The sequence below is a fragment of the Molothrus aeneus genome, chromosome 2 (assembly GCF_037042795.1).
Source record: "Molothrus aeneus isolate 106 chromosome 2, BPBGC_Maene_1.0, whole genome shotgun sequence".
NCBI lineage: Eukaryota > Metazoa > Chordata > Aves > Passeriformes > Icteridae > Molothrus > Molothrus aeneus.
In genome coordinates, this window is record NC_089647.1 from 45,350,997 (window position 1) to 45,591,200 (window position 240,204).

Consider the following 240,204-nt stretch of genomic DNA (forward strand, 5'->3'; position numbering starts at 1 on the left):
AGCATTTCAGAATCGTGTGCATTCTCCCAGCACAAGCAAGGACAGGGGGAAAAGAGCCAGCTCAGAGCACTGAAAGGCAGAATTTGAGTGCAGCTACCTGCTGGAAAAGGAGCTCTTTTTCCTCGCCAAAGCACTGCCTTTGATGTACGGCAACTGATCACTGATCAGATTACAGGCATTTGGTCTCAGTGCTCGTCTGCCTTTGATCTGCATGGTTAATTTTATTTTCCCGGATTTGGAGTTTCGTCTGGGCTTGTGCAGACATACTTTTTTTTTTTCTTTTCTTTTTCTTTTTCTTTCTTTTTTTTTTTTTTTTTTTAAGGAGGCAAAAGCATTTAGTTCAGAAGCTCCGGCGGTGTGAAATTAAGCTGCAGAAACTCTGGCACTGGAAAACTTCATCAGATAACAGGTACTGAATTTTGGGGTTGTTTCTCAGTTTTGTGTTGCAAGAATTTAAGGAATTAAAAAGTTCGCATAACCAATAATACTACACATCATTGTGTGTACAAAGTTCAAAAGATTGTTTGTAATTTATGCAGCATTTTGTTTGCAGCTCTTGGGAAGAATTATATAGAGAACAGACTATCTAGAATAATAGATTGAAAAACTGAAGCAAACCCACTATTTTTCAATGTTTTGGGGGTACATAAGATTTTGGGTTACACTGCTCATTCATACCATCTATAGTTTTGTAAATTTGTATTTGAATTCACGTATTACATGACTCAGGGGAGTAGTTATTCTCTAAGGAAAGACCAACCATATCTCCTACACACTGTAATACTTTGTTTGCTCTCAGTGCATTTATTAAACTGTGTCTTCTTCAGACAACACTTTAAAGCCTAATAGTTCCATACTTGAGATGAAAAAAAGTCTCCACTTCCACAAGTTTTTAGAACTAAATTTATAAGCATAACATCCTTATCCACAAAAGGAAATGGTTTTATTTTAAGATTGAAGGGATTATAGTTCAGCTGTCCCATATGAAATATTGAAAATAAAAGTAATCTTCTGACCTGATGATAGAAGTTTCCTCTAAGGCATTTTAATAAATATATTAAAGAAGTCTTAGGTTTGTCTAGAGCCAACAGCTAGTTTTGCTGAATTTCATAGAAGTTTTGCTGCATTTCAGTGGTGCAATTTCCACTCACAGTGTTTTTTACTCTGTTCCTCAAACTCTTATTTATGAAAAGTATTGTGTTGAAGAAATTTTGAGACATCTACTCCAGAAATTCATTCTAAGGGAACAATCTTTTGAAGGTATAGGATTATTCACACATTTGCAGTTTTAAAGGGCCAGATCTTTGTGTGAGTTTGGGCCAAATCCATGAGTGTTCTGTGCCTGCAGCTGGAGTCAGACTGTTAAAATAAGACTCAAACTCCTTCTGTAGTATTTAAATATAATTTAGATTTTCAGAAGAACTTAGAACCCATAATTGGGACCAGACTTGCAAACATTCCAGACACTGAGGTCTTTTCTTTGAAGATCTAGTCTTAATGGTGGCTAGTAATACTGACTTATATAGTCTTAGGTCTAAATTTAGGTGTATATAAATTTTAAATACATTTATTAACAAATTGCAACTAAAAGTCTGTCAAGCATCACTTGAACACTATTCTTTAAGATGTCTACCAGTCCACAGGACCTTGAATATATTCATATTTCAGTATGCACCATTGCAACATGCAAACCCAAATTTTAACAGTATGCTTGCATCTGAGGAAGATCAAGTTATCAACACTTCCAGATAAATGTAGATACCTTTCATTAGTCAGTCTGCAAAGTTTGTTTCTTCTAATTAAAACAGTATTTGTATATATAAAACTTCAATTTACTGAATATCAAGAGATAATATACCAGACACAGATTAACTAGGCCTGACTTGGAATCACTTAGTTTTCCATGCCATCAATTAATTCATATTCTTACTTAACAAGTCAATTATATTATAAGGAAAGTAATTAGCACTGTATGAATAATATGTGTATAGCTGTCAAGAAAGAATATAATTTCAGGCATAGCCAAAGCAAAATGTGGTATTTCTCCCTAAGTCACAATGATGTGCTAAAATATGTTCCTGTAACCCTGAAAAGATGGCTTTATTTATTAATTCTATGCTTTGCTGATGAGCTTCTCTGCCTTTCCAGTCCCCTCTTGCTTGTTGCTTGTTTTCCAATTTGTACATTTATTTTCTGAGGAAAATTGTTCCTAAACTTTACCTCTGCTTGGTGTAAAGCAGAAAGGGAAGCAAAGTTTAAAAAATAAAGCAAGGAGTCTTTTTCCTCAGAAGTCAAAATAGCTGTGCAAGTCTAACACAATTAGACTATCACTACAAGGGTCTGACCTATCACACAAATGGGTGAAGTTGCACACAGGAGAAACACTGGTTAATCAGATAGATTACACTGTTGAGTAGGATTTGTATAGATAATTATTTGCAACATTTAGGCCCTGAAAATGCATTTAAGAAACAAAGTTTTTTTTAAATTTTCTAAGAAGCCCCTAGGATTTTAGGTAATCCCCCAGATATTTAAACAAAGATGGGCGTCAACCCAATTAAGCTGAAAAATATCTTTGCTCGTCTGTATGTAAGTGAGGCTGAAATGAAAGCACACTTGAACACATTCAAGCATGGTGGGAAGAGGATTTTCAGCAAATTTTGTTGTTTTAAATAGCAGTTCTCTGACAGTTTAGCCTGTCATTGATCTGACTTTTAAAGATTAAATAGTAATAATTCTTGGCACTAGTAACTTTGCTTTTACTAAGAGCTGTATAAACATTAATTAATCCTCAGGCTTAAGCCTTCAGAAACAAAAAGTTCACAATGCTTTTTCAAGCAGATCTGACTAGGAAACTCCCAAGTGTATGATTTATTTATTAAAATAGCTTGAGCAATTTCTGATTATAAATAGAGCCATTTTCAAACAGTGTGTCTTAGATAACATCATAAACATATTTTAAGGTTTGTAATAGTTAAGATTATCAAAAGACATTGCACAGTTATACTGACATCAGCTTCCAACAGCTGTCATAACAAGAGTAGATCTATCTCACAGTTGACTGGGGGAACTGTGTTAGCATTTGAGATATGGAGATAACAACTTCCTATTGCTGTACAATTTCTGCTTCCACATCAGATATGTCACGAAACTTAGTCTTATCAAAGGGGTCAGCTGAAACTGCTTTCCAAGTATTTCTTTTTTACGTTCTCTGTTGTAGTGAGAATCTCTGTACTAGTTCTAGCAATTCACTTCTTCAATTTCCTGAGAAGCATCATGATTCAAAACAGTGTAAACTCTATGATTCTCAATACCTTTCAATGATGAATGGAACTAACTCATCCTTTTTACATTCAGAGGAAAGATTTTACATGCTACAACAAGGACTTAAATGTTTAAGTTTCAGTGTTACAGACAGCACATTGCTCTGAGTTCATTAGCATAGTAACCCACTGTCTGATGAAAGTCTTAATGTTTCTTTATATGGTAATCCTGAGTGTTTAGTCAACACTTCAAGAACTCTGAGATATTTTACTACCTTTGTCTAACTATACTGCTTTAAAACGAGTATCTGAAACATACATGATGATTCTACTAAGAAGAACTCACGCAACAGTTTCACTGGTGGCTCCAGAAAACAGATAACACACAAAAGATTGTCTGTAAATAGTGAGACTGTGTGCAATGCTCAGTGCTGTGCAGCAGCTGCTATTCACAACAGATGCGCTGCTGTTGCGCCGCAGCATGCCATTCCTCACTGAAATTCCAGCCTCTTGCAGAGCTCCTCCTGGCAAGGGTCCTGAAGCAAAGCTCTTCTTTGAAGGCCCTTCAGAAGAGAATTACATGAAAACCCCTGTACATTCAGAGTTGTTTGGGTTTTATAATTGGAAACAACTAGTTTTGCAGCAATCATTTCTCTCTTTGCATACAACTTGCTGGATTTCAATAAGCACTCCTTGTTTTTAGAGAAGCCCTTTGGCTGGTGATCTTCAAACATTTTTGGTGAGGAGATCCAAAAATTCTGTTTATTTGAAAATGCTTTACCTCCCAGTATGATAGTTTGTTCATTTTTTCAGAGTCTAACCTTGTTCCTTGTGTGTCTATAAGTTGTCTAGACTATAAGTGGATCATTAACTTTTTCATTAGAAGTAAAACTAATAACCTGAAATTCCTGCAGCAGCAGTACTTTTACCAAGATCTCCAAGAGTAGTTTCACCAATGTTGGAGAATCACTAACTTCATAAAAGCTCCTAATTTGTGTCACAGTAAGTGGCAGTAACATCCAACCTAGCGACTATGAAAAATTTACTATCCGTGAAGGGCTGGATTTCTCCATTTCTCCATGGATACTCACATTTGGTATTGGCACTGTGCTTACAGCTGGGTAACTTATTACCTAGAGAATGGATAAAATATTTCAGGCTCTGAGCTAGCAGGAAGAAAAAGCTACTCAAGAAAGGAGAATTTGCAGTGTGTTGTCAGAAAGCCTCTGTCATGCTTTTTGGGCAGGAGAGGTGGAAAGAGCTTTGCTCAATTACAAGGACTCATTGTACACTCACCTTAACAATGGCCAAGAGCCAGTACCTTTAGAACAGCCCAGCAGCCACAAGCCTGAGCTCCCTCTGAGGGGCATCAGCAATGCCAAGGCTGCAGTCCCAACACCAGGCAGCATCTGGAAGCAGAGGTGGGCACAGGAGTGCCCTGCTATCCTGTCCTCCTGGTGGGATAAAAGGGACACCACCCCCTCACTTGTGATTCACCCTGGCTTCACACCAGTGGTAGGAGGCACACACCCCTGCTCACATCCTCCCAGTGAGGACGCACGGCACCATCCATCCATCCATCCATCCATCCATCCATCCATCCATCCATCCATCCATCCATCCATCCATCCATCCATCCATCCATCCATCCATCCATCCATCCATCCATCCATCCATCCATCCATCCATCCATCCATCCATCCATCCATCCATCCATCCATCCATCCATCCATCCATCCATCCATCCATCCATCCATCCATCCATCCATCCATCCATCCATCCCATTGGCTGCCCGCGCTCAGCTGACGGGCCGGGGCGGGGCGGGCGCGGCGTTGCCGGGGTGACGGGGCGCCCGCCGAGGGCAGGCGGCGGCGGCGGCGCTGCGGGACGGGCGCTCCTGGGCCGGCCGTGGCAGGTGGGTGCGTGCGGCAGCCGGGCCGCGGAGCGGGGCGGCCGCGGGGGAGGCGGCGGCTCTGCTGGGGCACCGCGGGCTGGCCGGGCACCGCCGCCCCGAGGCCGCCCCGCCTGGCACCGAGCCGCGCCGCCCGCCCCTGGGGCCCGCGGCGAGCTCGGTGATGGCAGCGAGCTCCGCGGAGAGCGCAGGCTGAGGGGCGGCGGGGCCGCGGGGAGGGCTCGGCCGGGCCCCTGCATCCCCGCGGCCGCTCCGGCTCCGCCGCTCCGAGCCGCCCCCGCGGTGGGTACGCGGTGGGTACGCGGAGCTCGGCGCAGCCACGGAGCCGCGGCTGGTGGTGGGTTCTGCCGGCCTCAACAGCCCCGGAGTGGCTGCTCCACGCCCCGGAGTGCGGCGAACAAAAAGCCCTTAAAAGCCGGGCTTTCATGTTCACAAGCGCTTCTCGTGTCTGCTGCATTAATAAGCTGCTGTTTGCTTCAAACAATATTAGAGCTGGAGTTGGAGGAATAGAAGCTCCCTACTTTTTTCTTTTGGCTGGTAAGAGATTTAAAAGCTCCAATTACAGTTCGATTTATTGAAAAGGTTTTGATTGTTTGACTTCCTTTCCTGTCCCTATTTAATCTGACCTTGGACCGAAAGCTTTACCTGTTATTTGTGAAAAGTCTAAATACTTATTTACCACCTTTATATTTACAACTACTTTAGAAGGATGCTTTTATCAAGTTTATAAAGTGGTCCAGTAGCATTTAATATGAGTAATGGCAAATTGATTCAATCTGTAGGTAGGTTTCTTAACTACTGCATAATCTCTTTCAAGCACACCTTCACCATCAGGTGTAAAGCGAGTTACTTAGGTGTGTTACCTGGAGCTTGTTACCGTATGAGAAGAGGGTTGGGTTTTTGGAGTGGGTTTTTCTGTTGTTGTTTTTGGTTGGTTGGTTTGTTGGTTTTTTGTTGTTGTTGTTGTTTCTTTTAGACCTAGAAGTAAGCTTCTTTATTAGTTTACTAGTAAGATGCTTAAAATGTCAGTTAAGGAGGCAATAAGTCACTTTTTCTCACTTTCAACAACTTGCAACCCTAGTAAAAGAAAATAGTGTGAATGAAAGTAACTCATGTCTGTGGTTTTTAAGACATTGCATGCCATCCAAAACTGCTCAAGGCTGACTGGATAAATGTAGCATATTGGTATTGCACCATTGCAAGGTATATTAACCAGCCCAATGCTTTATAATTCATGATCCCTAAAAATTACTTTGAAAAAGAACTATTAGTACATTTTGGTGTAAGTATGAATATAATACTGGCATTCTCAGTGTATTACTTATTCACATATCTGAGTACAAAAGCAAAAATTCATCTTGATACTGAGCTTTCATCTAGCAAACCAGTGTCTCCTAGAACTTGAGATGGGTGAGATGTATTAAACAGAAGAAGCAACATTTTTTTCACCAGAGTTTTGATGTTGTGTGAGTAGGCTCATCAGCTTTGGTGAGAGTGGGAGTTCTTGTGTGAATCACAGGCTCTGATCCTCTAAAATGCTTTGTTTATGTGTAGGAAAAATGTTGCCACATTGCACCTTTGTTACACTATTTGACTCTAATATCTAATTAATGATAAGCTGGATATGTTGAAGAACACAAACGATAAACTGCTTTATCACCATCATTCCTGTAAAGACAAGTACTTCAATTAACATAACTTGAAGTGTGTGGTACTCAGAAGCAGCACAAATATTTCCTGGCTGTGTCTTGTGACCCTGTGTCTTCTTCTCATCTCCCTCAGCCCCTAAAATACATCTAAGTGTTTTCAATCATCAGCAAGGTTCTAACTAACTTTAATCTGCTACCTCTGTCTTTACAAAATTAGAAATAAATCCATAGCGGCCTAATGTCGTACGTTTCATGGTGGCAGGATTGTAAATTACAGATCTTTTCAACGTGATATTTAATGTGATGAATGTGCTCTAACTGACCATTTCTTGGAAAAGTTGGAGCAAATGTGATCAGACAAGACCTCATTTACTGCATAAAGTGGAAGACTACAAGGGTTGTGGGCAGGGTGTAAGGGGAAGGTGTCCTAGACCTGTGAGACAGAAATAACAATGTGCAGCTCTGTAGTGGAAGTTCTTGTCCCTAACTTGCTCCCTTGCTTTGTCTTTGTCATTGCAGCAGCATAAGTACTTTCCCTTCTCTTGTTTCTTGCCCCTGGGGCACTGACTCTGCTAAAGCCATCTGCCACTCCTTGTTTTATTGCGTGCAGTTGACAGCTGCGGGTGGGAAGTAGGTGGTTAGAAAGGAGCTGAGACCCTGTTTGTTGGATACCAGAGACCTCTGTTGGCAAGATAAAATGATTGTATTTTCAGTCCTCTTTCTCACCCAGAACTTCTCAGAGTACTCTGCCAGTGTTATAGAGTGTGTGAAAAGTGGTCATCAAGTAAAAATATCAAATCAAATACGGGAAATTTCAAAGACCTGGTTGTGAATTAACTGAGAATTCACAACTTCAAGTTAAGTCAATGTGAAGTTGGGAGTTTTTACCATTTCTAAAGTTTTCCTTAGAAGATGGATGATGTTGACTTCAAAGTTTTGATGCTTCTGTGTCTGAGAAACCTGCTAGTCAGCCATAATTTAGTCATGCTGCTTTGGTTCTTGAGGTGGTGTGTCTTTCATGGTGGAATTTGAAGTGTTTTGGAGAGAAAAAAGACATATTTTTCTGACATGGACTTTGAAATAAAATGATGATTACTATTCAAGCAAGCTGGTAAATGTAGGAGTAAATTTTAGAGGGCCATGGGTTCTATAACCTTCAAAGGCTGGAAGTTCTTACTTCCACAATACATTTATTACATGTTTCTAATTTATTGTTTGATATTGCCCTCTTTACACATATGCATAGTAGGCCCCAAATGACCTTAAAATTATGCAACTACATTTCCTAATGTAAGTTCCGTATCCTGAGTTCAGTACATTACCAGTAATGATTGCTTTTCCCTGAGTATTTTAGGCAAGCACATTACTGTTAACCTAGTAAGATGTATTTGGAATGATTTAGTGACCTCAAAAAACTCTGTCCACAGATTTCTTTCTTCTAATAAAACTGAGTATAACTGAACTCAGTTTAATATCAGTATCTGGACAAGAACAAATAGTCTTTAAAGGTATGGAACCTCTGTTTACTCACACATGTTTTAGAGGCAGAAAACTTCTAATCTCTTACTTGAAAGCATGAGGTGAATGGCTAGTGTCCAACAGACATCGGTATAATGCCACTCGATATCATAAGAGAAGAAATTTGCCCAATGGCAGCCTATTATTAAGTGCTACAGTCTCTACTTTTCAAGCAGGGCTTTTTACCAAGCTGGAGATTGAAGCAGGAAACATGCAGCTGACACAGTTATCTCTCCTTTGGGACTTGCATTCAATACATTGAGTTATTAAGGTGCCTTTCAATTTTTTTTTATCAAAATGTTGTCATGAAAGAAACATCTTATTTTATTTGTCCTCCTAACAACTGTTATTTCTTGTACACTGGCTCATTTCTCTCTCACATTAGTCAGTATAGAGTCTTTGGTGTTGTTTTGGCAGGAGTGGTGACAATGGATGCAATGATGGCATGATAGAGTACCACAGGCATTCATACACGTCTGCTGAAATTATTTAAATGTGTTTTGGTGCTGCTGAAGTGCTCTGAAGTTTAAGGTCCATAGACCTGCAAGCCTCTTTTGGAGTCTTTATTGATCATAGAAGACTCATTAATTATATAGAAGATATATTTTAGGCCTAAAGCTGTAAAATCTCATGAAACTTGTAATGATCAGTCAAAAAACTGAACCTTAGTCAAGCATAGGGTAAGTTGGAGAAGTCCTTGCTAGTTTGATGCCAGTAATAAAATGCTTGATTTTAAAAATTTACTCTGGGTTGTGGAACTCCTGGTGATTAGACTTGCCAAGACTGTTATAAAGGCAGTAGTTTTTCTTTTAAATAAAGAGTATTTCACAGCTGCAATCAAATTTCACACCTAAGTGTACAAAATATTGTGGTACAGGATGGTTTGCCATGTGCTTTTTATGTTCTAAAAGTCTTTGAGATACTTGCTATAAGAAGATCATCTTATAAAAGATAGGGCAATTCCAAAACTGAAATACAAGATTCAGCATGACCAGCAAGATTTTTAATATTGCTTTTTGTTCTGTACTGGCATTTCATTTTTATTCCATTGTGACTCCAGAATCCTAAAAGATGAAAATATGTAATTAGCTTTGTTTCAGTATTGATTTTGATAAGTTGTATATATACTGGTTTTTAACAATATTAAATCTTCAAGTTATTGTGTATTAGAGAAAAGGTATAATATGCCTGGAGTACATTAAGCTAATATAGTTTTATTGTAGATAATTAGTCTGCAGGGCAGTTAATTGGGCTGTTCTTAATTTGCTTTATTTTTTCTGTGCTTCAGGCAGCTTGCACAGAAAAAGTAGGCCTCATAGATTATGTTACAGCTCCATATTTTAGATCATAAGTCTTATTACAGCTCAGCAGTATTTTTTGTATTGAAAATTCAATGTGAAACTTGACACAAAAATACACAATTATTACAATTGTCAGTTTCTTTTTGATACCTTACACATCTACTTTCAGAAGCAAAAGTAAATATTGAAACTTAAAATGAAACTTACTTTTAACCTTAGGAAGAATCCTGGTTTTGAAGTTTTGGTAGTATTCTATAGATGATCATAATAGCATTAGAACTGTATTATGATTTAGCTATTTTTTAATTATTAACGAATCATATGACTTGGAGTAATCACTTGTCATTCAAATCTAAGAAATTCAATTATGTTTACAACTTTATTTCCCTTTCACACTTCTGTAAAGTTTTAAGTCCTATAGCAATTAAGAAAGCACATGAAGTATTTATTTTTTCCACTAAACAGAATTATGTGAAATAAAAATGTTAATGAGGATTTTTCTGCCAAGTCCCATTAATTTCAGCATGATTCTTTGGATCAGTATTTAACCAGTTTCTTTAATTTAACTCTTAGACTTTTAGCTTTTCTGTCTTGTCTTCTCTGAATCAAGTGAAGTCAAGCTTGTTTTACAGGACTGCTTTTCTGTAATGCAGTGTAGAGTTGTTTATTGCATGATGATTCTAAGTTATTTTTTCATTTCTTCATATATTACTCTTGAATTTCTGTAGCATTCCAAAGGGAATGAACAGCAAAATTGAACAGGATCAAAATTAAGACTTGATACTTATTTCAAGGTTACTGAGGTGCAAAGTGTCACAATCTGTCTCTTATCTAATCTGGTTTTACTTAAAAGATATTTGGTTACTTGTTGGCCAGTACATGATATGATGTATGGTGTGTGTATTTACCCATTTTCTATGTTTCTAAAAACAGATGAGAAACGTTTCTTGAAATTTCTGAGTTCCCTTAACAGTCTTTTTACTGTCTCTGTCCACCATTTGCTCTTTGCTATTACTAGAAATTGTTTTGTTCGTGCATACCTATTTTGTTTTCAGCATTAAAATTGTCAGCTTCTCATGACTTCAGAACTTTTAAAATTTGTTGACTTTCCTTTTTCATTTTTCCAGTTGTCCTACAGTGCTTTTTACATGAAGTTGTGTTTTGGTCATCCAGAATTTTTTCTGAGATTTTTCCATTTAATGTTTCTTGCCTTAATTTTTTTCCTGCAGACTTAAAAAAGAAACCGATGTCAAATACTATATCGGTATGTATTCGTATTCCTTGAAAGTACCTGTGCTGACATGCATTTAATCTGGTAATTGTCATTGGCCCATAGACCATTGCCATCACTTAAGTGAGAAATAACCATAGAAATGTCATCTTGGCTTTCCTGTGGAGTGCTGTCTGACACATCTCTGCCTGCTCTGTTCTTTCTAGTAGACTTTTGCTCTTTTTACACTTCAAGATACAGCTTCTCTTAAAAAATATCAATAGTGACACTGAAGTATACTTTCTTCTTATTGATTAGAATTTGTCAACTAGGGTATTCATGCAGTAAAAGGTGGAATTGTGTGTTAATTATAGTTTTTGTTCATTCTGGTTGTATATTTTTGAGAGCATATTATGCTTGCAGTAGTTCCATGTTGGAAAGCATTTTGTGACTATTCTTAATATTTTTCTCCGGTATTTTCCTTTTGTTTTGGGTTCCATCCTTTCATTTGTCAGTCTCTACTCTTAAATGATGAAAACAACATGGTGTATTTGAAGAAATTCATTTTTGTCTGTTGATCACATACTTAGTTGAGTGTTTTACAAGCAAGAAACACATGTTAGGGATGTTAGATTAATAAATGCTGATCTTCTGTAATCTGGACTGATAGCCAGTTAAGACTCTTCTTTTGAGATTTAAAACTAGAGAAACTTTGTGTTTATTGTCTTGTCTTCAAAAGGCATATGATTTTTAAAGCATATGTTTGTTGTTTAGCAGCTTCCAGAAATCCATTTGAAAATGTTAATGGCATTGACAGATTGTATTTTGACGTGCCAAGTATCATGAAGTATGATGGACATGTGACTTCTGCAATTTAAGCAATGTAAATATAATATTTTTTTTTCTTTTTTATATTTTTCTAGGGAGAAAGGTTTAATCACAAGAAATGGATGCTAAAGGATTACAAAGAGATGATAAACTGAAAGTGCTTGTCATTTTACTAGCATATTTGGTAAGTTAAAACTTAATATTTTTCCCCCATGTTGAAAAAATTGTACTGAACACAGAAACTGTGTCTTTTGTTTTACACATTACTGCTAACACTAAAAGTCTTCAAATGCTGCATGCAGACAATGCTTACACATTTTATTGATGTGAGCTTAAGCTTTGTCCACTGATTCATAGAATTTCTGGCTGCTCCTCATACACAATTATAAAATTTTACCTTGTGAGCCTCTTCATGGATGAAGGAGTGGACTAGAACAGAAAATATAAAGTGAATATAGTGCTGTGGAGGTCATGCTGCTTCACTTCAGATGTGGCCATCTCTTACTCCATTGTGCTGTACATAGTTTACGTGCTTGGAGTATTCAGTTTATGGACAGATTGTAGCACAGCACACAATTACCTTGCCTGCTCAGTGTACTTAATCAACTCTGGCTTGCTGTAGAACTAAGGGTAATTAACAATTCAGAAAGTTATTTTTAAGATCAAAACATGGATTTATTTCTCAAATTTAATATATTTTGATGAATTTACTTTTTTTTTGGTTTTGTTGTTGTTTTGGGTGTTTTAGCTAAGTAAGGTAATTTGTGAGACTGGAGACTGCAGAGAGCAAGAGTTTAGGGACCAGACTGGAAACTGTATCCTCTGCAAACAATGTGGTCCTGGAATGGAACTCTCAAAGGTAAGGAAATCATGCTTTCTTGAATTTATTTCTGATAAGTGCATTTATGTATTTGATCTAAAATGATGGATATCTGTACTTACATGAAAATATGTACTCTTTTGGCATTTGAGCCTTCTGCAGTTGTTTAAGAACCATGTTGTCGGTTTCATTTTTTTATAAAACGCTCAGTTCAGAAAATGATGATGCCACTAATAAAGTAGGCAGTACCATCTGGATGGGCTCTCGAATTATTGTTTTAAAGGTAACAACAAAGGAGGGGAAAAACTACAAAGGGGTAAAAAACTACAGGGAGTTAAGACTGCATAACCTTACTCTGTAGAAGAGAATGTGAAAAATTAATTTCAAACCAGTGCTTGGTACCTTGAGTGCTGACATGGAGGGGTTTAATTTTTACAGTGCTGGCATTCACAATTGGTTCTGGATTTTGGGTGACAAAGTTTAAATATTTTATATATGACTTTTTTGTCTTAACAGAATGGGTCATACACAAATAAATACAGATTAAGATTCAAATGAGAGCTAATATATTTCCTTAGAACAGGAGGGAAATAGGTGATTGTTCTGTTTTCACTAGGTCTATGGTTGGAGCACTTTAGGAAGCCAGATTCGAGTCAGGCTTGAACAATTTCTTCGTTTTACAATTCATTAAAAATGCTATAAACCTAATTCTAATCTTAATGCCATGTAAAGTAATTGAAAAAGTTGAGGGCAGAAAAATACATGATAATATTTAGAAAGCACATAGGAAGTTTTTTTGATTTCATGGAGAAGGAAATACTATTGTGAATCTTAGGCTATTGCATTTTGCTTTTATAACAATTGCAGTTCTTCCAAAAGCAAATCCCCATAAAAGTTTTTGAATTACTAGGATTTGAGGACAGTGGAAATGAATCAACGGAGATGAATGCTGGTTGTGATTACAGGCTGGGATTCAGTAGAATAGAAAGTTCACTTGGCAAAATTTTCAACAAAATTCCAAGTCTGAATGCAAGTCATGAGGGGGATCTTAGTTGTTTTCAGTTCAGAGAAAGTAGGTGCTGTGCATGAGCAGGGATAGAGAACAATGAAGGAAAACATAGCTGAAAGGGAGGAATATGTTGGTATTCATTACTGGAGGTGAAGGAGGCAACAAAATGGGTTATGTGTCTTGGGAGATTGGATGTCTTGAGGGAGCAAGAGTGTCCTGCCAGAGACCTGAGGATGGTAAGGCAAAGAAGAGTGCAGGGAGGGTGTCAGAAAGGTGAGTAGACCTACCAAGACTCATGCATGTGTAAAACCCTTTCTTCAGTGTCCAGCTCTAAACCCACATCTTGTCCATTGCTGGAGTGTGAAGCTGTGACCCTGACATAACTGTGCAGTCAGAGCCACACCTGGGAGGTGGGGCCATAAAGAGCATTCCATTTGCATGCAGTAGGGCAGACTCTGTCTTGTACTTCTACTGAGAGTGTAAAAAGGATGCTGAAGGTGGAATTTAGGGTGTTTAAGGGAATTTGAAATATTTCTTTTGAAAATTTTTTAACATGAACCGTTACTAAGTTTGGTGTGTAAGTGTGTTCAAACTTCAGAGGGAAAAAGAAAAGTTCAGTTTCAGTTTATGGCTCTGTAGTTCCTATTATGTTCAGCTCTGAAAAAAAACCACACATTAAGTATTGTGGCTTGTGTGAGATTTGAAGGGATTTACTGAAATTGAGTGACACCTTTTCTCTATCTCTTGACCCCCTGTGGTGATTGTTCAGTGCATTAACAGAAATACTTAGTTTCACACTTTAGTGAGACTCCCTTTGTATGTTGGGCAGCATTAGTTAAGGTTTAGTCATACAAGCAGTGCTCTTAAAGCAGAGATTTAGACATGACTTATGGCATGGATGTGGTTTAGTTTGGATTTTTTCAGATTGGCCTTAAATTTGAGATGTTCTAGGGGGTGTTTTAATTTATAAAGGCACTTGTAAATATGTCACTTTGTAACAGTGAGCCAGTACTATGTGCATTTATATAGTTAGATAATATACTTATCTAGTTGGCAAACAAAACCCAAAAGCCTAAAAACTCAGACCCTCAGTAATTACACTCAATTTAATAAAGAACAGCTAAACTAAAACAACAAGATTATAGTTTGCAGTAGTACACTATTGAAGTTATGGATTTGCTTCATCTATTTTTGTTTACAGTCTGTTAGTTGACAGACTGTTTACAAAACTGATAAGTTTTTTGTTTACAGTCCTGATTCTTCTAGGACTAGTTTGGTGGTTTTGAAAATAGGAATGCTTGGTTAATTTCACTATGTAAGCAATTACTTGTCGCAGACAGTAAAGACTTTCAAAAATATTTTTCTTTTATACTGGAAATGAAATCTCAGATTTTCTTCAAACCTAAATGATTGGAATCATGATTTCCTTTATAAATAGAGGTACAATTCTCTGTGAATCATAGTGAAGGATGTGATGCTGTGGCTGTAACTGAAATGTGGTTGAAAGTAATCATGTAGAACTACAGCTTGAAGCAACAAATATGTAAAGTCAAAGGTCAAAATGCAAAGGGAAGACACCTTTAATGATACACTTGAAGTAACTTGCAGCCCAGGAGAAGTTTTGTTTGCTTGTTTTTTTTACGTACGATAAAACAATGATATAATAATGCTGCAGTTTAATAACAGTTTCTTAATACTTAGTATGTCAGTTTTCCTGTTAAATATTTAGTGCTCCCAGACAAAACTAGATATACTTCTGGATGTGTGAGCATGATTCTGTGTCTAAGTGTATAGTAAAATGCAATGTTAGTGGTGGGGTTTTTGGTTCAGTTCCCCCTGAGTGTTTTAAGCAATTGACAGACAGGTTTCATTTTTATATTTGTAACAAAACATATCAGCCTGTATGGTTGAATGCAAAAGCCCAGCTTTTCTCACCTTGTGTATGAGAATTTACTTTATCTCCATTGCAATCTAAATATGTAGTTTTCTTTCTTGTCGTGACTTTACAGAAATACAGGGCAAAAACCCAGCTGTACAGACTGCATGTGTGTATGTATACTTATTTTTACAACTTCAGTTAGATATATCTGTCTTTGTTGCTGTACTCTATGAGCATTTCACCTTTCTAAATGAGGGAAATTCTGTTGCTCTTTCTCAATTTATACATGAGACACTAACATAAATCAACTTGCCCATGGTAATGCAGGAATATTTTGGTAGAACAGAGTAGACAGAGGCCATAGTGTGTAACAGAAGCTTTCTCTTCACAAGGCACATATAGACAAGACAAAGGGTGATGGGCACAAATTGTACCAGGAGAATTTCTTTTTTATAGTGAGAACATTCATTCACTGAAACAATCTCCCTAGAGTCCCCATCACTGGGAGCTTTTGGGATGCAACTGGACAGGGTGCTAGATCATCTCAGATCAGCTCAGGTCCCTGACCCATGAATGTTTGCTTCAGATGTTCTTTCAATGTTCCTTCTAACCTGCCTGTTCTATGATTCAATGGTGAGTCTTTTAATTTTGGTTGCAAACCAATGCTCAGTCTATTGGATTGACCTTCCTGTATAGGTAAGCAACTTCAGACACCTTTGATAGCATGAAACAAAACAAAACCAGCAAAAAACCAGCCTTATTTCAAGTAACTAATTCTGAATCTAGACCATTCTTTTCAGCTTTTGCTATCACAGTTTAATGGGGATCTCTTTTTCAAAAATGTTTTTAAAGTAATTTTTCTTCCTTCAAGTAAGAAAGTAATAGTACCACCCACAGCTTTTCCTTTCTGATTGCCTATATGATGTTCTAACAACAATGCTGCAATGTTACATTAGCTTAGAACTAAAATCCATTGATCACTTATGTTAATTGTATTTTTATTAAGTACTTTTAACATATGGCCATCAGAAGAAAGGAAGCTTTATTCTTGTATCAATAGAATTGATGGGGAAGAGAGTGAAAGCTGCTTCCCATGCTTTTTTGCTTCTATTTGTTAATTTAAAAAAAATCTCTGTATAGCCTTTTCTTCTCATAAACATGTCTTTAGTAATGTTCGTGAAGCCGTTGAATCACTGAATTAGCTTACTTTTCAGTGTGGGCAGTCTTTGTTTCATGTTGTTTTTCTGTTTGGGGGTTTTTGTTAGGTTTTTCAGGTTTTTTTTCTTTTTTTGTTAAGCAGTGCTTTCTTCTGGGGTGGGAGACTGAAATGGTTGTGTTGATTCAGAAGGAAGAGTTTGCTTCATGTGGTTCAGCATTATTGCATTTCTCATTCATTTAGTAGACAGCAAAGCATCACATAGTTAAGCACATATAATTTAATACCTTTTATTCTTTAAGTGGCTTCAGTTTACCCGTGCCTGAATAGTCATTGGTTTGGCTTAATAGTAACAGCATTTCATCCTATCTTATATATGTTTCTGAAATAAATCAAGCCTTATATACTATTGAAATTTATACAAATCACAATTAATGCAGAAAAAAATGACATAGTTCATGTTTCAGCCATTTTCTTAAAGATGTTCAAGTACAGAATTGAAGTCCTTCCAGTCCTTTCACCACCATTTTTTAAAGTTATCAGCTGAGCCAGTGCACTGAGGACAATATATGTCAAGGAAGGAATAGAAACCAAGAGGTAAAGGGGAGAGTGCCTGAAGCCAGCAGTGCCATCAAGTAAGCCGTGATAAATACTGTCACTGAGAGACAGCTGGTGGGACAGAGGCAGCTTGATGGTTGCTGAGGTGGGGCTGTGTGTCACAGCTTGCTTCCTTGTACCAGGTGTGGGATGAGGAAAGAGAAGACTTCCACGTTGTCTCAGAAAAAGGAATTGTGAATTAAATGGGCAGGTACTGTTTGAAACTTCTCCTGGATGTGACAGTCCTGACACAAGAACATCAGCATGCTGTGCTGCTGCTGACGTGCTGTCACAGTGAAGCCACCAAGAGCAGCTGCTGCCATGTTTGCAGTCACTCTTAAATTTTCAAAGCAAGAGAGCTGCTTGTGAGGAAGCCTGCCAGATCTCAGCTCAGGAGAGGCCAGCATGTGTTTCTGGAAACTGGAGCAGCTGCATGTAGGCATGTCAAATCATCTTCAGTGAGAATGAAACTTTTCTGACCCTAGCTGTGCACTTTGACACAGCAGCTAAGCCCGATGTTTGCAGCATGCTGTTACAGCCTGTCCTGCTCAGAGACTTCTGCTGATAGATTCAGCTCATTATTGGATTCTAGATGAGGCTGACCCACAGCCTGAGGTACTTTAGGAAGCTAAAACTGTGTGCTATTTAGAAAGGCCATGTACTCAAAGGTATTAGGAAAAGCTTCATTTCCCAGCACCAGTGTAGTGCCGCAGCCTGTTATATGACCCAGCACCAATTAAGTGTCTTAATGCCTGGTAGACTTTTTCTTGAGAATACCAAGTATTCTTGTAATCATCATGGCATAAGTGGAACTGCTTTGGCTGTGTTGTCTAGGGATTTACATAGTTTATGGATAATCAGTGGAACTAGAAACAATTCTAAAATATACTTGCAGATTATGATCTTAATGATGCCTGAAAGCATTTTCTAAATGAAATTTGAGGTTATTTTAATTGAAATAATGTTTAAAATCTAATTTACTCTTCATTTACTGTCTGTGTTGGATTCAACTTTAAGGGAAAAACCATACCACTTAACTCCAGTACCCTTTATAGTCGTTCTGTCTGGATCAATGTTTGGGTAGTACATAGTAAAAGAAAACTTTAACAGTGGCCTGGTAGTTCTTGAAGAGGTATCTGCATTGTTCTGTGCTTTTAATATTTTTAGCTAAAAACAAAATTATGAGTTTGGTTAACTAGTTTGCTGCAGATTCCTAGGCAGCCTTGACCAGTCACCCCACTTAATACCTCAGTGAAACACTTCTGAACAGAGTTGTTCTGGAGATACCTAAGTTATAGGTGAAGAGATGGCACATTACTGTGGTAGTGAAAGCTGTATAGATATCAAGAAAGTTGAGGTGCATTTGAATTTTGAAGATTTTTTTTTTTGTAATTAACTTGAATTCAGTTTTCTAAAGGAGTGTTTGAGTTTAATGGCTTGTACTGTGTATCTTTGAGAGAGAAAATTTTCATTCATTGAAAAGGGAAGGTAGAAAGGGAGGACTGTACTAAGTGTTCTTCACAGAAAGCTTTGCAACAGCAAAAAATAAAGGCATTTATTTGTGCTATTTTCTTTCTGGCACAAAAATAAAAAATGTTTTTTTTGAAATCTAGCTGATTGCTATTACAAATTTTATTTCTCTTTTCTGCAGTCCTAAGGTCAAATGCCACAGGAGATGAGCTCTCTTTTAAAGTTAAGAGTGGGAGGATGGAGAGGGTGAGGGGGAGTTGGGAACTATTCAGATCTCATCAGCCATATAACTTGACAGCTTTGTAAATAGAACACAGAGAAAACTGGTGCACATCAGTTTTGCACATGCACTGATAAAAAATGAACAGTCAATTGTTTGTATCTTTGCTGGACTGCTAAATTATAAAGTCCAAGATTTCAAAGGGTTTGAATCCATCATCTAAATCATATCCTTCAGTTTGGGGAACGTGGTTAATTATGAGTACAGATCTTTTTGAAGTTCTGCCTGGTTTACAAGCTTAAATACTTATTTGCACCTGCCAGGCAGTTAACTACCTCAAATATTATGTGAACAAAAAAAGCACATACATAAAGTTTTAGTTGTTATGAATTGGTATCTGTGGAATTCCTGGCTAAGAAGGACTTAGAAACCATCTTTGAAAACACGGGAAACTGTAAATTCCTTGGGCAGAAAATTTCTTTACCTTGCATCCACCATTTTTATAGCTCTAAACTAAACCATTCCATGATGCAAAGGATCACTAGGATGTGTCCATACATCCTGCTATAGCAAAGCAGATCTGATCTAGAAACAATTTATTCAGCTTTGGTAGTTTGGGCCAGTAAGTGAAAGCATTTAATTCTAACTTTTGTTTCCTGCTTGTTTTTTGATCCAAAGCTTCAAAGGTAGTCTGGAAAGGAAAACTTATAATTAAGTCAATTCAAGCCTTATATTTGAAAGTTTGATAGGACTTGGGAGGGACTGATTCCAAGTGATTTATCAAAAGATCAAAATGTAAGTGGTTTAACTGAGTGGTATAATATATTCCATAATGCTACTGTTTGGATAAGCTAACTGGAAAGAGTAGGTATTTAGAAAGAGTGTGTTAAAGATTAATGATATTCAATGAAAAAGTTTATTTAGACTTAGGGAGCGCAAAATCTAACACAAGTTTGTCTGGTTCCAGTCCCTAGTGGTAATCATGTAGCTTTGTATACAGTCTTACAATTACATAAATGAAATGGAGTGTAAAAATTAGCACAGGAAGATACAGCTAAAAATGACATGGCTTTGGCATTGATTCCTAGTAGAAACTTGTCCATTTGAAATAAAACCGTGTAAAATGTTCTATATCTGAAGTAAGTAAAAAAAAGAAAATAAATGTTTTTATATTTTTTTAAAACTTTTTTGCCTACCAGCTTTAATATGGTCCCAGTATATCACAAGAGGACCGTGCTGTACAGTGCATGAAACTGTAGGATGTTTGGTTTTGTTAGTAACTGCAATGATGTGCCTGTCTGCTCCTTGATCTGAAAAAAATTCAGTAGTAATAAGCTACATTTTAGCTAAAAGAAAGCAAAACAAAAACTAAAAATTGTTGACTAAGTTTGTGGTTCTATTTTTACTATCTTTTTGTAGTTGCTTTCATAAATTGTTCATTTTCTGCATACTTCAGGGCTGTTCTTCAGAGGAGAGTAAAGTTTAACATAAAGGAAAATTAAAAATTCTTAGAATGTCCTGTAAAATGCTTCTGAAGTTTTTATTGTTACTTTATCATTTCAGCTTAGAGGCCTATTGGCCAGCTTGATCACAGAGCTCCTCCCATAGATGCTTTCTCAGCACAAAGCCTTGGAGGATCCAAGGGTGTTTGATCTTGGAGAATCTGAGAGTGTTTCTAAAGTTTAAAAGCTTTTTTTTTTGCAGCGGATTTGGTTAGGTTGGTGCCTTTGGAAAAAGTTTCTTATATGCATCACACACATGCCTGTTTATATGCATCAAACTGATGGAAACCTCCTCTGAAGTTGCCCTAGTTGAAGATTTCCTGCAGCTTTCCCACTGGGAAGATGCCCTGTTCTTCCACTGAAAATACATACTGGAGAGCAAGGTCCCCATATTGTGCCTTTCCTAATTAATTCTGTCTGGCAATTTGTTGTGTTCCCCTTGCAGTTTTGTGGTGTATCACTAATGCATCAAACCAAACTTCAAAGTACCAAGCAAAATTGATAGGATATTTGGATGATAAGAGGGAATAGCAGCTCCCAGTAACTTGATAACTCCTAAGAAGTTGATTGATAGTTCTTGGTAATGAATTCATAGGATTCAGTCCCCAAAATTTTACATATGGCTCGGTGTTTATCTTTGCAGCTTGTCCATTGTATTAGGTGCCCTTTTGCAAATGAATTGAAATAATGCCTTTAAACTGCTAAATTTGGCAGAAATAACCAACTATAACAACATTACTTGTATAGTAAAATATTGTGCCCCCTGTGATCTGCGGATCTATTAAACTTTTCTGACAGTTTGAGAACTGTGAGAGCTGTAGTGGATTGAGTTTTTGAGATTCTTATTGGCTAAGCAACAGTTTGTGCCTAGCTGATGGTCATTAACCAGCTCTGGTTTATTTGGTAACAGAAGTCCTACGCTTTTGAAGATCAGTGCACTCTCTTTGGCAATTAACTTTGTTCACCTTAGCTATGAACCTTAATATCAAAGTGCTTCTTTGCTGTTTTTGTAACTGAGCAAGTGCCTTCATACTTCACTTGTCCCAGTTTCTTCGCTTTCACATGACTGACCTAATTAAAAAACAGACAGCTCAATAATTCTACCATAAGCTAGTAATAATGAAACTGTGGGAGTCCTTGAAGCCCTTTATCATTCAAATACACAGTGGTTTCATGAATAAAGTGGATGACTAAGTATTACTTATAGAAGTAAGGGAGATTATTAGCAGTGGAAGACACATTTGAACTTGCTGAAAGGCTGGCTTTTGTCTCGAGAAAGGCCTACTCTCAGTAATAATTACACCAGGTCTTCATTTTATCCCAGCATTCTCCTCTTGTTCACACTTTCAGTGACTGAATAGCTTGCTGTTGCTTGTTAATCCCTGCAGGAATGCGGCTTTGGATACGGGGAGGATGCACAGTGCATGACATGCAGGCCAAACAGATTCAAGGAAGACTGGGGCTTTCAGAAGTGCAAGCCTTGTCTGGATTGTGCCTTGGTTAACAGGTTTCAGAAGGCCAACTGTTCTGCCACCAGCAATGCACTATGTGGGGACTGTTTACCAGGGTAAGACCATTTCTGAAGATGAGACTTGATTCTAACCTGATTTACATTAAAATTGCTTGTTCATGTTTTCTGGATAAGTGTTGGTACCCTTTGTGTATGTATGAAGGTCCTATGTTCTAATCTTGGCTTTACTGTATTATCTGAGCACATAATTTCTGAATTGCAGGAATAATTATCTACAAAAATGGTTTGATAATTACCTGCTTGGTCTGTGAGACTATTGTCTGTACAGCACCTGAGCAAAATACCTCCATCGGTGTTACTGGTGATTTAGTTCATTGTTATAAACATTTAAACATTTGAAAACATACACTGCTACCTTCTTCAAAAATTATCACATTATTTGCTTGCATTTTTTCCCTCCTTAAGTCAATGCCTAATAATTCTCATGCACATAGATTCTTAGCCCAAAAGCAGTGAAGCAGTGACTGTGGTTTACTTTCTGAAATTTCTTTCACCTTTCTTTTCTTCAAAATTTATAAAGCATGATCCTAGCTGAAAATCATAAATTAATCTGAAAGAATTGTTTGCTGAAACTGCTGTTATAAATCAAGAGCTGTGCTTCATTTGTTGTCCTGTCATCCCAAAATTCTGTTACTAATTTTCTCTGTTTGTACTGTTAAATCCTGAGATCTCTAAAAGGCTATTCTTTCTATTGTTGCCAAGTTCTGATATTATAAACACCTGCCATGAATTTGTAAAAAGACATTTTTGTTGCTTTTTTGAACTAGTAATTTAACTGATAATAATAGTGTATGAGAACTGACTTGAAACTGCTACAGTCTTTTTGTTGTCAGAGTATATATTTCAGACATGCTTGAAAGTTCATACTTTTGTTTAGTTTCTATATTTCAGCTGTTCTATTTTATTTGTATATATTTTATTTTTTTTCAATGCCAACTATCAAATACCTGAACACTGTTGAAGCTTCTGCTATTACTCCTTCTCAAGCTAGAGATGAAACCTCTTCATTTAAAAGCACTTAGTACAGGTTTGGTAGCTAATCTTAGCTTAAGTCACTGTACAAGAGGGTGCAGCCCCAGGCATTATAGATGTTACTCACAACCACTTTTGATACTACTTGCAGCCACACAGTACATTGATTTATGCTCTTCTAGCATATTAATATATAATTATTGCAGGGCTTACTTGGTTGTCAGCAAGGAGAAGATTTTCTTCTTCTGTAAACAATATAAGCTGAATTTTGGAAGATGAGAAAGGATTAGAAGAGAAGCCACATTAGGACATGAATTAAAGGTAAAGCTAAGCTGGAGGACATGGGAATACTTCTCAGTATTCCAGTCAAGGATGCCTCCCAGATAGGTGTGTTGAGTATGTTTAAAATGAGAGCTGCTTCCACAACCTGAGTTTTCTGGCAGCAAAGCTGGAAACAGAAGGAAGGAGGGAGGGAGTCATGGCCATGGCAAGGGTAGTCATGGGACCCCTGGCCTGGATATTTTGAGTCACAGAACTTTAAAACACACCACCACTCATACCTGTCCTTCAGTTTAGATGCTGCCCAAACAAATGGAGGGTACAGCTAGGTTAACCAAATAGTTTAACTGATGTTTTACCTCTCAGCAGTCTTATTTATTTCTGTTTTGCGTAGATTTCCAACGTGCCATTCTCTGTTGTTCAGCTTCAAAATGCTACAGTGAGCATGTAACCTAGAAACAAATATTAACACATTTTGTTCAGAGTAAATGATCACAGTGACCTCTTCAGTCTTGCAGCCTGTGGATCTGTTTCTGTTCACATTGATAAAGTGGGAGTTTCTTGAGCAGTTGGAAAGCTGTTTGCATTAGCTGATAAAAGCTTCATACTTTAATGGCATTTGCAGTGTTAGGAATATAACATCAGTAGAGTTGGCACCTTTTATTTAATGTGCCACTACCACTACACGAAAATGGTCAAGTACTCATCTTGAACAGGCCACTGCTGCTGATTCTGTCTTGCTTCTAATGAATGGTTGAAAGACAGACAGACCTATTTGATTAGGAGCTGTAGGTAAGTTCTTTAGAGGATGTCATACATTAAAATTTGAAATATAGCATTATAAAGTTCTGCTTTTTCTTTGGTGCTACTCTTGTTCCCTGATTGGGAATGTAGGGTTTTGCCAGTCACTGTAGTCAGTATGATATTCAAACATTAGGTCAGTAATAAAGTTCTTGAAGGGTCTTTAAATAAAATGTCACTGATATCCAGCCTGTTATATGTTATTAGAGATGATAATTACCTTGTAATATATAGATCAATCACTTCACTTTTAGTTTTTAGACATGTAACTAAGCTTGCATAAGGTAAGTTCTTAATGCTTGTCATTAATGTATGCTGTGATCTGTGTGGAAAATGGGATATTGATTTCTGTCCAAAATCTCCAGAACTGTTTTTCTTCTGTGAATATAAGATTATAGTGACCATGCATTTGGACTAACAGATCTAGATGTTTTCCTCCTATTTATTTTCAATCTGTCTTGTCCTACTAATTAATAGCTACTGTACTTTTGTTTACTTTTATTTTCTTCTGTTTCTTGATTGTTTGCATAGAGACTCAGATTGACAAAACTTGCAATTATAGAAGATTTTGTTAAAACACCTGAATTATTTTGTGAGGAATAATAACTTGTTTCAATTAACTATTTTTCACATTCTGCTATCTTCTAGATTTTATAGGAAGACTAAACTTGGAGGCTTTCAAGACATGGAATGTGTTCCTTGTGGTGATCCTCCTCCTCCCTATGAGCCTCACTGTAAGTGCTGGTTTGGCTGTTTTCTCTTTTAAATTTAAAGCCTGGCAAAAAAAAAAAGACAGTCACAGTCACAAACTCTTTTTAAAATTCATTTTCTTGTTAGTAAAATATTTTGTTCATACACTTCAGCAGTCCAGTACTATCATTGAGAAGTTCCCGCAAATAGCCAGTCCAATGCTGATCAACATTCCTGTCACACCACATGGTCAGGGAGTCTTGATTCCACTTCTGATCTTGTCTTATAATTTTTTAATTTCTGTGTTAATGCCAAAAGAAAAGCAATCTTCCTAGACCCTCTGACAACTATCAGGTAGGGTAGTACCCTTTCCTGACACCCAAAAAGGCATTTGTTGATACGTTTAAAAATAACTTTTATACTATGGTTACAGTGAGAGAACAATATAGATAATAGCTTTATATTCTTGTATACTGTTAAAAGGAAGTAAGTAATTGGTTTGTCTATTTGTTTTTTGCCAATGAGAGAATTAGAATCTCTTCAAAATGAGAGAACCTCTTTATTCTGTAGCAGAAGCCTTGTTACCACTTCTTCCAAGACTGTTGGTGGTCTACATAGCATCGTGTTTTTAATTCAATGAAAAGAGTGAACTGTTATTTTTATGTTTATTGCTGTCTACTTTATAAAATAAAAAAATGCATGTGATTCAAAATAATTATGTGGAAAATCTTGGGCTTACTTGTTTGTTTCTGTAACGGTGAAGTTATGTTTTAGGAGTTTTTTCCCCCTAGTTCAAATTGGAACATTTGTTTATAGAAAGAATAAATTGTCAGGGTCCTGAAATACTTTATGCTACTTTAATAAATACACACAGTCTCTTATAAATATCCTTTCTTTTTTTTTAATGGTGTAAAATTAAAATAGAACCAAGAGTATACTATTGTGGATTAAACCCATACTTTTCAATAGTTTCCTATTGCATTAACTTCAATTAAATAATTCTTCTTCAGCATTTCATATATTGCTTAAATAGTCTTTTTTCAAGTAAACCAAACTTTCTTCTGTTGTTTCCATCCTGGTTTTTTGCCTTTTGGGTAATAAAGTTGTAAAACCAGATTTTCAAACATTTTCCACATCTATGAAAACTTTTAAGGACTGCAACACTCAAAGCCTGTAAATCAGAGAATAAGTCAAATAAGTTCTAGTGTTTGCAGCAGTAACTCATGCCCATGTATAACATAAGCCTAGAAAGTAAATTCAAAAATGTTCAACTATTTTTGTAGTCTAGACAGTATCTTAAAGTGTTTAGAAAGAATGTTCTTCATATCAAACACTGTCAAGTTTGATGCCAAGAATGAAATGCTGATCTCGACTTACTGATGTAAATCACTCAAATTCAATGAGTTGCAGAAGTTATTTCTAGACAGAGTATAGACAGGCCATTTCATATATGTATGTATTTTAATTCCTTCAACTGGGCAAATTCAGTATTATCCCCTTCATCTGTTTTTAATCTTTTTTTATCTGAAAAAAAAAAAGTGAAATGTAAAGTGGAACAATGTTATTCTAATGGAGGATCTCTAATTCATAAATTCATTTTACGTTTTTTTTCTCTTTTCTTGTTTGTTCCCTTCTAAGAAAGTGTGCTCTTCAAAGATGAATTCTGTTCTCTAGCATAATCAAAGACAGGGAAGAGGAAATTTTCTCCCTTATCATTCGGCTTTGACTGTAGTTAGCGACTTGTGTATTTCATATTTTTCAAAGTCACAAGTTATTATTTTGAAAAGGTGATGAAAGAACAGTTGCCAAGTCTTCTGAAATAACTCAGCTTGTTTAGTTTATAGTGATTTGGCTTTTGTAATTGAGCCTGAGCTTGGATCCTACATTGAACCATTAGGAAGCTATTACTCATTTTAAATGGACAACAGGCAACCCCGTGGAAAAGAGCATTTTCTCTGGCACAAGCTACAGTGGTAAATCCAGATTAGAGACATTTTCATTCCCTACTCTCATGGCTGTCACACCACCTTTGGCTAAATGACAGAAGTGGTAACAGCAAAGTTGTGAGAATTGGCAAGTATTCCTAGCTTTTACAGAAGCAATAATAAAAGGTTTGAAATCATTAAAATGTTTGTTATTTGCATAGTAACCGCCCATTAAAATCCTAAATAACAGAAATCCTACATGAAGTACAGTTGCCATATGTTGCTCTGGTTTTCAGAAGGCTTTTGTTCAGAATTTGTTTGTTGATTCTTCAGGTACTAACAGCAGCTGCCTCAGTTTTGGAAAGTGTATATGCCTTCCTCAAGAAGCCTAGGAAGTTTTTCCTACAACAGTTGCTAAATGAACTGAAGTACTTTTGAGTTCTAGCATCAAATAGGGGGAAATTTAGATCCGAGTAAAACCATGATTCTGTAAGTGTACATAAATAATGTGTGGAACATTTTACATGTAATACTGAAAATGTTAGTTGTCTATTCCAATAATGGATGTATTTTGATAGTTAAGACTGCATTACTTGAAGCTAAGTGGAGACAGACCAGTAAGTGGGTGGGACAAGCTCTCAATGACCAGAGAACTAAGTTCTAATTCTCTGCTTTTCTTATCCTTCTCTCTTTCCACTGTGAAACTGAAAGTCAAATATTAGTGCAGCTAGCTCTTATGTTACAGATGAAAAGGAAAAGTTTAAATGTCCCGTTTCAATGAATTAATTGTCCTCCAAGGTGTGTGGCAATCTTTTGTTTGCTTAAGAACATTACCATAAGGGCACAAAGGCTCACAGCCCCCTACCTGGACTACAGGCTCATGTTAAAGCTGAGACATGGATCAAATTCTTTCTAGTAGCAGTTGATTATTACCCAGTTAGCTATAAATCTAAATACTTGCTTTTATCTCCTTTCTGTAGACATTTTAAAACAGATCTGGTTTAAATATTTACTCATGAAAAAATGAGTTTGTGAATTGCTGGAGGCAAAGTTGAAAGGATTCTATAATGAACAAGTAAAGAGAGTATTAGAGGCCAGGAGAATTGCTATCACCTTTGTGCATACTTTAAAGGGGGACACAATGACTTATGTGTGTTTTTAAAATGTCAGACAATTAAATACACAATTATATAGTTATATTTTAATTTACTTAGTTCAGGTAAATAAACCATACAGACCAATCTTATGTATTTGGTCAGCATCTAAATATTGGAAATGAAAGCATGTTTTTAAAATTGTGATTTATGCTCACTTTGTAAACTGAAGACATTTTTCTCACCTGAAGACTTTTTTTTTCTCATCTGAATGACAGAATATGAATTCTTTGAACTGGGAATCAGAGTGGAATTAGAATTTATTATGGATGTAAATTCTGAAATAGAAGCTAATATAGGCTGTCCAAAAGTGTTGAAACAGTAACTTTGATAGGGTTCAATGATTCTTTTTTCCCAGTACCAATTTAGATTTGCAGAGTTCACTCTCCTCTTTGCTCAGGCCACTGTTGTGCTTTCCCCACAGTTATGCTTAAACTGTTGCTGAAACTGCTAAGTAAGCTGGACTGTGAATCTATCTGTGATAGAACAGAATTAAAATAATTCCCTTCTAAAGGTTATTTTTAAATCTAATGAGCTCATTGACCTTAAAACACTTGTGGTGGCACAAGTTAAGGAGAGATGTGTGAATGGTTCAGGTAACGAGCAGATTTCCTGAAGATACCGTTGCTTTCTTGGAACAACCATTATGTTTTCAGCTAGTCTGTCTTAGCAAATAAGCAAAAAAAAAACAACATTAGAAATCATAATTACCTTCTTTCAGTCATAGGATGATGGCAGATTAAAATTGAATCAAGAGATATATGTCAGATATATGTCAGATATTCTTACAAGTGGTTCCTTTTGTGTTGTTCAACTCAAAATGCAGAGAAGTCCCAGAGTCACAAGAATCCTTTAGCTTCTGGACAGGCTTTCTACTAAGCAGAAGAGCCTGTGGCATGGAACCTTTTTGAGATGTATTACAAAAATAGTTCCTAGAACTTCCACATTAATGTTCTTTTCTGTATCAAGCAAAAATCAGTGATGTTCCCCTTTTATGTGCAAATTCAGTGTAGAATTTGGCTGTACCAACAGTTAATTTGGAATAAATTGAGAGAGTCAAGGAAATGAGAAAATTAACACCTAGGCACAAGAGAGTATTTTACAGCCTATCAGCCACCAAAAGAACAGACTTGTGCTTTTTTTCCGTCTAGTAACCACACTGTTACATTTATAAAAATACAAATTTTTTACATCATGAAAAATTGCACAGGTTTTCCCGCCAAAAAATTGCACAGGTTTTCTGCTTGTCTTCATGGCATAGATCAAGGAGCATGGGAATCTGGGAGGATGGGGGAGGGATACCATTCTGTGTGGAGCTTGGGAAACTAGCTTTTACATGTTCCAGGAAATAAACACATTCTTTGCTTCAATGAAGCAGAAATGTTTTGTTGGGTAAGTCGCAGCAGTGGACATATCTGCAGTTTGATTGTAACATCATGTACATTTGAAATAAACTGGCAATCAGGTCTAAAATTGCTACTTTGCCATGAACCAGATTGATTTCAATTATAAAGAATGTCTCAAACTAGAAAAGAAACAGTTTTTTACTAAGGTGTGGAATAAAAGTGGAGACTCTGGCTTGTTGAGCCAAAATACATAAAGAAGATCATTAAATGTGAAAACATTACATTTTCTTGAGGCATCCATATCTTACCTGCTTTAAATTTTGTTCCTTTAAGGAACTCCTTAACTGCCTTAACTAAGGCTGATCACAAAGTTCCCTTTACAGTTTTCTTGTGTAGAGTTTTTATTAGTTACTTTCTGTAGGTTTACAGTATTGTTTTATCTGGGAACTAAATATAAGTGTTCTGGAGCTGTGTCACTCTTCAAATCTACAAGGTATGTTGTTTCACTAATGAAAAATACTATTTAGGGGACAAAATCTGGTGTTGTTTCCTTCTTCCTGGTGTTAAAAGTAGATGGTGTAGGAAAAGTCAGATTTCACATAGATCTACTTATTTACATTACCAAGATTAGGATCTGTGACTTTGTAAACTTTCCTGTGAGTGTAATGGGTATTGGGGGTATGCAAGGACTAAACATCAGAACAAAGAAGCTGAAAAGCTAGAAATTGCAGTCTGCAGGGTTAGAACTTATCTTGTTTTGTAAGGGGGGAGCTGGAGGCTTGCTGGCTACATGTGTATTCTGTAAAATAATTTCACTAGTGGTAAAACAGAAAAAATCCCATTGTCTCAGCTTTGCTGAAACTTTTTATATTATTTCATTAAACATAAATACAGCTTTTTAACTTGAGAGTAACTTTTGGATGACATTCAATTCCACATTAGTTCCACTGTTTATATAGTGGATTTTTAATTTATTTGTGTCACTTTCTTCTTTCTGTTTACAGAATTTTGTGATTTTAAAGCTGTCAGGCTCCAGATAATGTTTTTCCATCAATTGAGTTTTTCTGTAATTTTATTTGGTTGCTTTGTACATTAAACTTTGTATTACTAATGCCAAGCAGCTTTTCAAGGAAGGCTGCTTATGTGCATGAGGCAAATGGCATCTGAAAGTATATAGCAAGTGAAATTATTCCTAATGATTTGGTTCTGTTCCAACATATATCCCCTTTTTATTTCGGTATTTGTTCTGATTTGAGATTACCTAACAGCATCTCTCATAGTCGTCTTTGCCATTTTGAACACTGTGATAGAAAGCAGCTGGAATATTGCATAAACCTTTCACAACATTCATAAGCAGTGACAGCTAATTTAAGTACAGATAGTAGCATCATTAGCTTATAAATATCATTACTGTTTTGTTCCAGAGACATTGCCTTCCCATTATTTCAAAACAGAAATGTAGACTTTTGTAAAAATGTAGTAAGTCAGTCTGATATTTTCCATATGTGACCTGATAATAGAGTAACTTATCTTCAGGAAGTCTGAAACAAATTCCTTGACGTGTTTTGAGAGATGAGAATTGCTATTCATGTCTTAAAAAGTTTTATTACAATTTCATTTCTTTCACTCATCATAAAGAGACTTAACTTAGGAAACCTAAACGTTTTTAATTCATTGTCCTTGATATTGAGTTGCTTCTGACCCTTTAGGGTTCGTGTATAACTTAGAGGCAAACAGCTCCTTTTCTTACTGCTCTGAATTTGCTTTATATGTTGGGCTCCTCTTCTAAAAAAAGTTGTAAAAAAAGAGAGGGGCGATTTTTATTTATTTTAATAACAGAGGTATTACCACTGAAATGAGTTTAAATAGTTCTGAAGCATTACTTAATGGAGAGGAAATTCAAATACATTGCAGTTTAATCATGTTCTAAAACTTTCCCAGCTTACTCTCATCAACTTCCCTTGCATGTACCTCTCATTTCTGTGCCTATATGTATGGAAACACTTCATTATGTAGCTTGTTAACACTACATATGTATTATGGTTAGTAGACAGAAATGGTCAGAAGTATTTCCCTTGTTTCTATCTGCTATCCAGTATATGCCTCTTAAAAAAAAAAAAGGAAATTAAAAAATAAAACCAAGCCTAAACAAACCAAAAAACACCACAAGTTTTCCATAGAAGAAAACTTAGCTTATGAATTGAAATGACATTGTAAGGAGGTGCAACTCCCAAACCTAACAGAATTTCTGTTAAGTAAGCCAGACACTTTACCAAGGAATTTACCAAGGATTTACCAAGGAATCAAGATTTGGAAGCTGAAGCTCTCAGGGCATCCAATCAATTTAAAGTGTTGAACTTCTGCCCACTTTTTTGCACTATCCTTAAATGTTTTCTACCATTCAGTTAATTTTTTTACAGTGGAAAATCTGTTTCTACAGAAGGATTTCTAATCACATCTATTACAGCTTAATTCTGCAAAAGTGTAGGTGTGAAGGCTCTTCCAATGAATTGATTCACTTACTAGTAACTTCTGTAGAACAGAAGTATTCAGTATAGCATGTCTGCTCTCTTATGAAAGTCCACAGTAACCTCAAGTAATGAGTGTTTGAAATGTCTTTATCTTCTTATCTTCTTTGAAGCTCTTACAATGACAATAAGAAGGGTCCTTATTTTATGCCTACTACCTAAAGTCTAACTTAGATTTCTTTGCACAGTGAAATTTCATTTCATCGTTTGTTTCAAGTAGCCCAGTTCAAGCTACAAACTTAAAGAACTAGGCTAGTAGCAAATGCTTTAGGGGTATCTCAGTATAGGTAACATTGGCCCTGTCAAGCATCTAGAGGTATGTAAGGTGTAAATATTCAAATAGACCCAGGATTCTGACTCCAAAATTCCATCACCAACTGCCCTGCTTGAGAGCTACCTAACTCTGCAAACATTTAAAAGCCCAAGGGACCTAGAACAATTCATTTGGTCTCCAGGAGTATTCCACAAATTCTGGGTCCAGGAGGCTTGGACACATTGCAGCTTTAGTTTAGGCCAAAAGGTTTGATTTACCTGCTTTGCCCTGACTGCCCTGGAAGGAAGTACATATGCATGGAGTGAGCAGGATGCTCTAAACCGGTGTATAACGGGACAATACAGACCCCTTTCTCTATCACAGCTGATCCAAGAGGTAATGGAATTGGAATTTGAGGAGGCACCTCCAAATTTCTCTGTACCCTTCAGTGGTCATCCAAAGGCTTTTGCAGCACCAACCAGTTACATGTGCTGCCACTGAAGCCATCAGGATCTACGAGCTAATTGCTCTGTTGCTCATCTCTGAACAATCTGTTCTGTGGTGCCTTCTGATGGCAAACCCAGCAGAGCAGGTTGGGATAATGTCTGGGTGTCCTTTTCTGGGTGCTTTCTTTGAGTGCAGAATTCTTCCCTTACCATGAGTACCGGCTGTGTGTTAGCTGCCTGCCGTTACTCTGGTTCTTACATCACCAGTTTGTTCCTTTCCCAGGTGTGTTCCCAGCATTGAGGATGCAGCCCAGGTGATGCCTGCTTGGCACTGCAGGGCCTGGGTCTGTTTGAGATCCTGGTTTCATGCCTTCTCAAAATAGCAAGTTGCAATACAGTTCTATACAGTTCAACAGGCTCTAAGATTGCTTGTTGAGATAATTACAGTGTTTATAATTTTCACGTTCTGACTGCAACCCAGTCATGGTTAAATAATAGAATCTAATTTACTACTCACGGCTTTTCAAAATGAGGGGAAAAACATATCTGCTCTGTTTCCTGTTTGGATATCCTGATGAAAGTATACCAGTAAGACTGTTCTTTTTTGGACTAGAAATTGTTCAAAAAGTTAAGAATTTGAGTTGTGTTTTTGAAGTACAATTCAGGCTATAAAATAGTGAATTTCCATTTAAATTATTATCTGACTAATCAACTCAGCTCTATTCCCTACTTCCTGCTTTATGTGTGTAAAGTACAGGTGATTGGGTCAGACTTTCTCTTTCAGTTATTCTCCTCTATAATCTCAAATAATGGGCAGTCCTCTGTTTTGGTTGTTACTACTTTTGTATTATTAGATGCATCAAGACTGACCAGCAAGTCATAAAGGAGGTCTGTTGATAATATCCAATGGAAACTTAAAAAGCTGAATATGACACTGTAAAGGCTTTGCAAAGGTTTAATGCATTGCTTCATGCACTATAATGCGTAATCCTCTATATCAGGGATTGAATCTACACAAAAGAATCACTAGACAACATTCTGCTGTGTTAACTGGTGTGGGTTTAGCCCCTTTTAATTCAGAAATGTATTGTCTTCTTGTCTTTCCCTCATTATAATTGCATTTACACTTCTGAAATGCAAATATTTTCTGTGTAAAAAGATAAAATATCCTTGATATAAAAAATAAATATTTCTGTGGAGTATGCAAGACCAGGATATGGTTCAGTAACAGAATTTGCAGTAGAAATACAAAGCCAAACAAAATTTGGATTTTAATGCATATGTCTTGGTAGTATTTCTGGAGGCTTTAGAGAACTTGATTTGAATCCCCCTTTTCTGCATGTTAATTTCCCAGCAAATGGTTGAACCTTTCCTTTAACTACATGTGGTAATTATAATATGTGGTTTTTCTTTACACAGAACATGGTTTGTTAGATTGATTTCGCACAGGTTTCCATAATTAGAGCTGTGTGAGATGGATTGTGACACGTTCTTCTGGATCAAAATATAGATAAAAATTTCCATACTGAAGAGTTTTTATATATGAAGGAATGCTGTAGTTAGTGCTACAGAGGAAAACTACCAAAGTGGAAAAGCCTAGTACTTTCCTAGTCCTTTCCTGCTGTTACTTTGTGCAGGCTTGTGATGTAGCACAAGTGGGATGCAGCCATAAGGTTTTCTCTTCCAGAACTGGATGAGCTTGTGTCCCACACTTGTGCTGGTTGTCTCTCACAGACACTGCTGCAGTTTCCAAAGGCTTTGTTGCTCACAGCCAAACATCTCCTGTCATTCTACATCACTCTGAGTTCTGAGTGAACTGGGTTGGCTTTGTTGACTGAACACCTATCAGAGCACTTGGTGGTAATTATTGAGGACATGGATCATTTCTTTAATGCCTGCATCACTCTAATCTCTGAATCTGTACAAGAATTTTCCTTCCTGCCAGTTTTGTATTCTTTGGGGCTTTTTCCTCCCTTGCTGAAGGCTAGATTTCTGAGAAGGGGGAATTTGCCTTCCATTGCTTTCAACTATTATGTATTTAAGCATGGTGAATATTGCCAGTGGCCCATAGGTGTGACAGTTGTCATTTTTGTCTGCTAAAAATAATTTCAGAACTGTAAATTTAAGTGTTATTGTAAACTTTTTAAGATACATGTTAAGAACAGAATCGTGGCTTTTTCAGTTTGCCTTCTTAGGTGGACACAGTGTATCTATATTGTTGTCATTTATCCCTTTTTAATCCTTTTGACCATGATGACTAATTTGTCTGTGCTGACAGAGTAACAGATCTCAGACAAAGAATTTTTAGATTTTACAAAAACAAATGAATGAATAGTGAAGAGGGGGTCACATTAGTGCACTTACTGAGATGAGAAGGTTGTGGCATAAACTCCTACCACATTTGTTGATGGCAGAAAATGTACAGAAAAGAAAATAACAGAAAACAAATGATAATTTCTGAACCTCTTGAAACCATTCATTTATTATGACTGGGGGAAAAAACAGAAAAATTTGAGTACTAAAGTTTGAAACTTTAAGAAAACCATCTATCTAATATAAAATCTAGATTAGTATTAGCAGTCTCTACTTAGTAAGGTGTTAGCAATATAAATATTAAATTATTTCAGAGTGAGCAAATATAATGTAAATGGCTCCATAATACACATGGAAATCATAGAATAAATTAGGAATAGAAATGTCTTTTTTTAACACTGCTTGTTCATAATCTCTGGAAGTGTAATATATAAAATATATATGGTCATAATCCAGTAAAACTTTAAATAGATGAAGTTGATGTGAAGTTTGACCAAGCTGAAGTGCTCAGAGTGGCCTTGGCTGTCTAGTTTCAGCATGAGAATTGCACTGTATATGTAATCCATTTTTATCTACTAAAGCATGTATTAATGTATTTTGGAGAGAACACTGTATTCCACAGTGTTCTTGGAAAATACATTCCTTGTTTCATGCTAGAATAGGATGGAAAGTGTATATCTTAAAATGAAAGTAGAAACGTCAACATGTGATTTTTAAAATAAATTGAATCAAATTTCATTTATTTCATGAATTCACATCCCAAGCTCGTGCAGCTGATAATAGGAGTTCACATAAGCAGTACCCATCTGGCCTTCAGAAGGTTATATTTGATCAGTTCATGACAACACATAGGGCATATTTTCTTTCTTTGTTCTAACTCACAGCTGGCAACTCTATCTGCTAATCCCAGTGAGAGCTGCAGCTGGAAATGCAAAACTACTTTTGAACTTGCATATCCTTTCCCAGAGATGTCTGAAGCCTTGGAGATGTGTTGCTTTTGTGATTCCTATTAAATTAGGGAATTAATTGTTGCATTAAGAATGAAGTCAAGCAATGAATCCTCGAATACCCATTGTAAGACCATGTTTTATATAACAAAAGAAAGCTAAGAATGACCAAAAATACTGAATTTTGCATGTTTTCATGTAATAAAAACTCACTGTAGAGCTCACTTCTTTATTACATTTTAAAAATCCTTATTACAGAATGATGAAGTAATCTCTATTCACTTCTAGCTTGTTCATCTAAAATGTGAACAAGCAGTTTGCAAGCATATTTAGTTTTGTTTCTTGACACTGTTAAGTACAGTTAGAACATTAAATTCTCAACTGCAGACTATGAGAATTTCAATGTGTTTTTTCAAAGCAGCTTACCATACTTCAGTTTCTAGTAGTAACTTGTGCAACCTTTCATCTTATGAGTCAATCCTATAATTAGTATCCTTCTTTGCCAGAGGCATACTGCATGTTTGTTTTAGGTACAGAAAGTCTGCAAGAAATTTAACTTAATCATTACTTTTTAATGTAAGAGCTGGTTAGCTCAATTACACTAGATTAAAGTGAGCTTGAAATTCCTGAGTTACAGAGAAGGGGCTAATCTGTGACCTGTAGTGAATAAGTACTATTTCCTATGGTTTTTGCCTTATGTGCACTTACTAGTGTGGGTAGCCCTTCAGCCCAGGCTTGCAGTAGCTATAAGCAATTATCTATTTTCTCTATGGAGTGGATTTGCAAGGCTCTTATTTAACTTGGCCATTAGGTTATTCAAAATTATTCCAGGATTGCATGCATAGCAGTAAAGCTGCCGAACATTTTTTGGTGTTTTTTTTTCAGTAAACATTTTCTTTATTGTTTTTAGGGGCAATCTGAAAAGAATAAGTGCTGGTTACAGCTTTTCAGTATTTTTTACACAATTTCTAATTACAGAAGCATTAGACTGTTTTAAATATATTAATTTAATAACATGCTCTTAAGCTGCATTCAGACTGAAAATATCTCTCTTAATCATACAGGGAATGGTTGCATTAGCACCACTTCAGAAGCACTGAATTTTGGTATCTCTGGTATAAATCCATGCTGACTGCTCTGCCTTTGGGTACAGAGTCCAAGCTGTGACTGGCATGTGAATATAAAATACTGCTAAACAAGTGCACAGTAGTGTGTTGGGGTTTTTATTCTACTTGGTGCTGATAGGTACTATTTGACTCAATGTTCATAAAGGTCTGTCTCAACTTCTAAGGATTCAATGATTCTAAGTTACTCAGCTACAAAATTCTTTGGCTGTGTTCCACTTAAATTTCTTGTTCTTACGAAAATACAGAATCCATCTAGGCTCAAACTTTCCATACTGCCAACCCTATTAAGAAAATCATTGTCAAGCAAAAGAGCACTGAAATATCACACCAAAGGACTGGAATTACCTGGAGGACTGGAATGTATTGGAAGTAGGATAAAATACAATAGCCTTATAACAGGAGTTGTGTGCTGAGCACCTTAGCAGTAATGATTCATTATAAACCAACACCTCATGAGCTGAGAGCAGCCTTATAGAAGAAGGGTCTAATGTTCTTACAGTTCACTTGTATCCTTCAAATTATTGTCCTCTACTTTGCTCACCTTTAATTTTTTGGGTGATAGACCTCACACATTCTCACTCTTACTGGTTCACTTGTGCTAAAGCAGTGTACTGCCAAACACTCCTCTTTTACAAAGATCATACAATAATCTCACATGTTATTTTGGGCAGTGACAAGTGCCTTTGAGGTATAGTCTGTGACTGTTTCCTAAAAACATGAGCTTTTTTAACTAAAGGGTGGTGTCCACCAGTTTTGGTGAAGTTTCATTTCAGTCCAGTGGTATGATTCTATGTGCATATTACTGAATAGGATTTATAGTTACCTCGTCTGCATGTGGAAATTTAAGATGGAATTAGTGCACCCTAATTTGGGCAGCTAAAAGTTAATGCTTAGCACTGAAGTTGCCCACCCAAACTCCCAATCAGGGGTGAGAATTAGGTACCTCTAGAGTTCAGGCAAGCCAGATAAGGTAAGCTTCAGTGACTAACACTAAGCAGTCTTTCAAGCCTTTTCAGTATAATTACTTCTCAGAATATTCCTAGCTTTATTTTAGAAACAGAGCCTAAGGTGTCTAGCTCTGGCTTTGTCTTCAGACTTCTACAGTTATGAATTTCACCGAGATGCTAATATCTGGTGAGATGAAAAACTGCAATTCAACATTGAATGATTGTGTCTGATTCCCTAAAACCTTATCTTACTCTTTTTTTCTTTTTAATTAATTTTAAGGAGGAAAATGACTTTTCAAAGTGTAGATTTTTTTTTTACTCCTGCTATATAAGTAAAAACACAAATAAAAATTTAGAAAAATATTTTTCTTACTTTTTGATAAAATGTCTCTTTCAAACCAAAGGGCATATTCTAAGAGAACTTGCTAAAGTTAGAATATGCCAGAACTGAGGCCTGCAACCATGAGATTCCCTCATATATAGTTACTCTAATACAGGTTGTATTTACATTGTTGCATATTATTTCCCACTGGGGCTTTATTCACTTAAAGCACAGAATAGGCAAAATCTGTAATTCTGCAAGTCTCACTTTATTTGGTAACACTATTTTATATTCCATGCAGAATGTGAGGTATTAAATACTGCTGGACTTTTCTGGGGTTCTGCCACTATAAAGAAGTTGTCACAGATTTTTTTTCTTTTCAATGGAAGTGGCGTAAAATGTTTAACATCTGTTAGCAAACTGAAGCAGAGGAAGTCAAAGGCCCTCAAAACCCTTCATTGTTTCTTGACAAAACCAGGGTAGGATGCCACCTTCTTGACTGTGAATATGTGTAATGGCTACATCTGTGAGCTGGTGATCTGAAGTTCTCTCTATATGGAGAGATCAAGGGTGGTGTTTAAAACAAATCAGACTAATTACACCCTAATTTCTCCTACCCACAGCCCCCCCAGCCCTTCCCACCCCCTGTAGAGAAAGTTCAGGTGATTCCCGCCAAAGCAGATCTTTGCTTTGGTCAGATGAATCTCATTTGTAAAGCTTGATTTTTCAAAGATAACCTTTCAGAATGTCTTCTGTATTGTATGGCTAATTCCTACTGACTTCTGTTAAAGAGGGGAGGTGTGATGTTTCAGATTAAGTAATATAATAAAGCAAGGATCTGGTATATAGCAGCCTTTTGTTCTGTATAACTTGACTTTCTGATCCCCACAGCTCTAAGTGGTGAATTAATAACTGCTTTTCATAAGCTATTGTTATTTCTGATGTCAAAGCTGCAGCTTTTTCATTTGTAATACAGTTTGCATGTGCATGCACACTGATGCACTTTAGGTAATTTCTATCACTTTAGGTAAATCACTTTAGGTAATTTAGTAAATTACAGCATTTATGATTTCTGCACTAATACAAGAAGCTGCAGATGCATGCTTAACTTCTAAAGGTGTTATCCTCTATGTTAGAGAATTTTGAAAATTTACATTTAATCCCATGCATTTTGTGTTACTTACTCCTCCCAAAAAAGTGGTTTTAAAAGATCTTGGGGTTGCAAAGTTAAAAACTTTAAAAATACTAGTAGCATTGGTTATGCAACTCTTAACCTTAATTTAGAATTGTAATTCAGCTCAGTGGAGTGTATTATGAAACTGTCTTAATTACATAAACATACTTTTTGTTTTCCCTAGTGCATAAGCATACTTTTTGTTTTCCTAGTTTTCCCTTATTTCTCTCCCCAACATGTGCCTTGTGTGGAGAATTTAAAGTTACTTAGTGGTATTTAAACATAATTGTAAGCAGGAAAAATGTAATTGCTGAGCAAGCCTAAGTCTAGTTTATTTAATTTTGTTCCGGTCTACATATCACGTGACTGTCGGCTGTGCAAAGAGGGGCCGTTACTCCTTCTGCCAAAGCTTTACAACTGGACAAATTCAACTGGGGAGGAGAAATAAGCTTTTACCCAGCTCAGCTTCTAGCCTAGTGGCTAAAACAATCTCCATGAAGGTGGTAGAAGAGTCTTCATTTGATATGTCTTGGCAAAGAGCTCTTAAGCTTTCTCAGAAGGCAGAAACCCCATCATTGCCTCCTCTTTCAAGAGCTGCATCTGAAAGGCATTATAAGCCATGCATGTGATTTGTCTCTTAATTTAATTTTAAAATAAGATCATAGATTTTTGTCCTCCATAGAGTTTTAAGAGAAGTGGAGACTTCTCTCTGCCTCTGAGTAATTTGTGGGAAGAGCAAGTACATTAGCCTTCTCCAGGTTTCTGTATCTATAGGCTGAGCATGGTGACATAAGGAACTGTGTTACTCATGTGACAGGTATTTCAGATTCTATTCTGTATTTAACCTTTCCTTCACATGGTATAGGATGTATGTGAGCTAATACAGGCCTTTAGCTTCCCAGATAGATTTGTCTTTTAAAATTACAGATTTTACAGCTTAGCTTTTGCGTACTTAAGCCTTGTCCCTTTGTCACTTTTCAAAATGGATACCAAAATACAATGGCATCAATATTTTATGTGTATTGACTTTTAGATTACCCTGAATTATCTGTAATCTGAAAGTTGTGGGTCTTCTTTTGGTTTTTTTTCTCATATATTCTCTCAATTTGGAAATAACCTCTTAAAATTTAATGTAATAAATAGTCCAGTGTTGAACTCACATGCACATACTTATCTATTTCCAGAACTCTTTGAGTACTGATTTTTTATTATTCATATCTAATAACTAGGCTCTTTCTGCATGGGATTTCTAATACTTTGAAGAATTTCCTTGGCATTTATATTTTTCATATTTGGTAGCAAAAAATGTTAGTACATTACAGAGAGTTTGAAGAGTGAAGTTGTTTCTATCAGGATTTTGTTTTCCTTTCCCACTTATTTCAGATTTTAATTTTAGGCCAAGAGGCAACAAGGTAAAGGTACTAAAACTTTATTGTATTTTCTGGTATCTGCTGGAACATCTAGATGTCTGGACTAGGTAAGTTATTTGGCCAATTCAAGAAGCTGCTTTTTGACCATAATAAGGAAATTATTCCTGCACCTAATTTGATATTCAAATAGAGTAGTTTTTATTAATGTATCACTTATTGATATATTTGTTTCTGAATATATAATCACTATTTTCTAAAGCTTTAGATACTTTATGAATTAATTATAACACAGTATACTCTGCTATTGTGATGACAGAGCAGCTTGCTCTGTGAAGTGGCATAGCTGAGTACTGTTACCTTTACGAAGAATTTTTTAAGCAAGGACAAAAGCCATAGTTCTTGAAAATGTATTGCACGGACATATGCAATACTTATTGCATAGTGATGTTTATGGAAATTTGTGTCAACAAACTTAGGGCACAGTCTTGCAATCATTATGAAATTTTTAGCTTTACTCCCTGGTGTTACCACAGCTGAACCAGGATAAGGAGGGAAGTTTTTGGGATAGAAAGTGAAGTGTTAGAAATTACTTCTTGTTGAATCAGTGAGGGACAAAGACTCTTTTATGACTGATTTACATATAATTTCTTGCTTTACTGAAATTTGTACAAATAAATACATAGATGTATTTATGGAAGGGCATGTATGTTCCCTGCCTAGGGGAAGGCTTAGCTGCTCTACCAGCCCTGGACTACCCATGGACCCAGGACAGAGCTTTGCACTCTGTCATATTTCAACCTACTGAAAACCAATCTATGCACCAATCCAACCTCATCACCCAGCAGCTTTAAGAGCTTGTTTGAACCTTTTAGAACAGATCTGTAACCTGTATGCATGGGATTCACAATGTTCAATTACAGTTTTGATTAATGGAAGTGGGTTATTTTCTATGGGCTAAGGAGACAACCTTCAGATGTGCTTACTCTTCTGTTTACATGCGTGCCATTGTCATTTAACTGGTGAATATGCAGGTAGATTCTGAGGGTTCATGGTTCCCCTCTCCTCCTTTAGCAAAAAGGTGATGGCAGTAGTTGCCCCCATGAACATGATTTGCTTTTCAGCAATGCAAACTCCTCTGCTTAATGTGGGCTATGTCTTGTGGAAGTGTTTTGGGACTGAGAGCACCTGAGTGTGTACAGAGACTGAATAGAGCAGAAACTGTCATAAACAGACCAAATTGACTCAAATTCTGCACAGGGATATTTTATTCTCTAACTGGATAGTCCTAGAGATTAAACAAGACTGCACATACAGAATACAGAGAACAAAAATACAAAAAATACTTCCTGCTTTCATTTTCTGTTGAAAACATGAAACACCCTTCATAGCCTGTGTGAGATGGATAAATTCTAGAGTTGGATTTGAACAAGAGAATAGCCTAAAATAGCGTGTTCTATTTCACAGAACATATCTGGCAAAGAATGTGTTTAAAATCACAAGTTAGAGGTGGTGTAAGAAAATAGATTTTCTGCTGTATCAAGCAATCTCATATGTTCTGACATAGGTTTTATGGGACATAAACATATGAAAACACCTAAAAAAGAAGTTGCATTTTCAAGAAAATAGGTGTTGCCCACGCTCAACTGTCAGCAATGTAAAGTTGGCTTCTAGAAGCAAAAGTCAGAAAGGAAATTGTTGACACCAGTCATTAACAGCAACACAGACTTGGTGCCATCAGATCATGCTGGGTGTTTCCAGTTTATGGAGGAGAGATCTGTCTTATTAATAACCACTTATGTTGGGGGGTAGAATGTGTAGTTCAGTGGTGACACAGATTTCCTCCCACTTCCTCTGATTTTTTTTTCTTACTCTTGGGTTTTTGTTATTTGAGGGTAGCAGTGGTCTGAGCTGTTACTCTCATGGACTTTTATATTCACATGCTAGACAATTCTTGAAGTTGGAAGTTTTGTGTATGAAACAATGTTACTTTTGTGCCCCTACAGTGGCTCAATTAAGATCACCATAGTAATACCAAGATTTCACATCTCTGAATTGCTAAAAGAAAAACGTGTAGCAGAGGTTGACTATGCCTTACAGACATTGTAGTGTATATCCAGTACTGTGGAGTTAATATATATTTTAAATTCACATACACAGTGCAATTGTTCTACTATTTTAAACATAAAAGCCTGTCAGCAGCTGGAGTTTGTGAAAATACACAGTGCAAGAGAAATGGTCTTGGAAATGAATAAATCACATTTCAAAGATTTTAATTTATAAGCATATTTCTCAGGATTTCCAAACAATGGATGAATACTTGAATAGTCATTTTCTCCCCCAGGGCTTTTTGGTACATTTATTAAAAAAAAAAAAAAACAAAACCAGCAAAATAAAACTAACAAAAAGAAAAAAATTGTAGTCAGCACTTGGAGCACATTTGAAAAATGTGGTTTGACATGATGAACTTTGGGTGTAGGCTGTGCATGCAAAAGGCTGTCTTTTTACAGATGTTGGGAGACTCTGTCCCCACTGTTTACCACAGTCTCCAACAGTAATTTAATAAAGTTTCTTACCTCCTACTTGAAAGACCAGGAGAAGGGAGGCAATCTGCTGCTTTGTAAAGACTCAAAGATATTTTTGGGGAAACTTGCTTTCCATTTATCTTGATGCTCAGTAGTATATAAAACATACGTATTTAATCTATGTATACAGATCTTGTACATGTAGTGTCTGAATTGTCTATATAATATATAAGGATATATAAAACATCCTTTTGCTTGTTTGGGGCTAGGTAAGCATACTGCCTTCTTACTTTTAAATGAATATAAACTTTTTTAAAATTTTTTTTTCAAAATGGAGGAATTTCAAAGTGAGCCACATTGCTTTACACTGCCTTGCCTTTTCTGTGGATCAAGGGCACACACACACAGATAGCCACTGCAGTGCAGCTGACAAGCAGTAACTTGTTAAATTACATAACTTGAGGGTACGTCTGAGCCCTTAATTCTTGTCAAATTAAGGTTGATACAACTGAGTTGGGCCATTCAACATAAAGGTAATGGGAAAACAGCTTTTGTAATAGGCAAATATTCCTTTCCCCTGTCGACCAAGAATACCCATATTCCAGGAATTAACAACATTTTAAGCTTTGCATTTTACTTCCAATCCTGGTAGTAACAGATGGCACTCTGTACAATGTTACCATTTTACTGCTTTTTAAGTGCAGTTTGGATTAGCTTTGTTATTTTGAGTAAACTCTCTTTAGGTTAACATTGACTGGACACGTTAAGAAAGAAACCCAAACATAATATTCCACATTTTATTCTCCTCAGCTTTACTAGTTATTATATGTTTCCTGTATCCATGGAAGAAACATACAGCATTGCAAGTTCTGTTTTCACATGGTTGATCTGGCACAAAAAGCTTTCTTTTAGGTTTGCTGATTCCAGTAGCGACTGCAATTAATCACGGTTCTGAAAAAATAAATAAATAAAAATGGAGAAAACAAACATGAAATCAGTGACAAAGGAAGTATTTTTTTACTTTTCCCTGTCTCTTGTTGTTTGGTATAATAGGCCAAAAATTCAGCTATTCTGTGTATTGGCAGAGATTTTAGTGATACAGCTGGGATTCATATGTTCCATATTAGCTGAGTTACTGCTGTTTAACTGCCTTGGATTAACAGAAAATTTACTTGCTTTTAAGGACCACACCTTTGCATATACTGCCACTATAATATTGATTAATTAAGGGAAGAATGTGTATTTAGGCTTACTGCTCAAAATTATGCAGCAGATAGTTTGATATTTTGGGCAATTCTCCTTCAACATTAGCACATTTTCAGAATCTGTTAGAACTAAGACTTAAAAAAGGAAATCAACTTCTTAAATAAAATACGGATAATATGCACATGCTTTCCACAATCAGAAAACAGTGTGCACCTCCTCCCTCCTTTCTGAAGGTATCCTATCCAGTTCACAAAGTTTTTAATTGCATATTTAAATTTAATCATGTAATCATCTAATAGATGTAAGTAAGTACAAGTTTAAATTTAAAATGCAACTCCTTGCTTTACTGAAGTGGGACCATTAAGTCTGTGAAAAGAAAGAGTTTATGAAAATGCATACATGTCTGAGTAACACTGAAAGCAGAGTTCAGCAATGCCCAACGGGCCACTTCTACAATAGCAATCCACTTCTGAAATGTTGGTCTCTGCAGGGAAGATCACTATCATTATAATTAGAGCTAGACTACAATGGACTGCTCAGAGTAGCTATTCCAAAAAGTTCTTTGAAGGTGAAGATGAGTGGTAGACATTCTCAGGAATAGAAAATTGCTTTCTCAAGTGAAAAAAAAAATCAACAAAATGAATCTTAAATAGCTAGATGGCTAAAAAAAAATTCAGTTTTGCTATCCCTATTTAAAATGAAATCACTGCATTTCCAGTTTGAATATTGCTGGTGGACATTAAAGAAATATATAATTTATATATTCCTGGAATATGTAATATGTAACCATACTTGAAAATAGATGTATTTTGTAAGCAAATGAACAGAGACAAAAACATAGATGCTTCATCTCCTTTGCTGTTTTTCTTTTTTGCCCTTCAAATTTGATAATTCTTTTTTCTGCAAATTATGAAGGCCTAATTGCTAAGAACTGTTTAGTGCTCTTATGTACATTAATACAAATAGATGTATTGATATGAAAAATATTTGAAGATGTTCGGATCACTTTTTTTTTTGTCTTGTTTTTAAATACTTGTCCAGTCTGTCTTTAACCTTCTAACGACTAGATCAGGCAGTTAACTAAAATTGAAAACCTGATACCAAAGCACAGTCTGATCTTCACACCAAAGCCAGCACACCTAGCTATATAGACAGGATTTTACATATATTTACTACTTCTCACAGATATTCTGGAACTTCATGCAGAAATTTTTTCAGTCTGCTTAAACTATAAACTGTAAACTACAGCTGCAAGAATCCTAGAAACTGATTGAAAAGTTTTTTCTGTGGAAGATTGAGGTGCTCCGCCAAAGAGCATTTGAATAATGACAAATTATTATGACACTTATTGCATTTTCTTTAAAAGTAATATTGGAGATTTGGAAAAGAGGCCATAGCACTTAGCTCTGACTGAGAAAGGAGCATGGCTCTGTCCTGTCTGCTTGCTCCCTCCAAGGGTTTATACAAACTCATGAGGTTCCCTGAGCCTTCTTGAGCTTGAGCCATCCCAGCTCTCTCAAACTGGTCATAAGAGAGAGAATCTTCATTTCCTCAGTCATTTTTGTGGCTCTCTGTTGTACTTTCTCCAGTTGCTTCACTGTGTGCAATTAGGCAAGTTGAAAGCATGTAAAAATTATCTGCTATGAATTTACTCTTCAGATTTTGATGTGACAGTGGAACATAATAGTACAGTTTGATTGAAGGTAAGTTAAAATATTTAAGCAGATGAAAATGCAGTGATACTTGTTTATCTTCATGCTGAAATCAGGAAATGAGCAACTAAACTAACTTTCTTCTGTATAATGGCCATGATCTGATCTCTCCACTTTTTTATATTACCCTATTTACTAGCAACTACATGATACTATAAGCTGCAGAAACTGTTTTTATTTAATTCATTTGTTGGTTATTTCTTTAATTTTCTGGATTCTTTATTTCATAGAATAGTGCTTTCCTTTGGCATTAAGTGCTTTAAAGTCTTAGAATTAAGTCAATTTTTCAAAATGCCTAGGTTTTGTCAATCCCTATATAACAAAGCAATAAAGTATCACAAACACTTTGGTACCCATGTTTGATGTGTGTAGAGAAAATACCATAACTATTCCAGAAAATTATTCCTTAGTAATACAGTTCCACTGATTGCACTAACTAAGCTAGGAAGTTCTTTCCTGCCATCATGAAATTGCAGTAATGAGATTGAACTATTTTATTTATGTACAATTTGATTAGAGGTTTTAATATACTCTGGCAGACATTTATCTCACAATTTGAACTTATGACTGCATGGACCATTTCTTAGGATATTATAGTCTTTAGGTTTTAACCAAATATCTTCTGGGGTAAATAGGCACAATAATTTATTTCTGAAAGTTAGTAAAATATGGTTTGTGGTTTCTTAAAATTTTGCTGTCATAGAAGTTCTCTATGTTTTATTCCTTTTTTCCTATTGAATTTAGGAAGACTTCGCAGTAGATTGAAATAGATGGGCTGTCAAAATTCATAGATTGTTTAAAAAATAATTTAATATTAAAATACAAAAGATAGTTTCAACAGTTGTAGTTAAAGTTTTGATCCTTTAAAAATATTTTTCACCTTCCACCTAAAGGTGAAAACATTTGTAGCTGGAAACATTGCTTAAGTCTTCACTAATTTGGGTATAAAGTTAATCTGTTGAATGTTGACTAGAGGTATTATCTAGTATTAAAAAAAAAATCACTGAGGAAAAAGAGTTTGCAGGGTTGAAATCTTGGGTTTGATCTTGGGAATGACCATGGTGTCATGACATATGCAACAAAGCAGGATGATAATTTTGACGACATTTGAACTTCTGTGGGTGTCAGTGTCCAGAAAGTTTCCTTATTAAGGGAAGTTCATGTATTTGTGCCTCCCTCTAGTGGATCACTCTCTCAGCTCTGCCCTAGGAAATGTTCTCCATATTAAATTCATGTGGCATTAAATATTCAAATGTCCTTGTTTTCAAAGTGAGGATCTGTTTTCCATTCTCATGGACAGTCTGAATGTGTTGGTGTGCATCTCCACTCATTATAGCACATTTTGTAATATATCTTTTCTAAGACTCCTTTTCATACTGAAGGTGCTGATGATCATATCTATCTACATGTGCAACAAATGTTGCACAGAGAAATACATTTTCTTGTTTTGAAAAACATTCCCTTTTTTTCTATGCCACAAATTTCTTCTGTTTCCCAGACTTTCATTTACATGACTATATTCTGGAAATGTCTGCAGTTTGCCTTAATCATTATTTAATTATATTTCAGGTACTACCAAGGTAAATCTTGTGAAGATCCCTTCAACTGCTTCCAGCCCTCGAGACACTGCTCTGGCAGCTGTTATCTGCAGTGCACTTGCAACAGTGCTCTTGGCTCTTCTCATCCTTTGTGTTATCTATTGCAAGAGGCAGTTCATGGAGAAGAAACCAAGCTGTGAGTTCCAATTTTTACTCTTTCTTGGTAATATTTATAGAGTGGTATTAGTTTGGCAGATCCCTCTGTAGGTAAAGAAATTAAATGTCTACATCATTTAAGCAAGTTTAGATTGAGATGGTCAATACAGCAGAGCCCAGGACTCCATCCAAGTTTGCCAACTCGAAAGTTCCAGCTGCTACTGAGAAAATGCTGTGTAAATGCCCAGAAATACTCTAATTATATCACTCCCATGCCATACTCTGCTAGAGGCTGCACAGATACATTTGGACTATTCATGATCCAAGATGGGACATTACAGAGTTGCAATGTCAATGTGGAAATACCAGTTTCAAAGATCTGTGCATCAAATGCTATTGTGAAACACAGATTAGGTCATCAAGATAGTGAATGTGGCCAGTGTAGATGAGAGATTTGTCCTTAACAGTTTTGGTTTTATGGGTATATTCAAGATGAATTAAATGCCTGAGACAGATCTGTAAATTTCTTTTAAATCCCTAACAGGTCAATGTAATTTGTTTATAATAAATATTTTTCTGCCTCTTAATTTAAATTAAGAAAGAGAAAAGTGAAAAGCACTCTAGTTCCCATTTATAGCTTTATAAAACTTTTATTAAAATATGTTTATAGCATGTCATGAACCCTGGATGCCAAACAAGAATACTATCTTGGATGAATTGATGTTGGTGCTGCTCTCAGCACAAGCAGAAATTTACAGAGGTTTACAGAGCCATTGTAAGAATTGTTCCTAACCTAGAATTTGCTTTACCCATGAGTTTTGAGAAATTCTGACACAGTGAACTCAGACATCATTTAGTGAAGTGCAGTAACTTGTTTGCCTTGGCCTACAATTATAGAGATTAAAGGTAGTCTGCTGTTAATATAAAGCTCTTTAAGATAATATAAACAAAATCCCAGTGGCTGAAAGCTGACTCTGGAAAATTTCAGATGGGAATCACTGGGAATCATTAAACACTGCAGAAATGTAACAGTGAATAAGATATACTCTCAAATCATCCAAATGAGAGCAGATGTCTTCCTAGAAGTGGCTGTAGTTGAACCAGCTGTTGTAGGCTTTGTTGCAAAATCTGTGGTTTACATTATGGGAAGCCACATGGTCACTGTGGGTCCTTCAGTTGGAAAATGTATGGACATACTTTATAGCATGACATTACACATTTTGTAAAGATAGAGGGCACTGAGCAGGAAAAAGGGTAACACTTACTGACATGGACTTTTATTCCCTTTGTTCAAAGGGTCTCTGAGATCACAAGACATTCACTACAATGGCTCTGAATTATCGTGTTTCGATAGACCACGGCTAAGTGAATATGACCACAGAACATGCTGCCAGTGCCAAAGAAGTGCATCACAGACCTGTGGTATGTTATGTCTACTGAAAGGTGACTTTATTTTATCTAACACTTGAGTTGTGGCAATTCAACTGCAGAGCTAACACTGTCAAACTAACCTTTGTCCTAGGCTAATTTCTTAATAAGCAGAAAGGATTTTTAAGTAGCTATTTGGGGTTTTTTTTGTTTCTTCCTGTAATTCATTTCAGTGACTTCACATGAAAAAAAATTTAAATTTCTATCTCAGTTATTTCTGATAAAAATAGCACTGCATATGGCTTTGAGACTTAAATTAGTGTGAAGGATTTACCAGAGAGCATCTAAGAATGTGGTATGAATGCTAAAGGACAACAACCTGGACAATTCAAATCCTTGCCATTTTGTAAAGTCATATCAGAACAAATGCAGCTGTGACATTAAGAAATCATAATAATAAGAAATAATAAGACAATAAAAAATAATAAGAAAAATTAAGAAAGCACAGGATTAAATATCATCCCGATAGCTTTACTCAGAATGCTTCCACTTATGTGTATTCAGCTGACAAGAAAATTAATTTTAAAAATAGGTACTCATGACTGGCTTCTATGTTACTACTAGAGGAAGGACTTGGCTTTTATAATTATTTCAATTTTAAAGGAATAAAAATGTTCTTTAAAATGTTTTTACAGCAATAAATCTCTTGCTGTAAAAACATTTCCACAATTCATGTATTATAATGTAACTGGCAAAGTAATAATCAAGTTTGAAAAAGATCAGAGACTAAGTTTATGCAGAGCTTTGATAGTTTTAACACTATTAAAATTAATTTTCATTCCTCAGGACCAGTTCACTTGATTCCCTCACTGTGCTGTGATGAAACCTGTAGCATGGAGCACAGCAGTCACAGTTGTGCTTTCCACTCACAGACCACACTCAATGAAAGGTAACTTAGTTTTACAAATATGTATTAAACATGAAGTATTTTTTTATGCAGTCAAATTCATATTTATATAGAGACGACAGCTGCTTAAGGTGGAATGAGGGATTTTGATGAGCTGTACCCATATCATCCCATGTTGTGCAAGAATAGGCTTATGGTGAAAAGATTAAGTATTACTTAGTAAATGCTGACTTGATCCATGGGTTTCTCTGAAGAAGTGGCTTCTCTCACAAGCAGATAATGTTCCTTCTACTCTGTGGCACCTTATAGGCTTTGGCCACCCCCTCTTCTGCTAACGTTTAGCAAGTTGCTGCATAAACTCATAAATCTGGTGGGATTGAGGCACAGTTCACAAGTGGCATGAAGATTTTTTTTTAAGGAACTGTTTAGGTCTGCAAAATTTGAAATATCTATTATTTCTGAATTTCTAGCAGGTTTTAGCTTTTATTTTCTCCCAATCAGCTGAGTGTAAGTATAGTAGTAGTTATTTTTACAACAGGGCCATGAGCCAAATATATAAAATTTATGGTGTCCTTCAGAGTTTCCTGGTTACAGATTTTAATACAGGATGTATTTATTTCTTTTAGCTAGAATGATTTTCCATATAAGGTTTAAATTGGTCTTCAGCTGTTTTGTTCTTATGGCCACATGTTACTAAAAATGTAGAGGCGGCTTCTTCATAAGTATTGTTTGTGCAAGGTGACTTAGTGACCTAAGTACAAATATCTAAGTTTTCTATAACAACTTGTTTAAATACCAACAAGCTTGAGTCATCCTTGTATACCACCAAGGCTGACAAATTGAGAGTTGTGTACTTTTTGAGGAATCTTTTGGTTAAGGCTTTAAAACTGTAATATCCATGCTTTATGGACATCAAAGATCCTGTGGTTCTTTCCAGTAGAAATGGAGCTTGTGCCAATTTCCTTTGCCAGAATAATGTATTTCCTTCAATTGTGGTGCAATGTCCTGACTTTTGGCCTCATCTCTGAAAATGCTTTGTGTGTATATCAAAGCTATTAAAGTGTCATGTTTTGGAAATGAGTAAAGCTATTTAAAAACTGTTCTAGGCGTGTTAATATGGGACGAGTTTTGTCATACTGCATATCAAACTTAACATAGCCCTTGCATTTTTAAAAATCTGCAGACAGTTTTTGGAAATAAAACATTGGTGTAACTTCCTGGCTTTGTTAATACTTTTTTTGGTGTATATATAGTGAAAAACACTACTGGACTTTCAACAGTGTTTGGCACATGTCACTATTATCATGCACTTTAAATACACTTGAGGTAGATAATACTGAGTTTCCACTTATATTTTCTTCCATTTTCCATAAAAAGAAAATAATGCTTGCTCTTCTTTAACATTATGTCCTTTACATGAAAAAGAGAATAGGAGAAAAACTTTTCACATTTTGAAGGCTAGACAGAACAAACTGAAAAATCTAAAGTGAATACGTTTTCAGGTTTAAAGCAAACACAGTTTCAAGAAGCCTTGTTGCCTATTCCATTCTCCCAGTCTTAAGTCACTTTACTTCTTTTACTTCCATTAGATATTTGTCTGTCTACAATTAGGGGAATCAAAAAACGAAACCAACCAAACTCCCTCAGTGTTGAAGATTCTAGACTCTGCCCAACCATCTTTGTTGCTGCATTTTAAGCCTGTTACATCCTATCTTAATATTCCCCTATCCATGCACTGAGAAAAAAAAGTCCTTCTTTGTGACAGTGTTTAATACCTGAACACTACTATATTATTTTTTGTCATATTTCTGACCCTAAACAGCTCCAACTGTAGTTCATGTTTTGTGGAATCCTGGATTCACCGTCCAGAGTATTGGTCACCAGAGCTTTTGTCATTTCCAGCCAAGGAACAGACTGTATTCCTTCTCAATAGAATTACTTTGTACAGGATGTCTTTAGAGTATTAATATAACCCTGTTAAACCTTCTTGAAATACCTATTACAAATGATCAGTAATTAAAATACTGATAATATTTTCTGGAATGGTTGTAAGTCATGTGCCTTTTATCCTTCTGCAGAGCTGCTGATTCTGTTGGAGAAATGATTCCTGCTTTCCTTGGTTCTCTTTCACACTCTGCCTGTGGAGACATTCCAGATGCTTGGCCTCTTATGCAAAACTCAGCTTGTTGTGACAGCATTTCTATCTGTGAATCATATTCAGAACTGGCTGGAGGATCTGCAAAATCCTGCAGCCCTGAGACAGAAAATGCAGCCGCCGTTGAATTGGATAATAACCAGGAACCAACTGAAGTACTTCTTTCAGCTGAGTCTCTTGATGGAATTGTTGCAAAGTCCTTTGAAATCTCCGAACATAGAACATGCACAGAAGTTTCATCACTTCAGAACTCGGTGACTGCTGAAAGCCAGCCAAAGACAAAGTGTAATGGAACAACAAATGACGCTACGGACTGATAAAGAGGTAAAAAACATAACTACAAAGGAATGAGAATAAGTGCTCCAGGCATGTAGAGCTAGATAAATATAGAATTGTAAGAAGTTCTAGGGTTATATTTCTCCATAGGTTACACCTAGCTATTGCTGAAATAAATTAAACCTCTACAAGAGATCCAGCAGTTTCACATTTTTAAATCATTAACTAAATTTGAAAGGTGTAATTACGCAAACTGTGCTGTTGAAAGGGGTAAGTCTGTACATTAGTCAGCTTTTATCAAGGATTTTTTTCATTAAGTATTAAGAGAAAAATTTGGTTTAATAGCCTTGTGACCAAACCATCGTGTGAGGCTAGCCTTTGTTTACGAGTGAGAACTGAGGAATTAGCTTTGCTTATTGCAAACAAAGCATAAAAGACATACAAGTGTTAATTTAAAAATATTTACAAATCCTTTCTGTGGAGTTACTGCGGTAGTACTAGAAACACAAGAGAATCTCAAATGCCTTATAATGCCATTTATATTCCCATGCCATCAGATAAAATGTAAGTTAGTCCATAAAATGCAACTTTATGTATAAAAGCTCAGAGAAAATGCATGTCTGAGGTGCAAAGAGGTGATAAACAGTTGTCTCAACTATGTAACAATGGAACTATTGCAAAAAGTCACATTGCTGCTGTTTCATCATTATATCTTTTTTAATATTACCTGTGCTCCGTACTTTTAAAATGGAATTTTCTACTTTTGAAAGTAATCTGGGGCCTCAAGTAACTAATGGCCTGTGTTCTGATGGCAAGTGGTGTTGTTACTCCAGGCCTATGCAGGTTGTGGCTGGAAAGGAGAAATAGTCTCCTGTGCATGAACTCAGAGGCAGGAACACAAGAAGTTGCCACTAATATTAATTATGCACCAAATTTAATTAAGAAAATTATGCTATCTGTAATTATGAAAATTTTGGGCTATCTGCAGAAGTAAAACTGCATTCCTTTGATCCTCTTCCATTTGGTTTGCACTAACACTTTTGTGTTATTCCTAAATATGAAGTAGAAAGTAATTAGTATTTAGCAAGAACCACACATATTCTGAAAGCATGTAAGTGCAGTAGTTTCTTTGTAAATCCTTAATTGTTTAGGTAGGTGACATTGTCAAGAGGAGAAAAGGGAAGGGAACTGACTGTTAAATCTAGAATGGCTTTGCCATTGACTTCAGTGGAACTTGTAACCTGAAAATCTGCTGTGTCACTGACAACATCAGCCTTATCCAGGTGGCACATCTTTCTCTCAATGTATTATTTACAGTGTAAAGTTTTGTCTGTAACGATGCTGGGCACTGCCTGCCCCTGTGTCAGATAGCAGCACTGACAGTCTTATTTTGGTGTGTGCCCAATATTGTTTGGTGACAGTTGTACTCTGTAGCTGTGTGTAGGAGGGGACAGTGACATGGATACAACCTCAGATCTCAGTACTGCTAGTTCCTAGCAGTTCCTGATGTTTTAAGGGAATACATTTCCATATTAACAGGATTTTAAAAATCAGAAATTTGTGGGTGTTTTCTCACCAAACCATACATCAACTTCAGAGGTATGCAATTAATATTATTTAAGAATTTTCTTAGATCAAAAGAACCACAGGATTTTAAAATATGACTACAAAAATTAGCTTTTATTTCACTCTACTTGTTACGGTGTATGAACTGTAAATTTTCTCATTGATTTATGTGTGTATGGAGACAGCTTTTCTAGCATCTCAAAATCCTGTATGCTTTGATAGTTTTCTGCTGTCCTCTATTACTACTGAGATTTGTGTATCCTTTTGAATAATCAAGGTCTTCAGGAGGGTTAATTTTTTCTTCATTTTTTTTTCCTATAGTAGACCCTACTGATTCATTTTGTACAATTTTTTCCCATTCAGACTCTACAGTGCATCATTGTGTGTATTTTTGGCAGAGAAATTTCAGTAGTGTTTATGGGACAGGACCAGGACTAGGCTTACTTGAGATGTATTTTCAGGATGAACATTGGCCAGCTGTACAACTCCAAGACAATTGGTTCATCTCTGTCTATAGCATTTTTTCCCATCTGCTCTTCATCTTTCATGTCTTTTTGAAATATTTTGAGGCAAGGATGGTCTTTGTACTGCCTGAGGATGTATTACAGCCTTTCATAAGTCAATGTTTTATTTTTATTATATTTCAAAAGAAGAACACAAAATCAGAATATAGCATATATTATACATGTACACACAATTCTAAGCTTTTTAATGTGGGTTTTAATACAGGTTTAATCTTCAGGTTTAGGTGAATTTTACAGCAAGCAGTAAGTATACCTCTACTCTTTTAGTCAAATACAGAAGTGCATACAGGTTTCTTATGAATTTATGTAACAACTCTTCTTTCACTTTGTTTTAGGGACTGGAGCTGTTTCTCAGCACTAAAGCTGAATGCTTCCCTTACACTCCCCTGCTGATTCTCATCAAACATAGTCTGGTCTTCAGTGTTGCATGGTATCCAATCCAGCTGAAAAAAATGGCATCATTTCACACCTTCTGAGCAGTTGTGTCTGAGCTGTAACAGCTGTGAAGTTAAACTTCAAGGAGCATCCTGTGAGGACCCTGAAAGTGGATTTATGACCTTTCCAATCGATTTCTATTTCCTCAGAGTCTCAAAATGTCTAATGGAGTGAGCTTAATAGTATATGTAAATACAGCAAGAAATAAAAATACTTCAGAGTGTTTGGGGGGTCTTAAATATAGCTACAGGTGCCAGAAGATGTGGGACAATATGGTGCCAGTTTTCTGCCTGTGGATTTGTGCATGCATTAGGATTTTTTTTCTACTGGTTCTAATTTTAAATAGTATTCCTGCTATTGAAGGACGTAAAATTTGTAAAAAAAAAATCCATTTATGTTTATAAAAGGGTCACCTATTAATAAACTGAAGCTTTTATTATGTATTACATTATAGTCAATAAGCTAGTTTGGGGAGTTAGAGAATTAGCATGTTACATACAGTATGTGTGGTTGAAGTCCCCTCCATCCAATTATTACATTTTTGGGAGGTTGCATTGTTAAGTGTAGGAGGAGATTAGCTTTAAATTAGATTTAGTTTAATGAAGGTCAGACATATAGATAAGGACATTGTGTTTAATTAGTAGTCTCAGTATTGGAATACAGCACTTCTTGTTATAGCTTATAATTTTGAATGTTGAAATAATATGTAATCAACTGTCAAATCAAAATGTCAGACTATAGCAGGTGTGCCATGAAAGTATTTATACAGTGAGACTGTTACCAAGATTTTTTATTAATGCATTATTTTTAAGGGTCAAGCTCTGTGGTGAACTAATTAATTCATTTAGGAGTCCCTTTCATTCAAGACCCTCTGTCCTTCTAACTGTAGTACTGTGTCAATTCAAATTTTGCACACACAACGTAAGAAGTGGTTTGCTTTATCACATCCCATAATATAATTTTTTTCAGCCATTTTCATCCCTAAAATAGTTTTTGCTTCTGTGGATAATGTCAGTAACCTTCACTGATTCATGACACTCAACAGGCTCACACTTGTCTGTGATGAAATCTAGCAATTATTCCTTAAAGTACCCAATGTGCCTTGACTAAAGCAAAGCAATCAGCAAAACAGATCCCAACAAATTGGCAATAAATATTACTCATCTTTCCACACGTGGTTTGTGTGGCAATGGAAATGTTGAGACAGTATTCAGAATCCATTATGGAAAAAGACTTTTGCTTTGAAGCACACAGAAAAGGTGCTGCACAAAAATATCTAAAAACAGTACAGGCAGCCATGGCAGAGAGATGCTCCACCTCTTCACCAGTGAGATTATTCCTTAGTGCAAAAGCCATGAATAACAGTTCCCAAATATCAAACCAATGTGAACAAGTTACCCAAGTGATTTTCTGGCCATTGTTGGGTTTGGTGTTTTAAGTAGTAGGTACCACCTTTTGGTCACTGATGGAATAATAAGCAGTTATACAGTACAATTACTCAGATAAATACTTTCACACATATATTTAAATATGAGTAGTTTTGAATAATTTCTTTGTATACTTTCATACATTTAAGAAGTTACAAAACATTATTTTTCACTACATGTACATGAAGAGATATGTGCTTCTTTGTATATACTTTGTAAATAGAAAAAAATCCAGTGTGCATTTCAGTATATGGCAAAATATTTCCAGAACATACAGAGATTTAACTTTACACTAATAATAGTTCTTGAAAAAGCAATGTTCAAAAATTTTGCCAGCAACTGCCACAGTGTGTTTTCCCATTGGAATTTAAAATTTGTGTAATTGTTTTTACCCAGCAACCCTAGAAAAAGATACTTGTTTGTTTTTTTTAATGAGTGAAAGCTTGAGAGCAAATTAGGAGGAAAAAATTAAGAGAGTGTTTTTTAGATATATGTGTATATTTTGTATATACTTTTTTCCTTAATTTAACCAAATTGGTCTTTTGTATATTGCCTGTGGCAAGCAATGTTGTACATGCCAATAGAAACATCCACCATCACTGCATTTAGACTGCCCACATGTCTTGTCTAGGGACTTACAGTGCTATTTTAAATACTCCTTTAACAAATGTAAATTAAAACCTTGTATAAATTGTTTTGTAATACTTTTTCTACTTGTGAATAAAATGTTATGTGAACCAGTCTTGGTTTGTTGACCTCAAATTAATAATAGCTTTCTGTATAAATTTAGTGATGAATTCTTCTAATTCTTTTAGAATTTCACAATGGGGTAATTACATTAAGGTTATGGTAGAATTTGGTGTGTCTTTGTCTTGAGATGTTTGCAGTTTAGCAGTAATATCATTTTTCAAGCAGGAGGATCCTGAAGAAGCAGAAAATTAATATCAATGCTTAAAATCATAATGCTTCAAAACTGTTTAAAAATTCTGCTTCTCAAGAAAGGGGGAGGGAAAAGAGGTGGGGGGGAAAAGTCAAAGTGCTGTCTTTACAATGTCTTAGAAAAGAGAACCTGGTGCTCCACACCACTAGGTTGTTTCAGACAAGACAGATAAGCAAATAATGAGAGGAGCTGTATTTTTGGAGCAGGATTGGAGTCATGGCCCCAATTTAAATTAATAAGAAAGCAATGGCACAGTCTGACTGACAAGAGTAGAAGACAGAGAAGAAAGAGTAATTTGATAATTGCATAAAATTGGTCCTTATGATAAAGCCATAAGCAGTGACTGGAAACTGAATCCAGATAGGCATTGCATATAACATAAAGCCAGGGTGCTTGTCTGGAGTGTGTGATTTTTGGGGGAAAAGCTGGAGGGAGACTCAAAAGCTGCTCTGTCCCTGTCTCTGGCTTAGTTGAGCAAATTCCACATTGATTCTTTTCAGTGTAGTGCCATTATTTCTACATTCTTTGAAGTACATAATTCAGAGCTTAAATGGGGATCCCCTACCCAGAATAGCAAGGACTCCTCATACCCCCTGTGTCCATGTGCTGCACTCCTGAGCAGCCTTCTACTTGTTTTCTGCTCTGACTGCCACATGCCCAGCCCACCTGAGTGTCCTTGGAGTTCACCTGGAGGTCTGCAAGTCTGCACAGCAGCATGTGGCATGTTTGGGAGGTCACCTTGTGCCAACACAGGGATCTTCATGGCTCTCAGCACTGCCAGGGTTGCAGTGGAGCGCCCCTGACAAAAATTTTTAAAAATATAATCAATAAACAGGAGTTGAAAAACAGATATTTACTCTATCTGGAAACAAAGCACAACTCAGAACGAATGACATACATGACCAGAAAATTTGCACAGACCAATTTGCTCACACCAATTATTATATAAATGTCATTTACCGGGCTGCAATTTCCCACCCAAGCTTTTCAGAAGGTCTAGAAAAAAACGCACCCACCCCAAAAATCTTTTCCCTGCTTGCATTCCTATTCAGTACAACAGTATTTCCTGCCTTTTCTACAAGGTAGACCAAGCCCTTAATCCAGTCCTCCCCATCCTACCAAGAGTTTGAGATCACGTGGCTTTTCCCTTTGTTGTGGGCTCTTTGAGGGCCTTTGGTTTGCATTCCTATGAAGTCCCTCCAAGCAACAACCTCCATGCATTAAATTAATCCTCTCACTGTCTTTGGTGATGGAGGTTTAGATCACTACCTGCAGCACATTCCAGCACAGACACTGCTGCTTTGTTTTGCCCTTTTAAAAAAGGGGGATAGAAGGAGGGTGCAGTGTTTTATCAGGCATGGAGCAAGCTGAGGCTGGGCACTGCAGAGCAGAGCCACACAATGCACACTTTGTGCTGGCAGGGTGCAATTTAATCCATATTTAGTTTGGCCTGAGTGATGGTAAAACCCACTTGCTCTTCACATAGCAGCACATGAGCCATTTCGATTATGTCCGATAAGGTGGCGCTTTCAATAGGATAAAAATCATCGTGGGGGGATTTGCTGGGGAGCATGGGGAGCCTGCTGCTTTCCACAACAGCACTGAATGATGGGATTAGAGGAAATGTTTTCTAATAGCCAGCTGACAGAGAGGGTGGCAGATTGGGGGCACACTGAGGCTTCTACACAGTGCCACAACTTCAACAGCAGGGTCAGCCGAGGAGGACTGAGGGGGTTTTCCCATCATTTGATTTTCTAAATCCTTATCACAGTTGGATTTTTTTTTTCTTTTGGTTGATCTGACAAAAGGAGATTTGCCTTGCTCAAAAGGTTATAAATGACATTTTTCTAAAGCATTGGTGGAAAAGCAGACAAAAAGAGAAAGCAGCTTTTAGAAAGTGCTTCCCCTGAGCCTCAGTCTTTGTGGAGTTTTCCATTTCTTTTGCCCAGGTTTCAGTCTCAGTTTATAGATGGCTAATTCACATGCTATTTAGCATGCAAAAATTCCCTTAAGTATAGCAGCTAATATATCAAAATCTGGTTGTAACCAACAGTTTAAGGGAGAGCACTGATTTACAGCTTAGAAAAAACATTAAACCACTGGAATTCCAGAGATCATTTTGATTTGCCCCAGATCTGTATCACACAGTTAATTGGAACATAACAATAAACAACTATAAATACAGAATGTGTACCAAATAATGAACTTGTCACCGTGCACATGACCTGCAGCAGGGCATTGTCCAGGTCAGTTAGTAATTTTATTCCTAAGTCCTTAAATTTGAGGAAATTACAGAACAACTGTGGACCAATTCAGGGGAGGCCTGTACATCCACCACCCAAGCACTTATTCTGCATATGGCAGAGATTACAAAATGAACTGAGATCATTAAAAAAAAAATCCTAAAGGTTGTGTTTCAGTTTTTTAAAATGCCTTTTAGCCCAGGCATCCAAGCACCGTAGACATTTCACAGGCCAATATGGGAGCCTTAAGGGGGAAAAGTTGCACACAATGGGTGTTCTACAATATTGAACAAAATGGTAGCAGGAGAGGTTATTTGTCATTAAAATAATAATGAGAAAAGGATATCTAGCTTTTAGTGCACCAAAAAAAAAAAAAAAGAGCAAGAAGGGGCCATTACATATTTTAAAAGCCAAAGTAAAGCACTAGTCTACAGCCACCTTAATTCTCTAATTTCATGTTCACCTAAACACACATACACTCTGCAGCAGCCCAAAGCAAAATGAGGCAGATCTGGAATCAGCAGGGTAACAGTATTTACCATGCCAGTTTTGTCCATACCTTGCAAATGTTCTTTTTTCATTTTGATCTTGATTCCAGCAACATCTGGTAGCTGAGTTTAACCTGAAGAAATTCAGCAGCAAGTATCAGCTTGGCCATTTGTAGTCTCTCTGTTGCAAGAGAAAAAAGGAAGTTTTTGACCAACCTGGTGCTGGTTTATGTTGTTAGATACAACAGTAGTTGTGCTCCTTTACCAGAGCTTCAGCTTTATTAAATGTTTTCCCTAAGAATGTTCAACAATTAAAGCTAAGGGGACACAGCACCAGTGTAAGAGTGAGAATATCTTTCTGACTGTAATACTAAACCAGACCCATAATATTCCAGCAAATAACACTTGCATTTTGTCAAAATTTATCATACTTTTTTGATATTTTGGGACCACAAAAAGACAAAAAATCCTTGATCAGAAAAATTTGTACACTTTGGCAAAATGCTGTGAAAATTTACATAAGCAAGCTTTCTCTGGGAAGGTTTTTGCAGCTACTCTCCATGTTAAACCCTCAGTCTAATGAAATCCTCAATTTAAATATATCTTTAAACATACTTTAAACCTTGGAGGATCTGTTGCTTACTCAAGGAGGACCAATCAATTTTTTATGGGCAAGAACTACCTCAAAGTTATCTTCATACACTGTTTTTTAACTGGCAGAACAGATGGACTCAGGCAGAAGAGACTCTAAATCCTTTAGGCGATAAAATGCCTGTTGTATTGATGGGTTAATAGAAGCAAGCCCTGTGGGTTCAGCCTTCTCATTAATACAATGGGAGAAGCTGTGGGATCTGCAGGGAAGAGCTGAAGAATGCCATAAATTACATCTCCTGTGGCTTTCAACAACAAATAGACAGCGTTGGAGTTGACTCAAGGTGTTGGCAAGTGCTGTAGAAGCGATTCCTGAAAAATATCTGAGTGCCAGATGATGTTTCCTAATACAGAGTGTCACTGAGGAGGGCTTGTGGCATTTATGGCCCAGATGCTTTCTTTTCCTGGAGAAGAAACCTTCAGTTGCCTTTCTGCAGCGAGGGGACTCTGGGCAGTGGGGGCAGCAGGAGCAGCTGCAGGAGGCAGGGGAGAACAGGGGGCAGTGCTGGCATTTCCAGCACATGGCAGCCTCTTGAAGCTGGTTTCCCTCTGCAACTCTAGGGGTGCAGACATAAGCTGTAAAAGCCCAAAAATCCCCAAAGATGCAATATTGCACCTTCTGCAGATGTATCAGTGTTGTAAGTGCAGCAGCTGAGAGAGGTTAGTAAAAAGCAATTGTTATCATCTGTTAGCTGAGGGGGTGAACCAAAAACAACTACAAGATTTGGACTCAAGGCTTCCTTGGATCTGCTTTCTGATGTTTGCTTTTCATCCAGTCCAAGGTCTACAGCTGCTGCAGCTCCTCTGAGGATACCCCTGTGGTTCTTACCTGATCTTAGGGAAGAGAAGTTGGCTTCCAGTTTGGCCTTGTCACACTCCATGCTGTGAGAGCTGGAGGATTTAAATGCCTGACAATCTCTGTTCTTTTCCTAATTTCCTCAGGTTTTGGACAAAACAATAAAAAGACTGTATTCAGATTTTGCTTAACTTGCACTACATTTTCTCACGAGAAAAAAAAAAAAAAAGTCAATCCTAATGCCACCCAGAATCCTAATGGTTCTGGAATCAACTACTGCTTCATTCTCTTACTGCTGCTCTGTCCTCTGGCCCGGTAACCAGGCCAGGAAAAAATACAAAAAAACCCACATCTTTGACCAGATCAACCTCAACCCACACCAACAACCCACTCTTTAAAAGTCTGCTGTTGAACCACTGCCTATGGGTAGTTCAAACAAAAGAAAACAAAAAGGGGCGGAGGGGAAAGAAACAGGAGAAAAAAATTGCATAAAAGTTGTACTGGAGAATCATTCAGCAAAATTCCCACTTGTGTATTAAAAGCTCAGCTAAATAACTCTGGGCTGCATGGGAAAACAAGTAGGAAAGAAAACTCTTCTATTCTCTAGAATTACCCTGCCCCTCAAGCATACCAAGCATTTTATCTTCTTAGTCTTCATAAAATATCCATTTTGTGAAGAAGACATGCTGCATTTACCCCTTTTTCTTGACACAGGAGGATTTGTCCTCCCCATCTCCTGCCCCGTGTCAGAAATAGCAACACAGTGAAGACTCTTTCCACTCAGGAAAGGAATGTGTCTCTTTCTTATCCCCTCTCCTCCTGTTTCATGGCTCTTTCCTACCTGTCTGCCTTATTTATCACCGCTGCAATTGTCAGGTACTTGTTTGCCTGCTCTCCTCCAGGTCTGCATTTCCCATTCTCCTCAACTGCCTGGTCTGATCTCCCCGCGCCACTGGAAAACAGAACTGGGGGTTTAAATTGATTATTTTGGAAGATGTAACACATGCACAAGGTAAAGCTTGCTTTTAGAAAGGCAGAGAGCTCAAATTCAAAGGCAATCTACCCAGGGATTTATTTGGTTGGATTCTTATCTGTGGACAGCTGCTTCTGAAATGGAAGAAAAAGTAAAGTGCTTAAAATGGAGAATTTCTTTTAAGTACATGCCCTGATCAGGATTTTTTCTGCAAGAACCCTCCATGAAAACTAGGGACAAGAGCTGGTCACAGCAGGAGACAGAGCTATCCATGACAGTACATAAAAATTGCTGATAACAGGACTTACCCTCAGGTGCTGGAAAATAATTATCTGTAGAACAGATTAGACAGGTCAGTAGGGAAGTGTAATGGTTTAAACTGACTAGAAACACAAAGCTGTCCTCTTTTTTTGGTGTGGAACATTCACTTTCTCTTCCCTGAGATAATCTTACCACAAAATACTGCAGCAAAACAAATAATCCTTCATATCAGATCTACTTTGCACACCTGGTATTCGACTCAATTTCCTAAATGGGTGAGTCAAAGCAGGTTGGGCTGACCTGTTAGCTGAGACATAGCAGGCATTTCCTCCTGTGCTCTTAGGCTGGTGGAAAACAGCACCAAGGAGCAATGAAGTTATAGCAGAAAGGATGACACAGTTAAATTGTTCTCCTGCTTAGAACTGCTAATTATAAATCAGCCCAAAGTTATAATGGCTATACGTTATTTGGTTATACTCAATCAAACAGAAATTATTTTAACAATAATGTTTTAAAACATTTCAAAAACTTAAGAACAGATGGAAGAAGTGGAAGAAAGAATCCAATCTAATTTTGGCCAAAACAGGCAAGAGTCCTCCTCACAGACACTGGGAGGGGATGCCTGGGCAGGGAAACACCCACTGCCTGCAGGCTTGCTGGCAGCACTCCACTCCCACCTCACACCCTCATCTCTTCAACCTCCCCAGCTACTGATGCTGAACAGGTCCAGTGTAAACAATAGAATTATATATTTTTCTATTATGCTGTTACAATCTTTACACTTCTACAGGAAAGAAAACTACAGGGCCCTAAAATGGGGGCTTTCAAGAGCCCCTTCAGCTGCTAATCAGGGCTGGGCTCTGGCTGTTCCAGTCCCTCTGGAGCTCCTCACCTGCCCCCAGCACAGGCAGAAGCGATGCCATGGCCGTGGCTCACAGCAGCTCCTCTGTCTGTCCCTGCAGCAGGAGCAATCCTGTGTTATCATAGCATCTGCCCCTCCCTTTGCTTTTGCAAAGAGTTTTGTTGGTGTTTGCTCAAAGTCCTCCGGTGGGTGAGTGGGTTTTACACAGGAAATATGTACACCATTGCAATGTCCTGCCGTGCTGTGACATGTGGCCACAAAGGAGCATTTTCACTTGGCCTGCTTGTCTCAAGCTCTTTATTAGGTGATGGAGTGGGAAACTGCAAACTGGGTCAATGAGTGAGCCTTTTTCTTAGCACTACTCATGGACCTCCAGCAGCTGAAGAATACTTCTGTCTGCAATTAATCCATCAGTTTGTGGTGTGTGGAAGCCCAGATACAGGACTGTCTGAAAATGGTGCCACTGCCATGTGTAAGCTCTTCCAGTGGTCTTCTGGGTTGGGATTTTTTTGCTCCTCTTTTGCTTTAATTAAGAAAAAGTGAAGTCTCAGGCTGACCTGAACAAGGAGGGGGATTCCAAAATTCCAAACACCACAGAGAGCTGGCATAGCTGGCAGCCAACTCGGTGCAGCACTGAGGAGTAGAAGCCATGGGAAAATGAAACATATTCATCAGCAGTACCAAAAGGGTAGAAAATCAAGATGGAAAGTAGGCTGTACAAAACAGATCCTAGAAAAGAGTAACATTTGTATCATGCCATCTGGGATTGTATGAAGACTGTGACTGGACTCTCTATGAACACTTCTCAAAGCAGTTTTTAAGTAAATCTGAGTAAGGTATTCAGGTGATTTACATGTTTCCAGTCAAAATAAAAAACTCAACATTTTCTTGGCGGGCCTCAGCAAGGTTTAATTCCCTCTTTAGAGCTTTGTGAATTCCTATTTCAATGAGCACAGCTGTGCTGTACATGCTGTACACATTTCAGTTCAAACCAACCCATAAGAACACACTTCCCAAGCCCTGAGTTCAGCAAGACAGCTGAGGATGTGACTTGAGTGTGCCTGCAGCAGCTTCACCAGGACCATTATGGCTCCCTTGGGACCAGCTTGCTGTAATGGCCCTTTAATTACCTCCTCCTTTGCTAGCTGATCCCACCTCACGGGTCTGAGTGTGAAATTCAGACCTGGAACTGTAATTTAAATACTGTAAACTTCCAGCTGAGCCGGCCAACAACAATTGTCACTTCAGCATCCCTTTCCTGGGAGAGAGAGAAGAGGCATGCTAGACAGGCCAACAGGAAAAGCCACCAAAGGCATCAACACTCTTGGGGCATTGTCACTGTGGCTGTGCTGTTGAGCAGGCCCAGTCTTCATTGGTGCAGCCCTCTCATAGAAAATGCACCAATTACCAACTACTTCATCCCCTCAGTGTCACCAGTGCCCAGATTTCTTCCAGTCCCTGCAGCAGAGATGGCAATTCAGCAGCCTCACTGATAATGATTCTGAAAGTGGAGTGAAATGTGGAGGCTGCTGGCAAACACCCCAGCGCTCCTGAAGAGCAAGAAAATACCAGTTTGGCTTCCATGGGCCCTGACAAGGGATGTTATGAGCCCCAGATGACTTCTGGGCATATCAACACCTACTCTTTTCTAACCATGTCATGCTGAATCCAGTGCTTCCTTCCACTTTGAGCTGGTTTATTAACATTTAAATTGCTTAGAGCAGTAATAATGAAGAGAGAAGTTAAAGACACCCCTGCCAGACACTTGCCTGCCTTTCTGTTAGTGTTCTGTTTGTATTTTTTTTTTTTTTTGGTACAAATAGCAATGTCCAGGAGGCTGTAGTATTTATGGTATAGTAATAGGAAAAAGGCAAACAAAAGGTAGGAGAATGAGTTGGCTGCAGAGACAGAGTTTGTCTGTCCCAGGACCAGCTTTGCAGGGCTGGAGAGCAACACCCTGAGTCCAGATGGAATTTCTCTGTAGGGTAAGTCAGTATAAACAGGGTAAATTTATCTGGCGGATTTACTCTTGTTTATTTCAGTTCAGTGGAGGATGGTAAGGAGCAGTAGCAGTACAATTGGAAAGACCCAAAACTGGCTTTGATAATCTGGCATAACAAGGAATTTTCTCCATTTTGTAGAAAACAAAGCTTTTCACCTACCCCATCATTTTCCCCAACATTCAGGGGGAAATAAAATAGAATTATAGGATATCAGCCAAACCACCAGATCAAACTTCCTATTTCTCCTATTTCCAAGTTCATACTGTGACTGAGGTTCCAGGTCTTGATAAATAAACTATCCAGGAGCTCACTTTTAACAAAGCCTCTCAACAATCACAGAAGCCCCATGCTGACTTTGGCCCTTAAACACTGTTTCAGAGGTCCAAAGCTAATGCAGCATTCACAAACATGTCCTTTAGTTGACTGAGAGCACTGATGGATTTTCTACTGGAGCTGGAGCACCAGAGGGACCTTTGGCTGAGCACAGTGTGAGCTGAGGGTCACCTTCCCCAGTCTTAATGTTGATAAGAGGTGCACAGCCTCTCTGCTCCAGGCTAAAAGCCCAGGTGAATAATGGAAAAAGAAGAGCAAATCTCAAGGCTCCTGTTTGCTCCAGCAAGTCCTGCACTCCTGAAGTGACCTTTTCCGTAGCGTATGGAGCTTTTGATTCCAGCTGAGACCATGCAGACTGGGATCTGCAGTGGTCTCAGCTGGAATCAAAGGCTCCTGACAGCCAGAGAACAAGTTCTAAAAAGGAGTTTGTAGCTTTTACCGACCCACTTTAATTTGCAAAAGTTTTTTTTTTTTTTTTCCCAAATAAGGAGGAAAAAGCTGGAGTTGCAAGATGGGATGAGAAACAAACCTGAAGCAGAGAAGAAGAAAAAAATACAGGCTATAGCCAGAGAGGCAGAGGTGCCAGACCAGCTGACAGATACTTCTGACAGACCGAGGGAAAGCATGGGAAATGGGATAGCTCACAAAGAAAGAAACTGAATTAGCTATTTGAAATTAGCTATTTCCCTGTAGTCCGCCAGCCTACATCAGTTTTTCATGTACATTTGAGACTGTCAGAAACAAACAAACAAACAAACAAACAAAAAAAAAGCTGATTTTCTTGGAAAACAGAGATTACAAACTGAACAGACTATTAAAACCACTTTGTCTTGGGAATTTGGCTTAAACACCAGATGAAATCAAAGATAGCTAATTTGATTAAGTAGAACAAGTTATCTAAATCCCTACTTAGGGAAAACACCGCCAGCAATTCAGCACTGTTTTGCAAAAGACCTTCAATGTTAAATAGTTTCAAGGAGAGCAAAACCTACAGACACACAGCACTTCTCCATGCATGAGGGACACGTTTGCTGGGCAGGCTTCAGGGCAAGACAATAAATTAAATTTACAAGAGGTAAGAAGAAAATTTTCCATGATGGTGAGGAATCAGGAGTGATGAGAACTTACCTTGTCACCATCAGCTGAGGTTATAGACCCCAATGGCATCGCCTCTTCCTTGCAATGGCTCCTCCAGCTCTTGGAGAATTCCTTCCCCAACCTCCCTGTGACAGCACAGGGAGAAAAGGCGATATATTTGTGCAAATGTTAAGAGACAATGAACTGTCACTTCTACTCTCATTTATAATGAGTAAGATTTACTCTGGCTAGCATGAATCATTTTGATAACATATATAATTAGTTTTATAGAAGTTTTAGTATGTTATAAAAGCTGCTCTATCACTTGTGTTCCCCCAGGGCTCTCTTATAAAATGATTTTGTTACAACTGTATTCTCCTTGGAAGTGAATTGCAGACAACTGAGTACATCTGTATGTCAGAGGCATTGTAAGCCAAGGCATCCAAGGCAATTTTAATGCCTTTTTCATTTCCAACACCCATGTGAAGAAATGCAGGCACTTGTGGGCTGCAGCCCTCTCAGCTGCCCAAAGCCAAAGAGAGCCTCTGCTTCCAGGCTGTCGCTCAGCCACCTCCACACAGCCCCTGGCTGCCCACAGCAGATACTGCAGATCAGCAACCCAGGAGCTGGGATGCTGTCAAATTACCTTGGGGGAAAACACTCAACATAAATAACACAAGTCTATAATAACTTCATTTGAGCTACAGAAAGAAATATTGGAAGATGATTTGTCTCTGTGCAGGGAGATGCAAGGTGAGTTAACTGGATTCCATCTTTGTGAGGAAGATAAGTGGGGCTGGTAGGAGAGTGCACTAAGTGAAACCAGCAAGCCCTTCTGATCTTATACATGTTTTTTATTTCATATGTATTTTAAATACTGAATGTAGGCTATGATTGAGCCTTGTGGCTACTTCTGAAGAGCACCATTAATAAACAGACTATTTTTAACAACTGCCCTGCTAATCTGCTGTGAGTATGCCAGAGGAGCTTGATGAGGTTAAGGGCTGCTGCAAACATCAGCCAAACACCTTCCAACACCTACCTGATAAATTATTCATGAGGAGCAGCTGCCTGCAGTGTATTGAGAGCTGCTGTCCTGTGGCCTGTAACCTGAAGGGGCTTATCCACCCCAAATTGGCCCAGCTTGGCAATGCTTCAGCTTCTTAGTGGGTCATATTCAGGGCATTTCCCCAAGGCCCAGCTTTCCCACAGCATGGGGAGGTGGATGAGAAATGCTGTTAGAGCACAATACAAACCCCAGGCTGAATGGGCACCAGCAGCAGCTGTGGACGGGGTGGGAAGAACCTGCCATGGTGCCATTTTGCTTTTCCTCTGACATGATCACAACCCCCCGGTCAGTCACAGCCCAAAGCATCCCTCATCTCCTCCCACCCTCTAGGTCATGTCCTAGTGCGGCTGTAAGAGCAGGTGGAGATGGGTGCACTTAGAGCTGCCTAAGGAGTGAAGTGAAAGGGTCATAAGGAGTCAGAGGGACAACATCCAAAAGGCACTTCATAGAACCCAAGATGTCCTGAAGATTCATTAAGAGCACCTTCTACGTCCATTTTAGTATTGTACTATGTGATGCTGTCAATGATGCATGAACTCAGTCATGTATGACAGACAGCAAAAGCAAACAATGATGGCATTTGAAAATTGAAAAATTGTAACATTAAAAAAAGTCCAGTACTTTGAGGTGTTCTGGACAGAAACCAGAGTTCCTGACATTTCTATTCCAGCCATCTGTGCTCTCTCTCTAGTTACTGGAGCAAGAAAAGGCACATGAAAGAACTGGTTCAACCCCATCCTTAGACTGGTAGGATATATTCCATTTTGAAGATGTCTGTTTCTTCTCATAAAGAATGAATGCAGCCAGAATGGCAAGTTTTAGCCACTTACAAACTCCCTTAGAAGCTACTGGCTCTTTGGCAAGTGCTGGCAAGAGGCATCCCGCTCCCTTCCCAGTGTGCTTTTAAATCTACACAGCAGCAGAGCACCAACCAGTCATCCTGTCAGATCTGTATCGCCACTTTGCTTCTGGTTTAAGCAGTTTGTCTCCAAGAGATTTTTTGGATACTTCCTCCAAACAAGAAGTTGTAATGATTTCCTACACCCGTGCAGCTCCACATGCCAGCTGTTGAGGAGCAGCCGCAGCGGACTTGAAAATAAACAAATCTCAGCCCGGGGAAGATCAGAAGGGCCGACAGACAGCCCTACTGGTGCTGATTTATACTTCCTTATCTTTTATCTCCTTCCCTCTCCTCCCGGAGCACACTAGCTGCTCTCCCACGGTCCTTTTCCCAGGGAAATCTGTGTGCTTGCCTTCTGCTACCATGCATCTTCAATTCTCAATTTCCTTAACTCTTAAATTCTTTCTAACTTTAATGTAATACTCCCCTTTTGGTACACTGCGAACCTGCTGGGGCAAAGAGCCAATTTGAACTTGTTCCCAAGAGCACACAAATAAATCCCTGGCTCTGGGAACACAAAATCTCCAATACTTTGCCCAGAAGCAATCTGAAATAGCAGACACACAGTGCCTCTCACTTCACAGCAAGCAGAGGAAGTCCTTTGGCTGGCACTGCTTTTCCAGCTCTCCACAGAAGACAAGGAGAAGCTGCCAGCAGGACAGTTATCCAGCAAGCACAGACTTGCTACCCTTGTAAAAAACCTCCATCTAAAGACACTCTCCTCACCCACAGCTTGTTGGACCACAAAAGGTGGCTCTTCCCTGGTGTAACTGAGGCTACAAGGCTTCTCTGAATTAATCTGAATTTGGACAGGTTTTTCAGAAAACAGTCCAGTTCTGATGTACATTTCTGGTGCTGATCAGTCAACCCCAGCTCTTCTCATATGTTGTCCCTGCTGTCAACATATAAACTAGAAATCAGGTGCAACTTTGTCTAATTTCAGCTACCAGCTCTTGTTAAACACTTGTTTTCAGATCAATGCTCAATCTTTCAAATTTATGCTTCTGCATCATCATTACATCAATCTTCTGATAGACTAAGATGCATATTTTCTAAGCCATCAATATTGCTGCTACAATAATCTCCTCTCTACATTTCCATCTTAGTGTCATCTATAATAGTAAAGTCTCTTACTTTGATATAAATTCATTTTTTATTTTTGCACAATGATTTAGATTCTGACTCGCTGTACAAGCAGCTATTTAACATCTGCAGAAAAGCTTTTATCAGCATATGATATGAATTCTTCCATCTGGCATTCCACTGAACACAAAGCAGAAAGATTTTTGAACACCTCTGCCTTTTCTGTTACTGGCAGTGCTGTAATTTCCATTTCAGACTTACTGCTGTGCAAAGAAAGTCCTCTTTTTCTCTGCCCAAGCTTTTAACTCAGAGGTTTTTTTGCTTCTGTATCAACCCATTCCCATGCCTGGTTTCTAATCTATATTAAATTCTTCCCTTCTCTTCCCTGCCTTCTTAACTGCTGCCTTTTCCTCCTGTTATCTTCTTTGAGGTTTAGAGAACTTCCATCCAGCACCAGCTGTATTTATGTCACCTGATAGTAATTATTACACAATATTTCAGTCTATGTTAAGTGAATCAGAAAAATAATCACATCAAACATTTAAAAAAATGAAAGCAGCAAAGTTCACACCTCAGACTTTCAAATGTAATCCACCTGTGCTTTTCTGATGTGTTATAATTATGTGTTATTATTTCAGGATTGCATAAGGGTATAATTTCTTCTGAAGATGTTCACTACTTATTTTCCATAGCAGCCAAAATCCAAAACATTGTAAAATTTCAGATTAAAAGCATGATGCTGAGTTACAGTATAATAAACCAAACTTTTGGATAGCTGGTTCAGCAGCCCCAGTGGGAAAGCATGGAATGCTGGAAAAGGATTACAGTGGTTTTTACATTTATGAAGAGTTACATTGCTGGTCACAAGAGAGGTCTCATGTTACTGAGAGTACACATTATTTGCTGGAACATAAAAGTCTCTTGAAAAGCAAAAAAAAAAAAAAAAGGGAAAAAGACATTTGAACAGCTGGAAGCATTTTTAGAAACTATCAAAAAAAGAGAAAAAAATTAGAATAATATTTCTCCTTCTGTAGTTAACCTTGTTGTGGTGGTATATAATATGTTCTCTAGAGGCTTAATCATGTCTACTGTTCAATCCTCAAAGGTTATTTCATTAAAAAAAAATCAATGGACTCAACAGAGTTTCTTCATAAAAGAACCTGAAGCTGTCATTCTGAGATGTATTTATTTTTCTACCAGCTCTTGTCTTTGTCAGATATCTCACAAGTCATAAATCTGAGCAATAAGCTGCAATCCAGCATGCTCAGGCTAAAGGCAAGATTTTCTTCCTTTCTTTGTTGACATCTGATTTCATATTAAGAAGATATTGTTTGATGCCACTTTGATAAAACCTTGAAAAGACTGTTGTTTGCAGAAGAATCAAATGAGATGGTGAATTACTGAAGTAATAGCAGCCATGAGCATAAAGCAATGTGACTACTACATATAGTTTGAAGAGGTATCTGTACACTAAAAATACACTAAATTTGAATTTTCTTTCAAATTAAAATGTAGGAGCAATCTCTTAATTGTAAATGCTCTGCTTATTCCGCCAATTATGATGCTTTATTTTCTTTACCGCAGCGCTTCCAGAGCCGTGTCAGCACGAGGATTTCCGTTTGCTCAGTTCTTTTTGTCACAATGAATCTTTCAACGTGTGCCAGCTCCAGATAAACATAATCGCTAGTTTGTTCCAGTACAAAACCCAGGCAACAAACAATAAGAGGCTCCCTTAGCAACACCCTTGAATTCCCTTTGAAATACACTTCCATTAAATACCCCACTATGGGCTGTTAAATTTACATTCATCAGCTATTGTATACTTTACAGGCCTTCCCATCTTCACAATGTGGTTCTACTCACACCTAAACTGACACTTTGTGGGTTTTTTAATGACTTCACTTACAGCAAAATGCCCACCTAGCTTGCTAAGCAAAACCATTCATTCTTTCCTCTCAGGAACCAACTGCAGACCCACAGTGGGGTGAGTCAGTGGTACAAGAAATAAGCCTAGTTGTGGTACAAATCTGAAAATGCACCTACTATGGCTTAACCAATGCATCTGAGAATGTCTAAACCCAGCCCTACCAGAATGACAGTGCTACTCACACAAGGCAACTTCTACCTTGCAAAAACAGGCAGTGAAAAAACTGGGTAAAATATCAAATACCCTTTTGCACAGATTCTGCTAAAAAGAGGGCAAATCATCCAATCAGCTCTCACTCTTATTTATGCCTTCCCAAACACCCACTTTTTCTGGCTGGGATCTTTTACCTTTACTTTCTTCTCTACGTTATTTGCTCTCACCTCTCAGCTTTGGTTTCTTCCTGTCTTGCTTCTTTCACTGCAATTCCACTGAGCAGGACACTTAAAATAGGTTTTATAACAACCTACAGAGGACCTCTAAACAAGGCCATTCCTACAGCAAAAATCACCCGGGGTTTTTTTGTGGTTTTTTAGTGGTTTGGTTTTTTTTTTGACTTGTGATTTTTTGGGTTTTTGGGGTTTTTTTTTTTTGTTTGTTTGTTTTTTGTTTGGGGTTTTATTTCCCCCCAAAACATCCTCAAATACCACTTCAAAATTTTCTTAGATGGAAAAAGAAAAACCCACTGATAACATTCCCTTTGTTCATCATCCACTATACAATATGCAACCGTACTAAACTGCTCCAGCCTGTCCTGGAAAAACATTTTTGTTCCGAATTATTTTGTTTCCCCCCAAAACCCACCCTCTTGTACTTTAAACCATTCCCCAAACTCGTCTACTCATCATTAAAAGGAAACTCCATGTGAACAAACATGCAGGGACCAGATGATCTGTAAGGTACTTATTTTACTCCTTTGTCTCTCTTATGTGTTGCAACATACCTCTTTCCTCCTCACCTAAAATTTTCCATTACAGACCAGTAGGACCACAGATTTACTTCTCCCATCCTTCTCTTCCTTATCTCAAATACAGCTCCTAGTTTCTTTCTTTCCAATTTTCCCTTTGTTTCAAACACAGTTTGTTTTTCCCAATGCAGAACTCCTACAAAAAATATGGTTAAACAAAGTTAAAGAAAATCCATGAGCATGTGAGAATGACCTGTGTGAGCAGTTCTGGGCCATAACATCAAGAGGTAAACCCTAAGAGTGAATCAATGTGTGCACCAAAAGACCTTTCAAGCCCCTCCAGTCACCCTGAACATGAGTTCAATTCCCATTTACTCTCTTCCAACAAGATCAAATTTTCTAACAGACCATGCTAGAGGATTTGTTCTCCCAAATTCCATGTTTAAACTCCTATGCAATGGAAAACAGTCATCTTCATAAATGAAACCAAGTGATCCAATGAAAGTATTTATTACTGTTCCACCAACATGAACAGTCAAACTCTGAAAGTGTTCACCAAAAAGCAAAACCAGTCACAACAATATTTTATCCACAATTATGAAGACGTACGCAATCTTCCATAAAAGAATTCAGTTCTGTTGTTATGAGTCCATGATAAATGTTTCAAAGTCATGGTCTAAGTCTGAAACAAGGGCATCCACAAAATCTTCAACTGAAGGGGATTTCTGCAGCATACCTACAAAAAAACAAGACAAGACACTCTTCATCAGGATGCTGCGACCTTGACAGCTTCGTCAGTGGTAGCACTTACTGCTAACTAACTTTTAATGTCACTATACAGCAGAAACAGCTATCAGATTTCTTTGTCAAGAAGAAAGTGCAATTATAGTGTAGAGGGATTATTTAATTTCTTCAAGATACCTGTTACACATTTGCACAGAATTGACAGATTTCAAGGCTTTTAACTGATTTTTGTCATTAAGACCTTGTTTAAGCAGGGAATTATATCTGTTTTAAAGCAATGTTATTGTAGACTCAGTCATTCCTAAATGACTGAAATAAAATAGTGATTGAGCAGGTATATAAGTCTCAGTTCTGACCAAGCCAGAAAATAATGTATTTTCTCAAAGCATTACACACACCTTAGAACCATTTAATTTAGCATTTAAAATACAGCTATATCTGAAAATTTTGACAAGGCACAAAACATAAACAAAAGCATTTTTAATATACTGCAGTTTTAGTTTTGCTTTTTTACAGTACTAGGACTTACCTTTTTTCAAGAATTTAAATTACTATATCTGTTAGCTGTAGCACTTGGCTACACCATAACAGACAAGAAAATTAGCATCATGAATTAGAATCATGCCCAACTACTTCGTCAAGTAATTCTATACACAGAGAAACTAAAAATTTCACCCCTTCCCCTCCAGAATCCCAATTTTTAGATGGCATGAGAATATACCCTTTAAATTACTTTCAGATGTTTCTTTGTATTTAATATCACCTACAGTTGGTCTTTTCACTGTTATTAATATTTTCAAGATTACACACAAAAATTTACTGCATAACTTGTACCAGAAAAAAAAAACACCCAACCAAAAAAAAAACCAACCAAACAAAAACAAAACAAAAAAAACCAAACCACCAAAAAACAACAGTACAACTGCCAAAAAATATAAAATTTAATCTTTGTATTTCTTTGAAGTTATCTTTCTGGCATCTGCTGCCAATGTAAATATAACCTTGTTCTACCCTGATCGGTGTACCTACTGAACATAAATTTATATTCCTTCACATCCTCAACAATATTTGCTTTTGGTGGAAATTATAATTGCATGCTGCTAAAAGACTATAATCTTTTACTATAACACAAAGATTCAAAACCCATCAGGAAACAGATCAGCTCAAAGTAAATTGGTGTGAGCAACCAAAAAGAATTTTCTTGCTAAGACCTTACAGAATTCCATTTCAATCTGATTTAAAAACATGTTACAAGTGTCAACACAAACTGCCATAGGCCAGTAGATTAACAGCAAGCACTAAAAGGAAAACAAATCTCACACTATATACAGGTTGACTGAAATGCTGTTAAATGAAGTTTGCATCAAGCTATTTTCAAAATGAAAGAGAACAGAATTAATATTTCCAAGTACTTAGTAAACTTGTCATCTACTCCAATGTTAGAAAAATCACAGTGGAATTATCTGTAGTTCACAATGAAAAATGGCTTGCTATGTGCTGGGCTGAGAAACAGATGTGTGCAGATAGCCAGCTACTGATCTGAGCTCCCCAGAGAGCCGTGGCCTCTTGCAGACTCCCTCTCTCGGGTTCCTGGCTGGGGAATATGCATATTTGCTCCCTAGCAGCCTTGGAAAAATTCCAGTTAGACTCATATTTTCCTGCAGTTTTCACAGAAGAGGAGAGTGCCTTAAGAAGGTGACAGGGATGGCAGCCCACTGGAACATGTACAATCACCCCTTTATCACCAGATACCATGATTGAGAGATGACTATAAAATACTGCAGAGATGTTATATAAATATGACCATAATAGACGTAACCACCACTCCTCGAGCCCCATTACACAAAACTCTCCTGCCATTACTGGCTTTATAAATCACAGCCAGTCTGGATGATGTTCAGCCAATTCTTTGACACACTATCAACTACTCTGCCAATTATCAATACATTGGAAAAAACCAAGAGCCAACAGTATAATGATAGGCAGAAGAGAAGAAACTGAAGCTGGGATTATCTTCAAGGAGATTTAATTTCCCCTCTTACATAAAAATGGCAAATCATAACAAAAACATTCCAACCCTCGATATTACAAAATTAATAAAAGAAATATAATTAATTACAGTATACTTGGATATATTTTAGGGCAGCTGAATACAGTCTTACCAAGTATCACTCAAAACTTGTTACAAATTGTATTTATTTATTAAAACCAAGTTTGCTTTAAATATGTAGGAGATTCCAAAATCATTCTGGCAATGGTGATGTCCAACTGACCTCCGATCCAGTAGTTCCAGCTTTTGATAACAAAAAACAGATTTCAGATTTCTTGCATTAGTGGTTTGTTGCACTCCTATTTTCCCAACACTGACATCAAAAGCAGACCCCAACAGACTTCATTTTTGCAAAGAAGGGACAGAGAGTAACCGAGGTTATTGCTAAAGAGCTCCTACTGTAGTGAAATGATCATGCTCTCATTAAATAAATAACTACAGATTTTAGAGCAAGACAGTTCCAAAAGAAACAGGCAATGATGGTATTTTCTGTGTTTTAACCTCTTACTCTACACCAATGTGCTAAAGAGTATTCATGTCTCTCTTCAAACCCCATTAAAATATATCAAAGCAAGATCAGCCTTGATATATTGTAAGTACTCAGCACTTCAGTCTAAATGATTTAGTAAGATGTCCACAAGGTCTGATGGTTGCAGTTTTCAAATTTAGGAGTGTATTTTAATACGTTCAGCCCAACTCCTATTTCAGCTCAGTCTCTCCCAAGCCTAAGGCAACTGCATAGCTTATCTTCACCGCTTTGAAGTTTCTTTCACATTACAGCACTGTGGTTAACCACACCCTTTTGAGAGATGGTTAGCTATAACCTACAATCACTGAAAATTGAGAGAAGAATAAAGCCTGTGGCAAAATTTGGCCTCTGCCCCCCTGGAACACTAATTATTCTGGGTCCATGTAGTTTGAGCTAACATATGTTGCCATTCACATAACCTTCTAGGATTTATGCATATTTCTTACACTGTCAAAGAGACATACAATCATTATTTGAAGATTTTTGCAGCCTCTTCAAATTATAATTACTCCATGAAGTACAGTGTGAGGCATGGAAAGGCAAATTTTCAAACAACATTGGAGCAAATGGGTGTTTGTTTACACAGTCAGTTGGTTTGGTTACCATGTAGGCTCAGAGCTGAGTATGACTGTCTGCAATGTAATACGGCATCAACAAAGCAGGAGCACAACCTCACACGCATTTCGCACAAGGACTTCTTCAAAAGCCCCAAGGACAACGTGGCTGCACCAAGGCTGCAGGAGAAGTGCACTCCAGGATATGTTCCATGAGCTTAGTTCCCAAAACAGCCAACCCAGTAGTTTTCACACTGCAATTCACTTTCTGCCTATGCACCTGGGTTTCTTTCCAGCCAGAGAGTGCCAAGGGAGAGAGGGAGGAATGGTGCACACCTGAATCTTGTTCAGACCTGCAACCAGCAAACAACTGGACCTGGAAGGGATACCTGGGTTATATAACTTCAAAGGAATTTGGAATCCCTAATGCCATGTAATCCTAGGAAGGAGAAAATCTGCAAGAGCCATGTAATCAACACAAAATCACAGAGGAATCAAGTTCTTCTTAAAACGTATTTTTTCTCTAAGGAAAAATTAAAAGAAAATAAGCCTATCGGACAAAACATTGTCTACCCATTTTCAATTGCTCCTGATATCCGTATTTGTGACTATTTCTGTATTTCAGTGACTATCAGGGGAGTAAGATAAAAAGGATCTCTTCAGAAAATGTTTAAAAAGTTCTCAAAAAACCTCTATGATTCTGGCTTTTTAAAAGGAAACAAATACCGAGAGAATCAAATGCAAACAACAACAAAGTATATTGTGTTTCCTAATTAAAGACTAGTTCAAACAGGAACCTTGTCAGCTACTCCACAGGTCAGATCCTTTATCTTTCCTAATCAGTAGATCTATGGAATCATGTTGGAGAAAGATGAAAAGCTAGGGTCATATCCAAACACAAAAGAAAAACAATAGATAGCTTCTGAGAAGAAAATCATAACAAAGAAGCTGCATAAATGAAATGTGCTCGTGAAGTAACCTGCTATTAAACAGCCAATGAACATGGCTAACTTCCTAATGAAGTATGGAAACACTTCGAGGGTGAGGCTGCAGATGTGCATCCGAAAGTCAGACATGTGCAAGCCCATATAAAAACCACCTGAAATAACAACCTAAACAACTTTTTGAAATATGGTACTAGTGAGCACAGACTCTGGACTGTTTCTCTGAAGAGGAGTAAAATCAACAAGCTTTAAAGTGGAATCTGTCTTTAATCAGTTATGTTTTGTTGTTTGCTATGGGAGCACAGTTTTGCAACCAATGGAAACCAAGTAGTATGGAATATCAATAATGAAAAAAAAAGCAGCAGGAGAAATCAGAATCTCATTGAACCTAAACAAATTGAATTGTTCCTACTTTTCTCCATAAATTCTCATTTTTTGTAAGAAATACAGACCAATCAAGTACAAATATAACTTTTTTCATCAGATGTGTTCTACGATTTAGAATTCCAATAATTCCAAATCAGCAACCAAATTATTGTCTTGTCAGAACACCTGAGTCACTCTGATTTCATTCTTCAGGAAGTCACTCAAGCACGTTTGTTAAGTTTTTTACTTAACTACTTTTACTGTCTACAAATGAACATCATGATAGGCACAAAGAATCTGCTGATAAGCACTTGTTATTTTTACCATCTTGAGTATCAGTTAGGATTTCTGAATAAGAGTGTAAAAGTGAAATTCAGAATACAAAAGTGGCCAGGGAGATAATCTGAAGCAAGGAAGGTGTATCTTTGATGGAAGAGGATCAGATCATGGCACACTTAAGAAAACTGGGCATAAACAAGCCCACAGGCCCGGGCAGGATGCACCCTGAGTGCTAAGGGAGCTGGCAGATGGCATTGCCAGGCAACTCTCAGTAATCTATTAAAACAGGAGAGGTACTATAAGACTGGAAAAAAGCAAAAGTCATGTCTATCTTCAGGAAGAGCAAGCAGTAGAACCTAAGGAACTGAGGCTGGTCAGTCTCACCTCAATCCCTAGGAAGGGTCTGGACCAACTAATCCTGGAAACTGTTTTCAGACTCACAAACAGCAAAAAAATCAGGAATAGTCACCATGGATTCACCAAAGGCAAGTCATGCTTAAATAACTTGATATGATGAAATAACTGGTCTGGCAGAAAAGAGGAGAGCAGTGCACGTCACCTCCTTTGGACCTCAGTGAGCCCTTTGACACTATCTCCCATAGGATCCTATCACATGCAAGGGGGAAAGCCAGTTTTACTTCCATAGATTTTCTGTAAGACCATCCACAGATGAATTTTGAAACTTCATTCAAATAGTACTTGATTCACAGAAGCACACTGCCAGCAACTTCAACATAATTTCCAGGACATTCCAGGAAAATTCCATGTTCAGTAAAATAAAGAATATATCCCAGAAAGAGATCATAAGCATATCTGGTATTTAAAAACATTTTTTTCTTTCTCTACCATATGACTTTCAATGTAAAAATTGGATATGCTTGTAAAGATGCAAATTCCTGTCTTGCAAATTCTAATCCACAGGGAAAAACTATCTGGGCCATAGTTTTTCAAAGTTACAAATACAAACTCTTCAAGAACAGTAAAGAGAAGTCATATTGAATTAAAAGTAACCCTGTAGATCAGAAACATAAGTAGACAACCTAAAGAATATATAGTTGCTTAATATATGATGAGTCTAAGGAGAGCAGAGGTCATGGCCTCAAATATAAACAGATGGGTCAAAGAACTGAAATGTTCCAGTCATGAAACTGTGCCAATCTCATGATGAAATGTAGACATGTTACCACTGTCTTCCTTATCTGTAGAAAAAAGTCCCAGAAGTTCCAGTCTGCTAAAATGGAGTTTACAGAGGCCAGTGAATTCATACTCATTCTTAATACTAAGAATTTCAGAGAAAGTTGAGAGATGTGCCAGGACTTAGCAAGTGCTCACCTTAGGAACAGCAAAAGTAATGTTTGGTTTGAATTCTGCAACATTACACAGGAAAGTCTTTACCCTGATTTCAGAGATTTGAGATAAAGTCAGCAGTTTCTCAAACTTGTTTCATTCTCCTGGCACTATTTTTTAAGGTATGAACACACAGAGTATTTTTGCTATGGGTATGAATGATTTTTAGAAGTTATTTTCCAGATTCAAGAGGCAAATCTTGTAGTGAGATGAATAATGAATTGTGTTTCTTTATTACAGTTGTCAGAGCTGCATTTCATGAAAATGTGCACTCGAAGTACTGATACAGCCAAAGATATTTTGATGACACTGAAATGATGCGGCCAAAACAAGTTCAACTTCTCCTATACAAAATAACCAGAGATTTTATGAATTCCATGTACAGAAAAGTTACTACTTTATTGTTTCCAAGAAATAATGTAATCTATCTTCCTTCAAGTTTATTCTGAATTCTTTAGATAACCTCGTAACACAAACCTTTCCAACACTTCAGCTCAGCTATCTGTGTGTACTCCACATACCACAAGGAGTTCGACTGACCATGATGCAAAGGTGGTGGCCAGTCCACTTAAATTTTTCTTTCATAAATCCAGTGAGCATCATAATTTAAGTAAAAAGACCAAGTTGGGAAATGCAGTTAAGCTGAAGTTCCTTCCTTTTGCAAGGGAATAAGAGAGTTATAACTGATTTCCTACCTTGCACCATCAGCATGGGCTCCTTTCCACCGCCGTGTGCCAGCATCTCCCTACGATAGCGCTCCCCCATTGCCCTGGAGAAACACAGTTGTTAGAGCCATCTGCAAACACAACCTCTCTAGCCTTCACTCAGGTTTGCTTCTAGGTTCTCTACAGACCTCACAGACAGAGACCAAATGAAATTTTCTACCCTGAAACAATGGCTGGTGCCACATTAGCTCCTCAAATTCAAATTACATTTAAAATCCCATTATGAGGAACTGAACTAGAAAAATTTTATTCATAGCAGTGTGTGTGTTGGTGCCTGTAGAAGTTAATTTGTGAAGAGCATTTCAGGCTTCACTGTGCCAAAGGGAAAAATTGCTCTGTTACTATGTCCTCAACATTCAGCAAAGGTATAAGAATGCTTACAATTTGTGACCTTACAATTTGCTTTTTTAATTTCACAAAGCAAAATGAGTAGGAAAGCTCTACTGAGCTTTGATGTTGGTGACATGAAGCTTGTTTAATACCCACAGTTGCTTTGATTTCAATAGAAAATTACAAGTTATTAGGCATCTATGAATTTCAAGCTCTCTAATTACATCTAAATAAGGATTTCAGTGTCTCCCAACAGACACACCTGTATTTAAAAACATTGGCACAATTTTTTTGCACCAATGAACATGTCCCAAAGTGTATATATATATACACACACACACACACGTATATTTGTGTGTGTGTATATATATATATTTCTGTGGTTATTTCCTGCTTTGTAGCATCTTAAAATCAAGAAAATACTAAAAACTAATTTGCGTCAAAAAAAGCCCACCGCCTAATTTGTTTCATGTTTTCCAGAAGCAACTAGCATTTCATTCTATTTAACATTTCTGTGTTTTTACCTGTCAAATGGGTTTTGAGCAAAGCACTGTTTCCACACCATAGAGGCAACAGCCCTGGACATGAGGTAGGAGTAGTATTTGGCACCGTAGCCCACGAGGTGACTGAATCGCAGCTGCCAGGCCTGTAAAACGAAAAAGAACCCAAACCCCATGTTATCTTTTAAATTCTTTATGCTGTTCAACATTTCCTTATGTATGATGGAAGAAATCTGATCCTATTAATGACAAACAAAAAAGAAAAAAAAAAAAGAAAGAACAAAAAGCCCCCAGAAATAAATCCCAGAATGAACAATACTTTATCAGAAGAAGCATTTTTCAATCTAAATGGCGTGCATCCAATAGGCTGATCATCAGGATTGAAACTATATATAAACAGGATCAGAAGGGGAGAAAATAAAGCAGTAAAATAAATTACTCATATTTGATGATAGCTGTGTAGTTCTACTGGTCTTGAACAAAGCCCACAATTACCTTGTTACAAGTAACACAGTATGTTATAATTTTCCATGTGGGTATGTGCAGTATCACATTCAGAAAAGTTCAATTTATAACTTTTGTCAGAAACAAAATGGTAATAGTGATTTGGGTTTAATGCTATTAAAAATACAGCTTTCCATGTGGCAGCCATCTTAGAAGTACACAAATTCCATCCACATGCAATGCCATAATTCACAGACTTGTCTGCACATTTTTATGTGTGTATATACAGCAGATTATAATCCACAATTATATTGCTATTCATTTATGGATTGTTACTTCACATAGTGACTCATTCAAGTGATGATAGACTTTTTTTTTAATGCTTTTTAGTGTTGACTGTTTCCTTATGTTTTCTTAGCAAAGAAAATCAGAACTATCAGCCTTATCTTCACAGAAATCAAAATAATTTTTTCTTTTTAATTCCCTGACTGCAACAGAATAATTTAAATTGTGGCAGACCTCCAAAAGTCATCTGGCCCAACCCTCACTCAAAGCAAAGCCAGCTTTGGAGAGATTTCTCAGGGCCCTGTCTAAAGTCTCCAGGGATGAAGATTTCATCACCTCTCCAGTGTGATGTGTTAAGCAAGTAGGTCCAAACTGAAATGCTGTTTCCCAACAGATTGAAATGAGAATGGATGACTGTAGAAAGGTAGAAAGGAAGTAGTATGAAACTTCCTCTGCCCTTTGGTTCTGAGGAAACTCCAAAGAGAAAACAAGTGCCCTATCTTATTTGCCTTCCTATCCAAAGTCAAAACTCTTAACATTCTTGTGATATGTCTGTTGTCACGATTTTTGCAGGTACTATAAAAAACAGAGTTTCAAAGAGGAACTAAAAGATAAACAATAATGTAGCATAACAGATGTTTTAAATTTAAGTCCATGGGTTCTCAGATACTTGTTCTTATCTACAGTCAATGGCTGAAATTCTGATGAAGCCAAACAAAAAAGTGAAAGGACAGATGTAATTTTCCAAAACTATTTGTCTTTGTGATTCTTTAGCACACTGTAATTAACAAATTCCTTCTTTTTTACAGCTGAAATAAACTATGCTTCTTTATTCAAGAAATTCCTGATGATTATCTTACTCTCTATTACCCAAAAAGATGTATGTCTATTCTAAAAAAAATGACCAACTGAAAGGGTGGAAAAAAGTATTTGGCTTTTATTTAGTCTTTTTTCCTTAAAAGAAAAGAGAAAAAACAGTGTTTCATAATCTAAATTACTTCCAACAGCTGATGAGAAACAAGTTGCTAGCTATGTGACCTTCTCTGAGCAACAGCTACAAATAAAGTTCTCAAAGTCAGCTGTAGCTCAGCCATTCAAAAGCTACTTTTTACAAGATGGTTACCTCCACCCTAAGACAGGTGCCCAAAACAAATGGAATTTGCCATGGGTGAGCAATTGATCCTGTACTGGTGACCTACACAACTAAAGTAGGAGTAGCAAGGTTAAATGAGATGAAAAAAGACCTCCAGCCTTCAATTTTCCTATGGGTCTTGATGCTTGGTACAAATTCTTTAAAATTATTGACTTTTTTTCTCTTTAAGGTAAAGCACTGTACTATATCTCACTGTAATGCAAGTGTGTTACAACATCCAGCTCAGACACAGAGTCTCCACTTTGCTTTGAAAGGTATTTTGGTTGCCTTTGAAAGGTATTTGGTTTGGTATATGTTTATACTTTATAGCTAGAGTTTTTCTAACTAGTCCCTTAATTACAACCATAATCATTACACTAAAAGCACATTTTGAAACAGAGCAGAGAGACTACATTTTTAGAAGACTGAGCAGGAAAACATGTCAGTTTCTTTTATAATGAATTTTAAAAGTTATGATTGGAAGTTTCTACTCTCTCTCTCTCTGGAATGTGGAAAACTTTACTGACAAATTGGTTTCACATACTCAGAAATGGTTTTTAGGCTACAAACAAAATAATTTCCAGGTGTTTGGCATACTGAAGGATATTTCTACCTCTCCCATCAGAAAGGAATTACTTTGATAATCATATAAGCTGTAACTAAGACAATATGTCTTACTTGAAACCTCAGATTATACAGTTTCCTCAAATGCTCTTGGCATTTAATGGTCTGCACCTAAACCAGCTCATCTGCACTTCGAGGTTGATCAACTACTCAATTTATTGAGTTTGTTGAAACTCTGTATCACAATTAAGCAAGGAGAAAAGAACAACTTCTCAGCAATCTGTCCAAGACCAAAAGCTTGATTTCGAAGTCTGCACCTAAATGGCCTCAGTACACTCTGCTCAATTTTGTTTCACCTTGTCTTTGCTAGGTTTTACTAACAAATGTCACATTGTTTCCTTTCATAAGAGAAAAGGAAACTACAGAAAGACCAAGGAATGACACTGCTCATCTCCCTCTCTGCATCTGGGGAGGCTTACAAATATGATGAAGTGGAAATTTCAAAAATTTATTTCAGAACAGAACAATATCTAAAACAAGAAACAGAAATGGAGGATGAGTCAAACTGAAACTAAGATTGTTTTCCCACTGCAAACAGCAGTAAAGGAAAACCAATAACAGTGCTATTCCCTACTGAAATTTGAAGCCTGTATTTAATTTTTTTTTAATCAGTACAGATTTTCCCCACTCTAGAGCATGAATAACTCTAGCATGTCATCATTTCCTGTCACTACTTTTGTCCAAGTCCTCACACTAAGTTCCTGATCAGGAACTCCCAATCTTCAATATTACCCAGAAACCATTACATTATTCAAGTACATTTTCTGATTCTATTCTTTCCTAACAATTAACTTTTCAAGACTGGATTTAGCTACCTATAAAAATATATTCAAACATTAAAACCCCATCCTCTACCCTAATTCACAAGAAGCTACCTGCCCACATAAAAAAACTTCTTCCTCTCCTCCTACTTCATACAGAGGAGAGATTATGACCTAGGCAATAACATGTTCAAAGACCACAGGAATATGTAGGCTACTGCTCCATTAAAAAGTTCTATGATGAATAAAAAGACACCCCCCATTACTGGGGTGATTATCATAAATAACATTTAAAAATATTTCTCACAAAAAAGAGAGACATTTTAAAAGATTATCAAAAATATTTAAAACTAAATGATTGATCTTGTAGCATAAAACTCCATTTCTCCATGGTAATAAATTCAGCTATAAGATGACTTGATTTCTTGTGTTATTTCCAACAAGGAGATATTTCTTCATTAAAAAAAAGACATATCAAATTCCCTTTTGGACAGGGTAAAGGCTAGACATGCAGAACTAGGGCAGTCTCCTTATTAAATGTTATATTTTTGGTAAGCAGCTAGAAAGTTAATGAAGACTCTGGGTAATTGCTTACTTCAAAAAGTTCCATGAACCCATTCCAGGAGTTTATAAAACAGTGCATTTTACAGCATAGCCCATGGGTTATGATAATCTGCCATCCACAGGTCATGTTCATGCCTGCTTTTTATTCAGCACAACAGACTGCAATAAAGGTGTGTGACTGATCCGCTGCTGCTATTAAACAGACTTTTTTCCACCAACATTATCAATCTTTTCTTATAACCATGTCTGAAGCATTTCCAAAATTCCATGTGCAATGGCTTTCCACCCCATCATGTGAATACAAAAATACCTTACTGATACTTTGTATTCTCACTCCTTATCAGGAGTTTTTTTAAAGTCTTTGCAAATACATTCTTAGGGTAAGATTCAGTTCATTTTACTCTAGCCACCTAAACTATATGTGTCTTGCCCAAACTAGTCACATAGGCCTCCCTTGTAGTAGAGGACAGAAATATTTATCCTGTTATCTTTTGAGAGGATAGGATTACTGCTTTAGGAGAAATCTGAATAATTTACTACACCTTCCATCTTCAAAAGTTAAGCCTCTTCATTTAACAATACGGTATGATCAGTTAAACCAAACTATTTTAAAGGTTACATTACTTTAGGATTCAATTATTTGAATTTTAAATTTAGAACTGTTAATATTGTCACAAAAATAATCTGATACAAAAATTTATATGTGTTGGTAAAAAGACAAAATTGAAAGAAAATCTGTAGGCTTCTTAATATATACTAAGCTAGCTTTTGCTTGAGTGGCTAAACATGGTTCTGGAGGGTTCCACTAATTTCATCATAAATCAGTTCTACAAAATCCTGCTACACCTTCTGAAAAGAAATCCTACAGAAATTCTTGACCATTGCTTGGACTTTTCAAAACATTCTTCCAACAGTTTCTGCTTTAGGTACTTTAAAGTACATTTATGTCCATTTTGCTTTGCATCTTAAGACAAAAAACACAAGCGAGAACCTGAAAAGACTCAATACTGAATTAAGGGAAGTACTCGTGTCATTTAAGACTTCTAATTACAAAAAGTGTGCTACAGTAATTACATCAATGAGAAAGTTGTTGAATTGTTTCCATGAAGAACAGTATTTGATGGAGATGATATCTGGTACCCTCCCCCTTCTTAATTAAAATTTTATTCTGGCAGGAAACCCAACAAAGGAGCAGCCAACTTATCTCCTTCAGGGGCTACTGGGCGGAGAAACCCCTTGTGTCTGGCACTCAGGTGACACTGTTGCTCCTAATGCCCTTGAATTTAGCTATCAGCAGGGGTGGATAACTCTGGGAGGTCAAGGGGAAGCTGCAGGCTCTGGTTCCTTGGAGCCAGGAGAGAAGGACAGTTAGCATGGGAATCAGCACAGGGTATTTCCCTCTGCTGAGGCTGAGCTTTAACAGTACCAGCAAAAATCCAGGACAATGCTGCTCTGCCATGCAGACAAGCACACTTTGGCCAGTGTTTTGAAATGGTTGATGAGTATCAGAGTGCAGAGTTTGCAAACTGTTTGTGCCACCTTTGGAGAAAAGCTGTAGCACTCCCTGACTGTAGAAACAACTCTCTACATAGGTAAGCAGCAGCTTGCATGGTCAACTTACATTCTGGATTTTTGACCTCAACCCCTCTAAGTTTTAAAGAATTACATAATCATTCTTCTGTAGTTTCACAATAATAATTAAATGCAATAAAGAACCACTTTCTTTCCTGAAGTTTCTAATCTTGCTTAGAATAACAGAAAACTAATTTCAAGAAACCTCATCTCGTGCTGCATCTCTAACTCGCCTAATATCAGTACTCTTCAGTTTTCCAGTGCTCTGCATTTCTGTGTTAGGAATGGAGAGAACACAAAGTAAACCAAACCAGAGACACTGCTGACATTTCAGAAAGTGAGTCAAGCAAGAGATTAAGACTTCAATTTATAACACTTCCATGTTTTTATTATAAAATGATAAATAAATCTAGCAAGGCAGGAAATGTAAATATTTTTGCAGTTGTTTACACTAAGGAAGAGGAAAGGAATTTAACATTCAATTAACCACTTAGGTGATTCTAGATATGTACCAAATGGTCTTTGAATTGCTTAAAGAAAAATATTTCATCTTTACTTATAAACTATTCATGAATTTGAGCTGCTTATAGCAAAATCATTTAGAACTATTTACTCTATACCCTCTTTTCTCCTCTCCAGAAATGGACTGAGGGAAGGAGATGGGGGTCATAATAAAGAATACTGACATCAAAAATCTGTATGTATGATATGCATTGCTTCAAATCTTTAAAAGACACCGAGATATGAAAATTGATTCTTTATTGTGTCCTTTAACTGATCTTATTTGGACAAGTTAAGAGACAGTGTTACTTGTAAAAATTACAGCTAGTCTTTGAAGCAAAACATAAGAAATTTGCAAACATACGATTTTCAAACAAATCTTTCATGTCATACCAGGCAATTCTATACAGATATACATACACATGCAATAACCCCCTCTTCAATTATAATTAGTAATTTCTATTATTGCCTAAGCTTTAAATTCATAAGCCTGAGATAAAGAGAATCAAGTCACCGTTTCCTTTGCATACAGACGTGCACTGAAGCCCAAATTTTTTACAATACTTTTCCAATTAAACCTAATTTTAAGTATTGACCTATTATTTTAAAATAAACATCACAAACACTGCTTAAAATAAGCCCTTACAAAACCAAGAAATACCTTAAGCAACATGGTAACTGCAAAATATATTTGCAAGTATAACTTAATCAAGTAAAGTACCTGAACCAACACTGGAAGATGAAATCACTACCTGTTTACTGTTTATTTACTATCTTAAGAGTCATTTCAGAAATGGATTTAAGGGATCACAACTCTAATCCTTAATCTGCTACAAGTGCAGTGTGAATTTAAAGAAATTATAATCATCTCATCTCAGCCACCTCCTGTGAAATAAGGGTGCTAATAGTTCCTTTGTCTTGTTCTTTTCTAGTTTGACTTTTCATAGAAAAGATAGTCCCCCACAGCACTTGAAGAGAATTTCATTTCAGACTCTCTAGGCTGTGTTTATGGCAATGAGATATTCAGCTGTATATAACACTGTCAAATATAGCTCCAGTAATGCAATCTCAGGGGGGAAAAAGAACATGGGAGCCATGAAAACAGAACTATATCAAACTAGATTAAGCTATCTGTGCTTTCTTATATATGTACAATACATCTAAATATATTCAGAATTTTAACAGGAGACATATGCAACTGCTTCTTGCACTGCTTCTTAAAATGGTCTCCCACATGGTAAATATGGCAAATGCTATCACTAAAGTATGTTTGAGTTTCATAGGGCTAACACTTGGAAAAAGAATTTCCTTAAAAGTGCTTCATATCTTATGATATCTGTAAACACTCTACTGCTGTAGATAGTTGCCCAGTGAATAGTGTCATATAACCACTGAAAACCAAATCTTCAGAGTATTTGCTATCAGCATTTTCTTTATCATAAAATGAACTCAACTCCACAAAGACAGAAACCTAAACAAACCTTGAAAGGTGACTTTAAGAGCTTTTGAAAGTCCCAGCATCTACTTTAATACTGACCTCAGCAGGGCACTTCTTGAAATGGCTTTTAGCTATTAATTATTTATAGAACTATCACTTCCCCAGAGTTCACTGTGCACTCCTTTATTAATCTTTTCCTCAGACCCAGACTCTTCAACTCGATTTTACAGTATACTTTTAAAAAGGCTCATATGAAAACTAATCCAGGGACTTGCACTCTGTATAAACAACTTTAGTTTCCAACATGGCAAGGTAAAAAATTACCTTGAAGGGGTTACACAAACTTCAAGGGGTTGAGTAATAACATATGACTTCATCCCTCTTCAAAACTCAAAAAAGTGCAATATGAGCAACACCAGTACCTTTCAAGTAACTGCAGAGGGAGAAGTGGAAAAGCCATCCTCTATGAAGGCTCTCTGGCTTTACTATGAAACTTATGTCTCTGTGATCTACAACAGTGGTTTCTCTAAAACTGCCTACAAGAGATGTGAGACATACTGGGTGTCTGCTTCCCTCTTCAACAAATGAGGGAAAACAATACTTTAAAAGATTAGATACTACCCATAGTCACACTTGCTATAAATTACATAATTTTTCCTCTCCTACTATTTTCTCATTGATAAGAAACAAATAATCACAGCCTCAATTCCAAATATTTTTTTCATAAAGATTTTCAATACCATTCATGTGTGCCCATATAAATTTCTCTTTGCTAGCCCAATACTGGATTTCCTTAACTTTCCTTGTAGTTCCTGTTTCCAATCTGGACAGATTCCTGGTGATGTCCACTTAAAACGTCCCTGTATGAAACTAAGCTTCCACCTGCTTTGTCAGCATGTTTTCTGTGTGTTGACTCAGCAACAAATCTACAGTTTGGTAGTACAATTATGTTTTGCAAGTGTTAGAAAGCTTGTTAAGCATAGAGTTATGCTATCAATTACTTACATCTTGTTACCAAGATCAATCAATGTCTTAGGAAGAAAGTGGATTTTCCCATCTGAGGCAGTTCTTAACAAAACTGGAGTTATTTTGCTCACTTGACTGTTCTCAAGGTACTTATGAGCTGCTTAATAATTGCTGCCATTACTTGTTGAGTGACAAAATCTGAACAATTAGTCTACAGTTCCCAAATTCTTCTCCCTTCATAAGAGCAGTTATCATAACACTACTACTTTTTCATGAGTTTGTGAGTGATAATTCCTCCAAGTCACTGACTGTTCTGACAAGCTTAAATATTCTGAAAATCTGACTACATCTAATCTAGTTATTTTATTTTATTCTCTAATCTCACTACTGTTTTAATCCATCTCAAAAACTGCATGTATTACTTACCTAATCAAAATTCACTTATTGTTCAAAAAATGTTGAGGCAGAAGAGAATATCACTGCTTTCTCTGACATTTACTGTTGCTCTTTCTCCCCCTCTCCTCTTGTTTCTTGAGTAGTTATGGAATTCTATTACCTTCTCTACTTGCAAATCTCAACTCAGTATTTCTAGCCTTTATTGTTCTGAATTCTTGCATTCTTTTATTAATTATGTCTAGTCATACAATGATTTCTACTTTTTATTATCTTAATAAAGTTTTAAAGGGTTTGGTTCTTTACCGCCCAATCTTTTTTGCATCAGGATGGTTTGTAGCCTTGGTTCAGTCTCTTGGATAACTACATAATGTCCTTTGAATAATCATACTTAGCTATGTTCCAGTTCCAGCAAATATCTGGCAGCCTTCCTCTTTTTGATACATTGTCTTTAATTATTATTGCTGGGTTTGGTTTCTAAGCTGCTTGAAACTTCCACAGTTTTACTTCTGGTTTGTTAGAACTTATCCTGTATTCCGTTTTTCACACTTTTATATGGCTTTTACTTTTCTAATAACCTCCCTTTCTCAGACAGTCAGATATACAGGCTTTTTCTCCCATTGAGTTCTTTTTAGCATCTTATTGATTAGCACCATAAATTTTACTCTCTCATCTGCCACCCAGAATTGTTGTTTTAAAAGCTCTTTGCCAATAGCACCCACTCTACCTTGTAACTGGTTTTTGACGTTTTCTTTAACTGTCTTTCAGTTTTCCTTAGGTTCTAAGGTTACATCATAGTTTAGCCTAATAAATCTAAAATGAATTTTGGAAGGTTCTAGACAGAATAAATACGAAGTGAAATTGCAGTTTAAAATTTAATACGTGGCCACTACTTAGCCTTCCTTACCAATAATTTTAAGATTTATGTTCACCATTTGAGTTAAGTTTTCAGAATTCAAAACCACTTTTACCATCAGAGGTTAAAGGTTATCTCTTATTTACTTTAAGCCAGCTGCCTCATTGCTTGCTCAGTCTGACTATTTATTCTTTTTATATGCATTACTGATATTCACATGAAATTTTATACAAAAACAGAGTTATATATAACTGCACATTAGTAGTCACTCCAAAAACCTAACAAGAAATCCTAAGACAACAAATGCCACAAGAACACAGATGGCAAATTCTGTAACAAGATACCTCACTCAAATTGCCAGCCAGCCCTCAGTAGGCTGAGGAATAAGCCTGTTAAAACTACACTCTCTTGCACACAGATTTTCTTCAACAACAACAAAACAGGAGGCTTTGGCTCACAGCAACCATGTGTGATGCAAAAAGTATTTTCTCCCTGTAGAGAAGCCAGTTCTGCCTATTGACATCAACTCCTCCTCAGCTGACCAAACACCCATGCCTCTGCATGTTCCCTGTTAATGAAAAACTTGTGTTTTCAGCTCCCATGGCAAGCCACATCTCCCCGTAGTGCCTGACAGCCTCCCTGAGCAAGCACTCCAAATGTTAGGTTGCATCTCATCCATTGATTTCCTTTGTCAGGAACAAGACAGACACACAACCATAGCAAGTCAAGACAAGGACCTAGGTGGAGCCTTCCAAGGTCAGGATCCCTGTCTGGGCAGAGTCCTCCCAGCTGCAGGAAGAAGACAGACTAGCAACCACACTGGTGATACACCATTTTCATACACATCTTTGCTCTAGGGTATCTCTCACAATACCTGCCTTGTCTTCTCTTGGCAAACTTGGCTGGCTAACATTTTTGGTCTCACAGGTGTTTTGGTCTTTCCAAACACTAGCAACCATAGGCCATGCTGCCAAAGAAACTTACACTCTGGACAAAACTATATAGCCATAATTAAACCTGTAACCTGATGCACACTTTAAGGTACCAGTAAAGGTTCTTCTGAAGTAATCTGTATTTTCAATATGTTAAAACAAAAAGGCATATAGCAAATTATTCAGTGTTCCAAAAAATATCAAAGGCACCCTGCATACCAACATGTTGCCTCCTATCAAAAGTAATTATAATGATGTGTGTGGTTAAATTCCATCATCTCACTTTGTATTCAAGTACCACACAAGAAATTCAGCTGTTTCTGGAAAAAAAACCTACCAGAAGACCATGTAATTTGAAAAATGCAAAAGGGACTATTTGGCAGTCATCTAAAAAGGAATCCAGATTCCTTGTGCCTCACTCTTCAAAATCATTTTTCCTCACAGTCACAGTCAAACCATCTCCCACCAAAATTCCAGATTAGGAAAGGTTACTACAATGGACAGACAATTAATATATTGAGTCCATAATTTTCTGAAAATAAGAATTAATAACTCAAACTACTTCACAAAGAAAATACAGGTATGATGATCTGGGCAGGTGGTGTTTATTGTACTACTACTTCATTATTGAGAGCTCTTCCTGTAACTGCAGGAGGCTGCAAACTCCACTATCATTGCAGAGTCTGTTTACACTGTGTGTCATTTTCTGTTACAATATTGAACCAAGCCCCCAGCAGGAGATAGGAATTATTATGCTTGGCGAAGGACTAGCAGTGGCATATCATTAAGTTTTGATAACTGTCTCAAAGGAGAGTACTTTTCAAGTCTGAACCTGGGGGACATGAGGGGACTAAGCAACAGATTATGGGGAGAAACTTTGATCATGTCTCAGATTGATCAAAGGGTCACCCGATACATTTTCAAAAGCCTCTCTGGGCATCCTGGGGACAAATGTAGAAGAGACCAAGGGAGACACTCTAAAAGCAGACAGTATCATCAACTGCAAGGCAGGCCATAATTAATGAAAACTGACTTCACAAGAGATCAGAAATAAGCTATGATTTGAACAAAAGTTTGGAGCAAAAGCAGAGTACTGAATTCCCCCCAGTGCACAGATTTTGACACAATGTACATTCAGGAAGGAATGGCTGGAAAACATATGGTCATTACTATTTTGTTTATCTTGCTTACCTACAAGAATCAAAAAGAAGACTGGCTGCTTTTTAAAGGGATCACAAGGACTCAAGAATCCAGTGAATAGCAAAATTGCTATTCGCTTTCTAAACTCAGTAACACTAATCTCCTCTGGCAACAAAAACTGCCGGACTCTACAAAAACAGGCAGATACATTTCCTTGCCCCCTGCCTAGCAATCATCAGCTTCTACATTCAGTAACAGAGCAATGAAATCCCAGTGGAATTTCATCCTCCAGGAGCCAGCAGTAAACTCTGTATACTTTTGAACAGATAAGCAGTGGCCAGCCAGAAATTGAGATTTGCATTATTCAGACAAACAAAGTCTAGTGGGGTGCTGTTTCTCCATGCTTCCATCTGACTTCCTTTCTGCCTTGCATGTGGCACCAGCTCCCGTGGCCGTCTGCATCAAAGCAGCCAATGCAAACATGGCTTTGTGCAATGCCTGCTGCCCCAGTGCCTGCAAAATCTGTTTGAATGGCAAATACAGACCTCAAGAGGACTTATTTTCTGCTATCTCTCAACAGGGCTTCTTTTGCACTATCCCTCCTACTGTTAGCACGTAACACGTGATGCTTAGGTTTACCTTAAACAAGTACAGCCCATAGGTGCAGCAGTAGCTTTTACTCACTAGGTGTAGTCTGTATGCCTCATTTTGAAAGCACTGTAACAAAAAGACACGTGCAAATTGTCCTATTATCTGAGCTGTGCCTGAGAATGACAGAAGACACATGCTGTAGCTCTACTCCAGAAAATAAGTTTGTACAATAAGACTGAAGCCCAACCAAGTACATTAAGAGGATATATACTGCATTTATATGCCTGTCAAGAGCAGTAAAAGAGAATTATGGTTCATCAGGAAGAAATAATAATGGATGCTTGACAATGCTGCTACAGAAAAATCACATTAATGCAGTGAAGATCCTTACTAAGGAAGAAATTCACTTATCCAACACCACTAGCTTAAGACATAGAAGCCTGACCTAACAATACATAATGCAATCTAAAGGTATAGAGAACAGATAAATTCAAATAATCAAAACACTTTGTTTTCTCTGCCAGCTCTCTAAGTGCCTAGCCAAATATCAGACAAAAAAAACCACCTGGTCCCTACTCTACTGTATTTCAATGTCTAGCTCTGAAATCAAATGAAAGGAAGAAATATACTTTTCACTTAAAAACCCCAACCCTTACTTCAAGGCTTTTATTTTTTATATCTGGACTACAAATTAAACATGTGAATGTGTCTCAAGTTTGGAAGGAGGAACAGGAAAGGACAGCAAGACAAACTACAGACATTAAATATTCTACAGATAACTATTAATTAAATATTCTACAGAGTACTAATGTTATTCTAATGCATTGTTTCACAATATTTTACAGAAAATTTAAACTGTGTTACAGTTCTTGACACTAATTTTACATTCAATAAATATAAACATAGACTTTCTGATTATTCAGAAGTTCACAGTATATTTTGCTGGGATTAAGTTCCAGGCCAAAACCTGCTGTCCCACTTCAAAATGATCATAGCCTCACGACAAAATGTTACACTCTTTTGGAGGTGTGAGCAGGGGCAGCACAGTTATGATGAGGGAACAGATCTCCCAACACCATTCTCAGAGAAGTAAAGACATTTTGCTAAGGAGGAAAGTACATTTCCTGTGAAGCAGCAAAAGCATTTGGGTATTCTGACCACAGTGTCAAACAGCGACTGAGGGGGCCAGGCTCCAGGCAGGAATTCAGCTTCACACAGACCAGGAAATTCTGACTGCCGTATACAAACTACATCTTTGGCTGTCACATGATGTACAGAACAAATGCATGTTGTGATGAAGATCAAAATTAGATAGCTCAGTAGAACTCCAGACTTCTTCACTTTCAGATCACACATGAAAGCATAAATGACATGACAAAGGTCACAGGAATAGAGTGAGAAGAACACTTCCGTTTCCTGCTTCACACTTTGTCTCATGCTGACAGACAGCATACACACACCAATTGCAGCACAGTGTTTTGCTGCCTTTTATAAGCAGCCTTTGAAAAGCTCAAATAAACCCTCTTTCCAATATATTGTTTCCAGTGCCTTCTTTACTAAGAAAATAAAGGCAAGATAATGAAGTTCATCATTAAAAGACTACATTTATATGAAAACATCCCTACTCTCTGGATAAAGTGAGTGAAAGAAAGAAAACTCTTTCAATATAACAATACAGCAGTAAACACATGAGTGTGCAGGGCAAGGGTCATGGAGAGGAAGGGGCATTATTATGCTATCAAAGAAAAGATGCAGTTTATAGTTATTCTGTTGCTACTCACTGTATTGGGTACATATGGCAATCCATAAACTTTCTCCTGTGTTTCCTTTAAAATTTCTGTGGTTGACTTTTTTAGAGGGTGTTTACCATGGTAGATTTGGTCCAAGACAGCATAAAAAACCTGAAGAGAGAAAACACATTTGTCTTTGACACATGTTATTGGCATATGAAAACCAAAAAAGACACAAAGAAAAGAACATGAGAGATGGACTAGGGAGAGGGAATAGTTTAAATATATATGGTTTGGAAATCTTCTATAATTAGCATAACATGGTAATGTTATACAAGGAGGGAAACAGATTTTTGGAGTCCATCAACCACCACCATCATGACCTTTCATAAATCCATGTTTATGTCATTTATCACACTGGGAGTACTAAACTGTCTGCACCTTTTAAATAAATTAGGATCTGTCCCTAAGGCCCTCCAGCAATTCCTCTTTTCAAGAAAAGTATTTTTAAATTCCTATTTTGAAGTTATTTAAGTGGACACTGCAAAATAAGCTATTTCAAGACATGTACATGCAGCCATGAGAACACCTCACCCCTGCAGGGGCAACTTATTGCTTAGGCAGCGAACATAAGAATTATGTTAAGAATATTACAGAATCAATGAGGTTGGAAAAGGCTTCCAAGATTATCAAGTCCACCCTTTGACCTAAAAGCACCATGCCCACTACACAGAGCTGTAAACACTACTGAGTTTCTGCCAGAGCCCTGCAACAGTGTAGTACCAAGGCCACTCTTTCCTTTATTTTAGCTCTCACCATCAGAGCAATAAATTGCTGAAGTGTAAGCTTAGCTGAAAGCACACTGCACCAGGAGGGTACTGTGCCAGAAGTAAGAGCTGATCCATAAGCAATTTTTAAGCATGTGAACTACAGCAGAATGCAGGTGCATGACCAGATAACTGAGGTGTTCAGAGAGTGGGAAAGCAGCACCATTAAAAAGACTTTCCCAGCAAAGACAGCAAGGCAGAGTATCTGGAATGGTAAGAACAAACATGAAAGAGGCATGGACAGAAGAAATTATTGCAGCCTTTTTTCATATGGAGATTTTGTATTTTGTGGAAGTGCAAGGAAGACAGAGGACACCCACTGCTTTTCAACATAAGATATTTTTAAGTAGTTTGATGGATCCAGATGCTCAAGGGAAGAGGTCAGGTCATCCCCTAGTCAGCACACTTCATAGGAAAGTTGACAGTAAGGAGCCTCAAAAAGCTTTTTTGCAAGGAATTAAGCAAATAATTTGGCTAGAGATTCAGGCCCAGTCACACTCCTATAAGGAGCAATACCACCCCCAATGACATAAACACACTGCTCCAGGAACTATAACCATGAAATTTTAGGAAAAAAAAAAGTTGTTTGGATGTTTTCTGTTACCTAATTAACACAACTCCTTGAACCTCAGAAGAGATTCTTTATTATGAAATGTTAGTACAAATAATTCTGAACTCTTTAATAATTTATCAGAATTCAGAATATTTTTATTTGTTCTGGATACAACATGTAGTTTCATCAAAAATGTGACTGTTTCTGGAGGAGTACAATCCTTCTGTTTGAATAAGCTGTCTTCTAACGTACAGAATTCTGATAAACCCTTTGACAGTCTCTCTTGGCAAATAACAAGACATTGGGGGTTTTTTCCAAGAAAAACTGAGTGTTATAAGCAGGGGGGTGAATAAACTGTGACTTGCAGGAGCTACTCCTAGATTTCCTGCTTGCTCCTCATTAGCCATGGCTAAGGAAAAGAAGAGAGGTCAGTAAGACTCAACTCACAAAATCACCCATTAATGACACTGCAAGTTTTATGTCCCAGGCAGCAACACTGCACAAGACATGTAAGCACTCAACATTGTCCATCTACTAATGCAGAGTAGCCAGAAAGCATCTGTTCAGAGCAAAAATATACAGAGAAATCTACACTAGACTGCAAAAATACTTTACTCTTATTTATCTAAGAAGAGAAAGAGACTTTACAATGGCTTTGCATTCCCAGTCACTAGAATCCCATTCTTTTTTTTTTTTTTTACACAGTTTAACAAAAGCTACAGGTTTACGACAGCAAGGGTGACTAAGAGTATGACCCGCAGTAAGTACCATGAATAGACCTGAAAATTACCTCATGTAATAGTCCTAAAAAAGTCACTTTCTCCTGTCACCTTAGACCTCTTTAACTCTGCAGCAGTCATTTCACACTAACTTCCCCTCTCCTCTCTACAAAATCCAAATCAAACATGAGGAACTTCAGCATCTGACAATGGACTTTAGCTTCAAGCTTCAGCACAGCCTTGATCCTCTTTTTTCTATCATCTCCCATCTTTGTCTGGACCAGTCTGCAGTTGCTCTTCAGTGTTCTTCACAAGATGGGGGAACTACATCTGCACTGCAGGGGACCTTCTCTAAAGTAAAATTTAGAGTGAAATAGTTTGTGGTCAAGGAGCAAAAGCTCAACTCACAGCTAGGAAGTGGGGAAATGTCAAAGAAAGGCCAGTGAAATGTTCTGCCTAAAGAACAATGTGGTGACAGGGAAATGAGTCACTGAAGTCAGCTATAAGTTCTCCCTTGATCCTGGCACATGTACAGTGTGGGAAGAAAGCTGTGAGCCAGGCCACCTGGACAGCACAGTTAAAAAAACCATCCCTGAAAATAAACTTGGATGAACTTTATACCCACAATGCATTTCCATCTACAAACCACAGTTCTGTGTGTTTACAGAGGCCTTTGAAATGGGAAAGGGAAACACATCCCAGGACCACAGGATTTTAGATGATACTGCTGAGGAGCAAGCTAATACTTAATATCAAGCAGTAGACAGAAGATGATTTCTAATTTCAGTAAAACACATTTCTGAAAAGATGTAAAAATATAAAAATGCCATCAAATACTCATTAATCTTCATGCTGTCTCTCTGTTTTGCACTTACATTGGTATTTATTAGTTTCACTTGATTCCAGTTCTTTCTAGCTCCTTGTCTGCTTAATAGCATTAATATGCACACACTTAGGCACTTTCCAGTGAAGTTACTACTGACTGAAAGACTCAGGGATTCAATCTGCCTGGCAAAAGCCTTAGGAGAAGATGTATGGACTCTCCTATCTTTCCTTCTGAGTAACTGATTACACCACCTAAAAGAAAATTCAGAGGTATTATAGTTATGAAAAAGCAGCAATATTTCTTACTTTCTTGTGCCAATAGACTTATTTTCTGAACAGACCATAGAAGAAGAACTTCCAGGTGTATTCCACACTGCTGGAATATTTGTCAGCATTTTTTCGACTTCTAAAGGTCAAATATAGCTAACATAGCATCTAGCCATCAATACAGAATATAGTCTTTGCAAAATCTGAAGGAACAGTATTAGAATCATCATTCACAGTATTTTCAAGTATACAGCTAGCAGCATGTATATCTTTTAGCATCTGGAAATTAAAATATATTTTGCTTCAATTAATTATTATACTTTTTAATTTGCATGACTTACAATATGCACTTCTAAAATGGAATGTATTAGCTTTGTATTTGCCATGTAGTCAACTTCTCTGGGATATTTTTGAATTATTCAACAGAATAGTTCTGCCAATTTGTCTCTTTGAAATGAGTGCACACTTCTGCAAGTTTTACACCTGGCATCTCCAAAAACATAGTGCTGAAAGTAGGAAATGAATAATATTATTCAGTATGGCATTGTGGTCATTTGGCATGTGTTGAAACTAGTTTAACTTAATTTACACAAGAAAAATTTGATGGCAAGCGGCCTGCTAAATCACTGCATCACTGCCAGCAGCAGTCAATCATTAGGCACCCACGGGAACTTGAGCCCACCAGAAGTGGGTGTTCTTGAGCCACAGGCTGTGGAATGACTCCAAAACAGACTCTAAAGAGGCCCAGGGAACAGCTGAGGGCCAACAACAGCAGGGACATTGCACAGCCCCACCACAAGCAACTGATGCAATGACTTCTCCTTTTGGAATACTCTCTCCTGCACCACAGAACAGGGAGGCCACATCACTTGTGAATATATTTGTGACTTATATTGCTCGATATCTGAGCCCATTTAGCCTTCACAATGCCAGCTTGGTCTCAAACCTTGACAAAATCATAGCAAATACATATAAAAAGTTGAAAGAAATCTGTCAGACTGATACATAGCTGTTATGGACAGAGACATCAGAAAAGAAAGGGTGCAGGTCAAAGGACCTCATCAACACTTTGGTGGTTACTAATCTCTACATGTGTTGTGCCCCCCATGAGTAAAAGTCCACAATTAAGCATTCACAGTAAAAATTTTATTTCAATCCGGAATTTTTTTCCCCAATAAAAACCTCCTGTATTAATTATTTATATTCTGGCCCACAGTCTTTCTGGATAATCAGATATGTCTATGAGAATCTTTCAAAGCCAGCAGTGTGCATTTTAAAATCAAACCTGTAGGGAGAGTGCAGTTATATTTTCATGTCACAGAGGTATAGGCACAGGTAGCACCTGTCCAGCCAACATTGGCTGCTGACAGCCAGCACTGCACTGACAGCACAATTCAAAAGTCCAATTCAAAAGCCCATTACATTTAACCAAGGAAAAATACATGTATACACTGAAAACAGTGTTCAGTCTGGCTTTGACTAGTGTAAATGACATGTATACAACTTACAGGTCCACACTCGAGGCTTCTGTTAGTTTAAAATCTTCTATGTAACTGCACAGAGAAAACTGCAAATAGTGAAGTTTCTCTTTCAGATCAACTTCAATTAACCAGCCCAACTCTTGTTTGTAGACAGGGTTGTGATCATTTGGCCACTTCTCAAAGGAAGACATACCAAAGATCTGTAAATTTGTTTCTTTCCCATCTCAGCAGCTAACCTTCACTAAGGTACTAGCAGAGTTATCTCATCTAAACACCAGGTTAATTGTAGAAGGAAAAACTATATGCTTTGTGCTTAAAGAAAACCAACAAAGAAAACAGAATCAAACAGCAAAACCTTGTAGCACACTAAGCACAGCCAAATGCTTACTGTAAAAAAAAAAACTTGGCTGGATGCTAATGCTACTGTATACATCTGAGAACTGCTACTGCAGGACTGAAAAAGGCCAAATACCATTTTAGATAGAAATCTGATTTCCTTTATTTCCTTTGAAGAACAGCATCACTGGTTGTGTATAGAAATTACTGATCAATCACACCTACCCACAGAAAACGAAGGTTTATGAATTTAGTTACTTTTCCTAACACTATGAGAGAGAAGTTTTACATTCTTACAGCTCAGCCAGCCATTTTGATGTGACAAGTGGCCACTTTCATCTGGAGCTGCAGAAGACAAGGAACTCAAATCACATTCTAGTAAATAGATGTGCTGGTTTGATTTAACTGTGGTAGCCTGTATCTCCCACTCCTACTATATTTTAATGATCCAAGGTACACAATACTTCCTCTACTTCAAGTTCTCCTTGAATGATTCCATCAACTCAAGAATTCAATCTTAAACTACATTTGGGAATTCTGATAATCCAACCATTTTCAAAAGCTGTGGTTTTCACAGTATTTTCCTATAGATAGAAGCATTTAGGTTTAAGCAGACAACACAGAATATGTTCAGAAAAACAAACATAAAATTAATATAAGAATTAATTAATTTTAATTAATTTTCATATACCTAGATAACACATCTACATTAAAATAAAAAATTTGGTCAAATTATATAAACAAAAATACATTTTGTAAGTGCTGAATAGAGAGTTGAAACTAGAAGGCAAAACACATACCTGGAGCTGCATATCAGCTGCAGCACACACCTTTTTGGATTCACATAGTCTTGACACCATGTTTTTTGGTAGTGGCTTGAAAAAAAACCAAACAGGTCACATTTAGACTTATTGTTTATTCATAAATTGTGTTTAAATAGCTAATTACTAAAAGAGGCTGAAGATACAAAAAAACCCCTTATGGTACTAAAACACATTTGAAGTGCTTTGCATTAAGGAAGGAAATATTTGCCGAATAAAGGATTAAATGGCCAATTAAGATATCAGCATTAATTCACATAGCAACAGAGAAATCACTAAGCAAAATCTGTTTGTTTTTCTATAAACTAATTCCATATTCCCTTATATGCCTGTAAAAGATCTTATTACTATTTTTAGACATAAAGAACAGACTGGGGCAGTTAAAGCCCTCCCACATCATACAACTCATAATACTGAGCTTAATAATTCTGGGTTTTCATAACTTCAACTGAGACAGCATCAGACCTTCTGCCCTAACCCACATAAAAATATTTAGTTGTACTAAACAGTAAATATCTACCCTTTGAAATTTTTAATGAAGTTAAATTTATTCCACATCTATGGCAATAAAATTATCCATGCCACCATATACTGAAAAGTCAGAAACACTTTTCAAGTAATTATAAAAAAACCTTTTGACTTTCCATCCAGATGTCTGCAAAAACATCCAAAGACTTTTTAAGGCCACATTTTTAAGAACATCTGTCTATGAATGCTTGACCTTACCCTTCTTCCACCACTTGCTGAAGTTTTTCAAGAGATGTTTTTCCTAACAAACATTTTCTTTTTTTTTCCCTAGCAGCTTCCTTAACCAAACAAATGGAATATAGTTAAAGTAACTGCATTTTTGCTAAAAAATTAAAAAGGTACTGAAAGTTGTACAACATGTATAGAGTTATGTTTAATATGTAGCATCTCCATAACATACAGGTAGTAAGCTTGACTCTAAAATCACACCTATGCTTTTATAGTGTGTTGAAGCATTCAAGAAATAATCCAAGAAAGTCTACAGATATGGCAGAGCCATATGTTTAGATCCTCTGCAAATTATATGAATTCCAGACAAGCAATGTTCACAGAATAAAACCCAGCTCTAGAGAAGGCACACCTAAGTGAAGAAATTTTATCAATTGACTCTAGAATCTCAAAGTTGAAGCTGGTAAGAAAAATTCTCTGCTTGTGCAGCTGCTTTATGCAGTACTTGCTAAGGCTTCCAACCTCTTCTCCAAGTCAAAAGTTAGCTAGGTCAAGCATGGTATAGAGCCAGACAATTTAATAAGGCAGAAAATCAAAATAATCAAGAAGAAAGTAAAATTAAAATCAAGAAGAAAGTACAGGTCACTCTTATAACCACCTGCTGACAAAAAGGCAAAGGAGAAAAAAATATTTATGTCTTTCTTAAATCTATCTATGTTACTAACCTGGCTCAAAGATTGTGTTGTGATCACAATTCACAAGCCAAGTAGAATTTGGCACCAGAAAAACACTGCCAAAATTAGATTAAATTGAAAGAATTTAAGTTGATAAAGAAGTCACTTATTTTTCCCAAAACACCTTTGAGATCTTAAGATTTCAGGGAAGGAGAACTTGACTCCAGAGGGTTTTTCAAAGATCACAATTCCACTCCAAAGTATGTTTCTGTGAATGTCATGCACACAGATACATTCAGGTCTTGAACTGGAGCATGTACTGTTTCAGGCAGTAGAAACTATTCCTCCTTGCTCCATTACAATCTCATGCAGTTGCTTAATAAGCAGCTGAATGAATTTTAAAAAAGGTATCAGCATTCTTACTTCACTTCTCCTGAAAGATGAACTCTCTGATAACACCAGAATGAGACTGTCATCTTCTTTCTAAAAGAAAGACTTTACAGAGCTATGCCTAAAACTATGCCATTGAACAACCAGTCAATTTTTAAAATTTAAACACTACATGCTTTACTTTGAGTCCACTCTTCTATCCTTCTCCATTAAGTAACTTCAAGATCTTGGAATGAATTTTTCAGTTTTCATGGTGGCTAAAAGAAAAGAATTCCCTGTGTCCCAAAGCATGCTTAACTCCTTACTGTTGTGTAGTAATTGCAACACATTGTAACTGTACTATCTGTGGGCTTATTCTTTCAATCATGCTAATACAATACTGTCTTTGTAATTCCATCTCTGTGAAAAATGAACTCAGCTCAAATTTGAACAGCTGAAACACTGGCCATTGTTCAAGAGAGCCTCTAAAGACACAAAAGCTTAAAATTATTTAGCTCAGACGTACCATGTATCTCTGCACTTTACAAATGAAATTAAACAAAATCACAATGATACAGAATGGCACCCATGCCCCAGACTGTCTGCTTAAGTGTTGTAATGTCCTCATTTTGGTATGGCTTGACTTCATGAGCTTAGCTGATTAATCCAACTTTAGTAACTAATTATTACAGTCCTCTCTATTTATTCATTTTATCTCTAGGGTTTTTTGGTTTGAGTCATCTTTTGGATGAAAGGAAAACTAGGCCTGCTATTTTCTTGAAACAAATAGATTTGTTCTGGCCAGCTTTTTCAACTAAGTTCAAAAGACCTGCTCCTTTTGACAGGAGAGCTTGCAAGCTTTGTCACTCCTCAACAGTCAACAGCACAACCTTTCAAAAGAGACAGAAAGCAGGAACAAGCTTTCTATAAACTTCAAGATATTTTGGACCAGAACCTCCTGATCTACATCTAAATGAGCTCTCATCTTCGAACATCTGCCCATCAATTTCTTTTTCTGCAATGCTACTAAAATACAATTTTCAACAGTTCAGATGTTTTAATAATCAAAACACCTCTTTCTCTTCCTCTTCCCACAATCATAAGCACTGATTATAAGTGCAGATCCTCAAAGATGAGTCCTTTTACAACTGACTTTTATAGCAATGGCTAATATGAGATGACACTAGCAAGTTTTTCTGATGCAATTATGTTCAGTAGGAATATTAGAAACCACACCACCTGAAGTTTCCATGCAAAAACTAGAGTGCAGATGCAGCAATGCTAAAAGAAGGACGCTGTGTAAAATTATCTGCATTGCCTCCAACATAAACTGGGTCAGTAGCAAGTCCACCTTCTGCAAACATCCAGCAGAGCTGTGTGGTGTAGCTGGTGCAGAACACAGTTTTCTAGCAGCCTTCTAGCACAGAAAAGCTCAGTCTCTTAATTCATAAGAAGAAAATTAATGTATGTTCTCATAGAGAACAACATATTGATTAAATGGTTTCACAATTTTCACATGCTACCTTTTTTGTCCATTTTCCTTACTTCCCCTTGAAAAGGGGATAAAGTGAGCTCATTTTCTTTCAAATAAATCAAAAACTGGAGAAACAAACAAAAAAAAAATTGAATTTCCTCTTTTCACCACAAAAGAATTAATCAGGGAACAAGCAGAGAAATTAAGCCCCAAAAAGATCTTTGTTGAAGAAGTTGAAGTTGAAAATGTAAGAGAGATGGGATTTTCAAGTCGAACTACTTCATAACATACACACAACAGAAAATATTGCTTCAATCTATTTGTATTTAAATGACAAACATAGAAATTCGATATCAGATACCTAAAGTCAGCTTAGATGAACCAATATAAGCAAAAGCAGATTTATATATGTTGGATAATGGCTTAAAAATGCATTCTAAAATTTAAAAAAAGCAATTGAAAGGATTGAAAGGAAGGAATCTAACACTCTCAAGAGCCACAGAGCAGTTTCAGGCTCTTCTTCTCATCATCCAGCATAATCCATTCTTGCTCTCTTCAAGACTGGGCTTTTACATCAAACCTCTCTCAACTGCTGTCTGAAAAGGGAAGATTTCACCACCAATAAACAGAAGTAGTTTATGGAAATGCCAAATGGGACACAATGTCTGGTTCTTAGCTTTTGCACTGAAACTAAACATGGTTTAGATTTGTCAAGTCATTTTGAAAATACAAAGCCATAAATAATGTTCTACAAATCTCTTTCAGATGTTTTAGTGAAGCTCATTCTCTGAACTCTCATGCAATCAGATTAACTCCATGCTGTTTAAACACTTCATGAACTTTATAGAGAACAAGAGAACATTACAAAGTCCTATTTCTGTATGTACATTCAAGTAGATAAATGATCAACACTCCTGAACTGAGTTTAATTCCCAGGTGTCAAAGAGACCTTTCTTAGTGCAATCAATTCTGCAGAAACAATTGCTCTCTTGAAAAGAAAAAAAAAAAGAAAAAGAAAGAAAAATTACAGAGCAAATTTCTCAGACAGTATCTATTAAAACAGAAGTTAGATAGCATATTTTCCTAACTGTTCATGGAGGTAAACACATTTCTACTTCCATAATACTGAAATGCACTAAGTGCTTAGTACTGGATAAGAAGCTCCAATGAAGTATAACACTACACAACTTAGGAGGAATTTTTGAAATGTCTATATAAATATAAATCATTCTCTATTACCATGTCTTAAAGTGACCACCAAAAGTCACCTTGCTCCAAAGAGCACTGCTTTCCAAATACCCCACAGAAAGCAGATCCTTGTAACAGACTGATAAAGAAGAACTTCATGTAAGAATGGCATCATCAGTTTTAATGCAGAAATTCATGACTAACCGAATCTAACTAGCCCTAATACAATCCTAAATAGAGCAGTATATTTTTCATCACAAAATATTTCACTCACTGCCCTACACTGTGCTAAAAATGGAAATTTTGAAACACTGCAGATAATTTCCATTTATATCCATGATTGGTTATCTGAGCTTTATTTTAAGACGGACTTTAGAAAGTTCAATGACAAATGCTATTTTTGTCATAACTTACCTGTAATTATATTAAATCATTCCAAACAACTTGATTCACACAGAAGTTGTTCACCTACTATACCTTGTAGAAAAAAAAAGGCTGAAAGTTTTAAATATGTAATTGGAATCTAGGATATAAGAACCTAGTATTCTTATACAGATTTACATTTATGTTTTTTGCAATGACAATATTAAAATTTTTTCTGAATAATGGAAATTGTAATATTAAAATAACTTTATCCATTGTTTATTTCTACTTTAAACATTATTAATTAATAACACATGTAAAGATTATTCTTTTCCTACATACATTTTTTCCTATTTTCAAAATTTTACATTTTTTTCCCTACCTGTCCTGTTTTATAATGCCTTGCAAACTGGTTAACCACTCGATAGTCATTTGCAAAGTACTCCATCAGAATTGAGGGAACTTCAGCAAAATCAGTAGCACATCTGGTTCCTAGAGGTAGAATAATTGTACACATTAGCATCTGCTATTTTCACTAACAAATAGTTAACTCTTCCCAAAAGGTTTTGCAACTTTCAATTTGGACTTTTGGTGAACTTTAATGTTCTTTCATTTATTAAGTCAATATTTTATTTCCATTATTGTACATACTGCCAGAAAAGCTTCATTATAATCCTACACATTTTACTATAAATCACAAAGTAAAACAAAATATTTGAACAGCTGGGTGAGACACCTTATAAAGCTCTGGATCACACCCTTTTTAAACTAAACCAGACTGTAGCCAAACTGGCCCTACACGAAACACCAAATCTATTTAAGTGTCCTAAACCTAAATTAAACTACAATGTAAATAAAACTCTGCCTTAATCCCATTCACAGTTACAAGTTTTAGCTTCCATCTGTTTGCTGAGCTTTCTTATGCTTTACATTAACCTCGCTTTATGACACCGAGTCATTCACTCAAAGAACACTCTTGCAGATTGAAGACGTGTTCTATGTAAGTGCAATGAGGTAATATCTCAGCTGTTACTATTTTCAAAAAAGCCCTTTCCCAAAAACCTTATTTACTCTAATCTTTATCAGCATCTTACCCAATGGAAGTGACTAAAAAGTGTAACACACTGCCAAATCAAAGCTGAATTTCTGATTTCTGTATTAAAGTTAGCAATGGAAAAGCTATTGCTTTCATAGTGGACCCACTGGGTCACCACCTCTATCCCAGTCTGCCAGAAACAACATCAACATTCAGAATCAGTCTTAAATCCCAGTCTGCTTTTACTATTATTTGAAGACTGGTTTTTAAAATCACTCCTTTGACTTCTACAAACCTTTCTCTAATTGTTAATCTTAACTTATAACCTGTTTACACTCAGTGATTCAGACAGATACTGCTCTTTATTACAAATAGCATTTATCACACTGGTTTTTACCTACTAAATAGAGAGAAACTATATTCTCTCTGAGCATCATTATCCAAAGGCAAGATAAAGTCTAAGAAACTATCCATTCCAGTTCTCTGTACCTGCTGCAGTTTGAATTCACCTTCAGACTAGACACACAAAATGAACATGCCCAAACACTGCATGAATTTTCACCAGTACCTTTACCATTCTAATACCCACTGCTGTTAGATACAGCTCTGATGTAATTTCAAATCACACTGGACCTTTTCACAGACACATTAGCTATATGCACTTCTGCACTGACACATAAAACTGTGATTCTGTTTGTGCACCACTACTGAAAAATCCATTTGGTAGCAAAAATTCTCCTTATACTCTGAAAATGCATGATCTGCACTGTGCAGTTCTGAATCAAAGAAAATTAAGGCAAGAGAGAGCAGGAAAGATGTCAAATTACTCAGCTCATCTCAACCAGAATGTCAATTTTTTTGTGCTCACAATAGCCTGTAGTCATATTGTTTCCATACTTTACCACCCTCGTGTTCCATGAGAGCAGACAGCCCCTAACAGACATCCCTGCGACAAGCCCTTTGATTTTTACACATTCCAAATCCATTAAGAAAGGATTCTCTGCAGAAACAACAGCACTGACCTCCAACCTCCAATGCTGCTTTTGCAATGCTAGATCTGGAGTGAAATCCTCTGGGATGCAGGACTGCCTGGAGCTAAGGCAACACAGAAACCATACACAGGGACTCCTGGAAAATCTGAGCCTCACAATTAGCCACTTCCTGCCCCTTCAAGAGTCTGACATGCAGAAACACATGATTCAGCACAAGAGGAGAACTCACACTGAAGTGGCTATTTTGGGCATGTAAGCACTCCTGTAGCTCAAGATGAGCAAGGCTATATGAGTGGAAGGAGTGGGGGAGAGTCCTTAGCTGTCCCAAAGACTATACAGAGCTTATACTCAAGGAATTATTCAGTGTTGATCTGTTTTAACAATGTCTAGTAGTGACATACAATAGTTCAGTCAACTTTAATTTTAAATGGACAACTTAAAAAAAGACTATTTTGCCACTGAGTGCAAAGCTATCTTTTGATAAAATATTAACATTAACACCCCTTTGTATCATTAGTATAAAAATGGTAAAAGATATTAAAAAACTAATTCTTCAGACAAGGGATTCACAATCTCACCTGTTTTGTAGTTTGGTTTTTATTTTTTAATAAGTAAATGTCTACTGCACTTGAGATTTCCAGCACACTATTATAGAAAAGAATATACCAAGCTGTCCACAGGTAAAAATAGTAGCATGCCAAGCAGCCTTAGCCAGCATGGGTGCTTGACCTGTTTGCCACAACTGCACAAGGTTATAGAAGCCAGAGACCTGCCAGCCAATACCCTTACTACTCTTTGGAAGACCTGATTCACTTATTTTCCTTCATTCATTTTCCTAAGTCATTTCCAACCCAGGATTCAATGTGGTTTTACAGTAGGTACAACCTATTTCCCAACCTCCAACTATTCCAATGATTATGAACTCCACATAAGACAAACTTGAAAGAGTGGATACCACAACAGAATAAAGATCAACAGTACATAAAAAAGAGATACAAACACCTAATTCTTATTAGAACAAGAATATTCACAATGTTGTTTGATTGAGTTTTACATAATATCTGCAGATTCGATACTGTATTCTCAAATCATCAAGGGTATAGAACTATTAACATGACAACCATTTTTGGTTCATACTCTTTTTATTCTTTTGTTCTGTTCTATTTTTAATTTTTTTTAATCTACACCTTTCTTCTGGAAATTAAACATTTCACTAAAACAAAAAAAATCACAACTGTAACTTTCTTACCAGTGACATGTTGGTACCGAGTTCTCCCCAGCATAGAATGCATAGCATGACCCATTTCATGGAACAGATTCTCCATCATGCCAGGACTTAGTAATGTTGGTGCACCCCTTGCTGAATTGGGAAGGCTCAGCATAAGAACAACTACAGGTAGCTGGTACTCTCCATTTTCCTTTAGCCTGCCTCCTCGAACTGTAAAGTGACAGTCCTTTTCAAGGCAAAAACAAACATGGACAGCCAATGTCATTGTATCAGTGATATTAAAACAATGATTAAATTAAACTAAACTGTTAAATCAAATCAGAACATATACTCAGCTACACAAGTAGAATTCAGTGCTGCTACTGAACAACAACACTGTTCTCCAGCCTTACCATATACCTCAAATTCATAAAGAAATTACTTTGTTCCATAAAGGAAAGGCTGTGTTGCTTCTAGAAAATAAAATTGTTTCTTTATGTTTTACAATTATCCAAACCGTTCAAACTTTCTAACAGGTCTCACTAGTGACAAGAAATTTACTGATGTGTCAAATCCATAACGTACAGATTAAATTCTCTCCTCAACCTTCAGCAGTAACTTCTTTATAAAATATACCACACAGCACTATTAGTATCTTGTGAATTACTAGCAAAAGAGTTATATATTTAACTAATGCAGATTTAAAGTTTGTCCACTCATCACCTCACTAAAGGTGGCAATTTGCAGATGCTTCTGCTGAGTGAAGTGTCTACTGTTCTGCATCCTATTGCAAATATACTGGCACTAGGTAGTGACTGAGCCACAACAGTTAGAACCATCTACAGTTTTAAAGAGAATTTAGAATAAAATTAGTTGAGTGTAAAGATTCGAAAGTATAAATGTCAGATTGTTTCTACTGGTAAACAGTAGGCCAGAAAACAAGTGTTTAAATCTCTACCATTTCTCTAAACAGAGTTCTCTAAACATTTTGTAGCACCTGTTATTTTGTGCCACAGAGTCTGAGCTCAGCCTACTGGGTTTTGTTTTTAAATGAAAGCTTGCTCTAAAAAATATTTTATCTAAACCCACACATGAAGTTACAGACATTCCCTGTTTAAATTTATTTTAACATGAGGAAAGTTTTACTAAATTTATATTGAATGTAAATAGCACTAGTGCTACAGTCATTACTTATATAAAACCCAAGCTGAAGTCAGATCATAAATGTTACCTGATGTGGTTTATCAGGTCGCTGGAAGAAGTCACAATAGATGTACCCTAGCAAACCTTCAGTTTCGTGAACAACAGCCTGAAAAAAAAAGGGTATAATTTCCATAGTGAAAGCACTGATAATGTGCAAACTGAAGACATAATATTCAAATCCCAAGACTTATAATGAAGAAATAACAAACAAACTGGGAATAATTAATATAAAATATTTTCTTTATTTTAATTGAAAATAAATATATGGACAAAATTCACATCTTGTATCTCAAACTACAGACATTTCTGCATTTCACTGAAAACTAGTCACAGATTAGTATTAAAAGTACTTTCTGTGTTAAAAAAGCCCACAATTGACAAACAGAAGCTGATTTACCACAGAAATAAAAACAGAAAGAGTAAGGAGTAATTATAAATTGACCCACAGTATATAAAGAACAGCATCTCTTGCTGGAGTGGAGAAGATCTGACAATGAATAAATGTAGGAAGACAACAGAGGAACTTGGGAACTTGATGAGTAAGTTACTGCCCAAGTTTTGATTTCTACCCTCCCCTAAAAAGAGGGCAGAAAAATAAAAATCAATCTCAAAGTAAAGATGACTTAAAGAGTAAAAAAAAAAAAAATGAGGCAAAGACACATGACAGCTAGGACACACATCTCCAGCATTCTAGTCATCTACGGTCATCTACCGACTGAAACTAAAACTAACAGGGCCCATGCAGAAAGGTGCAACAAAAATCTCCAAACAGAAAATGTTTCTGATTCAGGCATTGTTGACACAGAGCTATTAAAAGGCTATAAAATACCAAACATCCAAAAGGCACTTAAAGAGATGATAAAGCTCTTGAGGTCTAACTTCAACTCAAATTAGACAACTACTTTGTGTTTTTGATAGGTATCCAAGTAATTTTTTTTTAAAGTTTGATTCATAGCTCACAGGAACACACTATCTTGATTATCTTCCCTTTGGTTTCAGATGCTGGGAACAAGAATACTTACCAACTTTCGAACATCTTCAGACCAAATCTCTCCTCTCTTTGTCTGTTCAGCATAGAGAGAGATCCCTAGGAGCTGACTGAACAAAGAGTTCAAACCTTCCATGCATGCCCCAAGAGAGAAAAATGGACAATACAAGCCAGGATCAATGTTGTACCTAAGGGAATACAAGAATCCCAAACCAGTCAGTCAGCAGAGCTACATAAACTACAGTACTCACCTTCAAGCCACAGGATGTCACAAAATACACCAGCTCAGCCCAAAGACCCTCAGCGAGCATGTTTGGCTTTATTTTTCAAATAATGAAACCAAGTTACAGGCACAGTGCTTTGCAGTACCTCAATTATTATTTCAAATCTGGATACCAAATTCAACAGATGTTGACTATGATTTTGAGAAATGTGGTGAACATGCAGCCCAAACAGACCATGGCAACATGATGGGTGGCCAAGCAGTGGCTTTTGATACTCAAGAGGCCACTGGCACTTAAGTGCCTTTCCCATGCCAAGGCTGCATCGTGTGACTGATCAGAAAAACAAGCTGGCTTTGGCTGTGGTGTAAGCCAAATCCCCAGCTAGGGCAGGAAACCAACTGGTAAGCACTGCTGACTCTGCCGTCTTGCCTTTCACTGCAGCAACAGAGACACCAAGTAGACACAATCACCTCCCACACAAAAATCACACCTCAAGCTCTGGGAACTCTCTTGAACCATGTAAAAAATACCTTACAGCTGCAAGCCACCTGGAAATTTCAGTATGTGACATGGATTTCAAACATGGCCAACACAGTTTCCTGAGCCTAACCTCAACCAACTAGGTTCAAGATGTAGTACAGAAGACACTCATAGGGAGGAAGACATCATACATCTGCATGCATACACATAAACAGAATGAATAAAAAAATTCAAAAAGGAGTTCAGAGATGTATGCAGTCTGTAGAGGGGTTTACACTCCCTGAGACTCTGACCCTAAAAAGTAAACACACTACTTGATACAAACAGTATCAAGCAAATAAAAGCTTTGCAAAATTACACCTTTAAGCAGCTGATCAGCACCACACAACCCTTTTGAGGCAATAGCAAAATCAGAACTGGAATCTGCTTGTAGCTGTGTGTGTGCACCCCAAATGGCAAAAAATACTCTGTCTCATTTCACATACAAAGCCCAAGCGTTATTTTATGCTATTTTCTAGGGTCTGAGAGTAAAGACTGTTTAACTCTAGACAATCACAGTCACTGAAATTTAAACATGCATCAGATAGACTACAATAGCTGGACACCAAATATGAGAACCATGCTGTTTTAAGGCCTGGGATCAAAAGGCTTAGTTACAGACCAGCTGTGAAAGAACCAGATAGTCCCTACCCACACACCTACCCTCCCTTCCTTCCCACTCCCACAGAGAAGACCTGAAAAAGAAACCCACTGGGGATCCTTCATTTGCTGAAGTGCTGCTTACAACTGCAGCTCTGATTCACTGATGGGCATCACTGAGCTGTGAGGCACAGCAGGTTGGGGTTACTCGTCTAAGCCATGATATAGTGAGGTACAAGATTTTGCTTATTTTCACACCACAAATGCAAGAAGCTAAAGTCGTGTATTCCATTCTATTTTAAACTATACTGGAACACAGAAAATAAAGCAGATTTTGCTTCTACCAAACAAACACAGTTTTTCAAGAACTTCACACAAATTCACACACTGCATGCTTCCATGTACATGTTTTCCCTCTTACTCAAAAAGTCATTACACCCAAGGAATAAGCATGATATAAATCACTTTAGATCAAGTTCAATAGAAAGACTGAAAGCGAGTCTCTAAAAGAAAGCAGAAGAGATTAGTTAATTTTCATATAAACCACAGAAATTTGGAGTACAAAGGACATTGACTGACACAGAGAACTGTCCCTTCCACTGCGACATAAAGAATTACAGGGTATGTGTTGAATATTCTAAGAATTTTTAACACAGTAATTCCTAAGAATTGAATGCTTTCAACAGTGGCCCTTTTTGGAAAGCTTTAGCAGGTAAATCTCAGATGTCTCCATACTTTTATAGAATCACCCAGTGATTGCCTTCTTGCCAGACTGTTACCATTAAAACTGAAACACACCACTAAGTGCTTCAGACCTCCCGATTCTGCTCTGAAGCTCTCCCTGTGTACAGACTACAAGACCAGTTAAAACGCTCCATCTTTGGCAGCAAATCATAACAACCTCCATAATAGTTTAGAACTGGTTTTTGTCATATCACTTTAAAATCTTGTACTATCATCCTACATGCCACTATGAATAGTAAGCTGTAATTCAAAGAATTGCTTCTTTAACTAATATCAGGCTACAAAAGTACTGTCTCAATACACAGCACAGACAAGCTCAAGCGGCTTCGTTGCACAAGGGCTCTTTGCAGGGCTTTTTTGCTGAGTGCATTTCAATTAGTCCTGCCAAATCTATGCTTATTTGCAAAGCCTGCACACCCTCCTCCCCCCCCAGACATCCAGTATCATCCAGGATTCCTGTGCTATTTCCTCCCTGCCCAGTGGGAGAAGAGAGACAAGCGTACAAGGTATTTCAGGAAAGAAACATATGATATAGTACTACAAACACAGACTTCAGTAAATCAAAATTTAACACTACCAACAGCTCACATTCATAACAAAACATCAGATTTTCACAGCTGCAGGAAACTAAAACGTGTTGCTCCCAACAGTGAGTTCAGCTACAGGATAAGAGAACATGAAAATAATAAGAAATTAAAGAACAGCCCCTTGAAAACATTTGATGAAATTAGATAACTTTTACACAAGAAATAAGAAAAATCAAAAGATGTGTAGAGACTGCTCAAAATTTTTTAAGAGCAGAATTTTTCTTTTGATGGACCAGTTAACCCTGGAAACCGTTTCCAAGTACATGAAAGACAAGAAAGTCACCAGGAGCAGTCAGTATAGATTCAGCAAAGACAAGTCATGCTTAAAAAGACTTGATAACCTTATATGCTGAAATAACTGGCCTGGCAGAAAAGGGGAGAGCAGTGCACATCACCTCCTTGGACTTCAGTGAGCCCTTTGACACTGTCTCCCATAAGATCCTCACAGAGAAGCTGTCAATGTATGGGCTGGATGAGCAGACAGAAAACTGGCTGAATGGCAGGGTCCAAAGGGTGTTCAGTGCCACAAAGGCTGCTTGGAGGCCAAGAACCAGCAGTGTGCTCCAGGGGTCAGTACTGGGTCCAGTCCTGTCGTGTCCAGCCACTGGCAGAACTGTCATCCAAACTGGGAGCAGTGGCCGATATGTCAGAGGGTCCTGTTTCCATCCACTGGGACCTTTACAGGCTTACAGGATAAATGAGCTGATAGGAACTTCAAGAAGTTCAAGAACTTCTCCACTGCACCTGGGGAGAACAACTCCAGGCACCAGTATGTGCTGGGGGACACCCAGACCCAGCAAGAAAGGAGTTTTGCAGACAGCGACCAGGGGGTCCTGGTGGATACCAAGTTAAGCATGAGCTAGTGAGGGACCCCTGCCACAAAGAAGGTGACCAGCACCTTGGGTGCATTAGGAAGAGCATGGCCAGCAGGCTGGGGGAGGTGACCCTTCTGCTCTACTCAGCGCTGTGTCCAGTGTTGAAGTGCTGTGCCCAGTGCTCAACTCATCAGGAAGAGAGGCACAGCCACACTGTTGTGCCTGGGAAAGAGAAGGCTCAGAGGGATCTTAATAAGGAGTATAAATTCCTGAAGGAAGGGTGCAAAGAGGAGAGAGCCAGGCTCTTTTTAGTGCTGCCCAGTGACAGGACCAGAGGCAATGGGCACAGAAAGGAACACAGGATGTTGCATCTTAACATCAGCAAACATTTTTTTCCCAGTGAGGATTAGCAAGCACTGGCACAGGTTATCCTTAGAGGCTACAAAGTCTTGCAACTTGGAGATACTGAAAAAGCTGCCTGGACATGATCGTGGACCCTCAGCTCTAGGAAACCCTGCTTTAGCAGGGGGCTGGACCACATGACCTCCACAGAAAATTTCCAACTCCAACTACTGTGTGAAGATGTCATATGGAACCTAGGACTAAGAGCACACAGCTGCAGCATGAGATAGATTCCAGCTTTATCAGAGGAAGACAATGTTTCATACTAATCATAAAGGATTATCACATTCAGTTGAAATACTGGATCAATGTGTTTGCTGGAGGGGTGGAACAAAACAACCTGTGAAACAAAGTTTGATTTCATTTCAGTCAAATACAAAGATATGTACTAGTGAGACAAAGCAATGATACTTCTTCATGGATAGAACAGCTGACACTAATATATTGCAGGGAGAAGATCAATGCCTACTTCTCATTCTCAGCACTCCTTGAATATGCACAATGTCCCCATGACCCCATCCCAGGATGAAAAGTATGTGAAGAAGGCCTTCTGATAAATACTTTGTAATATACTGTCACTGTCCAAAGTGGGGAGAGGGGGTGGGGTGGTGGCAGGAAGTCAGTCTGGAATAGTTTTGTCCTTTGAAAAAAGCATGATACTTATCCACCCCTTCAGAAAAATAGCAGCAACAGACTATAATGCCTTAAGGCAGACTCCCCAGAGGAACTAGCCCCCTACTCTGGCTAATGTTTGAAGATGTCACAATCTTGACATTTTGAGTACAATGAGGTCCTGACTAAACAAACACTTTAATAGAAACTACACAAAGTTAATGTCAGTCCCTTCTGCTAGAACATTGCCAGGATCAAACCTCTCCCACATTTAATGAAAGATGTGTGTTAATATTCTTCTTGCCAATGGAAAATTGAAAAAAGTTTTGAAAAACAACATTTTTTTATACAGAATGCCAAAACAAAAATGTTTCTACTTCTGATCTCAATTGTCCATTTCTGCCTTGCCTATTACACCAGTGGGCAAAACAAATCAAAGCTGAAGATATTGAAAAACCCTCAAATACCACTAGTGTCTTATGCCACAGATTCAATATTCAACTCACTTCTGGACACACCTGGCAGCAGTCAGCAGAGATTATTATACCTTGAGTTATCTGGCATCCACTGTTTGCTAGCCAATGCAATGTCCTAGGAGTTATGCAGAAAGGAGTTAAAACCCATAATACAGTGCAATTATCCCAATCAGATTATAATAACCAATAATACTTCAAAATGAGTACTGGGTAGTGGAAAAAAAAAGCTACTCCTCCAAAAAGTGTGTAATACATCTTCAAAAATCTTTGTCTAAATACCAGTTTATACCCACTAAGCAGTAATCATTCCAGACACCAAAACACAGACCTAATTCCCAAGTTTTGAATTTGGTCCTACCTCATACATGAACTCTATTTTCACAAATTAAGTACAACCAACTCTAAGTGAAGAAGACCTAACTCCAAACTTGCACTGATTCCAGGAAAACTTTTTCTTTGGGCTTACTTAGGAACAGCAATTAGCTGAAATCTCAGCTATCTGAAACTGATGTTCTATAACCAAAACCTCAGCTCCTGGAATTATTACTGATAGATGATCTTGCCTTTCAGCAGCAAGAGCAAGCACATGACTGACTCTTTTCTGAGCCCCCACCTTCAAGATTTAATGCTACTCACTGAAACATAAAAGGTGTAACACTAGGTAAGATTAGAAGACAATGGGGAAAAGGGGAAAATTGAAAAGATTTGAACCTTCCCCAAAAATAAAAATACTCAATGAACAGAACAGGAAATGCTGCAATCTCTACTAGATCTCTAAAACTTAAATCTGGCATATGGATGTAGGTAGAAAAGTATTTGGAAGAGTTTACAAAGTAGATGCTCCCTGTTGAAGATTCTTGGTTGATTTCAGTCATTCAAATGGTAGCAGTCATTAGCAACTTCATGGTTTCCAGATGAAAAGAAAAAAGCATCTGTTAGCTAGCAAATGATTACCCAATCTCAGTTACTGACAGCTTCATCTCTTAGTGGGACTGCAAGAACACATTTCCCAGGCACAGTATTTTGGCATTCAAATTCACACCAATCTAAAAACATGGTAGCTCAACTTTGGGCAGCAATGGGGACTGTGACAGCAATCGAAACCTCTCTTCCCTCAGGCCTTTCAAAGAAAATTCTCATGCTGTTAAAGGGTCTCAGGTTGTATCTCCAAAACACACTCTGACCTGGGCTAAATTTTGTAAAAGACCACATAAAACTTTAAGATGAAGACTTCTCTCAATACACTCCTTTAGCATTTTAAATTTCCCAGTAACAAAGACAGAATTTGTGTGTGTAGGATGGAGAGCCTTTTTGAGGACTGATCCAAGACTGTAAAATTAATTTCTCCTGAAGCTAAAAGGAAAACTCAAAGTTCCCCATCTTCTCTCCCACTTGGTGCTTCTTTGATCCCTATTCTTTCAAACATGAAACCAAGTGTATTTGTAAATGCAGACTAAAGCTTCCCAACAAAACCCTACCAAAACCAAGGCATTCCTGCCTTGGCAAGAGGTTGGACTAGATTATCTCCAGAGGTCTCTTTCAACCCTAACAATTTTGTGATTCTGGATTCCATCATACATTACTTTTCAATCAACAGAATGAAAGCACAACTTCAGTCAATGAATTAGCTGATACTGACTCACTCTACATGAAAAGGAGCAGAACTTCCAAAGTGCTTTAGCTTAGCCTGCCCTTGAGATGCTCACTAGCCAGAGTAAAGCTATCTTCATAAACTACATGTTAATAAATGTTGATGACCCTACTGTGCATATATTTTTTTTTATTATACTACATGTTAAAGCAGCATCCAATCTAAGACTCACTTTACGCACAATTTTCAAGCTGTTATCTAACTGTAAGCTTGAACAGTTGTACAGCTTTGTGACTTCTATTTAAAACAAATAGTAAAAAACTGAAATAAAACTGCAAGAAGCAGCTGCTTTATTATGAGCACACTCTTTGGCAAGCAGCCTCCACATTTATTCAGACAAGTTATGATTTTATCTCCAACAGGAAGTGCACTCAAGTATTTTTGGGAAAAGAAATCAGAAAGGAAATTATCATGACCCACACTGAACTACAGTAAGAGGCACTCTGCTACCAGTAAAACTTCTGCTAAGGGTTACTGCTACTAGGAAGAAAGGTTAATGTTCTGGAGACAGACAGCATTTAGTGACAATAACTACTACAAAGGAGACCTGGAAGACAGGTTTTCTTGTTTGCTGTAATTTGCAGCCCCAGAAGAGCAGACAGACTCTTCTGCACATGGCAGAGTAAGATCACCAGAAAGACATTGATTGTACTGCTGTCTCCAAGGCTGGCAAACACATGGAAACACGGTTACAGTATTTCCTAAGGAAGAAAAAGGATTCAGGGCAGCTAAGCAAGCCAGGGCAAGAATCAAACACCCTGTCTGGCTACCCTTTTGCTTAAAATGTGAGTTCTGGGCCTTAGGATGCCCATGTCACCAGAGAAGGGCGGACACAAATATTCTGACACTTTCAAGCTTCATAAGGTACCAGTTAGAGGGTAACTAGCACAAGTCTAGAGCTCAGCTATGAGCTCTTGCTTCTTGCTGGAACTTAGGCTTCCCTGACTGGACTGCATGTTGTATAGTTGAATCCCAAAAGGATAAAGAGCACAGTACTTTCTATGGGAATTTGCCTTTCAAAATGCAGGCAAAAGAGATGGATCTCAGATGGTGTTAACTTTGCAGAGAACTATATACTCCAGTCAAAAAGATTTCTTACCATGTAACATTTCCTCTAGTATATCCCCAGTAAAAAAAACACAGGTATGGATTGATTTTTGATATTTGCAATTTACTCTGCTACAAAAAGATTTTCCCAACTACCCTTGAACTTGAGCACATAAATTTTTCTTAAACCATTATGTGAAACTTAAAGGATCTGAATGTAATTCTGGAAGAACAGGAAAAGGAAATATCAAAACTTCTATCCGTTACAGACATACACACACCCATTAGAAAACACAATGATTAATCTAAAAGAAGACTTCCTGAAATCAAGGATTTTGTACATGCCTAGATACTAATAATTTATTTTTAAAAGGTTGCTTTTAGTTTTGATGTAGGAAATATAGCGTTTATGTAAAAAAAAAAAAGGGGGACAGCAACACACATTCACCCTGCATAAATCAGTAACAGCATCAACAAATATATACATTAACTCCTCTACAATGGAAAAGAACATTTTCCTCTGTGCCAAACTTTCAGTTAAGCTGCTTTGACTTAAGATAAAAATCAAGACTCAAAGATGTCCCTTTTATTGTAATAATGAACCTTAAATTAATTGTTTCTCCTGTAGAATTGCATAACTCTCATGCTTACATGTCGAAAACTGTAAAAGACTGAGACACCAACTTGAACATAATAGGTTTGCTCTGCATTCATTTTGCATATTCCAGTAACTTAATTCACTCTGAACATCTGATTTCAAATGCCAAAGCATTTGTGTTTATAACAAAGCCCAAGAAAGAATGAAAATTCTAATATACTCTATGTCAGAATGTGAGCTAAGTAACTTTACAAAGAGAAATCTCAGTAGCCTCCTAAAAAAAGTAGAAATATCAAAGAAAGCTGTAGTTTCTTTAATGTAAATTCCTACTTCTTATTAAAGGATAAACTACATTTAAGAAATCCAGACACTTTACTTTCACAGTTTGCAGCCCAGCAGTATTTTTAAAGAGAAGCAAAGTAGCCAAACCAATTAAAAAAACGATTATAAAAAGAAGTTAACTGACACAATGAGGTTTGGTTATTCTTCAAGAACAGGAGGCTTCAAACAAAAAGGCTGTGCCCCTGTGAGAAACAAAGATGTAGTATGTGATTATAAATAATTATTTCTAAGCTTCTGTGACTTCACTGAGTCGAAATAAAATGCAGACTCCTAAAATCACTTTCATTTAAGCTGTGTCTATGGAATGAGGCTAAGACTGTTTTGTGCAACATGACTTTCATCTATTCTATTAAGAATGCTTTTTATAAAATTGAACATTAGGGATATTTGAATCAGGATCACTGTTCTTCAGAACACAAGCATTCAGACTCAACAATTGCAAATTAGCTGCCAGGCAAAAATTTTTATTGGTGGCTATTATATATAGTCCCTGATATATCCTGACCTCTTTGGGGGTTTTTGTGAGAAAAATTATTATCCTGTTGACATCCACAAAAATATAGACGACAAAGTTAACTATCTCTAATAAAACAGATCCTGTCAAACTTTCAAAGAAACTTGAAAAGATCTTGTTAGTAAAGATAAAAGTAAGATGAACCCCTCGGGTTAACTTGAAGAGATCAAGACAAGGAAAACCCCTTCCAATTTTCATTACATGCCAGACTATGAAACTTAATTCTTTACCTAAAGGGAGGCTCTGAACCATGACTTATAGAAGACTCTGGATTTCTTAAAAATAATAACAATAATAATAATAGAATGCCTTTGTACTCTCATCAACTATAAAGCAGCACCTGTATTTCACATTCCTTTTTTCTTTCTGTTAATTGTACTTCCTAGAATATTTTGGAGGAGGTCAAGGGGTACTTTAGAATATTGGTATCAACACTATACCCAACTTTTAGATTTGATTTAGTTTTCAAATCAACAATTTCTTTGTTCTTCCACAATGTTTTGAATAAAGAAATAATTCTTGAAAGTTGAATTCTGCTTTACAGCAATGCTTTTCAGTAACTTTCAGATTTTCCTCCAAAAAGCTTAATCCACCAGCTTTAGTGACTGGTGAGTTAAAGTAGACTTTCTATACCTCCATTAGTTGATTTAACAGAAGGCATGCCTTACCTTTCTTACAAATAGTTTGTTACACAAAGTTCTCCTCCTCTCTGAGCACTTTGGTTGAAAGATTTCCTAGTTATATTTTGCATTACATTTCCGCTTCAGCTTTCAAACTGAACAGAGTGACAGTTTTCTCACATGTTCTGCAAAAAGTCTGGGCTATACTTCCACATGGCATTCCCAAGACAGAACAGTCTTTCATAAAACTAAAAGTAATTTTACAAAAAGCAGCCATGAACAAGTTTCTTTACTAGTAACTTGCAAACCTCAATATTAATTGCAGCTTTTAAGAACTTGTGAAACATCCAGTCACTTTTTCATACCTTGGTACTTGGTAACCCTCTGAAAAAACCCAGAAATGGAGCCCACCCTCCCCTGAAGCCAGTAAACCATGTATAGTCCCAACAAGAAAGGAAGTGATTTATTCCTAATCTCTGGCAGCCCCGGATCCAAAATGCCTGCAGCTGTCATGGTGGCTTCTCTTTCCTACACATCAGGAAACAAACTTATTTTTGCACTGATCTGTAAGTACTCTGCAAGCACATCACAGCTTCAAGTGGAATAAGACCTGGGACATTTTGGCAAAAATCCTAACAGTGAATTACAGCCAGTGAAGTCAACTCAGCCTGGCAAGAACCACAGGTTAAGGAAACAGAAGTGAATACCAAATACACAAAGCTCACTGCTGATGGTTCTCAAGAACACTTCTGCACCTCTGTCAGAAGTGACTAAGCGCAGCCAATCCTACCTTCAAGGCAAATGGCTGATCTCAAAAAGTCTCTCACAGCATTTTGTGGTGATTTTCTGTTGTGTTTTTTTCTCTGACCTGGAAGAAGTCAGCAGGACTACCACATCTTTGCAAGATCAGGGCCTTGAGAATTATAGCTGCACTTACTGAGAAGTAATGCAATTTCATTAATACTTGGGTACTTGTCTGCACTAAAATGCAACATTATTATTTTTATAATATACACATTAGACAGCTTCTTACTTGTTAGATTCCGAAGCATGTCCTAGCATTCACTGGTTTATTACCCTTAGCCTGCCAAAATTCTTGAGGTTCTCCTAATTACTCTATCTTCTTTTAAGACACTACTACCATGAATTTCAGACTTTTGTCTCCTGTTTCTCTTAAAAGTACATTTATACCGACATGTATTTACCCTGTCCCTTAAACTATAGCTACAAAAACATTACACTGTCTTAAGTGTAGCCAGAGACGCTACTTAACATAGGCTGGGAAAAAAAAAAAAAAGGAACATATCCTGTTCCCATCAACAGGAGGCTTACACTTTTGAAGTAGGATCAAGTTTCCAGGGAAAAGACTTGGTGAAAGCTGACAGAAAGAAAATTGTTGCGGCCGGGTTTAGACAGAACAACCGCAACTTGCAGCTTGAGTCTGGAGCGCCTCCTGCTGTTCAAGGGACAGAACAGCAGCAAGGAGCGGTAACGCCGAGGAAAGTGACAAAAACCAACCCGATGCGACAGCAAATAGCATCAGAACTCTACAGTCCAAACGCATGAGGGCATTCTGCATCCTACAGAAGTAAACATCTACTTCTCAGAGCTAGTTATTAGAAATCGGGTGAAGGATTTGTTACTTTAATACTGCTACAGTAAAGACTAAATGTATATTTACAAGACAATATATATACATAAATTTAAAATACACAACACGCTGCAAATATAAAATAGACACATTAAAAACATGTCACGAGTTTTAGTGTCATTTGAGATGTAGCTGGTCAAAATCTGGAGGACTAAAGAGGAATGGCTGAATAGGCCAACATTTTCAAGCAGACACACGGTCCCATAGAATATTTCTTGCACCCCCTAGTGCTGAGTTACTTAATTAAGAACCGAATCCTCATAGTCTCTTTCTTTATCCCTACATTTGTAAAGATAATCTGTATCTCATGTACCTGACAATACCTAGAAAATGATGAGTCTGTACTTCAGCTGGAGCCATGGTGACAACAGTAGTCCAAAGGGAATACCCAAAAGCATACATTTGCTTCCCTATCAACAAAAATGTTTTACTAAGCAGAAGAAAAGAGAATTTCCTAATACAAAAACCTACCATGCAAACTACTACTGAGTCCCAAAACATGAGAGACAAATACATAAGCCATGCTATGTGCACAGCACTACTACAAATACAACCATGGCATTTCTGTTAAAGACCTAAAGCTAAAAGTAAATTTCTTCCAAAAGAGAGAAACCCTTAGAGAACAAAAAAAAAAAAAAAAAAAATCTAACAGACTAAACAAAGAACAGGAGAAATGCATGACAGTTAAGTGCATCTTGTTTTAAAATATATTTTGTGATTCCAAGATGAAAAAATGCAAAATATAATAGGACAGAAGTAAAAAAAATATTTATTGAGCTTATAAATAAAAAAAAAGAAAAATATATATTTTTAAAAGCATTCCATAATTTTCCTATGGAAAAAACCAACCAACCTAGGAAAATAACATCACTTTTCCTTCGATGCATAATTTAATACTGTGAGATAACTGGGTCAGTTAAAAAAAGAGTAACAACAAATAGCCAAAAGTCAAACTCCAGCCAAGCATCAAGGCTTGTGTGACAGATACAGTTCTTATCTTCCAGTTACAAAAGTGCTGATCTGAACATACCATAGTATCCACAGGGCATTCAAGAAGGGATGTGGTCAAACAAGGAAAGTACAAATAGAAGATAAAGAATAGGAGATTCCCATCTGGGTAACAGGGCATTTAGGGCAGAGACATGACAAGGTATATTCCCATCCTCTGGCTGTTGTATGAATACTCTGACTCCTGCCTAGTTTCACTCATAGAGCACAGTCTTTGAGACTGTGCAGGGGAGCAGTTTTACTTTTCAGAGCCGAATACCCAGCGTCCAGTACCCTGTTAACCACCCACAATATGAGCAGAATAAATGTAAAGCCTTGTTCAGGCAGTTAGATCAAACACTTTTTCCAAAAAGGCAACTATCCAGAAAACAGGCCCATGAAAGATCTACACTCTTGTGTTAAAGCAAAGCAGCTCTGCACACAATGGAAAGGAAAACTACTTTTTTCCCCTTGTCTTGTAGATGCTTGTATATCTGCCAGAAACAAATAGTCCTACCCAAGCTGGAGGGAGAAAAACATTGGGCCCCAATCCTGGATTGTAACCAGGGAGGCCCTACACAGATTCAAGAGACTCTTCACACTGATCCAACTTTCAGACTTGGTGCCTGAATAGAAAAAAATAGCAAAGATACACTGCCAATGTCTAGGTCTGTTTTACCTGCAGCTCTTCCTTCACAAAGACACCATGCAATTCTTAAAGTAACTTAATTGGGTCTCTTACAAAGCCCTCCAAGGAAAGGAAATATTTTTCTTTCTAATGCCAAAAAGAGCAAAATTATCTACTTGTGATCATCAGCAACTCAACCATGAGATTGTTAGCTTCATGAGGAGATCTAAGAAGGACAGTAAGACTAAGGACAATCAGCACCAGAAGACACTCTTCCAGGACAAGTAAAAAACACAGTGCCTTCTACACCTAATGCTCTAAGCCTTACATACCAATTCTGAAAACAACCAGGCCAGCTTTTAGCAATCCTTTCATGCTGTCTATACTACCACAGCTTTCTGATCCAGAGCAAACTACTATTTTAATCAGATACATCTAGTCTATGTTTGTTTAAAAACCAAAAAACTGTAAATCTGCAGTGAAGGAAGAATTTTTTTCTAAACCCCCTTGTGAGAGCATCACATCTTTCAATTATCTTTTCCAACAGAAACCTCAAAGGTCATTGCTGCTGATCTAATAAAGACAACATGCAGGGCTTACATCTTTCAGAGCTGACATCTCATTATGTGCAAAGGCACTATTTAGGTCTGTGTAAAGGATTTATTTCCCAGTCTTTGCAAGAGAGATAAGAATGAATTCTATCCATAAACAGTAAAGATTTATGGAAGAAGTTCCTATTTCAAGTCTGCAAAAGAGGATGAAGTTACACATTCAGTAAGAAGCACAATGAAGTTAAAATACAAAGTTGAATTGTATTCAGGGTTCAAAATTTATTTTTAAACATTAGTACAGCCCAGCTAAGAACTAAAAGCAAAACAAGAATAAGGATTTTCTATCAGTTCTAGAACTGCTTCGTCCTCTTTGATCTTCAAAGAAGGCCAATATTTCCTTGCAAAACAACACAGGAGCCAAAAACTTGTACAGGCATTAGAGCAGTAACTAAAAAATATTACAAACAACCCTCCCACCAGATAATATTTATTTTTTCATCTTGAGGTACATCTTCAAAGAAAGAAATCCTGTTTATGTTGAGAACTTTCTTTGTCTTTATTGCAAGGACACTCATTTACATTACAATCAGGAACATAAGGAGCTTACCTCTCAGCACGAAGGACTCCACTGTAATAGGGGTGATCCCATGGCATCAGCATCTGAAAGAGAATTCCAGCTTATAATTACAATAACAGACAAAAAGTGAACCCAAAGTAAAAGTTTTGTTTCACTTGAGTATTTTTGCAGTTTCAGTAAGTCATAGAATTTTGAAAAGTAATCTGAAACAGTTAGGGCTCAATTCAAAAATAGCATCATATATCATAACCTGAAAACTTTTTTAACACTTCTTGAAGATTGGTCTTCTTATTCAACTATATGATAGGACTTCATACCAGATTTCAAGAAATATACTCAGTTCAAATAAAAAGATAAATCTAGATATGTACAGCATTAAGATACATTCAATGTAGTATACAAACTGGGCTTGAATCTAACCTAAAGCAGAACCTTTATTTATCAAATGAGTCGATTAATTCAAAGCAAAGTGGTAGTTCCTTTCACAGCTTTATGTTTTGGTTATCTCACTATCACTTTGTATAAACCAACAGCAAATACTCAGTATTTAGTTTTAATACAGCAACTAAGTGGTCAGAAAGCATTTGAAGCCAGTAGAGAGAATGTTTCTAATTCTATTACATCTTATACACTGAAGTAGAAGTAATTGTAGAACATGATTACCTTATACTATTTTTTTTTTAAAGAAACAAAACAGACAATCACATATGGAAATGTAACTTACTGAATTGTGGGGATTGAGCTTCATCTTCATCTTTGTCATCATTTCAAAGTCTTTTTGAGTTCTGAAAAATATTTTTATGATGAAAACATTAATGAAAGATTTTTGAGCAGTGAAATACAGTACATGATGATATTGCACCCTAATAAAATGCCCATCATCAGAGATTTACAGTACTATATAAAATGACTAGATAAAATGGCAGGTCCACATACAACAGTAGAAAAACCTTTTCATTCTGCTTCTGCCATTCAGGCACTTTCAAATTCAGTCCCTCTTCCTGTGGTTGTACAGCTCAAAAGCATTTTTATTCTTACAATACACCCCATTTATACCCAGAGAGGAAACTGTTTTGTGCTGTGTGGAGCTCAGGGTGGCAAGAGGGACAAAGATGGAAATTTGTTTATAGGTGCAAAATGTATGGAGTTGTGCATATGGCAAGAAGACAAGGATAGGTGTTCCACACTTCAGCTTGGTCTTCCTGTTTGCTGTTAACTGCACTTCTTGCATTCAGTCCTGGGTGTTCTCTGATCACAGACACAGGATCTATTCTAAGCACACAGCTTTTTCTTTCTCTCAAAATTCTGGGGAAGTCTTGGTCTTTATTTAATCAAAGCACATAATAAGCAGCACTGACTAACTTATTATTGCACAAGTCTCTCTATTCTTGAAATAAAGAGTGTGGCTAAAAAAAAACGTAGCGAAAAAGGCATACCTTTTAGACAACTGCTCAGAAAGCTTCTCCAGAAATTGTCTTACTGTTTCTAGAAGGAAGGAAAAAATATTAAAATTATTCTTCCCGTCCCAAAGGATGTTAAATTTACATGAGATGGATGTTTAATTTAAAGGATGTTAAATTTACATTTACTATTCCAAATAAAAATTCCATTAGTTTTTTTTAACAAACTACTCCACTGACATTATTTTAAGAGAATCTAGTACTCCATTTACTTTGTTATGTGCTGAGATAATGACACCTTCATAATCTAAGAAGTGAGCATCAATTCTGAACTAAAACATCAGATCCTCCTCAGTGAGTACTGTTATTTACAGTGACCACTGAGTATGGCATACAGCAAAATGTAACTGCAATAGAACATTTCGCTGGAAAATTATGTGCAAACTTAGCTAAAGAAACGAACAACCTTTGGTCTCATGTTACATGTTTGACTTCTCAACATGTCCTTCCATACATGCCTTCCTACCTGGATTTTTGGCCATTGTTCCCTGAAGAGCCCTGTGGGCAAAGGTGTCATAACCAACCAGCTGTGCCAGGCTGTTCCTGCTCGCAAGCAGCTCCTCCAATCGAGCCAGCTGCTGAGTGTTTGAATGCAGAAAAATCTTGTAAGCAGCTTCCCGCACCTAATACAAGGAAAAAAAAAAAGTCACATTGCTACAGAGTGATTTTTAAGAGAAACAAGTGATGCAACTGAAGATTGGCATAACAGCTGTATTCCACTGATATTGGTGGGAAAAGGCCTAAAGTCTTTTAACAATACTAATTACAACTGCCTGACAATTACAGCTCTTACCCATTAAAAGTGGAATGAGGAAATGCAATGAGACAACCTAATAGATCAAGACTGCCAAAAAGGGTCCTGTTCTCTACTCCTGTCAACAGTCTCTCATCACCTCCCTCTTTCTGCCAACATCTGTGCTTTTCAGACCACTCTGTGGGCTGCTTTAACTCATTAAAACTTCTGAAAATAAACCCAAGTTGTTCTCTGCATATCAGTTAGGTTTGCTAATGGTAGAATCTGACAAGAAAAAGAGACAGGGTCAGAGGAGAGAAAACAGAGGAAGAGAAAAGCCTTATTTCTTTTGTAGTAGAAAACGATTAATCTGCCCGTCTGCCTACAAACTTTTTCCTTTTCTCATATTTTTAGTTTGGGTCTTTAGTTTGGGTCTTTTCATAACTCTGAAAAAAGAAATTAGCTGAAGACTCAAAATTTAATAAAATGCTTTTATGTTTCACAAGCCAATCACCAATAATTTTATTTCTACATATGGAATAAGCTCAAGAAATCCAGCAACAACTTATACTTGCCTTCATCTGAACTAAGCCTCACTCCACATAGCATAAGTGAAGAAAGAACCCTGAAATGTTTCAATATGCTCCTGATCCTAGAATTGTAACTAAAAGTCTAGTTGTAACTAGAAGTCTATGCCACGGCCATATTTCAATGAGTCTAAACTAATTTTAAATTTATAACTCAAAATTAATTCTTTTTCAGAAAAACAACATTATCAATAACTAAAGTAAGTTTTTTTTCAGGATAATCGAGGTTGGATGGGACTTCATGAGGTCTCCAATCCAACCTCCTGCACAAAACAGAGACAGCTATGAGCTAAGACCAAGTCACACAAAGCTTTTTCCAGTCTGGTCCTGAAACCCTGCATATATGGGATAGACAGCATGACCTCACTATTTCACTGCTTGGGTATCATCAGCAGGAAAAACTTCTCCAACTGGCATTTCTCAACTTTTGCCTTCTGACACTTGTTCTCCTGTCATGCACCATGCTGAAGAGCCTGGCTCTATTTTCTCCATGACCTCCTTTGTAGGTAGGAAGGAGAGGGTGCTGGCAGGGTCCCCCCAAACCACCCCTGCTGCAGGGTGAACAAGCCCAAATCCCTCTGCCCTTCCTCACAGTGGAAGCACTCCAGTTACTGCCCATCTTGGTGGCCTCTGCTGAAGACACTCCTGAAGAGTGGGGCTACAATCTCACCGCTCAGTTTCTAAGGTAAGCCCATGTGCTGTTGGCTCTTTGCTGCCAGGGTCACTGCTGGCTCATGCTCAGCTTGCTGCTCACCAGTACTGTGGGCCTTTGCCACAGATCAGACCCAGCCAGGCAGTCCCAGCCTGACCTATAACCAGGAGTTCTCCATTTCCAGGTGTATGATTTTGCTCTTGTCCTTTTTGAATTATGTAAGACTGAACCATTATCCCAGCTCTTAGGCCACTGAACCATTATCCCAGCTTTTAGGCCACTCTGAATGTCAGCCTTCACCTTCAAGTGTATTGATTGTTCCTCCCTATTTGCTCTCCCCTGCACATCTGGTAGGCAAGCCTTCTGTCACTTCCTCTATGTAACTGATAAAGGTGTTAAACAGGGGACCCAGGATAGACTCCTGCAAGAATTCTTCCATTATGAGTCTTCCTGTAGGGTGCATGTCAACCAACTCTCTGATCCTGAAATTGGTCTTTTTACCTATCTGACTGTCCACCAATCCAGACTGCAATCTCCTGCCTTGGACTAAAGTCACTGATGCACACTGAGGCAAAAGCAAGTGATGAGCATCTCAGCCTTATCTGTCTGCTGCCACTGTCACCCACCTTACTCAGCACCTAGCCTACGTTTTCCTTGCTCAGGCTTTTAGTACCAATGCAACAGTAACTGCTTTCATTGCTTTCGATGTCCCTTCCAAGTCACAACTGCAGTTGAGCCTTGACTTTCCCAACATCATACCTACACATACAGGCAATGTTTCTACATTTCTCCTCTGGATCTTGTACCTTCCACTCCATGTATGATATCTTTTGGAGATGAAGCTTTGTTAAGAGTTGTTTGCTTGTCAAGCCTGGTTCCTGATACATCTGCTTGGCTTTCTAAGGATCAGGATGCACTGAGTATCTCACTACTCTCACACACTTGGAGGATGCTGCCATTAGAGAACTACCTGCTTTCTTGAGCTCCTTTGCCCTTCAGAACTGCAATTCATGGGATCCCACCTCTGAATAAACTGAAGTGTGCTTGCCTAAAATCCAGTCTGTATTCTGCCCCTCTTCTTCCTACAGCCATTCAGGATCTGCACAGCCATTACTTCATACCTGCCACTATCAAATATGCCATTGATTATTACATTCTATCAAAGTTGTTCCCTGTTAGTAATTACAGCATAATCACAAACCACATAGATTTGACTCACTAACAAGTCAAATAACTGATATGCACTTCTGGTATAAAGGATGCCAAAGTAAAGTCAGGGAATACAAACCAGATCATCAGGACAATCAGCATGCAGACCAGCAATTCGTAGGTAATTGCCTTCAGCTGTAAAATTGTACCGAATGTGCTCTGGCAACACATGTTTGTCAATCTTGTTGGGAATGTGAGTTCCTATCAGAAATTCGTTACATAAATCCAATATTCTGACATTGAGCTCGACTGCCTTTTTACGCTGTAAGAAAAATAAAGTACAAAACAATATCTTCAGACAGAGTACAAGCAGAACTCAAAGTTTTTAAACCTTAAAGGACTCTTTCAAAAATTAAGCAGAAAGTACAACACTTAAGATTATACCTACAGAATCAATAAAGTCATAATGCAGGGCAAGTCAACAAGACCAGATGCTCATAAAGCATTGAAATTTCAAAGAAAAGGCCCACGTTTCTGCAGTACGAAAATATATAGTGGAGTTCAAGTAGAAATTACACAAGCTTTGCTAACTTGTAACTGATTGCTATGTAAAACTTTGACTAAAAAAAGAAGCATTTTTAAGAGAGATACCCTAAAACAGATAGAGAATAAAATTCTCTTTTTCCTGTTTGTATTGTGCTGTTTTCTGGAGACTGTAAACTATTTACAGTATTTCAATCCTTCTCTTAGAAGTTTGTGATTTAGAGTTTTATCATCATCACAGTATTTCACACACTTAATCATGCAAGATGTGCTTCAGTGAACTTGCTCACATTAGTACACTGTGGACTGTATTGTCTGTGGGCTCATAGCTCAAAAAAACAAAGGCTGAGGGTACAGATACAACATATCTTGTACAGGCCAAAGAATGACATAACATGATCTCTGTTCTCCCATTCCCACTCTTTCTCTTGAAAATATATCTTCAAGTTTTATTTTAAAAAGCAGGAAGTCTTTGTAGCAGAAGTAAACCTCAACTTAAAACAGGGAAGGATTACTAAAATCTTAAATGAGAAATGAAAAAAACCACTGAGCAGCAAGCAAGAAAAGTGAGATAGGCAGGGAAGGAAGAGGAAAACATGCAAAAATAAGTGAAATTGTAACTGAAAGGAGATGAAGCATCATAGAACCAATGGCCAAATCAGACAAACTCCAGAGCTGAAGTTTCAGGGTTGTTCTTTGGACAATGTAATTGTAAAAATATATTCTAGAACCATTTTCTAGGTCACAAAACACCATCAAAACCATTATCTTCAGAATAACTCTTTAGCATCAGTCTGGTAGAAGAGCTTTTGTACGGATCTTTTTGGAGGGTATGACTCAAATAAACAAGGAATTAACTTCATACAGTGACATGAACTCTGAACAGACAGATCATCCATACCACAAAGCATGGTGTAAGCTGCTGGGTTTGAAAAATCCATCACTAACTACTGCAAAAGTATATAAAAGCTCCAACACAGGTAATCAGACCATGCCCAGATACTCAATTTTGAACAAGATTTACACCTTCTGGTTATGTGAGCACCCCAGGAGTGCCTGGACACACACCTGAACTCTTCTAACACACTCCACTTGATTAACCTCAAGGTCATCAAGGTGCATGGAGTGCTGCTTTTCCCTCTCTGTAAATATCTTGTTCTGATAGCTGAGTAGCTATTTTAAATATCTGATGCAGACACCAAAGAAAGAAAATAGGATCTCAGGACTTGCTTATAACTCCTCAGGACAGAAAGGAATGATGAGGACCAAACTAGGAAGAACAACCAACTATCTAAAAACTACCTTCAGAAGTGATTTAAAATCGTCAAAGTTAATCACTTCTAAGGCAACAAAATTCCACATAGGACAAACTGACCCAGAAGCACGTGATTTCATGTCCCACATGGTTCATTATCTGGTCTTTTGTAGACAGACAAATTTCTGTTCATACATTGTAGCCAGAAATTACCTTTTCTTCATCCAAATGAATGCCACTGATCTCAAAATCAAACATAAAAAGTTCTGCCACTCGCCTAAAAATACAGTAAATCCCTGTTAAAACAGCCTCATTTAATACTAAGCAGCATTTTTTAACAGATCTTGCCTTTAGTAGTTATTTATGTTTCATGTCTTTCACAGAGATTAACACCACAGTTATATGAACGTTTTTATTACGGACAAAGATTTCCTACATTTTAGGTCCTTAATAATTCACTCAGTGAGAAACAATTTGTCCTTTGTTCTTAGTTTAGTCATCTGCTTTGAAAATATCCTTCAAAATAATTCCAGTACCTTAATCTAGATGTTCAAACAATTTGTGCAAATTACCATTTTAATTTCCTTTCACACTTCATTTATTTTAATATCAGAAAAACATCTTTCCAAATCTAACATCCTTGATTGTGGTGAAAGAAAGAAGAAGGAAATAACTTACTCATTAAGCTTGTCTAACCATGTCAGTGAATAAATAATTCAAAACTGTAACTGCATAAGCAGCTAATCAAACCTATTACAGCAACCATAAAGTAAGCTTTCAGTAACTATACTGCTAATCTAATTTTGAAAAATATAATTTTCTATAAAGTGAAATCAAGTTATATAGTCTGTTCCTAATTTTATTCCTAAGCACATTGATACTAGACACCTATAGTATATATGTATAGTATATAATTTTAATCAAAATAATATTATTGAAGAAAATATTAAGTTTTCTTTTATTTTGTTCTTGCAAGATCTCAGTTATTCAGCATAAATATATCTTGTGCTCTACAGTCACATTCTCCAAGATTACACAACTACAAACTTCCTAACTCGTGTGCAGGTAGTTTGGTAGAGACTAGTAAATTAATAATGGAAAAGTGGTTTGTTTTCCAAAAGTTGCATTTATTAATTTAAGAAAACACAAAATATAAGTACAATAAGGAACAAGATATAGCATCTAAGAAACTAAATCTGCAAAGTTCTATTTATAATCTATGAAGATCTATAAGCATTAATAAGTACCTGGTTTCTGGATCTAAGGAACTCAATACAGTTTCATCAGCTAGCAGACGTCTCAGACTCTGACAGAGTTCAACATCTGTATTTAATCTGAAAAGATACAGGGTAAAAGAATCATGCACTAACAACAGACTAATATTTCAGTTTCTTGGTATTACTTATTCAAAGGCAGTATTTAGTGAAACAACATTAAAAGCCAAGGACTGTATTTTAAAATGCTTTCTGGTTCACAGTCACAGTTAAAAAGTAGAAAATTTCTAAACAGAGCATAAGTGGACAAACCAGCATGGAAACAGGCATTGTGCATCTGACAGAAAAATACTTTTGGATGGTACTTTGTGGCAATATGAGCAAGTCTAACACTGACTGCTTATTTTTTTATAAACAAAGATAATCATGATGAGAGCATAAGGGTGGGAGAATGGTTTTCTAATCCTTTCTTTGAAAGGACTACCTTAAAGGAAAACCTGTGCTCAAGTTTGCCATCAGTCAAATGTGCTGCTTAGTGCCACTGGGCTAGACTAAGAGCTTACTATCCCCAGAACACTTCCACACACCAAGCACTGTCCCCATGCAGATAACACTGAGTCCATCAGATTTGCTGGCATGTTATCCTGCACTCCCAGGTGGGATACAGTGGGCAATGAAACACACGCACACAACAGTTTATGAGCCTCCCAAGATAATATGTGAGCAATTTCTTCTTTCTACAAATTTTATGTCTGAAATGGTTTCAGATATTAAAGTCATATTGTTATATATAGTATGCTTAATCAAAGTCCTGAGAAATCCACTTTCAAGCATTTTGTCCATAAACTTTACAAACACTAGAGAATTGTCACAAGTCCTAGAAAAATGCCACTTGAGCCTTTGATGGGCTTCAGGGACATGGAGTCATAAACTGCAACTAAAATAGAAAAGCCTTTCATAAGATACTGTAACAAAACTACACCCTTAAATATCTGTAATATCTGTAACAGAAGACTGACACTTTGCTCCCATGCACAAATATTTTTAGTTGATTGCTGTTTTCATAGATGATCATACAGTAATTTTTAAAGCTTCATATGGAAACCGAAAAAAAAATAGAAAAAAAGAAGAAAACATACTTCTCTACCACAGTACCAATGTTCCTGCAAGCTTCTTCAGCAGCCTCTCTGAATGCAAAGTCAGGGTGGGCAACTTTTACAAAATCAGCCTGACACAGTAGAAGAAGAAAACAGTGAGGCAAAAAGACAAATAAAACAACCTTCTGGTTTATAAATAAATTACATTCAAGCAGTTCCATTTATATTAACATTGATTTCTACAGTTTTATGCAATCATTCTGTAGAATTTGCCTTTTTTGTCTAAAATATAAATCTGACCGGAAAACTTTGCTGAAAATTATTAAACCACACAGTGCCTTGTGCCCTTCCAATAAACGTTATTAATTCACACCCTTCTTAAGACATTTTAAGCAGTGTGTATCTTAAGAGTCCTTATTACATAGACCTACTCCAAGATACTTGAATGTTATTAAAAATTATTTTCAAAACTAAATTTTCTAGTTAAGATGAAAGCCCACCACTAAATGTGCACATTTCCTAATAGGAAGAAATGGCTGCAAAGAAATACTGATTTTTTATAAATCTCCAAATCCTTCAGGGGTTCATAAGGCTAGAAGGATGCTAAAAGGGGCTGGGGAACTAGGGGCTTCCATGACTGCTGACACAAAGGGCGGTTTTAGCACTGAAATGATAGACTTAAAATATTAGGAATATATTTAAAGTCTAGGACTATATTGAAGATATTAAGCATGATTTTACAGAAAGTACATGCAACAAGCTGATAGTGTAAAACATTGCCTTTCCATTGAAAAAGCAGTCTTAGGAATGTTACACACTTTAAATTTTTATTTCTTAGAATTCCTTTTTAAAATCCTGTATAATACTGACAGAAAAGGTGCTGAATGACAGGTATCAAAATTTCTAACAACAGGTAACGATGACCAAATAACTTCCAGACAGTTCTGCAAGCTGTGTAGCTGTGAACATAAAAAGCCTGAATATAGTATAAAGGAGATAATTTTAGCTCAGCAAACTTACACAAAACTACGGCCACTGAATTCTGACATTAAAGCTTTATTTAGATATTGATTGAATAAGCAGAATTAGGCATAATCTATACAAAACATAAGAACTAATGACTTGACAGAGCTTGTAAGTACTTTCAGAAGGAAAAAGTGCTTAGCACAAAAGATGTCTTAAATCTACAAAAGAATAAGAAACAAGACTGGAGAACTGAAAACATACTGAGACATTCAAATGTGAAAACCCAAGTGACCTCAAAAAACTCAGTGACTTATTCACTAAGAACCAATTTCAGTGTGAAGGTTGGTTCTGCTTCCTCCAACCAAAGAATGATGCTTTGATAAAAGATATACTTTGGGCAAACTTCCATAGAGCAATATGAAATGCTCTAATAAAGTTTTGTGATGCAGAATATCAGAGCAAGTACTCTAAATCTGTGGACCACAAAAACTACAATCTAAGAAACTGCTGCCTTTTTCTTGTGTTAATAAAAAAGTGATACTGCTGCCTTTGCTCTGGAAGTTCTTTATAGACCTTCACCTATAAATGGTCATAACTTAAAACATGTGCATTGTCACACCAACTTTAGCTCTCAAATCAAAACCCTCTTTTCCACAATATAAGTGATGCTAGAGAGCTTATGTGTTAATATTGCAGCAGAAGCACGAGTTCACTGTTGTTTTTCTTGTTGCAGCTTCTATATTATTTTTGCATCTGTCTTAAAAATAACTGGACAGTTTGACAGGATTTGTACTTCACTATCATTTGGTAAAAGCCTTTGTAATTCACTTTCAATCAATTTAATTTTCTGTCTTAACACAAAACTTCACGGAGCTGATGTGCTATTTCTACACTGCTATTACTGCAGTGTAGAAAATCATAAAATGGAACATAGTGTAAGCTTAGCCAGTTTAAAAGAATTTATGTAAAAATAATAAAAAAAAATAACATACCAAGTCTGCTACTCTGCATAGGCTATCTGAAAGCTGATCAAAGATCATTACAGTCTCTGGCCCAGGTGGTGTTGAACATGCCTTCTGGACAAGCTGTTCTGATTCTTGCAATGCTTTGTCCTGTGCTTCTTGAAATCCTTCTGGACAGCTCAGTTCTGGAACACCAAACAGACCCTGCAGTGCAAAACACAGGGAAAACACATCACTATTGCCCTCCTTGATTTCTGCACCTTTCCTTTGTTTCAAGACTGAATTATCACCACAGAATATTACCCGAATGACCCCAGCTAGCACACTGTAACACTTCACTGGACAGCAGCACCAGATATCAAGAGATTGCAGGCAACAGAACAGTTTTCTCAGGCTCACTAAATGAGCCCCCAATAGTGGAAGCAGACCTCAAAGAAATCATCAACAAGTGAAAATGTTTGTGGAATGAACAGTTTTATTCCCGAAGTTCCTATCAAGCCGGGCCCTGTCCCACAGGGCAAGGTAAACACACTTACTTGTGCAAGATAAATGCAGATGGCACCTATGTTCTGCATTTGTGGAAGAGATTTAGGTTCTACCACTAATCAAACAAAACTACTAATGCTAACAGAAAGAGAAGTTCCACAGTGCAGACCTACAACAAGAAAAAGATTTCAAAGAATCACAGAATCCCCAAGTTGGAAGTGATGGCTAAAGACTTCTGGGTTTTATGTATTCTTTATGTATTTGTAGCTTTGTAGACTGTTAATACATAGTTATAACTTCTAGTAATTTCCCAGCTCTCTTTCTCACAGCTAACAAACTCCTATTGATGCATTCTGGAAATTCTGTTTAGTCATGCCTGTTAGTTTAGCAAGGACACTTTATTTTGCACCATGTACCATAGACATAATAACATGCAGAGTTAGAAGATTGGGGGAGCTCCAATGAGGCTGAACCCAGGGGGAAATTATCTAACCCAGCTGCTCTTCTAATTGGACAATATTTGATAGGTATACTAATCAACTGACCTTATAAAAATGTGGAACTACAGTATCATGTGTACATATCACCCTGTTGTGCACCTTGAAGGCTTTCAGTTAAAGATTTACCTTTGTATTATCATTTTAACACTGTTTGAAAAAGCTTTGAGTTTTATTCCACATGAAGAAAGGACCCACAAGGACCACTGAATTCAAATTCCTGACCCTGCACAGCACCCTCCCCAAGAGTCACACCATGTGCCTGAGAGCACTGTCCAAACACTTCTTGAACTCTGTTAGGCTTAGTGCTGTGACCACTTCCCTGGGGAGCCTGTTCCAGTGCCCAACCACCCCCTGGGTGAAAAATCTTATCCTAGTAATTCCTTAATTTCATTTAAATTAAAGCAATATCTCTTCAAGCAATACATCCCTTTGCAACTGCATAACTACAACATGAGCATCTCCTCACCTCCTGACTACAGCACAAACAGTGAAAGGTATGTGATTTCACAGAAAATCTACCCCTTCCAAATTCAACTTCAGTATCCAAAAGCCACAATCTGGATTTTCAAATCTGCAGTCCAGTCAGTTTATAATCCACTTTCTGCAAACTCTTTGTATTGTTGCAGGCTTGCAGCTTGCTAATATTTATCCAATAAATCAAAAAGCTACAAATTGACAGCTTGTCTGTACAAGTATATATTCTTGAACCCTTCAAGTACACATCTGGAACATTTTGGGTTGCTTTTTCCTATTTTCTTTCTGTCACTGTTGCTAGAAGCACCTTCTTTATTTGCTAATGAAAGAAAACCTTTCCTCACACTTCCCATGTTTTAATGTATTATTCAGGAACAGAAACTGGACTAAAGTGAACATTGAAAAAGGTATTTTTATATTTTTACACATGTGCACAAAACATAAATATACTTGTGTCACAGGACTCTTGAATAATGTTTGCTGTGTAAGACACTCAAGACTGCCCTATCACTCAGATCCTCAGCCAGAGGATGCAGTGTCCTGCAATATCCCTGGGAGCTCCAGGTCTTCCTGACATCATCACCCACCCCCCCAAGCAAGCTCATCCAGCACATGTAGTGCTCTGTGACCAGGTTATACCTTCTCTTAGAGATAAATTAACTGTAGAACTCTTATTACATATGATATCAAGTTTGACATAAAAAAATTAAAATTACAAAAAAATGAAGCCTGGTGTAGTTCTCTCTGTTCTTTAATGTCATTGGCTGCGTGGCTGAAACGTTTTTGTCTTCACTTGGTCTCAGCATTTACATCCTACCTGGCACAGCCTCTTTTTGAGTCTGAAATACGCACCTCTATTCCAAAAGAACCGTGGGCCAAGTGAATCACCTGGAGCACATTCCCTAGACCAGCCAAATGGATAATATTTAAGTGGATTATTTCCTGAAGCAAGACTTCCACCAGTGTGCTTGCAGAGGCATGAGAACCTGAAGAAAGGTTTCCCAAGCAAGTGCCAGATTATAAATAGAGGTCAGATTTGTCCTTTCTAAAACCCAAAGTTCAACAGCTCCACCAGGCTGGGCACCATGGCAGGAACAGCTGAGTCAGCAGGCAAACACCTGGATTTTACAGCTGCACCTCTTCTGTATGCACTGCGGTACCTTACCCTCTCCGGGTAAGAAGACACATTAACAAACGTTCCTGACCCTAAAAAGATACGCATCAGAAAACTCAACTGTCACCAAATTAGCAAAGAAATCCTTTTCTCGCCACAGGCAAGACATCAAGAATAAGCCCAGGCAAGAGGACGTGAGCAGCGCGGCTGCTCCCGAAGCACTGTCCGAGCGCAGGGGCACGGCACTGACACGTGAACGACGGCACAGCCAGGGGAGGGCCGGAAGGGCAGGAAGGGGGAATGGAAGGGGCAGCCTCACTTTATGGACGTATGGGCACCACTGAAAAAGCGTTCCCACGCACAAGGCCGTCACTGTCAAACGCTTCTGTGTCCAAAACCAACAACGTCTGGGTTTGCTAAAACCAATATAAACGCTTATAAAAAAATATTACACACAAGAGAAAAACTACCCTCAAAATTCCCTTAAAACAGTTGAGACAAGCAGAGCAAAGCACGAGGCTGCCAGCGACCAGGGCTCCTGCCGCAGCAGGCCCGGCCCTCCCCTCCCGCCGCTCACCGTGTCCCTGCCCGCCGCACCGCCGCGCAGCGGCTGCTGCTGCTGCTGCTTCACATCGAAGGCGCTGCCCACGGGGCACCAGCTGGTGCTGACGGCACGGCCGCCCTGCCCCGCCGCCCGGCCCCGCAGCGCCCGGCCCAGCGCCGCGGGCAGCGCCCGCCGGCAGCCGCCCAGCATGGCGGAGCGGAGCACAGCGCGGGGGAGCGGAGCGGGCCTGGCACGGCCGCGGCCTCCGCACGCCCCGCTCGGCCGCGACCTCCGCGCGTCCGCGCCGAGGGGAGGAGCGGTAGCAGGAGGCGGAGCGAGGCGGAGCGAGGCGGAGCGAGGCGGAGCGAGGCGGAGCGAGGCGGAGCGAGGCGGAGCTCCGGGCGCCCCCGGGCCCTCAGCCCGCCGGGCGTCTGTGCCTCGGGCTCGGAGCGTTCCCTGCGCCTGCCCCGCTTCCCGCCGGGAGCCTTTGCTCCGGGCTCTGGGCGCTCCCCCGGCCTGCCCTGCTTCCCGGGTCATCAGCGCCCGACCCGGCCGCACCGGGGCCTCTGCCGGCTGATACCTGTCCTACACGTTCTCCAGTAAAACCTAAGGAAGGCCCTTTTAAAATGGTTTTTCGGTCTACGTGTTTCTGTGATACAAACTTGCCGCGTGTGGCTCATGGGAGGAAATTTCGTCTTGCTGAAAACTTCACAAAGCCCTTTCCTCCGCCTGAGTGCCCTGTTACCTCCCTCGCTGTCATTTGAGAAGTGCAGCTGTTCCTCCTCGATTAACCCACCGTGCCCTTTCCGTTTGGGCTCTGTGATCCACACTCGGGTTCAACTACTGTGGGAGCGTGCCCACATTCCCCTGGTACCCTGAGGTGGTGATGGGATGCCAGGCCTTAAGCTCCTAATACTGCATTTCATGATACTGACCCATCTCCATTGGCATCTCTACTTTATTCTCTTCTAAGAGAAGTGAATGAGACTTCCATTTTTAATTTTTTTTTTTTTTTTTTGAGTTTTAGAAGAAAAGGAGTGGGGGGAGGGGGGAAGAAGAAGAAAAAAATTGGGGGGGAAATGACAGAATTTTAATGTATATTTTATTTCCTGGTTCATGGCACAGGAAATAACTCTTGATCAGTTCTCTGGCATGGCTGCTTCAGTATTGATTAAATATTATCTTAAATCTGGGAGAATTTGTTTTGCACCAACTAATTCTGAAGTACAGCAGATTTATGCTCTATTTTTGCACTGGCCTTGAAAATCTGCCCACATCAGAGAATCCACATGGCCCTTCCTCCTATCACTCCATTTTGTTCAATTTCAGACCTGTGACTTCACAGAGAGAAAATAACCATATTTAAAAGCTGTAAATGAAACAATGAAACTTGCTTGCACCGCACAGCAAGCAGCTTCTGCAGAGGTATCAAACTACACTAATTTCAATTTTAAAAATTATTTTTGGATGGAAACTAACCAAGTTTCAAGTCCATCTACACATGCCACATTGAAAGATATAAAACTGGCTTGGAACTGTTGCTTCTTGTTTATACAAGATATCCCACACGACATAATTCCAGAACTTTTGTCTTTTATTTCATCACACTTTGCTTTAAAATTTGTTCTTCAGAACTGGGGTACACACCTCTTATGAACACGTACAGTAAGTCACCAAACCACTAATGTTGTTAAGCCCAGCACTGTAGATTCTGAAGACTTGTCCTCTCTGTGCAGAAGCTGCTCCTGAAACCAAGTGTTTTCTGTTGAATCCAGCAGAAATTTCCCAGCAGGTAACAGCTTTCGCAGGGAGGGCTGAAGGGCACAGGCACGCAGCATTTAGGGATAACGCGGAGCTACAGGGTGTGCAGCAGCAGTGGCTCCAGTGGGTCAGCGGTGCTGAACAGGAGGAACCCAGAGAAGGTGGTATCATCATCACCATCTGCATAGAGCCCATTGAAAGCCTCTCCTTGGTGGGCCTGCAGCCACACCTCATCTCCTCCCTGCAGCTCGAGGATGGCGGCTCCTGAGGCCTGGTCCTCTCCGCTCTGGTACCTGTCCACCGTGTGCAGCATCTTGATGCCGTTCTTCACAAGAGCTACTCGCACGTTCCTCGAGTAGACAGTGATGTGGTAGGTGAAATAGTAAACGCCGGGGTGTTTGCAGGTGAACTTGCCAGTAGCCGAGCTGAAGTCATTCAGACTGTTATACAGCACCTTGTCAAACTTGATCGGGCGATTTGGAGGGGGAAACTTGGTGTTGGCTGTAAGGCCAACACTGAAAGCACTCCTTGGCAGGACTCCCGGGGCACCTACCTCCCCCTTGTCTCCTCGGTCTCCTTTCAAGCCTCTTTCCCCCTGAACTCCCGGATTACCCTGTGGCCCTATGCCTCCAGTATTACCTTTAGGACCTGGATTACCAATCGGGCCAATCGGCCCTGGGAAACCAACTCTTCCAGGATGGCCAATTTCACCCTTTGTCCCTTTTGGACCTATGGGTCCAATGTCTCCTTTTAACCCCTTTTGTCCTTGCAGTCCCAGCTCTCCCTTCTGACCTTTGTAACCCACTGATCCTATAAATCCTTTTGGTCCCAGTTTCCCAGGTGGTCCTCTTTCTCCTTTATCTCCTTTGTTCCCCTTCTCTTCAACAGTCCCATTGGTTCCTAAAGGGAAAAAAAAACCAAAACCAAAACCAAATAATAATAAAACCAAAATAAAACAACTCCACAACTTTCTTGTGATCTTCCATTGGAAGGCACAAATTGAGGTTCATCATGAGGAGACACATGTGTAGGTATGCATCTCCACTGTGCATACTCCACTGTGCTCACTGTACACAGTTTCTCTCATACATTTAAGTACAGGATAACCATAATACCTGAAGAGCCTGCTATTTTGTTAGAAAACAGGTGCTCTGGCGGGCAGCAGCAAGAATAAACTCAAAGAAAGGAAGGTTATCTATGGGCTGATGATAACACTGACAGCTCACATAATGTCATGCAAAAGCAACATCTGTCCACACTTTTTTACAGCCTTTGGCGTACAGAATGGGTGAGAGGGCTCACAATTTAATCAGAGGAAGAGGAAGGGTTTTTTTTTACAACACCCTGAACTTGACTTGAACTGTCACATGTTTCTATAATTTCTACATATAATTTCTACTTCTCCTGGGTTACATAGGTTGCTACTGCAGCACAACTAAAGGTGTTTTGTCCTGGTTACTTGCCACCCTATGCTTTATTTATCCTTCATCCATCATTGATCAGAAGATCCAAGCCTTCACAACTGCTCTGATTGCTGCATAAGGTTTTGAAAGTGAAGATCTCATGATGTGAAAGGCACTTTAGCAGGTGATAGACAAAAGACACTATAAAGAGCTATGCACAATCCGTCAAGAAAAGAAGCTGGTCAATTCTGCTCAACAGCCATTGGCTTCTCATGTAGGGAATAATGCTGTTTGTACAGTTTTTTGTTCTCAATTTAGAAATTAGAGAATTTAAAATAGATGAGATTGTATGATGAGTTCACAAACACAAGGGCAGAAGTTCATAGACAAATATTAAATTGAAGCACTTCTCTGACCTCGTTCACCTTTCTCTCCATTGACACCATCTTTTCCTGGACTTCCAGGAATTCCTGGTTCACCTAGTACAGAAATAAAACCACAGATATTCATTAAACAAATTACCAGAAAATTTGGGAAGAGTCCTTCTTTAATCTTTCCTCTGTAATCCTGGCCAAACAGTAATGTAAAGCATCCCTTATTCTTGACTTTTAGTGTCTGCCACTGCTGGGTTTTATCTTACAGAGAGAAACTCTGCTTGAGGATGGTGCTTTTGGGGAGCAGAAGAAATCCTTGGCATAAAGAGGTGAGTTATTGACACATGTACAGTTGTTATAACCTGGCGAGGATCACCAGTGTGAAAGCTTCTTCTCTTGTTTCCTCCATCCATGGAAATTTAGCAAGAAGCATTGCTGGGGCAGGAAGCCTTGCAGTTAGACAAGAATGTGGTTTTGTGGTGGGCCTGGCAGTGCTGGTTTAATGGTTGGACTAGATCATCTTAGAGACTTTTTCCAGCTGTAATGATTCTGTGATTCTAAGAATGGTGAACTCCCACCTCAAGAAGAGACATGCAGGAGTTTAACTGATGACACTGGATCATTACAGTGGAATAATATTGCCTGTAAAGCTGAGGAAGGCATTCACACTCTTGATCCCTGTACCTAGCATGATATGGACTTTCCACTGCTCTACAGAGAGCAATTATAGAAGTGATTTTTGTAGTGCAGAGGTAGTACAGATGCCCAAGAGGTCCATGATCAAATAACTGAATGCATCCTGAGTGCAGGAACAGAAGAAAAACAGAGTTGGCAGTTTGGTTGTAATCATATTCCAAGAGTAGCTCTCCAGTCATATGGACCAGAGAACAGTTCTTTAGCAGTTTCCTGTGCATTGGGTGCATCCCAGCATCTGCTGAAATTTCATTGACTTGGTAAGGAACAAAATTAATTCTCATGTATTAAACCACAAAGATGTATCTAAATAGAGTGTAAAAATGGTGCATTCACCGCACTTTGTTCAAACAAAGAACAGTACAGTACAGGAACATTTAGGAAAAATGTTGGAGAGTTCATCAGAATCTAATGATATCATGATAACTCACTGGAGTGCAGGAAGGGCCTTTATAAAATAAATGAAAATATGAAAGCTTTAGGTTTTCTGTTTTTCAGACCTTTCTGGAACCTTGCATACAGAAAAAGAGGGCAGTTAAATGTATGTGCCTGTTAAGATGCTAATGGAAATCTTTGTTTCTTTCTATATTTTAAAAGGTGATGAAGTGTTATATGTCCACATGCCTGCAGATTTATCACCTTGTGCGACCCTGGCCTTGACATTCCAGCATGGATACATGGGCCATCATTAACCTAAGACTTAAGGTATTATGGGGGTGATTAGCTTTAGGATTATCACTGGCTTTGATATCTCACACAAATCTCTATTATAGCCTGCTAGAGTAGAAATAAATCCTATATTGTTGTTCAATGGTCTCCATTTCTGAACTTACTCTAGTGACTCTTGAGTTACAGCAAGTAGGCACACTCAGAATCAAGTCCTACCAATGTATAATTTAGATAAGAAAGAGAAGTCTTCTTATCACTGCATACTTCCTACTACACCAAACAAGGTATCAGTCATTGCTTTTTTGTTTAGTGAGCTTGAAGCTCTTTGCAGAAATATAGTTTCTATCTTAGAGGAGTATGAATAGGTTTGCAGGCTTTAAAATTTTCAAATACACTTGAAAATATTCCCATGATAGAAAGTAAAGCCTTTTTTCCTTTGTTTTTTATCCCATGAGCCTGACATCTCCATAGTATTTGCTGTCTTGCTTTCATTAAGCCTTTTTTTATATTTCCTTTTTCAAACAGGTAAATGACAAATGTCTTAAATGTTTTCTGAAGGCTAGGCAGAATAATCCCATTCATGCAGAGTAACTACAGACAAATTTGGGAGTGAATGACCTTGCATTTGATATACTAAATCATTCATTCTGAACACAGTACCTGTATCTCCCTTGTCTCCTTTTGACCCATCACGTCCATCCCGACCAGGTATGCCATTATGCCCAGGATTGCCAGGGATGCCAGGATACCCTTGGGTGCAGACATCCTGGATCTGTGTTTCTACTGTGCTGACTACAATTGCCAGCAGTAGAATCCAGCTTTTCATTCTTTAGATTCGTTATGTGACTTTGGCTGAAATATTTAAGAAGAAAAAGTACATCTACCTATGCCTACCGAAACGAATACAGGGTGGTGCAGGGACAAAAATAAGGAAATGGGGTTTCACCATGTCTGTTCTTTTGTTTTATTTATAAATCTCTCTATAGCATTAATTACAGTCCTGGAGACTACTGAGTGCTATTTTAAATAATTATTTAATGGACATATCAGTCCTGGCATCATTCTACATTTAAAATATTAGCTTTACCCAATTCTCCATCCACATTTCTCCCTGCACCTACTTGTGACTGCATGGTTGTACCTTTCATCTTCCAAGATATAGTCTCATGGGAGGTGAGCTAAGGCAATTCAACCCCTCATTCAGCAAAAGCAATCACTTTTAAAATTTTAATTTTTTTTATTATTATTATTCACTCAAATTAGTCCCCTACTAGGTTAATAAGTGAATGACCTCAGATGAGGGGTTAGAGCTGGAGCAGAGTGAGATGAGGGCAAAGGTGTGAGAGATCAAGAGAGTTTTTTGGCAAAAACAAGTCTTTAGCTGGGTGCTCCCAATTCATGTAATTTTGCTACTAAAAGTCCATCTTATATTTATCTTTTCTCTTGAGAGCCTCTCCTATATAATGCTTTTTAATATAGGCCCATTGAAATACATTAAGGCTTAATCCTGGACACAGCTGGTTTAATTGAGTGTAAGAGCAATTGTTGGGAAGAGATTAGACCGAGGAAAAAAAAGCAAATAGCAACAAAATGAATACCTGTTTTATTTGGAATGAATATCCAGAAATGTTAATGGACAGAAGCTTCAGCTATATAGGTTAATACTTAAACAGGTAAAAGTGATTCTTAGTATGAGTAAATGTTACACAATCGACTTTGGAATTAGTTCTTTTATTAATGAGGAGTAAGATCAGTATTTCTTTTGCAATATTAACTAGCATTAACTAAAAAAATATTTCTTCTCTTTAATTCCTTCACCACAATTTCTCAGTCTCATGAAACAGTGCACACAAGTACCATGTAGAGATACACCAGTATGTCCACAATAAGAATAATTACACCCTTAATCTAATTTATAGAGTAAGACTTTAGCTTTGGGACATGCTCCTTAATCTTTTTATTCTGTGTTTAGAGAAGTTCCCCATTTTGAAACCATTATTAGAAATGATTTATGGTGTCTTTGCCAATGGATTTACTCAGAGATGTTTGATCACCAACCAGAAAAATCCCACTTTGTCTGCTGCTGCTGGTTGGCACTAAAGAAAGGTGAAAACAGATAAAACATTTGCTTTTTCTGAGGTATATAAATATTTGCTGCCTTAGTCAAAGGACTCCATAAGAGTTCAAAAGGAAGAAGGGCTCTGTATGACACTGTTAGGTTGCATCCCATGGAGAAGTCTGATAGTTCTTGTCCACTTACAGAGAACCCCATTCCCAGTTGTCTAGGGAAGCATTTCCTGCCTAAAGATTAGACAGTGTGGTTGGTCCCCATACATACGCTCCTCTCTACAACCTGACATCATCATCATCTATATAGGACCTTTGTTCTTACCTTGTTCACTTGGTACTTGCAGTGTTCTTGGGCATCTTTAAACTGAGTGTAGAAACTTCATGTAAAGGAAAGCACACTCCGATATGTGCCTTGAGGACAAGCACTCGTTTGGTCACTAAATTCTCAAAGGTCAGTGATTTAATTTTGAGAGCTGTTCAATAATTAAAACAGAGGTTTAAAGTGGAATCTTTCTATTTATTCCAATATTAAGCTGAAGTGCTCTGTACTTTGGCTTTTACCACTGTTACATAAAAGGAAGTTGTTAAAATGGATTAATAAGGCTTTGATTTCCTGTTCCTTTGTACAAATATATCACTCAAATGTTAGCCTCTGACAGCTTGGATTTGTGGCATGGAAGGCATGTCTCACACCATTATTATGCTGCTAAAATATATAATGGAGGTAATTTCTGAATCAGGTAATTTACAATGGATTTAGGGACATAGACTATAGAAATTAAACCAAAAGATTCTAAGAATGTGGCATTACAATTATTAGATTATTATGGAAAAGAAGTAACAAGATTAAATTAAAAATAGAATAAATAGAATTACAAAGTTTTTCATGTGTAATAAGCAGGCTCCCTATCTAGCTATTCAAGAAACAGTCAAAGCTATTGGACTACTAAATTTTGTATTAGTGGTAACTCACTTGAAAAAAGCCATAACTCAATTCTTAACTGTGTCTTTTTGAAACTACTGGAACTGCTGTTGTCTAAGGACTAATGGAAGTCAACTGAGCTTATCATCAACTCCATAAATGCAGATCATCAACAGTGAAGGATAAAACCAAAAGTAACGTGAGTTAATGTGTTAGAGGAAGTGGCCTTAATTCACCCTTGTTGGTTCAAGTGACTGCAAACAGTGTCTGAGGGTCTCACCACACTGCTAAGATGTGACACGTGTGCTCTGCACACATCAAAGAACGTTCTCTCAGCACAGCAGAGAAACGAAGTTTTCTGTAAGATCTTCACCACCACCCTGTGGCGACGCCAAAATATTGCAAGAGTTGAGTTGCCCTGGCTTGAACCTGGGGCATCGTGTCCACCACGCTCTGGGGAAAAGGAGGGACCATGGGCAGCAATTTGCTGCTCTACTTGAATGAACTTCTGTGGCCAAATTAATCTTGCTGCTGTGCTAATTGAGAAGAAGAAACGAGAGCCACAATGAACAATCCTTTTCTCTTTACCCATTAACCACCATCTGAAATTTTCTAAGCCTGCTTAGCCTCAGCCTCCTTTCTCACTTAAAAGTTTGAGTCATTAAAAAACAGCCCATCCTGCCAGTTAGGAATAACATCATTCATTAATTACCTATACCTTGATGGACTCTGCAGTTAGTCTGGTTTGATGCATTTTTAGCAGACAACCAAGAAACCTGCTGTAGAAATCGCCTTAAAAACAAATGTTTCCTTCAGCTGCTTCTTTAGTGCCTTGTCTCATTACAGAATAATTATTTGAAAATAATTACACAGGAGCAAGAGTTCATAATTTGCTCTTAAAAAACATTGAAAGGCAGGAGATGCAGAGGATTTTAGATTGACTGCTGTGCTAATTACCTTTGTTAGGAGATGAATATGACAGCAACGACCATGATGATTAATTAGATATACCTGACCTTATTAGCAGAGCAGTTTCCAGACACTTCTTCAGTAAGTCAGTATCTCTAAAGTCTGGGGTGTGCTTATAGGAAGAGGCCATGGTGCACCTGGGGCTCCTCCTTTCCTCTTATGCAGTTTCACCTTTCCTGAAAAAAAATCCCTGGGAGAAACAGTGGATAAATCGTACATTACCTTGTGCTTGGAGAGAAACTCAGCCCTTGAAGAGCAGTGGTACTCCTTCCTCTCACATCTCCCCTTCTGAACTTCACTGACTCCAGTGATGCAGATGGACACTTTCCAATCTCTGCTTGTCCACAGAGTGGTTTGGCTGCCAATGCAGGTGTCCCACTCTGAATGCTTAAAACATTAAAATGACTCAAATAAATGTTGTCCAGGTGTCAATCACACATACACACCCCCCAATCCCCCCCAAGATGCACAACAGAAATGTAGGATGTAATGATGTGTTGTAAACAGACAATGATCTAATGTAAACAGAGGGAAGGTGTGATGGATGTGGGTCACTTGTGCAACCTGCTGTAGGTGCCAGCAGACATTTGGGGATGCCCCATGGAGTCTACAAAGGAGGTGCAGGAGTAAACACACACACACACCCACACCCACACCCACACCCACACCCACACCCACACGTCTGTTTTTTGAAATCAGAGCCTAAATACCTAATACTGGCAGTAGGTGAGTTCTCAGCTCCAAGCACTAGACAAGTTCTGATTGCAGTGAACTAAACAGAGACTTAAGATTAACAAAAAAGTGTGCTAACAGTTTATACAGCTTTATCATATTCTCACAATTACATATCCTCTAGATAGAGTAACTAGATTTTATAAAGCATTTAGAAACACATTTATTTGTATAAGGAATATTTGTGTGCCTTCCTTACAAATTATGTGGTGTGCTGTTTTTCACTGCTGAGTTTTTCATTTCTCCTTTGATTCTGGAACATGAAAAAGCCTGAGTCCTTGTCTCTGTTACCAAGCACAGATGATTGTGCAGCCTTTGGAAAAAACCTAAACAACAAAAAAATCTAAGACAAGCAGTGCTATTTCTGTGCAAACTAAAAGCTCCATCTGATAGATCAGCTCTCAAGGAACTTAAAAGCTGAAAGTACAGAACAATTTATAGGATTTAGCCTGACTGCCCAAGCATGAAATAAAAGGCACAAATGAGCTCACCCTGGCCAGTTGAACCAGGGTCCTTAGAAAGCCTATTGATTGCTACATCCTACTCCAATGTTTGCTTAGGGTATGTTTTTATGTCATCCAATCTATCTCACTAAGTGCTCAAACTCTGCCTTTCAATTTAATGCTGGGGCACTCAGCACACATACCACCACAGCAGCAACCTTGGGAGGCAGAAACTTTCAGCTGTGAGATGAACCAAGAAATGTAAGAGTCCAGATGTTGGAAAGAGGGGTAAAGAATTAGCAAACCAACTATTGTGCCAGCAGTTGAACTCATCAAAACGTTTCTGATGAAAAGATTTCAGCAAAGTATGTTATTTTGTTAAAGCTGGTGTGTCTCAGCAAAACACAATTTTTGACACAGCCTGGAGCAGGAAGAACACAAGCACACCTTTCAGATGTGGCCCTCTGCCCTATCAGAATAATAAGACACAAAATCTCCCTGAACCAGAGAAGTCAAATCCCCAGCTGTGTTGCCCATTGCTCTATCAAGCAGACAGGTAAGTCTGTTCACACATGTGCAGAACATGCCTTTTGGGTGAAGCCCTTTAAATGGGTTTGCTTTCATTCCAAAGAAAATAAAATTAAATCTTCCTTACCTGCCCTGCAATACTTAAGTCACCATCCTCTGTTAGCAGAAGCTGCACCTGCATGCATTGCAAGGGGTACTGTGTGAACCCTCTGCCAGGACAAGGTAAAGCACGGTAATCACAGGCTGAGACAGCAACAAGTACGGGCTTTGCCTGAACAATGAAGAGTTCAATACCAGAACCAGGCTTAGGCATTGTTAAAATGAACTTGTGCTGGGAAGTACTGAAGCTGTTACTGGGAAAACAAGAGAGCATGGTGTGACTTTTTTCTTTAAAATACTAGAAGAAATATGACAGTTGATACATTTTTGCATCATGAAGGAAAATTTGTAGACAATAAAAAAAAACACAACAATTTTAAAACTGCACATAAAGTTTTATAAGACACAGATGAGGAATTCAGCTTTGTATATTATTTAATTCAACCATGTACAGTAAGAGAAAAATAATAGGAATGTAAGTTTGTACTTATTTTCAGAAAATAGATTCATTTGACAAACAACATTCAAAGAGTAAATAAACCTTGCAATGCAGTTACTCCAGAAGAAATGCACATCAAGCTACTGCTGTCCTATACATTGTACTTCAGCTGTCAACAGCCAATTCCTCTGCTCTGCAGCCAGGACACTTCATTTACAACGTGTAATAGCACACACACAGGGTGAGGTGCACAAAGCAATGTATGGAAGGTATAATGTTACAAAACACTTACCAAAATAAAATATATATGCAAGTTATCCCTAGTATTTACAACAAAGAGTTTTAAATTACAGATCATTTAGAAGGCATCTGCTACATACAAATGCCACACATATAGAAAAGAAAGCAGAAAGGCAGTCAGAGAAAGGTACTGTGTTAGTTATGACTAAAGACCTTTGGCTCCAAAATTGTGATATAATTATTTCCAAAAGACAACTAAAATGTGGAACATTTGAGAAGTCTGTCTTTGAACTCAGTTCTTACGCTGACCACTAAAATTCAATGTGAAATTTAGCATGGCAAGAACCACTTGTAAAACAATCTTATTATTTTATACATCACATGCTCTGAGTTGGATGCAATTATGGTTTGGCATTTCCTAACTCAGTGGGAACACATTTGAGGACAATTATATTTTACTGCATCTCATGCAAAAAGTCTGAGGTTATCTGCTCAGCAGGCCATCAGGAAGGCTCTGGCTGGGCTTTATCAAAATGAGGCACAAATGTTCTTAGTTGTTGCCCTAGAATTTTTTATAGTAACTTAAAGCATGCAAGTGGAAAAGAACAGATGTTGCTAACACAGCTTTCTGATGATCTATATATAAGTTTTGTCACCAGAAGGAGAATCAGGGCAAGAGTTGCTACAATTCAAATTTCTACATTTTAGTTGCAACTCCTTCCCATAGACTCTGAAGTGAGGTTAATTCCCAAGTAAATATTTGTCTTAATTGTTGAATAATACGTGTTTTCATTTCACTATAATTTGTTTAAAAGACTATGGTATAGTATAAATTTGGCCTGTCTTACTATATTTGATTTTCAATCTGTTGCAAGGTCATATTGCAAAGAAAGACAGAGAGAGCCTTACAAAACAACTATGTCTACATGAAGGGTACCATATGTAAAACTGTCCTGAGTAATCTGCACCATGAAATATTTTCTTTTTATCTCTTTGAAATTCACTTCTTGAGAAAAAACCTATTGCATGCAAAACCATACGCAAACATTTCTGTTCATTTTTAGGGCTAAGGCACCAGCACTAATACATGGGAAGAGCCTTCATGGGCACTGACATGTCAGAAGAAAGATCCCCAAACCTTTTTTTTCCAGCACCCCAGAGAACTGAGTGCTGGAAGGAAGTAGGTTTCAGCAAAGACACATATAAGTGTGGATATCATAATGTCTTCAGGTCCAGCGAGCAAAGTTTCTGGGTGAGCACTGCAATCCAACTTCAGCCTTTTTTTTGCACTTAGAACAAGTCTTTCAAAATGTGATTATGAAAAACATCATCTTCACTTGCACCGTTCGTGCATCTCATTGGTTTACAGGCCTGAACGTGGCAAGTACCCACAAAAATGGGTATGTAAGAAATGCAAAAGGCTTACTCATTTGAGGGGAAGGGTGTGCATCCATGCCTGCATTTGGAAGTCTGCTCCTTGTGTTTAAACTGAGCATTTAGAATTATCTATTTTTAAAAATCTGAGCAGCAATGGCTGGCATAAACATCAAGAGAAATATACAAGCAGCTTTTTTCACTGACTTCCCTGTGCATTTTCTTTCAGCTGGATCACTGCAAATGTCAGTGTGCACTTCCAGTTCTTAACTAGTTTACATCATCTCCCATTGCTATGGGAAAGCACAAGCAATGAAATTTACTATGCAGGGCACAATTTGGCTGAGCATACCAGACTTTGCCTTATTGCTGAGCTATATACACAAGGCATTTGAAATGTAAAGTTGTCAAAAAGATGTAATTTAAAATCAAAACCACAAACCTGGGCTTTGCAGAAGTGGCCACAAAGTTATGAAATCACAAAACCTAGTTAATAGTGGGCTTCACAACACTGATGGTAAATAAAAATATGGAGGTAACAATAGCAGTAGGAACAAATACATCTTTAAAATAAGGCTTTTTTACATTGTTGTTAAAATGCCTGGCATTTAGCCCCTTGTTTGTATTTCATATATTACAGATCCATGACAAAGCTGATTGTGCCCACTGTCAAAGAATACCCTTGGATCTACCCTAATCATCAGGTAATGCCCCTAATCAGCAGCATAGGACAAAGTATTGTAAAGACATTCATAGCAAATCAGTTCTGAATCATATTGAGTCTTTACTTCCTTCCATATTCCCAGCAGTCTTGTCATCCTTGATGAGAGCAAGCAGAAACTATCAGTGCTACAAATATCAGATCCTCTTCCAGGTGGCTTTTTAAAAGTTATTCTCCAAGATCCATTTCATGCCACAGAGGAATTGAAGCAATGCAAATCATGGATTGCATATGCTGGTCAGAACTGACCTTAATCAAGTCAGGTTCTTCCTCTTCCAATGGGGACTGATGACACCAAGACAAAAATCCATCTCTGGTCCACATGATTTCTCTGTCCCTTCTAGTAAGGATTTCTCTTTCTTTTTGAAGAAGTTACTGGTCAAAACCCATTGTCAATTGAATGTGTACAAGAAGCATGGATCCAGACGGCTTCAATATATTTACATTACAATTTATTCATTTTCTAAGTCCAGCTATATGAATAAAAATCATGAGATCTATGTAACATAGCCAGCAGTCACCATGTACTGTCTCGACTCTGATTTTGTACATTCACATTATCTCCGTGAGAAAATAAAAATGTATTTTTTACACAGAGAAATAAACATATTGGAAATACAAAGAAGAGTCTCCCAGGTGAAGAAATGAGTGAAAAAGCGATGTGAAAGCTCTACACTGAAGAGCATACATGCATGCATCTGCTCTGACTGAAATGAATCAATCTGAGATGCCCTGGGCTCCTCTTGTTTCCACCTGTGTGCAATAAATGCACATATCTTTACAGTCCATTTCATACTCTGTTCCTGTTTCTATAGGACAGAATAAAATTTCCCTGTTCCAATCTGGAATATGGTAAGGCCTTGCGGGATGTTCTCCTGCCATTTGGCAATGTAATAAAAAAAGACAGGAAGGATTAGGGTCCACTAAATTCTGCACCAGCTGGTTAATCACATGGGATAGCTCCACCTGATTTTAATGGGTGGTCTGTGCTCAGTGCTCCAGAAGGAAGGAGAAAATTCTCCTAAGATTCCTTGCTGATACATCCCTATAGAAAAATTCCTCCCTATCCAAAATTTGGCCATCAATATAAGGTTAAGAAAAATGAAATGTTACAATGACCTGCACAATTCCATCACTACTTCAACATAACTAAGAAACAGAGATCAAATACTGCTGTTTCTGAGTAACAGCAAGTTGTCTTTGTCAGAAGAGAGACTGCTCTTCATCAGCAATGCTGACACTTGGCAACATGGACTTCAGAGCAGCCCTGACAAACTTCTTATCCAAGACAAAGGCTGCATTCCTGTCTCAAGGGAACCCAAGGTTCTGCCTCTGAAATGGGAGATTCACTGAGCTCAAGTAAGCTTGACCATGTCTCCAAGGTCCTTCTCTGGAGTGAGTCTCCCTCTGTGCTGATGCCCTTCCAGGTCCTTTGGCCTCTCACTTTTTAAAGGGAGTGAGTTTGTTGAAGGTATGCCAGAAGAGGGATGGCTTCCGCTTGGGTTCTGCCAGGGCAAAGACCTGCTGCTGCGGGACGCTGGTAGGCACGGTGATGTGTCGCTGGTGAAGGGGATGAAGGGTTTGGTGTAGAGGAGGCAGAGGACACCCATTATAGCTCACACCTGCAGAAGAACAGTTGGAGAAAGCACCTGAATCAGCCATGGAAATTTAAGCACAGAGCCAGGGGACAAGATGAATTTTGCCATGATCTTGAATGGCACAACTACTGAAGGTCACGTTTTCTGATGTTTGACTTTTTAATTGATGCATTGATTTGGCTTAATAAGACAACAGTGCCAGTAAAAATAATATAACAGAATAACCAAAAACAAGCAGCAGTTTCACACAGCTGGACTATACTGTTTGCACAAATAAATCCTTGTATTTCAAAGGAATGACTTCAAACAGAAGATACTGGTACTTCAGTCCACTCTCAGAGTAAGGCTGGGTAAAATACTGCTACCGACAAGACTTTTGTTTCTTCCATTTGAAATATATTTTTCTGGGTTAATGTTCTTAAGACTTTGAGCTTTGTGGATTCTGAACAGAATCTCCTAATTACAAACTTTAGCCACTGCCCTGAAAATCCAGACAGGTTCCAGGGATACCTATTGATTGATTAAGAGAAAATGCTTTAAGAACATTAATCCCAGTGAACAGAAGACAATCTAACATCAACTCCTTCACTCCTAAACTCAGGCTTAAATCTTATTCCACTTTTCTCTCAGCACACTAGAGATTTAGCTGAGTTTGACTTTAAGATGGAAAAGGACAAACTCCATTGTGATTTGTTTCTGTTGTGATTATTTTCTGAGAGAGGAAATGAATAAAAAAGCCATTTCCTGGCAAACAAGCTTCTGGTCCATCCTTCCTTCTAGAGGGATGCCAGAAGAAGCCATTTTGACTGTTATTGTAAATAATATAACAATGTGGCTTGCAAGAAGAACTTTAGGACATTTTAAACAAGACACAGAATTGGTAAAGAAGAACAAGCTCTTTGAGTAAAAGCAAAGGAAGGAATTGTAGCACTAATTTATAATTTAACCTGTGCATCCAATTCATCACCTTAAAAATAAACACTTTGCCTTACCTCTTGAGTTTCTTCTCTAACATACAGAATACTGAATTGTCTGTTTGAAGAAGCTCAGGGAGCTGATTTAGTAGACAGTTTAGAGAGATATTGGAATTTAATATTAAAATACAGGTTGATGGCAATTATTTGACTCCATGTAAGCCAAAAAAAATGTTTTTAAAAGATTGAAGAACTCAGCCACAGCCAGACTGTGCTATTTCCTAACGAAAAGATCAATGGAACACAGTAAGAAGGTAATGCAATTCTCAACACCCACCTTTAATTTTTCCTTGCCTTGACTTACGGGCATTCTGCATGGCTTGTTTCTTCTGGTTTTCTGAGATTTCCATACCTACACATCAAAGTGTAAATTAGGGCACTAGTACATAATTACTGTATCTAATACTTGATTGCATTAAATTAAAACAAATAAGTAAACTGTATCTTAAGCAATTTTTAGTAAACCTTAGTAGCAATACACCTGAAGTTTTTAGAAGTATGTTTTATATTGTTATATGAATTTAAAGAGGGTTTTCCACTAGGATAATGACAGATAAATCCAGATAACAAGAGATTTTTTTTTTAAAAAAGGGTGTAAAATAAAATTTTTGAAATCTATAAGTCATCAAGTAATAGATCACAATTGCAGAATCCTTTTGTTTTTCACTCACTCTGAGCTAACGTGGGTAACAGATTGGAGTCACTGCTAGTACAAATTTGGGTATCTTTCCCTTCACTCAGAGGAAAGTATCACAAAATCTGGCAGACGCTGAAGCAGGCTGTGATGTGGTTTTGGCTGCATCATTCTGGAGCTGGATCCCTCACTCGGGTTTCTCATACATACTTGTGTAACTCACATAAAGCACATGGCTAGCCCTATGCTTTTTACTATCATGTGACAGGTGTATGGCTGAGCTGGGGTACAGAGATGACAGACATCTGCTAGAAGGTGGCACCAGAGACTGTGCTGTCTGGAGCCCAGGTAGAGGCACTCCAGTTTCCTCCCCCTGTGCACAACACAGTTGAGATACATGCAAATGTCACATTTGCACAAGGTGACAACAGGGTGCACATTTCATGCTGTGCATAAGGCTGCACTCATTTCACACATATGCACAGAAAGAGCACAGAGGCTGAATGACGTGTCTGCTTCAGTTCCATTTTGCATCTTTCCTCACTTCTCTATACTTTTAAAACTCCCTTTTTTATCCTGAACTTATGAACAAGTTATTACAAATCAGCCTATTAACTTAAAACATCCATAATTTTTGGGTAGCAGTAGTTTAGTTTATCCTGCAGGGTTTTGGGTTTTTTTTCCTTTATAGAAAGAAGGAAACAGATTTTTAAAAATGAAAGCAATTTCATCAAGAGAGATCAGACCACTTTCTTAGGGTTACTATTAGTGGTTTGGAGAAGGATTTTCTGGCTGTGGTCTTTTCTCTCATATATTCATAAAAGCTAAGAAAAGCTAGATATGGTTTGGGAGACAATGACTCACACCAAAGTGTCTTTGAAAATAGAAGTAAAATGCCATTTGCAGTTCTGAACTGAAAGAGTATTATTGGTTCTCTGAATGGTCAGATTAGAGGCTTTATGTTTAGTCCAGCAAGATAGCTTACAAAATCAACAAGACAAATTTAAACCTGAGGTTGAGAATAGTGGCATTTTTCCATTGGTTTTGGCTGAAGGAAATGTTTAATTATGCCAAAAAAAGAAAGAATTTTAGAAAAGAAACAGTCTTCTGGTTAATGGAGAAAAGATCCAAGCCACTGTGGCTCACAAGACCAGATGGACATTAGCTATTACAACTCAACTATCTTTCCTCTGGTTCATCATACCTGGCCCAAAACAGGAATGTTGGAATAGTGAGTTGCAACACTTGAAAAGCAACTTTACAGAAAGCTGGATGTTACACGGGCAGAGAAGACTGCATGTGCCATTATCAAACATACAGTTTCTCTTTTAACAGGGCTTTTTTCCCCCACTCTTGCACTGTACCTGAAGAGCATCAAGCACAATGGACCCTCCTTGTGCAGTTCTCGCACTCAGCGACCATGGGAATTTGTAACCCAGCCCCAAAACAAGGGTTAGTGCTTTTATGACAAATCTCACTGCCAGTGCCACCACCACTGTTGGATGGTCACTCTTCTAAATATCATATGTTGATTTTCATGAGGTCCCAGCAGAATAAATAGTTTAGGGCTGTAGCTACTACACCTTTGCAGTTTCCTCATGCTTGGGGATTTCTGCAGCAGTGTCACTTAGGAGGAATGGTAACACCAAGACAGACCTGTGGTTGCCCAGGGCAGAGCCTCAGGAGCTTCCTGACAGACAGCATCTAACTTACTCAACATACTCTCCCAGTGCTCCATAAAGTAACCACCCAGGAAGAAGTGCAGAGCTCAAGAATGTTTCATCTTAGAAAGGATGGAAATGGAAGCATTCACTTGTTCAGTTTTTATCTTCTTTACCTCAGTCTTGCTCACAAAACTGCAGGAGCTGTGTTTTACTCAGTAGCATCCTTCCATGTCACTGAATTATGGTTCTCATTGTATACTGGAGTAGAGTTGTTCTGTAACTTTGTTGTAAGAGGGACTGTGTGGACAATTATGATCAGATCCTCAGCATTGCTCTATTACCCTCTGATCACCTGCACCCTTTTGCAATACCCACTGTTTTAGAGTTCTGTTTAGGTGAATTAGGGAAGGCAGCTACCTCATAGCCCCATGAGCACAAGATGACAGAGCAAGCTCCACGTAGAGCAAGGCACGAAAGCCATCAGCATTGTGCCCACCAACACTGACTGTAATGTCACACTGTGACATTCAGCACTGGAGAAGGGTCAAGTTTCCAAAGTCTGAGGGAAGTTTAGCTGTGGCTCCTTCATTGTTTACTCTAGATTCAAGATGACTGGGATTAATTGCAACAGTTGGTGCAATGTGGAAGGGTTAAAACTGATTTTAAATTGTGAATCAACTGGCAAACTTTTAATATTTTCTTCTGCTTATGGACTATCTAAAATACATATGGAAGAGGCCTTATTTTTGTCATACTTACAACAGTATCAAACAAGAGAAAGCAACTAGGATCAAAAGGGTTACATTTGTAATGTAAAAGTTATTCCTGTCTTCCTAATACTCTGACCACGTGTTTTACATGATCATGGAATATAAGGTTTGGCATCTTGTTTAAGTTTTAATAATTTCTGAGTTGTATCATCCACTTCACTGCACTTCCAGTGTTAACCTGATGTCAATCCAAAGCCTTAGCCTCAAGAATTTTACTGAAAAGGAGAAGTTCTCATGCAGCCAACATTCACAGATGCACTAACATGACTTTTTAGAAACACTAAAAAGAGTTTTTTTAAAATTACTGTTGCTGCTTTCTTTGTATATGTTTTGCCAATTAAATTTTGCTGGAGCTTTTGTCACTGATCTTAAAGGACGCATGAAACGATGCAAAACCAAAAAAGCAATCCTAACTATACGCTGACACAGAAGACACACTGTCCTTGGAGTGTCCCATAGGCTGCAGGTCTAAAACTGGTCCTAGGATTTACTACCTTTTTTCCTGCTCACTCAAGGTCTGGCTTCATTTCTCTGGCCAGTGTCAGAGAAATGTGCCAGTGCCACTCACTGCCCAGTGGTGCTATTGGTGGGTCTGTAGTTAATGACACCATACAACTGCATGGGCCTCCTGGACACAGGAGGTGCCACTATATCACACAGACAGTATAAATCTACAATTATTGCTGCTTGGCTTTGTAAAAAAGCTTCCTTTATGGACAGATATTTTTGACCAATCGTTCATACAAAAGTGCTAGGATTTTAGATGGAATTTTATTATTGATTGGTTTTTGTGACTTGCATCTTGTCATATCTCATCTCTCATTCTGCTCCACCAAGCACCAGAATCATATGGATGACGCTATCTGCCCTGGACCTTTGGCCCACAGTGACAGGTCAAACACACCTGAATAGGCTTCACTTACACAGCTAAACATCAGGTCAGGCAAGAAATGGACACCAGCTCAAGAAGACAGAGTGCACATCTGTACAAAACAAAGAACTGCAAAAGCAAGTTTGTTTTAACCACTGTTTAGAAATTGTTTCACTCACCCATTTCCTTGTCTTCTCGAACTCTTCTCCTTTCATTTTCACACGCCTCCATCCATCTCTTTTTATCCTCCTGTTTTTTTGCACAGAACAAATGAACCTCCTCTGTTGTTCTGTTTATTATCTTAAAAGCATTCTTGACATTGATGTTAAAATCTTTGTCTCTGCCATCTTCGGTGTCCACAATTTCTGTCTCATCCATGTCAATACGATCCTTGTAATACAAAATGTCCCTTCTCAGCAAGTCCTTCTTACAGAACACAAGCTGATGGTCAAAAAGGAAGAAAGTCCTCTGCTGGCTTTTGCCTTGTTTTGATATTTTGGTCAGTTCTCCTGAGTGGATCAGTTCTGAGCTTCTGGCTAACACATCTGGTCCCTAGGAAGACAGGTATATAGAGATATAGAGATATGTAGTAAGTAAATAATATTTTAAGATCTCAGTGTGTGTCTAACCAGTCTCACTATATAATCAAATCTTAAGTTCACTCACTTTTCTTGTATTTTTATTATTAGATTTGAAAATGTCATACAATGTAAATAATATCATAAAGGTAAATTCAATCAACGTGGTCCTGCATAAACAGAGGGAAACATTTAAGTCAGTGAAACAGGTTCCCGTTCTGACAGAACTACCAGACTTCCAAATGAGATTCAACATTTTTAAAAGCTCCATTTTGTCACCTCATCTCAAAGGTAAGTGTCCATGTTACATACTGCTCTTCCTGAACTATAAACAAGGTTAATCAGTAACAGAAACATTGTAAATGAAGCAACTGGACTTTTAACTGAGCAATGACCACTTGAAAAGTAGACACCATAAACAAGCACCTACGCAGAAAGACTCCTGCAGGGGACATGAGGTACTGTACACAGTACCTTTGCCCAGGAAAGGCACAGGCTGACACTCACCTCCCAGTCTACAATAGAGACTTGCCAACGGGCAATCTTGTCTATGCTTTCTAGTCTCCGTTTTCGCTCGTTGATCAGGCATGCCACGTTCTTCATGGCCTCATATGCAGCTTTTATGTTGCTATAATCACTGGGAAATGTAAGCACATTTCAAGGATCACTTATACAATGGACATGATGCAATCACAAACCATGGAAATAATGCAACCACAGTGCCTGCAGTATTAGCTCACATTATCCCCTTATCCATCTAGTCAGGTACTTAAAAAAGAGGAACCTGATTCCTGCTATCCCAAACCCCACAGTAGCCTGTACAATTCAGTGCTGCTGTACTGCTGGTCTTGTCTAGGAGCAAATAACTAGATTGGTGCAAGGAGGCAGAAGTGATCGATTAATGAACTGCAACGCTGTCTCTACTGAAAACAATGGTAGAACTCCCACTGAGCTCAGTGATGGCTGTATTTCACCTAAGGACTGTGTCTTTTAGCAAGATTTTAGTGGGACTTTTTGGGAAGGGCAGTCTTTTGATCATGTTTAACAATTGTATTTTCTCCTTCTTGTTCCCAATGACTGGGTCAATGAACACAAATGGGGAATGCTAGGTGGACAGGAAAAAAAAGCAAAATCAATCCCACAGAGCGTGAGAGGAAGCGAAGAACAAGGGCCCCAGAGAGAGGAATTAAAGGAGACAATATGAAGAAAGCATCGTGTTTCTACGGGACAAATGTGTGAAAGCCATGATGGTCACCTGCCTCTTTCTGCTTCAGGACTAATGCAATTAACTCAGGCCAATCCTCCTGTCCTTCTTGCAATGCTCTGCTCTCCTCCTTCTTTCCTGAGCTCTCAACATGCGTATGAATTTCCCCAAGTTTGCAGGTAGCCTTTTTTTTTTCCTCTGAATAGCATCCATCTCTCCTTCACCTTTGTCAAATGGAGTCTCTCAGAAGAGAGAGAAGGGAAGAGACATATCTCTTGCTAAAGGAATCCCAGCAGAGCAGCTGCTTTTCCTCTTTTATCAGAATGCCTCTTGCAGAAAAGGGAGCCAGAGGCAGAAAACAGCACGAACCAGAAATAAATCCTGCCAAGGTGTTAGCCTTGCTGTTCTTTTTATCTGCTTCTGTCTCAGTTCCAGTTTTCATTGGCTGCTGCTGATGGATGCGCTTCCCTTCTGAATGTGTGCATTCTCTCCCCTCTTTATTTACATCTGTGGGTACTCTATTCTGCCACACTGAATACAGAAAGTGAGATTAACAATAACAGGATCCTACTAACGCCAGGGAAATGTCCCACAGGGTGACCACATGATATCCATACTGCTACACTTGCCCTTCCTTATCTCAGTTCCTTTTTTCTTTGTTGGTATTTATTCCACACTTGCTACACAACTTGTGGCCTTCACAGCAGGCTGTGCATATTGGAACTTCAATTTTTTTATGAAAACAAAATGCTACCCAAACCCCCAGCTGGCTGGAGCTTTCCTAAGGCTCCATGTGGGTATAGATCTGCCTGTTTGTGAGCATCTCTGCACAGTGGGCACCTCTCTGTGCTTGAAGGCATCTCTGGGTGCTGTGTCACACAAGAGGAAAATAGGTACTGCGGGAAGAAGGTGGTGAGACCTTGCTGTCACTTAATCTGCAGGTTTAATAGCTCACAGAATAACTTTACTATAATTAGTAGCAGTGAAAGAGAAACTCTAGTTAGTAATTCTTATTGCAGCACTTCCCAGGTAGTCACAGAACTGAATAGAGGCATTTCACATCTAAATGTCAGTGCTTCACAGACCTCGTATTTTCCCTCTGGCAAAAATCCAAGTGGTCTCCAAGGGGAGTTTTCTCAAGGTTAAAGTACTGACTTTGGCCAAGGAAACTTTGCCTCAGGCTTCATTTGGACTTTGAGCACAGGGGTCACAGTGGAATACTTTCTTGCAATTATATAAGATAAAAAGACACTTACAGATAAAATCTTAATTTTAGTCAAAGATTGAATCAGTGCAGGGGTAGAGCAGAAAGGCTATCTGCAACTTCAATTTTTATTTATGCCAGCTGAAAATCTAGTATCTGGACTTTACTGCAAACTAAGGTAATGTTTATAACTACTAAGTTTCTAAAACAAATTACCTCCAAACTTATTCAGGTTGTGGTTATTTTCTAAGGCACTCTTCACTTTTTCTTACATCCACAACTTTTATGAGTCTTCCCCTCTTCGGATTTCTTTCTCCTTTATTTCTGGCCTTTTTTTTTTCACTCTGAATAACACATTCCTCCGTGCATCCTGTTTATACACCATCTTCTTCTCCCTCTTTGACTTATTCCTCATTATGTCATGCCTCCTCTCAGTCCCCTGTGCTGCACTTTCAGATACTGTTTTGGTGACTGACTGTGATGGTTCCAAGAAGCCCTGTTTATCATGGTCCATGGCAGTTTTGTTCCTGATCTCAAAACCTTCAGTGTTGTGTCACCCAGAAAACCTGAGTAATAAAGTGTTACTACTATTACAAAATTTGTTATATTCATTCTCTCACCTGTGCTCCTGAGTGGTGTATTTGAGCAATTCTGCAAGCTGCAGAGGGTATTTGCAGATTTTCTGAACAGGTGTGAGAAGAAAACCATCAATGGCAATGTCAATCATCTGCTGAAGCAAGCGACAGGCCTCGAAGAAGTGGCGGTATTTGCCCTGCTTCATCAGTCTGGAGAGTTCAATGCAGGCACTGGGATGGTTGTTACAATACTCTGAATAAATAGCAAAGCCTTCTTGCTGTTAAAAAAAAAAAGGTGCAACTTTACTAAAGTATTTGTCTATAAAGGAGAAAAGCAATTTTTGTAATATCTGTTATATATAATTAGATCAGGTAATCCATTTTCTATATTGCTTCCAGGCTGATCAGCCTTGAACGTATGCAGAAATCTACTTTGTAGCTGTCAAAACCATGTACCCTTCTTTGTCAGAACACAGAAATAAAGGTCTCTTCTTGAGTCAGGATAATCAAACTCACTTTAAGAAGTATTTTTCTTTGGGGAAGATAGCTATAGGCTTAGTAAGTCTCTATCAAGAACTCACAGGCTATCTCCCCATTACCTACCTTTCTTAATGTCTGTATGAAGTTTCTGCTTGCTGAATATGAGATCACTGCAAACAATCCAGCCCATCTGTGATCATTAGAGTTTCAACAAAGAAACTTAAAACTGTTTACAAAATAACATGCTAAAGATGATGAGAAATCTAAAACAAATGTATAGTTAATTCCAAGTTAGTTTACCTTCTAAAATGCTGCCAATTTATTATTTAAGAAGCGCTTGTTAGTAAAATCCCCTCCTAATATGGTAACTTGGCTTTTTATTATCATATTTTGGTAATTTCATAAATAAAATCAACTTTTTCAACCTACATGTTGAAGAAAACATGACCCTATTTCACTTAGATGAGGTTCTTCTTTGTTGTGCTGTTTCTCAAGATCCTTTAGAAACTTCCTTTGGAACTTGTAAATATCTTCAATATTTCCAAAAATGGTGCTTAGCTGAGCTGCGGTGAACATTCCTGTATGTTTGCGACACTGCCGAATGTAACCCTGAAATGAAATAAAAAACACTCCTTAGTCCAAGGATGTGAGACAGGTCCTACCCTGAACAAAATCATTTGAGCTGCCAAGACCCCCATGGTCTCCAGGCAAGGAAGTGATTTTCTAGACACACACACACACAGAGAAATCGAAGTTCACATTTGCATCTGAGATGTTCACATGTGGATTCCTGGCATCCAGCCCCTGTCTCAGGGTACCCCAAGTGAACCAGGGAACCTCCCAAGTGTAAAGCCCACCTGCATCTCCCTGTTGAGAATGCACTGCAGGGACTGAACCCCCAGGACGAGCTGCTGTGCTCACAGTCTCACAGCAGTTACAGCACCAGGGCTCAGGGAGTGCAAAGGCTAACTGATGGGATAGGGGCTATCTGCCAGGCTCCTCCATTTGGCTGCTGGCAGGCAGGCCAACCGCAAACAGCTTTGGGAGCAGACAGCTGAAATAGCCTTGCAGTTGCTCTGGTGAGGTTTACCAGGAAGTAACACTGACTGTTGCTGGCACTGTTAGGAATATTCCTGTCTCCTCCACAGCCATCTGCTCTGAGAGCTGTGCAGTGGCTACGCTGCAAGCCAGCTACCACATTTCCTATTGCACCAACAGGGAAAGCTAATTCCTGTGTGGCTCCTGTAATGTGGACTGCAGATACTTCTTGAATGTAAGACATGTTTTATGGGTATACTTTAGCTTCATGATCCTGGCTACAACCAGCTTTAGTGATTCATACAAGGGCTGAGCTTGCAAATTTGGGTTACTATCTGTGTAGCTTTTCTGGCTTAGTCTTACTTGAGTGTATTTTCAGCCTTATGTGCTACGTGCACTACCCTACAGATTGACTCTGAGGACAGCAGACTATCTCTACCCCACATGTTAAGCATGGCCCATTGCTTCTCTTCTTGGAAAATGTGTGCTTGCTCTCTTGTACTAAACTCAGAGGCTTGCCAGATATTAAAAACCAGGTGTAGGATATACGTATTAGAGAAAATTAATTAATTAATATGTGCCTAAGTCTTAACAGGTCAGTAAAATATGAGAGTCATGTCCTAGAACTCAGCTAGCCATGGCAACAGCATAGCAGAGTGTACAAATTCTTCCCTGGTCTTTCATGCACACAATCAATATTACTAGCTTCAGTAAATAATGAATATAAATAACAAAATTTACATTTAATGTTTTAAAATTAGCCAGCTGGTAACCAATTTTTGTCCTTTCTCTCCCTTTTTTCTCTCTTAAAGAAAAAGGCCCGATCTAAAAATGAAAAAAATAAAAAAGAAAAAAAAAGAACAAATAAAAACCTACTCCTGCCTTGTCTACTTTGCTGTGAATTAAATAATCTAATGGTAAGTGGTGGACTAAAGGATGACAGCATGACAAATACAAGGACAGACCTAGCAAACTAAGGCTACAAAGAACATTTTTGTAGGTTGCTTTGCACATTCCAGATGCAAACCTCAAAGACAAGTCAAATACAGGTCAAATGCATCATAACTCATGTCAGAAGAGGCAAACTTCAGTGAAAAGTATTAAGAAGTTTCTTGCCCAAGTGTGAGCCTCCAACAAATACTGAGAAAAAAAGCAGAAAACCACCCCCATTTTATGGTTCAAACAAGCAAGGGAGATCTAAAACACACTTAGATTTCTTCATAACTCCTAGGCATCCAGTAAAAATCTCCTCAATTGAGAAAACGGGGAGATCAACCATTTAGCAAATACTCTTTCCAAGTAACTTCCAAGAAGTTTTGTCACTGAACTGCAAATTATTTTACTACAGTTACCCAAAGTTCTCTATACAGTGGCAAAAAGCTCTAAATAAACTGGACTTCCTTCTCTCATTTATTATAGAAATAGAAATAGCAGTCAGAGAGGCACTCTTTTGCTGTCAAAAATGGAAGTTTTTTTTAAAAGAAAGGAAGCAATGGCTCATGGCAGTCATCAGAAAGCAAAGTTGTAAGAGGAAATGAAGAATTGGACTGACAGCGTCAGAAGTGCAATTGGGAGTATTTTGAAATAAGAAACCACTGTGGTTCTCAACTGATATGGAATGATTTGTTCTCACTTGGTCAGCAGAATATCCTCAGGTTAAAGCATGTACCTCACAGATGTCCTTGAGATGCTTGATATAGACTCGTTCTGTTTTCATAATTTCCTGTATAACGTTGGTTCTCATCTGATCCCTGTTTTCAGCTATTTTCTGGCGATGCTTGCTAATATCTGAATCTTGTTCTTCATCCTGGATATTACTACAGTTTTCTGGCACTTCTTCCTGATTAACTCGCAGCTGCAGCCAGAACAAACAAAGCAATTAGAGTGAAGCAGAAAGTTTTACAATGTGTGGTAAAACTGTTATAAACTTCTTATACCTAAGAGAAGAGTGGATACAGACATGTTCTCATTCTTATCTTATAGAGGGGGCTTCACAACAGGATTTATCTCATTGTACTCACTGCATATTCAAATAAAGGGTTGGGATTTATGTCTGGTTAAATACATGACTTCTACTCACAGTATTTGAGAGAGACCATCGTGCTGTCCATGTTGTTTTCAGAGTTAAGTTTATTTCTGACCCTTACCCATACCCAATAGTTAATGTGTTTGGCCAAGTTAGCACGGGGTAAAAATTACAAAAACAGACACTCAACCACTTTCAAATAGTTCCCCTGTGCCCCATCTGTATGGTGTAGACAGCAGGACCTCCTTTTCTGACTTCTGTCTGATTGCCCAGGTTGCCTAGAGATCTAGGAAAGGGAAAGGGAGCAACCACCTGCTGCACTCTGTGTATGTAGTACTTCATGCAGTGCAGTCCAAGTTTCACTACAGGTTCTCAAAAGGCAGTTCAAATTATTTTCTGAAATATATTTCAATTTTTTACCATCTGAGAGTTACACTGGTATTAATCTGGGTGAGTTCTGACTGTGGAGTTCAGACTGTGAACCAGATTTCTACACAATGTCCTTGATAATAAATTAAGCCCTTGATAATAAATTAAACCCTATTTTACCAAGAAATCCCTGCAGCATAGCTCTCCCCTGCCCTTATGAGAACTGTTGTGTCCTTTCTGTACACACTGATGACTTTTTGGTTGCGCTTTCTGCTCTTGTAATCTCTGTTTGAGAAACTCCTTTGGTTACAAAGGGACCAAATGAAGAAGACAGAGTAAAAGTTGTCAGGGAAGCTAAGGGATCTTAGGGTGTGATTCTCTACTGCCTTTTTCCTTGTGAACTCCTTAGGGGCTATGCCACTGAGGTTCAGCTATAAACATGATGAGGATCAGGTATGAAATGTAATGCCATGACAACTGTTGCACTCTGCTAGGAATCTTGCAATGGTGCAAAAGCAAGAAGCAAAAGAGTTACTTACCCTGACAAAACTAGCTGGAAACCAGGCCTCCTTGTCCTCATTTCTTCCCCACCACCAGTCTTTGTTGGAAGCTTCTAGAACTCTAATGACATCTCCAGCTTTGAAGCCCAGCTCTTGATCATCCATAGTGACATGGTCCCAGAGAGCCTCTGCATAGACGACGGTGCCATCGCTTATCAGCTAAGATAGGAAGAAAATGAGATTGCAAAGGATGAAAGATAAACTCTATAGTGTTTATAAACTACAAAGATATCAATATAGGTCACTAGATTGCCTACTATTACTCCTGTTACAGGATAAAACTAAAATTTCAGATTTTCAGAAATCTATGCATATTCTCATTAGTGAAAACAATTAGAATCCTGCTCCAAAGCAGGATTATATAGGGTAACAGTTACAGTCTGTGATGGTTTAAAACCCAGAGGGAAAATCACACCCACTCAAACTGTCCCCTTTCCCCCACTCCCTTCCTGGAAACACTAGGAGAAGTTATAGAAGGAATCACAATTTACTGAAAAACCGCAATAATCATAATAATGCTAGTAAAAGAGCGTACAAAACAAAGTTTTACCCACAAAAAGGTATTTACCACTGAGCAAACAGAAGTCCCTCCTAAAAAACTAGCTACTGCCATTGAATTTTTTATGACTATGAAATCTCAGACTATGGAAAATATCCCTCCACACCCCCCACCCCTGTCCCTGCCCTCCCTGTGTCATCATTCCAGCAATGCAAAGCCCCGGACATTACCTCATTAATTGCTAGCTGTTCCCCTCCGGGCTGCAGGTACCTGGGAGCAGCTTGGCAGAGCTCCTCATAGCTGTAATCTTCCTCACTGCCATTGTCATCCACTAAGGCTGAAGATTCAGTTCCAACATCTGCAGCAACTAAAACAAAAGTGCAACAGCTGTTTGCTTCATCATTTTTATGATTCAAAGAAAGACAACAATGCAAGAGGAATTGCTGAGAAATTGCCTTTGTTGTCACAAATAAAACAGTAACAGCAGGAGTGGAGGGTAGCAGAGCTCTCAGGAAAACCACCTTTTCGTCATTAAATAAGTTTTACTCATTTTTAGAATTTCACATTTAGCAGCTGGTAAAACTTTTGCACACAAAAACCCCAGAACTACAACAATTCCTTACTTATTTGTTCTCAGAGGAAACCTTAAATGGCCAGTATCAGAAGGAAAGCCCCGATGCCATTTCCCAGGCAGCAGATGTGAGGGCCCTACCAGTCCCCAGCAGTCAGTGGGGACACTGTCACCCTCAGGCTGGGTGCCCTCACACCGTCACATCCCCTGCAGGGACACAAGGACCCAATGGTTCTGTGCCCACCCACCCATGGGAGGGGTAGGCAGCCTGTGTGCAGCCCCAGCTCTGTGCTGGCTGCTGCAACCTCTCCCACAAACTGGGAAGGCTCTGCCAGCAGCAAGGCTCAAGGGGACATGGAGCCCAGACTGGGCACAGTGGAATGGCCCTACAAAAAACCTGTTCCAATTTTTCCAAATCACAACAGTTTCTTGGTTTGACAATTGTGCATTTTCTGACCAAGGAGGCAGCTTTGTATGGAAAGAGAGGTCAGGACTAAAATGGGTTTCATCTTATTACACAGCCACATAAGAAACAGTTACTGTATAAAACTATAAAACCCCTTTGGGGTACAGCACTGGTGACAGATTCTTTTGGTGATCACCCCTGGCAGAGAAAGAGAACTGGGGGCTGACCTCAGGAACAAGTCTGACTGACTGACTGACTGACGGACTGACACCCACACTGCTCAGTGCTGGACCCTGTCCAAGTCGGTTTGCCTCCGAAAGCTGCCTGTAATGTTCAAAGCACCCAGGATCAAGAAGCATTCATGACCAGTGGCCCCATACTTGAGTGCACTGTCTGGTCCTTGTTAATTTATTCCTAAAGATTTATTCTTATGGCAAGGCCAAGCTGTGAACTAGAGTCTGAAGATCATATAATGCTCAAAAGGTCAAATTCAGATTAGGTTGCTAGCCCTGAACTTCTTTGCTAAAGGTTAGCATCTCCCAGGTAGGTTGCCACGCAGTCAACAGAGCAGCTCTTACTTCTGAGTGCCTGGGAAGGGACATTTAAGCAGAATTATTGAACCTGCCAATTCCAACAAGCAGCAAGGCTAAGCAGCAGGATCCTGACACTGGCCTCTTCTCTACTCTGCTTCAGACCTGGGTACTGCCTGTCTGCTGAGCTCTGGATGGGTAAGAGCTGCAAGGAGACAACTCCTGGCTTTACTCCATGCACCTACTACCACTAGGCAACCTGCTGCCATCTGCTACTTCCTTATCGGGAGAAATATTGCAACCCCCTCCTCAGGGCACACATACCATCACCAGCATCTTCACTCATCTGAGCATTAATTTGCCAGAGAGATCAAAGCAGATCACCACACAGATTCAATTAAAAACTTGCAATTTTTTTTTTCCATAAAAATGGGAAAATATGGCATAGTCGTGATACAACAGAACATGGCTATTCTGTTCTACTCCCTAACATTTTAAATAGACATTCACATTAACAGTATCATCTGCTTAAGCAAGAAAGATGCAGAGCCCCTATTTAGAAAAATCAAGACTTTTTCTCCCCTACAAACTCATTAATCTGAGCACTGATGAACTTTCAAACACATCTTGCGAAATTTACCGAAAATGCTTTATTAAAAGATCTGCAAATAAATATTTCATTAAATCAATTTTTATCTTATAAAGCAACATCCAAAAAATTTATCCCAGTGATCCTTTCTACATTTCCACTGCACTATCCATACTGCCCGTGGGATTGTTCCAGGAATAATGGCACATCAAAATAACCTAATTCGTTTGACTCCAGACAAAAAAGAACTACAATTTTGGGACAGAAAGCTGTCTGTTCCTCTGTACCAAATCAACAAGCTTACACTGACTTTGTTGGGTAGAATCAAGTGAAATCTTGAATTTTGCATCTTTTCCTCTATTGTATACAGACAGAAATACAGAGGGATGGGTGTGCTTTCCCAGTTGCACCAATGGGATGCAAAAAACTTAAGACAGCCTGGAATTGATATTGATCCTCTAGCAGCTTTTCACCAGTACTGCAGTTCCCATGGATGACACAGAGTAAGTGTCATCAGAATCAGGCCCCCCGACTGCCACTGTTTACCAGTTAGATCAAAAAACACCATGAAAAAAGCAAGAGCGAGCATGTTCTACTCACACGTACCCATCTGAAGGCTCTCCAGACTCCAAAATCGTGCCATTGCCCCCCTGGCTACCATGCTGCCGTCAGACCTCTAACAGGTGATGCTGCTCAGTCCTACAGGGCTGCTGAAGGATCACAAGAGGCTCTGAGCTGCGCACAGCTCAGAGGAACAGGCTGTCAGCTGCCTTCAGCTCCCGGCAGTGCCTCCGAGGCCGAGCCCGGCTGGGAACTGCCAGCAGCGCACTCAGCCGCTCAGCCTGGCTGCCGCGAGCTCCCGGCTCTCTGACATCATGGGGTGCCCTTAGGGAGGAAGCTCCAGAAAAGAAACAAAAACCCGGCTGCCTGACCCTGGCCGCGCTGCGCCTGCAGCCGCCCAGACCGCTCCCACAGAGCCTCAACATCCGAACACAGCGAGCCAGGGAGTGCATTTGTTTTTCATTAAAGCAGCGAAACGCGATTTCAATCTATATTCAAATGACTGCAATCCAGAGGGAGAGACTATTTGGATAGGAATTGGGAGTTCCTTGTATTACAACACTGTTCAGAGTATCGGTCTATCTTTGTCATACTATACCAGTTAAAATTCCAGAAGAAGTAAACAATTAAGGTATTTTTTGCACAATTTCTCTTGCTTCACAAGCAAATGCTCTATCATTTTTTAGGGCACAAGCAACACAAGTGTTAAGGCTGCAGCAGACTGCTCCCAGGAAAACAGAGAGGAGGGAGACATTTTCTCACTGAAACTACGAACTTAATTCAGCTGCTCTATGAAATAGGGAATGAAGCAGAAAAGAACTCAAACCATCCATCTTTCTCTGTGTCTGACCCAGCCAGAGCACAGCCTTATTCATTCACCATGGGCCAGCATTCACCCCACATCTGTGTCCTCCCTCACTGAAGCTGGATCAGGCCATGCACTGGAAGCAAAGGCAGGAGCTGTTCCCGTCCAGAGAGTGCAAAGCCTGCTGCAACCTATGTCTGTACACAGTGCTACGCCTACAGTTTGGAAAGCCCCAAAAACTTATTGGCTTCTTCTTTAGCTGAAAACTGTTGCTCAGCTGAGCCTGTCCTGTAACTGCAGATTGCCTCCTCCAGGGATGTGTTCAGAAAACCCTGGAGGCATTTCTGCATACAACAACTTCTCAACACCCACTAAAATCACATGGTTTTCCCCACTGCTGCCTCAGACATAGAAGGAAAGGCCAAACATCACCCTGAAATATTAATGCTGTCTTTCTGCAAAAATACTATTTGTGCTGCACTCCACAGGAGACTGACAGAAATCATCTTCTGAATCTCTCAAACTTCCCTATTATTTCTTGCTGCAAGGACTCTAGTTGGATAGCCCAATAAAAACAAGCTACTACATAAGATCTTCACACACAGCATTTTTCTTGGCATAAACCATTAAAAAAAAGCAAGCTGGCAAACAAAACTGACAGTGGTGACACTGAAGTGCTGATGATCCCGGGACTTGCAAGTGAAAATTTCACATTTTTAATCAGCCAGATCACAAGATCTTTGCCATGTCAAACCCCTTCCCACCGGGGAAAAACAGTTCAACTGACAAAGGAAAACCAGATCAAACCCCACACAGCTCTTTTACAAGACACTTTAAAAAAACAACCTCTGAAAAACAACTCAAAACTCTTTTGGTCTGATTTTTGCAGAAAGGAACAGGCTGTGTGCTTTTGCCCAATGATTAACCTAATGCCACCGTGGGATGCTGCTCGGATGGAGGGGGGCCTGCCCTCCCTCCTCTACATGGGCACATCTGGCAAACTGAACCACCACAAAAGTGCTCATTTGGGGTGAGGTGGTGGTGGCTTTATTTCCTTGTAGATCAGCCAGGGACAGGAGGAGGCACAGGCTGTCCTTTGTAGTGGCAGACCACAGTGACCTTGTCCAAATGCATGCTGAGCTGGCTTAGCCACTGTGCAGGGCACTCTGAAAAGGCTGTGGGTAGCACTTACTAAAATACTAAAAGCTAGTTTATCCACTTCAAGAAAATTCAGTTCTAGAAACACCCTGGTATCATAGAACCCTCCATCCTGAGCCAGACCACAGGTGACCCCCAACCACTTTTCTGACAGCAGCCAGGGAGGAACATAAAAATAGATGAGGCGTGTGATGGCATTTTTCTGATGTACTTTTCTAAATTCCAGTTATCTCCCAGATCAGTCAGATCCCTCCTGGGGCAGAAATTATATCTTTGTGTTTAATGAACTGGATTTTTCAAACCACTTTCTGATTTTTTTTAACTGTTGGGATGTGAAATACAATGTGTAGCAATTACTTTTATAGTTTAATTTTACAGACTGCGAAAACTATCTTTTATTTTGAGCTTGCCCGCTGGTGATTTCATTTGGTGCCCTTTAGTTTTTAAATTATTGAAAACAATAACTATTATCTGTTCATTTTTCCTGCGCCAAACAGACTTTTTTTCTCCTATTGTCCTTTTTTCCATATTCCAGAGCCCAAGCCACATTAATCACTCCTCCCAGAGACACACACTGAGTCGATTTTCTTGTCCTTCTGCTTTTCTCTATATGGTCCCCTGTAAAAAATGCCTTTTGGGATGGAAAGGAAGGGGAGATGGCCCCCACACACACCAGTGGCACAATTGGGCCTTCTGTTTTGTTCTCTATTCATTTCCTACAAACTCCTGCCCTTTTATTTACTGTTTTGACTGTTACTATGCACTGCATTGACTCTGTAAATGTCTGTTAAGATTGCAAGATCTTTTCCTGAATGGCAATATCCAGCTCAAAGTCCATCCTTCTGTAAGCACATCAGGCTCTTTTCCTCCTCCACATGCGTTACCTTGGCCTTACCAACACCTGAAGCCAGAGCAGTGCCTCATGTCTCACTTTTACTACTGTGAATAATTCAGCACACCAGCAAGAATTACCATTTCATTTTATACCTCCCTTCCCACATCATTCGTGCAGACACTGAACATCTGATTCCACTCATCAGCTCTCTCTTTAAGAAAACCAACCATTCTCCTGAGTCATTCCCAAGCTGTGCTCCACACAGGCCAAATTCTAGTCCCACACAAAAATATACAAAAAAAAAGGGGTTATTTTTTTCAGATGCTTATAAAAATTACTCTGTAGTGACAAATAGACAACCTGTTTAATGTAATTTAAAACCTGTAACCCTTCAAGCATAAGAGTAGCAATGTAAGTCTCAAGGGCAGTCTCCTGTGTGTTGTCTGATTCGTACTCTCTTTCCTACAGATGATGATTTACTGTCTTGTAACATCTATTTTTCTAAAATTTACATCTCCACTTTTATCTACCATTGCTATAAGAAGAAAGCAAGTAATGTATTAGGCTTTAGCAAGTAACTAAAATAAGATACCACTGGTTTTCAGTGCTTGAGTTTAGAATTACTTTCTATAATAAAGGGCTTTTGTGCTATCAAATTTCACTGTGCATGAGCAAACAAAAAACTCTCACACGTTCAAAGACAAGGAAGTGCCTTGTGATTTAAGAGAAAAAAGAAAAGAGATCAGAATTTGTGACACTAGTCACTTTAGCATTTTCTTCTGGAGCTACCAAACAGATTTTTTGCAACTGCTTTCAAACTGTGAAGTCCATGATATTCCACACTTGCCTTCAGAGTTTTGATTTCAGAGACTTTTCCTACTCCACTTCTATGTTTATTGTAAGGTCTCATAAAAGTCATATCTAACATAATCAAGGTTGCTTTGGCTTCATTGTCCTGAAAAGTGGCAGCAATCTTAGTTTGTGTATTTGTCATCCTGATGCTTAAGTTTAGGAGAACAGTTATTCAAAATCTAAATACCTGGAGAGATACCTGCTCTCAGGCAGTTGTCTAGGTAACTAATACTATTTCATGTCATTTCCAAACATCAACTGGAAAGGAAAACTAAAAATAGAAAAAATAATTCCTGCTGTGTGACAATAAAAGAGCCTCTTTTTTCACAAACTACATTATGGAAGACCTGTTATTCTGTGAGTGGTCCTTCTGGAATCAGGGACTGAAACACCACAGAATCTCAGCAAGAGTCACAGCATTTGATGTCTAATTTACCTCAGTGCCTGATCTGGATCATTAAGTGTACTAAGAAGCATACAGCAGAACACCAGACATAGGTTTTAAATTAGTTCCCAATATTTTACTACAATATAAATTCAAGGAAAATACAAATGGAGTATATATATAATTGCCCTGGTTAGAGAGAAGAGGGGGTGGAGCTCTTAGCACTGTTTATTCCGTATCGCCCACATCATCGCTGGGGGCATGGTTTTGGCAGAAGCAGCCGCACACTGGAAACCAGAGTTTGCCATCTTGCTGGATCTCTCCAGGAAGAAGGTATTGGGATCAGCCAAGTGGATCCAGCCCCTCTCCCTTCCTATCCATTCAGGTCGCAGCTTTAAGACACAGTGTTGAAGGACAGCAATGATGGGTCTGAGGCGCCACTCCAAGGGAACAAAAAGCAGCAGAGAGAGGCAGTGGCACAGAGCTGAGCCCAGCTGAGCTACACAGAGCCCAAGCTCCAGAAGAGCCCAACTGGAGCAGCATCAGTGCCAGAGGCAGCTTTGCAGAAAGGAACAGCAAAGCGGAGCAGTCTGAAGCAGAGCTGTGGCACAATGCGATGATCGCACTTCCAAGGGGTTTGCTTGCCCTACTCCTCCCGCTGTTTGCCAACTGGGGTGAGGGAGAACATTAAGTAGCGGAAGCTCTCTTTGACATATTGCCCTTGTGTCCCAAATACCACATGCCCCATATGCAGGAACAGTAATTATACTGACTTTGTGTGGAGACCACAGCAGGCACTGTCTTCAGGAAGATCTGGAGTTTTTTTCAGCGGTAAATGCCATTTTTTGTGGGTAGGGCACCTTCTTTTTGCATACTTTTTGCTACTGATGCTGCTGTTGTCATTGCAATTTTAGTAAATTGTTATCTTGTAATTTCTCCTTATTGTCCCTCCATTACTGAAAGGGGCTGGGGGAAAGGGAGTGGCTTATTTGGAGTTTAGTTCTCTAAACCAGCTGTCTAAACCAGCACAACAATGTATCTCAGAATCATTCTGAGTTGGATCATCAAGTGCGACCCTTAAGTGAATGGCCCATAAGGGGATCAAACCCACAGTCTAGGCATTATCAACACCATGTTCCAACCAGCTGAGGTCATCTTATTGGTACGTCCCTCTTACTGCCATAGTTAGAAATTCTCAAGCCTGCTTCTTGAAGAGCACCTCCTGAAAAAAACTGTCATGTTCTATTTAAAACAGGAGAATTCAGTTTTAACATATTCTTTTGTAAACTAATTTGTAGTTAAAGCATTTTTGGTAGAATTTGGACATCACTGCAGCTAAAACTTAGCTAAGAACCACAGAAGCCAAGTACTGACTTGTAAACATACACATAATTTTAATAAACATTGAAAATGCTATTTGTTAAGGTTCCTACTTCAGTCATGGGAAGCCTTGATCAAGAAGGTCCAGGGTGAAGGTTCCCAACAGTGTTTTGTTCACTATTAACAGTGAAAGATACAAAGTGAGAATTTTGCTTTTATTTACAAATCTTGCCAGAAGTGAAACAAATGGTGTTAAACCCAGGTTGTTCTGGACCCACCTATGAAGAAATGTTCCACTATATCTAGACTAGTTAATAGACTATTTCTGTTAACTCCAGATAGCATTCCATGCTAAGAGTAAACAATTACAGCAAAATTACACAGGACATATCAGCGAGCCTGAAAGCACAGTGCTTCCAAAAAAGGCAATTTTTACCAAGACCTGTCCCTCATGTACCAGAGGGTTGGACCAGAGGTTGGACTACACTCATCAGCAAGCCACTTACTTATTTAAGGCTTGCCTATCTAAGTAAAGCTGAATGCATGGCAAACAAAAAATTAAAAATACATGTGTGTGGCTAGGGTTCAGGTGTGAACTCAAGCATATTAGAATGTACTTCCTTCATAATCTATTGACTTTAGGCAAGTATATGACTAAGAGAGTGGAGAATACAGGCATGTAAGTGGTGCAGAACAATAAACCATAGTAATGTCAAAGAGTAGATGTGAAAAAAAAGTTTTACATGAGAACAGCAGCTACTAGTAAGAAACTCACAAAACAAAGCAACTTAGCTGGATATTACTTTGTCACTGAGTTGGTTTGCACTCTTTTGTCCTCCACATTATATTCTAATTCTTGCTTAGCCTGGAGTGTGGCTTTCTGATCTACACAGTTAAAAATACTCATCTTACCATTAGATGTTCTCATCTGCCGCCTCCGTCCCACGCGGTCCAGACCGATGGGGGTACTTTGTGAGAAGGTGAGTGGCCGGAACCTGGCTGAAACAGCCTTGTACGGGGGCACCTTGTGTGCTGGAACGGGTGGCCGTGCCACAGGCTACCGAGGAAACAGGAAAATCCAGTATTAGTTGAGCTACAGGCATGTCCAACTGAGCAAAGCTCAGGTATGAAGTAAAGTTTCTGCAGATAGTCCAGGCAATTACACAGGCAGTAAAATCTCCTATGTTGAAGGGACATTGCTTAAACACTGCATACCATGTCCACCAGCATCACACAACAAGTTTTATTACATTACAGTTCTTTGTTACATTGAAAACTCCTTAGCCTTCTGTTGTGGTCAGACATGCTCTGTAATTTTCATCTTGTAATATGCTTTTTTGAAGACAATCAGAAGGCGGGAGCACCTCTCCTATGAAGACTGGGCTGAGAGAGCTGGGGTTGTTCAGCCTAGAGAAGACAAGGCTCCAGGAAACCTCACTATGGCTTTTCAGGACCCTAGGAGGTCTACAAGAAAGCTGGAGGGGGACTTTTTACAATGGCATGTAATGATAGGACAAGGGGGAATAGCTTTCAGGTGAAGGAAGACCAATTTAGATCAATGAAAAGGTTTTCTAGGATGAGGATGGTAAAACACTAGAACAGGTTTTCTGCAGAGGTGGTGGATTTCTGCTTTCAGCAGTAAAGTGTATTGCTTGTCAGTAAAATAAACAAGACAATAATAATTGTCTAAATGATGCTCTGTTTTGAGTTCCCAGGAGCCTCGTAAGAAAGAGGTAATACTAAGTTTATTATTAACATTATCTCAAAGCCATTTTCTTTGGATAAATAATTTATTTCTTAAATTATGATTGGAAAACCTACCCCTGTTTTATTTGCAAATTGAGTCTGATTTTATGTTGTCCCTGAACAATGCCACATTAGCCAGGCTGAATGACCTTGCATAAGCATTCAACATTAAACAACCAGGCTTCAGAGAAACTCAGCTTGAGATCTTCTCTTATTGTTCAGTTGTTACTGTTCTTCTATCAGGTAATCTGAAACATCTGGGATGGTTTTTAATGAACTATCTCTTGACACTCTGTTATGAAACCCATGACAGTATTGTTTGAAAATGTTTTCTCACACCTAAGCTGTCAGACCAGAACAAAATACAGTGAAGAGGAATTAGCTTTGTACTTTTCAAATATTCCCAAGGGTTTTCAAAGCTTTAAAAAAAAAATCACCAGTGTGAAGAGCAGTCTTTGACAGCCCCACATAAAATACTTCTAGCGCATATATGCCTGCTTGTTGAGAACTTTTTCACATTCCAGCTAAAAGTTTACTTTTTGTTATGACTGCCAAAAACCTCAATGTGTATGGATTATGATTCATCTACAACCTCATCTTTAAACTTTATTTCCTAACTGCCTTATCAGTATACCAGGATCCTTCACCACAAAAAGTTTGATTCGTTGTATCAAATAGCTAATAAAAGTCATGGCAACTACTGTATGCAAATAACTGGCTGAGTAAGTAAAAAAAGCTATTAATTTCTGGGCAACTAAAATTTTCTTATAAGGCTTCAGTCCAAATCCTTTCCCTGGACAGACATGGATGTGTGGCAGCCCTGGGAAATTGGCCTGGGAAGGCCATAATTTGGTTTAATAACATTAGGAATGCTTCATCATTTTGGTCTTGACCACAGTGATCCAGCAATGTGCTAACTTAACCCCAGCCAAGCTGTTATGGCAGCACTGGAGCATGGAAAGAGTCAACTTAAAAAGCTGCCTTGATGCATGTTCCTTCACTATTAAACTGATGTGAACAAGGTTTCAAAAGAGATCACTCTGGTCTCAGCACTAAATGAAGGGCCTGGAGAGTATTTAATCCCTTACACAGTACAGCAAGTTGCCCATACTTACTATCTCTTGAAATCCATCTATTATTCTTGAGTAAGATGGTATAGAATTTACAATAATAATTTTCCTCTTTTTTTTAACCTTCCAAATTAAGAAATAGAATTAATTTTAAAATATCTTAATTACATATGATTTGAAACACAGGCCTTTGCCTGGGTAAAAGGTTCACTGGCTTCAGCTGGAGTTTTGCATTAAGATGCATTTTTTCATCAAGGACTTATAAAGAAAAAGTATCTAATACACAATAACAGTGTTCATGTTACAAAATGTTTTTCACAGGAAACTGAAAAGCCTGACATTGTTTCAGCACTTTACTATCAGTAAACTTCCCAGCAGGAGATGAAGTGGGTTGAGAAAGACTAACAGGACTCAAATTTCATTAATAACCACCAGAATCAAATTTTTTGAGGATGCAAATACTAATTCTTTTTTCTGTTGCTTTATCAGCTTGACAATTGTTTTAGGCAGAAGTCCTCCAGCTTCCAGGGAAAGCAGAAAATACCTGATGAGTGCAGTCTTACAAAAGCTGAAGCTCTGCAACCAAATGCAAGATGGGGTCACGACCACCAACACAACAGTAAGTTCCTCCACACATTGTACTTGCTCAGCACTACCTCCAGGGAGAAAGGAGCAATTTTTACCTTTCAGAAGTTTTTAATTTCTCACTCTTTTACTTAAGCCAACAGAGATGGCAAATATAGGTACTGTTCAAGTATACACTGCTTGCCAATACGTTTCCTACCTTTGTTTCATCTGATCAATTTAGTAGTACATGGACAGACATTGTATTCATATGGTCAGTTTTCTTAAATTCTTAATTTCATTAATTTCTCAATTTATTACCAATTTTCTCAAGCCCTGTCTTCATTAGTTTTAAGTATCTTTACTATGCCAAAACCAAGATTTTCAACATCACTTATAAAGCCACAGTTTTTGAACAGGCTTGCTTTTGGATAATTTGAAATGACCAATAAATAATGTGTTATCATTCTGTTTGATTGTACTATTCTGTTCCTCAGGCCCTCTATATGGAGGCTAAACACACATCTGTTTTACACACAAATAAGCTCGTATAGACCAACATAAGACATAATGACCATGCCAAGAAAGAAATCAGATTAATTTACAATACAGAAAAGATCATCCCAAAGTCAGTATCAGGTTTGTTCCATGCTGTATTTTTAGCAAGAAGACAAAGTAATTAGTGACCAGGAAAGCAGTATTCTAAGTACACGATGTCAGCTTGACAAAAGGGAAGGAAGAGAAGGAAGCATCCATTCTATTTTCTAGGCTGAAGATAGAGACAAGGAAGTGAAAGGGTCTTTTGCAGTTTGCAGAGCACATCTGTTTATCTTACTTGTGTCAGCAGATTTTCTCTCTCTTCTACTTGATCGTCTCCATAGAAATTGACCCCACCTATTACGGAGATGGGTCTTCTCTTCCTCCCTCTGTGGTAGCCTACAGTATTGCTTTGGATCCCAGACCCAAGGGATGCCAGTCCCAGCTGATTCTCTCCATCTGTGCAGTCTGTGTTCTGAGACTCCACTGCAACTGCATCTTCTGGTATAGAGAAACTTCGGATCGACATTTGGCCATAGTCTGAGAGAGGTCTGGGCCGGGATCTTTTTCCAGAGCCCCATTTCCTCGGTGTGACCTTTTGTGAGTCTGCTTTTTCTTCCTCCTGGGATGCGGACCTCTTCCAGTGGTCATCAGAAACAACCTTTTTAAATGTGAACAAGTCAAATAAGCCACAGAATTTTCTGACCGTTAATAATTTGTGAGTTTGTCGTATGTCAGATCAGCTTAACATGTCTAAAACAGAAGGAGTTACCATAAATGAAATAAATGCAATTGACAATTCAGGAAGAGATAACTTTGCAAAGCAGAGACATCATGATGCTTGTGCTGACTAAGGTAAGCACCCAACAATCAGTACCTCTTTGGCAAACCAGACTAATAACACTACAAACTGACCTATTACCTCAGCAGTACAGGCAGGTCCTATCACAGACACTGAACTCATGGAATAGTATCTTAGAAAGATAGCTCTGTGCTCACAGGACTTTTTTCTATGCACAAGTTGGACATTACAGGTAACACCATTAAAAATAACTCAGCTGTGCTTTTGGACTTTTTACTAAGGCTTGTAGCAACAGGACAAGGGGCAACAATTTTAAACTGAAAGAAGGTGGGTTTAGATTACATATTATGAAGACATTCTTGACCACCAGGTGGTGAGGCACCGGAACAGGGTGCCCAGGGAAGCTGTGCATGCTTCAACCCTGGTATTGTCCAAGGCCAGGCTGGATGGGGCTCTGGGCAACCTGGTCTAGTGAAAGGTGTCCCTCTCCATGGCTGGTGAGCTTGAACTGGATGATCTTTCAGTTCCCTTCCAAGCCAACCCATCCTATGATATTTCTCTGTTCCACCTCTGTTCAGTGATGAAAACAAACAGCAAGGCTGCATTTTGACCACTTGCAGATCCATGTAACTGTAATCTGATGCCAGACTGGGCAGTCACACTCCCTCCTAGGACTCACTCCCCCAATGCCACTTGGTCAGATCTAGAGATTCTGCAGCCAGGAGTGAATTAGGTGAGCGAGCTTGTCCAGTTTGGAAGGGAGAAGCTCACTTCCCATATGTTCTGGGACTTTCAAGACATGCAGATCATATCAGAGATATATTATAGCACAAACCCAGGGAAAAAATGATGGGCTTAGATAGGAAGCTTGGAAAATGAGCATGTTTTTCCTATTTAACAGCACACCTGCCTCACAGAGGTTAATGCCTGCAAGTATCACAGCCGCAGTGGTATTACAAGTTTGGAAATAAAATAACCTCAGCTAAAATACTTGGTAGAGGGAACATTTTTAACCACTTCAATACATTTGAAGTAACACTGTTGTAATTTTATCTAGCAAAACCCTTGCAATTTTTCAGAAAAAAAATCTGCACACAAAAATTTATGTTAATTTTTCCCTCACATTTCTGATTTCTTGGTGTTTCTTGGCTTTTTCCAGCTCCTGCATAAAAATGGCAAAAAAGAGAGAAAGCTAGTAAGTATTCCAAAAAAGAAAAGCATAATTTTGTCCCTCTCTAACTATATTTTGTTCATCTGTTCCAGACCAGACGAAGGCATTCCAGATATTGCATAACCAAAGCAAACATACAGCCCAGAAGCAGCCTTTTGCAATGATGTCTGTGCCAGAGGATTTATCTTCTGTCACCTTCTTGTCCACCTGTCATTTTCAGCCAGGCCACTACAAATCTAATGACTCTTTTTTGAGCCTCATGATACAATGGGCAGATGTTGCTTTTTGTTTGAAAGACAGGTTAAGATTAATTCCATGGTATGAAAGCACTTAAGCCAGTAAGCAGAGTTACTAAACAGTCAATATTTTAACATGATTACTGCAATTATGAAAATGGTACTTTTCAAATATTCCCAAGTATATTGTTCTACATTCAATTATTTCACTTACAGCATGAAATTTATTCTAAATAGAGTACTTTAAAAAAAATTTGTTTCTATACCTGTCATTCAAGGAAGAACTTCAGGTTCTCTACAGATTTGTGTTCAGGATCAGTTTTAACAGCACATTTAATTGAAGCAGAGAGTCACTCCCCGGCTGGTGCATTAACACAGCTTCAGCAAAGCTGTCCCTTAAGCACAGCCCCTCCAAGACTGAGCAGCAAAGTCACAGGTTAAATAAGGTTCTTACCTCAGAATCAGACACAGGTAAAGGGTCTCCACATATGCAGTGACTGAGAAAGGAGCTCATGAGAGTCATTTTATGGTTTTGTTTCGCAAAGTCTCGTCCATAAGAGCTACAAATGTGAGCACACTCTCTGCATAACCAGTCAGGCAAAGTTCATACCATGATCCTGTACTTTTAGACTGAGGAAGGACACGTCACACGTCATCTCATAATCTGCTGCTTACACCCTTATCTTGAGCAATAACATTTGCAGAGGACTGCTTGCATTCTGCAGACTCCACCTTAAGTAGTGATCCAAATGACAGCCAGATTAATCTCTGCTGTACAACAAACAATGCTGAGAGGATGTGTGTTTTTAGTCTTAGATCTATAAACTACACTGAAAAATACTAAAAGAGAAAGCATAATCCTGTCACTGCAAAAAACAGGGGAAGCCAGACTGATAATCTCACATTCCTCTAAGTGGCCTGCTCAAGCAGGACCTTATCAAGTGACCACTCACTAGCAGGAATAAAAATATCCAGTACACAACTCTTAGGCTCCAGTACTGCAGTCACTTATGCTTAAGTGTGATTCTTGACATCAAGGAAAAAATTCTGAGGAAACAATTGTACTCCAGCTGTGACTAGCTTTATACTGGTGCACCACTGCTGACCTCAAATCACCTTCTCCTAATGAATCTTTTATAAGTGAAAGCATGTTGATGTTGTGCAATTATTACTGGGAACATCTACAGATGCCTAGAGATACACATGGCACTTCATATAGGATGAAAATCAAAATCTTATGCACAGGCTTATGCATTTTAAGTGCTGGTCAAAAATTTCAAGGCATTTTGAGATTTCTGACAAATTAAGATCTAAGATTAATCCACATTGGATTTTCCGGAATTCATACCTGTTAGTCTAGCAACAGCACAGGATCACCAATACTAGAAATCAAGATAATTAATCTTGCCTTTTAGTCTGTATCCTCAGTTAGGTTTCTTCCGAGACTGCAAATGCGAACAGCTCAGCTTGTTTGTGCTGATGCAAATGAATTTTTTTTATCTGGGTAACTAAATTCCTACAACAGCAAACTAGTTAAATCATTGTATTTCAACTGCTTTCCTCATTCCTGACAGCACTGTATCTATAAATACAACCATTTAAAATGAACATCCACTTCAATACAGATTACACATATATTCGCTATTGATCCCTTTCAATATGTCACTCTTAGCTGCAGATTCCTGCATTTTAATTTCAATTCTGCAATGGAGCTGTCTGTACATTAACTAGATAATAAAGCTGTCATCATAGCCAGGAGAAATCTAGAATGAAATTTTGTTGCCTGAACATAAACACCCAGGGCCATTTCAAATGTCCAAAGGAATCTAAGATATCTCCACGCGCCATGCATCATGCAAGTATGACACAGGACCTATGGGAGGCATGGGCCATCCAGAAGCAGCCCCTGGGGACAAAGGGAAGCCTGTCATGACATCTCCAGCACTGCAGGATCTTTTATGTTCCAGGAATCAAGCTGAGCCTTTAAACAAGAGCATCAGCCAAGCCTACTGAGTGACCAGCCAGGCAGGACCCAGGTGTCAAGCTGGGTTGCAGGTGGGTTTAGATGGAGCTACAACTATGTTCCCCAGTGCTGTGGACAGCCCTGCTTGGTCCATAGTTCCTGCTCCAGAAATGTGCAGCTTCATCACGAGGTTTTTTCCAGCTGCGTGCAGCTGTCTTTGATAGCTGCCCCTCACTTCATTTGTCAGCTATTTTTAGTTGGGCTCAACTCCAGGTGCCACATTCAGGTGCACTGTTAACACTGTGCTCCCCAGGACCCCCTGACAACACCCAGCAGGCTACAGTGGGAGCTCTCCCAGGCTGCTCCTAGGTAAACAAGGACACCACAGAGTCTGTGCCCAGCCAGACCAAACTCCTCCCATACCTGGGCCCAGACTGATTTCCCAATCTAGCTACAATAACTTCAAGGACTTGATCATGATCTCACTCAGCTCAACTTGGCACTGGTACAACCCTGTTCCATTTAATGGCACATGACTGCTATTGGCATTCCCTGTACTCATTAATAACCAAGGTAAGCAACATCAGCATCAGGTGCTTAATCACTGAAATCTTAGCTTAGTCTTTAGAGCCTGGTTCTCCAGCTATTACTCAGACCACTGTGTACTTTTGATAAATTCAGCACTCAAACTGATTTCAGAGGAAGTGCTGCCCAAGAAGCACAACATCTGAATTGCACTGCGCTGATAAAATGTTGCTTATGTGGATGCAACTTTTATCAGTGATATGACAAAGAAATTGCCAGTACCTGAAATTGCATGGCAGGACTTTTGTTGGTGCAGTTACAACAACCATGAATAACCCTTCATCCTCCATACCTGACCCCATTCTCTGCTGCAGAGAAACTCCAAACTACAAGTCTGACCCAACAGAAAATGCTGCTGTTCAGCCTCCTGCTGTTGGGACACTTTTGAGGGCTGACACCATGATAGCAAAGAAAAAACAAGCTCTGGGTGATTTTTTTTTTTGTCAATGTGTTTAGCCGATAAACTCCCTAATTAAAATCCCCACTTTTTATAAAGGTCTTGATGACTGTGTACTTTGCTGAGAGTCCCTGACCACTAATCTGCATTTCAACCCCTACTGTTACCTACTTGGATTTTCAAAATTTAACCTTTACATTCCCAATGCAATGATGTTCCATAACATGCACATACAGACAACTACAAAGGTATAAGGGGACACTTCTCTCCTGAAAAGTTTTCCCTATCTGGTAATCTTCTGGGAAGGTACAAGTAGGTACATCTTGGACAAAGACCCCCAGCATTCCTCTTCCCCAGGGAAAAGAGCATCCTGACTACACTTCTGCTTTTTTCTTTTTCTTTTTTTTCCTTTTTTTTTTTTTGGGAGGGGAGGGTTTGTTTGTTTTCCTTAGCTACACAATAAGTTGCAATACTTCTTCTTCTGTTATCTCTGTATGTTTGAGCTGCCTGGCTGAAATGTAATTTTGCTAACTACTACTGCCTTTTTCTAAACCAGAGAAAACAGATAATCAAAATCTAATAATGTCTTTACAGAAATGCACATTAATTTCCAAATGCAACTTATTGAAAGGTGTGATAAATTAAACAAATAATGATTCTGACTGAGAATAAGTTACAAGGAAAACCTGAGTAGGCTGAGAAGTTTGAGAACACAATTACTACATCTTCTCAGTGAAAAGTTTTGATGGGTAATCAGTCGTGCTCTTCTGCAAATGACAAGGCTTGAAACTATCAGAATACTTGTGCTAGGTCATGTAGGTATCTTTTTATTTTGATCAAGAATATACATTTCTGCATATATTTAGGGGTCTATATAAAATGTACAAATTTCTCTCACTAGCAATGACAGCTATATAACATATTATAATTGGTGACTATTAAACAGCTATTATTTCTGTATAAGACAGTAACTGCCAAATCTTAGGAACTCAGCAGTAATATTAGAAGTGCTTTTCAGTTTATACAAGCCACCAAATATAAAAAGGGCCAGGGGATTGTGACCTAGTAGCTATAAATTATTTCACCACCTTGACCTAACAGAGTAAAAGTCTGGACATGTCTCCACCTAGGTACATGATAAAAAGTAACCGCTGCACTTTTTCTTGCTGATAAATAGCAGTTGGGAGAGCATTAGTTGAAGTTCATTTATCACCAATACTAAATGAGGTTAAAAGCTTGTTTTATGTTTCATGGTCATGATCAATACTTTGTTTTTTTTTGCAAACTGTTGTGACAGACACAGAGATTATGAAACTCTGGATAAATAAAGTATCCCAGAGGAAATTTATTTATTGCTTTCTTTCTAGGTTTTATAAAAAGATTCTGAAGTTTCAAGAGAGCCCAGTGATCCCCTATTGATCCAACAGCAACAATTTCCAACAGTGATACCACAGCAATAGCTACCATGGAAATGACTGCTTTTACTGCAGAAGAAAGCACACTTTCAGTAATTGCATCGTCAATCACAAACAAACAAGAATTATTAAACCAGTCCAATTCAAGAAAATTTCCATCTATTCCTTTATAATTAAATGCAAATTGCACTTTGCAAAAATATTCTTTTTCTTTACATCCCTCTGCCTCCTCTGCCACTAACATCTTTTCTTTTTAATTAGCCTTTGAATAGACCCCACATAAATGAATGGATTATCTATCTCTAGAATATCAAGGGCAATTCGACCAGTGGTCTGCAAGACAGCAAAACACAATCTATGAAACAACTACAAAAAAAGCCCGCTTAAATTACACTTATATACACAAGCAAAGCAGAAACAATCAATGCAATACAACTATGGCCAACATTTACATAAGTTTTAGCTGCTTGGAGGATAAGCTCCCTTTTCTTTTCCCCTTCCTCCCCTCAAAAAAAATTGTATGGAGCTACAGCTGAAAATTTTGCAAAGCACTGCTTCTGAGGGGAACTCCCTAAAGGAATACCACTGCACTACACCAGTATAAGCTCACAGAATAGATGCAGGAAATACTATGCATTTTAGTAAAGAAAAATCACATTACTGTGCCCTGTGACATAGTAAAAGTAACCCCCATTAGCAACACAAACTGCTGTGGTGCAACACTAATTTTAGACGTTTTAAAAATTGGGAAAAAAAAATAGAATTTTCTGCTTGGGATCTGTGAACACCAAAGCAATTCTGGTATTCTAACTAACAAATACACCTATAAAACCACATTAAGTGGTCAGGCTATATAGATACAAAGAAAATTTAGCCATCTATTTTCTAAGGCCTTTTAATGCAGGTTTGCTTCATTTAACCTGATCCTTGAAAGCCTGCTTATCGCAATCAATGATAAAGCATAAAGCTTTCCCTCTCAGCAATATGCTTCACCAAGATTAGCGAGTTCACCTTGATAATATCCACATTTCACAGATAAGGAACAGATACAAAGCACTTAAGTGTAGAAGCATAGGGCAGGACTGGAAATGACAAGCGGATCTCATGATTCTCAGATCTGTTCCTCAGCCTCCAGGATTTCCTTCATCCTCTCCTCTAATTCATTTCCAAATCCAAATCAGCTAACATATTTCCGAATGGCAGAGGGGAGGAGTTTGCAGGGAAATGTACTTCCTTTGCAGAAATAGTCTTATCACTCATATAAAAATGCAAATGTGCTAAAACCAGAAAACTGTTTCCTCTAGGTTTTTGGTGACTCGATACTTGAGGATGGTGGATGATGCTCTTATCCTGCCCGTTCTTTCCTTCAGTATCTGAACCGGAACTGCAAACTTGTAGTGTATAGTGAAGGGGTATTCATATTCTCTGCTTCTTTTAGATGTATAGATATTAATAAATCCTAAATAAATCCCTACATATTTTCTGAATTGACTCAGAACCCCCCCGAACAAGTAACAGGTCTAAAAAAAATATATAAATTTCCTGTTATTTGGGAAAATGCCCTTCATGTGGGCAAAATAAAGGACTTTTTTTCTTCTTTCAGGCTATCATTGCTCTGCCTCTTTTCAGAGTCTCCCCAAAATGTGGTCCTCTGGTTCCTCACTCTCTCCACCCTTTCAGAGCAAAGCTTCATTGTCCCTGCCCAAGCCCAAATCCTGCCCTCAGCAAGTCCCAGCAGCAGACAAAAACCCCAGCCTGGGACGGGTGGAGCTGCCTTCAGCAGCTCTGCCAACTATTACTTCCCAGAGAATGGGGGGGGGGCAAGGCTGCTGGGCTTTCCCCCAACACTCAGCTGGTCTCCCAGCCTGCCACAGCATCCTGGCACCAGCAACATGGCAGCCTCCAGACATCAGAAAGGGACAATGCAGGTGGCTCAGGGGAGATTCTGCAGCTGCCTCTGCTCACTTTGGAAATCTCACCCACCTAGCATTGAGATGGATTCTCAGTGCCAACAACTCAACACTGCGTTTATGTAAGAAACCAAATCACATGGGAACAGTGCTGTTCTACTTTCTGGGGCACTATTTATTACTCCTGATCCCAGGGTAAGCAACACCTGGGTATTACTGAGGTGCCACTGGACAGCTACAGCAGAGTCAAATATGGGACGCTCTGGAAAGGCAGAGGTGCACAAATGCAATAAAAAAAGGGTGCAGCTTGCCCCAGGCTAACTGCAGTGAAGTCTACCTGAGCTCTCCCTGTCACCATCCAAACCATTTCTGAGAGGATGACAGTAACTCCTATATTATCCTACAGTTTTCAGAAATGGCTAATTTTATTATGAACTGCGGAGTTACTTGGTCTAAAATTCAAGCCAATCCAGAATTCAGATTATTGTCACGACTGCTTTGTTTTTCTTCTCCTAGTAGCGGATACAGCAACAAATGATTATGGGCTGCACCCAAGGGCTGACAGCTCTGCTGCTGGGAGTTGAAAGAGTTTTTGCTGCTATAGGAAGATATTCCTGTCATTTGAGGACTCCCTGCTGCATTATTGCAGCAATGGATTCTGCAATCTAGGTTTGTAGCAATGAGCAGTGGTTTCTAGTCTAGCTCTGGGCAAATACATCTAGAAGTCACTCACTGAGTGACTGTGGGGACATTGTGTGAATGCACCCTGACTCGTGCAGAGCAGCTCAGAGTTTAGTGCAAATCCAGTGTTGTTTGGTCTAACTGAAACCTCTGTTTTCTGTAAGAAGCTGTTCAGACCCTGTGTCAGGGTTCTGCTGCTCTGTCCCGAGGCGCTATAGTCAGCGAGACCAGAGTGCCACTGGAGTGGTGAGCCCTCACTCCACATTATGAGCCCCTTAGGAGTAAACCCAGTTTAAGAAATCTCCCCCACTACTTCACCTAATTATCCCTCACAGTTTATCATTTTTGCAGTAATACACGTTAGGTTGACTAAGCTACACTCTAAATTGCATGTAGATGAACCAGAGGTGAATAAATCCACAAAGAAGAGTTCAGAGAGCTGAAAGCAGCTAGCTCCCAGCAGGTGTGCTCATACCCAACCCCACAGCACTCAGGAACTTGAGGCATGTACTACAGATGATCACCCTCAGATCCTGGCTACTGCTTGCTCCTTGCAGGCACTGAACACGACGACATCCAGCTACTGCCCTTTGGTCCTTCACTAGGAGGACACATTTTGAAGCTAGAAATAGTGAGGACAAACAGTGAGGACATATCTGAGTCCTCTGTATCCCACCCCTAAAGGTCTTCTTCCTCTTCATCTTTACAAGCTGTCCTCCAAGTTAAACCCTGTGTGCTCAATATTCAGAGCCCTGTCCAGGACAAACCAGCTCAACTCTGCCAACAACTGAGCACTGGGCACTTTATAATTTGGACTAGCTGGGACCAGTGACTTTTATATGGCATGAACATAAATGAGTTGACAGACAGGTCTTAGAACATGTAAAATATTGTCTGCAAATAAACTGTGACTCAATCGTAATTACAGCAGAGTTAACCTCTTCACTGTAATTTATCATGCACTTATGGTCATGCAGATAAGGTACTCAAGTAATAAAAAGTCTGGTGTACTGTGAAGCCAGATGCCAGCAAGGCAACCTAAATACCAGATGATCTAAGAGTTTGTGAAAGACTAGGTGAAATGTCAAGTAACTTGATTCTTACTTTTTTGTAACAAATTCAGAACAGTGTTTTGTTCAGGCAGCATTAGTGGCTGACACATGCCAGTCTGAAACAGACTAAGTTTTCATTATTCCAGTGACATGGGGCTCTTCCTTCATGAAAGCAAAGACTATGTGAAACACTCCAAACAAGTACAAGCTTGTACTTAATAATCTCTTCATGCTATTTAAAAGCAACATATTGAATATAAATGACAGTAGCATGAAGCAGACAGTGCCAAAGCATGGGATGTCACAGGTGAGCTTTGGTGACTCACACCTCTGTAGCTTCAGAAGTGCTGAGGCACGGATCCACGCTGCACTTAATTAGCTCTTCTCTGGGAAACAACCTCTGTCAGGACCAAAAACCAAGAAATCTCCCCTGCTTCGATCCAAATCTTGCATTTTAGTGAAACCAACAAAGTGAAGTGACAGGAACTCAAGACTCAATCACGTAAGGAAAAAAACCAACGCAAAATATCAATTCTGATGAACAAATAGATGTCCTTGCAGGAATACTGCAAAATCAGCTTTACAGTAGTGGGGAAACATAAGGTAGAAATATTTAGTTTCCATATTTGGGAAAATATAGAGATGGTCCAAATTCCACAGATTTCATTTGCTGACTAATCTGTCAGATGAGTGAGTAAGGAAATAAACTATACTTGCTTCCAGCTACAGCAGCTAGTCCCGAAAAGAGAACTTATTTGAGCCTGACTGGTTAGGACCTCCTAAGCTTTATATCAAAGTAAGTCTTAAAGCTTTAGTGGCTGTACTGGAATACATACTGGCTTATACATGAAATCTGGACAGAAAGGCAGATCCATGAAACATGGAAACAGTGCAGAGTTGTCCATCAACACAGTGTATTTAAGATTCAGACAAAATTTTGAAAATGTGTGATGTTCATGGCTCCACACTACATCTCAAATTATTGTTGAGAGTGAACTAAGCACTCAGCCATCACAGAACAACTTGCTGGGCAGGTACAGTTCTGCAATGCTGAAGTGTAAGGTAAAAATGAATTGTAGTCAAAAGTTCAAACCCCAGTGACCTCACTGTGGGAGTATGTGACATTCATAAAAGTGCCTACAGGCTGAATAAATTCCAATTAAAAAATAACCTGGCATAAGTATCTTTGGTGCCAAGCTAGCTCCATGCTGAGGGAAGCATGCTGTAAAGCAGGAAATTGAATCCTCCAAAGAAATGGTAGGAAGAAACCATACCACTCTACCTGTTTTGCAGTCACTCTGAGTGCCACAGCTTTAGGCTGTGTATGAGATGAGAAACAGGCATGGAAAAAAGAAATAACAGACTTTATACCCCTTGTATAGCAAGATAAAAGCAGACCCTCTCCTGCACAGAGGATTCTGAAGTTTCAAGAGAGCCCAGTGATCCCCTATTGATCCCCTATTGGAAGCTCCTGCTTCCAACCCACACCTACCACCTCCAAAAATTTTGACTTTTTCCATTAGAAGAGAGGTCTGCCTGGATGCAGCTATGCCACAGCTTTTTTTATGAAGCACAGGGGCTCCAGGCAGTGCTCACAGCAGAGTGAGGTCTTACAGCCAAGGAGCCTGTTCCCTGGCCACCACTTCCTCCATCTTTTGCTGGGATCCATTCCATGGATCCTGTCCTGCCTGCCCATTACACAAACCCAGAGCTGCCACCAGTGCACACTCTGTATTTTAGACAACTGAAGCAAGCACTAAAGGACACTCACAATTACCCTAAAAAATGTTATAATATAAAGAGAAAGCTTAAATTACATGTTAGATAATAACAGAATGTGGTGTTAAAACTAAAAACTGCAGTAACTTTTATCCACCCAAAGTACACACATTCATGTAAAAACTGTACTGGTTTGTTGGGAACTAAGGGGAAGGACGAGATTAATTTCTTCTGGGTCATGATGGCAGCTCACCACTAGATGGTAGATGAGTAGCATTAATTCCACCTCCCATTTTACTCCTGAGAAATACAACTGGCATCTATCCACACTAGGACTCTTGCCTCTTCTGGCAGTGTGAAAGATTCTCCTTGCATATAAGTGAGAGTTTTGGAAAATACGGATGGCTGGAGTAATTCTGTGGTTCCAGAAGAGGAATAAACTCTGAGCCCAGACATTTATACACACTGAGTTTATTTTTTCAATCTTACCATTGCTGCAAACACAACAGTAAACAAAATTACTTTTCTCCAGCAGAAGGACAATACTGATAAGCTCTGTAACCACTTACAGTTAGTCTGCAAAAACTGTGCCAAGCCTTTAAAAGTAGGACAGCTTCACAGACATTTTAAAACTTCACAGCATGAAAGGCTGAAGCTTGTGCAGCTGCAGCATTGCCTTGCCTATCTCATACCTAAGGTCTAAGATACTATAATCAAACTGAGGTGGCTTAAAAGATATGTCAGCTTCATTCTGTGAATGACTTGCATATTTATACAGATCCAGATGGATATTTTCCACAGTGAGCTGGGGCTGAGCTAAGCCTCACTGCTTCAGACAGATGCAGGGTATGTCTGACAGCTCTTCACCAAGGCTACCAAATCATTGCAACTTCTCTGGTGCCAACTCACACCATATTTTAGGTGGGGGCACAGTGTTATCATGTGAATTTACCTCAGAGGTGCTGCAATATATCCATTTATCCATTCACTGAGAGTATGAAATCACTCATCAGGTGCAGTGAGAACAACCGTGTCTTCACCAAAACAACAGTAGCAAAAGACTCAGCCCAGTGTCTAAAGTACTGCCGTCTGCAGTTGGCAAGCAAAGGAATAAGCAAGCAGTTTACCCTCAGTATGGTCATCACTGCACAGGGAAAACATTGGATACAACTGAATGCTTAAACCTCTGTACTGTGTCTTTCACACCCCACTGCTCTACAAATATTACCATGTTCTGCAAGGTTTCCACAGGCGAAGGGTTTTACAGTAAGTCAACACTACTTCAGAATACACGGACGCTTTAAAATTAAAAAGACCTTTCAGTTGTGAAGAAAACACAGTCAGACCCTGCTCAGGCTGGTAAAGTCTGACAAGGCCACATGACAAGGTGTTGTATCTTCAGGCTGCAATGAACTGCCCTTGAAAACATACATGAATACCTTTGCTGCCAAAACTTCCTTTGATATTAATGTGCAAAGAAAAAATAATTGTACATTAGCATCCAAAGAGAATATTTAAAGGAAATAATTGCTGTCAGCATATTTTAGCAATAACAAGCTGCAGCAGCCATTACTTTGCATTGTTTTGCATTAATAAAGACAAAACCCAACAGGGAATATACATCACTTTTGAAGGATTTTTCTTTCTTTCTTACCTCTTCCTTTTTCTCTTCAGTACCAGAGGCTAAATTGAGGCTCAGCTGAGAGTGGCTGCTTATGCCACTGTCCTCATTTCCATCATCATAATACACAGTTTTCACTGAGTCCTGGAAGCAAACAGGATTCCTGCCCAGCTTCAGCCCCGGTACCTCAACTCTTTCCTCGCTCTCTGATGAGCTCAGTGACAACGTGCTGTGATGGTTTGGACACTGGAAATTCATACTGCATTTGACCTTCCCTGCAGTTGGACTTTGAGGCTTTGGAGTAGTTGGCCTGACTGGAACATGAAGGTTTTCAGCTTCATCTGTACACTGCTGAGTAGCTTTTGGTTCATCTGAGTCCGAATAAAAGACTTCATTGGGAAATGGACTAATGTCATCCAGAGTAGGTGAAAAGCTATCAGAGTCTGGGATACCTGATGACGTCCTGGGGCTTTTATCCTCCGTGACAGCTACATTCATTTCAGCCTTTTTATCCTGAGCAATCACAGGGCTTTGCAGGCAAGGTGTTCCTGGCAAGGAAGAGTCTGGACTGGATACTGAGGAGGTGCATCTCTTCCTGTCATGGTCTGTGCTGCTGGAAACCCTGCGGGAGTAGTCATCGTGCAGCCTGCTGTTTGACCTTGTTCTCTGGGACAGCTCACTGGGAGAAGGAGCCACGTTCTTCGGGCCATCCTTCTTCCTTGCAACATCTGTAACGTTACTGACGAGTTTCAAAACTCGATCAAAATCCTTTGCTCTGAGAGGGCTCTTCCATCGCTTGGATCGCCTCTCAGGGTTTCCATCACTTTTGTCGGAGTCAGCAGAAGGAACACTCGCAGTCCTTGCTGGTATCTGTTTTTCATTTGCAACCTTCAGATCAGCAAGGTTTGAGGTGGACTTCCGTTTGAATGAGCTTTTCTTCAGAAAGTTCAAATTATCAGAACTTTTGCTTCTCCAATAAATGATCCTGTTGTTTTCGGAGTCTTTCACCAGAATTTCACAGATCTTTGGCTCTGCAATGACAGGTGACGTTGGCCTAACACAGTTGTGGCGACTCTGAATTTTATCTGTGTCTAACAAGTTGATGCGGCCAGCTCCGTAAGCCCGCCTGATGCTACGTGAGCGATGAGTGTTCCTCAGGAAGGACTCATCACTCTCCTCCACATCAGAGCAGTCAGAAGCCAAACCATCCACTGCATTCTGGAAATCATGTAGAGGCCCCGAATAGGAATACCTGTTAGTCTGAACTTGCACCACTGCTCCATTTGAACCATGTTTGCCTATGCTGTTGTCATTTACAACGTCTGAGCATTCCCTTGTTTGAGTTCCTTGCTGAACTGAAGATTTCAGCTTCTTGAAAGATCCCATCTTTCTGATAGAAGAAAAGGCATTCCACGTGGATGAGTTGCCCATCAAAACCAGAGAACGAGGCCTGTCAGAGCTGGAATTAGCCCGTTTCCGAGGGGTGGTGAAAAAGCGCATGATTTTGGAAGGGCTGAGCTTGTCCTCTTGAAATTCCTCCTCAACATTGTTGTCGGTGCTGTGTCTCCCATTATCACTGGCACAAGTAGTCTGGTTTTGGGGTTCTTTATTATCCATAACTATACAAGTAACGGTGGTGCCATTTCCACAGACATTCGGAAATGTTGTCATGCTCTCGATGCTGTAGGCATGGAGGTGGAGGCTGGGGTAGCTCAAAGCAACACTGCAGTCCCCACCAGCTGACCTTGCTGCCTCCCCATCATCTGCTGCACCTTGGTTTGCCTTGCCTTCACATCGACTGGGTGAGCTGAGCTCCTCAGGTGGTGCTGCCTGCATCAAGAAAACAAAAGCCAACATTAAAAAGTTTTCTTACAAAGTCCCCTACTAAAAGAAGTTTCAGCTACATTGTAGGAAATAAAGACACAAACAAAATGAAGGAGTTCTTCTATGGTGAACAAAGGTGTGTTGCAGGGGGGCAGAGAAGGCATTTGTCACTCCCTCAAAGTATAATTGCATTTGTCAGCAATTTAAGAGACCAGAATAATTTCAATATGTACTTGTTTCTCTAATGCTAATCAGCTAATAAATTCATTATGACTAGCACAGCTACCTTACAATAGTAAATACAATCCTCATATGCACGTAGGAGAAAGAAACTCCCAGTAACACCAATCCAGTCTTCCTTCTCATGTGCTCAGCACTGAGCCCCAAGACACATGAGAGGTTTTCATCTAAAACACGTTCATCAAGGGACACCTAACTCTCAAACAGGAGGCAAGGAAGAGGAAAACAGATATAATTTTTCCTAGACTTGCTTCTGTTGGAAGGCTGTGTGACACTTGACTGACTTGTCTGTCCCCTGGCACATAAAATTCTAAGAAATTACATCAAGTGCACAGCAAAGTCTTTTTCCCTACAAAAGAAAACAAGAATTAAAAGCAATGCATCCAGAAGCCACCCTATGCTATGGTGACAACAAAATGAAAACTTAAACCTGAAAGTGACTAGAGCATTTGGGACGTGCTGTACGGGATCTCCTCCTCAGCTGAGCCTGGGAGATCCAGCAGACCAGATCACACTCTAGTACCTGGGAAAGCTGTGGGGGGACCACCGGCCATGTGTCTCCTGCCCTAGCCAGGGGACCAGGCAGGCAGACGTTTCCCCACCGTGATAAACAATGCCCCGAAAACCACTGGGATGCCCAGTCTGAAGCTGGATCCACCTTAAAAACAAAGCTTATGCACGGTTCTTTCAGCAAGGGACAGTGGGATCTTCGAAAACTTGCCACTGTCGGCGGGGTCATGGGGGCGGCAGGGGGAATTTCCCCCTCACCCGAAACAAGGAAAGAACGTGTACAGCTGTGCTTTGGGGAAGGCGGCAGACCCCGGACCCTTCTTTGTCTCTTTCCCATCGCAAGGGCCGCGGGGGCTGGGAGAGCAGCGGGGACGGGGGCTTGGGCGAGGCGGAGGCGCAGCGGCAGGAGGTGCAGGAGCCAGCCGGGGGTTCCATCGCGGGGACACCGCCGGGCGCCCGGCGGGACCCGCACAGCCAGTCCCACCTCCACGTGAAACGCGGCAGCTGCGGAGCCCTGCCCGCTGCCTTTCGGGCTGCTCCCTCCTCCTGCGCGCACTTTCAAAGTTTTGCGAGCCTCTGCTCCTCTGCGGATAAAAGGATTTACTCGCGCTTCAGCAAGACGCCTGGAACATCCCCCGCCGCAGTTTTAATCCCCGCTAGTGACGGGGTCGCGGCGGAGCCTGCCGGGCAGCAGGGCAGGGCAGAGCCGGGCCGAGCCCCGCCGCCGCGGCACCCGGGCCGGACAAAAGCCCGCCGGCCACCCAACCCTCGGCTGGCCCTTGAGCCCTGGTACCGCTCTTTCCACGCGGAAAGAAAACACCGAACGATAAACGAGCACAAGACGCTGCTCTCGGCAGAGAAGTTCCCAGAGAAAGCGGCTCTGGGAGAAACTGCACCTGAGCGGGCAGAAGGGGCGCGGGTGGGGGGGAGGGGGGGGAAGACGGGAGAACAAACACAACGAGATGAGATTAAAAACCCAGCTCGTAGCGTGGAGCCCGCAACAGCAGCCCCAGAGCAGCGCCCTTACCTGGGGAGAGCCGGGGCTCCCCGCCGCCGCCGCCGCCGCCGCGCGTCCCGGCCGCTGCCCGCTCCCGCATCGCTATGGCAGCGGCGCCCGGCGGGGCGGGGCTGCTCCGGCCGCCCCCGCGCCCGGCAGGGTCCGCTCCGCCCGCCCCGCTGCCTCCCGCCGGGGCTCCGGCGCTGCCGCTCGCTGCAAGGAGCCTGCCTGCCTTCCCACCGGCGGAGGAACAAACGGCCGCGCAGCGATGGTCACGTTTAAGAGCTTAAAAATTTCCTGGATGGTGCCCCGCCCCGCCTCTCCGTCCCTAGGTCCGTATGCCCCGCTCACGAGTGCAGTTTGCACGGCTCATTGATCAAACTCACCCTTGGTTCCCAGGCTCGAATTCTGTCCAAAACCTGGACAACTTTTTGGCTTGCTGCTATTCGTCAAACTTAACAGCAGAAGCAACGTTTTATGCGCAATCTGAACAGAGTTCGTATACTACAAGGAAAAATTTGTAAGACAGTGTCTAAAAGCCCTGTGTCGTGACTCCTGGCAAAGACATGTACAAACTGGTAGCCCTTGCTCAGAAAGTTTATTGTTCAAAAAATATTTCTACACTTGGACTGGAACTGTAAATATAATTTCAACAGTTTTATTGAAGCTCAGGTAAGATACCAAGAAATTGGGGCAAGACAGACTGGATGGCAGAGCAGATGCCCTAAAGAACTAGCAAAGGCCATCAGGCCCAGTGCCTCTCCTCCGAGACTGGTGTGACTGCACATGCAGTGTGATTAATTCTCTGGAGAGCAGTACAGACACACTCTCAAAGGCAAGGTGTAGTTAGGGGGTGAGGCAAACAAATGGGCTTAAGGGATGCAGGTCAAATGAGGTAGCAAATAACTAGGAGTGACCACAGAAGTCTCCAGCAGTCAGCAGCAGCAGGCACAGCCTGCCACCAGCCCTGCTCTTGCAGCCACAGCTTTCTGGTACATCCCATGGAAGGAGTGAGTTTGGAATAATGACTCAAATGAGGGGGCAAGGTGGTTGCTTTACAGTGCTGGGCATGGGAAGCAAAGAAGAAATAAATGCAGAGCCTCCCTGATATCTGTAAGGATTTGTGCTGGTCACTTAAAAACTTCTAATAGCGTTATTCAACCCCAAGTTTCAATGGGTTTGTGTTCCTATGTTCCTTTAAGTTTCTTTCCAGAGATATCCAAGGTATATGCATCACACTCCTTCGGAGTATACATTTTAATCCACAACCTCTGCTTTCTCAGAGAAAGGAACCTTCAGTTCCTCAGGTGTCCTCAATTGACCAGCTGGACAAAAAGACAAAGCACAATAAACTGTTGAGCTGAATTGAGCCACTAATTTGGGTCTTTCCTTTATCCAGCCATCAATGTTTTGGAAACTTAAAAAATAACTGATAATTGAGATCTGAAACCATCTTTTAAATGTAGTTGAAGTTCATCAACAGATTAAACAGGCTTGAAGAGCTAGAAATTATCAAAGAAGGTATTGGCAGATTAACAAAGTGCTCACAAAAACTTAATTTCCTTAGAAAGCCACACTAAAACTCACTTTAGATAATAAGAATTTATATTGCATGTTGTATTTTTTAAATGTCACTACATTTAAGGAAGAAAATACTTAGAAACTTGCAGTTACAGCTATAACTGTATCTAGTCAATTAGACATTTGTCAAGTTTCTGAAAGTAAATAGTTTTAATCTTCCAGACTTGTTCATCATAGCTTTTCTGCTGGTAGTGCAGTAAAACCCTCTTCTAAATCTTGCAGGTTCACTGATTCAGTCAGCCCTTCCACATGTGCATACTATTCAGAGAAACTTGGATGCAGTGCACTAAAGAGTGTGTCTGAGAACAGGATTAACTTCCTGTACTGGAGACCAATAATTAACAAAATCTTTTCTTAATCTGAATTTTTTTTTTTGAAGGCTGATAAATTGTATATAGTGTTCAAGTGTCATCACACCAAGGTCTAGTAAACTGATGCCAAACAGAATTTATCAACTGAACTGCCATGAGAAAAAAGGCAAACCCCTTTTCCAGCTATAAACTTAGACCCTTTCAGTTTCATACAAGCCATAGTATTTCCTCAAAGTCACAAACCAAAGTTTCAGGAGATTAGTCCTTCCTATATTAAGGTTTTTCTACAATCCTAAAAAAGCAAAATGAGAGTACTATTACCACTTGCCATTGAGAATCCTTGCTAATGCAAACAAATCCGTAACACTTGCATGGGTATTTCTGGAAGACTGAGCTATATACTCTGTTATTTACAGACTAATGTTTTGCCTCCAGATGAACAACAAAAGCTGCAGTGAGCAGAGAGGCAGTGCCAGCAGTACATGTTATGGTTGACCAAGTACAGCAATTTATGAAGGAAGGAACTTCCAGAAGAAATCCCAGATTGGTACATGCGTGAGATTTCTAATAGTGATTTGACATCACACTTAGCGCAACAAAAATGAAATGCTTGTTTTAGAAGCTCTAAGTCTGTTCTTTAAAAGAGGTTTAAGGCACATGTGACAAGGAGTGAGAAGGATTATTCCAAGTGTAATACAGGTGGGAAAGGATTACAAAAAATGTGACATGGGAGAATGAATATAGAGTTTTAAAGATGAAGGAACAACCTCTCCCAGCTTTTAATTGGTAGTGATACATCTCTTAGATTTTTCAGAATAGCAAAGGGCACATTTATATCATGAAGTCACATACATAAATCTGAAAAGTCTGAATAAGAATGCTTCTATCTACTTAGTTTAGAAATCCTCTCTTCCACTCCTGCAACAGTTATTTCTTTCATGTTTCTTTTATAAATACTTTCTAAAAGTCTGATTCAAAGTAGTAATTTATTTTTTTTACAAAGGACTCTTGAAATAGAGTACAAAGAAAAAAAGCCAAAAGGAATAACTTCAGTAAAACATAAAAGCACTTGTCCTTCTTCCACAGCTACTGGGCAAGATGGCAAAGGAAGTGACTCTCTAAGATATACGCTAAATTAATGAATGACCAAATGTAATTATTAAGATGCAGAATTGCTGGAAAAATAGATCCCCTTGCTTTAAATGACAGTGTCTTTTCCAGGCTGCAGTACATAACTAAGGCTCCAGTTGTGCAATTTGCACCTTCCTTTTAGATCCCAGGCAAAGTCTCTTCTGCAAGCAATTAACCCCCAAGGAATCTTTACATACTGACAGGTCCCACAGGGGGAATTGAGCTGAGTCATATATCTATTGAAGTTAAAGGCAACTCCCCCAACAACTTCACTGGGAGTAGGAACAAGATCTCAATTTTTTTTAGTTAGAAATGAGTGAATAGTAGTATGTTTGTGTATGTAAGCTCAAACTAATATAGGCAGCTAATTATTTTCATCTGTTTTTTTTTTAATATATAAACGATGTGAAATTAGGGTAGGATTTTTCCATTTTTGTATCTCTGCAAGCAAATTAATACTAATAAATGGAAACGGATTTTCCAAAGCCAAGATCTTTGTCGTCTTGGCACTGAAAACGTCCAAGGTGACAAAATTAATCACATTGCTAAGAAAAACACTGAAAGGACAGCCTGAGCTAAACTGCTGCATCAACTTTCTGATTTGGCCAGTGAAAGTCCCCATTGCCCACATGCATGAGGCTGGTGTGCAGCTTCCTAAAGGCGCTCCTGCTTGCATTTACTTCGCTGCTGATAAAAGCAATTACTGACCCAAGTGAGAAAAGTTTATCACAGTTTGGTATAAATCACAATACACAACAAACTGTTTTCCCCTCTAATCTTCTTTTAAATGTGCTTTGCAAGGCTGAGCTTGCTCAGCTCTCTTAAACACAGGGACCTAATTTAGAGAGAGCACAATGACCCACTGGAGTGACGCCATCAATGAAAAATGACCCTTGTGTACCAGGTTACCATTATCCCATCTCTGAGTTGCTCTTACTCACCCACCTACACCACTACAGCTGCATGCAACTTAATGATGGCTTCAGCCTTTCAGGCTGCTAGAATGCTATTTATAACCCCACGGGGTCTGACTGCGATGCTATTCTTCTTCCCCATCCTCAAGAGGCATTATTCAGACAGCATGACATGGAGAGATGGCTGGTACTACAGAAGAGCAGTTTCCAATAAACAGATTATTGTGTTTTAACATAAAGAAGACTTCCAGTTACCAATTAGGAAGGCTGAATTCCACCTTTATTTTGTGTCTCACAAAGTATAAGAAGTAGGAAGAGAAAGGACTGTGGAGATGAAAAGTTGACAGAAATAGGAAGGAAAAGAGATTAGTCAAGAATTTCTTTCTTTTCTTCCCCCCCCCCCCTTCACTATATATTTTTCATTTTCTTCTTATCTTGAAAAATGTTAGATTTTCTGTTAGATGGATGTACATTAAAGTGATATGGACTAGTTGGGAAGAACGGGCAAGATTTCATACTTGGGAGTCGTCCACTCTGCAGCCTTTTGCTTTCTCTTCCTGGTCTAGCAGGCAGCTAGATGGCATCCTTTCCTATGTCACACTCACTGCAGAATCTGATGGCTCTGCAGCCATTCTGTATTTATTTTCCTTGCTCAAAATAATAGCATGTAAAAGTGACTATTAGCAGCTCTTTATCAACCTTCTTCCCCACCCACTTAATTACCCTGCCATCCTCTCTTCCCTATTCAAAACTGTTCTTCCAAAATTACCTGAGGATATGAAGGCACTTTGTTATGCAACAAGGAGGGGGGAAAAAGATGGAAAAATAAATACACAGAGAAAGGGTCTTGAGGAGTTTGTGGGCTGAGGACCACCTGCAGTGGGTTAATGAGTGATTTCACTCCAGAGGCTGGAGTGAAAGCGAGGAGAATTTTTGTGTGTGAGCCATAGCAAGGGGCCGTGCCGTATGTGGGTTTATTTGATTTTGGAAGGATGATGCTTCTCCCTGGGCTCAGGGAGGAATCACAAGCAGCACTCAGTGCTCACTTAAATCATTGAGCAGCGCTGAAAGGAGGACAGATACAACAATGCTGCAGAGGCACAGTGTCCATCAGATACTAGAAAAGTGAAGCAGGTAGTGGACTGTGTTAGGAATGATGGCTCAGTAGTAGAAATTGTGCAAAGATACATAAGATCATCTTGCTTCTCATGCTTATTATAACAAAATAACAGGTCAACAGAATAATTAGCCAGTGTGACATTACAGAAATTCCCACCTGGTTACAGTGTGGCTGCAGACCTTAGGTACCTTTGTGCTGGCCAGAGCAAAAAACCCTGAATTACAATTACAGCTTTTGATAAGCTCATGAGAGCAGAACAGTGAATATTTCAGTAAGATTAAGAAAAAAACAAACAGGTTGCACTTGGTGGAAATGATTGGAGCATCCTGTTGTTAGGAGGTTCCTAGGTAGTATTGATTCATGGCCTTCAAGAACTACACAGTTGCTTGGGATTTATGTCCCAATTAGTACCAATACTTTTCTTTATTTAGTCTCTCTCCAAAATTACAGACTTGCTATCTTTGTTACAGTCTGAAGAAAAATTAGCATTCATGGCTGTATTTCTTGTGCTAGATGGTTTAATTACTATCTCCACCATGTTTTTCTTTCAGACAAAAAAAATCATCTTGCTAATTCTACCTTTAGTTTGTCAATTTCTACTTTTTGTTTGAATTTACGCTATCAAGAATGCCTTGGATCTGAAAAGCAAGGAAAGAATAATCTGAGCAAAGCAGGTGACAAGGGCTACAACAACATTTATGTGGTTGGTCTTTTCAATAACATTTGTTCTCTGAATTTAGCCTGCCAGAAAACTTCAAAGCAATTACAAACCTACATCTAATAGTCATCATTCAGTTTTTCTGCTGTTGTAGTAACTAATTTTCTTCATTATTAGTACTAAACTCAAGAATATTTTTAAAGCATGGATGATCACATTAAGCAAACTGTCTGTTCATTTTGTCCAGAAAAGAAGTTACCTAATTTTAAAGATTCAGAAAACACACAATGCCACTCACTTGAAAATTTCTCTGGACAGAGAATCAGACAAAAATGTATAAGTTTTGGACTAGCTTACTTAAAGTTGTTTTAAAGAGACCCGTACATATTAAATTAGAACTTTTTATCTGCGGTATAATCAAAGAAATCTCTTTCAGTCTTATGTTTTTTGTAATATTTCAATTGTTTCTAGGAATCAATACAAATAACACATATTGACTGCCTCTGTAAGATGTGGCAGCTGCACAAGTTAGTCACATTTTGATAGGAAATCAGATTATTTTTAAAACCAGAACTCTGTAGTCGTGCAACTTCCTTCCTATTAGAACAGCAAGGAAGAAATTCTAGCTTTAGTAGCCTGAGATGGAGTTAGTTATGTATATCTATGCTACCAAATTACATAACTGCCTGAAGTGGGGGAACTGGAAGCAGTGCACCAAGTTTTATGGCCATTGGCTCAGACACCCCTATTCCTATAACTAGTAGTAAAACAACTCTGTATTCTTCTACCACCAAAAGTAATGGTAAATTATCTGAGAAAAAGGAAACACCCATTTCAGGCAGGAGAGATGTCTTTATGACATCTTCCCTGGGGCTGGAGAGGACAGATTCTGGATTTTGTTTCTCTCCGACCTTGGCAGTTCAGCATACTTTTCTCAGCTTAAGTGCCATATGTGTAAAATATGTGATGATAGGAGTAGTGCCTTATAACCTATGGGTCTGCAAGGACCAATCCATCAATGCTCCTCTGGCACTTTGATGCTTACAATGATGATAGCTATAAAAAGTGTACACATAGGGAAAATAATCCATTATCTACCCGTGCAGAGGACAAACTCGAAATTCCATTTTTTGAAAGGAGTTCAGATTCAAGTGGCTGTTTCAAGATTCAACTGACTATTTTGATGATGGTCCATTAATCTTCTAAACTGGAGTTTGCGGATTTGGCTAATAATTTATGTCTTGTAAGAGCACAGGATAGCCCTGAACCTGAAAGATTACACATAGGCTTACTGAAAAAGTTAATTTATGTTGGTGAGCTGTCTTTGCTTTGGTTTCTGTCAGTGACACTGTCATTTTTAAAAAGACCTTATGCTTCAGGTTCAGAAAATCAATTGAGGAAAACCTTACCAGCCATTCCCTCAACATTCTGGGGTACATAATTAAACTAATAAGCTGGAAATATGAGCCATGTTTCCAGTTCCAGTACGAAAAGGAGTCAGTTTGCACAAATTCTGTCCTAGGGTCTGTCTTTTATCTAAGCAATACTGAATACCTGAGCCTGATCTCTTCCCACCTCTTGCCTTTCATTACATAATTCAGCAAACTTCATTTCTATGCCAGGAAAGGAGTGGCTGCCTTTTTGTCTTGTTACCACACACTGACCCAGAGATGCTGTTGCTCCCCACAGATCACCTGATCCTGTTCACATAATCTCCTTTGATCTACTGGGTCTCTAAGGATGAAGGTAGAATTGGTGCTTCCTGCCAATCTAAGAGCAAGCTACCACCTAAAGGGAGAGATGCTGGACATGCCTTCTGCTTTTTCCTGCCAGGCTGTGAGCTGAAGCAGCTCCCCTGGCTGCACCCGAGCTGTTGCTGGGCAGGAGGTGGAAGTAAGCATCCAAGGGCAGGGGGGGAAGTGCGGGAATGAGGGTGGAAATGCTTTCCACAAGCAACAGGACTCCTGAAATGGGTCCAGACTTGAAATTTTTCTCAGGATCTTCTCAAGAGTGCTGTGTATTGGAAGGGGCTGGGGAAACATGCAGTTGCCCTCAGCAATTCCCCATGTGCTGTGTTTCTGCCACAGGTGCCAGAATGTGTGGGTGGGAGGTGGGTATGTGAGTGGTGGTGCTGGGTGGGTGCCTGTAGCAGGTTCATACAGGAGACACAAATAATCTCTGAATTCTAGGGCAACATCACAAACAGTAAGTATATTTCACTGTGTTCTCTGGAAAAGCAGGGAAATACTTTCTCCAGAAAACAGTTAATATAATTTTTTATGATGCATTGTTGTGTCAGAGATTATGATCAATCATTACGGTAAATAGACATTTTAAACTGCTTTGTATTCAATCTCTGATTCAGTTTCAATTCCAGCCTCACCACAAAAAAGTAGAAATATAATCACAATGCACAGCAATCAGGATTGCTGTGTACCTCAAAACAACCATTTGTAAAATAACTCAGTAAAGATGCTGCCTAACTCTTTTTTTGATGCAGCAAAAATCTTGGCAGGCCAATCTATACTTGAGTAGTTTACTTAGTCTCATTGGTAGGATGAACACTGCATAGAGGCTAATATTTAGTATTGTGCTGGAATCAGTTGGTTTAAAGCCTGTTTTCACCAGCCTCTGCAGCAGCAGGGAACAAGGCCTCCCTGTCTGTGCCTGCAGCCAAACCATATGCAGCATATGTTCAGCTGAGGCACTGCTGACACCCCCTGTCAGCATCTGGTAATTTTCCTAGCAGCTACAAGACTTACATGAAAGTTTTAACTCTGAAAGTCCTAAAGAGCCACAGACAGTACATTCCAGAATAATTGTTTTAACCAAGGAGCCAGAGGTGCACCTTTGTAACCAGCCAATTTCAGCAGGCTGAAGTATCATCTTTATACTTCACTGTACCAGGCCAAAAGATTCTTTGTTTGTGAGAAATCCTGCTGTTGTTCAGCTCATAAGCAGCTCTTGCTCAGTGTTCAGCCCTCAGAGTTACAGATACTGCTGCCTGAGAAACACTGAAATGACAATCATGCTGCTCCATGCACAGTATTCTATGGCTTGATTTTCCAACACTTAATCAAAGTACATCATACAAATAAAAACTTGGAAATTATTCAAAATTGACTGCTACATCTTTCACTGTTCCAAAGGCTAGGAAACCCTTCCTAAGGTTTACAGTAAGACACCATGACTTCTACTAAATCATTCAGCATCCCAATGAAGCATATTCTCTTTTCTCTCTTCTGAGTCTTGCTCCTCTCATTGCCTGGAGCACGAATGCTACAGGACTGTTACTAGTAGAAACCAGCAAGCAATTTTTAGCCAAATCTCATTTTACTGGAACCTCTAAGCTTTTGAGAGCTTATTAGTTCAGATTTAACCTGGTATTAAATGAGAGAGAGTGAAATCCAGGCTTTATAGCAAGTATTAAACAGCTTTGCTAACACATAGTAATGAAAAGCAATTAGCATACGACCAAGTCCAGGCTCATTTCACTTAAACCAGGAACTGTTTTCCCAGGGAGGCTATTGAGTATTTGTGACTACTTTTTGCTGCAGTATTCTTACACGGAATCATGTGATGCTTTCATCCTATGCTGAGAGTTTTGGAAAATACTTCACTGGCATCAGCAACCCACTTTTGTTCTCATAAACTTCTACCTATTTCCTGACGTCCCTTAATGAGTAAACAACTCTTAACTTTTAAGTTGTTAGCTTAGCTAATTATGCTTAAAGTTACAGAGAAACCTCTCTAATTTACCAAAGACTCCTAAAAGCTCAGTTTTGTTTGGGTTTTTTGCTTATTTCCCTAGAAAAGCACAACAGCCAACTTGACAGTCACTACTCCAAGAAAACTGGCAGTCAGCAAGTTGCTTAATCCTCAGTTTACTAGCTGATTTCATACCGCAAGTTCAGTTAGAGTGCATGGCTAGAGCTGTGATCTTGCAAATGGTTTAAGTAGGTGATTCTCTGTTGTTGCATGCTTAAAATCACACTGATCTCAAGAGATAATCTACAATAAATGTGTGTGCACCTAATAGTTAAACTGGGGGAGTAAGGGCAAAGGCCAACAGCGTGATTGTTTATTTTAAAAAGATATGTTTATTAACGCACAGGTGTATTTGAATTAAAGTGAGACTGCTCCAACAGTTCTTAGAGCAGAACTGTGCCTTGGGCTTTGGTCAGCCTTAAGTATAAGCCTAAAAGCAAAATTCAGGTTTTATTTGTATTTCTGAATTTCTCTTTGCAGGTGAAATCAAAGAGTATCTCCTTCCCTGCCTAGCAGGAAAGGCAGGAGCTGCCATTTTGGAAGTAATTTGCCTTGTTTGTAGATGGAATTAAACCACATTACTTAAAGCTTTCAGGTCCTGTCTTTTTCCTTGCAAACAATGGGAGATTATTTTTTTTATCTGCATACAAAACAGTGAGAACAGCTTTTTAGAAACAGTATGTTACAACACTTTTTCAATGCCAAATACAACACAGACCAACTGTGCCGTCTTCTCCTGAAAAAAGTTTTGTAGAAAGATAATACTTAATACTGTAATTTGCACAGGCTACACTGTAGTATGATCACATTAAGATACATATAGTCACTCCATATTTCTCCTGGCTTCCCAAAATGTACACAACAGACCATCTTAGTAGCCTTTGGCAAAGTCTGCCTTTCAAAATTTCTGAGTGACAGTGGAGGACAGCGCTCCAGCCCAGTGCCATCAGTGATGACACACCAGTACACACAGCCACCAATGGCTCAGCTCTATGGCTGCATGGGCTTCTGCCCAAAGAAGGTGGGTCCAGGAAGCTGGAGTAATGCCAGGGAATTTGCCCCCCAATGACACTGCCAGTGGGATCTCCTTGAAGTCACAGAGTGCAAGCAGTCAGTTGCGTAGTGTGTGAGCTCCACAGAATAATGAAATGGCTTTGCTAGATAAACTGCACAGATTATCTGCAACTCTGAAAACCATATACACATTAACAGGGAGACAAACCACACTGCAGCCAACACACAAAACTTTAGATATTTTGATATTAGTCTCAGTCATGGTTTTGCACTTAACTGGAAAAACTAATAAAACCATAATTTATAAAACAAAATTAATTACCGCCATATATACCTAAATGGTTATGCCTTCCAGCAGCTACTAACTACAATGTCGGCTCTTCTGGATAATATTTAATCTGCATATATGAAAATCCATTGCACAAAATATTGTCCAGTTCTAGTACAAACCTTGTTCCAGAAAACCTGCTTGGTTTTTTGAAAGAGCCTGTTGTTGCCTGGATTCTGGGCTCAGTTTGTTGAGCCCCCTGTAAGCCTTTAAATGCCTCTGGGAGGAAAAGGGACTCAGCATGATCCACAGTCAGTACCTTGTGGGATTGAGCCTTAAGTTAATGTATAACAAACGGCTGCACAGCAGTGTGTGAAATCAGCAAGTTAAACATGCACTTGGAATAACTGTAACACAGAAGGAAGAATATTTACAGGACCATTTCATTAAAATCTTTGTCTTGAAGAGTCTTGTATGCAGCATTCCTATATATTTTCCAATAAAAAGGTAAGGTTTGGGAGTGTGCTGATGAAAGTAAAATTAAGTAGACAAGGCAGAAATAATCTGAAGTTGCAACCAAAGCCTTCTAGTTAAATATGGTGCAGACTGTGATCTGGTTATTATCAGCTGGAATCTACCCTGAGCAAGCTGCACCTGACAGCAAGGACAAAATGGATGACCCAGAATGGTACGCAGGGAATACATATCTGTGAAAGTGAAAATAACAAGGAACCTCAAAACTTTATCACGCAGCTCTAGTACTGGCAAGTGTCAGCAGCAGAGCCAAATGCCAAAATCATACCTGGTGATACTGAAGCAGATGAAAGAGGCAGAACTCAAAGGTACAATTATGTCTCCAAGGGCTGCGAAGTGGCACAGGAAGGCAATGGGGTGTGCAGCAGACACTGCTGGTGGGGAGCGGAGCTATCCCAGTGGCAGAACAGTGTGGAACAGCAGATAGATGCCTGCCAGAAATGCGCCAGGGACACGCGCCTCCCTGCTTTTCCTGCCTGGCATTCAGTGGGGGTGCAGCTCCACTTTCCCAGAGACCCACGTGAATCCCGAGAGCCTGGCACCACGTACAGAAATATGGAACCCCCCCCCGGCTGTCCAGTCAGAAGGACGTGTACAGCTCTCTCCTGTAGATCCCTGTATAGAAGACACAGTTCTGTGTTACAGAAAATCTGCTGGAATGTGATTCAATCTTCCCTTTTTCTCCATAGAAGATATAATCGACTTTCAATTGCATATTTTTCTGAGTTAGAAAGAGGTGAAGAATAACTGCAATTGTGAATGCAAGAGAACATTAATTCAAAGAGAAATTAATTTCTGTCTTGCAGTTCTCATAGTTATTCCACAAATAATCAAAATGAGAATTTTTAATGGCAATACCATATTAATTTCTTAAAATTGGAAATGCCAGCAGATTTCCTTAATAATAGGTTTACATATCCAATATAATTTTCAAAAACTAATTAATAATTTATAATGAAGTACAAGGCTTCATATTATGTCTCATGCAATAATCTGAAACTCATACATTATGGAATTCTCTATTTCTAGTTAAATTCATTTTAGCTGAATTCTCTGCTGGGATCCCAGTACCAAGAAAGTTAACTGTATGGATAAAGAGGATAAAGACAGAACTATAACTCCACAATGTCTGGCTTATGCTCAAGGCCTTCACTAAAAAGGAGGAAGCAAACTCCTCAGAGCCATGCTCTTCTCATGCAAGACTGGGCTTTTACAACATTAAGCTTTCTGAGTCAGACACAAGGTCCACAAAAGTTGAGGGGACTTTCCCCTGCTTCTATAAATCTGTAAGTAAAGATTATTAAAAAAGCTAAGTCAAAGCAATTTTCTTGGTCTCAGGTCACTCATCAGGGTGCACATCTAGAGTGTTGACATGTAAATATTGATTTTGATTATGGTGCTGGGAGGGGAGAAAATGAAGAAAATACTAAATATATCTTTGTTGTTTGATATTTTAGGAGAAACTGAAATGCAAATAATACTACATTGCACAAATTGATCTCCAGTCAATCTGTAACTCACAGAATAGCAGGCTGAGTTGAGGTTGGAAGACACCTCTGGATACCATCCACTCCAGCCCCCCTCACTGAAGGGTGGAGGTTGGAAGACATCTGTGGAGATCACCTGATCTAGCTCCCCTGCTCAAAGCAGAGTCAGCTAGAGCAGGCAAGCAGAGCTGTGTCCCGTCAAGTTTTAAATAATATTTTGAAGTCTACAAGGATGGAAATTCCAGAACATGTGTGGGCAGCCTGTTCCAGTATTTCAGCAATTTCAGAAATTTCCTATATTTCAGTTTGTGCAGATTGTCTCTTGCCCTTTTACTGGACACCAGTGAGAAGAGTCTGGCTCTGTTCTCATTATCCTCTTTACTGTTTCAGTCCCATCAGGTATTTATGCACATTAATAAGATCCCTTCAGCATCCTCTTCCCCAGTATGAATGATCCCAGCTGTCTCAGCCTCTCATCATATGTCAGATGCTCTAGTTGGTGTAACAGGTACTACTCCTAGTTTTATATCCCCTGCAAACGTGCTGAGGGTGCAGTCCCATCAAGAATGTTGACCAGTACTGGCCACAGCACAGGTGTCTGAGACACAGCACTAGTGCCTGGCTTCCAGATGGACTTCATGCCATTGATCACACATCTTAGAACCCAGTGGTTCACCCAGTTTTACATCCCCTGACTATCCACTTGCCTAGTCCAGGCTTCTTCAGCTTGCCTGGAAGCATGTTATCAGAAACAGTGTCAAAAGTTTTGCTAAGACCGTGCTCTCCCCTTGTCCTTGGAGCTGGTCATTTTGGTTTTGGGAGGCTATCAGCTTGACCAGGCATGATTTCCCTTTTGCAAATCCACGTTGACTACTCCAAACCACTTTCTTGTCCTTCATACGTTTGGAAATGGCTTCCATGAAGATTTGATCCACCTCCTTCCTGGGGACTCGGCTGAGCTCCAGATTAACCTATACTTACCCAGCTCTTCATTCCTATTCATAAAGGCCACCTTATAACCCCCACAGACCAAACCCTGCCATGTAAACCCACTACACTCTTGTATTCTTCCATTTTATGTTTAAGTTATCAGGAGTTCCTTGTTCACCCATGCAGGCTTCCTGCCATCCTTGCTTGATTTCCTGATTGTAGGACCGGAGCATTCCAGAGGTGATTCTTGCCAGTCAAGAATCTTGACTACCTATCTTGACTCCAAGATATTATACCATAGAAATCTTCCAAGGATATTCCTGAAGAGGCCAAAGCCTGCTGTCTCGATCCCATGGCTGTGATCCTGCTATTTGTCCTGTTTCCTCCTCTAAGAATCTTGTACTCCATCACTATGGGTCACTGCAGCCAAAGCTGCTCCCAGCCTTCACATGCTCAGCCATGTATCCTTGTTTGTAAGCTCAGGGAGGTCCAGCAGAGTGCTGTTTCTCATTGGCCCCTCAGTTGCCAGGGTTAGGAAGTTATCCTCAATGCATCCCAGAAACCTCCCGGATTGCTTGTGCCCTGCAGTGTTGTCTTTCTGGTGAATATGGGAATGGTTTAAGTTGCCCCTGACAACCAGGATTTCCATCATGAGGTGGTTTAACATCTAGTAATATTCATGCAGCTGCAGAATTTCTGTCTTTGATTGCTCCTGGTTGGAAATCATTTTCAGAGGACTGTTTCCTCTCTGGAAATTACTGTTGCATTTTGCAACCACTGCCAGCAGTCTCAACCAAAGCTAAGAAGTCTTAGGAAGGCTTGGACACTAAACACACAGTATAATTTTCATACTGGTGACCTGAGTTTGGACATGTTAACAAAACAATATATCTTTCCCATGCTGTATACGCTCCACAAGTACAAGAGTTGTCTTTCAGGCCTTTCTTCCACTACCTTTTGCTATTCCAAATCTCAGTTGAAAAATATGGAAACATGGAATACACAGTTCACCTACCAACAGTTCATGCTGAATCTTCTACTATGATCAGAACACAGCAAAACAGCAATAAAATAAATTGGAAAAAAAAAAAAGAAAAGAAGACAAAAGTAAGCATGTCTGTATGTTGCTGTATCAATTACATTAAGACTTCTCAGTCTTAACAGCCCCACACAATACAATACAAAGCAGGCTCTGAAAGAAGGGCAATTCCCCCTGCAAATATTTAGGTTAGCAACTGCAAAGTAATCCAGGCACAGCACTATTCATAAGACCAATTCATCACCAGGTCATACAAGGCAATTAGGCCTGGACATTAGATGTAGAGGGGAGCAGATTAACAACCACCAAGATGTTTTAAGTGATCCTGGTTTATTTTTAACAATATTTTAAAACCTCTGAGAAGATTAATTCCTCAGTCCATGCCTCTGCATTCCCTTGCTGCTGCCAAGGTAAAATGATGTACTAATTGAGTTCTCAGCACAGGAATTTTCTTTTTAGGACTTGGGAGTGACTGTTTTGGCACTGCTAGTGTCAGTGTACAAAAAACACCACTTTCCTCCACCCTAAAAGTTTGATTTCTTTGCAACAGGATGAAAAGGTTCCTACAATTTTTCTCTTCCTTATTCTCTTTTTCATGCTCTCATGCAGAAAAGACACAGTAGATTACATCCATAAAAGCAAAACCTGCTAATGTATGTTCTTCAATCATGAGACCCTGTTTCATAGGGAAGATTGTAAAACCTTCAACAAGTACATCATGTACAAATGCAGTATTAACAGGATAAATGAGATAGTTCCTTACACTGCAGATAAAATGCAGCTAATAGAATAAAATACAATAAATATATCTAGTGTGAAACATAGCAGATAACATGTCAATATTTAAAACTAAAATTAAAAAGTACACTGGAAATAAATAGAGAAATATCCAGGACAAAATCTTTAGCCATAGTTACAAATCTTGTTCTCAAGAGAAAATAGTTAGGAAGGACCTGCTGTCCAATTAAATTGGACAAAAGGCGATCTAACTATCCAGGTGGCTTAAGGAGGAACAAGAAAAAAGATGAACACAGAAAAATTTCCCTTTATTTTACTCTCCCATTTTCTGGGAGTCTACAATTTAGAGTCTTCCTAAATCACAGGCTGCATTCAGAGTACACTTTTTTCCAATCCTCTTGGGGCAGATTTCCACAAATTTTTCTGCTTCCTCTCTGTTTGCATTAATTCTTTGGATTCTATATCCTCATATTTCACTGAATTTCCCATAATTATTTCCCACAGCTAACTGGTACTCCAAGTGAAATATATTCCTTTGGTTTGATTTTCATCTCCTGCCCAGATGAAGCCATGTCTATTTGAAAACCTAGTTGTGCCAGAGTGCTGAGAGCTGGGTGCCTCCAGCCTCCCAAATATGGGTATTGAACAAACAGGAAGGATGGATTGCCAGGAGAAAATGAGAAAAGAGAGCACAGCTGGCAAGAAAACATATAGGCAAACATGCAAGTTAGGTTTTTGGACTATTGCCTAAATATTTAAATGGTGGTCATACTTGCTTCTTGTACCATTAGGAGGGGATTCCTGTTTTTTTAAAATCTCAGTGACTGTAATACATAAATGATAAACAAATAATTAATTCCTTAGAAGCATGATGTTCTCAATCTTTTATTTTCTTGCTTCTCTACATGCTTCTTGTATTGAATGCTGTCATTCAGGTTTTTAATAACATATTTAAGTCCGTTTTCTTACAAGATGGAAAGTCAAAGCCCTACTGATGAATGCCACCAGTTCCCCAAAATTCACTTGTTCTCTCTCAGCAGCCACTGCACCAGGAAGTATAAATTCCATGTTAACCTTTTCTCCAGTGTGTTCCACGAGTGTATGACAGTGAGGTATTTAGCAAACTTGGCTATTTTCTTCCTGGATAACTAAGCTGTTCCATCAGCAACATACAAATGTTTAAACAACACAGCAACAAACCATGCACTGTGCCAAGTTCATTGTTGGGAGGTTACTTTTAATTACAAGGTCCTGATTAACACACTGGAACAAGGCAATAACTTACTTCAAACAGTTCCAAATCATTGTACTTAAAAATGCTGACCCTTGTCATAAGCAAGGACAAGTGACAAAAACAAAAGAAAACTGTTTTGGCTCTGAGTGAATTCCAAGTTCCACGACAGAACTTTGCAGAAACCCAGTAATCTATAAAAGCCAGCTTTCAAACATTAATTTTGTAGTAACATAAACAGCCAAACTCTTCCCCTTAGTAGCCCAAATCTCAAACTGATGGTATCATTCAGAAACTTATTTTTAAACAAGGTTTCTGTACAGGATTTTCCTTTTTAAATCTTGCATTGATTATTTTTAGTTGGTGCAACCTAGCATAACTTCCTCCTCTTTTTCCTCCTCCTTCTTATTATTATCATTATCATTATTATTTAAATACTGTTTATTTAGTCTGTTAACTGACTGAAGGATTTTACTCACACATTTTGCCCAGAGGCAGCATTATCTGTTTCTTGGAAAAAGCATTATGGTTGTAATTCAGTCTCTGCAATTGTATTAATGCAGGGACAGATCCTGGCTTTATTTGAAACTCTTAGCTGCAGTTCTTCCATATGGAAGTAAAACATGAAATTACCATATTTAGGACCTAGTTGAAAATACAAGAGAATAAGGAAGTGCGCTTCTCATCATAGCAATGTTAAGCATGGTAAAAATGAATCCAGAAGCTTTTGTAGAGAAGTTTTCTTCCTTAGAAAGAAGAAAACAACTGACAAAATGTGGGCTAAGCTGAGCAGCTTCTGCGCTGCTGCCTCAAGAGGGTACCTGGGTGAGTTGCTGAACATCTGAACTTTGAACATTACAACAGACTCTTACTTTCTATTGCCACACGTGCATGAAAGCCTCCTTTATTTTCTCATCCCAGGAAACGGAAGCCATATGAAAGAGAACACCTTCAGAATACGTAAGCAGTGCTGGCAAGTTTAATCTAGAGCCATAGATTACAAATAAAGTAGAAATCACACGGATAATTAATTTGTGAAAATCTCTACTCCTTAATTTAATCAGAAAACAAATTATAAATGTAACCAAGATAAATGATCAATTACATATTAAAGCAAATAGGGTGCAGCTGATAGGGCCTAGTAGTTAAAGTCAAAGTTACTTTTATCTGGAGTTCAATGGGTGAGTCCAATAGGATGGTTTGGGTGAATGAAAGACATGAGCTGGCTTTAAATCAGAGAGTTGGTTCTTCCACACCTATTAACTCTTACTTGATGCTACCTGTGCAGTGGGAAGTTGGCTTCCCAATAGCAGTGCTGGTAGCCAGGAGCATATGTTAGGTAAGCCCTGTGTTGGAAAGCCAGGTTACATCATGGTTAAACTGCTCTCGAATTTGTTTAACAAAATTAACCAAATCCAGTGTGTTTTCAGAGACCACAAAGCATTTCCATAACACAAAATAAAAACATGAAAAAAAATACAGAAATGCCAAATATGGCGTTCTGATTGTGTAACAAAAACATCAAGTGAGATCAATGAGCCTTGCCTTGAAGCCAAGCAATAGTCCCACAGACTGCACTGTAACTGCAGGTCAGGCACTTCCCAGCTGAGTCAGGTAGAGAGGGCAGATGTGACACAGAGACAAACATCTCAGACATAAGTGATACTGTCCAAATGTTAATCTCTCACCTCTTCGTGCACGAGCCAGCACACAGCTTGGAGGAAGTTGTGCTTATTAGCAGGGATTGAATTTGCTCCTGGTTGGACCCAGGATAAATGACCTGCTGACACAGTAGGTACCAGCCTTTCTCTGCAGTTCTTGTGTGCTGAGTACCCCTCAGCTCTCCTGCTGAACCTCAGGCTCAATGGAACTGTTAGATCAAAGAACTAATCAAAACAAGATCTTCATTACTGCTGTATCCACTTATGATCAACCTACTTAAGACTCAAAATATTCTCATAAAACATGCTCAAAATTTAGTCAAATTCAAAATCAAAGGTTGCTATGGAACATGTGGTGAGAGCAGTGCTGAGATAATTGACTGTTTCAAGGATTAAGTGTCCTGAACAGAGATCTTAGAACAAAGATGGATTTTGAAAAAAAATTTGGTGCTTTTCATTAGCAAGAGGCATAACATTCTTCTTCTCTTCCATTTTGCCTCCAGGAAGACAAAGAAGGGAAAGAGACAGTGGAATATTAAATGATGTAATACCTCAGACATATAATTCACCTTAATGATATAGGTGCTTTCTTTGTTAACTGGGCACTCTGTGCCAACAGTATAAGTACATAGAGATTTAGGAGGCTCTGTCTGTTCAACAGATGGCTGCTGAAATTTGCACTGCACTTGGAGCTTGATTAAAACTGTGTGACAAGTATCTCTTCTTATCACAATAATGTGTATTAAAATCTGTTGTCATGGCATCAAGTAATGAGACTTCGAGTAGCAAAAGTAAGCCATGTTTTGTGTTCCTAATGGATCACCATTGTATTTGACTAATATGAATTGGAGGTTTCAGACCCATAAACAATTTTCCTTCTGTTTAAAATTATCCAGCTAATACAAGTGAAACAACTTCTCCAGAACTGCATACCTACATACAATGTTAATACTTTGAAACAACAGCAAAATCAAATTCTCAAAAGACCAAATAATATAAAGAACTGTCTCTCTCCCAGAACAGAACACTAACCAAAATAAGACATTTCATGTGCATTAGCAGGGACAGTTAAATACAGACTGATAACCATGTGACTACAGAACAGAAAATGTTATGCTTGTATTTGTAAAGGAGGAAGTTTGCCTGGGAAATTAACAGACTCTTTAGTCTGAATCTGAACTTCACAAGATTTTACAGTCAAATCTGAAGGCAGGATCGGCTGAGATGTGGGGAGCTCTGTTCCAAGAGAAGAGGAATCATGTACCATAAAGAAATTGACAACAGTAAAGAGGAGTGGTAGCTGTACACAGTGGAAAGAAGAAGGTTAAGCAATTTCTGGGATCAATCAGGGAAGAATCAGGAAGAGGAAAAAGTGATGTGGTGGTCTTTATGAATGTGGCAGTCAGGGCAAACACCGAGGCCCAAAGAGATCACTCACTGAGCCTGTAATTAAACAGGCCTTTGCCTCTACAGGGATGCAGGGCTGTCGTTCCCTGATCAACAATGACTCCTTCTTCCTGTCTTAAGTTTAACAGGTCTGTTTTGTATGGAGCTACAGACCAGGAATCAGTGACAGAAAACACAGCTATTGCAGAGTAACATGTTTTTATAGAGGAATAAACCTGGTTTTATAGAGGAATAATGAATTCTGCATCATTTTTGTTTTTAGGGGGAGAGCAAAAAGTATTTAGGTTTTTTTCCTCATGGATTCTTTTACAGAAGGTCAGTATGGTTCAGCTGATGGCCCAAAGAATCAATTTGGCTTGCTTTTTCCCCCAAAATTCATAGGCAAAGCATACAAATACAGCTGTAAAGCTCTTCCAGTCTCTGCCTCACCCAGCACAGAGCTGCTCAAATGGGCACTCAAAGCCCTGAGATCCAAAGTCACACCTCTCCTCACGCACATAGGGTTTAACACGCAGGAGCTATTTAAACCCTTCCAGGAAGGTCAAACGGAAGACTTACAACCAATATAACATAATACCTTTCATGTTCTCATTACCTGCCTACCACATCTGGTACCAGTGTTTTGTCATGAAGATCATATGTGCATGTTTGTCCTTGTGTGTATACAGTAATCCATCAGAGCATTCTTAGATTAATACAGTATAAGACCACGACATGGCCCAGGTTGACTCCCTGACTACATGCTTGTCTCAGCATTTCACAATTCTACAATATGCTAGGGAAGAACAATTTCATACAGGAAAAAAATTATTTTCTTTTAATAAGTGGTGCCAGCCACTAAATCTCTAAATAGAGTGGTAAACCTGTCACAACTAGAAATAAAATCTCTTCATCACCAGATTCCAACTTGTGTGATTTTTCTTTTTGTTTCACTTTACTAATTGGTCAGCTGTGCCAGATAATTTGCTTAAGTCTAAAACAGACCAGAAAGCCTTAAAATAACATTGCAATGGTTAGGCTGTGCAATTTGAGTTGCTAGTTTTACATGGTGGGGATTTACATTGTCTTGGCTAGTCTTTGAATATATTGGCTCATAAAACTAAAGGTCTCTCCATGAGCAAATGATCTGTCTGCTGTCCCAGCAGTACAAAATAGCCACTGATTTCCTTGAAGATGGGTTTGCTTTTGACAGGTGCAGAAAAGAGTCTTGAGCCTGCCCCCTACTAAATCAATTCATTACACAACTGCCATTCAAAAGCTGTCCACGCTTCACGAAGCACATGAGCATTGCTGCTGCTGCTGCTGCTCTGTACTGCTGCAGGAGCTCAGCCACAGATGTAGTTCTCATCTGGTTGGGAAGCTTGTTAAAATCCTCTAATTAAAACCCTCCATGGCCTTATTCAAGTCCTTCTCGCAGCCCTTGACCTTTTCCCCTCAGCTGGAACACATACAGGTATGGCAGTCTGCTATATCACAGCAGGCAGGAAAAGCATTATGGTGTCCAGCTCTTAGATTTTCCCATAAACACTTATGTCTTTTACACTTGGAATAGACAAGAATACTGCATCTTCATTTGCTCATAATAATAATTTTTCAAGCATCACAAACCACAAATATTTCTGCTACAGTCACATTAAAGGGTTCAATTTATCATAAATAATTTCCCTTTATCCCTTCCCCTTTAAGTATTGCATACGAAAAGCACTCATGCAACTCATTAAGAGGCACCAACTTTTTTCTGAGTAACAGCCTTAGTTTATCAGACCAGCTTCATAAATTCTTGGAAATGAGTTCTGCTTACGCACTCCTAGGACTCTGAAAACAGAATATGCAGAGAAAGTGGCATCAAGGACTGGCAAACCACTCTGTTCCTTGTGTGTTGGAATCTAAAGGACAGTTATATTTAGAAGACAAAAACTGCAGGAGAAACAGGGACTGAAACAGATACAGTAAATAGACGATGTTCTTTTCAAACCTCATGGGACAACATGTTGGTGTTCAGTGAGAGGAAAAACAAAAACTTGTAATTTAATATGTGATTCTCTGGGAAGATTTATAGCCCCTCTGAGAACAGATAACATGTTATGCCACTATCAGGAATGCCATTGCAAATTGGAAGAAAGGCAACAAGTACCAATTAGCCACTCACAACTTTGGCATATTTGATTGTTATTCATTCGAGATTTGCTTGCTGATTGTACTAATCAACAAAAATGAAAAAGCCTTTGGAAAGGACTTATAATGTCGACAAAGAAATCTCATTTCACTGAAAAGTGCATATTTGGTGCTCTATGTCTTCAGGAATTATGCCCATCAATTTGTTTAACCTAAGGGCATGAAAGAAGAGGGCACGGAAAAACTAACTTGGTTTTACATTCCCTTATGAGCCTTACCTGCTCAAACAGTACCTTCTTCCATCCAAAAATGCAGTCTTATTAGAAAAGGAGGAATTAGACCACTTGCCAAGGATTTCTACATAACCCATGACTGAGCCTACCAGAGGCTACAGTGAGCCAATGAGACCCTCAGGCATGCTGCTGCCATGCATGTGCACATCCTGCAAACGGGATGTGGGGCATAGCCCATCGTGTCCATGAGACAAAATCCCTGTCCATAGGCAGAAACACCTGGCTCTCCTAGAGCTTCTGGGGATTCCTGTATCTCCAACAATGAATTTACTTCAGAGCATGACAAGTGTCCACACCACACAGTGTGTCCACACCACACGATTTTATGTCTACCACGTCATTCTCCTGGAGAAACTGGCTGCTCATGGCATGGACAGGTGCACTGTTTACTGGGCAAAGGCTCTGAGGCCAGAGTGTGGTGATGAATGTACATCCATCTGGCAGATGGCCAACAGTGGTGTTTCCAAGAGCTCACTATTGGGGCCTGCCCTGTTTAATATCCTTATTGGCTATCTGGATGAAGGGATACTCAGGGTTTATCTTAGAAGAACTTTATAACGAATTTCAGGCAGAATCAAAGAACTCAGTCCTGGAGCTCTTATCTATGATATCAGCTGCAGTGAGGCAGAGTGGAAGCCCGCCAAGGTGAATGGGAATTCAGAGAGCTTTGGATGAGATCCCATAAGAGCAAAAGGTTGCAGAAGTGAGGCCCAAAGCACACCACTGACCATTACAGTAAAGTCAGCCAGGCTCACTCTACTACTAATACTGTTATAGTGACATAACACACTGGTGTCCACCTTTGCTGGACTGCAGGCTTCTCTGTGATGATTTAGGGGCAGGAAACAGTTGGGGATTGTTTGCCCTGGCACACAGCATGGAGCAAGCACTGTATCTGGGGAGAATGAACCCACTCCTTCCAATCCCCTTGCAAATCCCTACAATGTGAGTTGAAGAGCTTTAAGTTACTGCCATTATTCTACTGTTAAGTTTTCACATGTATTCAACCCCCTACACAACACAAATTATTCTAATTTTAGGATTTAGCTTTAAAACCATTTAGAAAACCTAATTTGTCTCTCAATCACACCTCAAGGCCCAAGCTCAGGGGCACACAGCTGTCAAAAATCTTCAAGAGGAAATGTGAAGGGGAAGGGAAGAAAAGCAACCCTTCTGTTAAGCTCTATACAGGCAGGGGAATCACTGAGTACTTCTACAGCCACTTGCATGGAGTAAATAGACTCAGAGTTCTGCATGAATTCTGCACACCATGCCTGGCAGCAAATCTAGAATCCCAGGCAGCTCTTTCTCCTTTACAAGGCATTATTGTGGAACCTGTGGCATTCTTTAGGAAAGTAGTTGTGACAGGGTTCTCTCAGGGAAAACAACAGTCCCCCAGGTGGTGACAGAGCTGGAAGGAGGTGGCACAGGCTGGCCAATGTGAGCATGAAAGCAGCAGCAGGATCCAGGCAGAAGAGCAGGAGTGGACCGGGCTGGAGGAGATGTGAAAGCAATGAGGAAGGACCATCACATCCTGAGTGGCTGAGGAGAGCAAGGGGTGGGGAGGAGAGATCTGCGAAAATGACAGAGGGGCCTCCAAGTGGTGACCTGGAGAGGCAAGAAAGAGCCATCACGTGAAGCTGGGCCTAACCAAATGATTCTTCTCTCTTGGCAATGAAGGAAAACTTATGGAAATGTGCAGATTAAGCAAAGGAGTGAAGAGCTAGAATAACAAAGAGCTACAGTAATGTGAAAAGGCAGGTAGAAAAAAGAAAATATCACTGGAACAGGTTATCACTTTTTTTTTGTTTGTTTGTTTGTTTAAAGAGTGAAAAAAACCAAAGCAACCCTGGACACTTTCAGCTCACAGGACCAGCCAGCATATACACAGCTCACCTGAGGTCTGTGGCCTTGGCAACATTGTGAGTGTTTTATTTTCACTGACATAAACCATTCATTAACCATTTCTCCAGTGCATTAAGCATAAACAAGTTTTCATTTCACACAGGTATTTCTTCCTGCCACTGTGATTTCATCTTCTAAACCAAATATTTTTATGCATGGAACCACTAAAAGAAAACAAGTCTGAGACTTCCCACTAATTACTGCATTTCCCAGGAGTTCTCCTGCAGTGTCTGGAGCCAGGGTCTCCTGCCACACGTTTTATTTTGTGGAGTCTTTCCATTTTACGACTTTTGAAGCAACTGGTGATGTTTATTGATCTTTCCACACAGCTGTTCTTTTCCTACAGGAGCACTGAGATGGTTATTCTTTGGTCTGATACATGAGGCCCTATTTTCTGTTTCAGAGAGTTGAGGAGGCAGAAGCTTTTTAAGACTCTGAGGTTGTGGGTGTAAAGAAAGCAGAAAATGCTACACACTGGCTTCACTTTCACAGTAAAAAATGTGCTTGTGTGATGAATTTCAAAATCCCATGAGCTAACTATCCAAATGAGACTAGCTGTGATACATAAGGATAAGGTGGGGGAATTGCCAGAGATCTGTGCTGGAAAAGGAGGTATGAGCCATGGGCAGCTCTACAGGAGAAGGATGTAGAGCATCTGCACAAAACAACTCCAGCTACAGATGTGCAGATTCCAGCACATCTCCTCATGTCCCAGACAACACTTGAATCCCCTCAGCAGCTTATACTATTCTCAGGCATCCTAACTAATTTCTAATATTGAGAGATCAGACATGAACAGGTATGAGCACACGGACATACAAGACCTGATGCATGCAATAACAAAAAACACAAGTGCTCACGACCCCCAAATAACCCCAAACTGGGGATAGCATCACTCGAGCGTGGACTAGGTTTCAGACTTCTGCTCGGGCCGCAGTCCCAGGGGACCCCAGAGCCGCACAGCCCCACGGCTGGGCCGAGGCTCGGCTCCGAGGGGCGCGCCTGGCAGCCCGCAGAGCCCCGCTCCCCCCCGGGTGTTCCCAGAGCCATTCCCGGGACACGGCAGCTCCGAGGGGCGCGCCTGGCAGCCCGCAGAGCCCCGCTCCCCCCCTGGGTGTTCCCAGAGCCATTCCCGGGACACGGCAGCTCCGAGGGGCGCGCCTGGCAGCCCGCAGAGCCCCGCTCCCCCCCGGGTGTTCCCAGAGCCATTCCCGGGACACGGCAGCTCCGAGGGGCGCGCCTGGCAGCCCGCAGAGCCCCGCTCCCCCCCTGGGTGTTCCCAGAGCCATTCCCGGGACACGGCAGCTCCGAGGGGCGCGCCTGGCAGCCCGCAGAGCCCCGCTCCCCCCCTGGGTGTTCCCAGAGCCATTCCCGGGACACGGCAGCGGCGGTCACGCTCGGAGGAGCGGGATGCCTGGTGGACGCTCGTAACTTGACAAGGGAGCAGGGAAAGAGCACGAAAGGAAACTCGTGAAAGAAAATACCTGCCTTACCGTTCTGCCGACTCCTCAGAAAGCGCAGCAGACGCTTGCATGCACAAAGCTTTCCCAAAAATCACGTAAGGATCTCCGCTCAGCGGGAAGAAAAGCAGGGGCGCTCTCGTTCTCCCCGAACCGCCCCTGCTTGCGAGCAGCCGGCTTTCCCTCCGTGAGGATTCCCAGCCCTCCAAGCGCCCGGGGGTCCCGAAGGCGCCGCCGCCCCCGGAGCCGTTCCCCTGCCTGCTCCGCTCGGGGGCAGGAACAGCTGGGAGGGTGTCAGCACAACACGCTCCATAAATTCTCCCCCAGTCTTCTGTAGACCTAAGTCCTTGAGAAAAATGACTAAATCCCGTCGTTTGTTGACATAGTAACCACATTTAAGTTTTTGCCCCCTTCAGAAGCCCTCTGCATAAAACAATTCATTATGTAAAAGATTTATCCCGTGCAACGTGCTGGTTTGTGTGGTTTTATTTGTCCAAGGAAGAAATAAAGAGACTGGACGTTTATACTCTAGATTTCCCACCCAGACCAAGGGGTTGCTTCATTACAGCAGATAACATTAAGGACTTCCACGAGTCTTTGAAGGAAATGTAACACCAAGTAAAAGGGGGGAAAAAAAATCATTATTCAGATAAACAGCCCATTTCTAATACCCAAGTGAAGCAAAATTTTAGGAACTTTTCAGGAGGTCACAAAATGTTTTGTATTTTCCCCCTAACTTATTCATATATATTTATCTGATTTCTTCAAAGATGATTAAAATATTTTAAAAGTTCCCAACTAAATTTGTAAAACTACAGCAGATACTGTGAGAAAGAGCAAAGGGTCAGAAACAAGTGAAGCCTCTGGAAGACCTTGCTTTCCCAATTCTATGGAGATGAGCCCTATGGAGATGAGCTCTTTAGTCTCCGGGCAGTGGAGAGAAGAAAGATAAAAGAGAATTGTGCTGCAGGGATCACGTGGGGTTTAATGGGTTTTAATGCAACCCCTCATCCAAACTGCTGCCACCCTACACAGACCTGCATGCAGATTTCCAGCCCTTTTACTGGTAATTTAGGGAGCAGCCTGGCAGGCTTGTGCAAACCATGCTACCCTGCAGGGCTTTTTTGACCCCAGTTGCAAAAGGATGGGGGTGGGGAGTAAAATAACAAAACCCGAACCTTGGTATTTCGAGTTGAAAAGAGTCTTACAAGCAACGTTTCGGTGTTTTAACTCAATGTTGCCTTAAAAACTACTTGATTTACAAATTTCTTTCAGGGTCTAATTGTGTGTTATTTACTACAGACGACTTTCTCTCTGATCCGGGTTAAATGTATGCTTAAGCTCGGAAGCAGCAGAGCACATAGAGTGAGAGATCTAGCATTTTCCTCCAGCCTTGAAATTCATTACAATTGATCATAACCTTCCCCTCAATACCCAGGCAACTTCATTTTCTTCACATCATGCTCATCTTCTTCTTCTCCCCTCCCCTCCAAAAACAAAACAACACAAATTAAACATAAACAAAACGAAACAAAAAAAATCAGGTAAATTCTTAATCCACATCTTTTTACGGGCAATAACTGAGAATCATTTCCAGAGCTGTCATTTAAATGAGAAAAGAAAAGAGGAAAGAAAGGAGAAGCTTTAATGTGCATTCATAGCTTTGGAAGTCACACCCTTTGATGACGTTTCATTACATTTTTTTAAGGATAGAGTCTGAAATATAGTCCCAGCACCAGTACATATTTCTCAAATTATCACCAGCTCATATATTGACCCCATACAACTATATAGGTGCTATTTTAAATGTTGTATATGTTTTAAGAAACTGGTAGGTATTATGAAGTTTGTAAAGCTCTGTTGTAAAGCTCTGGGTCTGCTGTATATGTGCATATGACAACAAAATATTTTCAGTAGATAAGGTTTAGTTCAGTTTTTAATACATTTCAAATCAGGTCTAAAAGGGTGGACCACTAACCCTGTACTCTGGCTCCATTCATGAAACCCATGGAACTATTGAAAGTGTTTGTACCTCTGGTGGCTCCAAGGTGGTGGGAAGGAGCTACACTTCTGGCCAGATCTTCTTTGGACTTGCTGTTGAGCTCAGTCTGACACTGCACCTGAGCAGCAAGGCTCAAGGTGAGAGTCACCCTCATCTTTTCCGTGCATCCCTTGCCACCAGTCTGTGTTTGCTTTGCACTGCAAATGTGCTGGGGCAACTGAGGCAGCCGTTCAGCGGGCTGATCCAGTTGAAAACCAATGGACCCAAAAGCCATCATTTTCTATTTCATCAGCTTGTTAAGCTGACCTGGCTACAGTTGTGCAACTGCTGGATGCAGTCCAGGCAGATGGGTGGGCAGTGCAGTGGGGCAGCAGAACAGCAGCCCCCAGTTTCTCTAGGTTATTTGTATTTTTAAATTTCCATCTAAGCTTGTTTGTGCCTGACCTCTCCCAGTCAAATGGGATAACACTCCTTCCTTGTCCTACAGATTGTAAACCTCTGGCTATAGGAAATCAGAGTTTTCACCAACCCAAAAACTCAACTTCGAATAATGTATCATCATCTAACAAAAAACGATAAAATATACGAGAAGTTAAACTGATTTATTTCTGTACATTGTGCATACCAAACAAATATTCCAATGTTAGCAAAATTGTAAGCACTAAAGTCACTCTTCTTTTTGTAAATTGAGCCCAGATCCACGAAATAAGCTATCAGTTGGGAGTAAGGGTGGGACGTGAAGTTGCATATGTTCTATATTATTTTTCAATATCGTTTGTGCTAAGTCTGTTTAGCTTTGTTTTTCTGAAAACTTTTAACCAAAATGTGAAAATAACCTGCTTGCACTTTTTACTTAAAAATGATATAATAATTAGATTGTCTTACCGCACATAGATAACTAAGAATTGTATTAATTTGACAACATCATCCACAGGATTTCATAAGATAACAGAAGGTTGCACAAGCACACTTACTAGACCTGCTATTGAAGATGAACCTCTACACTGATGAGATGGCAGAAAACTCCTACGGCCTTTAGTAACGGTGTTCCAGAAAGGAAAGGAGTGAATGAACCCAAGAAATGGGCTCTGGCCCAGAGCCATTAGCAGCTGCTTAGTGCTATGTTTGCAAATGCTCTGGTTCCTGTAGAAACACCTAATCCTTCCTGAATTCTGGCCAGCATTTATGGTTAAGTGCAGACAGTAAAAGGCTGTTCTCATTACCTCCTTCTTATCTGTATGGTCCGTTTTGTGTGACAATGGATTTTCAGCTAGAATTTTAAAGCTTAATTATTCTGGTCACGTATTCGGCATCTATTTACATTGCAATGGGTGCCTAAGACCTATTTGCTGGGGGATGCACGGTGGGGTGAGAGTTTTGGGTACTGCCTTAGCCATAGGTAACAAAACAGTACAAGGAAAGCACAGGAACCCACAAAGCCCTTAGTGCAAATCATAAACTTTCTATAGGCATTCTTGAACTCTGCTATAGAATGTGATACTGATTTATGTCCAGCAATGGAAGTCTCAAATATCCTTTCAACAGTGTCTGGAGGGATTAGCAGATTGTCAGAGCTGGGGCTGAGAACTCTTTCCCATTTTAGGATTGACCTCCTAGGTGCTCCGGCCATAAATAGAGTTTCACAGAATTATTTCCTTGGGGTCCTACTCAGTCCAGCAGACACAGCTCACAAAAAGCCACAAAATACTGAGGCAAACTGAAAAGGCAAAACCCAGAATAAAAGCATGAAGGAAACAAACAAGGTTTGTGGTCCACTCTAAAAAGCTAAAGCTGAAATTCCTGGTTTTTGAAGGGATGCCCCTTACCCAAAGCAGGCCAATGAACTGAGCTCATTTTGTGGCTGTTTCACTTGCTCAAGCTTTCTAAACTTTGTGCACATACCTCTGTTCAGTATGGTGTTCTGGAAAGTATCTTAGCATTTCTTATTTTAGATCTTTATTGATTGTGGTCCCTAAATACAACAGTTGTGGATATATCAGCTACAGCAAATAGACCATGGCTGATGAGGTAAGCATCCTGTATTCAAATGGGGGTGCAAGTGCTATGTGTTTGCTGCCTACAGTTCTTGATGATGATGCTGTGCCACTCACAGAAGCTGGTGATGAAACAGCTGTCCTCTTTATGCTGGAGCTGGAGTTGGTCTGACTTTACCAATACCTGATCTATCCCTCTCAATGAGTAGAAAAATCCTCATTTTCTTCCTGTGGGATTGTTTTGCCCTGTATTAACTCCTTCACCAGCTCACCACAGATTCAAGATGAGCATCAGTGGTGCTCCAAGGGAAATAGTAAGAGTGCACACAAGTGGAAAGGGGAGAGGCTGCCTGGAACTTTTTGGCAGCAGTTATCTTTAAGCCCAGTTCAGATATACTGCCTGACTGTACCCTTGGGACACAGCTAGAGATGTTGTCCAGGCCACAGATTAACAGGGTTAAGAGGTTATTTCTTTATCCCTCTCACACTTCCATGAAGAGAACAGCCTCCTCAGACCTGCCAACAGGGTGGCACCTTTTGTATCCCCTCAGTCTCAAAATGATCTGGAAAACAAAAAATCTCCTGTGAAAATCCCTGAGGCTAGTACAGATCATTTTCACAGAAGTGTGCCAGGGAATGACGAAATGAGCAATTATATCATTGCATCAGAGGGTAAGGTTTCACCAGGTGCATGCCTTAATGCTTTATTACCATTGAAACAGGGCAGAGTCTCCTCTCTTGCTCCTGGACAGTTGTCTTTGCCCCCTCCTCATGCCAACTCCACTGTTCCTCTGAACAATTGGATGAACCAGTTCAGCTTACTTAACTGACAGAAAACGCTTTTTTTATTTTCCCTGTTTTTTATAGCCTGTGAAATGAACCAGCTCATACAGGTGATGGAGCATTCAGAACATGCAGTCAGGAACCCAGACCATGCTTGGGCTGGAGTGCATTGTGATGGGAAAGAAGGGAAAGAAGGGCTCAGTGTACACTAACATCTTAACATGGGTCAGCTGCAGCCTCCCCTGAACAATAGCTGTTATTGCTATTTCCTAGCTGAGCCTGAGATCTGTCCCAGCACATACTTTACAAGCTGTGATGAGGATAGATGGGTGGTTTGCACAATGCTGGGGATCTTTCATCTCCTCTCAAGGAAAAGCTCTTTCTTGACATAGACAGGCACAAGTCCCAGGAAAGTGTTAATTTGTTTAAAGCTGCTGTGCAGCTCCTTTGCCCTTCAGGGACCTGGGAGCTTTGAATCACCAAGGCATCCATTCAGATGATGCAATACTTGTACCTCGATGCACTGCCAGAGGACAGTAGGAGAAAAATCGGGAAAACCAGTGGAAGATTAATTACTCTCTTTTCATCGGGCCTTGTTACATTCATTTGAGCTCCTGCCTTCTGATTTACCAAGTTACCTTGGTGATTCTTGACTTCTTTGCTTGCAAGCCTACACCAGCTCCACTCCAGCCCAGGTACAGATGCTGACATCAGCTTCCTCCTCCCGCTGGCACTTGCCTGCTAATGAAATACAACTGCGTAGAGGAGGAAGGAAATTCAGGGAGTGTCAAATACCAGCCTGAGTGCCAGCATACCATAGCAGGCTGGTGCAGTCACCCCTCGCTTTTCTTCAGAAGGATTTGGGGAATGTCACTTCTTTTTGTATTATATTTTGTAGCAGATACTTATAGGGTGACATTCTGCCTCCTCCCTGCTGGCTTTTGTGCTGTGCAGGTTGTTGTAGCTGGTCATGTTTCAAACAGGGCTGAACACTTGTGGGAGTGATTTCAAATTACTTTTTAAATGTCTGCTTACAGAAAGGCATGACATTTTGAAGAGGTAGTTTGCCTTCTAAAAACGAAAATCCTTTCAAAGGTCTCCCAACATTAGTGTTCAAATCTCTTGCTCAGCTGACATAACAAGTTGAAAGACCTGCATCCTGCCTTGACTGACAGTTTTGGATTTCCTCTTCTAGCCATGAATCTTCTGGATGAGAAGTGCTCAGACAGGCAGGACTTGGAAGCTGTATGCTTTCCCAAGCACAGCCTTCTTGTGACACAGCACCAATCAATCAATATTGGAATATTGTTTTTTAAATGGTAATGTATCTGCGTGTAGCCCAAGCTGTGATACCAACTCCATCAGTAACCTCTGACCATTGAATGAAGTTAAAATCTGGCTGCCATGGAAAGAAGGCCTTTACTGTCCTCCTCACCAATTTCCCTTTCCCTTCATCCCCATTTCCACATTCCTCCCTCTCCCTATTTACTTGTCCTGACTTAATTCTCTGCCATTCTTGTGAATTGAATTGGCTTATTCTTATTCTGTCATTGGAGCAGTGCCAGAGCTGGCAACAAGGCAAGCAGCAAAGATGCACGGTGAAGAGACGTGAGAGGAAGAATGGATGAAGAAGGTGGATTTCACTCTTGCCCGAAATCAACCTAATCAATAGCCAGAAGGCAGGGCAGGGCACGAAGGTTCTAAAAGCCAGAGTTCCAGTGAAAGTAGCAAATCATGCTGTGCCTGTGTCTGCAGAGGATGCTGTAGTCTGAGGTGCTCCCAGGCTCCTAGTCTGGTTATATACAGCTTCAAGCCAACATGAGAACAAGGAGCTGACCATCATCCACCTTCATGCTCTAGGCAGCTACAGCACTTTCTAGTCATGCTGCACTGAGTGTTCAAGCAACCACAGGAGGAAAGGGTGGTGTGTGGCTGTGGGAAGCATATCTAATTTGTCCATTTAAGTCCCTTTAAATAAGTCTTCTCTTCCACAAAGCAAATCTCACTCTTTGGCATGGATAAGCCTGGCTACTCAGGCCCCTGGGAATACTAGTCAGGACAGCAAACCCTCTCAGAACCTGCTGGACCTCAGCTGGTGGCTACTGTCATGCTCCCCAGGTCTTGCCACATGACCTGACTTACTCAGAATCTCCAGTTAGCTGGACTATCTCATTCTGGAGGGCTAATTAACTCATATTCTTGCTACAGAGGTCCCATCCCAAAAGAATGAGGAAAATTACTCCCAAGCACAGAGCTGGCCCTTTCCCAGCTGCCATGTGGGAATATACAGAAAGCCTTTGAGGAGCCAGCTCAAAAGACCTCGTAGTATCTGTGCTGATATCCTGACAAGATGACTTCATATTTCCTGCCCCAAGGCTTTTTGAGCAATATGTATGTAAAAGCTGAAGCTGAACATATTTTAAAACTCATTACTCCTATATGTAATCAGTGCCTTATTAGATTTCCAGCAATGCAAAGGGACTAATAGTTAATTTGGAAGCTACCTGGAAGCAGCTTTTTCTTTTATGTTTGCCAGTGTTTTTCCATGTTGCTCCATGTAACTAAATTAAGTGTTCTGATAACAGTGCTAAGAGCAGTGGAAAAGCCAACATATTAAATAAACTTGGCCACCTGTCATATTTTACATGCCATCTCTTGCTCATAGCCTGTGAGTTTAAATGTCTGGCAGCTGAAGCTATGGCACAGAGTGGAGAGTCCTTGGAATTCACTATTTCTTGCTTCATCTGAATTTGTCGACCTTTACTCTTATCTGTTCACCAGGGCAAGAAACACAGAGCTTTTTGCACAGCTGATCTGCAGCCCAGATGGTTGCAAGCCTATTGGGACCAAAGGAGAAGAGTTGTTTAGAACTACCCAGAGAAATCTTTGAACCTCAGGACTGCAGGAAGACTTCAGTACATCAGCAGGGTACAGCCACCATCCAATACAGCCATTACACTGCCAGGATGCCAAGAAAGTCAGGAGAAATTTTGGTTTTTTGTGGTTTTGGGTGTTTCTTTGGTTTTTGGGTTGTTGTTTTTTTTCTTTGGTTGCCAGGACAGTATTATTCTGAACATAACCTTGTTCACTGATGGCTATTATTGAGTTATAGCCATGTTTTCTTTTCCAGCCCCAGCTTTTAGTTGGAGGTGAGAAGTTGGCTTCCCAACCAGTCTGCTCCTGGAGACTGGCAAGGCAAGACAACATCTGTGACCAAATAGCCCAGAATAGGGCCACAACTCATCTGCTGGCATTTCAGGGCAGGAGCAGGTATGGGGAACAAAGTGGTTCCTTGTTCAGAACAGAAATATGTTTACTTTGACATGGGTGACACACTGTGCGTGTTGTATTTACCATTTGCACTTGTACTGACATCCCACTGTGTGAGTGTATTCAGCAAGTCCAAAATCAAATTAAATGGACTGTGTTATTTAGAGACATTTACTCCTATGTGGAGGTACTTAATTACTTTGTTGACAAGTGCTGTAGAAATGTTGGTCTATTAAGGAAAGTTAAGCAGAACCTCTTACAGATCATAAAAGTTTAGTAGAGGGGTTGATCCCTGCAAAGTTTGGTAACATCACCAGTGTGAAGACAAGGTTGCTGTCCTTCTGGTCCTCTGGAAATTCACCCTCTGTAACTCCTTAAGGTCAGCAAAGCCACTGTGATCTGTGGAGCATATCCCATCAGGGTTTTATCTTCTGCCCCTCTGTGAGTGGCTGACAATGCCTGCTAATCCCTGCTCACAAAAACACGGCTCAGCCTAGCCTTCACAAAGCTCACTCCAGACTTTTGCTGGAATAGTTCTCTGAGCTGCAAGGGCCCCAGCGGCATTCGCACCCTGTTTTGCTAAGTAGCAGTCATGGCTCCTACAGTCCTCGCATTGGGCCACAAGTTTAGCTGTCAGTGAGTCAAATACAGTGGCTGTTGGATTATAATCACACTGGTGCTACAACCAAATGTCACTTGACACAAGACTTCAGCCTCCTACAAACATGATTTTCTCTATTTGTAGAAGGGCAAAGAGCTCAGCATGTACTTTTTATAAAGTCACAGGAAGCTACACAGAAAACCCTGGTTTTATAGAGAAGTATGTTACTGTCAGAGGGACAACATCATCTTTTTTTTGAAAGAAAATTTTTTAAAACTCTCAACTTAGTGCCATTTACTTTGGCTTTCTTGGCACACCCTGGGGTGTTTACCAGTGGGGACAAGAATTTACACTGTTCAGATGCCTCAGAGGAGTGACTGCACTAATCAAACCACCCAAAGTGTGATTATGGCAATGGCTCCCCCAGAGACTTGTGTTTTAGTTTTAAGTAAACAAATAGCCATCCAAGTAGGAGGGGGATGACTCAGATAAAATCACACAGATCTGTTATATATAGCAAACATTAAATATGCTTAAGATTCCTCTGATGCTTTAAAAAGGATAGTTCAAATTATCACCCTCTGAAACTCCATGGGTTCTAATTTAACTACTACAATAAAAATAATTTATTTTAAAAATAAAAATACTTCTGCCTCTTTTGAACTAGGCCAAGTGGCCCATTTCAAAATAATATTTTATTACTTTGGACACAAATAGCCCGAATTTCTTGCTAATATTTGCTGATTTCAGAAAACATGGCATTGCTTATACCTAGAAAATAAGATGCAGAGTTTGCCAGCCAGCATCCTTCCTGTTTGTACAAACTCCAGTCCTCTGAGCTGTACTGGAGCTTTAGGTTTTTCTGTGGGATGAAGGATTTCTGACAATGCCTACCTTTCAGACCCATGCAAACTATTCTTCAGGCACAGACTAACCCATTCTTGAAATGTGCTTTTTCCTCACCTACCCTTACTCACAGGGCAGTGTAGTTGGTCAAAGCAGAAAACAGCTCAAAGAAAGGACAGTCATGGAGTAATTTCCTTTTGTAAATAATTTCATATAAGACTCCCACTATTTTACATCAGTGCACAGATGTGTGTTTCGGTTCTGGTTATGTATACCAACAAAAGACAGAAACACAGTGATGTACATTGGAATACACTTTTGCAATCGCAGCTACATTTCTGGAAACTGAACTTCAGCAGCAGTTAGTTCCCTAGGAAATAACAGGAAAAGAGCACTGAAACTTTGTTCCTACTACCTATCCTAACCTGCTTCATGTTTTCCTTAGTGTGTTCCCTCTGCAGTGTTGCAGGTGGATGGAGGGACACTTGCTGGGAGCAGAAGTCACACTTCTCCCCCCTGCCTCCATCAGTGCTGCAGGCACCATTTGCACAGTGAGCTGGGAGTGTTTGGGGCTCAGAGGACAGCTGTGTTTGCCCTCTTTCCCTCTCTTATGCATACATATAGTCACGTCTATGCAAAAAGCATCCGCAAAGTCTTCAGGAGCACACAGTCAACTAAGCTGGAGAGAAAGTAATAGGGAAGAAAAACAAGGCTTGCCTCATGCAGGCACAAACACCAGTGCCACCCTCAGCCACAGGGAGACAGCAATTCCCAAATGCAGGTTTCCATCCCCCAAATGCTGGGAGAGGGCCCCTGGACAAATGAGGTCAAGCCTGGGTCAGTGAAAGGAGGATATAGGTCTTTTAATGTGTAATGAGGCAGAACCTAAAAATCTACAGAAGACAAAGGAAAAGCAGCCAGGTCAATAGGAAGTGTCAGATGCAGCCCTGAATCTGTAGATGCTATATGAAGGGGATGAAGCACATTTGAGACCTGGACATAACAGGGACTCCATTAGCTGAATCCCAGTTTTCCTTTGCAATTTAGCAGAACTCCAAACCACAGCACACTGAGCCACTCTGGCCATAGGGTCAGGAGAAACATCTCACTTGTCTTTGGGTCTCTGGTTTTGTACTATGGTTCTGGAGGTAGAAGAGCTGCTCAAAACTGCCTTGGACATGAGGGAAGGTTTTGGGCTTCCTCATGAACTCTTGGATCACATCCATTCCTGCCTGGGTGTCACTTGTGCCCTCAGTCCTGACTGGGATGGCAGTCAGAAGAGGGCAGAGGGAAGGCTGAATAAGAATTAACAACTTTTTGGCATTTCTGATAAATCCAGGCCTGCCTAATTATGCTGTAAGACATTAAAGGTGAAAAACCTGCATCTAGATGGTGACATGCTGAAAGACCATGACTGACTCAGGAGAGGGCTTTGAGCTGGAAATCACCTGGGAGATCAGAATCAAAATCCACAGTTGCCTTGCAGCCTTCTCCAGAGTCTGGAGCTAGGCAGAAACTAACTTTAGCATTAGTAAAATAAGTGTAGATAGTTATTTACTCATCCAAAAGAATTATTTTCTCATCCAAAAGAAAAATTATTTTCTCATCCAAAAGAAGTTAACAAAGCTGAAGCAAATGTGCCACTATAGCATCTTCCTGCCTAATAGTTACTAATGGCATGGTTCTTTGGTATCCCATTATAAATACAAACAGTTCATGTTTTAGATGGAAATGTGAGTGACAACAGTCCTTTCATCTTTGCTTCACAGCATCTTTTAATCCTCACTAACAAAAAACTTGCTTTCCATTTCGTCATATTTCTTATAGAATCAATAACGACAGGAGTCAGAATTCATCAAAATGCTGGGCACAAAGCCAGCTTTTCACAAATAATAAGCAATAGCAATAAATAATGATTGAATGTAGCACTTGTGAGAAGTATCAGACTTGACTGTGCCACAAAATCAAATTCTTTATCTTAGAAAGCAAAGATAATGCCAGCAGTGGCAGCTCAAATATACCCCTGCTGCCTCAAAGTGGCAGCCAGGCTTGGAAAGGCCCCTTCTAAGCCCAGTGACACTGAGGGGACATGCTGATATGGTCATTGGCCTGTGGACATCTTTCTGCAGTGACCCACTACTCACATTTCCACCTTCTCTGCTGAAGGGCAACCGGCCATTGCACACTGCACACCTACACCCCAGGGATGTGACACTCATCTTGTGTCACCTTGAGCAAACACTCCAAGAAACCCATGCAAAATCCAGCAACAATTGGAAAAAGATTAAAGGGAAAGACTGAAAGACATTCCCTTGTATTTTCCTTTGCCCTGGAGCCAGGTGAAGGTATAAAAAGGGTTGTTGCTCAGACTGCTGTGGCTTGAGCCAGCCAGTCCCATAACACTGGGTTATTTTAATTATCCAGTTCTTTGTGGATTGTTTTAGATTTTACAGTCTTATTACTCCCACTGATGTAGGAAATTCTGAGGAAAGGGTGAAGGCACTCTCTGTAATACAGTCTGTCTTATTCTCAGCCCCTGGAGCCACAAATTTTGGGGAACACCTGCAAAATCTCAGGCAGAACAAGCTGTCCCAGAAGTGAACTGGGAGCTGCCAGAGGGGACCAAGAGCCCCAGCTGAGCAAACCAGGCAGAAAATATTCATATGAGGAACAGCCCTTCCAGGGCCAGAATAGATATAAACCACACACGTCCTCTTCCTAATAGCCAAGAGTCAAAAATACTTCCATACTTGCATTCCTCACATCTACTGGCAAATCATGATCCAACTTAATACTGACACCTAATGATAATGCACCAGAGCTATTTGTGACACTCCAAAACCACGGTGGGTCTCAGACACTGCTTCAGTATGGAACTGCAGCATCTGTAAGATGTGAAGATATATGAGGAAACATAAATATACCTTCTTCTTCTCCTTCTCCTTAAAATAGTTTTTATTACATCCCACATTTCCAGAGGGAATGTGGCTACAGAAAAACACAACATCAAAGTCCTACAGGGATTGTAGAAATCTAACATACAGAGAGCTGGCTTTCTTACTCTGAATTGAAGATGACTTAAATTAAGTAATCAATTAAAGATATTTTGGTTAGATATAGTGGCTCAGATATCAAAAGTAACAAAGATCTTCTTGCCTCTGCTCAGGAAGGATGATATTCTAAATGTCTAATTCCAAATTGAGTGAAGTTACCTTATTATACACAGTGCAGCAGCAGACTTCTGGGGAAATCATTATAACTGCCTGCAAGGTATGTTGTGGAATGAGAGCAAACTGTTCAGACATCTGCAGGTCAGACAGCTTGTCATCTGGTCTTGATTACAGAGGAGCAGATTCCCCCCTTGCATGCTTAGCATTAGGTAATAGACAATAATGAGAGCTTTGCGCTCCTGTGCCCCAACCCTCCTCAGAACAAGCTGTGCAGGATGAGACATTAGCATCCTGCAAAAAGCTTGCCTTTTTGTAGCAGGCATGGGTAGCAATATGATTGGCATTTTGTTTCAGGAGATATAGTCTATTACACATCCAGGAATATTTCAAATACAGACAGCTCTGCAGTTCAGGTCTTCTGAACTGCCTCTGAGACTGCAGTGTGACATGGACTACATAATTACTACAATACAAGTGGAAACAAAATGTAAAACTTGTATCTTACTCTTGCTGAGCTTCAAGAGCCTCAATGCGGTTTGTCTTTCCATGTTTCTCAAGTGAGTGGAAAAAAATAATTATGGCCTAAGAAATTCAGAACACAGCAATATTAGCTCCCTGCTAAAGCTGTGAAGATGGGAGCATGGGAGGCTGGTCACAGAGCACCCTGGAGCCTGTGGCTTGACTTCAAGTTGCAGCCCATTGACCATGGCACCTGGCTCAGGGGCAGACCCCAAAGTGTGGCAGAGCTCAGCAGCTTCTCTGCTGCTCGCTGCCTCTTACCCAAGAGGGAGCAGGTTGCTGGACCACAGATCATCTGCATCCTGCATACAGGAGCAGAGGATAGGAAAGGCTGCAGTGGAGCTACAGATGCACGGATTCAGCAGTGAGAAACCAGAGACAATTATGTGAGCCTCACAGTTAGCACATTATATTCAGCAAATCCTCTGAGGTGGTTTATAGTCCTGTAAGGCCACTATAAGAGGCACAATAGAAAAAATGTGATGGTAAAATGCATTATGCAAACTGTTTGAGGAAAAACATGCCAAGAGACTGGGACTGCTACTCCAAAGGATGCCTACTTGACCAGAAATGGGATTATATAGGTGTGGAAGGGAAACCTCCCTGTACACCAGTGCAAAGAGCAAGTGCAGTCTGGCCCTCTGTGAAAAACACAAACCCATGGTGCAGAAGTGAAGAAGAAAGAGATAAATGTCCTGATGTGAGGGTCTCTGAAGGACCACTATCTTTGCTGCTAAACTCTGTCTCTTGAGTGAATCTTCTCTGTCCCTTCAGTGAGTCTTTATTTCTGAAATTACCTGACTTTTATTGAGACGTCTTATGGTTATGGGGTAGAATTCAAAGCTTACAGTGAACTGTCAAAAGCTTGGAGAAGAAAAAATCATTAAATCCAGCACTGTCAAATGAGCTATTCTAAAAACAACCAACATATTAAGTGCACATTTGTCTGTAGGAAAAGTTGTTTTTTTCAAGACAATATATATATTTAGTTCATGAAGTTTGATTTCTCCAGGCTGACTTTGTGCACTTGCACTTTTCCTGGAGAGTTCCCCTTGGCATTCAACAGTACAGAATAGGCAGCTGAGATCTTTCTTTGGGATTCTAGGAATCCAAATTATATGGCCTCTGCATGACACACAGCTGTGTGAGATTTACCACTGGGATATTTGAAGAACTCAGAGGACCAGCTCTAAAGCACCTATGATGCTCTCCAGGGCTAACTAGGGTCTACTGCAGCCCTGGTGAAGCTCAGTTCTGCACCTTCTGCAGGGATGGAAGACTGGACAGTAGCACAGACTTACACTACCCATTTACACCTGTGGCACAGACTTTTACTAGCCTAAATCTTGCCTGTCACTACATTTATTTAGGATCGACCATCAGCTTCTTTCCTTGTGCCTTCAGAACAGTTTTCTGGTTTATTGAGTCATTGAGTCTGTATCAGGGGTTAAGTACTGAGCTCTGTGCACCAAGTGTTTGTTTCACAGGCATTAATTTAAAATGCAGCGCACTGACAGGTGTTTTTAAATTCCCTCCGTGGGTAAGATTTAAATGGTAGTTTGGGAAAGGTGTGTGCCTACAGGCAGCTCAAAGCAATTGTTATTTTTGTATCTTGAAGCAAACCATCCTATCACCTTAAGTCATGTGTGCATTAAACAAGGAGTCATTTAATGATATCTCTGGGTGAACCAGATATCCCTGTCTGAAGTCTAGCTGGCTGGAGATACAATAGTCGTAAGGGGAGAAATTCCTCCTGCTGCCAGCACTACAGCACCCAAATGTGGGGAGCAACATCTAAAACTAGAGACATCTCCTGTCCTTTTCACACAGAAGGCAGGCTGTTATCAAAACACAGTGGATGGAAAAAACCTGATACCAGATATCTGATGGAGTCACAGGTGCTAAACAGGTGCATAATGTAGCAGCTTGTGGAGACAGCAAGGAAAAGAAATGGACACAGGCAAAGGTGCCCCCACACAGCCAAGAAATCTGCAGGGAGAGGGGCCCACTGGGGGACACTGGAAGCTGGGGTTATGCCCTCCAGATATGCTCACAGCCTGCTGGGAAGATTTGTCTTCAGACAGGAGGGACAGCTGTCAAAGATCTCAAAGCAGAAATGTCTGGACAGCCAGGGAGCTCTGTACATCTTTCATAGACCAGTGAGTCCCCTTCTGCCTCTCCTCTCTCTTCACACCATCATAGCCTCCTTCTCATTACATCTCCTAGAGCTGCTCTCTCCTCTGTACGGGCCCCCTCCATGTTATTCCTTCTTCACTTACCTCTCTAGCTGTTTCATTTCCCCTAAGAAAGGCAACATGGGTGTTTTTTTGCTGCAAATTCATGGTGATCTGCACCTTCTAGTAATGCCCCCCTTGCTCATGGCATGAGCTTAATTTCAGTAGCATCTGATATTCCCTGTCACTTGGGAGAAAAAGACATTTCTAGAAAGAAATTATTTTTTATGATGTCTAGCAGACATCTAGCTGCCTTTGGTTTTCTAAACCCATGAGGCTAAGCAGGGCTGTCTGCCATCCTCAGTTTGTATGCCTAGAGCAGAAGAATCCTTCAAATTTACTGTTTCATCAGTCTAATGACCAACATGCTTAATAACACACTTTTATTACACAGCAGTCTGTAAAAAATTAACTAGACTTCCTTTTTTTCAAAGCTCTTTTGCAAACACTTCAACCCACGAGTCCTTATGGTGGTTAGCTACCTCTCTCCCCCTAGCAGGGCCATTGCAGAAAGATGCAGTGATGGAAAGATTCATGAGAGAGCAAAAGGAAAAGAGAGAGAGCAAAAGGAAGAAGTCTGACTGCACATCTTAATGACTCTACAGCTTCCAAGCCTCTGCTCACAGTATCACTGATACATTATTACTCAATGATTTTTCCATGCAAAATTTGTAACGGAAAAGAATCCCAGAGCCAGGTTCCCCACTTTTTCTTCCTTTTCTCAAGGTTTCTGAAGTCTTCAGTCTTTTCTACACAATGTCAGAACTGGGGAGAAGTTCTGAAGAGGTTCCCTTTCTATTTTGTGTGGTACAGCTACAAAGGATAATTAGTACTGTCTTAACTACCTATGGGAGACTGAAGAGAAGACAGAGCCAGATTATTCTCAAATATGCACAGCAGAAGCAAAAGAAATTGATATAATGTGTAACAGAAGAAATTCTGACTCAATATAGAGAATAAAGGGTTTTTTATGAGGATTTGGGTTGCACAGAGGTGGCAGAACCTCCATGTTTGAAGATTTCAGAAGCTGACAGGACAAGGCGCTGAATAACCTGCTTTCATGGGAGGTGCTTCAAGCAGGAGGCTGGATTATGGACCTCCACATGTTCCAGAGGTCATTTCCAGCTTTCCTGATTATTTAGAAATACTCCTGTTCATACAGTCCCTACAGGAGGAAAGCTTCCCAGAAGACTCTCAATGAGGAGTTCCAGAGGTTGTGGGAGTATCCATGTTATGCAGACAGCGTAGGACAGATGCCTTCACATTAAGTGCTCAGAAGCCACACCAGATACCAGGAACCATTTAATTGTGAGACTGTAACACAGGCTAATTTGCATTGCTTCTTTTTCAAAACTGTAGTTCAGCTGGGCCCTCTTTTTTTCCCTTCTGGCAGCAAGTACAAACTATACCAGTAGAGAGTGGTTTACAATGTGAAGTCAACTACTTTAAAATGACCATGCATTACTGATAAAAGCTTTAGAGGTAAATGTAGAACTTGTAGGCCAGTCAATTTAAGGTCTCCTGCTTTTTGAAAAGGTACTGTATTTATGACAAGACTGAAACCAGTTGTTGCTTGCCTCAGAGACAACATCAATTCTTTGTAGATTTTGAATTAGCTGAAAAATGTCTATGATCATTGTTAGAGGCCCTTACCATTCCACCTCCTCTGCTGAGTGTGCCACCCCTGGCTTCAAGCAAGGCTACCTGAGAATCACAGGAGCTCACTGCTTTGAAGAAGCCATTAGAGAGATTACTCTATGAGTTTATCACTGCCAGGTGTCAAACAGCCAGTTAGGACTATTTTACAGCTCTAGCAGTGCTTGCATTTCTTTACTGCCAAGTGTCAAAGTAAAAATTACAGAGGGAAGCAATAACAACTTAGTCTATATAGGGTTCTTTCTAGTTCTCATTGTTAAGTGTGGCTTCTTCAAATAACAAGCACAGTCAGATTTCTGAGGATAATCCATGCTGGCCTGGGTTTATTTAAATCGATTAGAAGAGAAATACTGCCATTACCTTCAATGGAAGGTAAAACTAAGTAGCCCTGAAAATCCCACCTATAGCAAGAATAGACACAGCAGATTTGTTAGTTTATTACTGAATTCAAAACAGAGGGGCTGGGCCAGAGCAGAACTGAGAGAAGAGTTTCTGTATATAGTTGCTGGGCTGATATGTCAAGAAATGTATTTGTACTAATTAGATTTACTAAATAGTATTTTTGTATTTAGGAAGGTTTTTATGTCAGAAAATTATGCATGTAGCTTAAATTGGATATTATTTACTTCTTTTTGCTATGACTTTCACATTGTCTAGATATTAGGTATCAGACAGAAATCTTCATGTCATTTGTGTGATATTTACTGTTGGATTTTCCTCAGCTGAGAGAAGTTTGTTGCATCCTGGAGAAGTACAGGGAAGTACAACAGTAAACAATGAAATATTTATAAATATTCTAGAAGGACTAATTTGATGATTGTATTAATTTGGTGAAGGTTGGACAACTGCAGGCAGACAAAATAGCTAGGTTTATATTCTGTGAATATTGCAATTTTTCTTACACTTGTAGACTATGACAGGAGGTTTGAATCTTTTACTGATTACCAGATTCATAATTAATTTTTTATTAGTTTCACTAATTAGTACTGAATTCATCCAATATGCTATTGAAATGAGAACATTCACAAGTCTGGAAGCAATACAGTTTGGTATTTTTTAACCAGCAACTGA

The 240,204-nt window shown here is 39.2% G+C and overlaps 4 protein-coding genes and 1 long non-coding RNA gene across 10 annotated transcripts; 1 reads left to right on the plus strand and 4 right to left on the minus strand.

Moving 5' to 3' along the window:
• Window positions 1-355: 355 nt before the first annotated feature.
• TNFRSF19 (TNF receptor superfamily member 19) lies at window positions 356-56,994 on the plus strand. 4 transcript variants are annotated; one of them, XM_066544830.1, is made up of 11 exons: window positions 375-409; window positions 10,874-10,908; window positions 11,778-11,866; window positions 12,431-12,541; window positions 21,724-21,902; window positions 24,567-24,652; window positions 47,470-47,634; window positions 48,891-49,016; window positions 49,809-49,911; window positions 51,948-52,348; window positions 54,726-56,994. In XM_066544830.1, the coding sequence occupies exons 3-10, from the start codon at window positions 11,801-11,803 to the stop codon at window positions 52,339-52,341; spliced, it is 1,230 nt and encodes a 409-aa protein (XP_066400927.1). In that variant the 5' UTR covers window positions 375-409; window positions 10,874-10,908; window positions 11,778-11,800; the 3' UTR covers window positions 52,342-52,348; window positions 54,726-56,994. The 4 variants fall into 4 exon arrangements, with proteins under 4 accessions (XP_066400928.1, XP_066400927.1, XP_066400926.1 ...); XM_066544829.1 differs by lacking the exon at window positions 375-409 and adding an exon at window positions 5,110-5,179; XM_066544831.1 differs by lacking the exon at window positions 10,874-10,908 and having other exon boundaries at window positions 356-409.
• On the minus strand, window positions 54,483-60,097 carry LOC136553363 (uncharacterized). The gene is made up of 3 exons (XR_010783146.1): window positions 59,995-60,097; window positions 57,880-57,991; window positions 54,483-54,833 (listed from the first exon to the last, which is right to left on the minus strand). It is a non-coding gene; the product is annotated as an uncharacterized lncRNA (long non-coding RNA).
• A 13,160-nt stretch (window positions 60,098-73,257) lies between these two features.
• On the minus strand, window positions 73,258-139,170 carry MIPEP (mitochondrial intermediate peptidase). Its single transcript, XM_066570935.1, has 19 exons — window positions 138,994-139,170; window positions 135,873-136,046; window positions 133,957-134,045; window positions 132,851-132,937; window positions 131,817-131,880; window positions 129,945-130,127; window positions 127,151-127,307; window positions 126,661-126,709; window positions 125,949-126,009; window positions 125,255-125,307; window positions 111,114-111,267; window positions 110,120-110,197; window positions 108,931-109,135; window positions 106,036-106,145; window positions 100,869-100,943; window positions 95,112-95,231; window positions 81,156-81,277; window positions 80,272-80,345; window positions 73,258-73,499 (listed from the first exon to the last, which is right to left on the minus strand). Exons 1-19 carry the CDS (start codon window positions 139,168-139,170, stop codon window positions 73,405-73,407), a joined length of 2,127 nt encoding a protein of 708 aa, XP_066427032.1. The 3' UTR covers window positions 73,258-73,404.
• Window positions 139,171-140,567: 1,397 nt separating this feature from the next.
• On the minus strand, window positions 140,568-144,720 carry LOC136570474 (complement C1q and tumor necrosis factor-related protein 9A-like). The gene is made up of 3 exons (XM_066570943.1): window positions 144,521-144,720; window positions 142,541-142,603; window positions 140,568-141,621 (listed from the first exon to the last, which is right to left on the minus strand). Exons 1-3 carry the CDS (start codon window positions 144,684-144,686, stop codon window positions 140,816-140,818), a joined length of 1,035 nt encoding a protein of 344 aa, XP_066427040.1. The 5' UTR covers window positions 144,687-144,720; the 3' UTR covers window positions 140,568-140,815.
• A 5,320-nt stretch (window positions 144,721-150,040) lies between these two features.
• On the minus strand, window positions 150,041-196,550 carry SPATA13 (spermatogenesis associated 13). 3 transcript variants are annotated; one of them, XM_066544833.1, is made up of 13 exons: window positions 196,524-196,550; window positions 192,956-194,752; window positions 179,669-180,031; window positions 176,366-176,510; window positions 167,672-167,808; window positions 166,922-167,101; window positions 165,657-165,842; window positions 163,379-163,558; window positions 162,515-162,747; window positions 159,994-160,123; window positions 159,088-159,460; window positions 155,247-155,321; window positions 150,041-154,019 (listed from the first exon to the last, which is right to left on the minus strand). In XM_066544833.1, the coding sequence occupies exons 2-13, from the start codon at window positions 194,591-194,593 to the stop codon at window positions 153,838-153,840; spliced, it is 3,822 nt and encodes a 1,273-aa protein (XP_066400930.1). In that variant the 5' UTR covers window positions 194,594-194,752; window positions 196,524-196,550; the 3' UTR covers window positions 150,041-153,837. The 3 variants fall into 3 exon arrangements, with proteins under 3 accessions (XP_066400930.1, XP_066400931.1, XP_066400932.1); XM_066544834.1 differs by lacking the exon at window positions 179,669-180,031; XM_066544835.1 differs by lacking the exons at window positions 176,366-176,510; window positions 179,669-180,031; window positions 192,956-194,752; window positions 196,524-196,550 and adding an exon at window positions 170,144-170,252.
• Window positions 196,551-240,204: the final 43,654 nt, after the last annotated feature.

Excerpts from the sequence above, each read along its gene's own strand:
- MIPEP (XM_066570935.1), bottom strand. The coding sequence starts at position 139,170 with ATGCTGGGCGGCTGCCGGCGGGCGCTGCCCGCGGCGCTGGGCCGGGCG. Across the intron at positions 126,710-127,150 it reads AACAATGGCCAAAAATCCAG|AAACAGTAAGACAATTTCTG; the intron begins GTAGGAAGGCAT and ends CCTTCCTTCTAG. Across the intron at positions 111,268-125,254 it reads GGAGTCCTTCGTGCTGAGAG|GTACAACATTGATCCTGGCT; the intron begins GTAAGCTCCTTA and ends GTATTCCCTTAG.
- TNFRSF19 (XM_066544831.1), top strand. The coding sequence starts at position 11,801 with ATGGATGCTAAAGGATTACAAAGAGATGATAAACTGAAAGTGCTTGTC. Across the intron at positions 12,542-21,723 it reads CTGGAATGGAACTCTCAAAG|GAATGCGGCTTTGGATACGG; the intron begins GTAAGGAAATCA and ends TAATCCCTGCAG. Across the intron at positions 49,017-49,808 it reads AAGTGCATCACAGACCTGTG|GACCAGTTCACTTGATTCCC; the intron begins GTATGTTATGTC and ends TTCATTCCTCAG.
- LOC136570474 (XM_066570943.1), bottom strand. The coding sequence starts at position 144,686 with ATGAAAAGCTGGATTCTACTGCTGGCAATTGTAGTCAGCACAGTAGAA. Across the intron at positions 142,604-144,520 it reads AGGAGACAAGGGAGATACAG|GTGAACCAGGAATTCCTGGA; the intron begins GTACTGTGTTCA and ends TTTCTGTACTAG. Across the intron at positions 141,622-142,540 it reads TGGAGAGAAAGGTGAACGAG|GAACCAATGGGACTGTTGAA; the intron begins GTCAGAGAAGTG and ends TTTTCCCTTTAG.
- SPATA13 (XM_066544833.1), bottom strand. The coding sequence starts at position 194,593 with ATGACAACATTTCCGAATGTCTGTGGAAATGGCACCACCGTTACTTGT. Across the intron at positions 167,809-176,365 it reads GCAGATGAGAACATCTAATG|TTGCTGCAGATGTTGGAACT; the intron begins GTAAGATGAGTA and ends CTTTTGTTTTAG. Across the intron at positions 154,020-155,246 it reads AAGGCAAGGAAAAATTAAAG|GTGTGAGCTATAATGGGTGT; the intron begins GTGGGTGTTGAG and ends GTTCTTCTGCAG.